General features: G+C 42.1%; 3 protein-coding genes across 8 annotated transcripts; all 3 read left to right on the top strand.

The window, feature by feature from the left end:
* The first annotated feature begins 37,258 nt into the window (after positions 1 to 37,258).
* On the top strand, positions 37,259 to 56,071 carry LOC132819257 (3-oxo-5-alpha-steroid 4-dehydrogenase 2-like). Its single transcript, XM_060830684.1, has 5 exons — positions 37,259 to 37,476; positions 41,062 to 41,225; positions 48,025 to 48,126; positions 53,942 to 54,092; positions 56,005 to 56,071. Exons 1-5 carry the CDS (start codon positions 37,259 to 37,261, stop codon positions 56,069 to 56,071), a joined length of 702 nt encoding a protein of 233 aa, XP_060686667.1.
* A 38,379-nt stretch (positions 56,072 to 94,450) lies between these two features.
* Positions 94,451 to 123,272, top strand: LOC132819256 (3-oxo-5-alpha-steroid 4-dehydrogenase 2-like). The gene is made up of 5 exons (XM_060830683.1): positions 94,451 to 94,707; positions 110,636 to 110,796; positions 113,305 to 113,406; positions 116,470 to 116,620; positions 123,206 to 123,272. The coding sequence occupies exons 1-5, from the start codon at positions 94,451 to 94,453 to the stop codon at positions 123,270 to 123,272; spliced, it is 738 nt and encodes a 245-aa protein (XP_060686666.1).
* An 18,059-nt stretch (positions 123,273 to 141,331) lies between these two features.
* ahctf1 (AT hook containing transcription factor 1) lies at positions 141,332 to 243,318 on the top strand. 6 transcript variants are annotated; one of them, XM_060831289.1, is made up of 37 exons: positions 141,365 to 141,531; positions 145,756 to 145,847; positions 154,705 to 154,833; positions 157,850 to 158,103; positions 161,157 to 161,337; positions 162,458 to 162,665; positions 162,892 to 163,008; positions 164,210 to 164,294; positions 167,398 to 167,548; positions 167,788 to 167,920; positions 168,727 to 168,908; positions 172,583 to 172,644; positions 174,551 to 174,679; positions 178,016 to 178,106; positions 182,859 to 182,948; positions 188,134 to 188,274; positions 188,553 to 188,657; positions 188,765 to 188,864; positions 189,120 to 189,243; positions 189,330 to 189,386; positions 189,557 to 189,703; positions 193,775 to 193,965; positions 195,115 to 195,259; positions 195,453 to 195,581; positions 196,831 to 196,975; positions 198,562 to 198,712; positions 201,413 to 201,520; positions 211,028 to 211,223; positions 211,554 to 211,751; positions 213,392 to 213,893; positions 214,012 to 214,138; positions 218,191 to 218,303; positions 227,376 to 227,551; positions 228,829 to 230,392; positions 241,113 to 241,234; positions 241,666 to 241,814; positions 241,994 to 243,318. In XM_060831289.1, the coding sequence occupies exons 3-37, from the start codon at positions 154,713 to 154,715 to the stop codon at positions 242,205 to 242,207; spliced, it is 6,708 nt and encodes a 2,235-aa protein (XP_060687272.1). In that variant the 5' UTR covers positions 141,365 to 141,531; positions 145,756 to 145,847; positions 154,705 to 154,712; the 3' UTR covers positions 242,208 to 243,318. The 6 variants fall into 6 exon arrangements, with proteins under 6 accessions (XP_060687274.1, XP_060687272.1, XP_060687275.1 ...); XM_060831290.1 differs by lacking the exon at positions 141,365 to 141,531 and adding an exon at positions 142,108 to 142,227; XM_060831291.1 differs by lacking the exons at positions 141,365 to 141,531; positions 145,756 to 145,847 and adding an exon at positions 141,332 to 141,349.
* The last annotated feature ends 6,240 nt before the right edge of the window (positions 243,319 to 249,558 follow it).

Here is a 249,558-nt window from a genome sequence, read left to right as displayed (position 1 = left end):
CTATAAGTTATTTGACTTGTTAATCTTATATTGCCAACCCTGGCAAGGCCACAATTTATTGACTGGAAGAGCAGTTACGAGTCAGCCATATTGCTATAGGTCTGGTATCACATGTAAGCAAGACCAGGTAAAGAGGAACGATTCAATAAAATGTGGAGCTGGAAAAACAGCAGATCAGAGGAGCAAAAAAGTCAATGCTTCAGATCAGGAGGAAAGGAGCTGAGAGATAAATCGAGGAGGGGCTGGGGGAAAGTTAGATGGGATGCTGATAGGTGGATGTGGAAAGACTCTCTCAACATAGAGTTCACCAGTTTCGAAATATCCCCATCCCGTGTCCCGCCCTCCTTTTACTCGTCACCTCCTTGACCTGATCTAACCATTCATCTTCCTTCTCATCTCAACCCTCCACCCTTCCCATTGACCTATCAAAATGACTCCCTACCTGGGCCACCTATCTTTCTGACATCCACCTATTACCACCCTATCTACCTTTCCCCCAGACCTATCCCTCTCCCTTTTTGTATCTCTGAGCTCCCTTCCCCCTCCTTAGTCCTGATGAAGGGTCCTGACCCGAAACATCGACTTTCCTGCTTCTCCAATGCTGTCTGATCTATGTTTTTCCAGTTCCACATTTTATCAACTCTGAATTCCAGCACTTGCAGTCCTTATTTTCTACAAGATGGAAGATTTACTGTCCTAAAGAACTTTGGTGAACCAGATGAATCTTTATCTCAAAAAACTGTGGTTACATTGTCATCATTTGGCTAGGTCTCTATTTCAGATTTTAATAAATTCACTTTCATCATCTACTATGGCTCAAATCCACATCTTCAGAACACTTGCGAATCAAGTGGCATCACCACCACATCCCCTGAACAGTGCAAACCTACATCGCACCTACAATCCCCAGCTCTGTCATTAAGCCACTGGACTTCCACAATGGATGAGTTCAGTTCTGTTGAGGGTTGGATGACGGGAAGCTGGACAAGAGTGTGTTTGAACAGCCAAATTTGGAGGTAACAAAAGCCAGGACAACGATTTCATCAACAGATGAGCTGAGGTAGGTAATACAAACAGAAATAATACGATGTCTTGGCAATGCTGCTGATATGTGCTCAGACATTAAATTCAGGATCAAGTAGGATGCAGAACTTGCAAATGGTCTGATTCACCCTCAGGTGGTAAGGTGAGAAGGGTTGGAGTTTGTGTCTAGGAAACTGAATTTGTTGCTGGGTCTGAAGGCAAAGTCTTCTGTATTTCAGATATTTAGTTGAAGGAAACTTCTTCTCATCCAGTATATGATGTCAAGCAAGCAATCTGACAATTTAGAGACAGTGAAAAGGTTGAGAAAAGCCGTAGTTCAATGGAGCTGGGTGTCATGAGTGTGAACATGAAAACTAATGCTGTGTTTTTTTTGGTTTTTCTCTCCTATCAGCAAGTGATATGGTGTGAAGGTGTTGAGGACCTTTCAAGGACCACAGGCATTTTCTGGGCTTTGAGGAGTCGCATATGGTAAAAGCATCTGGCTGCAGTGTAACTTGTGCTTCAGTTTAGGGATGAATGTTGACATCAGGCTTTGAATTTAGGGTAGATCATTCAGTCTTACAAACCTGTTCATCATTCAATTGGTGAAAATGTGTTGCTGGAAAAGCGCAGCAGGTCAGGCAGCATCCAAGGTAGAGGAAATTCGACATTTCGAGCATAAGCCCTTAATCAGGAATGAGGAAAGTGTGTCCAGCAGGCTAAGATAAAAGGGGAAAAGCGCAGCAGGTCAGGCAGCATCCAAGGAACAGGAAATTCGACGTTTTGGGCATAAGCCCTTCGTCAGGAATGAGGAAAGTGTGTCCAGCAGGCTAAGATAAAACCTTTTAAGGCCTTTTAAAGGCAGAATCTGGTTGGGCAGGGGTCATTGTTGAGTGAATCTAGTTGGGGGCATTGGTGATTAAATCTGGTTGGGCTGGGGTCATTGATGAGTGAATCTGGCTGGGGAGGGGTTATTGGTGAGTGAATCTGAGTTTGGGGGGTCATTGGCGAGTAAATCTGGTTGGCGGAGGTCATTGGTGAGTGAATCTGGTTGGGGAAGGGTTATTGCCTTTTAAAGGATTCAATTTCCTTTTTTTGCTTACATTTTGTACCTGTACATTAACTTACATTGACTTATGAAATTGAATACTAAAATCATTTCCTAATACAGCACCTGGTCTCTCACCACGAGCTTTTTTTCTTTCATGAATACAAATGGAGAACCTCATACATTACTTTGAATTCCATGTGAACATTTGCTCACTTACTCTGTTTGTGTCCATTTGTATTCTTCAGTTTCTACCTCTATGGATTACTTGACAAAGCCCCAGTAGACATATTTATGGAATATCTCTCCACCCTGGAGGCTCCCTGCCTCTATTCCTGATGAAGGGCTTTTGCCCGAAATGTCAATTTTCCTGCTCTTCGGATGCTGCCTAACCTGCTGTGCTTTTCCAGCACCACCCTGATTTAAACTCTGGTTTCCAGCATCTGCAGTCCTCACTTTTGCCCAGTATATTGATGGAAATTGGCAAATGGTATTCCATTCATCAGAGAAGTAAAAGGAAATATTCTACATGGAAAGTATGTACAAATGGTTATACTTCCTTGCACAGTTTGTCCATGTGTACAGTCTGATTGTGTCTCATTTCATTCTGTCATTCCATCCTTTGTCGCTCTCTATCCTTTGTCGCTCTCTATCCTCTCTGTCTTTGCCTGAACATCCCTTCATCCCTGCCCATGACTCCTGCTTTTACCACATGCACATATGCAGTCGCCAACATTTTAAACTAAATGGACAACCTGCTTCCTTGCTTTTTTGAAATTTTGAAGAGAATTAGGAGACTGTGAATGGAAAACAGTAAAATCTCCAAGGACAGCAGGTGTGAGTGGCATAAGGGACGTGGAGCAGTTGAGAAAATCAGGAGCTTGTTGGTGCAGCTGGAAAGTGCCACCAAAAGTTGGGCCAAGAATACTCCATGAAGAAGATTCAAAGAAAACTTCATTGGTTCTGGAGTTTAGTGACCTCAGTCACCCCAGGCTTTGGAGGATATATTTGTGTGGTTTGCACCAGTGATGTATGAAGGAAGATTGGTGCCCCCCCACGGGACCACATAGCTGGGAGGTTTAGCTCGGATAATTGAAGCAGCAGTATTAAATCAAATTGGAAAATTCTACATTGCTTTGTTAAGTTCAAGTGCAATCTTTATCAGTCAAACAGATCATAAATCTCACATAATGTTGTCCCAATGTGTCAATTCTGCAAACATTTCATTTTTGGCATTATTTATAGCATTCATAGTCTGTTCGTGTGTGAGTCATTGCATGTACTGAAAAAACAGCCTTTTAATTTTACTTGTTATTTACCAAAGGACCTTTCTTGTATTGTGAAGACAGGGCAACCTGTCAAGCCCTTATAGGATGGCTGATGATGCATTACAACATAGTGATTGGATTCCAGAAACCTGATGACATAAATCAGTTCTGTGAAGTCAAACTCTTAGTTGAGCTCTTTGATTGGATTGCTACCTCCAATTCATTCGGCTGCATATCAGTTAGAATTTAAAGTATACAGTGTAAAAGTTAATGAATTGATGAACAATATGATTGGTGATGACTGGCTGTACTGTATCAATTGAAATAGTAACACAGAATCTTTCTGGGAATCACTTTTTTGTAATGTAGGGACTCGCAGATTATTAAATATTTCGAAGAATGAATTTTTCAGTATACCAGTACCTTTCATTAATGCATCTTCTTGTCAGTCTTAGCCTTTATTTGTTCAAATAGTTCCTTATCTTTAGTGCCTTAACCTGCTGTAATAAATCATAGAAGCACAAGACCTATAGTAGGAGGCCATTCAGCCCATCATACTTCCGCTGGTTTTTGAAGGTTTTATATTTCTATCTTTTATTTGTCACCTTGTAAGTTCCATACCCTCAAAAACTGCTTGACTAACCAAAATATTTTTTGGAATTAGCTATCACACCACCGCTTCAGGTAAACCTTCCAGATTCCAAGAACTCTGGATATGAAACACAAAATTAGATGTTTTGCCAAGGATTTTGAATCTATGACTGCTTGACCTTCTTTCCTGAGGGAAGTTTTTTTTGACTTTATCAAAAAGCTTCATCATCTTTAAAGTATTTATGAAGTTTTCTCTTAACCTTAACTATCTCAAGGAGAACAATCCTAACTTTCTTAATTTCTTCTCTGAACTGAAGTTCCACATCAATGGTTACATACTGGTGAACTCTCTACTTACCCTTTCTAAAGTTTTGGTGTTATACGTAGCCCAGTTGGTATCTCTTTTGCCTTTGAGTCACAAGATTCTGTGTTCAGGTCCCACTGGAGTCAACCTGTCTTGCTTTAAATTAAAGAAAACTCTTCCGGGTGTAGGTTTGCTCGCTGAGCTGTAGGTTTGATATCCAAACGTTTCATTACCTGGCTAGTTAACATCATCAGTGGCGATCTCCAAGTGAAGCGAAGCTGTTGTCTCCTGCTTTCTATTTCTATCTTTCCTGGATGGGGTTCCTGTAGTTTGTGGTGATGTCATTTCCTGTTCATTTTCTGAGGGGTTGATAGATGGCATCTAGATCTATGTGTTTGTTTATGGCGTTGTGGTTGGAGTGCCAGGCCTCTAGGAATTCTCTGGCATGTCTTTGCTTAGCCTGTCCCAGGATAGATGTGTTGTTCCAGTCGAAATGGTGGGTTTTTTTCCTCTGTGCGTAGGGCTACGAGGGAGAGAGGGTCATGTCTTTTTGTGGCTAGCTGGTGTTCGTGTATCTTGTTGGCTAACTTTCTTCCTGTTTGCCCTACATAGTGTTTGGCAGTCCTTGCATGGAATTTTGTAGATGATGTTGGTTTTGTCCATGGGTTTGTACTGGGTCTTTTAAGTTTGTTAGTTTTTGTTTGAGAGTGTTGGTGGGTTTGTGTGCTACTAGGATTCCAAGGGGTCTTAGTAGTCTGGCTGTCATTTCTGAAACTTCTTTGATGTATGGTAAGGTGGTTAGGGTTTCTGGCTGTGTTTGGTCTGCTTGTCGTGGTTCGTTCTTGAGGAATCTGTGCACTGTATTTTTTGAATATCCGTTCTTCTTGAATATGTTGTATAGGTGGTTCTCCTCTGTTGCCACAAACACTATGTAGGACAAACAGGAAGAAAGTTAGCCACCAGGATTCACGAACACCAGCTAGCCACCAAAAGACACAACCCTCTCTCCCTTGTAGCCCTACACATGGATGAAAAAAACCACCATTTCGACTGGGACAACACATCTATCCTGGGACAGGCTAAGCAAAGACATGCCAGAAAATTCCTAGAGGCCTGGCACTCCAACCACAACGCCATAAACAAACACATAGATCTCGATGCCATCTATCAACCCCTCAGAAAACGAACAGGAAATGACATCATCACAAACTCCAGGAACCCCATCCAGGAGAAAGATATAAATAGAAAGGAGGAGACAACAGCTTCGCTTCACTTGGAGGTCTCCACTGATGATGTTACCCAGCCAGGTAATGAAACATCTGGATATCAAACCTACAGCTCAGCGAGCAAACCTACACCCTAAACCTCAACCTGAGCTACAAGCCTTCACAAACCTTGCAGAAAACTCTTCGTTTAACTGGTCATAAGACCGTAAGGTATAGGAGCAGAAGTAGCCCATTCAGTCCATCAAGTCTGTTCTGCCATTTAATAAGATTGTGGTTGGTCTGATAATCCTCAACTCCACTTTCCTACCTTTTCCACATTATCCTTGATTCCCCTCCTGATTAAAAATCCATCTATTTATCTGATAGCTAGATTTCAGGAGTTGTTATAAAGGAGAGATTAGGCCTGTTTCTACAGAATTTAGAAAGTTAAGGGATGATCTGAATGAAGTCTTCAAGATATTAACAGGAAAAGGTAGAATAGATAAATATAAACTATCTCCATTGGTTGGCAATTCGAGACCTAGGGCGCATAGTCTGAGGAATTAGAGCCAGATCGTTCAGGAGAAATGTTAGGAAGCACTTGGCACACAAAGGGAGGTAGATATTTTGAACTCTCTTCCATAAATGGCAATGGATGCAGGATTAATTGTTGATTTTAAATCTGAGATATATTTTTGTTAAGAAAAGGTATCAAGAGATATGGGGCAAAGAAAGGTGTATGAGTTAGGCCACACATCAGCCATGATTACATTGAGTGGTGTAACAAGTTCCTACTTTTGTTCCGATGTTCCCATCTCAATTTTTAGTATACTTAATGATCTAGCCTTGACAGTCCTCTGTGGTAAATAATCCGCACTAGCCTGAGAGAAGAAATTCCTCCTTATTTCTTGTCTTAAATGGTTGATTCCTTACCCTAAGAATATGCCCTCTGGTCCTAGACTATCCCAGAAAGGGAAACAAGCTTTCCTCATCTACTCTATCAAGGCCCCCAAGACCTCTTGCTTCAGTAAACTCACCTCTCAATGTTTTAAACTCCCAATGAGTACAGGCCTAACATTCCACTTGCCCTCCCGATTATCAGCTAAACTTGTTTTCTTTGTGATTTATGCATAATGACCGCAAATGCCTCTGTGCTGTGGCTGTCTGCAGTCTTTTCCCATTTAAATAATACTTTGTGTCTCGGTTCTTCTTGCGAAAGTGCATAACCTCAGATTTCCCCATATTATAATTTCATCTGTTAAGTTTTTGCTAGCTCACGTAACCTTCGCAAATCCTTTTTTAGACTCTTTGTGTCATCCTAGCTACTTAACTTCCCATCCATTTTTGTGTCATTCCCAGACTTGGCGCCAGTATGTTCACTTCCCTCATCCATTGGAGACACATATTCAAATTTCACTGTGGCAACTGGTGGAGTTTCTTTCTTTCTTTATTTTATTAATAGAATATGGGTCTCACTGGCAAGATGAACATTTAATGCCTACCCCCAAATTGCCCTGATAAACCACCACCTCAATGCATTTCTGGTATGTAGGGACAGCCGTAATGCTATTTAAAAGAGTATTCCGGGTTTGTGACTGAGTGACATTGTAGGTTTAGTGATATGGTGCTAAGTCAGGATGGTGAGTGGCTTGGAGGTGATGATGTTCCCATCAGTCTTGAAGGGAATGAATATTGAAGGTGATGAATGGAGTGCCAGTTAAGTACGCTGTTTTGTCCTGGATGGCATTGAGCTTCTTGAGACACATTGATACCATTCACTCAGTTTCCTGCCTTGCGCCTTCTAGATGTTTGACATGCACTGGGGTGACGAGATGATTTAATCACTAGAATTTCTAGCTTCTGGCCTGCTTTTGTAGCCACACAATTATGTGGCAAGAACAGTTCAGTTTCTGGTCAATGGTGATAACCAGTATGTTGCTAGTGGGGAATTCAGTAATGCTATTGAATATAAATTGAAATGGTGGTTACATTCTGTCTTAATGGAGTTGGTCATTACTTGGCATTTGTGTGGTTTGAATGTTACTTGCCAAGCCTAAATGTTGTCCAGGTCTTGCTGCATATGGACACAAAGTGCTTCAGTATCTGAGAAATCATGAATGGTGCTAAGCATTATGCAATCATTGATAGACATTCCCAATTCTGACCTTATAACAATCGTTCAGCTGTTGAAGATGGTTGGGCAAGGAAACTACCCTGAAGTACTCTTGCAGTGATCTCCTTGGACTGAGATAATTAACTTCCAAGTACCACAGCTATCCCCCTTTGTGCCAGATATGATTCCAAAAGGTGGAGCAATTTCCCCCTGATTCCAATTGTCTCCAGTTTTGCAAGAGCTCCTTGATGCCATACTTGGTCAAATGTTGCCTTCATGTAAAAGGCATTCACTTTCACCTAATTTCTGGTGACCCTGGGTAAAACCAAGGACTGCAGATGCTGGAAATCAGAGTCTAGATTAGAGTGGTGCTGGAAAAGTGCAGCAGTTCAGGCAGCATCCAAGGAGCAGTAAAGGGCTTTTGCCTCAAATGTCGATTTTACTGCTCCTCGGATGCTGCCTGACCTGCTGTGCTTTTCTAGCACCACTCTGATCTAAACTCTGGTTTCCAGCATTTGCAGTCCTCACTTTTGTCCATTTCAGAAGACAATTGAAGGTCAACCATACGTCTGGATTAGAGTAGTGCTGGAAAAGCACAACAGTTCAGGCAGCATCCGAGGAACAGGAAAATCGATGTTTTGGGCAAAAGCACTTCATCAGGAATGGAGGCAGGGAGCCTTCAGCGTGGAGAGATAAATGCTGTCTTCTGAAATGGCCAATCAATTCAAGAGCAATTGGGGATAGGTAGTAAATGGTGGCTTTGTCAGCGATAGCCACACCTCATGTGTGAATCAAAGAAAATCATTGTTGCATGTTTTAAACATGATTTATATGAATTCTTCAATGTACATTACACTGTAAATCAGCATCTGTGCTCTTTGGTCAGGTCAGTACTCTTGAAATACGGCTGTTCAAAATTGTTGTGATTGTAGGAAGCACAGAAGCCAATTCTAGCACAGAAAACTCCAGATCAGCATTGGGATAAGAGTCAAACAGTTTGTTTCTATCATGTTGATTGAGGAATAAATGTTGATCAGGACTCCAACGATAACAATCCTGCTTTTCTTCCAGGTAGTGCCCTGGGATCTTTCACATCCAGTCGAAACAAGTAGATGGAGTCTTAGTTTACTATCCCACCTGAAAGATAGCATTTCCAGTCATGCAATGTTACTTCGATTTTGAAGAGAGTTGAAATGCAGCATTGGAATTCCACAATCAAAATGAATTTCCTGGTGGGCAAGGAAAACCGTTTTTAAAACAACACAGTTATGGCTGCAAAAGCCAGAATCAGTAAATATTTACAGAGATCCCATTGTTATTTAAGGTAATCTTCTTCACTGACTACTACACCTCCAATTTTGGTGTCAACTGCAAACATACCAACTATACCTCTATTGCTCACATCCAAATCATTTGTATAAATGATGAAAAGTAGTGGACCCAGCACCGATTCTTGTGGCACTCCACTGGTCACAGGCCTCCAGTCTGAAAACCAACCCTCTACCACCACCCTCTGCCTTCTACCTTTGAGCCAGTTCTGTATCCAAATGGCTAGTTCTCCCTGTATTCCATGAGATCTAACCTTCTAACCAGTCTCCCATGAGGAACTTTGTCGAATGTCTTGCTGAAGTCCACATAGATCACGTCTACCTCTTTGCCCTCATCAATTCTTTTTGTTATTAAAAAATAATGCTTTATCTTAAAAGCAATGATGTGCTGAAGTAAGACACAATCATAGGACAACAGGAATTCAAATAACTATTCACATAGAGTTTCCTGAGACTACAGTAGAAGAAAAGCCAAAGGGAAAAGCCAAGGTGACCTAGAACTTGCCTTTAGGCAAGAGGATATTTAGATAAATGATAACTTGCTAATTTTAAGCTTGAAACAGGGTCTTATGTAACAATATTATCAGATAGTTTACAGTAATTGAAGCACTGTTTATAGCTTACAAAAGTGCAACAACTAGATCCAGAGGGCGTATTACTTGAATTTAAAGGTATGCTACAAGCAACTCTTCAACACAAAAGTGTCAACTTACACATTTCACAATTAAAAATTCACATTTTTAAACATAAATGTGAATTTTGACCTCAATCTAATTAATCAGGAAACAACTGGTCAAGAACATGTCACAGTCATTAGATTTAAATTAGTCAAGTGGCAGAGGTGGAAGGGGGGGATCCCAGGGAGACAGTGAGGAAAGAGATCAATCTGAGACTGGTACAGCTGGGAAAAGGTGTAAATCAAACAGACAGGGTAAGCAGGGACAAAACAGAGAACAAGCTTGGTCTGATAAATTAAACTGCATTTACTTCAATGCAAGAGGCCTAACAGGGAAGGCAGATGAACTCAGGGCATGGTTAGGAACATGGGACTGGGATATCATAGTAATTACAGAAACATGGCTCAGGGATGGACATGATTGGCAGCTTAATGTTCCAGGATACAAATGGTATAGGAAGGATAGAAAGGGAGGCAAGAGAGAAGGGGAAGTGACATTTTTGATAAGGGATAGCATTTCAGCTGTACTTTGGGAGGATATTCCTAAGAATACATCTAGGGAAGTTATTTGGGTGGAATGAGAAATAGGAAAGGAATGATCACCTTATTGGGGTCCCCAGGGCATCAATGTGGACTTCAACAGTTTCCTCATTTCCCCTTTCCCCCACCTCGCCCTAGTTCCAAACTTCCAGCTCAGCACTGTCCCCATGATTTTCCTACCTACCTATCTTCTTTTCCACCTATCCACTCCTCCCTGACCTATCACCTTCATCCCCTCCCCCACTCACCTATTATACTCCATGCTACTTTCTCCCCACCCCCGCCCTCCTATAGCTTATCTCTCCACGCTTCAGGCTCTCTGCCTTTATTCCTAATGAAGGGCTTTTGCCCGAAATGTCAATTTTGCTGCTCCTCAGATGCTGCCTGAACTGCTGTGCTCTTCCAGCACCACTAATCCAGAATCTGGTTTCCAGCATCTGCAGTCATTGTTTTTACCTTGTAATATAGACCCCCTACTAGTCAGCAGGAAATTGAGAAACAAATTTGTCAGATCTCATTTATCTGTAAGAATAATAGGGTAGTTATAGTAGAGGATTTTAACTTTCCAAACATAGACTGGGACTGCCATAATGTTAAGGATTTAGACGGAGAGAAATTTGTTAAGCATGTTCAAGAACATTTTCTGATTCAATATGTGGATGTACCTATTAGAGAAGGTGCAAAACATTACCTACTCTTGGTAAATAGGGCAGGGCAGGTAACTGAGGCCTCAGTGGGGGAGCACTTTGGGGCCAGTGACCATAATTCTATTAGTTTTAAAATAGTGATGGAAAAGGATAGACCAGATCTAAAAGTTGAAGTTCTAAATTGGAGGAAGGCAAATTTTGATAGTATTAGCAAGAACTTTCAAAAGCTGATTGGGGGCAAATGTTTGCAGGTAAAGGGATGGCTGGAAAATAACAAGAGTCCAGAGATGGTATATTCATGTTAGGGTGAAAGGCAAGGTTTGTAGGTGTAGGGAATGTTGGATGACTAGAGAAATTGAGGTTTTGGTTAAGAAAAAAAAGGAAGCATAGATAGGAGAAATCGAGAGAATCCTTAGAAGAGTATAAAGGCAGTAGGAATATACTTATCAGGGGAGTCAGGAGGACAAAAAGGGGACATGAGATAGCTTTGGTAAATAGAGTTAAGGAGAATCCAAAGGTTTTTTTACAAATTCATTGAGGACAAAAGGGTAACTAGGGAGAGAATAGGGCCCCTCAAAGATCAGCAAGGCGGCCTTTGTGTAGGTCCACAGGAAATGGGGGAGATATTAAACGAGTATTTTGCATCAGTGTTTACTGTGGAAAAGGACATGCAAGATATAGGATGCAGGGAAATAGACGGTGACATCTTGAAGAATGTCCATATTGCAGAGGAGGACGTGCTGGATGTCTTGAAATGCATAAAAGTGGTTAAATCCCCAGGGCCTGATCAGGTGTACCTTAGAACTCTGTGGGAAGCTAGGGAAGTGATTGCTGGGCCCCTTGCTGAGATGTGTTGCTGGTCAAAGCACAGCAGGTTAGGCAGCATCTCAGGAATAGAGAATTCGACGTTTCGAGCACGAGATGCTGCCTAACCTGCTGTGCTTTGACGAGATGCTGCCTAACCTGCTGTGCTTTGACCAGCAACACATTTGCAGCTGTGATCTCCAGCATCTGCAGACCTCATTTTTTACCCTTGCTGAGATGCTTGTATTATCGATAGTCATAGGTGAGGTGCGAGAAGATTGGAGGTTAGCTAACATGGTACCAATATTTAAGAAAGGTGGTAAGGAAAAGCCAGGGAACAATAGATTGGTGAGCCTGACGTGGTGGTGGGCAAGCTTTGGGGGGAATCCTGAGGGACAGGATTAGGAAATGCAAGTATTAGGAAAGGCAAGTGTATTAGGAAAGGCAAGGACTGATCAGGGAAAGTCAGCATGGCTTTGTGCGTGGGAAATCATTATCACGAACGTGATTGAGGTTTTTGAAGAAGTAACAAAGGATTGATGAGGGCAGAGTGGTAGACGCAATCTATATCGACTTCAGGAAGGCATTTGACAAGGTTCTCTAGGGGAGGCTGGTTAGCAAGGTTAGATCTCATGGAATACAGGGAGAACTAGCCATTTACATTCAGCAGTGTCTCGAAGGTAGAAGATAGAGTGTGGTGGTGGAGGGTTGCTTTTCAGACTGAAGGCCTGTGACCAGTGGAGTGCCACAAGGATCAGTGCTGGGTCCACTACCTTTTGCCATTTATATAAATGATTTGTATGTGAACATAGGAGACATAGTTAGTAAGTTTGCAGATTACATCAAAATTAGAAGTGTAGTGGACGACGAAGAAGGTTACCCCAGGGTACAACGGGATCTTGGTCAAATGGGCCAATGGGCTGAGGAATGGCAGATGGAGTTTAGTTTAGATAAATGTGAAGAGCTGCATTTTGGAAAAGGAAAGCATAGCTGGACTTATACATTTAATGGTAAGATCTGAGGAAGTGTTCCTGAACAAAGAGACCTTGGGGTGCAGGTTCATTGTTGCTTGAAAGTAGAGTTGCAGGTAAATAGGATAATGAAGAAGGCATTTGGTATGCTTTCCTTTATTGGTCAGAGTAATGAGTATAGGAGTTGGGAGGTCATGTTGCAACTGTACAGGACATTGGTTAGGTCACTTTTGGAATATTGTGTGCAATTCTGGTCTCCTTCCTATCGGAAGGACATTGTGAAACTTGAAAGGGTTCAGAAAAGATTTGCAAGAATGATGCCAGGATTAGATGATTTGAACTATAGGGAGAGGCTGAATAGGCTGGGGCTGTTTTCTCTGGAGCATCAGTTGATGGGGGTGGCGTTTTAGAGGTTTGGATCATGAGGGGTATGGATAGGAGAAATAGACCAAGTCTTTTCTCTGGGGTGGATGAGTCAAGAGGTAGAGGGCATAGGTTTAGGGAGAGAGGGGAAAGATATAAAAGGGACCTCAGGGGCAATGTTTTCGTGCAGGCAGTGGTGCATGTATGGAATGAGCTGCCAGAGGAAGTGGTGGAGGTTGGTACAATTGCAGCATTTGAAAGGCATCTGGATAGGTATATGAATAGGAAGGGCTTGGAGGGATATGGGCCAAATGCTAGAAAATGGGACTAGATTAGATTAGGATATCTGGTCAGCATGGACAAGTTGGCCCACAGTGTCTGTTTCCATGCTGTACGTCTCTATGACTGTATTTAAGAGATAGCCAGTTGTGGATCAACAGGTGAAAGAATTTTCAGTTAATGCAGAACTGTTACTGTTGAAGTTTCATGAGATTTCCTCGCCTCATGATGAAACCCAAATAGAAGGCAGATTTCATTAAAATTATCCATGTTGGCATAAATGAATTATATCACATTGATAACAGGAAGGAAGTCTGGCAGAACTAAAGGTACTCTGTGTGAATGCACACAGGTTGATGATTTTAAGTCTCAAATTGGGATAAATAAACAAGTTTCCTTGTAGCATTAATATTTATAACATGAGTATGACTATACATTTGGGATGAATTAATGATTTGTTTATGATACTTAATAAAAATAACATGCGCATAAATCTATTATTTTTGTAGTAAAAATAGAAAATATTAATAGTTTCCTCAGGTTTCCATTCATCTTGATGTGTTTCTTTAAGGTGAGGTGTGGGTTGTCGCTACTCCCTGGAATCTTTTATACCCCCTGCCCCATATTAGCAAATGAATGAATAATTTCAGGAGCCACTGTGTTAGTATACATAGATGAGAACATTATGAAAGATGCCAGTAGAGGGTGCCCACCATCTACCTTCGTATTCCTATACTGCATATCAGGGGATGAGTCAGCAATCCAAACCAGTTTAAAATAAGATTGAAAAATTGCATGGAATATATAGAAGGAAACATTTCCCACTATGAAAGCTTTAAATTATTTTAAACTAGTCCAGTGTTTAGAGATACCGAGGCAATTCAGCTGGGAATAGCTTTCGTTCTGATAGAATGCCAATCATGGTTACTGAAATCAGAAAGACTGCAAGTGACGGAAACTTGTAATACAAAATTGTTAAAATGCAGAAAATGTATTTGATGAATGCTTGAGATGTTTTGAAACTTGAAAGGGTTCAGAAAAGATTTACAAGGATTAGATTAGATTAGATTATTTACAGTGTGGAAACAGGCCCTTCAGCCCAACAAGTCCACACCGACCCGCCGAAGCGTAGCCCACCCATACCCCTTAGCATGGCCAATTCACTTGACCTGCACATCTTTGGACTGTGGGAGGAAACCGGAGCACCCGGAGGAAACCCACGCAGACACGGAGAGAACGTGCAAACTCCACACAGTCAGTCGCCTGAGGCGGGATGTTGCCAGGGTTGGAGGATCTGAGCTACAGGGAGAGTTGGGGCTGTTTTCCCTGGAGTGTCGGAGGCTGAGAGGTGACCTTATAGAGGTTTACAAAATTATGAGGAGCATGGATAGGATAAATAGGCAAAGTCTTTTCCTTGGGGTCGGGGAGTCCAGAACTAGAGGGCATAGGTCTAGGGTGAGAGGGAAAAGATATAAAAGAGACCTAAGGGGCAACTTTTTCATGCAGAGGGTGGTACATGTATGGAATGAGCTGCTAGAGGATGTAGTGGAAGCTGGTATAATTGCAACATTTAAGAGGCATTTGGATGGGTATATGAATAGGAGGGGTTTGGAGGGATATGGGCTGGGTGCTGGCAGGTGGGACTAGATTGGGTTGAGATATCTGATCGGCATGGATGGGTTGGACTGAAGGTCTGTTTCTATGCTGTACATCTCTATGACTTTATGACTCTTAATTGTCATTCCCCCAGTGTGACTCTTACAATGAAACAGAAATTAACATACTGCATTTAAAATCCAAAACAAGTGTAGAAAAGCATGGGAACACACAATGTTAGATCAGGAGAAGGCCAGTCAGCCCCTTGAGCCTGTTCTATGATTCAATTCAAATTGTAGAAAATATATTTGTCTTTTGTTAATATAATAAGTAATTAGGTTAGAGGGTAACAGTTGATGGTTATTAATTGATATCAACACCTGTATCGAGGGGGACAGCTGGAAGTGGGGGAGAGAACAGTTGGAATGCTAAGTCAATAAACTCTCTGCACGAAGAAAATCTATGTCTCTTGGTTCCTATTTGACCAGTGACTGAGATGATATTGTTTTCTGTATGTTAGCCCACACAACATATGCCACAGATACTCAGTTTCTTATTGAGACAGATATCTGGAAGTTTATTAACCATCTGCATACACTAATATGAGAGCTCAGATTTATATGTATGATCTGGGTTCTTTGCTTACTTGTATTATTTCACAGTATACACATAGTTAACTGGATGACTAGCTGACTGACTACCTGACTGTCTAGCTGGATAACTTTCTGTTGTCTGACTATTGACTGACTAACCAAGAGTAGGATGGAGTCCTGTTGTGCCAGAGCATCACATGTTGTGAAATAGTCTTTTCTGAAATCTGTGAAACAATACAACATCCCCCTTTTTCCCATTGAAGAATAGAAAACCTGTCATGATAAATACACACATGGACACATTATTAATATCAATATTTTAGGACATACAACACAAGTGAACCTAATTCTTGTTCAGCAACAATGACTCAGCTTGTAGCTTCATTCTGCAGTGAGTGATCTGTCATGATGGATGAATATAAATCATTATTGATGTATGGTTGTTGTCTGATATGATACTTTCAATATCAGAGTCATCACCTTATATGACAGATGGTTGAGCATATACAACGTGTTGTCTGTTTCTTTCATAGGATTTGACCAATTTTGCATCAAATTGGATGACCTGAATTAGACACAATAGTATAATGTCTTGATTGACCCATGTATTTAGATGTAGATCTGGAACTCTGAAGCTTTGTCCTTATTCAGTTTGAGTTAAATTTCTGCGTGCTAGCTGATCACTCTCTTGTACTGAGAAAGTATATTAGGATGAGCAGGTAGGGAAAGAGTTAAATTTAGGGTTGCTTGATAAAAGGCTCAGCTAGCAAGACTTTGACCAGATAAGAACTTGCAGTAAACAATGAGGTGCTGGAGGCAAGGGTAGTGGGTTAATGAGGTAAAAAAAAATCATTAGGTAAAGCAAGTTAACAAGGTGAAAAAGCATTCATTATGTGAAGCCAGTTAAGGTTCAGAACATTCATTGTATAACACCAGATGGCTCAATCTCTACTATTGACACTTGCTGATTGTAACAGTCACCCATTCAATACGAATGTTGCCTTATCCGGATGCTGCTCCTTGTAAGTGATTATATAATTCATTAAGAATCAGCTTGTCGAGAGAAGACCAAGAACTCATGTCTCTGTGCTCATGGGTGATCGTTCTCTTTCCCTCCAGCGCCCGGAGTAAAGATGAAGGAGGTAAAAACTATACCATGTCTCTGAGGATTTTGCTTTGACTGAGGCAGGAACAGGATGACAATATTGGCGTAGTCGGCAGGATCCAAACGAATACCTACCATCGGACGGTGTCAGCGATCGCCTGGAGCATCCATGTCTCAAGACAGATGGGCCCACAAGGTAAGATTTTAAACCTTGGTCCCTCTCAATATTCCTGTGTGCCGGAAAAAGTCCCCTCCCTTGATTGCGCTCTATTCTATGTACTCCTCGAGGGGGACATCTAAATGGTAATTGGTTCATTCGAGAGACACAGTTTTGCAAGCGCGCTGACAGAGTTTCAAGTTCTCTGTGCTGTATTGGGGTTCGAGTCCCCTGGGTTTAATTGAGGTTTGGGTCCTTTGTGCTGTATTGGGGTTCGAGTCTCCAAGATTAAATTGAGGTTCGAGTCCCTTGGTGGGTTAAATTGAGGTTTGAGTCCTCTGCATTATATTGGGGTTCGAGTCCCTGGGTGGGTTAATTTGAGATTCAAGTCCTCTGCGCTATATTGTGGTTTGAGTCCCCTGGGTCGTCCATGCTGTATCGGGGTTCAAGTCCCCTGGATCTTATTGAGGTTCGAGTTCTCTGCACTGTCGTGGGATTTGAGTCCTTTGTTATTAATTGAGATTCGAGTCCTCTGTGTTTGATTGGGTTTCGAGCCCCCTTGAGAAGTAAAGTAAGAAAGGGGTTAAAGTTCCCCTGGTGGTGAAATTTGAGGCTCTGTGAGTCTTTGTTCTGGGGATGAGAATGGCTTGGACTGTAGCACCATGTGGTCTGGTTTGCCTTGTTTGAATTGGGATCTCAATTCAGTATGTTTTGTGGGAAATGTAATGGAGCAGATTTTGTTTTTACATTGAAACTGTACAGCATAAGGTTCTTTTTAAAATGATCAAACTTGTAACCTTAAAACAAATTGACTCCATGCCTTGAGCCCCTGATGTGTTTGAAATTCTACAATGCGTGTTTAAAAAACAGTTGGGTCAGTGGTCATGCTTTAACCAGATGAGAGTATTGAATTAAAATACCTTTGCTGCTGTGCTTTTAATGCAGAGTGTTCGGAAAAAGAAGAGGGAATTTTGAGTTTGATGTCTTAAGATTTTGGAGCATATTAGAACTTGAGGCTGAGCTGTTTCAGTTCTGTTAATTATTATTAAGACTTCATTGGCCACCTTCATATTGCAAATTCAAAGAATGTTGATCTCTGCCAAAGTTGCCATTGTAATTCCGACTGTTTTATTTGGGAAGTTTCATTTGGAGAACATATTTTAAAATATTCAGCATATGTTTCCCACAAATATTTGAGATTTAGATCTGAACTGAAACTGCCTCTTCAGTTGCTAAAACATAGGAAACAGTTTGTTGTTTTCTAGCTGTTCCAGACTTTTGAAATACCTTTCCTGACAGCTTTCACATTACCAAGTCTCAATTTGTTAAAGGAAAATAATTTTTGAATAACCTGAATGGGGTCCCACGAGGGTTTGATTTTAGGATCATTGTTGTTTATAATTGATTGAATTGTTTAGGCAGTACAGTTTAGAAGTTTATGGATTGTATAAAACTTGATAATGTCATAAATAGTGAACAGAGTAATAGACTTCAAAAATTCAAAGAATGTTTAAATAGGCAGACACAATTTAGTGTAGTTAAATGCGTGACTGTGTCCATTCTGATAATCACCTTGGTAAGGAAGGAATGAGAGAGGAAATGCAAAGATACTTTCAACAGCTAACATCTTCTCTAGAGTTTCTCCATTCACAGGTAAAGCATGCCTTCGGACCATGGCCCGCCCCTCCACAACCTGATCCGACAGATTCAATCAGCTCCCCAGTCATGAGCATGAAAAGTGAAGAAGCTCTCTCCCTTTCTTGACCTCTTCATTTTCATTCCGGTGACAGTCTACAGAAGGACGTTTACTATAAACCCAAACTCTCATAACCTGGACTAACCTCCTCCTGCCCAGTATCATGCAAGAATTCCAGTGTAGTGCTGGAAAAGCGTAGCCAGCGAGGCAGCATCTGAGGAGCAGGAGAGTCAGCGTTTCGGACATAAACACTTCATCAGGCTCTTCATCAGGAATGTTCCTATGCTCGAAACGCTGAGTCTCCTGCTCCTCGAATGCTGCCTGACTGGCTTTGTTTTTCCAGTTTTTCCACTTTTTGACTCTGATCTTTAGCCTCTGCAATCCTCATTTTCTCCCTGCAAGTACACCATCCTGTTTTCCCAATTCCTCTGTCTCTGTCTCACCTGCTCAGATGAGGAGATTCCACTCCCAAGCATCCCAGATGTCCATCTATTTTGAACAAGTGCTTTCCCCCCACGTCATCCATTCCCTGTTCCACTGCTCTTAAACCCCCCTCCACCACACCAAACGCAATGAAAACAGTATCCTCCTTGTCCTCGCCTACCACTCCACCACTCTCTGCAACCAATGCATCATCCTTAAACACTTTCACCAACTCCAACTAGACTCCACCACCAAGAACATATTCCTCTCCACACCCATCTCTGCCTTCCACAAGGACCGTTCCCTTCGCCAATCCTTGGTTTGCGCTACTCTCCCCACCAAGGCCCCCAACCCCCGGCACATTCCTCTGCAACTCTAAAAGATGCATCACCTGCCAGCACACACCTCTTTCAGTTCCATCGAGGGCCACAAACAATCCTTCCAGGTCAGACAGAGGTTCACCAGCCTCTCCTTCAATCTAGTTTACTGTATCCGGTGCTCCCGATGTGGTCTTCTCTACATTGGTGAGACCAAACATAAACTCACGGCATATTTCGCCAAGCATCTCAGCTGGGCCCGCAGGGGCTGACCTGACCTCCCACTCACTGCCCAGTCCAATCCCCCTCCCAGTCCCTTTCTGACATGACCATTCTTGGCCTTCTCCATTGCCACAGCAAATCAGATTGTAATTTGGAGGAACAACATATCTACTTCCATCTGGGCAGCTGACAGACCAGAGGACTCAACATTAAGTTCTCCAATTTCAAATAACCTCCCACAACTTCCTTTCCTCCCCCTCCCTCTCCCTTCCATTCCTCTGACTGACCCTTCCTTCCAGCTACCAATCAAATTCATTCCTCCCATTGACCACCATGCCGTACCCTCTATCTGTGTTCACCTGTCTTTACCTCACCACTCAGCCCCTCCCCAACCTAAACCCTCTCCCACCCCCCCTTACAGCCAACCCCAGTCCTGAAGGAGGGTTACACCCGTTGCATTGACTTCTCCACCAATTTAGAACTCAATCTATCCATCTATCTCAGTTCCATAAACCTTCATACCTTTGCCAGACAAAATCTATTTTTTTTAAAGTTTGCAATGGATCCAATGGTTAGACATTAGTCTGTAAGGTGCTGGACCTCCACGCAAATTCTCCTAATCTCTCAAAACACCTTTAGTAAAACTTCAGGAGCAACCCAGCATAATGTTATTATTAGGAGGAGAGAGTGAGGTCTGCAGATGCTGGAGATCAGAGCTGAAAATGTATTGCTGGAAAAGCGCAGCAGGTCTGGCAGCACCCAAGGAACAGGAGATTCGACGTTTCGGGCATTAGCCCTTCTTCAGGAAGGGCTTATGCCCGAAATGTCGAATCTCCTGTTCCATGATTGCTGCCTGACCTGCTGCACTTTTCCAGCAATGCATTTTCAGTAATGTTGTTATTAGCCCGTCATGTGTTTCTTCAGTAAGCTTTAACAGACATTCCCCCAAACATTTCAAGTCATGCATGTCTAAAATTGCAGACAATAGTCAACCTCCCTATTTTACAGTTTACCAGCAGCATGGCCAATCTACTTCACCTGCACATCTTTTGACAGTGGAAAGAAACTGGAGCACCTGGAGGAAACCCATGCAGATGCGGGGAGAATGTGCAAACTCCACACAGCCCATGGGTGAAATTGGACAGCATGAGGGATCCAGGAGTTTGTGTTGAGTTTGGACCTTCTCCCCGTGTCTGCATGTTTCCTTTGCGTACTCCAATTTCCTCCCACAATCCAAAGATGTGCAGGTTAGGTGGATTGACCGTGCTAAATTGCCCATGGTATTCAGGGATGTGCAGGGTAGGTGGGGTAGCCATGGGAATTGCAGGGTTATGTGGATGGTGTTGGTCTGGGTGTGATAATCTTTAGAGGGTCAGTGTGCACTTGATGGGCCAAATGGCCTGTTTCCACATTGTAGGCATTGTATGGCATAGAACCGATCACAATCCTAGAGCATTTCAAAACATTTGACAGTCAATCAAGTACTTTAAGCTGAATGGGTGCATGAATAGGAAGGGTTTAGAGGGATACTGGCAAATGGGAATAGATTTATTTAGGATGTATGGTCGGCATGGACAAGTTAGACTGAGGGGTCTGTTTCGGTGCTGTACATCTCCATGAGGCGCTTTGGATGTATTAACAGCTGATTTTGGGTATTTCCCTGAAACTTGTTGTCAAGCCCAGACAGCTTTATCTTCTAGAAGTTAATGTTTCCTTAAGCATTAACTGTTTAAACATAAATTAATAATGTAATCAGCAGCCAAAAATGAGATAATCAGTGACTCAGTAGAACTCCATAGGAACACTTTGTGCTTTGTTTTAATTACTGTTTTTAGAAAAGGGCATAATTTGAAGTGAACTGTCTTGTTATAGCAGACACACTGATGGATGAAAACAAGAACTTAACATGGCTAAACATGTACTGTGTGTTAACACTTAATAAAGTTTCCTAAAGTTTTGCGTAACATTAATAGCTTATTGGGTGAGGTGCCTGAAAACCAGTGATAATTATCGTATCAAATCCAAACCAGGCAGCGAGGGCTGCAAAATGAGATTTTATAAAATGTTGAAAACATTTATATCCCATTCTCCCCAAAGCTTTTTCCAACTATTTTTGCTGGGAGAGAAACACTTAGGGTCATGTGAAACACTGATTTTATACCTTAGAAACGTTGACCAGCAGTTTGCAGAAATATATCAATGTCCAGACCAATGGGTTAAGTTAAGATTTTCCCAGTAGTGCCATTCTGAAAAAGACAAGGAAAGATGCCCAGGTTCAAGCCTTGGTCTATTAGTTTGAAAGAAAAATTTGTATTTATATATCACCATTTATGACTTTACTCCACACAAACAATTCTGAACAAAGCTCACTCAGCCTGAAATGTTAACTCTGTTTTCTCTCCGCAGATGCTGCCAGACCTGCTGGACCTTTCCAATAATCTCTGTTTTTGCTTCTGATTTATAGCGTGTGCAGTTCTTTCGCTTTTATTATTCAGGATGCAAAGAGTATGCTTTTGCAAAGCATAGACCAGATGGGTTAAATTTTTCATTTCCAATCTTATCTATAATGTTCCTGTTGTCAAAAATGTCAACACAGAGTATTTCACACACAAAATGTAATATGAAACAATGGTGAAGGATCAAAAGCTTTGGAACTGTACTGTCGTATCATTAGTTAATTCAGGATGAAAGGAGATCAAGGTAGTATGTGTGGAGGTGGATATAACCTATACTTAATATTTTTGCGGATACACCATTTCCGATCTAAGATAATATCAGGTACATTTAGTACAAGGCATGTAAAATGGTGTGACCTTTTATATGCAGTGTGTGAAGTTTTGTAAGCAATGTGATCCTGTACAGCAAGGTTCTTGTAAAAGGGAACTCTAAAGGCAAACTCAGAGTCGGATAGTGATATGAGTCCACTTGCAGTTTCCAAGGCAATAATGAGATGAGTAGAAGGAAATGACACTGAGGTTAGTCCCCAGTGGGTGAATAAGTTGGCATTTGGCCGAATAACAGCAGTCTCAATGAGCTATGGAGAATTTATTCAAGATATTCAAGACTGGGACACCAGGAAAATAGTGAAAAATTCAGGCCTTAGAGATAGTGAATGAATGAATAATTTATTCATTGTCACACACATCTAGGGAAATACAGTCACCACAGTCTGGCACCATTTTGAATAAGAAAAGAATAAAATGAAAGTACTTAAAAGAAGTTCAATTTCATCGGCCATGGTCCCAAAAATGGCTCCAGGACTGCAGCAAGGTCCCCGCTCCGGGTGTCCTGCAGCCAGGAGGCCCCACTCCCTCATCGCTGCAGCCGACACCCACCGCCACTCCAGGAGTCCACGCATTGGATCTGCGAGCCATGAATCATCACCGACACCACTCCAGCCTCCCTGTTACGTCAGGAAGATGAGGAAAAAAAGGAAAAAAGCTGTCAAAGTACACCAGAGGGAAGAAACAAGAGGTGACATGTTGGGTGACTGGAAGGTGAAAAAGCAGGGAAGGTGAGAGAAAATTGATGAACAAATGAACAGAATAGCAGCTAAAACTACACACTTCTGACTACGTTCTGGTAGCAGTAAGTTTAATAATTGATGTCCTCAGTCAAAATCTTTTCCTTACATTGATTTTGATTTGTTAGTTCCACTCTTCCTGATTGTTCCCCATATCACTGCAGTGTTTTCTCTATTTATCCAAATTTCTCTTTAAAATTATTATTGAATCTTCTCGCACCACATTGTGAGGCAGTGCATTGCAGATGATAAAAACTTGCTGCGTAAAAGAATTTCTCCTTGTTTCCCCAAAAGATTAACTGCCGATTGTCTTTATGGTAGTTCATGTTCACTCAGCACCTTAGTTAGTCTTTATATTTGCCGCTCTGAATGTTATCAAATGAAAGGCAGAGCAATCAGAGACTGTATTCCCAGAACAGAATTTGCAAGATTTTCTGCTTCCAGTGCCCAACCTTAATACGCACCAGATCGAAAGTATGAGGAGGACAAAGAGGAATGAGAAGATCAGGGAGGGAAGTAGAGAAGACCTCCTTATTGGAAAATGTTGCCTTGAGCCATGATGCTGATGTTGCCTTGATGTTGCATTCAAATGGAAAATGTTTTCAGACCATTACAGACTACATTGCAGCAAAGCACAGAGGACGAATGCAGAACCTCTCTCCAAAGCATTCTCAAGGAAGGAGAATTAAACAACAGAGAATTCTGGTTGACCTGCCAGGAATGCCACTTGCATAGAATTGCTACAGCTGTTCTCAGTCTGCAGCGGTATTCAGCTAAGCTAAATGAAGAAGAGCACCTCATCTTCTGCTGAAGCACTTTACAGCCTTCTGGACTCAACATTGAGTTCAACAAATTCAGACCATGAACTCAGTCTCCCATTTTCACTCTGTTTCTTTCGCCATATGCCATGCTGAATTTTGATTTTTAATGTTTTTGCTTCTGGACTGTTCATTATTCTGTCATTTGCACCTGCTCTGGACAAATACATTTTTTCATAACAGTCATTACCACTTCCTTTGCATTTTATTCCATGACTCTGTTGACATAAAGGGTCAGATTTTCGAAGGAGTGGCAATCACATACAGATTTCCATTTCAGCTCCTAATGATTTATACATCAAAGGATATCTGCAGGAGTTTCAGAAATGCAGAGCCATACTTCCATTCTGACAAGTCTCTTGCAGCACTGAACAGAGGAAAGGAGACAAACTTTGTCCCTGTAGCCAACTCTACTTTCACTGTTTTGCAACAACCTTTAATTAAGTTTTCCACAGTTGTTTCTGACCCAGGTTCTTATTCTAAAAATGATTACCAAATCCAACAATGTTATGGTCTCTTTTCTAGGATATCTTTTACCCTAAGATTACTTATTAAAACTACCCCAAAATTACCGGATTCAAATTAGCTTGGTCCCGTTTTGAATCTGCAACATATTCATCCAGGAAATTGTCCCCTATACATTCCCTGAATTCTTCCCCAAGGAATCTTCGTCAATTTGTTTTTTTCAATCTATCTGCAAGTTAAAGTGTTGGATCTGAGGTTCTTCGAGTTGCAAATGACAATCCAGACTGTTGTCTGGGATTTCGGGTTCATGGGATTGGTCAATAAACACACCTGTAAATGACTCTTTGTCAACCACATAACCAATCATTTATTATTTGATAAGGCCAGGTCATTAAATTCTGATCAGCCCAGAAGTATGAGTACTCCTAGGCCACCAAAAGAATCTGACGACTTCGTGTTTGCATAGGGTTGATGTACATTGTTCACAGTCTGACATGGAGCATGATCACATAGTAACAATCAATCAGATTCCCCAAGATCCACGTGCACTTTTGCGCTAGCCTATCATGATTTCTTGCAAACAACCTGTTCTTAGAATCATATTTGTCCTCCCTTGTGGTTAGGGTTAAACAGTTACTTGTGCATTTATAATATTTCACCAGATTTACATCAGTCTGTGGTGTCTTGTTTGTTCTGAGTCACGCGTATCTGTGTGACTCAGTACAGACCAAGTTAGGCAAAAGTGAGGACTGCAGATGCTGGCAATTAGAGTCTAGATTAGAGTGGTGCTGGAAAAGCACAGCTGGTCAGGCAGCATCTGAGGAGAAGGAAAATCAACATTTTGGGCAAAAGTCCTTCATCAGAACTCATCAGACCAAGTAAGCCAAGCAGAAGCCATTTTGTGCAGCTCCTTCAGCCATTTTGTCGTACCTCCCAGATGCCCACATTCTTATAAACACTAATGACAAATGTGTTCACTTTGGATCATCTTGGTGTCCAGTGGTTTCTACATGCCAGAGCAGCAACATCTCGCTCACCCTGCCAATATCATTGTATTTAAGTAATTTGTTTAGAATTCCTGTTCTTTTCGCTTTATTTTATTTTTAAACATGATACCATGTTTGTATTTAAGTTATTTTCAAGAAAAGATAGAGAAAAAAGACACGAGAGACAGAAACACAAACTGAACTCTCTAAAGAGTTAAAATATTCACTAATCCTCTATCCTCTCTCACTCACCCTTTGTTGCAGAGACTTTCTTTCTTGCAGTAAACTTTATTTCAAGTCCTTCTTACATCCTCTCCCGAATTCCCAGATGTACTCAGTTTGCCTTTGCCTCATACACTGACACTGGTTGTAATCAACAATATCTCTTATAACTATAGTTAAAATGTTTACAAATACCAATTCATTCAAGTACTTTAATGAAACAGTACATTGGGAATCAGACTGTTACTCTAAAATAGAACTTGATACAGCAAATGGAACGAGATTAGGTTAGGATATCTGATTGACATGGACGAGTAGGACCGAAGGATCTGTTTCCATGCTGTGCATCTCTATGATTCTAGATACCAATAAAGTTCCTATCTTGAACCAAATTCCCAGATTTTTTTTGATTTTGATTTGATTTATTGCTGTCACATATACATAAGTACAGTGAAAAGTTTTCTTTTGCATGCAGTACGGGCAAACCATAACATGCAAGAATCATAGGGTGATTGAGTTGAGAGTGGACAAAGTTAACAATCACACAACACCAGGTCATAGTCCAACAGGTTTATTTGGAAGCACTAGTTTTCAGAGCGCTGCTCCTTCATCAGGCAGCTGTCATCAGGAGCAGCACTCTGAAAGCTAGTGCTTCCAAATAAACCTGTTGGACTATGACCTATTGTTGTGTGATTTTTAGTACAAATTTTTAACTCTTACCCGCCCTCGATATATTTATAGCCAACTGCCGCCGCGACGTTAACCGACTCAACCTGTCCACCCCTCTTACCCACTCCAACCTCTCACCCTCAGAACGTGCAGCCCTCCACTCCCTCCGCTCCAATCACAACCTCACCATCAAACCGGCAGACAAGGGAGGCGCAGTAGTAGTTTGGCGCACCGACCTCTGTACCACTGAGGCCAAACGCCAACTCGCGGACACCTCCTCTTATCGCCCCCTCGACCACGACCCCACCTCCCACCACCAAACCATCATCTCCCAGACCATCCATAACCTCATCACCTCAGGGGATCTCCCATCCACCGCCTCCAACCTCATAGTCCCACAACCCCGCACCGCCCGTTTCTACCTCCTGCCCAAAATCCACAAACCTGAATGCCCCGGCCGACCCATTGTCTCAGCCTGCTCCTGCCCCACCGAACTCATCTCCGCATACTTTGACACGGTTCTGTCCCCTTTAGTCCAAGAACTCCCCACCTACGTTCGGGACACCACCCACGCCCTCCACCTCCTCCAGGATTTTCGCTTCCCTGGTCCCCAACGCCTTATTTTCACACTGGACATCCAGTCCCTGTACACCTCCATCCCCCATCACGAAGGGGGAAAGCCCTCCGCTTCTTCCTTTCCCGCCGCACCAACCAGTACCCTTCCACTGACACCCTCCTTCGACTGACTGAACTGGTCCTCACCCTGAATAATTTCTCTTTTCAATCCTCCCACTTCCTCCAAACTAAAGGAGTTGCCATGGGCACCCGCATGGGCCCCAGCTACGCCTGTCTCTTCGTAGGATATGTGGAACAGTCCATCTTCCGCAACTATACTGGCACCACCCCCCACCTTTTCCTCCGCTACATCGATGACTGTATCGGCGCTGCCTTGTGCTCCCACAAGGAGGTGGAACAGTTCATCAACTTTACTAACACCTTCCATCCTGACCTCAAATTCACCTGGACTGTCTCAGACTCCTCCCTCCCCTTCCTAGACCTTTCCATTTCTATCTCAGGCGACCGACTCAACACAGACATCTACTATAAACCGACTGACTCCCACAGCTATCTGGACTACACCTCCTCCCACCCTGCTCCCTGTAAAAACTCCATCCCATATTCCCAATTCCTTCGTCTCCGCCGCATCTGTTCCCAGGAGGACCAGTTCCAACACCGCACAACCCAGATGGCCTCCTTCTTCAAGGACCGCAGATTCCCCCCAAACGTGATCGACGATGCCCTCCACCGCATCTCCTCCACTTCCCGCTCCTCCGCCCTTGAGCCCCGCCCCTCCAACCGCCACCAAGACAGAACCCCACTGGTTCTCACCTACCACCCCACCAACCTCCGTATACAGCGTATCATCCGCCGTCATTTCCGCCAACTCCAAACGGACCCCACCACCAGGGATAAATTTCCCTCCCCTCCCCTCCCCTATCAGCGTTCTGCAAAGACCACTCCCTTCGTGACTCCCTCGTCAGGTCCACACCCCCCACCAACCCACCAACCTCCACTCCCGGCACCTTCCCCTGCAACCGCAGGAAATGTAAAACTTGCGCCCACACCTCCTCCCTCACTTCCCTCCAAGGCCCCAAGGGATCCTTCCATATCCGCCACAAGTTCACCTGTACCTCCACACACATCATCTATTGCATCCGCTGCACCTGATGTGGCCTCCTCTACATTGGAGAGACGGGCCGCTTACTTGCAGAACGCTTCAGAGAACACCTCAGGGACGCCCGGACCAACCAACCCAACCACCCCATGGCTCAACACTTTAACTCTCCCTCCCACTCCACCGAGGACATGGCAGGTCCTTGGACTCCTCCACCGGCAAAACATAACAACACGACAGTTGGAGGAAGAACGCCTCATCTGCCTGGGAACCCTCCAACCACAAGGGATGAACTCGGATTTCTCCAGTTTCCTCATTTCCTCTCCCCCCACCTTGTCTCAGTCGGTTCCCTCAACTCAGCACCGCCCTCCCAACCTGCAATCTTCTTCCTAACCTCTCCGCCCCCACCCCACTCCGGCCTATCACCCTCACCTTGACCTCCTTCCACCTATCACATCTCCATTGCCCCTCCCCCAAGTCCCTCCTCCCTACCTTTTATCTTAGCCTGCCTGGCACCCTCTCCTCATTCCTGATGAAGGGCTTATGCCCGAAACGTCGAATTTCCTATTCCTTGGATGCTGCCTGACCTGCTGTGCTTTAACCAGCAACACATTTTCAACTGTGATCTCCAGCATCTGCAGACCTCATTTTTTACCCGATGATTTTTAACTTTGTCCACCCCAGTCCAACACTGGCACCTCCACATCATGAACAGAGAGTGGAATACGAAGTTACAGCAAAAATGTGGGTGCACAAAAAGCAAAATCAACATTAGATTTGAAATTTGAGAGGTCTGTTCTAACAACAGCAGGGAAGAAGCTATTCTTGAACCTGTTGGTATGTGTGTTGAAGCTTTTGTAACTTCGGCCTGATGTTGGAAGATTATAACCGGTTTGGGAGGGGTCTTTGGTGTTGGCTGCCTCTTTGCGGCAATGAGAAGTGTAGGTGGAGTCACTGGATGGAAGGTTGGCTTGCGTGATGTCTGGGCTATGTACACAACTTTCTGTAGTTTCTTACTGTCCTGGGCAGAGCAGTTACTGTTCCAAGTCTGCTGCATCCAGATAGAATGCTTTCTATGGTGCATCTTTCAAAATTAGTTCGAGTTTTTATGGACATGCTCAATTTCCTTAACCTCTTAAGGAAGAAGAGGTGTTGTAGTGCCTTCTTAACCATCACATCTACATGGGAGATCCAGGACAGATTGTTGGTTAACATCACTCCTAAGAACTTGGTGCTCTCGACACTCTCCACCTCAGCTTCAAGATAGGAGCTAGAGGTGAGTCCTCCTCCTTTCTTTCTGAAGTCAATGATCAGTTTTCTTTTGCTGATATTGAGGAACAGATTACTATCATTGCAGCATGACAACAGGCATTCTATCTCCTTCCTGAATTCTGACTAATCATTGCTTGATATCTGTCATCAGCAAACATGGAGATGGAGTTCAGACAAAATTTGGCCACACAGTCATGAGTGTACAAGGTGGACAGTAGGGGGCTGAACATGCATCTTTTTGGGGTGCTAGTGTTGAGGATTGTTGTAGAGGAGATGCTGTTGTCTAGCTTCACTAATTGTGGTCTGTGGGTCAGGCAGTCGAAGATCCAGTTGCAGAGGGAGAAGCAAACACCTAGGTCTCACAGTTTGGAGATTAGTTTGGTTGGGATTATAGTGCTGAAGGCGGAGATGCAATCAGTAAGCCTGATATAGATATCCTTATAATCCAAATGCTCCAGGAATGAATGTAGGACTAGGAGAATGGTGTCAGCCATGGACCTGTTGCACTGGTAGGGAAATTGCAAGGGATCAAAGCAAGCTGGGAGGCTAGAGTTGATGTGAGCCATGAATAATCTCTTGAAGCACTTCATGTACTAACTTAATGTACTAACTTAATGTTTATCTTATTCAGCCAAAGACTTCACTCACGCTGACTGAAATAACTCCACAGAGGCCAGTATCCCTTCACCAAGTCATCCTTTACTTATATGTGGAGAGTCCTTGACACTGATTCAACTTCCTCAGAATCATCTGTCAGAGTACACAGAACCTCTCGCACTCCTGTTTATATCTGTTAACCAGGGCTCCCTGATTGAACCAGGTTCGCAGCCCCAAGCAGGTGACCTCTATGAGGCTCACTTGGCTGACCTTGTAACAATCATGTCATCCCTCCCACACTGAGTGCAAGGCAATGAACCAGTTCTTTTTTTTTGTAACTCCTCTGGGATGTTTTAGCATCAGGTTGGGTTCTAGCCTCTGTTCAGCATGTAATGCCCAGTAGCTCGCCTCTTGCACCTGGAATTTGCCAGAAACAATTACTTCCCTTAATGCAGCAAATGCATCGAGGAGGCAACGTCCGCTTGTCCATCTTAGATTCTGAAGTACTTTCGATGCTTGACAGAGAAGGAGAACCCACAGGTTCCAAAACAGTCAGAAAGGCTATCGAGGAACTGAGCAGTTTCGCTCCTGTCCCATTTGTGAGTTTGCAGCTTTCGTGTTCCACATGCTGGTTCAGGATGGTTGCACCTACCTGAGCTTCATACATCACTGGTCCTGACCTCGTGTCGATCATGCTTCATACCCATGCAGGGTGATTCCAGTGGTCCCTAAACAAAACTTCAGCCAGATTGTTGGATGAGGAAGGTGTGGAGGAGTCCTTATATGAAAAATACTATTTGACATTTGGAAATATTCAGATTCCAGGTAAACAATGGCCCGTTATCTGTGATCAACACTTCCAGGAGTCTGTGTCTTGCAAAAACTACACGCAGTTTTTCAATCATTGTCCCTGCATTTGACAAATGAACTATATGCACATGTACCCACCTTGAGTGAGCATCCACAATGTCTGAGAACATTAAGCCTGTGAAAGGCACGGTGGCTCAGTGGTTAGCACTACTGCCTCACAGCAGCAGGGTCCCAGGTTCAATTCCAGCCTCAGGTGACTGTGTGGAGTTTACACATTCCCCCCGTGTCTGCATGGGTTTCCTCTGGATGCTCCGGTTTCCTCCCACAGTCTAAAGATGTGCACGACAGGTGAATTGGCCATGCTAAATTGCCCATAGTGATAGGTGCTTTAGTCAGAGGGAAGTGGGTCTTGGTGGGCTACTCTTCGGAGGGTCAGTGTGGACTGATTGGGCTGAAGGGCCTGTTTCCACACTGTAGGGAATCTAATCTAAAAGGATAGTTTAAAGTCTAGTCAGGCTTTATTAGGAGGTGCTTTTGCATGGTAATACCATTAATCTCGAATGGTCTCTCAGCATCTCATTAATTGTTAAGCAAACGTCACATGCCTCTGCTAGTCATCTTAACCCAGTTAAAAATCCTGATAGGATTTCCTGGTTCTCAAATTGCCCAGTAAAACCAATAGCATTTGAGAATTAGAGGAGACTTGGGGTCAGAATATTCTTTAATTAAATTTGTCAACTCTTGAAAAGTGAGAATATCTGATGCTTCAGGGAAAGTTAGTCTCCTAATAATCAAAAAAGCTGCTGAGCCACAGCGGTCTGGAGAATTACTCATTGCTATTCGTCTATTCCAGTGTCATTTGATTGAAAAATGAATGCATTCTTTCCATATACTGGGCCTGGTCTTTGACAGCAGGATTGAATGAGTCAAGTTCCCAAACAATAGCATAATGCCAGATATGCTTACCCCAATTCCAAGCTGACTGCTGTAAGTGAATTTCTTCAGGACTGTGCTTTCCTGTCATTGCCACTAAAATAACTACACATAGCCAATCATCCCAGCACCAAATCCCTCTTTATTTACACATGGGTGGCTTTGACACTGATCCATCTTCCTCAGCCAGCTGTCAGAGCAAACAGAACCTCTAACACTCCTATTTATGTCTGTCAGCAAGGGCTCGCTGATTGAACCAGATTAACAGCCTCAATTGGTGAATCCATTCTGTGAAGTCCACCTGGCTGACCTCATTACAATCATTACACTCACCGCGTTCCTTACTCCAATAATAACCTAGCCAGTCAAGGTAACACATACAGGCTCCCCAGAAATATGACTTCTGACCAGGGATTCCACCTCTACTCTGCCAGTCATTCTCAACCGTGAAGGAGTTCCAGCCAAAGTGGATGAACCTGAATTTGGGAAGGACATGCTCAGTGCGTATGGGCCCTCTACTCACAAGCACTCTGGGATCAACTAACCAAAAGAGCAAAGCTAACGTGCTCTACTTTAGGGTAGGCTTCCTCTATCCCAGCTGTGGAGCGCAGACTGCACCTCGACCCAGCAGGAGGGAAGGAAAGAAAAGGATCCTCCTGAGGGCTTAAAGCTGGCGCAAGTCACACTTCATTGTAAAATGGTATCCCATTTATGAACATTCATTCACTTTTTATCATCAGCTATGTGAATGATTGTCATCTGAGCAGCAATTACAAGAAGGGACAGATCCTAGTCATCCCAAGCATGACATGATGACTTATAGTTCAAGGAGTGAAGTGAGCTGCTCCTACACCATGTTCAGGCTATCAGAATTTGAAAAGTGATTGCTACTTTAAAATGAGAATGAATCTTTCCAAGTTGCAAATCATTGCTTGTGCCTCACGGACAGTACTAGGATTTATTTGTAATATTGCATGATGCCATTTATTCTTTTTTTAAATAGGATGACCAAAACTGTATACAATTCTCTAGCTGCAGCCTGAGCAACATCTGGTAAGAACATAAAACACAGAATGTTACAATACAATACAGGCCCTTTGGGCCTCGGTGTTGCACCGACCAGTGAAATTAATCTCATGCCCACCTAACCTACACCATTCCATTTTTATCCATACGTATATCCAATGACCATTTAAATGCCCTTAATGTGGACGAGTCTACTACTGTTGCATGCAGGCCATTCCATGCCCCTATTACTCTGAGTAAAGGAACTACCCCGATATCTGTCCTGAATCTATCACCCCTCAATTTAAAGCAATGTCCACTCGTGTTAGCCTTCACCATCCAAGAAAAAAGGCTCTCAATATTCACCCTATTTAACCCTCTGATTATCTTATACGTCTCCATTAAGCCACCTCTCAGCTGTCTTCTCTCCAATGACAACAGCCTCAGTTCCCTCAGCCTTTCCTCGTAAGACCTTCCTTCTATATCAGACAACATCCTAGTTAATCTCCTCTGAACCCTTTCCAAAGCTTCCACAACCTTCTGATAATGCAGTGACCAGAACTGTACGCAATACTCCAGGTGCAGACTTACCAGTGTCTTGTACAGCTGAAGCATGACCTCATGGCCCTGAAACTCAATATCTTTACCAATAAACACCAACACATCATATGCCTTCTTAACAATCCTATCAACCTGGGTGGCAACTTAGAGATTTATGCACCAGGACACCGAGATCTCTCTGTGACCACATTGCCCATTAGACTGGTACTCTGCATTCCTGTTACTTCTTCCGAAGTGAACTACCTCACACTTTTCCGCATTAAACTCCATTTCTCAGCCCAGCTCTGTAGCCTCTGTAACCCAGAGCAGGTCCCGCTTCAAGCGACTGTCTGTGAGGAGTTTGCACATTCTCCCCATGTCTGTGTGGGTTTCCTCCAGGTTCTTTGGTCTCCTCACACAGTTCAAAGGTGTGCAGGTCACGTGAATTGTCTATACTAAATTGCCCATGGTGTTAGGTGTATTAGTCAGAGATAAATATAGGAAAAGGGAATGGGTCTGGGTGGGTTACTCTTCAGAGGGTCAGTGTGGACTTGTTGGGCCATATGGCCTGTTTCCACATTGTAGGGAATCTAATCTAACATCCTTTGGCACTATGCACAACTCTGTAAAAAAATTGACTGCAGATGCAGGAAACCAGACTCTGAATTAGCGGTGCTGGAAGAGCATAGCAGTTCAGGCAGCTTCCGAGGAGCAGCAAATTTGACGTTTCGGGCAAAAGCCCTTCATCAGGAATAAAGGCAGAGAGCCTGAAGCATGGAGAGATAAGTTAGAGGAGGTGGGGGTGGGGAGAAAGTAGCAGAGAGTACAATAGGTGAGTGGGGGAAGGGATGAAGGTGATAGGTCGGGGCGGGGGGGAGGGTGGAGTGGATAGGTGGAAATGAAGATGGGTAAGTAGGACAGGTCATGGGGACAGTGCTGAGCTAGAAGTTTGGAACTAGGGTGAGGTGGGGGAAGGGAAAATGAGGAAACTGTTGAAGTCCACATTGATGCCCTGGGGTTGAAGTGTTCTGAGATGGAAGATGAGGCGTTCTTCCTCCAGGCGTCTGGTGGTGAGGGAGTGGCGGTGAAGGAGGCCCAGGACCTCCATATCCTCGGTAGAGTGGGAGGGGGAGTTGAAATGTTGGACCACAGGGAGGTGTGGTTGATTGGAGCGGGTGTCCCGGAGATGTTCCCTAAAGCACTGTGCTAGAAGGCGTCCAGTCTCCCCAATGCAGAGGAGACCGCATTGGGAGCAACAGATACAATAAATAATATTAGTGGATGTGCAGGTAAACCTTTGGAGGTGGCAAGGACCTTAAATTTACCTGGACCATCTCTGACACCTCCCTCCCCTTCCTGGACCTCTCCATCTCCATTAATGACGACCGACTTGATACTGACATTTTTTACAAACACACCGACACCCACTGCAACCTGGATTACACCTCTTCCCACCCTACCTCTTGCAAAAATGCCATCCCGTATTCCCAATTCCTCCGCCTCCACCGTATCTGCTCCCAGGAGGATCAGTTCCACCACAGAACATACCAGATGGCCTCCTTCTTTAGAGACCGCAAGTTCCCTTCCCACGTGGTTCAAGATGCCCTCCAATGCATCTCGTCCACATCCCGCACCTCCGCCCTCAGACCCCACCCCTCCAACCGTAACAAGGACAGAACACTCCTGGTGCTCACCTTCCACCCTACCAACCTTCACATAAACCAAATCATCCGCCGACATTTCCGCCACCTCCAAAAAGACCTACCACCAGGGATATATTTCCATCCCCATCCCTTTCCACCTTCTGCAAAGACCGTTCCCTCTGTGACTACCTGGTCAGGTCCACGCCCCCCCCCCCCCCCCCCCCACAACCCACCCTCCCATCCTGGCACCTTTCCCTGCCACCGCAGGAACTGCAAAACCTGCGCCCACACCTCCTCCCTCACCTCCATCCAAGGTCCTAAAGGAGCCTTCCACATCCATCAAAGTTTTACATCCACTAATATCACTTATTGTATCCGTTGCTCCTGATGCGGTTTCCTCTACATTGGGGATACTGGACACCTCCTAGCAGAGTGCTTTAGGGAACATCTCTGGGACACCTGCACCAATCAACCACACCGCCCTGTGGCCCAACATTTCAACTCCCCTCCCACTCTGCCGAGGACATGGAGGTCCTGGGCCTCCTTCACCGCCACTCCCTCACCACCAGACGCCTGGAGGAAGAACGCCTCATCTTCTGCCTCGGAACACTTCAACCCCAGGGCATCAATGTGGACTTCAACAGTTTCCTCATTTCCCCTTCCCCCACCTCACCCTAGTTCCAAACTTCCAGCTCAGCACTGTCCCTATGACTTTCCTACCTGCCTATCTTCTTTTCCACCTATCCATTCCACCCTCCCCCGACCTATCACCTTCATCCCCTCCCCCACTCACCTATTGTACTATATGCTACTTTCTCCCCACCCCCACCCTCCTCTAGTTTATCTCTCCACGCTTCAGGCTCTCTGCCTTTATTCCTGATGAAGGGCTTTTGCCCGAAGCGTTGAATTTACTGCTCCTCGGATGCTGCCTGAACTGCTGTGCTCTTCCAGCACCACTAATCCAGAACTACGCACAACTCTGCCTACCTTAGTGTCTTCTGCAAACTTACTAACCCATCCTTCCACATCCACATACAGATCATTTATAAAAATGGCAAACAGCAGTGGCCCCAAAACAGGTCCTTGTGGCACACCACTTGGTAACTGAGCTCCAGGTGAACATTTCCCATCACACACCATCCTCTGTCTTCGTTCAGCTAGCCAGTTTCTGATCCAAACCATTAAATCACCTTCAGTTCTGTAAAGTTGTAACAAGACTTGCCTATTTTTAACTACAACTCCCCAGCAATAAAGGCCACAATTTCATTTACGTCCTCAATTACTTGCTCAGTTGCATGTAAACATTTTGTGTTTTATGCACAAGAACATTCAGACCCCTCTGTGCTGTACTTTTGTGAAGTCTCTCTCTCACCATTTAAATAAGTCTGTCTTTAGATTCTTCTTAGCAAAGTGTATGAATTCACACTTTTCTACATTAATTGTCATCTACCAAGTTATCACCCATTCACCCAACCTATCTACATATCCCCTTGCAGATTCCTCATCTCAACATGCCTTTTCAATGATATTTGTATTGTCAACAAATTCAGATATGTTGCACTCTGCCCCTTCTCCAAGCCATTGACAAAGATAATAAATAATTGAAAACCTAGGGCTAAACCTTGGTTACATTTTTCTAGTTGAAAAAGGCCCATTGATCCCAACTCTCTATTGCCTGTAAGTTAACCAATACTGAAATCACGCTAATGCAATGCCTCCAATACAGTGAATTTTCTGTTTACTCCAAATGTGCAACAATGCAATTGTAAATAGGTAGATAGTGTGCAATACAATTTGTATCACTAATCTGTTAATATGACTAATGTCACAATTCCTAGTTACACTCATTTTCTCTGTAAAGTTGTCAAGCCATGAGTAATGTGGCTCTCTGTGAAAATCAGTAATGTGATTTCATGAAAAGGGCTTTGCCTTTGGGTGTGACCTGACCTCCAGACCATGTCTGGAGTACTACACAATGTTGGTTTCTTTAATTGAGGAAGAGTGTAATTGCATAAGACGCAGCTCAGATAAAGTCCACTAGTTTAATTCCAGAGATGAAAGGCTTGTCTTATGAAGAGAAATTTATGAGCAATTTAAGCCTGTACTTGCTAGAGTTTAGAAGAATGAGAGAAGACCTAATTGAGACACTAAAGGGGATTGACAAATTAGATATGGAGGGCATGTTTCCCTTGTGGGGCAATCTCGAACATGAGGGCATAGCTTTCGGCTGAGGGGTGATGGACTTAACACAGAGATGAGCAGGAATTACTTTTCTCGAAAGGGTCATGAATCTGTGGAATTCACAGAGTGTGGAGGACACCAGGACCCTGAATAGATTTAAGGAGGAGATAGATTTTTATTTAGTAATTTGGGTTAAAGGATTATGGGCAGCAGGCAGGAAAGTGGAGTTGAGGCTGAAATGAGATGAGCCATGGTCATATTAAATGACAGAGCAGGCTTGAGAGGCTGAATTGTCTACTGCTGATCCTAGCTCTTATGTTCTTCTGTGCAAATGTTTACTCATCTCCTTGGGTGATCTAGTGGTTGACTTGTTCATGCAAGCTTTGAGCTGGGTTTTAAATACCAGCTTTTGAGTGTGATTTAAAGTGTAAATTTCTGCCGGATGAGTGTATGATATAAAATCCCACCCTTTTATTGGTTTGACACTGGTCACAGCAAATACCACTGAATAACTAGAATAGCTCACTTAAGCTAATTCTCTTACAGGAGCGGACCACAGAAATTGTCACTTTAACAAAACCATCAAGGTCAGCATGTCAGAGTGTAACCCATACATTATATATCCGCTAACATCTTATTTGCTGGCTGTTATGATTTTCAATATCCAGGCTAGAAAGTCTGTGCATTTGTACGGTAGATACCTAACTCAAGACCACTCTGTAGTATATGTTCCAGCTAAGATCGGATGGTTTGTAATGGAGTTGCCATCATTTTTAGTACCTGTGATATCACTTTGTCAATCAGGCAGCCTGGACAGTACGGGGAGCAAATTCTTATTGTTCATGTTCTGTGGGCACTACTTTCACAGGTAAGTGCAATTTAAAAGAATCCTACTTCTGGAATTTTGTTTGTTTCCTTTGGCAAATATAGTGCAAATAAAACCAAGCCTGAACATTACATAGATTTTCTCCTTCTGTGGCTTGCTATCAGCTATCCCTTTGTCTGTCTGTCTTTTTCTTTCTCTGGGCTCCGTCTCCATCTATCTGCTCACTCCCTCTTCCCCCACCTCAGTCCCGAACATAAATACCACCTCGTTATAGCTACTATCAATCCTGAAGGCGGCTCACTGGGTTCAAAACATTAACTCTTCTTTCTCTGCTACCAGATTTGCTGCTGCAATTTCTGTTTTTGTTTGACATTTCCAGTACTGGCAATTTTATGTTTTATTTACTTGAACATTATTTACCTGTATAGATTGCAGATAGGGTATAGTGTGCAGTTATGGAATCCACATCATAGGAGGATGGTGTAACACTTGAAAGGATGCAAAGGAGATTTACCAGGGTATTGACTGGGCTGGAGAGTTTCAGTTTTGAAGAGAGATTGGACAGTCTGGGGTTGTTTTCCTCAAAATATAGGATATTGAGGGGGGTCATGATTGTGATATATAATATTATGAGGGGAATATTGATGGTAGACAGGAAGAAACTTTTCCCCTTGATGAAGGCATCATGGACTGGGACATAGATTTAAGGGATAGAAACTTTAGAGGAGATATAAGGAAAAACATTTTCATTCAGAGCAGTTCTGAGGAAGGGTCACTCAAACCGAAATATTAACTCTGATTTCTCTCCACAAATGCTGCTAGACCTGCTGAGCTTGTCTGGCAATTTCTGCTTTTGTTTCATCCAGAGAGCGATGGAAATCTGGAACTCACTGCCTGTATGGGTGATAGGGCAGATACCCATATAAGATTTCAGAAGTATTTAGATATACATTTATGATGGTATGCATGCAAGGCTAAGAGCCAAGTACTGGAAAATGGGATTAGAATAAAAACTTTTATACTGAAATTTATAAAATAACCTTCAATTATTTTTTCAATGTATTATTTAATATCTCATTCTAGGTTATCTTAAATAAATTTACTTTTGTATGTATGTTAAATCTAAATCCCATCTGTTCTTTCAGGTCAATGTAAAAGATCCCATGGAACATGCTGAAAAAGAATTTGGGAGTTCTCCCTGGTGTCCTGATCATTATTTTATGCTTTGAGTGATGTAATTATAAACAGATAAACAGTAGTTCTTGACAGAGAACAAATGCCATTTGCTAGCCAATTTTGCCATTGTAAGCTTATGCCAAAATACTTTTGGGAACTTCATTTGAATAGGTCACTGACACACTTTCATATGAAAAAAAAACAAAGTTGCTTATTTCTTTGAAAGTGTGAATCTAGATAAGGAGGAGAAACTGTGGAATTTTCAGAGTTCTTTACATCCAGTCAGTAAATGTTGGGTCAAAGAGAAAGCAATGGCTAGGGTTAATTCCGAGAGAGATAAAACTGAAAAATAGGGATGTTATTGCTAAATCTGTATCAAATCGTGATGATATGGCATTTCAAGTACTGATGCTGTTCTAGTCTCTACATTACAAAAAGAAATGGAGGCACTGGAAAAGGCACAGGGAAGATTTACAAGGATAATAGCAGAAATGCATCCTGGTTCTCTTTCCTCTTCAGAGAATGGGGAAGCTGGACAACGAGCTAAGGGAGAAGAAAATAGCACAAGTCAGGATCAGGACCTGAAGGTTGTGATCGGAAATTTTGGAATTGTGAGTTCTGAGGCAGTAAGGGTCTCTGTGGAGCAATTGTGCTCTCCTATATTTACGAACAAGCTCCCATTCTCACAGACCCCACTCCCTCACAGTTCTCATGTCAACTTTCAAGCTTTGAATTGAGTTACAGTGAGATAATGTTGGGGAGCACTTTAGAACAGAGGACCACATTTGCAGATTTAGATCACGAATGACAGGTGGATATGTTAATGAATCATAAATGGTCTGGTTGTGCAGAATAACCAATTCCTGTGTCTCACATTTTAAGTCACCTAAATATTGGCTAATGTGGGATTATTAGAAACCAAGCAGTCAGTGGTTGACCCAAATTGTATTTTGGGAGTCCTCTTGTGGCACAGTGGTAGTATGGTACCCCTAAATGGGTTCAAATCCCACCAGCTCCAGAGATGCGTAATAGCATCTCTGTACAGGTTGATTAGTCAAAAATAGGTTAACTGAATAAGCAGATCAATTCTGATATGGCCTGTAGGCAATCTGACTGTTGGATAACTGAATTACATACAGTCCACAATCTTAACCTCTGTCCAAATCAATGATAGCAGGAAGGACATAAAATCAGAATTTCATCCAATCCAAGGGAACTTTCACCCAACAACTTATCTTAAACTTTGCAGAGAATTATGGTCACATTTGGTTGATACTTTATGTTTCCAGGAATATTCTTGAGTTTGAGTTTTATTTTCAACCATTTGTTTACAACAGGAAACAAACTGACTTTCCTCAGTGTTGTATGTGAGCAGTTTTGTGTCAAAAATCTTACAGGGAATACATGAGGAAAAGTTACAATCATAGGTCAAAATTTGCTGAAATGATGTGAGTTATATTGCTTATCTGGTATTTATGCTCTCCAGTTAACATACACTACATTGACAACCTAGTGATGTCAAAATTAAACCAGCGACCTTACTGAAGATAGATTCAATGAATTATCCTGAAGACATATGACACAGCATGACATTACAAAGATAAAACTGGGACTAAATGCCATGACTTCTATTGAAACTTGGGATGGCAAGGGATAAATGAGCTGAAACTTCTGAAGTCACCTTAAATCCAACAAAATAATAACTTTAGTTCACAAAGACTTTGCAGGATTTAGTAATTAATAATGTCAGCATCTTCATGAAAATGAAGGATGGCAGAATAACAAAAAACAAAGGCTACAAGATCCGTGGAGGCTCTTTTCACTGGTTATATCAAGGAGTAATAGTCACAAGGTTTAGACTCAGCTCAGTTTCTTCACTCAGACAGTGGTGATTTTTTGGAATTCTGTACTCCAGAGAGCTGTGAATGCTCAGTCATGGAACATGTTGAAGGCTGGGATTGTTGGTCGATAAGGAAAATGTTGATGAAGAGTCATTAACCTGAAATTATAACCGTTCCTCTCGCTGCAAATGCTATCTGGAGTAATAGCTAGATGAAAAATCTGCAGAGGCTGGAATCCAAAGTAGATAAGCAGAAGGCTAGAAGAACTCGGCAAGCCAAGCAGCATCAGGAGGTGGAGAAGTCAACATTTCAGTATAACTCTCCTTCAGAAATTCCTGAAGAAGGGTTATCCCCAACAAAGTTGACTTCTCCACCTCCTGATGCTGCTGGTTTGCTGTGATCTTCAAGCCTCATACTTATCTACAGCTGAGTATTAGCAGCAGTTTCTGATTTTATTTAGATTTGCAGCATCTGCATTATTTGAGTTTTTGGTTTACATTAGGAAGGGTTTGTTTGGACTCAGAAGATTTTGTGCCTTTTATGTGTTTTCTTCATGACAAATTTCCTGTGAAAGTATTTTCATTTTGTTTTATTAATTCTGCTTTATAAGGACATTTATCTACGCAATTAGAATCAACGGACATCCTACATCTCTCCCACTCATTTTCTTTGGATGTCTATTCTGTACTATTAATGGCTACCTTCAGGGATACACCATGATCCACTGCACTCACTATGATGACAACTGGGTCACTGACTTCAGGTTTATCTCAGGTAAACCAAATTTCTGTAAATGTTCTACTTTCAGAATATAGGGTAGAATTACTCATTTTGTATGCCTTATGGCTACTAGAGCACTTGTGATTTCAGACTACAGTCCTCAAACTCAATATAGCATTGACCTGCATAATGTTCCATCACTGTTCCTAAACACTCTATCACCCCAGTGGCAAGTGGGAGAATACAAATGGTGGATGCAATAGGGGCATGGTGCATGTGTAATAAAACAGATTTCAGACAATAGTGTGAGAACATTTCTAAGGTCTCATGGAGAGATACTTTCCATGAAACTTAGCAAAAATGACATAGCCAATTTCTGGTAAGATTCAGCACCATCATCCAGTTGCAATTTCCGTGTAATTCCTCATTTTCACCCATTGCTGGCTTGTGGGGGCGTTGACAGCATATTATTTAACAGGATGTTTTAAAGGTACCATTCAGTTGTTCTAACCAAGTGTGGTTGTAGATATTTGCTTCACATGCAATTATTAATCATAATGCAGCTAGATTCATCAAATCAAGGGCTACCATTTCATTTATATACAAGTCATGGATGTAGGTTTGCTCACTGAGCTGGAAGGTTCATTTTCAGACGTTTCATCATCATACTTGGTAACATCTTCAGTGAGCCTCCAGATGAAGCACTGGTGGTGTAGCCTGCCTTCTATTTATATGTTTGGGTTTCCTTGGGTTGATGATGTCATTTCCTGTTCTTTTTCTCAGGGGGTGGTAATGGGATCCAAGTCAATGTGTTTGTTGATAGAGTCCCGGTTGGAATGCCATGCTTCTAGGAATTCTCATGTGTCTCTGTTTGGCTTGTCCAAGGATATATGTGTTGTCCCAGTCGAAGTGGTGTCCTTCCTCATCCGTATGTAAGGATACTAGTAAGAGTGGGTCATGTCTTTTTGTGGCTAGTTGATGTTCATGTATCCTGGTGACTAGTTTTCTGCCTGTTTGTCCAATGTAGTGTTTGTTACAGTTCTTGCAAGGTATTTTGTAAATGACGTTAGTTTTGCTTGTTATCTGTATAGGGTCTTCCAAGTTCATTAGTTGCTATTTTATTGTATTGGTCAGTTTATGGAATACCATGATGCCAAGAGGTCTGAGTAGTCTGGCAGTCACTTCCGAGATGCCTTTAATGTAGAGGAGAGTGACTGGGATTTTTGGAAGCGTTTTGTCTGCTTGTTTGTGTTTGTTGCTGAGAAATTGGCAGGCTATGTTCATTGGGTACTTGTTCTTTTTGAGTACACTGTATAGGTTATTTTCCTCTGCTCTGCATAGTTCTTCTGTGCTGCAGTGTGTAGTGAGTCGTTGAAATAATATTCTAATGCAGCTTCGTTTGTGGATGTTGGGATGATAGCTTCTGTAGTTCAATATTTGGTCCGTATGTGTTGTTTTTATGTAGACACTGGTTTGAAATTCCCCATTAGATGTCTCAGTAGAGCTAACAGCCAGGAGTGGCAGTTTATTGTTTTCCTCCTCTTCTGCGAATTTTATGCCAGTAAGGGTATTAACGACGACATACAAACCAAAACCTACAGACAAACCAACGGAACATCCATGGGATCTCCAATATTAGGGCTCTTAGCAGAGATGATAATGCACAGCTCTGCCAACCATCCAACCCAAACTTTGGGTCCGCTTTATGGATGACACCTTTGTCATCACAAAACAAAACAATGTAGAAAAAACCTTCAAGGCCACCAATAATACCCTTACTGGCATAAAATTCACAAGAGAGGAGGGACCCACTCTCACTCGTATCCTTACATACGGATGAGGAAGGACACCACTTCGACTGGGACAACACATCCATCCTAGGACAAGCCAAACAGAGACACGCAGGAGAATTTCTAGGAGCATGGCATTCCAACTGGAACTCTATCAACAAACACATTGACTTGGATCCCATTTATCACCTCCTGAAAAAAAAGGAAATGATTTCACCATAGGAAATGACATCACCACGGGAAATGATATCATCAACTCAAGGAAACCCAAACATATAAGTAGAAAGCGGGCTACCCCATCCAGAGGCTTACTGAAGAAGTTACCTAGTATGGTGATGAAACATCTGAAAATGAACCTTCCAGCTCAGCTACATCCAGAACCTCAACCTGAGCTACAAATCTTCTCAAAACTCAATATACAAGTCATCTGTGGTCATCAGTACCACATCTTAGATGTCTGATCAAGGTATCCTGGGAGCTGCCATGATGACAACATCTTGGAGAACTTTCGTCTTCCTACTGTTTCAGAAGTTGGTTACCTTACAAGGATGTATACTGGGAGACAAGGGCCACCCTCTGTGACCATGACAGATGACTCTGTTACACAAACTCCTGACTGAGGACAAGTGCGGATACAATGCAGCCCATTCTTTGATTAGGACCATCGTGGAGCAGATGATAGGCTCTTGAAGATGATGATTGCAAGATGAAGATCTGCGGCACGGTGGCACAGTGGTTAGCACTGCTGCCTCACAGCGCCTGTAGACCCGGGTTCAATTCCCGACTCAGGCGACTGACTGTGTGGAGTTTGCACGTTCTCCCCGTGTCTGCGTGGGTTTCCTCCGGGTGCTCCGGTTTCCTCCCACAGTCCAAAGATGTGCGGGTCAGGTGAATTGGCCAAGCTAAATTGCCCGTAGTGTTAGGTAAGGGGTAAATGTAGGGGTATGGGTGGGTTACGCTTCGGCGGGTCGGTGTGGACTTGTTGGGCCGAAGGGCCTGTTTCCACACTGTAAGTCTAATCTAATCTAATGTTTGAATTGGTCATTGTGGGCCTCACAGTGCACTTTGGACAGAGTGTGCAATATTAGTCTAGCACACATGCTGTGCACAACTAGAGCAGCTAAAGAGAGGATGCAATGGATGCTGAAGTTCTGGGATAGTGGTAACTTTCTTCCTTGGAGAAAGACCAGTAGATTGAGGAGGAGGAACATCACTTTCAGCATGATGGAGCACAGCAGCATCAGGTACAACAAACCAGACAGGACCTAATTGTCAAAAAAAATCAAAGAACTGCAGATGCTGGAAATCTGAAACAAAAATAGAAATTGCTGGAAAAATGCTGCAGGCCTGGCAGCATCTATGCAGAGAAAACAGAACTGAAGAAGGGTCACTGAATCAGAAATATTAACTCTGCTTTCTGTCCATAGATATTACCAGATCTACTGTGTTTCTCCAGCAATTTCTATTTTTGTTTCAGGCCCTAATCGTCACCCAGTTTCAACAGATCTGAGCTGGGTGCAATGATCACTTTTTGTCAGTGTATTTGTTGGTGCTAGGAAGACAAGCAGACTGTTAATGTCAGGAAGCAAATACAGTTTCTGGTTAAAAATTGAAAGAATTCCAGATGCTGTAAATCAGAAACAAAAGCAGAAATTGCTGGAAAAGTTCAGCAGATCTGGCAGCATCTGTGGAGAGAAATCAGTTAATATTTCTGGTCGAGTGACCCTTCCTCAGACCTTTCTGAAGGATCACTCATCTCGAAACATTTACTCTGATTTCTGTCCACAGATGCTGCCAGACCTGCTAACGTTTTCCAGCAATTTCTGCTTTTGTTGCAGCTTCAGTGTATTTGTTTATGGTTTACTGTTGCTGAACAAAAGTGCATGTGCTGAACTGTTGAAGGTTTTCCTGCATGTGATGTTCCCACATTGACCAATGATAAGATTCTGGCTACATTGTGCTTTGGGAGACAGTATGACTGACTTAGGTAGAGTTGTAAAAAATGAGGTCTGCAGATGCTGGAGATCACAGTTGAAAATGTGTTGCTGGTTAAAGCACAGCAGGTCAGGCAGCATCCAAGGAATAGGAAATTCGACGTTTCGGTCCTGATGAAGGGCTTATGCCCGAAACGTCGAATTTCCTATTCCTTGGATGCTGCCTGACCTGCTGTGCTTTTACCAGCAACACATTTTCAACTTAGCATCATCCTATCCTACAACTCTACCTAAGGACAGATAACCTATCTGGGTGATTTTTAAACAGTTTTAGGTGTTAAACTGTGTACCTACACGTGTAATGATGCGTGAACCATGCCACCAATGTGCTCTGAGAAACTGTTGTTTAGTGGTTGCTATCCCTTTGCATGCATGGTCAGGGGAAACTCCAGGTGGCCAGTGCTTGACTGGGTGCATGGCTTGCCTTCAAACATGGTGCCATTGCAGAGATTCTGGAATGCCCTGCCAGTAGTGAGTATTTCTGCCTATGACAAATGTGGGAATACAATGAGCAGATGCCACAGGGACATAGATAATGAGACAGGTTTAGGATGATAGCGTAAGAAAACTCACAAGGCCTTATGAAGAGATACCCACTATGAAATTGGCCAAAAATGACACTTAGCTGATTTTTGGTAAGATTCAGCACTACCATCCAACTACAACGTCAGTGTAATTTCTCATTTTCACTCATCGTTGGTTTGTTTCAGAGTTGACAGCTTACTGGGTTGACAAGTCTTTTTAAAAGGTGACATTTCGTTTGCTCTAACCTAATGTAGATATAGATATTTGCTTTATGTTTACATAGCTATTTAAATTGCCTCTTCCCTATGTTTGCTATCACTAAACAATAGTTCAATAAAACCAAGTTTTATTTTGCTTCGTAAGGCATTCCTAAAGTTCTATTAAATTTATAGAATTCACCTCATTTAATATTTCTGCATGACAGAACAGGAAATGGATTTCTTTTTGTCTCATGTGTTAATAAATAATTTATTCTTTGTTATTTTGTTGAGAACAAAATAGATTTGAAAAATGTTTTGCTGGAAAAACGCAGCAGGTCAGGCAGCACCAAAGGAGCAGGAGAATTGCATTTCAGGCATAAGCCCTTCTTCAGGAATGAGGAGGGTGTGCCAAGAAGGCAAAGATAAAAGGTAGGGAGGAGGGACTTGAGGGAGGGGCGTTGGGAATACGATAGGTGGAAGAAGGTTAAGGTGAGGGTGATAGGCCGGAGAGGGGGTGGGGTCGGAGAGGTCGGGAAGAAGATTGCAGGTCAAGAAGGCGGTGCTGAGTCCAAGGGTTGAGACTGAGATAAGGTGGGGGAGAGGGGAAATGAGGAAGCTGGAGAAATCTGCATTCATCCCTTGTGGTTGGAGGGTTCCTAGGTGGATGATGAGGCGCTCTTCCTCCAGGTCTGTTCCCATGGTCTGGTGATGGAGGAGGCCAAGGACCTGCATGTCCTTGGCAGAGTGGGAGGGGGAGTTAAAGTGTTCAGCCACGGGGCGGTTGGGTTGGTTGGTGCAGGTGTCCCAGAGGTGTTCTCTGAAACGTTCCACAAGTAGGCGGCCTGTCTCCCCAATGTATAGGAGGCCACATCAGGTGCAGTGGATGCAGTAAATGATGTGTGTGGAGGTGCAGGTGAATTTGTGACGGATATGGAAGGATCCCTTGGGGCCTTGGATGGAAGTGAGGGGGGAGGTGTGGGCACAAGTTTTTCATTTCTTGCGGTTGCAGGGGAAGGTGATAGGAGTGGAGGTTGGGTTGATGGGGGGTGTGGACCTGACGAGGGAGTCGTGGAGAGAGGGGTCTTTCTGGAATGCTGATAGGGGAGGGAAATATATCCTTGGTGGTGGGGTCTGTTTGGAAGTAGTGGAAATAACGAAGGATGATATGATGCATCTGGAGGTTGGTGGGGTGGTAGATGAGGACCAGTGAGGTTCTGTCCTGGTGGCGATTGGAGGGGCAGGGTTCAAGGGTGGAGGAGAGGGAAGTGGAGGAGATGCGGTGGAGAGCATCGTCAACCACATCTGAGGGGAAATTGCGGTCTTTGAAGAAGGAGGCCATCTGGGTTGTTTGCTATTGGAATTGGTCCTCCTGGGAGCAGATGTGGTGGAGGCGAAGGAATTGGGAATATGGGATGGTGTTTTTACAGGGGGCAGGGTGGGAGGAGGTGTAACCTAGGTAGCTGTGGGAGTCAGTCGGTTTATAGTAAACCTAGATAGTTTACCTAGATTACTTCCTGCTCCTCCGCCCTTGAACCGCAAGAAATGCAAAACTTGCGCCCACACCTCCCCCCTCACTTCCCTCCAAGGCCCCAAGGGATCCTTCCATATCTGTCACAAATTCACTTGCACCTCCACACACATCATTTACTGCGTCCACTGCAACCGATGTGGCCTCCTCTACATTGGGGAGACAGGCCACCTACTTGCGGAACGTTTCAGAGAATACCTCTGGGACACCCGCACCAACCAACCCAACCGCCCTGTGGCTGAACACTTTAACTCCCCCTCCCACTCCGCCAAGGACATGCAGGTCCTTGGCCTCCTCCATCGCCAGACCATGGCAACATGACGCCTGGAGGAAGAGCGCCTCATCATCCACCTGGGAACCCTCCAACCACAAGGGATGAATGCAGATTTCTCCAGCTTCCTCATTTCCCCTCCCCCCACCTTTTTTCAGTCCCAACCCTCGGACTCAGCACTGCCTTCTTGACCTGCAATCTTCTTCCTGACCTCTCCGCCCCACCCCCTCTCCGGCCTATCACCCTCACCTTAACTTCCTTCCATCTATTGCATTCCCAATGCCCCTCCCCCAAGTCCCTCCTCCCTACCTTTTGTCTTAGCCTGATTGGCACACCCTCCTCATTCCTGAAGAAAGGCTTATGCCCGAAACGTCAATTCTCCTGTTCCTTGGATGCTGCCTGACCTGCTGCACTTTTCCAGCAACACATTTTTTAACTCTGATCTCCAGCATCTGCAGTCCTCGCTTTCTCCTAACAAAATAGATTTGTCTGGATTCAATTTTGAACTATGTTCAATGGATCATTTTTGTTCTGTTACATTTTAGGTGTTGTTCTATACTTTGTGGGATTATCCATTAACATTTACAGTGACAACATACTGCTGAGCCTAAGGAAACCTAATGACAGGGAATATTATATTCCTAAAGGTAACATCATCTTCAAAAGTTTCCACAAATTAAAAATCTTGAGTGATCAGCACCAAATAATACCTCTAAAATGGTAAATATAGATGTAAAATATATTGGATGATACATGATAAACAATTAAAACAAATATGTAATTAATTCAAATATTAAAATTGTGTATATGAAACAACTAATAGACCAGATAATTATGTAATATCTATGACTGAAAATATTTCTGGTGTGTTAGACATGGATTGAGGATGATGGCAATGTTACACACGAATAATCTAGCATTCTTTCTCACTGCCTCTCCAAACTACAGATCTCTAACGTTACCTTTTTCGAACCACAAAGCCCACATTTACATTGTTGTAACTTTTATTGTTTCCATTTTTGTTTGAATCTATAGAACATTTTTCAGTTCTGAAAACACAAAATGCTGGAAATCACGATGGGTCAGGCAGATCCATGGAGAGAAACCAAGTGAACGTTGCGAGTCTAGATGACTCTTTATCAGAGCTGAAATAAAGTGTGGAGGGGGCAGTATTTATGCAATAATGGTGGGGGTAGGGGGTGGTGGAGTTGGAGTTTTGGGAAGAAAGGACATTGATAATTCAGATTAAGTGATTGGAATGTGAGAATGGCAGAACAACAGTGTGTCTAACTGCCAGATGTAAAAGAACAGACAGTTCCATTGAAGTTGGGGGTTGGGGGACGGTGGTGGTGAGGGTGAGGACATGGTAACAGAGAATGTAACAAGCAAAGTTTTGTTTTTAAATAAGGGAAGGAATGGGTTTAAATTTGAAGGTATTGAAATTAATATTGAGACCAGAAGGTTGTAAAGTGGTATAAATATTTTTGAGTACTGTGTGAAACTTTGATTTGATAATGTTAAACAATTCCTCAATGTTTACCCGGAGATCAAACATAGCGAGCACACTTACTGGCTTTACACTCCCAATGTAGGCTTGCTAGCACTTCAGGAACTCAAGACCAACTCCCAAACAGATGTCAGCAGGCAAAGACAGAATGATTGTTGGCACTGAAAGCTTTTGGTTCATCCGTTATTAAAATTTCCATTTTAGTTAGAAAAAGAGACTAAGAATTCATAATCATCCAACTGGGTAATGAATCTGCTGGTTATTGACTGGTGTGGCTTGGCAGTGAGCCATGAGGACTAGATGGTCAACAGTGTCTCAACAGCATATACACAAAAGATACCATTTCTGCCTGCCAACCCAGCTAATCACAGAAATTGATCTTGTGGCTTCTAATATTACCTTCAAGTTTTCTGAAGATTTTTGTTTTCATTCCTCATTTGTCAATACTGCTGTCAAGGCATTTGTCATCCATTTATTTGCCCTGGAGAAGCAGTGGTGAGCCACCTTCTTGAACCTCTAAAGTCCATTTGATGAAGGTGCAGTCTCACTGTGTTAGGAAGAGAGTTCCTGCAATTTGACCCAGTGACAGCAAAGGAATGGTGATGTATTCCAAATCAGGTTGCTGTAGATCTAAAGGGTTTTGCAGATGGTGGTGTTCCCATGTTTTTCTGCCCACATCCTTCCAGACTGTAGAGATCATGAATTTAGAAACTGATTTTAAAGGAGCCTTGATGAGTTGAAAATCATACTCCTTCATACATTATCCTGGGAATCCTTCCCTAAGGGCATAGTGGGTCCACCAAGAGCACATAAACTGCAATGGTTCAAGAAGGCAGCTCACCATTACCTTCTTAAGGGCAACTAGGCAATAGTTGGTAATAAATGCTGTCCAGCCAGCAATGCCCATGTCCCACATATGAATAAAAATCAATAGTGCTGGGCATTCACATACATCAGGTTTAGGATCACTGAGCTGAATCGCTTTTCATTGGCAAAGCAATTTTCTTTTGCCTTTCGGACCTAACCCTTTGAGACCTATGAGGCCTTTTTGTTCTTTGAGATGACCTGGGATTGAAAATGCACATTAGCTCTTCGAAGGTTGAGTTTCTCATGTGAAAATCACGTAAAGATTGTACCTTATCCTAAACACTACACTGATGGGTTGGTGCAGGTTTTGTAAGCCCTAAAAATGTACCTCCTTGGAATATTCATGACTGCAATGACAGGGAGATGCCTGCTGTAGATGGAAACAGTAACATTCTTAAAGGCAAATGTTTCATTCCTCAAGATTTCTGTATTAAATGTTGTATTGTAGATTGGCATTTAAAACAATATTTCATCAGATGAGTCTGCCATGCAAATGTGAGTTGATCATTACATTGACAACCATCATTTAAATACTGACGTATATTTCACAGTGAAGAAAGTGACACTTCAGTTTCAGTATACTACCCTTTTCCTATTTCTGGGCATTTGTTTTGATAGGATAATATGAATATTTGGCTGAATTTCAAAAGACCCAGAGCATTTATCTCAGCAATACAGATTCACATTTTGATTCATAATTTTAAGAGAAAATTAAAAGGTGAACTGTTTTGATGTATAAATGTAAATTTATTTTTTCTAAGAGATTGACCACTTCAGTGGATTTACATGCTTGAATGGGTTTTATAGAGGAGAGCTTTTTCTCTGTAAGAAATGTCTTTCCACCTGGACACCCCGTGCTGGCCTCCTACCCGCCCTCGACCTCTTTATAGCCAACTGCCGCCGTGACATTAACCGACTCAACCTGTCCACCCCTCTCACCCACTCCAACCTCTCACCCTCAGAACGTGCAACCCTCCACTCCCTCCGCTCCAATCCCAACCTCACCATCAAACCCGCAGACAAGGGAGGCGCGGTGGTAGTTTGGCGCACTGACCTGTATACCGCTGAAGCCAAACGCCAGCTCGCGGACGCCTCCTCTTATCGCCCCCTTGACCACGACCCCACCTCCCACCACCAAACCATCATCTCCCAGACCATCCAGGACCTCATCACCTCAGGGGATCTCCCATCCACCGCCTCCAACCTCATAGTCCCACAACCCCACACCGCCCGTTTCTACCTCCTGCCCAAAATCCACAAACCTGCCTGCCCCGGCCGACCCATTGTCTCAGCCTGCTCCTGCCCCACCGAACTCATCTCCCAATACCTCGACACGGTCCTGTCCCCTTTAGTCCAAGAACTCCCCACCTACGTTCGGGACACCATCCACGCCCTCCACCTCCTCCAGGATTTTCGCTTCCCCGGTCCCCAACGCCTTATTTTCACTATGGACATCCAGTCCCTGTACACCTCCATCCCCCATCACGAAGGACTCAAAGCCCTCCGCTTCTTCCTTTCCCACCGCACCAACCAGTACCCTTCCACTGACACCCTCCTTCGACTGACTGAACTGGTCCTCACCCTGAATAACTTCTCTTTTCAATCCTCCCACTTCCTCCAAACTAAAGGAGTTGCCATGGGCACCCGCATGGGCCCCAGCTATGCCTGCCTCTTCGTAGGATATGTGGAACTGTCCATCTTCCGCAACTACACTGGCACCACCCCCCACCTTGTCCTCCGCTACATCGATGACTGTATCGGCGCTGCCTCGTGCTCCCACGAGGAGGTTGAACAGTTCATCAACTTTACGAACACCTTCCATCCCGACCTGAAATTCACCTGGACTGTCTCAGACTCCTCCCTCCCCTTCCTAGACCTTTCCATTTCTATCTCGGGCGACCGACTCAACACAGACATCTATTATAAACCGACTGACTCCCACAGCTACCTGGACTACACCTCCTCCCACCCTGCCCCCTGTAAAAACGCCATCCCATATTCCCAATTCCTTCGTCTCCGCCGCATCTGGTCCCAGGAGGACCAATTCCAACACCGCACAGCCCAGATGGCCTCCTTCTTCAAGGACCGCAGATTCCCCCCAGACGTGATCGACGATGCCCTCCACCGCATCTCCTCCACTTCCCGCTCCTCCGCCCTTGAGCCCCGCTCCTCCAACCGCCACCAAGACAGAACCCCACTGGTTCTCACCTACCACCCCACCAACCTCTGCATACAACGTATCATCTGCCGCCATTTCCGCCACCTCCAAACGGACCCCACCACCAAGGATATATTTCCCTCCCCTCCCCTATCAGCGTTCCGCAAGGACCACTCCCTTCGTGACTCCCTCGTCAGATCCACACCCCCCACCAACCCAACCTCCACCCCCGGCACCTTCCCCTGCAACCGCAGGAAATGTAAAACTTGCGCCCACACCTCCACACTCACTTCCCTCCAAGGCCCCGAGGGATCCTTCCATATCCGCCACAAGTTCACCTGTACCTCCACACACATCATCTATTGCATCCGCTGCACCCGATGTGGCCTCCTCTATGTTGGTGAGACAGGCCGCTTACTTGCGGAACGCTTCAGAGAACACCTCCGGGCCGCCCGAACCAACCAACCCAATCACCCCGTGGCTCAACACTTTAACTCTCCCTCCCACTCCACCGAGGACATGCAGGTCCTTGGACTCCTCCACCGGCAGAACACAACAACACGACAGCTGGAGGAGGAGCGCCTCATCTTCCGCCTGGGAACCCTCCAACCACAAGGTATGAATTCAGATTTCTCCAGTTTCCTCATTTCCCCTCCCCCCACCTTGTCTCAGTCGGTTCCCTCAACTCAGCACCGCCCTCCTAACCTGCAATCCTCTTCCTGACCTCTCCGCCCCCACCCCACTCCGGCGTATCACCCTCACCTTGACCTCCTTCCACCTATCCCACCTCCATCGCCCCTCCCCCAAGTCCCTCCTCCCTACCTTTTATCTTAGTCTGCTTGGCTCTCTCTCTCTTATTCCTGATGAAGGGCTTATGCTCGAAACGTCGAATTCTCTATTCCTGAGATGCTGCCTGGCCTGCTGTGCTTTGACCAGCAACACATTTGCAGCTGTGATCTCCAGCATCTGCAGACCTCATTTTTTACTCTTACATATTAGATTGGTAGAGTTTTATTACAATTTTAAAGTTAATTTCAAAGATATTAGGAGGTCTACCTATATTGGATACTGGATATTGGATGGCTAATGTGGAGGTAATAGAGAGAGGATTCGGGGATATGAGGAGGTGTAGGTTGTCATTGGGTTAATGACAGAGGTGAGGTTAAGAGAGGTATTGAGTGGACTGAGGAGATGAGTATGAAGTGAGTATGGGTTACATGGAGAGATGGACAGGGAATACAGTGGCATGGGAATATGAGTGGGCATGGGATAACATGGTGATCTGAGGGGGCAGAGGGGGAGGATAGGGGATAAGGAGGATTAGGTGTGAAGTTTAGGAAACCTTTAAACAATTCTGACATTTGGGCTGCTCCAAGAAACAAGGTACGCTTCTAACCAACCCACCTCTATATCCACATCACAACTGTATTCCATCTCAGTTCATGCAAGATACCATGAACTCGAACTCTGTTTGAGAAACCAAATATCCTATGCAAAGTCACACATGGATCAGGTCAACATTTGGGAAAGAATAGAAGTGTGCAAATTGTATTTCCTGAGCTCAAAATTTTGGATCCATATTTTACTACATTAAAGGTTCATGTCATGGATTATATCTCATATTTATTCCTGGATCCTTTGCCAACAGTATTCATGTTCATGTTCAGAAGTGTTCAGCCCTGGTTTTTAACAAATACTGATAATGACATAATACTGTAAATTTTCAGCTGCTGCATGTGCCAATCAGAGTGATCACCTTACATCTAACCACTTCATTTGCATTCAAGAATCCTAAACCGTTCAAACAATATAAAGTGTTTTGGGAGGTTATATTAAAGGCAGTATATAAATACAAAGTGCTATTGAAAACACCTAATAAACAACAATCAGGAGTTTACATGATTGGCTATTATTTTTCCTGTTTTTGCAGGTGGACTATTTGAATATATCACAGCAGCAAATTACTTTGGTGAAATTGTTGAGTGGTTTGGCTATGCCATTGCAACTTCTACTTTGCCAGCCTTTGTTTTTGCCATTGTCACTGCCTCTTATTTGGGTCATCGTGCATACAATCATCACAGGTAATTTGTGAGCTTGCAGCTTATGTGTTTACTATATCAATCTCGTGGCAATTTTACCCCATTAAAATCCCTCTGTCAAAAAAATGATAGGATGAGGTGGGACAATGGTTTAATATTCTGTTAGACTTTATCCTCCTCTGAAGTCAAGAGACAGCACGATTGGGCAGAATGTAAACATGATTCCGTGGGATTCTTGCTTTGCATGTGGAATTTTGTCATGAGTGCACCATGCATGATCATAGAACTGAATTGTGTGTTACTTCTCTGCTATCTGCCTTTTCCCTGCTTTCCAAATTATTGCAATGAAAACCTAATGCACTGGCGATGTGTGCAGGACGTGCACACAATTCTATGGCAGACCAAGCTTTTCAGTGGTGATATCCACAGTGCAGCAGATATAGTTGGGCTATAAAAGAGTCTCCTGGTCATACAGGCAGGTTCTGCATCATGGCTAAACATTCCATGACCAATAAAATAAGACTTTGTTGAGACCAGAAATGTGGTATACAGATGTTTTCTGCAAATTCAAATTCCAGTCATAAATATTTCACCTTACATTATTCATGTGTGCATCATTGTTATTTGTTAATACAAGCTAAGCCAGAGAGTTAAATGTGCTGACACACGTGGATGATTGCAGGGGCATTAGGAATGCTTTTTTATTATAGAAAAAAACATTTATATTTTGTTCACTCTTGATTGAATGTTAATGTTCATGTCCAATCTCATTTCCTCCACTCAAGGGGACATGGTTGAACCTGCAGGCACAGCAGACCTTCCCTTCTATGCATTGTAATGGGCACTGTCCAGTTCGCACTCACTGGGGAAATTAAAGTGTTGTGAGTGAACTCAGAACCCTGGAAGGTCTCTGCCATTCATCCCCCTAAGGTGGTCCCACATGTGAACAGTATTAACACTCTTTAAGCCCCCCCTATTTTCTTAGTTTCAGTGACTGCCCATACCACACTCAGAATGCCCACCTCGTCCTACTTAACTTCTCCATGCACCTGAATCCAAATCTGCCAATACCCACCTCCAGCCTCCTGCAGCACACTCTCACCTTTTGTGATTTTGAACCTCCATGCAAGCTGCCACTCTCCTGCTCCCATTCCCTTGTATCACAGAGTTTCACAAGGTACTTTGGTGACCTTGGACACAACTGCACAAAGGCAATTCTTGCAGACAAACTTTAAACAAACATACATGATGCCAGAAAATTAATATGCTACATTGACTTTATCCTGAAGTTAATGTGTTATCAAAAAAACTTTATACTATGTACTCATGGCATGCAAATGTATTATAAATGCAAACATGCCACATGGCATGAACCCTGATGCATCACATTTCTGTTAATGACTTAATCTGTCAGGAAATTGACATTACACCTAAATCAGTCACCTCACGTGTCAGAATTCCCACTCTTGTAGGCTCTATAACATCCCTCAAGCCCCAGGTTTGGAGTTTCCTATATCCTTGAATTTCCTTGGTGTTTCTGATCTAATGCTATATTTCATGGCTGGAATTTAAACTTGGAGTGTTCTGTCGACCAGACAGCTTACAAACATCTTGTTTTGGACACTTTGGCATGGTGTAGTGTTCCTATTTTTGACCCAGGAGGCCTGGATTCAAGTCCCGCCCCACTCCAAAAGTGTGTAATAGCATCTCTGATCTGAACAGAGTGATTATAAAATATCTACAAGCACCTTGTGGGGTTGATGCCTCACCCACTGTTGGCAAAATTGCAGTGGATGAGATGGTTGAGTAGGTGCCAGGAACCTGGTTTGGAATTTGCATTGATAGCTGCACTTCAGTAACATTTTGGGATTTCTTCCCTGGATTTTTTAACAGAATGAGTCCCTGTCTCTTCTGTTATCTGTTGTACTGATTGTTTTCTTTTCATGATATTTAGATACTATCTGGAAAAGTTTGATGATTACCCAAAATCAAGGAAAGCTCTGATTCCACTCATATTTTGACATATATACATCTGAAAATAACCGGATCAAATGCAAGATACCATCTTAAAATCAAACCTGCCATATTGAAAATCAAAATAATGATACATGGGATATTTGACTTGTTTTTAATACATATGAAAAGAAATGTTGGTGTCTTGGTTTTCTTGAAGATTTACTTTCCAAAGTATAGAATTTGAAAACTTAAAGTTAGATTCAGCATCTGCAATACCTCTGTAATCAGAGTGACAGGGAGTGAAATGAAAAGAATTTGACTTCACTTTTACAGCACTGCCAATTGTGGCACTTGGTAGCTAGTTTGGTGCAATAATCCTGGATACCCTCTCCCTGTTGAGAGCAGTGGCTGCTTCAAGATGTTTCTCTCATGGTCTCTCAATAAAATGGTTACTCAGCCAGAATTTTAAACAGATCAAAATTTAAAATGGTGACTCTACCTAAATTGGTAAATCCTCTTCTATATTAGGTATTGAGTTAGCCTAAAGTTGAGAGTGTGGTGCTAGAAAAGCACAGCAGGTCAGGCAGCATCGAGGAGCAGGAGAGTTGACCTTTTGAGCAAAAGTCCTTCATCATTGAGTTAGCCTCAGCCTAGGGCACAGACCTTTAGATTGTGTATTTTAGTCAAGGTCATAGAGTCAAAGATTTACAGCACAGAAACAGACCCTATGGTCCAACTAGTTCATGCCAACGAAATATCCTAACTTATTCTAATCCCAACACCTGGTCCATATCTCTCTAAACCCTTCCTATTCATATATCCATCCAAATGCCTTTTAAATGTTATAATTGTACCAGCCTCCACCACTTCCTCTGGCAGGTCATTCCATACACGCACCACCCTCTGTGTGAAAACATTGCTCCTTAGGTCCTTTTTATATCTTTCCCCTCTTACCCTAAACCTATGCCTTCTAGTTCTGGACTCCCCCACCCCAGGGAAAAGACTTTGTCTACTTATCCTATCCACGTCCCTCATAATTTTATAAACCACTATAAGGTCACCCCTCAGCCTCCGACGCTCCAGGAAAACAGCTCCCTATAGCTCAAATCCTCCAATTCTGGCAATATCCTTGTAAATCTTTTCTGAACCCGTTCAGGTTTCACAACATCCTTCCATAGGAACGAAACCAGAATTGCACACAATATTCCAAAAGTGGCCTAACCATGATGTCCCAACTCCTGTACTCAGTACTCTGACCAATAAAGGAAAGCATACCAAATGCCTTCACTATCCCATGTACCTGCGACTCTACTTTCAAGGAACTATGAACCTTTACTCCAAGGTCTCTTTGTTCAGCAATACCCCCTAGCATCTTGCCATTAAGTGCATAAGTTCTGCTCTGATTTGCTTTTCCAAAACGCAGCACCTCACATTTGTCTAAAATAAACTCCACCTGCCGGTCCTCAGCCCATTGGCCCATCTGATCAAGATCCCAATGAATTCTGAGGTAATCTTCGCTGCCCACTACATCTCCAATTTTGGTGTCATCAGCAAACTTACTAACTATACCTGTTATGCTCACATCCAAATCATTTATATAAATGATGAGAAGTAGTGAATCCAACACTGATCCTTGTGGCACACCACTGGTAACAGGCCTCCAGTCTGAAAAGCAATCCTTCACCACCACCTTCTGTCTTCTACCTTTGAGCCATTTCTGTATCCAAATGGCTAGTTCTCCCTGTATTCCATGAGATCTCATCTTGCTAACTAGCCTCCCATGAGGAACCTTGTCGAACGCTTTTATTGAAGTCCATACAGATCATGTCTATCAACTCTTAAATTACTTGAGCCATTAGTGTGGTCAGCTCTTATTCTGTCAGATTTCAGATGAGATATGAAAAACTATTCATACTTGAGGTAAACCATCATCAAGGATTTTCTGTCTACCCTTAGAAATACTGATTGAATTCAAAAATTCGTTTTTAAATTCTTCTTGTGATCGTGGTCTGGTCCCTTCTACCTGATCAATTCACATTTGTCTTTCAAAGGAACATGTAAGATTCCTCATCCACGCCCACTCAAGCAACTGTCTTTGCCTGCACCTCCAGCTCCAGCTCCAGTCCAGGTCCTAGCTCCCAGCCCTGCCCATGTGTTCACCATTCCCCCAGAACTCCCCCTCACCAAGGACGAATGTTTAGTCCTCAGTAAAGGCCTCACCTTTATTCCTCTATGGTCCCAGATTAATCAAGTTCGACACACGCTATGACCTTGAATGTTTCTTCCACCGTCTCCACCTCTGGGCCCACGTTTTCAACCAAGACACCCGCCCACCCACCAATACACCTTCTCCAACACACCCCATTCACCTGGACACGTCATACCGGCCTGTTACCCGCCCTTGAAATCGTCATCTCAAAGTGCCACCATGACATCGACTGCCTCAACTTGGCCACCCACCTCACCACTCCAACCTCCCACCCTCACAACACGCAGCCCTCTGCTCCAATCCCAACCTCACGATCAAACCCACAGATAAGGGGGAGTACAGTAGTAATGTGGTGCACCAACCTCTACCCCACAGAAGCCAGGTGCCAACTCGCAGCCACCTCCTCTTACTGCCCCTTAATCACAACCTCACTTCCCATTGTCAAAACATCATCCTCCAGACTATCCACAATCTCATCACCCCATTGGATCCCCCATCCACAGCTTCCAACCTCATTGTCAGCACTATCCAATTCTACCTCTTACCAAAGATTTACAAACCTGACTGTCCCGGTCAACCCATTGTCTCAGCCTGCCCATGTCCCACTGAACTCGTCTCTTCCTACCTCAATACCGTCCTGTTCCCCTTAATCCAGGAACTCCCCTCCCACGTTCGTGACACTACCCATGCCCTTTACCTCCAAGATTTTCATTTCCCTGGCCTCCAATGCCTCATCTTCATCATGGACATCCAGTCCCTGTACACATTGATCCACCACAATGAAGGTCTCCAAGTCCTCCATTCCTTCCTCTCACAACATCCCAACCAATACCCTTCCACTGACACCCTCATCAGCCTGGCTGAACTGGTCCTCACCCTCAACAACTTCTCCTTCCAATCCTCCTATTTCCTCCAAACCAAAGGGGGAGCCATGGACACCCGCATGGGACCCAGCTATGCCTGCCTGTTAGTCAGATATGTGTAACAGTCCATCTTCTGCTGTTACACCGGCACCATCCCCCACCTTTTCCTCCACTACACCAATGACTGTATCAGGGCTAGCTCGTGCTCACACGAGGAGGTCGAACAGTTCATCAACTTTACCAACACCTTCCATCCCAATCTCAAATTCATCTGGACCATCCCAGACACCTCCCTCCCCTTCCTGGACCTCTCCCATCACCGTCTCTTGTGACCGACTAACCACAGACATCTACTACAAGCCCACCAACTCCCACAGCTACCTAGATTACATCTCCTCCCCACCCAACCTTCTGTAAAAATGCCATCCCTTATTCCCAACTCCTCTGCCTCAGTCGCATCTGTTCTTAGGATGACCAATTTTACCTTAAAGTCCAAGATGGCCTCCATCTTCCATGATTGCAATTTCCCTTCCCACGTGGTTGACAATGCCCTCCAGCACATCTCCTCCACTTCATATACCACTGCCCTTGAACCCCACTCCTCCCAACACAACAAGCACAGAACCTCCACCCCCCCACCCCCCAACCTCTGGTCCTCACCTTCCATCCCATCAACCTCTGCATATTGCATCATCCTCCGCCACTTTCACCACCTCCAAAAGGACCCCACCACCAAAGATATATTTCCCTTCCCAACCCTATCAGCATTCCGAAAAGACCATTCCCTCCATGACTCCTTTGTCAGGTCCACACCCCCATCAGCCCACACCCCACCCCTGGCACCTTTCCCTGCCACGGCAGGAAGTGCAAAACCTGCACCCATGCCACTCCCCTCACCTCTGTCCAAGGCCCCATGCGATTTTTCCACATCCATCAGAAATTCACCTGTACTTCTACCAATGTTATCTATTGCATCTGTTGCATTCGGTGTGGTCTCCTCTACATCGGGGAGACAGGATGCCTTCTTGTGGATCATTTCAGAGAACATCTCTGGTATACCGGCACCCACCAACCCCAGTGTTCTTTGGCTGAACATTTCAACTCCCTCTGCCACACCATCAAGGACATGCAGGTCCTGGGCCTCCTCCACTGCCAAACTGTTAGCACTGACACCTCGAGAAACAACGCTTTATATTCCATTTTGGGACCTGCAACCACACAGGATAAATGTGAATTTCAACAGCTTCCTCATTTCCCTTCCCCCCCCCCTCCCCAACATTATCCCAATCCCAAGCCTCCAACTCAGTACCACCCTCTGGACATGTCCATCTCCCCCCTCCCCCCCACTCCCCAAACCAATCACCTTCTCCCTCACCTTAATCGACCTATCGTTTTCCCAGCCATCTTCTCCCCACAACTCCACTCCCCTCCCATTTATCTCAGCCCTGACCCACAAGCCTCATTCCTGATGAAGGGCTTATGCCCGAAATGTCGATTCTTCTGCTCCTCGGATGCTGCCTGACCTGCTGTGCTTTTCCAACAACACACTGTCAACTCTGATCTCCAGCATCTGCAGTCCTCATTTTCTCGTAGTAAGATTCCTCATGTCCATTTTGAGGACAAATGAGTTTTATTTACAAAATACATCTTTGAATTTCATTAGTACACAACCAAAACCCTGAAGTACTGTGCAGTCTATGAAGTGTATTCACTAAAATAAAACAAAGAATTATGAATGTTGGAAGTTTGAAAGAAAGGAGGGACATGAGTCTCAAAATGTTAACTCTGCTTTCTGTTCACAGACACTGTCAGACCTGTTCCAAACATTTGTTTCAGTTGTAATGTAAAACATGCAGCAGCCAATTTGCACACAGCAATATCCCACAAACAAAACAAATGTTTTTGTAATATTGAGTGAGGCATAGACATTGTGTTATGGACCAGGCCAGAACTCCTCAAAACATTTCAAGAAGGTTGCCTGGATCCTAACTTTGCTAGTTGTTTAAAGCAGTACTTAATGGTGGATATTCCAGGAGTGATGCAGCTGGCCCAACCACTTAGCTTTAAACAAAATAAATTTTATTTGCCAAATTACAAGCTGACTGCTCGCTAAAACCAAACCAAACCAAACTAAATAAACCCTGAACTGAGAGAACTGGTCAGTCTACTTTCATTGTACAAGTGTTTTTTTCAAACTTGAAAACTTTTTCCCTGAGGCAGTATCTGTGAGCTATAATCAAATTAGCCCTAAAAGCCCTTCAAACCTAGACCTCCCAGTGTCTCTGGGTTTACAACCCCTCTGAAAAGGAAATCCAAAGGACATACAACAGTGTTAAAGGAGCAACATCATCACACCTTCCCTATTTAAACAAAAGAACCATCAATATCCAAAGGTGGCTTCATTTTAAAACAAACGTTAACCTTAAATTGTTTGTACACTGCAACACCCATATATACTACGTTGCCAACAACCAAGCATATATGCACAACTACAGTCTGTTTCAGTCTGTTTTTCTCCTTCCACCGAACACCTCCATTTCTCATTAAAGTCTCGACAATGCATTGGCAATCACGTTTTCTCATCCAGCCACATGCACAGTTTTCAAATTGAATGACTGTAACAAAAAACTTCATCTGAACAGTCAAGGACTTTTGCCCTTAAATTTCTCCATAAACTTCAATGGGTTATGAACCGTGTATATGATTCTCTCAGGTACATTTCTGATAACATAAACGTTTAAATGTTGTAACGCCAACAACAAACTCAAAGTCTCCTCAATTGTCGAATATTACTGCTGATGACTGTTCAATTTCCTGGAGAAATATCTTCTCATCATCTTCTTGTAAGAGCACAGCACCAACATTCACATCACTTGCATCAATAGCCACCTTGAATGGCTTTGCATAATTAGATGTGGCTAACACCAGGGCAGTGGTTAACACAGCTTTCAGGCTATTAAATGTCTTCTGACAGTTTGCTGTCCACTGAAACTTCTTGCCTTTCTTTAGCAATTCAGTGAGTGGAGCAGCCACATGCTAAAATTTGGCACAAACTTGCGATAAAATCTATTCAGTCCCAGCACTCGTAGTACTACTCTTTTTGTTGACAGTATGAGAACCTCCCAGTTACCTTTTGTTTTTGCATTCCTTAGGGCCATTTGTCCATGTCCAATAGCATGGCCCAGGAAGGTGACTTGGGATTGGCAAATTCACTGTTAGCCAGGTTGACCACCATGTCTGCCTGCCGAAGTCATGGAATCATAGAGATGTACAGCATGGAAACAGACCATTTGGGCCAACTTATCCATGCTGACCAGATATCCCAAACCAATCTAGTCCCACCTGCCAGCACCTGGCCCATATCCCTCCAAACCCTTCCTATCCATATGCCCATCCAAATGCCTTTTAAATGTTGCAACTGTACCAGCCTCCACCACTTCCTCTGGCAGCTCATTCCATTCGCTCTCTGCGTGAAAAGATTGCCCCTTAGGTCTTTTTTATATCTTTCACCTTTCATCTTAAACCTATGCCCTCTAGTTCTGGACTCCCCCAGCACAGGGAAAAGACTGTGTCTATTTATCCTATCCATTTCCTTCAGGATCTTATAAACCCCGATAAGGTCACACCTCAGCCTCCGATGCTCCAAGGAAAACAGCCCTAGTCTATTCAACCTCTTCCTATAGCTCAAATCCTCCAACTCTGGCAACATCTTTGTAAATCTTTCTTGAACCCTTTCAAGTTTCACAACATCTTTCCGATAGGAAGGAGACCAGAATTGCATGCAATAATCCGCAATATTCCAACAATGGTCGAACCAATGTCCTGTACAGCCGCAACATGACCTCCCAACTCCTGTACTCAATACGCTGGCCAAGAAAGAAAAGCATACCAAACGCTTTCTTCTCTACATATCTATCCTGGGACAGGCTAAGCAAAGACATGCCAGAGAATTCCTAGAGGTCTGGCACTCCCACCACAATGCCATAAACAAACACATGGATCTAGATACCATCTATCAACCCCTCAGAAAATGAACAGGAAATGACATCACCACAAACCCCAGGAACCTCATCCGGGACAAATATATAAATAGAAAGCAGGAGACAACAGCTTTGCTTCACTGATGATGTTACCTAGCCAGGTAATGAAATGTCTGGATATCAAACCTACAGCTCAGCAAGCAAACCTACACCCTAAACCTCAACCTGAGCTACAAACCTTCACAAACCTTGCAAAAACCTATGGGCGCAACACGCTACAACTTGCCCGAAGATGGGAAAGGAATGCCATCCGAGAGAGTTCCACCCATGAACAACTGTACTTCCTGCATGAATGTTTGAAAAAACAGGTACTGCCAAAATGTCTTCAATACAAACCAACGATAAAAACACCTCAAGCCAAAAGCTTAACAGAACAAAACGGCCGCAGAATGCTCCAAGAACTAATCAATGATGCCCACCACAGACTCCAAAAATACAACCAGGAAACTGCGCGCCAAAAACCGTTATTCAAACAAGCAACAAATCAAGAATGGACAGACGCAGTAGAACGAGCCATAAACACCAAACAATGACAAACACAGAAAAAGAAAAATCGGGACCTGAAGAAAAAAACTTGATGAACTCACAAACAAAGACAAAACCGATAACACAGGGGCATGGATAAAGAACTTATCAGACCGAACCCTATCAGACACAGAAAAAGCGGTACTAGTAAAAGGACTAAATTTCAATTACCGAGACGCTGACAAGAAGGATTTCCTAGCGGCATTAGAAACCACACTGAAGGACAACAAACTCACGGAAGAAACACAACAAACAATCAGACAGACAGTTGCGCCTACTCTGAGCCGAAAGAGGGAAGGAAACAAATTGAACACACTAGAAAACCTCAAAAAAAACAAAAACATTGTTATATTACCTGCAGACAAAGGTCGGCTCACAGTCATCCTGAACAGAAGGGACTACATAGAGAAAGCCAATGCACTACTCGCAGACACCAACACTTACCAACAGGTGGCGCTAGACCTGACCTCAGAACTAGGAAACAAAATTACATATCTCCTAAGAAAATTACACAATTCCGGACAATTAAACAAGAAGGAATTCCAAAAAATGAAACCAGACGGGAGCAACACCCCACGATTCTACGGACTACCAAAAATCCATAAAACAGGAGCCCCCCCTCAGACCCATAGTCTCACTACCCGGAACACCAATTTACAGACTGGCCAAAGGACTACACGCAAGACCGAAATACCTAGTAGAAGAGTCACAGCACTCCATCCACTCCACCCAGGAATTCCTAAAAATCATCAAAAACACCAAAATAGAGGAAGACAAAAACAATGGTCTCTTTCGATGTAACAGCACTGTTCACCTCCATCAACATCGACCTGGCAAAGGAAACACTCACCACACTTTTAGAAGAGACCATCACACACACCCCAACCACCATCAATCACACTACCAACGAAAACATCATGAAGCTAGTGGACCTGTGCCTCACCACCCACTTCATTTTCAACAACATAATCTACAAACAAACCAACGGCACACCCATGGGATCTCCACTTTCAGGATTCATAGCAGAAGCGGTAATGCAAAGACTAGAACAAATAGCACTACCAACCATCAAACCAAAAATCTGGGTCCACTACGTAGATGACACCTTTGTCATCACAAAATGAAACAAGTTAGAAGAGACATTTAACATCATCAACAACACCCTCACAGGCATAAAGTTCACCAAGGAGGAAGAAACTGACAACAAACTCACATTCCTGGACGTCACAGTCGAAAGAATGGACAATGGAGAACTACAAACCTGCGTATACAGAAAACCAACGAATACTGACCAAATACTTAACTACACCAGCAACCATCCCAACACACACAAACGAAGCTGTTTCAGAACACTATTCCAACAAACCACCTCACACTGCAGCACAGATGAACTTCAGAAAACAGAAGAGAACCACCTATACAATGTATTCAAGAAGAATGGATACTCAAAAAATATAGTCCGCAGATTCCTCAAGAACAAACCACGACAAGCAGACCAAACACAGCCAGAAACCCTAACCACCTTACCGTACATCAAAGAAGTTTCAAAAATGACAGCCAGACCACTAAGAACCCTAAGACAAGCCAGGAAATGGGAATCCTGTGCTAACCGCCTAAGCGCCACATATGAACAACTCCGATTCCTGCATGAATGCCGAAAGAATCGAATCCTTCCACAATGTGTCAGATACAGACCACCAGTCAACAACCCACAAGCCAGGGACACAGCCAGACAGAACGGACTCAGGATGATCCAGGTAATGATTACAGATGCTCACAACAGACTCCACAAATACAGACAAGAAATTGCGCACCAAAAATTGTTAATTTTAAAAACTACCAATCAGGAATGGACCCGGACCATAGAACAGGCTGTCACCATAGTACAGAACAGGACCACACACCGCAAAAAAACGGCACTAAAAGAAAAAATGGCCAAACTAACACACAACGAAAAGGACACCACAACACACACCTGGGTTAAAAACCTTTCCCACAGACAGCTCACAGACACGGAAAGAACAATACTGGCCAAGGTACTTAACTACAACCACAGGGACGCCAAGACAGCAGACTTCCTAGCAGCACTAGAATGCACACTCAGGAACAATGGATTGACAGAAGAATCCATGAACACCAACTAGCCACGAAACGACACGACCAGCTATCCCTAGTAGCCATACACTCAGATGACAAACAACACGAATTCGATTGGGACAACACCACTATTATAGAGCAGGCCAAACAGAGAACAGCCACGGAATTCCTAGAGGCATGGCACTCATCCACAAATTCTATCAACAGACACATCGACCTAGACCCTATATACCGGCCACTGCGGCGGACAGCAACTGACAACTGTTATAAATGCCGGAGGAATCAGCACAGAAGCACTTCACAGGAGGCTCCCAACCACTGAAGATGTCACCTAGAAAGGGGACGAAACGTTTGCAACAAAAACACCCAGCTCGGCGAACAGAACCGCAACAACGAGCACCCGAGCCACAAATCTTCTTACAAACTTTGAACTACTAAGAACCCCTCGGAATCCTAGTAGCACACAAACCCACCAACACTCTCAAACAAAAACTAACAAATTTAAAAGACCCAGTACAAACCATGGACAAAACCAACGTCATCTACAAAATTCCATGCAAGGACTGCCATAAACACTACGTAGGACAAACAGGAAGAAGGTTAGCCAACAGGATACACCAACACCAGCTAGCCACAAAAAGACACGACCCTCTCTCCCTCGTAGCCCTACACGCAGAGGAAAAAAAACCCCATTTGGACTGGGACAACATATCTATCCTAGGACAGGCTAAGCAAAGACATTCCAGAGAATTCCTAGAGGCTTGGAACTCCAAGCACAACACCATAAACAAACACATAGATCTAGATACCATCTATCAACCTCTCAGAAAATGATACAGGAAAACATATAAATAGAAAGCAGGAGACAACAGCTTCGCTTCACTTGGAGGTCGCCATTGATGATGTTACCAGGTAATGAAATGTCTGGATATCGAACCTATAGCTCAGCGAGCAAACCTAAACCCTAAGCCTTCTTCTCTATCCTAACTTCTTGTGACTCCACTTTCAAGGAGCTATGAACTTGCACACCAAGGTCTCTTTGTGCAGCAACACTCCCTAGGATCTTACCATTAAGTGTATAAGTCCTGCTACGATTTGCTTTCCCAAAATGCAGCAACTCATATTTATCTAAATTAAACTCCATCTGCCACTTCTCCATCCATTGGCCATCTGATCAACATCCTGTTGTAATCGGAGGTAACCTTCTTTGCTGTCCACTACACCTCCAATTTTGATGTCATCAGCAAACTTACTAATTATACCTGTTATGCTCACATCCAATTCATTTATATAAATGATGAGTAGTGAATCCAGCACCAATCCTTGTGGCACTCCACTGGTCACAGGCCTCCAGTCTGAAAAACAACCCTCCACCACCACCCTCGAGCCAGTTCTGCATCCAAATGGCTTGTTCTCCCTGTATTCCATGAGATCTAACTTTGCTAACCAGTCTCCCTTGGGGAACCTTGTCGAATGCCTTACTGAAGTCCATACAGATCACGTCTGTCGCTCTGCGTTCATCAATCCTCTTTGTTACTTCTTCAAAAAACTCAATCGAGTCATTTGAACAATTTTACTAAATATTGTAAATGTTCCTTCCATGTGTGACTAAAAATCATCAGGTCATCAATTTCAACTATACAGGTTGAAAGTTTGCTCACTAAGCTGGTGGGTTTGTTCTCAAATGTTTCATCACCATGCTGGGTAGCACCATCAGTGAGCCTCCAGTGAAGTGTTGGTGTTCTGTTCGCTTGTTAATTATGTGACTTGATTTGTTGTGGTGCGTGATATCATTCCTGGTTCTGTGTATGAGAGCTTGGTACATGGGGTCCAAATCTATATGTTTGTTAGTGGAGTTCTGGTTTACTTGCACCTTTTCTGGCAATAGTTCTTCAGAGGTACACATCTCCTCATCTTTCAAAATCAAAGATTGAAAAAGTTCCTATATCTCTCAATATTGTAACTCTTTACCTGCTGCTCTTGGCCTCTGTGATCTAACTCTACTTTCGCAGGTATATAGTGTAGGAAGATTTGGCACTTCTTTCTTTACCAACCTCCGACCAGGTTGTACATTCTGGTGCAGCTTTCTAGCCTCCTTTATGCTTTCCGTTACCATTCCAACAAAAGTCACTGACTTATCCTGTTTTTCTATATGTGGCTTCCCAGTGCTTTTCCTAACCCACCAACATAGTGATTTCATATGGCCTACTATATTGCATGAAATCACCGGAACTTTTTAACTTCCCTTTTCCCTGCAAGGGTTTCCTTTTTACCCTGTGGCAAGTTATCCTTATGATCTTCACTGAGCCCTATTGTTCCTTTTCCATGTGAGGATTTCTCTTCCCCAGTTTCTATCCTTCACAGATTGAAATTGATTTTGGAAGCTAAACTTTGATTTATGGACCAACTCTCAATCATCAGCCATTTCAGCTGCTAATCTTGCTGCTTTAACTCTCTGCTCTTCCATGTGAGTTCTCACTACTTCAGGAACTGAATTTTTGAACTGCTCCAAAATAATCATCTCTCTAAGAGCTTCATAGGTTTGCTATATTTCAAATGCCCTTATCCACCTGTTAAAATTACTTGTTTGATCCTTTCAAACTCAGTGCAGGTTTGACCAGGATCCCTCCTAGGTTCCTGAAACCTGTTGTCTGTCAGCTTCTGGCACAAGCTCATATACACTTAAGATGGCTTTCTTCACCTCCTCTGATAGTGATGCAAATAAGCCACGAGCACTATCTATAAGTTTTGTTTGGATCAAAAAAACCCAAATAACACTGGCCACAGCATCTGTTTAGCCCCTTTTCAAATGAGATGAAAAGGCTTCCACCTCCTTCTCATCAAATTTAGGCAATACTTGAAAATATTTAAACAGTTTCTGACCAAACCTTTGGCTACCATGGATTTACTCCTCCTTACCTTCAGCCTTCACCTCCACCTTTTTAAACTGACTTCCATGTCTCAGTGTCAATCTCTGAAGATCAAACTCTCTCTCTTACTTTGTTTCATCTCTTTTTCTCTTTCTTCTCTCTCTCTCTTTCTTTTTGTTCTTCTAAAACAGTTCTGTCTTTTTATTTTTGTTCGACTAGGGCTTTTCATTCTTTTTCTCTTCCATCTGCTTGAATCATAATTCAAGCAGTTTCATTTCTTTTGTGTTTTGCTTATCTTTTGCCTCTAATTCAAGCTGCTTCATTTTCAATTGAATGATGCCATCTCTAAAGATTGTGATGGCATTTCCAGCAAATTTAAATGACAAGCTATTGCTGTAATTATCTCTCCTTTTCTTATGGAAGAAGGCAGCTCGTCTGCTAATTCCAGCCGCTTGGCCTTAATCACCTTTTCTAAGCTCCCCAAAGTCACTTCTTCTATCTCCAGAAAACTCTTAGTGATTGAAAGGACCATTGGTATCCCAAGCACTGTTTAAGCCAACCAAAGCCAACACCCAGAACAAAGACACTTACACCTGCCACTCACAGTCTCTGAGTCCAACAATTCTAATTCCAGTTTGGAACTATCAAACAAATCACGCCTGTACCCCCAATCTGTTATGGACCAGGCCAGACCCCCTCATAACATTTCAAGAAAGTAGCCCGTACCCTAACTTTGCTAGTTGTTTTAAGCAAGTGCAAGTAGATATTCAGGACTAATGCACCTGACCCAACCACTTAGTTTTAAACAAAACAGAATCTATTTGCAAGATTGCCGAATGAAACCCAAACAAAAGAGAACAGAATACAGAGTAATGTAACCTAGGTGAAAATCCAACAGATTATCTAAACTTAATGTTGCTGTTCCAAATACTTGCAACAATTCCTATAAACACCTCATTGCAAAAGAAGGAAAAATCCAACACAGGTTCTTAAAGGAGAGATGTCAGAGAGAGGGAGGATCAGCATGGAACTGCTTCCTTAGGTCTAGCAACTTCAAAAACTGACTGCCTGCTCAAACCAAACCACAGAAAAGCTGAACTGAGAGAACTGGCTTCTCCCCTTTCATTGTACAAGTGTTTTTTTTCAAACACAAAAGCCTTTTGACTGAGGCAGTATCTGTTAGCTATAGTCAAATGCTCTTCAAACCTGGACCACCTGAAGTCTCTGGGTTTATGACCCCGCTGAGAAAATAAACCAAGGACAGCACAACCTTATTAAATGAGCTGCATCATTACAACTGGGACACTTCCCATTCTATGAAATATTTCTTTCAAATCTTTTGCATTGGTTGTGAGGGAAAACAGACCTTGATTTAATATTGGATGCCATCTCTAACAGTGCAACTCTATTTCCAACTTGGAGTGGCAAACTGACCATTGACTCATCAGCTCAGGTTGTAGAGTTTAAAGAAGTAACTTGTGAACAGGAAGCAGGAATGCTTCAAAGCTATTGCACACACTAGGTGCTCTGGATTCCCCCCCCCCCACCAAAATCCAAAGATGTGCAGGTCAGGTAAATTGGCCATACTAAATTGCCCATAATTAGATTAGACTTAGACTTACAGTGTGGAAACAGGCCCTTCGGCCCAACAAGTCCACACCGACCCGCCGAAGCGAAACCCACCCATACCCCTACATTTACCCCTTACCTAACACTATGGGCAATTTAGCATGGCCAATTCACCTGACCTGCACATCTTTGGACTGTGGGAGGAAACCGGAGCACCCGGTGGAAACCCACGCTGACACGGGGAGAACGTGCAAACTCCACACAGTAAGTCGCCTGAGTCGGGAATTGAACCCGGGTCTCAGGCGCTGTGAGGCAGCAGTGCTAACCACTGTGCCACCATGCCGCCCATGTTTGTTCAGGGATATGTAGATTAGGTGTATTCGTCAGGAGTAAACATAGGGTAAAAGGATAGGAGAATGGGTATGGGTGGGTTACTCTTCAGAGGGTTGGTGTGGACTTGTTGGGCCAAAATGGCCTGTTTCTGAACTGTAGAGATTTTATGATGACTCAGACTATTTTATCATAGACTACCAGTGTCTTTTTTAGTGGTAGAGAGTCTTTGAGGCATCAAGATTGCAACCACATATCATACAACACCTAAACTCTGGTAGTTATAGCATTTATTTGGCTGATTCAGATAAGTTTCTGGCTAGTGGTTGTCCAATAATAGTGATTGTTGAGGACTTGACAATGCTACTGAATGTCAGGAGGTTATATAATGACAACAAGACTACTGAAAGAGCAGATGAAGCAATTCGTCATGGATCCAGCCATCTTCTTGAGGAACACCTGCAGTATTTGAATGGGGCTGATACGATTGTCCCTCAATAACCACATCAACTTCCATTGTGTCAGGATGCTTACAGCTATTGATCCCCATGGACTTCATTTTTTACTCAGGTTGAATGCAGACTTGTTTTTAAGGGCAGTCATTCTCAACTTGAGAAAGCTGGTAGCCTTACACATCTGTACAGGATATGCAGGAAAGTGTTTGACCGTGGTGATGGTGGTGGGGGGGGGTGGGGGTGCATTTGTTCAGAAGAATTAAAGACATCTGTTCTTATGTCAATGGATCAGTGTAAATAAGGTGATAAGATTTGTTCACTTGTGCAGTACTTCTTTTTCACCCCAAATGGTGGAAGCTGTGCATATTTTATGTTGGATGTTGGATAACTGAATTTCTGGTTTATATTGAAGACTATTAACAAAACTCATACTCAATAAGAAAAGAACTTGTAATTTAATACACTGAGTGAAATATGCACGTGATAGAACAATCCTGATACATTTTCATGTATACCACAGCGAGCGGATTTGAATTTATGAAGCTCAGCTCCCTAATCTTGACTGTTCTGGAATGTGAATGTCTCATTACCCTTTCAAGCTAGGAAAATACAAGGGCTGAAACTGACATAGTAAGAAAGTTGGAAGATGTTCATATGTGAGAGAGAGAGAAAAAACATTCTTCTGTAGATTACATTCACTTCCCTAAGAGTTCAAGGGACACTGAGAGAGAGAGGGAGAGACAGGATGGAAGTTGGTGGAAAGATTACCTCATATAAATTTTTTATATGTTATTCCCTGGAGCTTGAGATCAGGGAATGTTATGAATTTAATTTGCACTTTGTGAATCTATGATGATTTTTTTAAAAAATAAACCATTTTGTAGGACAATGGTACTGGGCATGTTAGCTGAGCGAAGTTACCTCATGACCCTTTCCACATAGTTTAGACTAATCTCTCATTATGATGTACTGTTAACAGGGAAGTTTATCTAGCTAAAGGCAATTGACCATTTGGTCTGGCTTGATCACAGTTTCCCACTTTGATATTCATGTAGCGTAATTGGTCAAGCATACTCAGACCTGGCAATTAGATTCTTTTCCTCTACAAACTTTTGCCATTTCATTGCTGCTTATCTGATTAAGGACATGTGGACATAATTTTAACATCAATTTCTATATAAAGACAGCTTGCTTGTAGCAATAAGGAGAAGTAGGCAATTTGATAAGGTTCCCCATGGCAGGCTCATTCAGAAGGTCAGGAGGAATGGGATACAGAATTGGCTGGCCAACAGAAGGCAGCGAGTGGTAGTAGAAGGAAAATAGTCTGCCTGGAAGTCAGTGGTGAGTGGTGTTCCACAGGGCTCTGTCCTTGGGCCTCTACTGTTTGTAATTTTTATGAATGACTTGGATGAGGGGATTGAAGGATGGGTCAGCAAGTTTGCAGACAACACAAAGATTGGAGGTGTTGTTGACAGTATAGAGGGCTGTTGTAGGCTGCAGCAGGACATTGACAGGATGCAGAGATGGGCTGAGAGGTGGCAGATGGAGTTCAACCTGGATAAATGTGAGGTGATGCATTTTGGAAGGTCGAATTTGAAAACTGAGTACAGGATTAAGGATAGGATTCTTGGCAGTGTGGAGGAACAGAGGGATCTTGGTGTGCCACCCAAGTGGACAGGGTTGTTAAGAAAGCATATGGTGTTTTGGCTTTCATTAACAGGGGGATCGAGTTTAAGAGTCGTGAGATCTTGTTGCAGATCAATAAAACATTGGTTAGACCGCACTTGGAATACTGTGTTCAGTTCTGGTCGCCCTATTACAGGAAAAATGTGGATGCTTTGGAGAGGGTTCAGAGGAGGTTTACCAGAATGCTGCCTGGACTGGAGGGCTTATCTTATGAAGAGAAGTTGACTGAGCTTGGACTTTTTTCATTGGAAAGGAGGAGAGGGGACCTAATTGAGGTATACAAGATAATGAGAGGCATAGATAGTCGATAACCAGAGACTATTTCCCAGGGCAGAAATGACTAACACGAAGGGTCATAATTAAGCTGGTTGGAGCAAAGTATAGAAGGGATGTCAGAGGTGGGTTCTTTACAGAGTTGTGAGAGCATGGAATGTGTTGCCATCAGCAGTTGTGGAAGCAAGGTCATTAGGGACATTTAAGAGACTGCTGGACATGCATATGGTCACAGAAATTTGAGGGTACATATATTAGGATCAATGATTGGCACAACATCGTGGGCTGAAGGGCCTGTTCTGTGCTGTACTGTTCTATGTTCTAGTCTGAGAGAGCTTTTAGGGGTAAGAGTTGACACCGCTACTCTGCTAAAGGTTTTAGAACTTTAGCTCAAGCCTGGCTTGTAGGTATCTATTATAGTGCAGTACTGATGCCATTGGTAAATAAATGTAATAATTTAAACTAAACTGACTGTAAGAGTTTTATCTTCCAGACTGCCAGAGTATACAATCTCTGGAACAAACTGAGAGGCTTACAGGTTGAGTCCACTAGGGTTTGTCAGAGCTGTCTTGAATACGTACTTTAATAATTTGGCACTGTAAGCAGAATTCCAATAAAGGGTATGTGTGAAACTGGAAAAGAGGAACTTCATCTAAAGGTCAGACTCAAGACCAATGGGCCCACAAGGTAAGGTTATAGCTTGGTTCTCTCTGTCTACGTTTTTGTGTGCTGCTTCCCCGATTTCACTCTCGTACCCTGATAAACTCGATTGAGATTTGTTTAAAACAGACACTGAAAAGGTAAGAGACAACGGTAAGAATTTTGTGAAGGTAGACAATAAATAGGATAAATATGGGTGCGACCCTGGAAATAATAGAGGGCAATTGCCACTTAACAGAGATACTGAGTATGTATCCTAATTATGAGAAACAATTAAGAGGGATATCAGGTGCAGCTGCCCAGCAGAATTAAGACTAGCCTCTGGGAGGCACACATGATCTAAATCTACATCTGAAAGTTGAACAAGGGATATGGAGAAAAGGTTGTGGGAGTTAAAAAGAGAGAAGCGATATCAGTATGGAAAAATGTAGTGAAAGAAAAATGGGAAAAATCTATGCAGTCATCATGGAGAAAAAACTGTATCAAAAGGAGCATCAGTCCATTAACTGAGGAAGGATTTGAGTTAGATTGGGCAGAACTAATTCACAAATGTGAAGCACATCATTTAGAAACAGAATTGGAGTTGGCAAGAGAAAAAATATCAGAAAAAAGGAAGGCAGAAAACCACAACCTAATCTGAAACTTCAGGGGTCTCAAAGAAAAAGGAAACCAGTAAATAAAAATCAGGCTGCTGCATCCACTCAGGACCAGACAGACAACAAGAACAACTCTTTACACCCCACCTATCCCAAAGACCCCTTATTGGAGGACAATGATTCTCCTGCAAACGAGGAATTTGAATCGGGTTTGGAAGAAGAGATCTTTTATTATGCCCCCCTCCTCCTATTCACAGACCTCTTCTAGTTCCCCAACAGGGACTTCAAATCCCACCCATAGTACGACCAAAGCAAACACACACAATGAAACGAAAGCACCTGGACCCCCTTCCTATTCTACGGACAAATGTGCTAATGCCCGTAACCTTTTTTCCTCATTTGCCTCTTCTGTCCAGCATAATGAGAATTCAGATGATCGAGGTTACCAAAATCTCATTGCCACCCGCACCTGAAATCAACTAAAATTAAGACATGAAGGGAACCCTGAGAAGGCACCTTTGATTGCCACTGCCCCACCACAAATGAGTTCTGAAGACATTGATGAATCAAAGTTTAGGGACCTTTGTTAGTCCTCGCACTCGCCCTGATATGAAATAACGAAGGGGATATTTCCCAAATAGAAGCATCCCTAACCCACTTGCCCAGAATCAGAGATAAAATTCATTTGTTAATCTTTATCAACCTTGGAAGCCTCCTGAACTTTCCAGCATCATCAATAAGGCTCCAGACTATGGAAAGAATCCCAAAAGGATCATTAATTATATTAATAGGACTAGGACCATTTGCAATGCAACTGCCCAAGACTTCCTTCACCTCAAAGCACTCTTTCCCCTGAAAAATGGTGAAGTTCTTAGAGATTTTACAATGTAATAATTGTGCCCAACTCATGCTTATGCATCCAGGTGAACCTAATAAGTCAGACTGGATTATTACCTGCCTCCATCAAGCAGTGCATTGTACAATCGATGAGTAAGGTCCTCACATGTAAGCCTCGCTCAAGTGAAGGAGGTGAGGATTTCCTTGTCCACTTCAAGGTCTGCTATGGTGCTTACTCTGGTGATGCTCAGTACCCACAAGGACAATCACTCCAATTTAATGCCTTATGTATGACCATCTTTCCTGACCAGGTACAGAAAGCTATTAAAACCCATAACATTCACTGGCAAGATGCTGATGTTGAACAATTCAGCAGAAAACTGTTACTTCTGGGAACCCCAACAGTATGGCCTCAACAGTTAAGGTTAAGACCGAATTTGCCCAATCTCAGGGGCTAGACCTAAAACCAGAACTCCAAACCCAGCCAGGTTATCGACTGGAAGCCTTATACTGTCATCCAGTATGGCAAGACAATAGGTTTGGTAAGTAAAAACAAGGACTGCAGATGCTGGAAACCAGATTTTAGATTAGAGTGGGGCTGGAAAAGCACAGCAGTTCAGGCAGCAGGAAAATCGATATTTCGGGCAAAAGCCCTTCATCAGAAAGAGGGTTTGGTACCAAATGTCAACAACATCCCTATGGACTTTGGGATTCTCCTATGTACCCTACCCAACAGTCTATGATGCCCCTTACTCCCTATACATCTTCTTACTATTCCTCTGTGCCTCTCCCACCCCCTAGAGCCCCCACACGACCAGACATTTGTTTCAACTGTAATCAAACAGGACATTGGTCCAAGAACTGTCCTTTACCAAGGCAGCCCCCTGTTGATCATTGGAATGGAAGAAGCCAGCAATCTTCTGATCCCCCTCCCCAGGGACCCTAGCAGGTTGCCCCTTTTAATGCACAGAACCCTTTCTGAACATGACTCCCTGATGTAGGTCATCATCCTTCCCATGGTTACCACTAACCCTGAGGATGAACCTATGCTAACCCTTAACATTAATGGTCATGATATTGAATTCATGGTCTACACAGGAGCCACTGTTTTATCACTTCCTGCTAATCTTGTAAATGTCTTTGACTTTCAACTCTCAGATAATGTTGATGCCCTACAATGTTTTGATGGTTCCTCTAATTGTTACACATACACTGTCCCTCTGAGTGGTGGGGAAAAATTGTATCTCACTCCCTTTTTGCTTTGTTGTTAATGATAAATTACATATCCTTCCACTCACTAGGAATCTCCTCTGTCCTTTACATATCACTATTGAATGTTATGATGAAGGTATCCTAATTCAGGATCCACCTCATTTTGTTCAATGCATCAACACCGAACCAAAGCCCTCTCAATGGTGGTCTCTTGATTTGGATCCTCTGTCTTTCAATCCTACTTTACATAATGTCCCTTACCCCCATGTTATTTTAGCTTCTGACCCCTCTAAGACTGACCACAGCCTTGAATAATACTTTGATCCCTTGCTGGGCACCACTCAACACGCTTGGATGATTGGTGAGATCACTTCTTTGGCTGGTGGTGTTTTCCTCATGTCAGTTCCTCCTTATATTTGGGAAGCTGGCCCTCTCATTTTCCATCATGTCACCACTCACATGAATGCAGAACACCAAGCCGAAGAACTAGGCTTTGTCACTATGATTTTTTTGATCAAGCTGATCAAACCTCCCATAATATTCAAATGCTCGCTCAAAGTTCAATCTTACCTTATGTTCAGCCTTATTCAATTCATGTCAACCTTCATCATGACGCCCAAACCCGCCCACAGGACATAGTATATCCTGAAGTCTGGACGGCCACTAAAACGGAAGTAGGCCTTGCAAGCATCCCACCCATCTCTATTCCTGTTAACCTAATTCCGCTCTCTCCTCTATACCCCAATACTCGCTGAACCTGCCATTCAACCTGACTCTTTCATACAGCAAGGCATCCTAGTCCCATGCCATTCTCCCATCAATACAACCATTTTCCTTATTCCTCAACCTGGATGTCCTGAATGGCAACTTGTTCAAGATCTTCACGAAGTAAATAAAATCGTTGAGCCCCTTCACTCTCTCGTTGCTAATCCTGCTACTATTCTCATCCAAGTCCCAGCTGGTGCCAAGATGTTTACTATTGTTGACTTCCAACATGCATTTTTGTTGCATTCCGTTGCATCCAGATAGCCAGTATATTTTTGCCTTCACTTTTAAGGGCCATCAAATGTGTGCACCTGCCTACTTCAAGGGTTTGTTCACTCACCTATATTTTTGAGACCTTTCACACCCAACCTGAACCACTTACATTTCCTGGAGGCTCTACTCTAGTTCAGCACGTCGATGACCTCTTTCTCACTAGCCCTGATGAATCTTCCAATCACACTGGCTTAGCTTAGTGAACCATCTCCATCAATGTGGTTATGTTGTATCCCCCAGTCAGGTTAAGATGAATCAGAAAGAAGTCAAATTCCAAGGTACTGTAATCTCAATCTGATAATGCTAAACGTATTGATCCTATTCTTTGTATTGCTCCTCCAACAATTCCCAAACAGATGAGGTCGTTTCTAGGTCTTATCAATTATTGCCGATAATGGAGTCCCAATTGTCCCCTTCTAACTCGAAAATATTTCTCCTGAGGCCCCTCAACAGTATGACGTCACTCCTGAACAACTACAAGCCTTTACAAAACTTAGAACTATCCTGTCTTCAGCTCCTGCATTAGATCAATCTTTGTATGATTTCCACCCCTATGTTGCTGTTAAAGTACAGATATGAGACGGCCCAGGGAATCCCTTGTGGACTCAACCTGTGTGCCTCTCTTGGTTCATCCCAGAGCTCATACTTTTGGTAGTCTGAAATAAAAAAAACCTCTTACAGACAGTTAAGTTTAATTTTAGTTATTCCCTTTATTTACTAATAGCATCACTGTTACAACATAACACTGACACCCATAAGCTAAACTAACTGGGTTCTAATAACCCAGAAGAGTGGGATGTCAGCTCTTCAAGAGCCCTAGCAGGCTACTCTGTACTATCACAAGCTGGCTTCCTTTATACAAAGTTTACAAAAGCTGTACTAAATGTTCTTAAACAGACAGATAACAGTGAAGGACAATAATTTGCAAGACAAGTTAATTGATACTAAGTTTCATTTTGAGGTCAGAATCAAAACTTATCAATTTCACAAGGGAACATCTGTGAATGCTATCACTTGGTGTCCTGTTTACAGATTCACTGATGTTAAGGCAAATGTTCTTAAACACCTTACCCTCCCTGCCTGACTATTTTCTAGTGTGCAGTAAATGTGTTCTGTAATTCAACATTACATTCAGTCTCAATGTTTAATTACAAGCTTTAAGGCTATAGACTTTCTCATTTCCTCCTTTTGTTATTTTACGAAAACTACATAGCTCATATGTATAATTAGTCCATTTAGTCAATTTTGTATTTTCAATAAATCAAATGCCTCCGCTGAGTCAACATCCAGAGGAGCAGAGGCTGAAAGATACTGGATTTCAGCATGGGTGTTCAGGCGTGGAGGTATAGGGGTAGACAAGGGTCGATTAACCAGTTTCCTCTTTGGCTTGGGTGAAAAGCAATGTATAGTCCATTTCATGCATAAACAGACAACAATGCATATTCCTAGAATGAGACCGAGGACTATCAGTACGTCCCACATGATCCATCTGCACAGCAACCATAGCCAGGAGGTAGGACTCCATCCACATGAATCAGTTGATGATGGAGCAGGTATCTTCCCTGTGTCTTGACCCATTTTGTTGATAACATCTGTGTCATCCAAAATGTCTTGAGAAATCAACAATGTAGGTGCAACATTGCAGGCCAATGATTGAACAAGCACCTCCTTTAGCAAGGAGGAAATCTGAAGCTGATTCTGAAGCATTATCATTCGGTCTCCTGTAACTCTTTATTCACCAGCTTCAGAGCATGGGCAGTTGAGTTGACAAGTTTTTCAATGTCATACGCAAGGTTACTTATCTGATCATGGCCATCTCAACACTGCAGCCAGGAATAAGAACTCCAGCAACCTAGATCACCAGGTTTGTTGATGGAAGAAGTTGTGTAAGTTCCATTTTGTTTTTCCTCTACTTTTTGTTCCGTACTGATTAACATGTTGGGCATTCCATTCATCATCTACTTCAGGTACTTCATGGTGGAGGGTAAAAGGTGGTAAGCTGTATACTAGGGCACAACGTCCGTACCAGTCATTGGGTAAATATGGGTAGGCTCTGTTATTGCATAACAATGAAGGCTAAAAGGAGTTCCAAATGTGCACTACTGTAAGTGAATGACTAGTCCACTCAGAGCGAGAGCTGAACCTTATACACAATGGGTGCTATCCAATGTTCAGTTGTCCACGTGTATTAATCAATGGAGAGTAGGAGTACGACCAGTGTCTTTGATAATATTTTTGCATAGTTTTTGTTTCACTTGCCCTGCATTGTGGGTATCAGAAGGTCTTTTAATGCAGCAGAATTCTAACAGCAGAACAACATTAATGTTGAATCCTTCAGGTTTGTTCGTGCACTTCACACAATGACGTGCTTCTTCTACCGAATGGGTTTTTCCATCACAAATGAGGATTGCATAAGTGGGTGAGTCCTTTTTTTGCAGTCTTCCATCATTCTGATGTACAGAGCAGATAACACATGGATCGGCAGTTTAGCTTGAATAAAGAAACCATAAGTAACAAAAGTTGGGAGTGCATAGTATTTTTGGTCTTCTTCTTCTTTCCAGCTTGTCTTGGTAATTACTGTAGCTACTGAATACAGGAAACGTGTGAAGATATTTCTGTCAGTGGCAGTAGGTTGGATAGGAGAGGATTCCATCGAACAGGTAAAAGTGGTCAGTCAAATCGACGTTTCAGGCAAAAGCCCTTCATCAGGAATAAAGGCAGAGAGCCTGAAGCGTGGAGAGATAAGCTACAGGAGGGTGGGGGTGGGGAGAAAGTAGCATAGAGTACAATAGGTGAGTGGGGGAGAGGATGAAGGTGATAGGTCAGGGAGGAGGGTGGAGTGGATAGGTGGAAAATAAGATAGGCAGGTAGGACAAGTCATGGGGACAGTGCTGAGCTGGAAGTTTGGAATTAGGGTGAGGTGGCAGGGGGGTGGAAGGGGAAATGAAGAAACTGTTGAAGTCCACATTGATGCCCTGGGGTTGAAGTGTTCCGAGAGGGAAGATGAGGTGTTCTTCCTCCAGGCGTCTGGTGCTGAGGGAGCAGCGGTGAAGGAGGCCCAGGACCTCCATATCCTCGGCAGAGTGGGAGGGGGAGTTGAAATATTGGGCCACAGGGTGGTGTGGTTGACTGGTGCAGGTGTCTCTGAGATATTCCCAATTGCGCTCTGCTGGGAGGCGTCTAGTCTCCCCAATGTAGAGGAGACCGCATCGGGAGTTTTACCTGCACATCCACTAATATCATTTATTGTATCCGTTGCTCCCGATGCAGTCTCGTCTACATTGGGGAGACTGGACGCCTCCTAGCAGAGTGCTTTAGGGAACATCTTTGGGACACCTGCACCCATCAACCACACCGCCCCATGGCCCAACATTTCAACTCCCCCTCCCACTCTGCCGAGGACATGGAGGTCCTGGGCCTCCATCACCGCTGCTCCCTCAGCACCAGACGCCTGGAGGAAGAATGCCTCATCTTCCGCCTCAGAACACTTCAACCCCAGGGCACCAATGTGGACTTCAACAGTTTCCTCATTTTCCCTTTCCCTACCTCCCCCTAATTCCAAACTTCCAGTTCAGTACTGTCCCCATGACTTGTCCTACTTGTCTATCTTCTTTTCCACCTATCCACTCCACCCTCCCCCGACCTATCACCTTCATTCCCTCCCCCATTCACCTGTTGTACTCTATGCTACTTTCTCCCCACCCCGACCCTCCTCTACCCTATCTCTCCACGCTTCAGGCTCTGCCTTTTTATTCCTGATGAAGGGCTTTTGCCCGAAATGTCTATTTTTACTGCTCCTCTGCTGCCTGAACTGCTGTGCTCTTCCAGCACCACTAATGGTCAGTCTCATGGCAGTCGGTCCCTTAGGGTCTGGTGGTTTTGGTACTATGTGCTCAATACCACAATCTGTACAGTTCATTTGAGAAGGGAACAAACAAACCTTTCAAGTTTTTTTTTGGTTATGGAATTGTGCCATCTCATGATGACTGGCATAAGTGTTACGAGGATGACAATAAGGTTGAGTGATGTTTGGATACACAATGTGAGTAGTTGAAATGAGTTTCAGCTGGGCAGCTGCATTCATGACAACTTCCAATGGTATTAGTACAGGTTTCATTTATACAGTCACATTGGAGTTTTAGCCAGCCTGAGATATCACAGATGAGTTGGTTGCATCTAGGAGCATATACGTGGGTTGAGTTTTCATTGGATGCCTGTATCAGTACTAACACTAAGACTGAGGGTGATAGAAGCTTGCAATGTCCTTTTGTAGACCATGTTGAACCTTTCTGTCCTTCTACCTTTACTGCAGTTTCAGTTGTCAAAAGATCTTGATAAGGACCTTTCCAGCAGGTGCCCAATTTTTCACAATTGAAGTCTTTCAATAGTACGTAGTCATCAGGGTTAACGTCTTTAACCATTGGAGCTCGTTCTTCTTCCTTTCCTGGTACCCGATAGGCTTCTTTGACCTCTTGATAAGACTGCAATGCTTTGGTTAGCTTAATCAGGTACCTGTGCATCTCTTCTGTCATAACATGCACATCAACAGGGTGTTCGGCAGTTAATGGAGCAGACTAGGGAGTCCTCAGAGGCTTTCCATGTATTGTTTCAGCCGCCAATAAATCTGTCTTTTTCTAGATCATGATTCTCATATTAAAAAGGGTAATTGGGAGTACTTACAGCCAATTAAACCAGACATCCCACTCAGACCCATAGTATCACTACCAGCGACACCATCATACAAACTGGCCAAAGAACTACAACAGAAACTGAAAGACCTGGTCAGCAGATCCAAACACTCCATACAATCAACACAGGAATTCTTGGACATCATCAGAAATATACACATAGACAAAGAAGAAACCATGATCTCATTCGACGTGACGGCACTGTTCACTTCGATTGACAAAACCCTAGCCAGGGAAACAATAGCCAACCTCCTGGACATACAGAACAGAAAACACTACGCAGAACCTATCAACAAAGACGGCATACTTAAACTACTGGACTTGTGCCTCACTACACACTTCACATTCAACAACCAAATATACAAACAAATCAACGGAACAACCATGGGATCACCAATCTCGGGACTCATAGCAGAGGCAGTTATGCAAAGGTTAGAACAAACAGTCCTACCACAAATTCAACCCAAACTCTGGGTCAGATATGTCGATGACACGTTTGTAATCATTAAAAACACAGAAATAGAAAAAACACACCGGATCATCAACGCCACACTCACAGGAATCCGATTCACGAGAGAAGAAAAGGATAGCCAACTCCCATTCCTAGACGTGATAGTACAGAGAACACCAAACGGAGAATTCACCACAAAGGTACACAGGAAAGCAACACACACAGACCAAGTCCTAAACTATGAAAGTAACCACCCCAACACACAAACGAAGCTGCATCAGGACACTATTCAAAAGGGCCACAACACACTGCAGTACACCAGAACTGCAAAAAGAAGAGGAACACCTATACAAGGTATTCGCCAAAAACTGATACCCGCGCAACTTCATCAACAGATGCCTAAGAGAAAGACCATGGAACGAGGACATGTCACAACCCAAAGGACTAGCCACACTACCATACATCAGGAGCGTCTCTGAACTGACAGCCAGACTACTGCGACCCTTAGGACTCAACGGCACACAAACCAACAGCCACGCTCAGACAACTCACTAGAACGAAGGACCCGATACCCAACATGAGCAAAACTAATGTAGTGTACAAAATACCATGCAAGGACTGCACAAAACACTATATAGGACAAACAGGAAGACAGCTAACAATCCGCATACATGAACATCAACTAGCCACGAAACGACACGACCAGTTATCCCTAGTAGCCACACACACAGACAACAAGCAACATGCATTCGACTGGGACAACACCACTATCATAGGGCAAGCCAGACAGAGAACAGCCAGGGAATTCCTAGAGGCATGGCATTCATCCATAAACTCCATCAACAAACACATCGACCTGGGCCCAATATACCAACCACTACAGCGGACAGCTGAAACTGACACCCGGAAGCAGCAAGGACAGACCACTATAAATACCGGAAGAAACATCAAAGAAGCGCTTCGCAGGAGGCTCCAAAGCACTGATGATGTCGCCTAGCCAGGGGACGAAACGTTTGCAACAAAAACTTCCAGCTCGGCGAACAGAACCACAACAACGAGCACCCGAGCTACAAATCTTCGCACAAACCTTCAATCCTGCTACTATCCTCACCCAAGTCCCAGCTAATGCCAAGATGTTTACTATTGTTGACCTCCAACATGCATTTTTTTGCATTCCGTTGCATCCAGATAGCCAGTATATTTTTTGCCTTCACTTTTAAGGGCCACGAAATGCGTGTACCCACCTACCTCCCAGGGTTTGTTCACTCACCTACATTTTCTTTTCAGAGACCCTTCACACTCAACCTGAATCACTTACTTTTCCTGGAGGCTCTACTCTAGTTCAATATGTCGATGGCCTCCTTCTCGCTAGCCCTGATATCTTCCAATCACATTGACTCCACTAGCTTAGTAAACCATCTCCATCAATGTGGTTAAGACTAATCAGAAAGAAGTCACATTCCTAGGTACTCTCATCTCTGAATCTGAGTGATGCTAAATGTATTGATCCTATTCTTTGTATTGCTCCTCCAACCACTCCCAAACAGTTGAGGTTGTTTCTAGGTCTCATCAATTATTGCTGACAATGCATTCCCAATTGCACCCTTCTAACTCAAATTATCTCCTCTGTCTGCATCTAAGGCCCCTCAACAGTATGATGTCACTCCTGAACAACTAAAAGCCTTTACAGGACTTAACTATCCTCTCTTTAGCTCCTGCGTTAGGCTGACTTTTGTGTGACCGCCACTTCTGCCTCTATGTTGCCATCCTTGAAAACTGTGTGCAACAGTTGTTCTCACCCAGAAACAGGGCTCCTCATGATGCCCTGTTGCCTATTATTCCACTAAATGTCACCCTGTTGCTCAAGGTTATGCCTTTGTGCACTCAGATTCTCCCAGCTTTCCATTTCATGGTATTATCAGCCTTTAGTGTAACTTTACATCAAACCGTGGAAGTCTGTACCTCCCATTCTGCAGTGTCTTTGCTTACTTGTAAACATACTCAACACCTCACTGTGGCCTATCTTAGTCACTGAGATCTCATTGCTTCAGAATATGTTTCTCACTTTTAAATACTGTTCTAATGTTAACCCCACCTCATTCTTGCAGGAGGAACCTCTTGAATTGCCCGATCCTCCACATGATTGTGTTATAAACGACCTTGTTACTAAGCCACGTCCTGAACTTATGGATCAGGCTCTTGTTAACCCAGATTTTACGCTTTTTGTTGATGGCTCTTCTATCGCTCCAGGGGGCAAACGTATGTCAGGATATGTGGTTGTCACTTTGTCTCAAAAGAGCAAAGCTTATTCCATCAATCTACCCTGTTCTGCCCAACAAGCTGAACTTCTTGCTCTTAACCATACCTGCATACTTGCTGAAGGGAAGTCAACTAATATCTACACTGATTCTCACTATGCCTTTGGATGTGCCCATGACTTTGGTCAACTCTGGCAGCAGCATGGCTTTCTTACCTCATCAGGAACCCTTATCCTCAATGCTATTCAACTTCTCTCTGTTTGCAATTATCAAATGTTCCGCTCACTCCTTCAATGCTTCTGATGTCACTAAAGGCAACTCTGCAGCTGACTCAGCTGCTCAGAAGGCAGTTTTTGAACAATGAGATCTGGTTACTCAAATGACAAACAGGAAACCAAAGGAAGATCCTCCTTTTTTCCTCTTCTGATACACTGACCATGCCTGACCTAGCACAAAAACTGACTCATCAGTGGAATGCCTCTGAGTAGAGCAATGAAGAATGAACCACGATTGTTATGTCAATAGTTGCAATAAGCTTTGGGTTACGCTAGGAGGACAGACATGTCTGCCCGACTCGCTTTTGCCTATTCTAGTTGATTATGTTCATTAAGATATGCAGGTAGGTAAGGAGACAATGGTGACAGAATTCTCCAAACTTGGTGGAATCCCCACCTGCAAGAAAAAGTAAAACAAGCAGCTGCAAATTGACAAATTTGTCAAAGGAGTAAAGTGTCCACCAAGTGAAACTTGCCAAGTGCAACTTTTGATACTATCCAATTGGATTTTATAGAATTACCTAGATGCCATTTGTTATAAGTGATGATTCGTGTATTTCGTAAATGGATTAAAGCTTATCCCTGTACTGACAACACAGCAACAACTACCTGTAAAATTCTACTAAGGGAAATCATACCCAGATTTGGAATACCAGTAACGGTCTCTTCCAATAATGCCCTCCCCTTCTACATGGAGCTAAATAAGGCACTATGTAAGAGTTTGAATATGAATCAGATTCCATTGTGCCAACCATCCCTGATCAGTGGGAACTGTGGAAAGAGCCAATAATACTTTAAAAGGTCAGCTAAGCAAGTTGGTAGAGGAAATGGGCCTTAATTGGGAGTACTTGCAGCCAATTGCATTTTTTTTTTATGAGAACTATGACCCAGAAAAAGGTGGGATTCTTGGCGGCTGAACTAGTATACGGAAAGCCCCTGAGGACTCCCTGGTCTGCACCAGTGATGGTCCAACACCCTGCTGATGTGCATGTCATGGCAGAAGAGATACACAGGTACTTGACTAAGCTAACCAAAGCATTGCAATCTCAGCATCAACAGACCAAAGAAGCCTATCTGGTACCAGGGAAGGAAGAAGAAAGAGCTCCAATGTTTAAAGACATTAACCCAGGTGACTATGTATTATTGAAAGACTTTAAACCGGAAAAATTTGGCCCTCGCTGGAAAGGTCCTTATCAAGTTCTTCTGACAACTGAAACTACAGTTAAAGTAGAAGGACGTTCAACATGGGTCTACAAAGGACATTGCAAGCTTGTATCACCCTCCAATACCAGTATTAAGACAAGCACAATCATCGATGAAAATCTAACCCAAGTGCATGCGCCCAGATGTAATCTGCTCATCTGTAACATCTGACTGGCTATACCTTTTTTAATGTGACTGTATCAATGGAATTTGTGTCAATGCTAATTAATCAAATGGAGAAGTGACTAAGGTGGTATGTACATTTTGTTGGTATGAACAATGTTACAGGAATTTAATTTTATCAAATGAAATGAAATGATACTTTGGAAGATGCCACAAGCTGAAACAATGAGACTGTTAGATGCCCATCAATGACTCTTCCCCTACACTGATGACCATATCATCACCTATCATTAACATTATTATTATTACAACTCATGACAAGACAATCCCAATGACCACAAAACAACAGCAGAAATTAACAACACTCACTCTGCTAAATATTACCCATTTTGCTACCCCTGTTGCGATTCTGAACACTACCCTTGACATTGCAGGAACACTAACATGTCCCATTTGTCACCCCAATGCCATTTGCAGAAACAAAACCAACAATTTAGGTGTAGAATGCCAATGTATTCACGGCTACTCTGGCAATGGCAACTGTGCTTTGGGATACTCCAATGACAATGAATGTATTATCTTCCCTACTGCTTCTCCTGAAGATAGGATTTGTCACCTCCGTGAAACTTGTACAATACTGGTGGAAGCTATGAATGCAGCTGCCCAGCTGAAACTCATTTAAGCTATTCACATTGCACATCTGAACATCACTTTCGACATTACAGTTACCCTCACAACATATCTATGCCAATTGCCATGAGATGTCATCCACTCCATCAGCTGAAAACTGTCACTTTGAAATGTTTGTTCCCCTCCCAAAATGAACCATTCAAATTGCAGTATTGAACTCATTGTACTGAAATCACAGAAGCCTATGGCATTGTTCTGAGACTGTCAACCTATACCTTCTCGAGGGAAACTTTTTCCTATATGACCAACTGCTACTGGCAGAAATACCTCTATACAGTTTCTGCAATCAGTAACTACTTTAGTTAACAAGAAAAGCTGGAAAGGTGAAGAAATATCAAAAATACTATGCACATTAATTCCCCCTTCTGTTGCCAATGGTTTCTTTATTCAAGCTAAACACCGCGATCCATGTGTTGTCTAATCACTCTTCCATCATTTTGACGTACAATGTACGAATAAGACTCACCCACTATGCAACCTCTCACCTGCAATGACAAAACCCATTCAGTAGAAGAAGCAACTCGCTGTGTGAAGTGCACTAACGAACCTAAGGGATTCAATGTTAACATTGTTCCACTGTTAGAATGACGCATTGAAAGAACTTCTGGTACCCTCCGCATGGGGCAAGTGAAGCAAGTACTGTGCAGAATTGTTATAAAAGACACTGATTGTACTCCTACTCTCCATCCGCTAATACACTTGGATAACCAAACTTTTGATAACACCCACTGTTTACACGATTCAGCCCTCGCTCTGAGTGGATTCATCGTTCACTCACAGAAGTGCTCCCTCGGACCTCCGTTTAGCCTTCATTGGCTGTGCGAAAACCAGGCCCACCCATATTTACCCAATGACTGGTGTGGATGCAGTGTTTTAGTGCACACCCTACCCCTTTTTACCCTCCACCATAAAATACCTAAGGTAGATCATAAATGGAAAGCCCACCAGCATGTGAATCACTATGGGACACAAATTAGAGAAAAAACAAAACGAGACATGCATGACTCCCATCAATAAACCTGGTGGTCTAGGCTGATGGAAGGCCTTATTCCTGACTGGGGTGTTGAGATGGCCCTGGATCAGATAAGTGACCTTGCATATGACATTGAAAAACTTGCCAAATCAACTGCCCATGCTTTGAAGCTAGTGAACAGAGTTATAGGAGACCTGATGATGATGCTTCAGAATTAACTAATGCTAGTTTGCCTCTTACTTGAGCAAAGAGGAATTGTTCCATCATCGGTTCACAATATTGCACTTACACAGACGATTTCTCCAAAGGCATTGTATATGACAGATGTCATCAACAAAAGATACCTGCCCCACCATTTGTCCAACTCATGTGGATTCAGTCCTACCTGCTGCCTGTGGTCACTGTGTGGATGGTTCATGTGGGATGCACTGATGATCCTTAGTCTCATCCTAGGAATATACATTGTTGTCTGTTTAAGCGTGAAATGGACCGTGCATTGTTTTACACCTAAGCCAAAGAAGAATCTTGTTAATTGACCTTTGTTCACTCCTGTACCTCCATTTCTGAACTTTTATGTCGAAATCAGATATCTTTCCGACTCTGCTCCTCCAAACGATGACTGGCCAGAAGGAGGCGCTCGACTTGTTGAAACTACAAATGGACTAATTGTACTTGTATATGCTGTATTGGTATCATGAAATGATAAAAGGAGGGAATGAGAAAGCTGGTAGACTTACACATTTGCTACAGGATATGTGGGAAAATGATTGACAGTGGGGTTGGACATTTGTTCAGATGAATTAAGGACATCTGTTCTTCGTGTCAATGGATTGGTGTAAATAAGGTGATAAGACTTGTTCACTTGTGTGGCAGTACTTCTTTCTCACCCCAAAGGCTGGAAGCTGCGCATATTTCACAGTTGGATGTTGGATAACTGTATTTCTGGTTTATATTGAAGACTCTTAACAAAATGCACACTCAATAAGAAAAGAACATGTAATCTAATACACTGAGTGGAATATGCACCTGATAGAACAATCCTAATACATTTTCATGTACAGTATACCACAGTGAGCGGATTTGAATTTATGAAGCTCAGCTCCCTAATCTTGACTGTTCTGGAATGTGAATGTCTCATTACCCTTACAAGCTACGAAAACACACAGGCTGAAACTGACATAGTAAGAAAGTTGGAAGATGTTCATATGTGAGAGAGAGAAAAAACATTCTACTGTAAATTACATTCACTGACCTAAGGGTTCAAGGGAAACAGAGGGAGAGGTAGGATAGAAGCTAGTGGAAAGGTTAACTCTTTGTGGTCTGATTTGAATACACTTGTTTATCATGGATTGCATGTTTGTGTGTTGTTCCCTGGAGCTCAAGATCCGGGAATGTTATGAATTTAGTTTACATTTTGGGAATATAAGATGATTTTTAAAAAGCCATTTTGTAGACAATGATACTGGGCATGTTAGCTGAGCAAAGTTACCACGTGACCTTTTCCACATAGTTTAGACTAGTCTCTCATTTATGAGGTACTGTTAAAAGGGAAGCTTATCCAGCAAAAGACAATTGGTCGTTTGGCCTGGCTTGGTCACGGTTTCCCATTTTAATGTGCATGTAGCTTATTTAGTCAAGCATACTCGGACTTGGCAATTAGATTCTCTTCCAACTTTTGCCATTTTATTGTTGCTTATCTAATTAAGGACATGTGGTGTTTTTGTAATTTTAAAACCAACTTCTGTATAAAGACAGCTTGTTTGCAGCAATAAGGGGAGTAGCCTGAGAAAGCTCTTAGGGTTAAGAGCTGGCACCGTTATTTTGCTAAAGGTTTTAGAACCTTAGCTCAAGTCTGGCTTGTAGGTATCTATGTTATTGTTGCATATTGATGCCATTGGTAAATAAAGGTAATAATTTAAACTAAACTGTCTGTAAGTGTTTTAAATTCCAGACTTCTACAGAATACAATCTCCATGATGAACCAAGATGGTACGTCGAGTCCATTAGGATTCCCCGAGCCATCTCGAATAGGTACCTTAACAAACTAACTTGAGGAATTTTGCTTTTAAGCTTACACTTAGATTGAGTCTAGAATGAGATCTGGAACCAAACCATCATGCTGGAATTCAAATTGAACTAAGCAGGTAGTTGTTAAGAAATATTTGATAGGATTACTGAGAAGCTTCGAAGCTGTGAAGCTCAGTTCCTCCTGTAGAAATTAGCAGTGTTTGTTTTGGCTGTCCAATAAATGGAGTGCACCTTTTTTTTTAACATTGGCCTCAAAGTTTTGCTTTTAAGCTTACACTTAGATTGAGTCTAGAATGAGATCTGGAACCAAACCATCATGCTGGAATTCAAATTGAACTAAGCAGGTAGTTGTTAAGAAATATTTGATAGGATTACTGAGAAGCTTCGAAGCTGTGAAGCTCAGTTCCTCCTGTAGAAATTAGCAGTGTTTGTTTTGGCTGTCCAATAAATGGAATGCACCTTTTTTTTAACATTGGCCTCAAAGTTTGTATGCTGATTACAAAGTACATTTTTGGTTTTAATGATTTACGAAGTAGTGCCAAAAACAAAATGTTTTTTTTCTACAGAACCTTTAAACATTAATGCAGCTGCAAGCCACAAAAATGTTGACTTAAAAACTATGACCTTTATTGATACTTAACCTGCCCAATTTCTAGATAAGTAGAAACTCATAATATCATATTTTTGATGTTCAAGAAGAAAAAGGTGAGTGACTGATATTGGAACAAGAATAGACCATTCAGCTACTTCAGCCTGTTCCCACTAGATGGTTTATTTTATGCACTCATGTGATGTGGGTATTTCAAGACCAACTTTTATTGTACATCCTTAACTGTCACGAGAAAATGATAAGCCCCTTGAATCACTGCAGTTCATATGGTTTCAAAGCACCAACCGTACTATTCGGCTGGGTGCTTCAATCCAATTACAGTGAAGGAGCAGTGATATATTTCCAAGTCAAGAAAACATATGACATAGTGGGGATCTTACAGTTGGTTTTGGGTCCTATGTACCGACTGCCCTTGCTCTTCTTGTCAGTGGGGGTCATATCTTTGCAAGATGCTGTCAGAGAAGCCTCAGTGAGTTGCTGTAGTCTTGCAGATATCAACAGTGCATTGGCAGTGAATGAGTGAGTGTTAGTTCTGGTGAATGGGGTGCCAAAGCAATAGTCTGCTTTTTTCTCAGTTGACCTTCCAGATCGTTGTTTTCCTCACCTAGGAAAACAGGTTGTGTCTTAACTGTATTTTAACTTAATTTATTTGTTCCATCCCCAAAGAAAAATTAACTTATGGTTGAAATTTATAGACGACATATCAAATTGTGTACATGTAGCCAGAATACAGCAAGAAAAACAAGCTTGCAGAATTGGCAAATAAATGAAATTCGATATAGCCAAGTGTGAAGTGGCTAATTTTCAAAAGAGGAATGAAAATGCTACTTTTTTTTTAGAAAGGCCAGTATTTATTTCCTATTCCTAATTGTCTTTGAGAAGGTAACCACATTAAAAATCCCACACCACCAGGTTATAGTCCAACAGGATTGTTTGGAAGTACAAGCTTTCGGAGCACTGCTCCTTCATCAGGTAGCTAGTTGAGTAGTAGTAGTAGTAGTAGGATCATAGGACACAGAACTATAGCAAAACAGGATCTCACCCACTTTTGCTCGTTACTGCATTTCATAATTAAATTATTGCATGTTAGAAACAAAAGATTAAACAGAATATGTTTGTTGCAAAATCATCAAATCAGCAGTGACATAAATCTTGCTTAAAATCCTTTTCTGTTGTTTGCCATTTATGACCCCATTGGTAGTTGGAGAATGTGATAGATTTGTCAAAGAGCCCGCAGAGGCGCAATGGACCTAATAGCCTCACCTTCCAGAAGATCAACAGGTGCTACAGTTTTAAATCACCTGGACCAGATGGATTACACCCCAGAGTTCTAATGGAGATAGCTGAAGAAAAAGTGGAGGCAGTGGTGATCTTTCAGGAATCATTAGAATCAGGAAGGGTCCCAGAGGACTGGAAAATCACTAATGTGACACCCCTTTTTAAAAAGGAAGTAAGGCAGAAGATGGAAAATGACAGACCAATTAGCCCAACCTTGGCTGTGGGTAAGATCCTGGAATCTATTGCGAATGATGAGATTTCTGAATAATTAGAAGATAAGGTAAAATAGGGCAAAGTCAGCATGGTTGCATTAAGGGGAGGTCATGCTTAACAAATCTGCTGGAATTCTTTGAGGAAGTAACGAACAGGATGGACCAAAAAGAGCTAATGATGTTAACTACCTGGATTTCAAGAAGACCTTTGACAAGGTGCCGCACAGGAGGCTACTGAGTAAGATAAGGGCCCATGGTGTTAAAGACAAGATGTTAGCATGAATAGAAGCTTGGCTGTCTGGCAGAAAGCAGAGGGTGGGGATAAAAGGGTCCTTCTCAGGATGGCAGCTGGTGACAAATGGTGTTCCGCAAGGCTTAGTGTTGGGATCACAACCTTTCACTTAATACATTAATGACCTCGATGAACTAACTGAGGGCATTCGACCTAAGTTTGTAGATGATACAAAGATAGGTAGAGGAATAGGCAGGGAGGCTGCAGGAGGATTTGGACAGGTTAGGAGAGTGGGCAAAGAAGTGACAGATGAAGAACAATGTGGGAAAGTGTGAGGTCATGCACTTTGGTGGGAAGAACAGAGGCATGGTCTATATTTCAAATGGGGAGAAAATTTAGAAATCTGAAATGTAAAGAGACTTGGGCGTTCTAGTTCAGGATTGTCTCAAGGTAAACTTGCAGGTTGAGTCAGCTGTTAGGAAGGTGAATGCAATAATGGCATTTATTTTAAGAGGACTTGAATATAAAAGCAGGGATGTACTTCTGAGGCTCTATAATGTACTGGTCAGACCACATTTGAAGTATTGTGTGCAAATTTGGGCCCATATCTCAGGAAGGATGGACTGGCCCTGGAGCGTGTTCAGAGGAGGTTCATGAGAATGTGTCCCAGGAATGAAATTGCCACTGCTTGAGGACTCTGGGTCTGTACTCAATGGTGTTTAGGAGGATGGGGGGAGGATCTAATTGAAACTTACAGAATACTGAATGGCCTGGATAGAGTAGATTAAATTAGATTCCCTACACTATAGAAACAGGCCCTTCAGCCCAACAAGTCCACACCAACCCTCTGAAGAGTAACCGACCCAGACCCATTCCTCTACCCTATGTTTACCCCTGACTAATGCACCTAACACTATGGGCAATTTAGCATGGCCAATTCACCTGGCCTGCACATCTTTGGACTGTGGGAGGAAACCGAGACACCCAAAGGAAACCAATACAGACAGTTGCCAGAGGCAAGAATTGAACTTCGCACTGTGAAACAGTACTGCTAATCACTAAACCACCGTGCTGTCCACGTGTTGATACTGGGAAGATGTGTCCATTGGTAGGAGAGACTAGGACCCAAGAGTGTAGCCTTACATAAAGGAAAGACCCTTTAGAACAGAGATAAGGAGAAACTTATTCAGCCAGAGGGGTGAACCTATGGAAATCATTGCCACAGAAGGCTGTGGAGACCAGGTCAATAAGTATATTGAAGACTGAGATGGACAGGTCCTTGATTGTAAAGGGGATCAAGGATTACAGGGAAAACACGGTATAATGGGGTTGAGAAATGCATCAGCCATGATTGAATGGCTCCTATGTCTTGTAGTCTTATTTACGGTGCAGGTCATTAACTGTTAGTATAAACAAGTCTCTGCAAGAGTTACAGTCGCATCCTGCGGAAGCAACGTCTGAAAGTGTACAAAGTTAAAAATCACACAACACCAGGTTATAGTTCAACAGGTTCAGTTGGAAGTACACTAGCTTTCGGAGCGACGTTCCTTCATCAGGTGATAATGGAGGGCACAATCCTCAAAAAAGAAATTTTTGCTATAAATTCTGTGCCTTAGAATGGTACCCTCTACTATCACCTGATGAAGGAGCATCGCTCCGAAAGCTACTGTGCTTCCAATTAAACCTGTTGGACTATAACCTGGTGTTGTGTGATTTTTGACTTTGTACACCCCAGTCCAACACCGGCATCTCCAAATCTGAAAGTGTAGAGCGCTGAAAACGTGAGATTTGGTTATATTCAATCTTCCCCACGATGTCGATTTCAGCAAACTTTCCCCTAATGACCGAAAAAGCGCGCTTAAAAACGTGATAAAACGTCTTTTCTATCGTTCGTAATTTACAAAGGAAATTGAATGGGCGGAGCTTTGGTCTTAACGCAAAAATTTATTTGTTTAAAAGCTTACAAATAATTCTGGTATCGAAATAGTTTACAAATTATTCTGGTATCGAAATAGCCAGGGGGCCGTCTTTCGGAAAGTGATTGCCATTTGTTTCTTGGACCTGCCCAAAGGTTAATAGCGAATTGATGCTTGGAAAGTGGAATTGACATTTCAGTGATATTACTGTTCGAATGATATGGAGTCACACTGCAATAGAACCGTCATGGTTTTCCTGTCCAGCATGTTAATCTTTCTCGGAGTCCTCATTTGGAAGGAACATCAAAAGAGGGCTGCTTTTTACGGAAGATATAGTTTGAAATCGTCCACGACCAAAATCCTAATCCCGGCTAATGTGGCTTGGTTTGTTCAGGAATTGCCTTCGTTTGCTGTACCGGTACTGTTAATTTATCAGTCGGGTGACCTAGATAACTTGGGGAGTAAACTGCTGCTGTTCTTATTCTGTGGGCACTACTTTCACAGGTAAATTAACTTTATTAAAGTCTTGATTTGACATCTTGACTATCGTGAGCAGGTCATCAAGCCTTTTGAGGCTCTTCAGTTACACAAAAGAAAGACGACCTAAATCTTGTGGCATAGTGGTCATGTCTCTCGGCCAGACGGTTCAGGTTCAGCTCTTGCAGTGTAATTATGACAAGAATTAAGAAGGTGCGGTTTTTTTTGTCGAGTGTAGTATTGGCTGAGGACACCAGCAGCAACTCTCCTGCTTTTCTTGAAATAGTGCATTGGGATATTTTTGTATCCGTCTGAGAAAGCAGGCTAATTGCATTTTTTTTTGTAGAGGTCCCAAATTCCTTGGGTTTTTGTTACACAGAGTACGATCAATCTATTTTGAATATCTTCAATTGACTGCCCAACCTCACTCCACTCCTCCACTTGCAGAGAAGAAAATAAAGTAAATGCTATTCTCTGAACCCCACCACCTGATTATCGTTAGGGGTCTTATCCCATACACTCAAAGACCTCTGGCTTGAGAATTAGCCACTTCAATCACAAAACAAAACAGCTAAAATTTACACAACACCAGGCTATAGTCCAATAGGTTTAACTGGAAGCACCAGTTGTATAACCCAGTGTTGTGAGACTTTTAACTTTGTTAACCCCACTACCAACCACAACTCCACATCAATAAAACTCAGGACAGAAACTGCAGAGAAACTGTAATCAAGTGAGACCAATGAAAAAGATATCACAACTCTTAAATCTGTAAGATAATGACTGCTTGTTTTGAACTGCCTATCAGGAAAATTACATTCTGAAAACTGATATTCACTAAGTCAACACTGAATTGCATTAAGAGTCGAAGAGTGTAGTGCTGCGAAAGCGCAGCCAATCAGGCAGCATCCAAGGAGTAGGAGAATGAGGAATGAGGCTAGTGGCCAAAGGGGGTTGAGATATAAATTGTGGGGTGGAATTGAGGGGGGACATATTTTGGGGGAAGGGGTGTGGGTGGAGAGATTGAAATTTAGGGAGGGGGATGGGGGGAGCGATTTAGGGGAGGGATTGGGGAAGGAGCGATTTGGGGGGATATTGAGGGAGGGGAGATTTGGGGAAGAGATTTGTGGGGGAGAGATTTGGGTGGTTAGGGTGGAGAGATGTGGGGCGGAACGATTTGCGGGAAGGGATGGGGAGGATCGATTGGGAGGGCGATTTGGGGAGGGATTGGAGAGGAGAGTTTGTGGGGTTGTCGGGGTTGGTGAGATTGGAGAGGAGAGATTTGTGGGGGGGAGGAGGGATTGGGGAGGAGAGGTTTGTGGGGGGGAGGAGAGGTTTGTGGGGGGGAGGAGAGGTTTGTGGGGGGAGGAGAGGTTTGTGGGGGGGGTTTGTGGGGGGAGGAGGGGGTTTGTGGGGGGTAGGAGGGGTTTGTGTGGGGGGTAGGAGGGGTTTGTGGGGGGAGGGGTTTGTGGGGGGAGGAGAGATTTGTGAGGGGAGGCATTGGCGGAGGGATTGGGGAGGAGAGATTTGTGGGGGGAGGGATTGGGGGGAGGGATTGGGGAGGAGGGATTTGTGAGGGGAGGGATTTGGGAGGAGAGATTTGTGAGGGGAGGGATTGGGTGAGGGGAGGGATTGGGGAGGAGAGATTTGTGAGGGGAGGGATTGGGGGAGGAGAGATTTGTGAGGGGAGGGATTGGGGGAAGAGAGATTTGTGAGGGGAGGGATTGGGGGAGGGGAGGGATTGGGTGAGGGAGGGATTGGGGGAGGGGAGGGATTGGGGAGGGGAGATTTGTGAGGGGAGGGATTGGGGGAGGAGAGATTTGTAAGGGGAGGGATTGGGGAGAAGCGATTTGTGAGGGGAGGGATTGGGTGAGGGGAGGGATTGGGTGAGGGGAGATTTGTGAGGGGGGGATTGGGTGAGGGGAGGGATTGGGGGAGGAGAGATTTGGGGGGCAGGGATTGGGAGAGGAGAGATTTGTGGGAGGAGGGATTGGGGAGGAGGGATTTGTGAGGGGAGGGATTGAGGGGAGGGATTGTGGAGAAGAGATTGGTGAGGGGAGGGATTGGGTGAGGGGAGATTTGTGAGGGGAGGGATTGGGTGAGGGGAGGTTTGAGGGGAGGGATTGGGTGAGGGGAGATTTGTGAGGAGAGGGATTGGGTGAGGGGAGATTTGTGAGGGGAGGGATTGGGTGAGGGGAGATTTGTGAGGGGAGGGATTGGGGGAGAGGGATTGGGGGAGGAGAGATTTGTGAGGGGAGGGATGGGGGGAGGGATTGGGGAGGAGAGATTTGTAAGGGGAGGGATTGGGGAGAAGCGATTTGTGAGGGGAGCGATTGGGAGGGAAGGGATTGGGGGAGGAGAGATTTGTGAGGGGAGGGGTTGGGGAGGGATTGGGGAGGAGAGATTTGTAAGGGGAGGGATTGGGGAGAAGCAATTTGTGAGGGGAGCGATTGGGAGGGAAGGGATTGGGGGAGGAGAGATTTGTGAGGGGAGGAGAGATTTGTGAGGGGAGGAGAGATTTGTGAGGGGAGGGGTTGGGGCAGAGGGATGTGTGAGGGGAGGGATTGGGAGGGAAGGGATTGAGGGTGGAGGGATTGCGGAGGAGAGATTTGTGGGGGGAGAGATTGAGGGCAGGAGAGATTTGTGGGGGGAGGGATTTGGGGAGGGATTGGGTGAGGAGAGATTTGTGAGGGAAGGGATGGGGTGAGGGATTGGGGGAGGAGAGATTTGTGAGGGAGGGGTTGGGGAGGAGAGATTTGTGAGGGGAGGGATTGGGAGGGAAGGGATTGGGGGAGGGATTGGGAGGGAAGGGATTGGGAGGGAAGAGATTGGGGGAGGGATTGGGAGGGAAGGGATTGGGAGGGAAGAGATTGAGGGGAGGGATTGGGAGGGAAGAGATTGGGGGGAGGGATTGGGAGGGAAGGGATTGGGAGGGAAGAGATTGGGGGGAGGGATTGGGAGGGAAGGGATTGGGGGTAGAGGGATTGTGGGGAGGGATTGGGGAGGAGAGATTTGTGAGGGGAGGGATTGGGGGAAGGGTTTGGGGGAGGGATTGGGGGAAGGTTTGGGGGAGGGATTGGGGGGAGGGATTGGGGGGAGGGATTGCGGAGGAGAGATTTGTGGGGGGAGGGATTGCGGAGGAGAGATTTGTGGGGGGAGGGATTGGGGGGGAGATTGGGTGAGGAGAGATTTGTGAGGGAAGGGATTGAGGGGAGGGATTGGGGGAGGAGAGATTTGTGAGGGGAGGGGTTGGGGAGGAGAGATTTGTGAGGGGAGGGATTGGGGAGGAGAGATTTGTGAGGGGAGGGATTGGGGAGGAGAGATTTGTGAGGGGAGGGATTGGAGGGAGGGATTGGGGAGAGGGATTGGGGGAGGAGAGATTTGTGAGGGGAGAGATTTGTGAGGGGAGGGAATGGGGAGGAGAGATTTGAGAGAGGAGGGATTGGGGGAGGGATTGATGGGAGGGATTGGGGCGGAGGAATGGGGATAGGGATTGGGGGAGGGATTGGGGAGGAGAGATTTGGTGGCAGGGATTGGGAGAGGAGAGATTTGGGGGCAGGGATTGGGAGAGGAGAGATTTGGGGGCAGGGATTGGGAGAGGAGAGATTTGGGGGCAGGGATTGGGGAAGGAGAGATTTGCGGGGGGAGGGATTGGGGGAGGAGAGATTTGTGAGGGGAGGGATTGGGTGAGGGGAGGGATTGGGTGAGGGGTGGGATTGGGGGAGGAGAGATTTGGGGGCAGGGATTGGGAGAGGAGAGATTTGTGGGGGGAGGGATTGGGAGAGGAGAGATTTGTGGGGGGAGGGATTTGTGAGGGGAGGGATTTGGTGAGGGGAGAGATGGGGGGAGGGATTGGGTGAGGGGAGAGATTGGGGGAGTGGAGATTTGTGAGGGGAGGGATTGGGGGGAGGGATTGGGGGAGAGGGATTGGGGGAGAGGGATTGGGGGAGGAGAGATTTGTGAGGGGAGGGATGGGGAGGAGAGATTTGTAAGGGGAGGGATTGGGGAGGAGAGATTTGTGAGGGGAGGGATTGGGGGAGGGGTTGGGGCGGAGGGATTTGAGGGGAGGGACTTGCGGGGCAGTGATTGGGGGAGGAGAGCTTTGTGAGGGGAGGGATTGGGGGAGGAGAGATTTGGGGGCAGGGATTGGGAGAGGAGAGATTTGTGAGGGGAAGGATTGGGGATGAAGGATTGGGGATGAGGGATTGGGCGAGAGGGATTAGGGGAGAGGGATTAGGGGAGAGGGATTAGGGGAGAGGGATTAGGGGAGAGGGATTAGGGGAGAGGGATTAGGGGAGAGGGATTAGGGGAGAGGGATTAGGGGAGAAGAGAGATTTGTGAGGGGAGGGAATGGGGGAGGAGACATTTGTGAGGGGAGGGATTGGGGATGAGGGATTGGGGGAGAGGGATGGGGGGAGGGATTGGGGAGGAGAGATTTGTGAGGGGAGGAGAGATTTGTGAGGGGAGGGATTGGGGGGAGGGATTGGGGTGGAGAGATTTGGGGCAGGGATTGGGAGTGGAGAGATTGGGGGGGCAGGGATTGGGGAGGAGGGATTGTGAGGGGAGGAATTAGGGGGGGAGAGATTTGTGGGCAGGGATTGGGGAAGGAGAGATTTGGGGGGGCAAGGATTGGGGAAGGAGAGATTTGTGAGGGGAGGGATTGGGGAGGAGAGATTTGTGAGGGGAGGGATTGGGGAGGAGAGATTTGTGAGGGGAGGGATTGGGGAGGAGAGATTTGTGAGGGGAGGGATTGGGGGCGGGATTGGGGAAGATAGATTTGTGGGGGGAGGGATTGGGGGAAGGATTGGGGAGGAGAAATTTGGGGGGCAGGGATTGGGAGAGGAGAGATTTGGGGGCAGGGATTGGGGAAGGAGAGATTTGTGGGCAGGGTTGGGGAAGGAGAGATTTGGGGGCAGGGATTGGGGAAGGAGAGATTTGGGGGCAGGGATTGGGGAAGGAGAGATTTGGGGGCAGGGTTTGGGGAAGGAGAGATTGGTGAGGGGAAGGGATTGGGGGAGGAGAGATTTGGGGGGCGGAGATTGGGGGAGGAGGGATTGGGGTGGTGAGATTTGGGGAGGAGAGATTTGGGGGCAGGGATTGGGGGAGGAGAGATCTGTGAGAGGAGGGATTGGGGGAGGAGAGATTTGGGGGCAGGGATTGGGAGAGGAGAGATTTGGGGAGCAGGGATTGGGGAGGAGAGATTGGGAGAGGAGAGATTTGGGGGGCAGAGATTGGGGAAGGAGAGATTTTGGGGGCAGGGATTGGGGGAGGAGAGATTTTGGGGGCAGGGATTGGGGGAGGAGAGATTTGGGATAGGGATTGGGGAGGAGAGATGGGAGATTTGAGGGGCAGATTTGGGGGAGAGAATTGGGGGAGAGAATTGGGGGAGAGAATTGGGGGAGAGAATTGGGGGAGAGAATTGGGGGAGAGAATTGGGGGAGAGAATTGGGGGAGAGAATTGGGGGAGGGGGATTGGGGATGTGTGATTGGGATTGGAGTTTGGGGAGAGTGGATGGGGGAATTGGGATTGGGGAGGGGAGATTTGGGAGGGGATTGGGGGAAGAGAGATTTGGAGGGATTAGGAAGGAGAGATTTGAGCAGGAGATTGGAGGGGAGAGATTTGAGGGGCAGATTTGGGGGAGGCATAATTGGGATTGGAGTTTGGGGCGAGAGGATTGTGGGAGCTGGGATTGGGGAGGGGAGGTTGGGGGAATTTGAGGAGGTGAGATTGATGGAGGAGAGACTTAGGCGGATTGGGGAACATTGTCGGAGGAGACAGTGGGGAATTGCGGGAGGAGAGATTGGAGGCATTGGGGCAGTGTGGCTGGGCAGTATATGGAGTGGGGGGTTTGGGGTGGAGGATTGGTGAGAGAGGATGGGGTGATTGTGGTAGGAGAGATGGGGGATTGGAGGAGGAGAGATTGGATATGGGGACAGGGGCATTGGGGAGATTGGGGATGAGAGATTGGGATGGTTTGGGGAGTGGTGATTGGGGGGATTGTGGGCAGGAGATTGAAGGGATTGGGTGAGAGGGGTTTGGGGGAGGGATGGGGGAATGGGGGAGTGGGGATTGAGGGGGAGAGATTGGGGAATTGCAGGAGGGTGGATTGGGGAGAGTGATTATGAATGATTGGGGGATTGTCGGGGAAGAGATTGGGGAGGGTTGGGGAGGAGAGGAATGGGGGAGTGGGGTGTTTGGGTAGAGGCGATTGAGGGAAAGGAAATTGGGGGATTGTGGGAGGGGAGATTGGGTGGGATTAGTGGGAGTGTGTGGGGAGAATAGTTTGATAGGAATTGGGGGAGGAGAGATTGAGTGGAGAGGTGGGGGATAATTTGATAGGGATTGGGGAGGAGAGTTTGGGGGGATTGTGGGAGGGGAATTTGGGGGGATTGGGGAGCTGGGATTTGGGGGGTTGGGTGAGGGGGAATTGGTGGGGAGAGTTTGGGGGGAGAGAATGGGGTGGATAGTTTTATAGGGATTTGGGGAGGAGAAATAGAAGTGTTTGGGAGACGGGGATTGGGTTAGGGGTGACTGCGGGTGGAGAGATTGAGGGGGGATAGTTTGATGGTGATTGGAGAAGAGAGATTGTGGAGGAGAAATTGGGGGGGATGTGGGGGCAACAGATTGGGGAGATGAGATTGGTGGGTTTGGCGAGGTGAGGTGGGGTGGTTTGGGGGAAGTGAGGTGGGTGGGAATGGGGGCAGAGAAATTGGGTGGGATTGGGAAGGACGAATTGGGGTTTTAGGGAGGAGAGATTGGAGAGGGGTATTGGGGAGGGGGTTTGGGGGAAGAGAGATTGGGGACGGGGGATTGGGACAGGGGAGATTGGGGGAGGAGGGATTGAGGAAGGGGTGTTGGGGGAGGAGGGATTGAGGAAGGGGTGTTGGGGGAATTGGGGAAGGGGATTGGGGGCGGTTTGGGGACGAGTGGCGGTTTTGGGGAGGGAGTTTGAGGGCAGAGAGATTGGAGCTTTTAGGGAAGGGGGATTGAGGGCAGAGAGATTGGGGAAGGAGGAATTGGGAGATATGGGGAGGTGGGATTGGGGGAGTTATGGGAGGCAGGATTGGGGGTTATTGGGGAGGAGAGATTGCGGGAGGAGAGATTGAGGGGTTTGTTGGGGGAAGGATTCGGGAGGTGGAATTGTGAGTTATTGGGGATTTGGCAGAGAGACTATGGGATAGTTTTGGGGGTTGTGAGATTGGGGGAGGGGAGATTGGAGGAGGGGGATACGGAGGAATTGGGGAGAGGAGTTTTGGGGAAAATGGGGAGGAGAGATTTGAGTAGGGTATTGGGAGAGAGATTGGAGAAGGATTGGGAAGGAGAGAATTGGGAGGGGTGCTTGGGGAGGAGCGATTTGGGGAGGAGAAATTTGGGAAAGGGATTGGGGGAGCAGTGATTTTGGGGTACTGTGGGAGGAGAGATTTAGGTGAACTTGTGGGAGGAAAGATGTGGACTTGGGGAAGCAGAGATTTGGGGGGAAATTGGGGAGGAGAGATTTGGGGGGAAATTGGGGAGGAGAGATTTAGGGGTGAGAATTGGATGGATGGGGGCGGGGGATTGGGGAGGGGTGATTGGGGGTAGGAGGATTGGGGGAGCTGGGATTGGGGAGGGGAGATTAGGGAGGAAGGATTGGGGATTTGGGGAGGTGGGATTGGTGGAGAAGAGATTGGCAGGGAGAGATTTGGGGTGGATTGGGGAAGGTTGGGGGAAGAGAGTGTGGGGGATTAGGGAAGGAGAGATTGAGGGAATTAGATAAAATTAGATTACTTAGACAAGATTACTTACAGTGTGGAAACAGGCCCTTCGGCCCAACAAGTCCACACCGACTCACCAAAGTGCAACCCACCCAGACCCATTCCCCTACATTTAACCCTTCACCCAATATTACAGGCAATTTAGCATGGCCAATTCACCTAAGGTGCACATTTTTGGATTGTGGGAGGAAACCGGAGCACCCGGAGGAAACCCACGCAGACACGGAGAGAACGTGCAAACTCCACACAGAGTTGCCGGAGGTGGGAATTGAACCCGGGTCTCTGGCGCTGTGAGGCAGCAGTGCCAACCACTGTGCCACCATGCCGCTCAAAATTGGCAGGCAGTGGGATTGGGGAGGGGGAATTGGGGGTATATGGAGTGGGGGGTTTGGGGGAGGGGGATTGGAGGAGGACAGATTTTGGGGTTCGGGGCAGGGACATTGGGGGAAAGGGATGGGGGAATGGGGAGGTGAGATTGGGATGGTTTGGAGGAGTTGGGATTGAAGGGATTGGGTGAAAGGGGTTTGGGGGAGAGCAGATTGGGGGAGGAGAGATTGGGGGAGGAGAGATTGGAGGGGAATTCAGGGATGAGGAATTGGGCATTGAGTGAGTTGGGATTGGGGAAGGAGAGATGGGGGATTGCGGGAGAGGGAATTGGGGCAGGGCGATTAGGAATGATTGGGGGATTGGAGGGGGAGGGTGTGGGGGAAGAGAGATTGGGGGGTTGGGGAGGAAGGGAATGACGGAGCGGGGATTTGGTGGTCTTTGGTGGAGGGGGGGATTTGGAGTGTTTTGGGAGGGGGGATTGGGGGAAAGGAAATTGAGAGATTACAGGTGGGGAGATTAGGTGGGATTCAGGGGAGATTGTGGGGGAAATAGTTTGATAGGGATTGGGTGGAGAGATTGTGGGAGGTGGGATTTGTGGACGAGGGATTTGGGGGAATTGGGGAGGAAAGAGTTGGGAGAGATTGGGGAAGGGGATAGCGGGATATGGTGTGGCAGGTTTGACAGTGGGGTGTTTGTGCGGGAGTGGGAGATTTGGGGGAGGGGGAATTGGGCTGGCTATTGGGACCATACGTCAGGAACGTCTCAGAACTGACAGCCAGACTACTGCGACCCTTAGGACTCATAACAGCACACAAGCCAACATCCACGCTCAGACAACAACTCACTAGAACAAAGGACCCAATAGCCAGCACGAGCCAAACTAACGTAGTTTACAAAATACCATGCAAGGACTGCACAAAACACTATATAGGACAAACAGGAAGACAGCTAACAATCCGCATCCATGAACATCAGCTAGCCACAAAACGACACGACCAGCTATCCCTAGTAGCCATACACTCAGACAACCAGGAACATGAATTTGACTGGGAAAACACTACCATCATAGGACAAGCCAGACAGAGAACAGCCAGGGAATTCCTAGAGGCATGGCATTCATCCACAAACTCCATTAACAGACACATGGACCTGGACCCCATATACAAACTACTACAGCTGAAACTGACACCCGGAAGCGGCAAGAACAAACCACTATAAATACCGGAAGAAACATCAAAGCAGCGCTTCACAGGAGGCTCCAATAGCACTGATCATGTTCCCTAGCCAGGGAACGAAACGTTTGCAGCAAAAACTCCCAGCTCGGCGAACAGAACCACAAACACGGGGTGGGGGGTGTTGGGGAGGAGAGATTGGGGTGGGGGGGGGGGTTGAGGGAGGAGGGATTGGGGATAGGGAATTGGGCAATACGGGGCGACTACGGAGGCGGATTGGGATAGTTTGATAGGAATTGGGGGGATTGGGGGAGGGGGTTGGTGGGGAGAATTTGATAGGGATTGGGGGAAGAAGGACTGGAGTGTTTGGGGGAGGGGGAGGGGGAGGGGGAGGGGGATTGGGTTGGGGGATTGTGGGTGGAGAGATTGGGGGGAGAGATTGGGATGGATACTTTGTGGATTGGGGAGAATGTTTTGGGGGAATAGTTTGTTGGGGATTGGAGAAGAGAGATTGTGGAGGGACTTGGGGGAAGAGATTGGGTGGGATAGTTTGTTGGGGATTGGGGAAGGATTGGGGGTAGGAGAGATTGGTGGGTTTGGGGAGGTGAGGTGGGGGTTTTGGGGAGATGAGGTGGTGGATTTGGGGGAGGTGAGATAGGAGAGATTGGGAGCAGAGAGATTGGGTGGGACGGGGGAGGACGGATTGGAGCTTTGGGGGAGGAGAGATTGGGGAGTGGGATGGGGGGGTTTGGGGAGGAGAGACTGGGGAAAGGGGATTGGGGGATTGGGGAAGGGGTATAGGGCGGACTGGAGGTTTTGGAGGGGGGAGAATTGAGGGTGGAGTGTTTGGAGGGATTGGGATGGGGGATAGGGGATTATTAGTGGAGGAGGAATTGGATGTATAGGGGAGGAGAGATTGGGGAAGTTGTAGGAGGAGAGATTGTGGGATTTGAGGAGGAGGGATTGAGGAGCTGGTATTGTAGGGATTGTGGGAGGAAAGGTTGGGGGAGGGGGTATTGGGGATTTGGGGGAGAGATTGGGACATGGATGGGGATGGTGAGATGGGGAAGAGGGATTTGGGAGGAGGGATGAGGGGGAAGAGAGATTTGGGGGGATTGGGGAGGAGAGATTTGCGTAGGGTATTGGGGAGAAGAAATTTGGGGGGATTGGGGAAGGAGACATTTAGGGGGGATTGGGGAAGGAGAGATTGAGGGGATTGGGGAAGGAGGGATTTGGGGGGGGATTGGGGAAGGAGGGATTTGGGGGGAGATTGGGGAAGGAGGGATTGGGGGGATTGGGGAAGGAGGGATTGAGGGGGGAATTGGGGAAGGAGGGATTTAGGGGGGATTGGGGAAGGAGGGATTTGGGGGGGATTGGGAAAGGAGGGATTTGGGGGGATTGGGAAAGGAGAGATTTGGGGGGGGATTGGGAAAGGAGAGATTTGGGGGGGGATTGGGGAAGGAGAGATTTGGGGGGGGAATGGGGAAGGAGGGATCGGGGAAGGAGAGATTTGGGAGGGATTGGGGAAGGAGAGATTTAGGGGGAGGAGAGATTAGGGGGAATTGGGGAAGGAAGAGATTTGGAGAGGGGATTGGAGAAGGAAAAATTTAGGGGGGTTAGGGGGGAATTGGGGAAGGAGAGATTTGGGGGGATTGGGGAAGGGGGATTGGGGAGGAGGGATTTGGTGGGGATTGAGGAAGGAGAGATTTGGGGGGGATTGGGGAAGGGGGTGATGGGGAGGAGAGATTGGGGGGATTGGGGAAGGGGGAGAGTGGGGAAGGAGAGATTTGGGAGGGATTGGGGAAGGAGAGATTCAGGGGGGTGAAGAGTGGGGAAGGAGAGATTCGGCGGGGGGAAAGAGTGGGGAAGGAGAGATTTGGGGCAGGGGGGATCGAGTGGAAAAGGAGAGATTCCGGGGTGGGGGGGGGGGGGGGGGAACACGAATGGGGAAGGAGAGATTCAGGGGGGGAGGAATGGGGAAGAGAATTTGGGGAGATTGGGGGAGGGAGGATTGGGGAGGGGTATGGGAGAAGAGGTGTGGGAGTTGGGGAGGAGAGATTTGGGGGTGTTGTGAAAGGAGAGATTGGGGGGTTACAGGAGGAGAGATTGTTCGGGGTTGGAGGAGAGGGATTAGGGGACGGGAGATTGGGGGGAAAATTGGGGTGATTAGAGAAGGAGAGAGTGGGGTGGATTGGGGAAGAAGAGATTGGGAGGGGGGATTAAGGGGGAGGGGGCAATGTGGAAGGGGGCATTGGGTGATTGGGAAAGGAGAGATTGGGGGGATTGGGGAGGAGAGTTTGGGGGGAGAAATTTGGGGGAAGAGATTTGGGGGGAGATTTGGGGTGATTGGGAGAGAGAGATTTAGAGGGGATTAGAGGAGAGGGATGGGGAGAGATGGGGAAGGGGGATTGGGCGAATTGTGGGACGAGGAATTGGGGAGGATTGGAGGTTTTGGAGAGGGGGGAATTGAGGGTAGAATATTTGGAGGGATTGGGGAGGGGGGTTAGGGAATTATTAGTGGAGGAAGGATTTGGTGTGTAGGGGGAGGAGAGATTGGAGAAGTTGTAGGAGGAGACTGTGGGGTTTGGGAAGGAGAGATTGGGGAGCTGGAATTGTGGGGTTTTGCGGGAGGAAAGGTTGGGGGGGTATTTGGAAATGGGGGGAGAAACTGGGGCATAAATGGGGATGGTGAGATGGGGAAGGAGGGATTTGGGAGGAGAGATTTGAGGGGATTGGGGGAGGGTAGATTTGCGGAGGATATTCGGGAGAGAGATTTGAAGGAGGATTGGGAAGGAGAGATTTGGGGGAATTGGGGAGGAGGAATTGGGGGGGGAGAGTTCGGAAGAGATTTTGGGAGGTTGGGGGAAGGAGGATTAGGGTAGGGGTATGGGAGGAGATTGGGGGAGGGGGATTAGGGGTTTGGGGAGGGGGGTAGCGATTGGAGAGAGAGGCTGGGTGGGGGAGGAGAGAAGCTTGGTGGAAGAGGCTGGGAGGGATTGGGAGAAGAGAGGGTGGGGAGGGATTAGGGTGGAGAGATTGGCAGGGGAAAGATTGGGTGTGGTGGAGATTTTGGGGAATTGGGGTGATAGATTTGGGGTGGAGAGATTTGGAGGTGACAGATTTGAGAGGAAAGAGATTTTGAGGGATTGGGAGATAAGATTGGGTGAGAGATTGGGGGGGGGAAAGAGATTTGAGGTGGTTGCGGTGGTGATATGGTAGAGATTGGGGGCAGACGTTCGGCGGGGAGAGGATTGGAGTGGTGGAGGGAGATTTGTGGGGAGAAGAGAATTGGGGAGAGATTTGGGGAGGAAGTTTGGTGACGATTGGGACAGGAGAGATTGGGAGTATAGATTTGGGGGAGAGGGGATTGTGGGTATTGGAGTGGTGATTGGGGGTGGGAGAGACTGGTGGGGAGGATTGGAGTGTTTTTTTTTAGGTGGGAGAGAGATTGGGTGGGGATAAAATTAGGGGGAGGGGTTTGGGGGAGTGAATTTTGGGAAGGGAGATTTAATGGGGAGAGATTTGAGGTGGTGATTGGTAAGGCAGAGATTGGGGAGGGGAGATGTGGGAGGAGAGATTTTAGGGGGCAAGAAGAGATTTGAGGGCGGAGAGATTGGGGAGAAATTTGGGAGGATTGGGGTGGTTATTGGGGGAGAGATTGGGGGCGGTAGAGATTTGGGGTGAGTGTGGGAGATTTGAGGGGGGCAGAGATTTGTGGTGATTGGGGGGAGAGATTTGAGGGGATTGGAGTGGAGTGGTGATTGGGTGAGAGATTTGAGGGCATTGGGGTAGTGATTGGGGGGTAAAGATTTGGGGGGATTCAGCTGGTGATTGGGGAAAGATTTTGGGAGGACAGATTTGGGGGAATTTGGTGGTGAATGTGGGGGGAGAGATTTGTGGGAGATTGGGGTGATGATTGTATAGGAAAGATTTGAGGGGCATTGGCTTGGTGATTGTGTGTGGGGGGGAAGAGATTTGGGGGCATTGGGGTGGTGGTTGAGGGGGATGAGGTGGTGATTGAGGGGGAGAGATTTGTGGGTGGGATTGGGGTGGTGGTTGTGGGTGAGAGATGGGGGGGATTGGGGTGGTGGTTGTGGGCGAGAGATTTGGGGGGGATTGGGGAGGTGGTTGTGGGGGAGAATTGGAGTGGTGGTTGTGGGGGGGATTGGGGTGTTGGTTGTGGGGCGGGTTGGGGTGGTGGTTGTGGGCAAGAGATTTGGGGGAGGAATTAGGGTGGTGGTTGTGGGTGAGAGATTTGGGGGGGATTGGGGTGGTGGTTGTGGGCGAGAGATTTGGGGGGGATTGGGGTGGTGGTTGAGGGGGATGGGATGGTGATTGAGGAGGAGAGATTTGTGGGTGGGATTGGGGTGGTGGTTGTGGGTGAGAGATTTGGGGGGGGGATTGTGGTGGTGGTTGTGGGGGGGATTGGAGTGGTGGTTGTTGGGGGGATTGGGTGGGTGGTTGTGGGCAAGAGATTTGGGAGAGGGATTAGGGTGGTGGTTGTGGGTGAGAGATTTGGGGGGAGGATTTGGGTGTTGGTTGTGGGGGAGAGATTTGGGGGGGGATTGTGGTGGTGGTTGTGGGGGAGAGATTTGGGGGGATTGGGGTAGGAGAGACTGTGTGGGAGGAGAGAGGCTGGGGGGAGGAGGAGAGAGGCTGGGGGGAGGAGGAGAGAGGCTGGGGTTTGGGAGCAGAGAGGCTGGGGGGGAGAGGCTGGGGGTGGAGGGGAGTGGCTGGGAGGTTGTTGGGGGGGGGGGAAGAGGCTGGGGGTGGCAGAGGAGAGAGGCTGTGATTGGGGAAGCAGACAGTCTGGGGTGGGAAAGGAGAGGGGCTGGGGTGGAAGAGAGGTGGTGGAGAGAGGCTGGAGGGGAGGAAGCTGGGGAGGGACCTGGGGGTGGGGAGCGGGGTAGGTAGCTGAGAATGCAATAGGTATTCCCAGGGACAGGAATTCCTAGATACTTCTTCTCGGTATACAAAAAAAGCTCTGGCACCTGTCTCTTTTCTCTGCATTACACAAAATCTTATTTGCTGTCGTACAAGAGTAGAATTTGTAGCTTTGAAATAGTTCATTCAATCCAACAAATACACAAGAATCCTCATACATTATTTTCTATATGTTACAGCTAGATTATCGGTTTTGTTTGCCAAACTCCTTTCATTTTCAATGAAATATTTCAATACTGCCAACTTTTTGTATGGTTTTTTTTAAATTTTCTGTTTCCTCTGAGTCACTTGTTAAGTTTCTGCCTCTCACGCCCTTATCAAAATTTTCCTCAGGTTCCCAACTTACGTTAATCTAACTTAAACCCTCCTCATCAGCTGTAATTTTTGAATTCAAATGTCACATATATAGATTTGCAGGAAGGAGTATGGCCAATTCTTTGAATTTCTCAGGTTCTCAATCTGAGAAGAACCCTTCTATTCTTAATGGTGAATATCCAAAACTCAGGCATCAATTCTGACATATATTTGTCAATTTGTTTTAAGTCTCTTTCTCCAATAGTTCCTCTATTAAGGTGGTTTGCATTACAGACTATCCTTTGTGCAACGTAACTTTTTATTCAGTATTTTTTTTCCTTCTGGGGTCCCTGTTGTCACTGATAACTAGCAGGAAGTCTGTTTCCCAACTACACTTGCCTCTCTTTAAAAACAATAAAAACTTTTCCAGAGTTTCAAAGCACTATGGAATTCATTTTTCTCTTAATCATTCCTCCAGATCTTGGGGGAAAAGTTTTTTTTAAAAAAAACTTTAGTTTCAAAAATTACATGACTTTAATGTACTAAACTGTTCTAGAGTTCCCCACACTACCACAATAACTATGCTTCATAAAGTTTTGAATTGACTGTAACGTCTTAAGGTTGTGAAAGATACTACATTAATGCAAGTCTTTCTTTTAAGGTTGAGCCAAAGAAAATGTTATTTACCTCAGAGGTTTTTTAAATTAGATTTTTGTATTTTACAATTATCCTAGACAAATCACCAAAACTTACCTATAAGTTTAGATGAACATATAAACACTTCTGCTATATTAAAAGATCTTTTGCTATTCAGATAAACCATTAATCTGAAGGTCCACTAGCTCTCAGTTGTGTGTTTAAAAATAAAATGATCTAGCACCATTTTAAGAAGAGCAAGTTTAGTTATCCCTAGTGTTCTGAGCAGTATTTATCTGTCCAATGTACACAATTTTATGGTGCTTTTCTGTAAATTAGTTCTGTTTCAGAATTGATCCATAATTGAAAAGTACTCTTGGGGTGTCCTGAAATGCGAGCCATAGAGCTATACAACATAGAAACAGACCTTTGGTCCAACTTGTCCATTCCGACCAGATATCCTAAATAAATCTAGGCTCATCTGCCAGCATTTCACCTTTATCCCTCTAAACCCTTCCTATTCATATACTTATTCCAATGCTTTATAAATGTTGTAATTGTAGCCGCCTCCATCAGTTCCTGTGGCAGCTCATTTCATACATGCACCATCCTGTGTGTGAAAAAGTTGCTCTTAGGTCCCTTTCCCCTCTCACATTAAACCTATGCTCTCTAATTTTGGATTCTCCTACCTTAGGGGAAAAAGCCTTGTCTATTCACTCTATCCGTGCAAATGTGTGTCCTTCTTTTAAAATCCAAATAGTTCATTAATATTAAGTCCTGCAAGGGGTCAAGAGTATAATTAATACTTTCAATCTCCTATATTTTAGGGTATTTATTTATGGATGTTTCACCAGAGGACAAGTTGTTGAAATCACCTTTGTTTTGAAATGTTTTGTATTTTGTGCTTTGAATGGGTATCTTCAAGGACACAACTTGATCTATTGTACCAAGTATAATAGCTGGACCACTGACTTCAGATTTTTGTTTGGTAAGTTGATATGATAATAAATCAGACAAAGTTTTTTTTAAACAGGCTTTCTGTAATTTTATTTCCTACCATTCCTAACTTTTTTGCTTACTGTACTCCTCACACTTTCCACCTATTTATCTTTTGCAATTGCTTTCATTTATTTAGAGCAAAGTATTAGATTGTGGAAATCTGAGATCAATACAGGAAACCATGGAAATACATAGCAGATCTGGCAGCATTTGCGAAGAGGAAAAATACAAGGTTTAATGGGCTGGATTTTTCTGCCAATGGAAGTTCGAACCAGGCCATGAATGCGGAATTTAGACTTTAAAACTGGAAAACAATTTTTATCTGCCTTCCAAGTTACCACATTATGTGTAACCTTGTTGTAGATTGGGAAAGGTTTGGGTGCAAAATACACATGCACCTGTTTGAATGTCAGACTGTCCTCATAGGAAAGTTGTTTTTTTCCTCCAACATGATATTTTCATTTGGTGGTATGGAGCTTTATGAACAATATTTTTCTTTTTATTTGAAAAAATCTTCTTGGAGAGTTTCTGATCATTGGGGAAGTGTGGAGAAGTTGGAGATGTTGTAATAGTTGTCAAGAGTGTGGTCAGGCAGCACCCGAGGAGCAGGATAATTGATGTTTCGGGCATAAGCCCTTCATCAGGAAGGGCTTATGCCTGAAACATCAAGTCTCCTGCTCCTCGTTACTGCCTGACCTACTGTACTTTTCCACCACCACACTCTCGATTCTGATCTTCAGCATCTGCAGTTCCTCACTTTCTACCACTCAATGTTCTAATAGTTATATTATAGGGCAGCTGTGTTTTAAGGCAGTGAATCATCAAGTACCTCTGTCCTGCAGACTATTTATTATAATGCTTTTTTTTGTTCTCATGCACTAGAACTTTGGGAAACTAATTACTGCTACATTAGTTATTGAATAAAATCTCATGTTAGACAGTAAATAGTAGGAAAGTGTAGTTTTTGACATCCCCCAATTTCCAATAATATTGACCATTAGCAAGTTTTGAGAAGATTTGTAGCTCAGGTTGAGGTTATGGATGTAGGTTTGCTTGCTGAGCTAGAAGGTCAACTTTCAGACATTTCGTCACGCTACTAGGTAACATCTTCAGTGAGCCTCTGGACAAAGCACTGCTGGCGTTTCCTGCTTTCTATTTATAGGTTTCGGTTTCCTTGGGTTGGTGATGTCATTTCCTGTGGGGATGTCATTTCCTATGGTGATGTCATTTCCTGGTTATTTTCTCAGGTGGTGGTAAATGGAGTCCAAGTCAATATGTTTGTTGATAGAGTTCTGGTTGGAACCACAGGAAATGACATCAACAATCCAAGGAAACCTAAACATATGAGTAGAAAGCAGGAAACACCAGCAGTGCTTCGTCCAGAGGTTCACTGAAGATGTTATCTAGTATGGTGATGAAATATCTGAAAATGAACCTTCCAGCTCAGCTAGCAAACCTACATTCAGAATATTGACCATTAAATTGAGCAATCTTGTGCAAGCATTGACATGCACTTCTATTGAAGTGCTATAACGAACCAGAAATTAAATAAGCTTACTTCAGAGAAGGGGACAATTAGGAGATGTTTAAAAGAATCAAAGAACCTGCTCCCTCCTATTGATTGATAGGCATTCTTTTGTGAACCTGAAAATAAATCATTTGTACTTCAGATTTAGGCATTGGAGTTCGATATTTTGATAGCTATGGCCATTACTCTTTGGCTTTTCACATTTTGAACTAAGCCAATCTAAGGTCAGCCAGGCTTGCAGTATGATTCATTTGCATATGCTATAAGGTACATGTATTCAAGTGCAGAAATTTGTTCTTTGTAGGTAAAAACAATATGCCCATAAACTGTACCTTTATTCAAAGATGAAAGAATTATGGAAACATCAATTCATGCTATGTTCTCAATTGCAACAGTCTGGTCAATCTATGTCCGCCTACCAGAGCTGATTTTAAACTGCTAAATAAGGTTGACAGTTAACTGTTCCTGCCACATCTACATGTCAATCATAATTCAAATCATAACTCAAATAATTAACACTTTTCCCACATTGTAAAAATTGCTGTTCCTTTTTCTACATTTTGGTTTCTTGCACCTTGAAAGTGATTTGAGATGAAAAGGGAAGAGCTTTCAAGATTCATCCGATGAAAGGTCATTTTCCTGAAATTTTAAGTCTGTTTCTCTCAGATGCTGTAGGATTGGTTGAGTCTTATCCATTTTTTCTTTGGTTCTTATTCAATATTCACCTGCTGTACATGAGTAAATCACAGAACATTCATATCACTGATCTTGGGCTCTCTTCACTCAGTTTTTAGAAAAAATGATGGGACTAGGCTGGACAAAGTTGAAAAGAGCAAACCAGATAAAAACAAGATGCCATACATTTGTTAGACTTATCATCTTAACATCTATAGTGGAGTACACTACATTGATCAAAGTTCAGTTTGTGTTCTTGCTGTTGTATTCAAAGAAATATTTTTGGTCTTGTAGGGCTGATGCTATTCTTACTAGGAATGGCTTTCAATATCCATAGTGATCATTTGTTACGGAAGTTGAGAAAACCTGGAGACACAAGTTACAAGATTCCTAAAGGTAACATTAGTCTCTTCCCTAAACCCACACTCATTTTCTATCTTGCCATAGACCAGTACTTGAGTCTTGCATTTAGCATCCATCAAGTGCATACTTTTCTCTCATCCACATAATAAAGTAATGATTTACTAAGCAAGTATTTGTTTTCCTGTTTTTTTTTACATGATATGTAAAAATGAGGAATAGTCACAGTACATGGTCTTACATGTTAGCTAAATCCCATAAGCAAATGCTGTGGAAGTGCCAGTAATTAATTTTGAATTTAAAAAAAAATATTCACTGCCAAATTCAACTATTCTCACTTGCTACTATCTACTGTTATCCAAGTGGATAAATCCCCAGGACATGATCACGTGTGCCCTTGAACTCTGTGGGAAGCTAGGCATGTGATTGCTGGGCCCCTTGCTGAGATACTTGTATCATCGATAGTCACAGGTGAGCTGCCAGGAGACTAGATGTGATGCCACTACTTTAAAAAGATGGTAAGGAAAAGTCAGGAAACTATAGACCAGTGAGCCTGACATCGGTGGCAGGCAAGTTGTTGGAGGGAATCCTGAGGGATAGGACTTGCATGTATTTAGAAAGGCAAGGACTGATTAGGGATAGTCAACATGGCTTTGTGCATGTGAAATCATGTCTCACTGACTTGAAAGCATTTTCTTGAACTAATGAAGAGGATTAATGAGGGCAGAGCAGTGGACTTCAGTAAGACATTCACTAAGGTTTCTCATGGGAGACTGATTAGCAAGATTGGATCACATGAAATACAGGGAGAACTAGCCATTTGGGCACAGAACTGGCTGGAAGGTAGAAGACAGAGGGTGGTGACTGGAGGTTGTTTTTCAGGCTGGAGGCCTGTGACCAGTATTGTGCCACAAGGATCTGTGTTGAGTCCACTGCTTTTTGTCATTTAATATGATGTGAACATAGGAAGTGTGGTTAATAAGTTTACAGATAACATCAAAATTGGAGGTGTAGTGGACAGTGAAAGTTACCTCAGAATATGATGGGATCTTGATCAGATGGGCCAATGGGCTGAGGAATGACAGGTGGAGTTTAATTTAGATAAATGTGAAGTGCTGCATTTTGGAAAGGCAAATCAGGGCAGAACTTTTACACTTAGTGGTAAGGTTGTTTAAATTACCAAAAGCTTTTGTTTTATTTTCCCAATTCAACTCGTTTAAATCTCAATTTTCTGAATCAGAAGGCAGTAGTGTATGAGTTAATTTGGATCTGGATATACAGTTTCATTACATATAGAATTGCCCAATGTTGGTAAAATTTCATTAGTCCACTAGCCGAACAAAGAGACTTTGCAGTGCAGGTTCATAGTTGCTTGAAAGTGGAGTCGCAGGTAGATAGGATAGTGAAGGTGGCATTCGGTTTGCTTTCCTTTATTGGTCAGAGTATTGAGCACAGGAGTTGTGAGGTCACATTGCGGCTGTACAGGACATTGGTTAGGCCACTTTTGGAATACTACATTGAATTTTGGTTTCCCTGCTATAGGAAGGATGTTGTGAGACTTGAAAGAGTTCAGAAAAAATTTGCAAGGATAATGCCAAGGTTGGAGAGTTTAGGCTGTCAGGACAGCCAGAATAGAAAGGGGCTATTTTCCTTGGAGCATCAGAGGCTGAGGAGTGACCTTATAGAGGTTTATAAAATCATGAGGGGCATGGATCAAGTAAATAGACAGATCATTTCCCCAAGGTGAGAGAATCCAAAACTAGAGGGCATAGGTTTAAGGTGAGAAGGGAAAGATTTAAAAGGGACATCAAAAACAATGTTTTCATGCAAAGGGTGGTGCGTGTATGGAATGAGCTGCCAGAGGAAGTGGTGGAGACTGGAACAAAGCATCTGGATAGGTATGTGAATAGGAAGGGTTTAGAGGGATATAGGCCAAATGTTGGCAAATAGACTAGATTTATTTAGGACATTTGGTTGGAATGAATGAGTTGGACTCCATTTTTTTCACATTAATGTCGTGGTTGAGAAATTTATTCAACACATTAAAGGTAGGGGTTGATTTCACCACAATTTCATTTGCCAGAAATTAGTGCAGCTGTTGCCTACGTTTTATTTGGTCCAGGAATGCCTCATGCTAATTTTAAACCTGTTGCTGGTTTAACAAAGAATACAAGGGAAAAGAGAAAAAGAGAAACTTTGCTGGAGAGATTTGGCAGATCTGAAGAAGGCTCACTGGATTTGTAACATTAACTCTGCTTTCTGTTCATAGATGTGGCCAAAAATTTCTGTTTTTGTTTCAGACTTTCAGCATCTACAATTCTTTTTTGTTTTATCTTAGAGAAAATAATAAACCTATTACAGTACTCACCTTTTTTCCCTTTCAAATGATATACTGATATTTTCAATTAGCGTGTCGCTGTGACTCAGGCCTATTGATCAGTAGCTAATGAAATGATAATCAATACCAAATTGTTATATCAATGTACTTGGTTTCACATCAGTATGTTCAAAGTATATATACGCATATTGTGTGTGTATAGATTTATCACAAGTACTTCATACCAGATAAACGAAGACACTTTTCTCACTACAGAAAATAATGAAAACAGCTGACTCTTTGAATTTTGATGCTATAAATTGATTTGTACCATTAGTAATAGACTGCAAAGTTCAGTGATGGTGTAACACGGGACGTTATACTTAATAGTTTCTGTTTTGAAGAAAACGTTATAACTGGTGTGGTATCTTATCAGTATGATATAATCTGAGTGTTGTCGCTGTATACTAGCCCGAAATATACCATGAAGACCTGATTTTTGTTGAGGCTGATGTATAGAATGTTGCTTATAAACTTCAAGGCAGTTATAAGATTTTAGACGTGCACATAGCTTGGGTCCTATGCTTACTGATATCACAGCTAAATTACATGATTATAACATGACACTTGGCTGACTACAAAGTGCTCCTAAAGATGACGGGGTCGGGGGGTACTCTTTCTATATTGGAGCATCACATCCTGTGCTGTCATTTAGCTGTCTTACAAGTACACTGTCTGTGTTCTCTGCAATAATACAACAATAACTTTTGTTTTGTTTTTAGGAGGATTATTTGAATATGTTTCTGCAGCAAACTATTTTGGTGAAATTGTGGAGTGGTTTGGTTATTCCATTGCCACTTGGACCTTCCCAGCCTTTGCTTTTGCTATTTTCACAACCCTATCCTTAGGATCTCGTGCTATTTATCATCACAGGTACAATTGACAAGTTAAATGCAACCTTTTTTTGTTAATACTGATTTTTATGTTTCCTTAAGTCAAGTTTCTTCTTTTGAACATGGTCTTAATCATACAGATTCAATAAAATTAAGTACAATTTGTGCTGTTCTGGTGCATGAGTGTTTACGGATTTCCTAGGCAAGTGAACTTAGGACTGGAGACAAAAACAAATAAGGCAAATGAGTGGAGAAGAAACCTTAACGTATCATTTAAAAGTGATTGTCTATCTTGGGGAAAATTCATTACACCCTGCCTAATTTATCTTGCCATACCAGGTGTTGTAGTTGTCCTGGATCAAGAACAGAAAACCTACCCTGGCAGTGTATGTTATTTTTATTTAAACAATATTAATGTAGTGGCATTCTATATTTTTGAAATGTTTCATGTACGGTAATAAATAACAATGATTTTAACCAAACATTTTTGTGCACTTGCAGATTTTAAAAGTTTCCAGCCTAAAACAAATTAAGTTTGGATCTAAAATTAAAAGTCCATCTTTACTTGCCTTTAATCAATTTGCTGAGTATGGTGTGTCAAGACATGTTTAATATTGATAAGATGTTACAGAAAAATCAGAACAGATTTTTTTCATCATTGAGAGTTACTCTAGTTTGAACATGGTATCATGTTTGTTTGCCTCCTCCTTTTTAATGATTTGCCTGACTGTAAATATGACTTCTGCATCCATTGGCAAAATCAATTTTGCCTGCATTTGAAATGCATGTGTCTCTGACTGAGCAGGCTGTTCGCTCTTTCCTTTCCTATTGATAATGGGTCACTGACAGGTGACCTTATAGAGGTCTTTTAAATTATGAAGGTGTTCAATAGATGGAAAGCTTCGAGTACATTTTACTTTTCTAGGGGAATAAAAATAGAATCTATGAACATAGGATGATCATTAATAAATCGTATGAAGGAATGCAGATGAAAAATCTTTATAGAGAGTGGTCAGATTGGTGACCATATGCAGTGAATAGTTCAAGTGCAATTGAGAGGAGCAAGTCAACAAGGTGAGGGGAAAAAAAAGAAAAGGATAATGGCAGGAGACAGAAGGTGGTGGTGGTGGAGGATTGTTTTTTTGGACTGAAATCCTGTTACCAGCAGTGTTCCACAGGGATTGGTGCTGGTCTGCTTTTGTCATTTATATAAATGATTTAGATGAAAATGTAGAAGGCATGGTTAGTAAGATTGCAGATGACACCAAAATTGGTGCTGTGGAGTGAAGGAGATTATTGAAGGGCTGAGGAGTGGCAAATAGAGGTTAATTTGGATAAAACAAACTTGTACAATTAAAAGTAAGAACTGAAAATGTGTTGCTGGAAAAGCGCAGCAGGTCAGGCAGCATCCAAGGAACAGGAGATTCGACGTTTCAGGCATAAGCCCTGAACGTCGAATCTCCTGTTCCTTGGATGCTGCCTGACCTATTGCGCTTTTCCAGGAACACATTTTCAGCTCTGATCTCCAGCATCTGCAGACCTCACTTTCTCTCCAATTAAAAGTAAGGCCTTGACCCTAGGTACATAATTCTTTGTCACATGTACACAAAGTCGTTAAGGTGTTTAGCACAATTGCCTTCATTGTTTAGTTCTTTGGAGTTCATTGGAGTTGGCATGTCACATTGAGGTTGTATAAGATGTTGGTGAGGCCTCTTCTGGAATATTGTGTTCAGTTTGGGTTGCCCAGTTACAGGAAGGACACTATCAAGCTGGAAAGAAGTCAGGAAAGATTTACCAGGATAATGCCGGGAATGAAAGTTTGAATTTTAGGAGAGGCTGGATAGGCTGGGAACTTGTTCACTTGAGCATTGAGGGATGACCTTATAGAGATTTATAAATTCAGGATGGGTATAGATAAGATGAGTGGCAGGTGGTTTTTTTTCCCAATGGTGAGGGATTTCAAGACTAGGGAGCATATTTTAAGATGAGAGGAGAAAGACTTTTAAAAGGGAGGAAGGACAATCTTTTTTTTAAACAGTGTGGTTTGTGTGTGGAATAAATTTCCAGCAGAAGTGGTGGATGTAGGTACAGTTACAACTTTTGAAAGACATTTGAATATGTACATGAATAAGAAACATTTGGAGGGATATGGGCCAAGTGCAGCAACGTAGGACTGGTTTCTTTTAGGATTATGGTTGGTAAAGACTGGTTGGACCAAAAGAGTCTGTTTTTGTGCTGTGTGACTCTCTAAGTAGCAAGTGTGGGGTGCAAAATTCAGCAGACATCAGTCAGGCAATTGTTTTCCAGTTTGCGATTAATTCTCAAATGTGTTAATGTTGTAAAAATTTAGTCATGAAGTATCTGTTTTTTGAGTGCTAAAGTGTTTCCTGAATCTCCAGTATTGGGGTAGGGGTTATGCCATATTCAGGAAACCCAAAAGTTTGCACACCTGAAGTTGAGATTGGATTGTTTACAGCTGCAGACTAATTTTCTGGAAAATCTGACCTACCAGTGGCCCTTTCATTTATGGGAACACCAGTTAGGCTGCAGTCTTTTTTTAAGCAGGTCAGTTTTTAAAATGTCTTTTACTGAATGTGGTAAATCAATGTACTGTTTCTTCTATGGAAATTGATACATCTCTAATTTCTTCAATATTGTTTTCTTAGAATGTTGAGAAATTTGCATAAGTACATTAAGTGTTTCTAATAGTATTCAGGATTACGGTTCAGATCACTCCACTCCGGTAATAATTCCACTTTCTTTTGCTTCTCCATGCTCTTTAGTTATGTGCTCATTGCAAGAATATCTGTGTCTTTTATATTAAAACATTCTTAGGCCCTTCATGGAGCATAAGCAAACAAAAGTTGGCACCAGGCCCAATAGGAGATAACTGAAGATGACCAAAGCTTTGGTCAAATATGCAGGTTTTAAAGACGACATAAAAGGAGAAAAGTGTGGTTGTAGGAGGGAATGTTCAAATCTTAGGGCCTCAGGTGAAGGTATTTCCACCAGCACTGGTATGCTTAAAATGAGTGATGTTCAAAAGGCCATCACTTTTTTAAAAGATTAATAACTATCTTGAAGGATTTTAGGGCTGGAGGAGATTAGAGAAAAGTAGGCGTAAAGTCATAGAACGATGTTAAAACCAGAATGAGAATCTTAAAACTGCATTACCTACTGATACATTAGCTTTGAGTTTAAGTTAGTGATTGGGTCTTGGATAACCTTAAATCTCGAGGGTAAAACTGGGAGGGTGGCCAGAAGAACGTTGTAACAGAATTAGCAAAAGCATGGATACAGATTTCAGCAGCAGAGCAGTGGAGGTTGGGGGCGAGACAATGCTCAACTAAAAGTAGATATCTTGATGGTGTGGATATGTGGACTCCTTTTTGGTCTAGTATGACAATAGAACTGTGAAGTCTAGGTCACCTCAGATGCTTCCAGCAAGATTAATGGAGTTGATAGCATACAGTTCAGTTAGCACCTGGACTGAAGCTAATCACTTTGGTTTTTCCGGTTTTAGTTGGAAGAAATTTCTGCTCCCTCTGAAAGTCAGAGAAGCAGTTTGATGAAAATGAGACACAGACTGACAGAGACTGTATTGGTGAGGTAAAGTTGGATGTTAATATTGTCATAGAAATATACGGCACAGAAAGACTCTTCAGTTCAACACATCCATGCTGACCCGACGTCCTAAACTAATCTAGTCCAATTTGCCAATATTTAGCCCATATTCCTCTAAACCCTTCCTATTCATACACTCATCCAGATGCCTTTTAAATATTGCAATTGTCCCAGCCTCCACCCTTCCTCTGGCAGCTCATTTCCATACAAGCACCACCAAGTGTGAAAAGGTTGCCCCTTGGTCCCTTCTAAATCTTTCCCCTTCCCCTTAAAGCTATGCCCTCGAGATTTGGACTCCTCCACTCTGGGTAAAAGACTTTGGCTATTCACCCTATCAATGCCTGTTATGATGTTTCAAACCACTGTAATGTCACCCTTCAGCCTCTGACATGCCGGAGAAAATAGCCTCAGTTTATTCAGCCTCTGCCTATAGCTCAAACCCTCCAACCCTAGCAACATCCTTGTAAATATTTTCTCAACACTTTCAAGTTATTCATTTTTTTTTCTTGTCTGGTGCAGACCCTCTTCCCTTTCATTCCTCCTGCAGCAATCTGGAACAGTACAATGGCTCAATGCTTAGCACTGCTTCCTCACAGTGCCAGGAACCTAGGTTTGACTCCACCCTCAGGCGACTGTTTGTGTGAAGTTTGCACATCCATCGCTTGTCTGCTTCGGTTTCCACCAGGTGCTCAGGTTTCCCCCCACAACAGTCCAAAGATGTGCATGTTAAATTGCTCACAATGTTCAGGGTTGTGTAGGTTAGGTGCATCAGCCATGGGAAATGTAGGGTTATACGAATGGTTCTGGGTGCGTTGCTCTTCAGTGAACTTGGTGGGCTAAATGATCTGTTTCCACACTGTAGGGATTCTTTAACAACATCTTTCCGATAGCACGGAGGCCAGAATTGAATAAGTATTCCAAACGTGGCTTCACCAATGTCCTATATAGCTGCAACATGACCTCCCAACCCATATACTCAAAACACTGACCAATAAAGGCAAGTATACCGAACGCCGCCTTCACTATCCTGGCTACCTGGGACTCCACTTTCAAAGACCCACGTCACATGTGGAAACTAACATCATAATGTCACTGAGGGGTAGCATGTTAGTAGGAATGTCAAGTTAAGTACTTGGAGACCCAAGTTTAATCTATGTAAACATGATATTACACGCTGGTTAATTACAATGACTGGGCAGCAGGCTTGAGACAAAAGTTAGCATGGGAAACAGTATTTAAGTCTTAGTCAAACTGCATTTAGAATATTGAGTTGTTCTGGACCCTGTATCTAAGAAAAGATGTGCTCGTTTTGGAAGGAGTTCAAAAGTGGTTTGCAAGAATGATCCTGGAATGAAGGGCTTATTATATGAGGAGTGGTTGAGGAACCTGAGTCTGTACTCAGAGGTTAGAAGGACAATGATAGGGCAGCACGGTGGCTCAGTGGTTAGCACTGCAGCCTCACAGTACCAAGGTCCCAGGCTTGATTCCAGCCTCGGGCGAACTGTCTGTGTGGAGTTTGCACATTCTCCCAGTATCTGTATGGGTTTCCTCTGGGTGCTCCGGTTTCCTCCCACAGTCCAAAGATGTGCAGGTTAGGTGAATTGGCCAGGCTAAATTGCCCATCGTGTTAGGCGCATTAGTCAGAGGGAAATGGGTCTGGGTGGGTTACTCTTTGGAGGGTCAGTGTGAACTTGTTGGGCTGAAGGCCTGTTTCCACACTGTAGGGAATCTAATCTAATCATGAGGGTATCTTACTGAAACTTACAGAATATGAAGAGTCCTGGATAGAGTGAATGTGGAGAAGGTATTTCCATCAGTAGGAGAGATGAAGACCTGAGGGCACAGCCTCAGTGAAGGGACGGACCTTTAGAACTGAAACGAGGATGAATCTCATCAGCCAGAGGATGGTTTACTATGGAACTCCATTGCCGCAGAAGGCCGTGAAGGCCAAGTCATTGAATGTATTTAAGACAATGTTCTTGATGTACTAAAGGGATCAAGGGTTATGTGGACAAGGCAGGAGAACGGGGTTGAAAATCATATCAACCATGATCATATGGCGGAGCAGACGTCTCAATGAGTCTCTTTCTCACTGCAACCCCAGGTCATCTCCTGTGCCCTGAAGCTCTTCAACCATGTACTGAAACAGACCTGCTACTCTCCCCCACCCTCCTCTCTGACCTATCACCTTCATCCCCACCCCATTTCACCTATTGTACTCTTTGCTACGTTCTCCCCAGCCCACCCCCTCTCCCATTTATCTCTCCACGCTGGAGGTTCCCTGCCTTCACTCCGTGATAAGTCAAATGGCCTAATTATGTGCCTATATCTTGTGGTCGAAGATAAAAAGACTATGAATAATCTAGATAATTGCAGTCCTTGTCTCTCTGACCTTCAGTATAATCTTCAACTTTTCACTCACAGGATTCTAAGTTTCTAGAGCATTGATAAGTACACCACCTTAATTTGCAGTAATTAAAATAGTGCGTTGACTTGGCACAAAAGAATTCTGGTATTTTTAGTTTTTATGGCATACACCACTAGATCATTTGTTGCTAACTTGTGAAAATTTAAAAATTGATTATTGTTGCTGAAACATATTAGTCAGAAAAATAGCTGGCCAGTACTACTTATTGGTTACCACATCTTATCTATATTTTATAATGCATTTAGCTGATTTTTAACTGTTGTCAATGGTAATAGTTAATACTTGCACCAGTACCACTGGGTTAGGGAGGAGGAAAATAAACAAAGATCCTTGATTCCAAGGTAGCCATTTAAAAACAAATTCTCAATTAACTGTCTGGTGGCTATCACATGCTTTTTGTGGGGCTTTGTTGCGCACAGATTTGATTCCCTTTCTAAACTTTGACTAGTAGAGCCACATTGCCTCGCTCAATGACTTATATCATTTCAACATTGTGCAAAAGTGTTCAGTATATTGTAGAATATTTCATTGTGAAAGTTCGCTGCTCAACTTCATTTATTTTTCTCTCCCCAGGTTTTATATGGAGAAGTTCCAGGACTATCCAAAATCTAGGAAGATTTTAATTCCCTTTTTATTTTGAAGCAACAATTTTAAAGCTCAAACAGACTTCAGTTATTCTATTGCAGATTGCAAAAATTAATCTACTTAATTCAAAACCATATTTTGACTATTAAGAGCTTTGCTAGAAATAAGATTTTTAGTAATGTATTTACTAATGATCTAACTTAACATTATAAATGATTTGTGTAAAGATTTGTAGCTTGGGTTCCAGTTGTAGTTGTTATGGGTATGTTCGCCAAGCTAGGAATTTGGTTTGCACATGTTTTGCCTTCTCTCTAGGTGACATCCTCAGTGTTGTGGAGCCTCCTGTGAAGTGCTGTTGTGTTGGTTGGAATTTATTTGGTTTTATTCCCGATGCTTCTGGTTGCCAGTTCAAGTTGTTCATTGCAGTGGATGGTACATTGGGTCTAGGTCAATGTGTTTAGTGATGGATGAGTGTCAAACTTCGAGGAATTCTCTCACTGTCCTCTGAGATCCTCTGGCACTCATCCACAGACTCCATCAATAAACACATTGGCCTAGACCCAATATACCAAACACTGCCAATGGAAACCGGAAGCAGCAGGAACAAAACCAAATAAAATTCCAACCAACACAGTACAGCAGTGCTTCATAAGATGCTACATAGCACTGAGGATGTCACCTAGAAAGGGGATGAAACATCTGCAATATGAATTCCCAGCTAAGCGAACATATCCACAATATATAAATAAACTGTTCAGGTTGAAGGACTATTTAATAGATCTTTTCTCTTTGGACAAAAATATTAAGGAAAACATTTTATAGCAAGGCTTTTGATCAAATCATATTCAGTTATTGTCTATCTTACATTTTGCATGCTATTCTTTTAGGCTTCAAAACCAAAGGGCATAATAGTTGTGAGGTGGTTGGAAGCAGATACAGCTGGAATGAGTGAGTGTGAAGTATCGGAGAGCAGATAGTTGCACTTGTTTACAGAGTGGAGAAGTGCAATGACTTTCTTCCTAAGTGCTGGCTATCCTTCCAGATGGTTAAGGCTATTCCAACCCAGTTTGCAACCTCGGACATGGTCTGGTGTCATAACCTCCACTGGGGAAGAGGAAGTCCCACATTTGCACCAACATGTACAGCAGGACCTCCAGGTCCCTATTTGCAATCCTGGGTTCCAACTTTCCCCCTGTCTGTCAAATCTAAGGCAGATGTCAGAAACTCTGCTGGGCAGCTTAGGACAAAAAGGGCTTATTCAGGTTCACAACAGGCTTTAAAAGATGACACATGCACAAGAGATGCCAATCTGTCGGTAGGTATCTGCTGAGTGGCAATTTATGCTGGGAACAGCAGAGAATTGGATGTGTAGATGCAATAGGGTAGAGGCAGGGTAAGTAGTAAATGAGATGAGAGTGTTGTGCTGGAAAAGCACAGCCAGTTAGGTAGCATCCGAGGAGCGGCTTATAATCCGAGGAGGAAAGGCTTATGCCTGAAATGTCAATTCCCCTGCTTCTCGGATGCTCCCTGACTGGCTGTGTTTTTCTAGCATCACACTCTTCGACTCTGATCTAAAGCATCTGTAGTCTTCACTTCCTCCTAAGTGGCTAATGAGGCAAGTTTGGTGAGATTGTGAGAAATCTCTCAGGGGGATTGATGAGAATCTATCTTAAAAGCTCTCACTTGGCCAAACAAGTCAAATTGTGTCCAATCCTTTTTTGTTTTTATTGCTGCAATTCTTTGCTTAAAAAAAGTGTGATTACAATAAACTGCTGAAACACCTGACCATTGAATATTAGGCACAATTTGACTGCAGCTAATAATTAGTGAAATGTCTAACTCTAACATCAAAAGACTGGATATCCAGGTTTTACAGTAAGTAATAATAAGACAAAGACTCCTTCTTAAACCAGTCCTCATGTTCTTGAAATTAGATCATTTTCCAGAATGTGCTTTTTGTTACAGAGCAGTTTAAGTAATGTGCAAATGAAATGATGTCATTTTTTTGCAATGATATTGTTTGTTGATTTTATTCCTTGCAAATAAATTAAACTGTTGACTTCACCTCTGATCTTTTTGTGACTTTTAGAATAAAGCAAAAAATGGAAAACAAAGTAGAAAGGATAAATGTTGACCTCACTCAACACAACTATTATGTTCAGATAATAGTTATGTATTTGGTTACCAAAGCTGCCCTGTTTTAAACCATTAGCCCAAGTTTACAAGAGTAAAGTTAGATTCCATTTGTGGATTGTATCACACGGTAGGCTCATAATAACAAAGATTAGAGCATGCAAAATTAATGATCAAATTGCTGAATAGTTACTGAAATGGACTAAAACAAGAGTAGGAGATAAATGTAATACCTTGTATTGGACGAAGGTGGAAAATATTCTTTTACAAGAACTTGTGCCTGCACTACTGTTCATATTTACATGAATGATTTAGACTTGGGCATAAGTTGCTTAATATCAAAATTTGCAAGTGATCGAAGATCGACAAGAAAGGAAGAATGTACCAGAACATAAAGGGGTACGAGAAAACTTGCAGACTAGGTAGTTAACATTTACCAGATGTAAGGTTATGCACTTTGTGAGGGGACAAATGGAAACATCATTTACACCACATAAAAAATAAATGGGAGAATGTGAGGATTGCAGAACAGTGATCCAAGTAAACAAATCCAAGCAAATAAGCCAGCAAAACAATTTTAAAGAACTCAGATTTATTTCTAAGAATATTAAATTCAAAAGTGGAGTTATGACAAATTGTTGTAAGTCCATAGTCAGGCCACACTTGGAATATTGTGTACAGTTCCCCCAAGATATAGAAAAAAACGACACAAGCATTCATTGTGATTTTAAAATCAAGGGCAGGATGCGGACATTTCTTAACCCCTCCTAATTGCCCTTTTTGACAGTGATGAGCTGCCTTGAAATACTGCAGTTCATGGCGGGGTCAGTGTAACCACAGTATTGCTATAGAAGACAATTACAGAATTTTTACCTAGCAACAGTGAAGGAATAATATAATTCCCAAGTCAGGATGGTGAGCAGATTAGATGGTAGTGCCATTATGATCCCATAGGTGTTTTTATTGGATCAGTCAGATTCCAGATTAAAACCTGCCTTGACAGGTCATATTTTCTTATGGTTTTAACATAAGCATGTAATGCTACAGATTTTGTTTCAGCAGTAAAACAGCTTAAAGAACATGAGAACTAGGAAACTCAGAAGTTCAAACCTGCACTGCCATTCAATATAATCATGACCGATCTCCACTCTACATCAACTCCACATTCCTGCTTCCTCTCCATAACCCTTCAACCCATTACTAATGAAAAATCTATTTCTTCCATAATTTAATTAAATTAACCAGCATCTACCACACGTTGGAGGTAGTGAATTCCATAAATTGACGACATATAAGGAGAAATTACTTCTCTCAAATACGGTTTTAAATATTCCACCCTTATCTGAAAACTATGACCTCTTGTTCTCAATTGCCCCAGATGGAGGAAAATCCTCTGAACATCTATTTTGTCAACCCCCTTTTGTTATCTTGCATATCTCAATTGGATCTCCTTTCAATCCTGCAGAGATTATAGGCCTAAACAGCTCAATCTCTGTTCACAAGACAAGCCCCTCATCTCTAGAATCAATCTGATGGACCTCCTCTAAACAGAACTACATCCCACCTCCAGTAAAGCAGTGATAATTGTACACAGCATTCCAGATGCGGTCTCACCAATCCTTATACAAGCGCAGCAACACTTCCTTACTTTTAGACTGTATTTGTTTAGCAATAAATGCCAAAATTCCATTTGCCTTCCTTGTACCTGCTATACTTGCGTACTAGTTTTCTGCAATTCATGCACGAAGACACCCAGATCCCAGTGCACTGAAGCACAGAAGCTTCTCTACATTGAGTTAATAAGTTGCCTTTCTATTCCTCCGATCAAAATGGATGACCTCACACTTATCCATGTTAAACTCCATCTGCCAAATTTTGGTTCATTCGCCTAAAAAAACTATGCTGACATTGACGGATTGCATTTTGCTTTTCCAAATGTCCTGCTATTACTTTCTTAATAATGGATTCTAACTATTTCTCAACAATACATGAAATTAACTTGTCTATAGTTTTCTACTTTGTCTCCCTCACATTTAGAATAAGCATTTTATATTAGTATTTTTCCAATCCACAGAATATTAAAACCAATGGATCCACTATGTCTGCTGTCACTTCCTTTAAGACCATAGAATATAGGCCTTCAGATCCTAGAGACTTGTTTGCCTTCAATCCCAATAGTTTGCTCAGTTTCCCCAACACCCCCAGTGATGATGATTGTTCTAAGTTCCTCCGTTTTGAGAACCTCTGCATGACCTGTTACGATTGAGGTGGTACTAATGTGCTCCAACATGACAACTGAAGTAAAATATTGATTTAGTGACTCTGCCATATCGGTGTTTCCCACTGTTAACTCTGCAATCTCATCCTCCAAGAGACCAATATTCACTTTAGCTATCCTCTTCCCTTTGTATAAACTTACAGAAGCTTTTGCATCCATTTTTATATTCTGCACTAATGCTTTCATAATTTAGTTTTGCTTTTTTAAAAACTTTTTCAGTAAACCTTTTGATATTTAAAAGTTTACCAATTTAAAAGTTTCCAGCGTTTGCAATATAGTATGCCTTAGTTTTTGTCTTGATAATATCTTTAACTTCCTTGTTTAATCAAGTATCAGTTTTCCTCTCATACAATCTTTCTTCCTTTCTGGAATATATTTTAGGTGGGAGCAATTGAGCATCTCCAACACCCACACTGTCCCACCTTTTAGTCTTCCGGCCCAATCCACGCAGACCAAATCTAACCTCATGCCTAGAAATCTTTAATTTAACCTTTAACCTTTGTTTACTACAGAATGTGAGAATGGGATCCCAGTTTCACAGTCTAACTGAATTTGAAATTCTAGCATGCTAATGATCCCTCTTCCCCAGAAGATACTTTACTATGAGATCATTGATTAATCCCTCTCTATTACACAATTACAAATCTAGAGTAGCCTTGGAGCTGGCTAATTCTAAAACATATTGCTCCAAGAAGCAATCTCAAATACATCCAGTGAACTGTCCCTTCAGGCTACTTTTGTCAATTTTACTAATCCAGCCTTTATGCATATTAAAATCACTCATGATTATTGCTATACCCCTCTTGCAAGCCCCCAGTATTTCCTGGTTTATCCTGTGCCCATCAAGTTAGACTGCAGACTACACCTACCAGGGACTTTGTTCCCTTGCTATTTCTTATTTCTACATACTAATTCTAAGTGTTGATCTCCAGTGCAGATATCATTTCTCAATACAACATTGATCTATTTCTTTACCCCCTTCCTGCCTACATTTTCAAAACAGTATATATGTTTGAATATTCAATTCCCAAACCTCGTCTCCCTGCAATAACATCTCCGTAATCACTACCAAATGAAAACTTTTTGTCTCTATTGGTGCTGTTGACTCTAATTTTATTCCAAATGCTTTGTGTATTAGATACAAAGCCTTTAAGTTTATTCTATTCTCAAATTTTCCTATTCTTGTAGGTGCATTACTTTGTGCAATACTAGTCATTCATTCTGACTGCTTCATTTTTTGGTAACAATTAATCTCATCACTAACCTGCACTCTTACCTTCTCCTTAACTTGATTTCCTAATTCTCCATACAACTGAACCCTCTCCCCACTATTTAGTTTAAAACCCTATCTACAGTCCTAATTATGTGATTCATCAGGACTCTGGTTCCCGCATGATTCAGGTGGAGCCTGTCCCATGAGACCAGCTTCCCCTTTTCACCAAAACTGGTGCCAATGCTTCACAAATTCAAACCTATTTCTCCCACAAACTGTTGAAAATTTTTCTCTTCAGTCTTCTTGATGATTTGCGAATTAGCTTGTGGCTCAGGCAGTAATCCGGAAATTATTAATTTAGTGCCAAGTGGCTCACATTCCCTCAGCAGAACCTTGTTCCTTGTTCTGCTTATATTGTTCCTACCTATGTGGACCACAGCAGGTAAGCTAATCTTACTGTCTCCTGAAACACACACTCAGACTGTGCTTCACTCTGGATGTGCTCTCTTCCCAGTTACTTAAGACCATAAGACATGGGAGCAGAAATTAGATCATTCAACCCATTGAGTCTGCTCTGCCATTCGATCATGGCTGATACATTACTCAACTCCTTTCTCCCATTTGCTCCCCATAACCCTTCATCGTCTTTATACGCAAAACATATCTATCTAAGTCTTAAATTTACTCAATGACCTGGCCTTCATAGCCTCTGTGGCAATGAATTCCATGGATTCACCACTCTCTGGCTGAAGACATTTCTCCTTATCTCTGTCTTCCCTTTACTCTAAGGCTGTCTCGGGGCCTAGTCTCTCCTACCAATGAACACACCTTCCAACATCTACTCTATTCAGCCATTCGGTATTCTGTATGTTTCAATTAGATTTCCCCTCATCCTTCTAAACTCCATTGAGGAAAACCCAGAGTCCTTAAATGTTCCTCATATGTTAAGCTTTTCATTCCTGTGACCATTCTCGTGAACCTCCTCTGAACACGCACCAGAATCAGTCCATCCCTCCTGAGTTATGGCACACAAAGCTGCACACAATACTTCAAATGTGGTCTGACCACTGCATTATAGAGCCTCAAAAGTACACCCCTCCTTTTATATTCAAATCCTCTCAAAATAAATGCTATCATTGCATTTGCCTTCCTAACTGTTGACTCAACCTGCAAATTTACCTTGAGAGAATCCTGGTCTGGAACTCCCAAGTCTCTTTGCACTTCAGACTTCTGAATATTCTTCCCATTTAGAATATAGTCTATGCCTCTATTCTTCCTACCAAAGTGAATGACCTCACACTTTCCCATGTTGTACTCCATCTGCCACTTCTTTGCCCACTCTCCTCACCTGTCCAAATCCTTCTGCAGCCTCCCCACCTCCTCAATGCTACCTGTCTCTCTACCTATCTTTGTATCATCTGCAAACCTATTCATAATGTCCTCAGTTTCTTGATGTGGATCATTAATGTATAAAGTGAAAACTAGTGGTCCCAACACTAAGCCTTGCAGAACACCACTTGTCACTGGCTGCCACCCGGAGAAGGACCCTTTGATCTTTACTCTGTTTTCTGCCAGACAATCAAGCTTCTATCCATTATAGCACTTTGCCTCTGACACCATCGGCCCTTATCTTACTCAGCAGCCTCCTGTGCGGCACTTTGTCAAAGGCCTTCTTAAAGTCCATGTAGAAAACATCCATTGCTCTCCTTAGTCTAACCTGCTCAAAGAATTCTAACAGATTTGTCAGCATGACCTCCTCTTGATGAAACAATGCAGACTTTGTCCTATTTTACCAAACACTTCCAAGTAGTCAGAAATCTCATCCTTCACAATGGATTCCAGGATCTTACGCATGACTGAGGTTAGGCTAATCAGTCTGTAATTTCCCATCTTTTGCCTTTGCAGTCCTCTGGGACCCTCCCTGATCCTAGTGATTCCTGAAAGATCACTACGAACGCCTCCATTACTTCTTCAGCTTTCTCCATTAGAACTCTGGTGTGACATCCAACTGGTCGAGGTGATTTATTCACTTTCAGGCAATTCAGTTTTTCTAGCAGCTTCTTCTTAGCAATAGCCACCATACTTAGCTCTGCTCCCTCACCATCTTGAATGTTTGGGATATTATTCGTGTTCTCCACCATGAAGACTGACAAGAAGTAATTATGGCCTTGTGTGAAGTTTAATGACAAAAGGAAAAAAGAAAGCTTATTAACAAAGAAAGCAGATAAAATGGAACATAGAACAATACAGCGCAGAACAGGCCCTTCGGCCCTCAATGCTGTGTCAACCTGTGAACTATTCTCAGCTAGGTACTATCCCATCATCATCCATGTGCTTATCCAAGGATTGTTTAAATCTTCTTAACGTGGCTGAGTTGACTATATTGGCAGGTAGGGCATTCTATGGCCTTACCACTCTATGTATAAAGAACCTGCCTCTGACATCTGTCTTAAATCTATCAAACCTCAATTTGTACTTATGTCCCCTCGTACAAGCGGATGTCATCATCCTAGGACAAAGACTTTCACTGCCTACCCTATCTAACCCTCTGATCATCTTGTATGTCTCTATCAAATCCCCTCTTAGCCTTCTTCTTTCCCATGAGAACAGACCCAAGTCTCTCAGCCTTTCCTCATAAGACCTTCCCTCAAGACCAGGCAACATCCTAGTAAATCTCCTCTGCACATTTTCCAGTGCTTCCACATCCTTCCTGAAATATGGCAACCAGAACCATACACAATATTCCAAGTGGCCGCACTAGCATTTTGTATAGTTGCAGCATGATATTGCGAATCCAGAACGCAATCCATCCACGAATGAAACCTAACATACTGTATACCTTCTTAACAGCACTATCAACCCGGGTGGCAACTTTCAGGGATCTATGTATGTGGACTCCAAAATCCCTCTGCACATCCACACAACCAAGAATCTTTCCATTGACCCAGTACTTTACCTTCCTGTTATTCTTCCCAAAGTGCATCACCTCACATTTAGCTGCATTGAACTCCATTTGTCACCTCTCAGCCCAATTCTGCAGTTTATCCAAGTCCCCCTGCAAACTGTAACATTCTTCCAAACTGTCCACTACTCCACCGACTTTAGCGTCACCTGCAAATTTACTAATCCATCCACCTATGCCTGCGTCTAAGTCATTTATAAAAATGACAAATAGCAGTGTCCCAAAACAGATCCTTGTGGCACACCACTCGTAACCAGACTCCAGGCTGAATATTTTCCATCAACCACCATACGCTGCCTTCTTTCAGAAAGCCATTTTCTAATCCAAACTGCTGAATCACCCTCAATTCCATGCCTCTGCATTTTCAACAGCCTACCATGTGGAGCCTTATTAAAGGCTTTACTGAAGTACACGTATACCACGTCAACTGCCCTACCCTCATCTACATTCAAATTTTGTGAAAAGATTTGTAGCCCGGGTGCTCGTTGTTGTGGCTCTGTTCGCCGAGCTGGGAATTTGTGTTGCAGACATTTCGTCCCCTGTCTAGGTGACATTCTCAGTGCTTGGGAGCCTCCTGTGAAGTGCTTGTATGATCTTTCCTCCAGCTTTTGGAGTGGTTTGAATCTGCAGCTTCCGGTTGTCAGTTCCAGCTGTGCGTTGCAGTGGCCGGTATTTTTGGGTCCAGGTCGATGTGCTTATGGATTGAATCTGTTGATGAGTGCCATACCTCTAGGAATTCTCTGGCTGTGCTAGAGAACACAGAAGCGCTTCACAGGAGGCTCCCAAGTACTGAGGATGTCACCTAGACAGGGGACGAAATGTCTGCAACACAAATTCCCAGCTCGGCAAACAGAACCACAACCTCATCTACATGCTTGGTCACCTTCTCAAAAAACTCAATGAGGTTTGTGAGACATGACCTGCCCTTGACAAAACCATGTTGACCATCTGAAATCAGTTCGTTGCTTGCTAGATGATTATAAATCTCATCTCTTATAATCCTTTCCAAAACCTTTCCTACAACAGAAGTAAGGCTCACTAGTCTATAACAAACCAAACTATCTGATGATATGATTTCTGTTATTAATATAGGCTCCAGAGTATGGCAACTTAAACATGTTTCATGGTATTTTTTGTAAAAATGCAAATGACAATAAATTACCATTCTATTCTATTCTGACTCGTTGGCCCATCTGATCAAGGTTCTACTCTGAGATAACCATCTTCACTGTCCAGTACACCACAAATTTTCATGTCATCTGCCAACTTACTAACCATACCTCCTAAGTTCACATCAAAATCTTTATATAAATGAAAGAAAACAGTGGATCTTATGACATACCACTGATCACAGGCTTCCAGTCTGAGAAACAACCCTGAACCACCACCCTCTGTCTCTGACCTTCAAGGCAACTTTGTATACAATTGGCTAGCTCCCCTAGAGTCCATGTGAACTAACTTTGCCAACCAGTCTACCACGCAGAACCTTGTCAAATGCCTTGCTGAAGTCCATATAGACAACATCTACTACTCTGCGTTCATCAATCTTCTTTGTCACTTCTTTAAAAAAACTCAATCAAGTTAGTGAGACACCATTCCCCCCACACAAAGCCATGGTGACTATCTCTAATCAGAGTTGAAAAGTGTGGTGCTGGAAAAACACAGCAGGTCAGGCAGCATCCGAGGTGGGAGTTGACGTTCTGGGCATATGACCTTAATCATGGCGGGGTGTGTGTGTGGTGCAAGGGGGCAGAGAAATAAATGGGGGGGAGGCGGGGGTAGCTTGGAAGGTGATAGGCGGATGCAGGTGTGGGGTGATGGTGATAGGTCGGAACAAATGGTGGAGTGGATAGGTGAGAAGGAATATGGACAGGTGGGAGAGTTCAAGAGGGTAGTGCCAAATTGGAGGGTTGGATCTGGAATGAGGCAGAGGGAAAGGAGATGAGGAAATTAGTGAAATCAGTATTGATGCAGTGTGGTTGGAGGGTCCCAAGGCAGAAGATGAGGCATTCTTCCTTCAGCTGGGGTGGCTAGAATTTGGTGATGAGGAGTCCGAGGACTTGCATGTCCTTTGCAGAGCGGAAGGAGGAGTTGAAATGGTTGGCCACAGGGCGGTAGGGTTGTTTGGTGCTTGTGGCCCAAAGATACTCTCTGAAATGTTCCATGAGTTGGCATCCTGTCTTCCCAGTGTAGAGGAGACCACATCGAAAGCAATGGATACAGTAAATGATGTGCAAGAAAATCTCTGCCAGATGTGGAAGGATTCTCTGGGGCCTTGGATGGAGGTGAGGGGGAGGTGTGGGTGCAGGTTTTACAACTCTTGAGGTTGCAAGGGAGGTGCTGAGAGTGGAGGGTGGGTTGGTGGGGGGCATGGACCTAATGAGGGAGTTGCAGAGGGAATGGTATCTGTGGAATGCTGATAGGTGTGGGGAGGGAAATATATCATTGGTTGCAGGGTCTGACTGCAGAGGAAGATGCATTGTATCTGGAGATTGGTGGGTTGGAAGGTGAGGACCAGGGAGGTTCTCTCCTTGTTGCAATTGGAAGGTGGCATTCAAGGGCAGAGGTGCAGGAAGTTGAGGAGATGCGCTGGAGAGCATTTTTGACAACGTGGGAGAGGAAATTGTGGTCTTTAAAGTAGGAGGCCACATGGGATGTTCTATAATGGGAGCAAATACAATAGAAACAGAGGAATTGGGAGTAAGGGGGGTGTTTTTATGGGGGGTGGGGGGGGTGTGGCTGCTTCAGTCTCTTGCATTCAATTATCAGATATGATGGGCAAAATGGATTCCTTCTGCGTTGTAACTATTCTATCATGAATTTAAGTGGTTATAACAATATCAGAGCATTTAGAATCCCTACGGTGCAGATAGAGGCCATTTGGGCCATCAAGTCTACACCGAACGTTGCGGAGAGCATGCCACCCAGACTCTCACTATCCCCATAACTCTTCATTTCCCATAACTAATCCAACTAGCCTGCACAACCCTGGATACTACAGGGCAATTTAGCATGGCCAATCCTAACGGTGGGAGGAAACCAGAGCATTTGGTGGAAGCCCAAGGGGAGAATCTGCAAACTACACAAAGCCAGTCACCCGTGTACCTGGCGCTGTGAGGTAAGCTGCACAATCTGAGGTGAAATGTCAAAACAAGGGACTTATCTGTTTGGATGGATTTTAATGAGCTTGTCTCTTTACAGGATGATACCAGAGATGAGAAGCTAATGATGAACAGAGAGCCGAGACAATCTCTGTTGAAAGGGAGACATTGGGGAGGTTTAACAGTGGACTCAAATTTTGAACATAGTCAACATAGTTAGGGAGACAATTATAGAATGTCATTGAAAAAGCTCCTCAGAGGTTGGTATCCCATCACTAATCACCTTTTATTTCCAAATACATAGCCTTTGATAATAGCACTGCTGCACCCTGAGTCAGGCATTCGGAGTCCCAATATCTCTGACATTTACCCTTTTATGTCAACCAGGACCAGATTAACAGCCCCAGTCAGAGAAATCATATTCTATGATGTCCATCTGGCTGACCTTGTTACAATTACTAGTCATGAAATTAAAATAATCACTACAAAAGTAGAGTGGAGGAATTACCGTAACAAAGAGTTGGATGCTTTGACATGTTGCATTTTTAAGAAAAAGCAGATAACCATTTGAAGCAGTTAAAGATATTGAATTATAGAAGAAATGCAACATGCAATTTGCATTATTCTAGTAAATTTATACAATGGACTGAATGATCTCCTTCCTAGGTTAACCTTGTATAGGTTGTAATTCTATTTAAAGAGCAGTGGACCAAAACAAATTTTTGTTATTGATTAGACGGTAGTGGTTAGCACCACTACCTCACAGCGCCAGGTACACGGGTGACTGGCTTTGTGTAGTTTGCAGATTCTCCCCGTGGGCTTCCACCAAGTGCTCTGGTTTCCTCCCACCGTTAGGTTAGGTGGATTGGCCATGCTAAATTGCCCTGTAGGCTAGTTGGATTATTTATGGGAAATGAAGAGTTATGGGGATAGTGAGAGTCTGGGTGGCATGCTCTCCACAACGTTTGGTGTAGACTTGATGGCCCAAATGGCCTCTATCTGCACTGTAGGGATTCTAATTTATGATTCATGGCAAGTAGGCATCTCTGGCTGAGTTAGCGTTTATTGCCCATCTTCATTGCCCTTAGTATGTGGCAGTCAGCAGTCTCTTGAATAGCTGCAGTCAATTCAGTGTAGGTAAACCCACAATGCCATTAGAAAGGGAGATCTAAAATTTTGATTCAACAGCAGCGAAGGATTTGGCTTGAAATTGGTGAGATTTGGTCATGCATATATTTCCTGCCACATTTGATTAAGTCATATTAAAGTAATGTGTGATAAGCTCATTACCAAATTTTTGGGATTGCTACCTAATTGCAAACACTACAACAAATTATACTTTAACACTTTTAATGTAATAAATTGTCCAAGATGCATCAGACAATGGAACAAAATCTTGATAAGGACAATACGCTCTTTGGCTGTGACTGCGCAAATACTTTGAATTCATAAGATATCCCAAAAAATACCCTGCAAAGACTGCAACAAACGTTACATTGGACAAATGGGCAGGAAACTACCACCAGGATACACAAGCACCAATTAGCCACCAAAAGACATGACCAGCTATCGCTGGTATCCATACACACAGATGAAGAGAGACACCAGTTTGACTGAGACAATACATTCATTGTGGGACAGGCTAAACAAAGACACACAGGGGACTTCCTAGAGGCCTGACATTCAAACCAGAACTCCATTAACAAACAAATCGATTTGGAGTCTGTTTACCAACCTCTCAGGAAAAGAATCAGAAGTGATATTACCCACCGCAACAGACCAAGACAAATGAATAGCAAGAGGGGCAGAATCCCAGTGCTTCATCAGAGGCTTACTAATGATACCTAGCATGGTGTTGAAATGTCTAAAAACAAATCTACCAGTTCAGAGAGCAAACCATATCCTAATAAATTTAAACTCAATGACCTAAAGCTTGATGACTTAGATGAACCGTAAAGGTCACAAATGCAACCAAATATGGACAATGAAATACCTATAACAGTGCAAAGCTCTTGAAATCTGCCACTTTGAGTGAACAGAAGACAGCATCTACACACAGCTGTGTTCTACGTGTGAGTATCCTCTTTCCATCTCTTGTCTATTTATGCCCTTCTACCACATTCCTTGGTCACAGAAGAACAAAGAAAATTTACAGCCCAGGAACAGGCCCTTCAAACCTGAGCCGATCCAGGTGTACTGTCTAAACCTGTCGGTCAATTCCTAAGCATTTGTATCCCTCTGCTCCCCACCTACTCATGCATCTGTCCAGACGCATCTTAAATGAATCTGCCGTGCCTGCCTCTACCACCTCTGCTGGCAATGCATTCCAAACGCCCACCAACCTGTGTGAAGTACTTTCCGCGTGTATCCCCCTTAAACTTTCCACCTCTCACCTTGAAAGCATGATCTCTGCTCTGCCAGACTTTTTATGCTTCCCTCCTCTTCTGCTGTCAACTCCATTTCTCTTTTCCCAAATCCTAACTGGCGTACTGAGTGTCTGCAGCATTTTCTGTTTACATTATAATTTTAATTAGATTGTTTTATAGACGAGATAGAAAAATGACTTATTTAATTGCCTGCTAACAGTATAGCTACATTACATGATAGTATACAATTGAACGTACTGCTTACTCTATGTAACATTTAATACATGCAATGATTTTATTGCTGATCAAAGAATATATATAGTCAAATCATCCAGGGAATGATAGGAGAGGAATAGTAAGTTTTTCCCCCTTACAAATGAGTGGATGTCTGTGAAGTCAGAATCTATGAATTTTAAAAAGGTCTTACACTTAGTAAGAGCTTTTTTTTGCTCACCTCAGATTCTAAACCTTTGTCTCTCTAGCACCCTTTCCTCTTTAAGATGTTCCTTAAAATCCTGTTATATGACTTGGTGTCAAATTCTAGTTTATTAAAGGTCTGGACATTTTATTTCACCAAGGTGATTTTTGTATTCACATTGTTGTTGCAAATTGAAGGTCCATTTCAGCTTGTTATTCAAGCTATCACCGCATTGTTTCAGGATGAAGTTAAAACGGGAATAGACAATGATGGTATTCTGGTCAGTGTTCATCTAAAACAGATCTCCTGGCAATTTTGATAGTTTGCTGTTTGAGAGACCTTGCACACACAAAGACTTCAGTCTTTTCTCCATTTTTTATTTCCTCTCCCCATGTGTTCTCAATTTCTATTCCCTCAATCCCTCTCCAACCTCCCTTTGTGGCTACAATTTTAACTAAAATGCAAATATTCTTTCTCCAAGGAACAATAATTTCTTTCCTTTAAACTGTCACTATAATCACATTCTCTGCTGACAAAAAGTATATTTCCCACTTTTACCTTCAAACTAAATTAACGGTCACTTATCCCAGTTGTTTGAGGTCTTGTAGTTTATAAAAGCACTCGTAATTTATAGATTTCATCAACAAATTTTAAACTACTCCCCACTTTCTGTAATTTCTTCCTATCCGTTTTTCCTTTAACCTGCTACCTATCTAAATGGAGCCAGCACATTGTGTCTCTTGCCAACCCAAACCCTCCCTTGTAAAGTCACTCAAATATATATTCATATACCTGGCTTCCTAATTTACATACAGTCCCTCTGTGACATCATCTACAAACAGGATCAAACTTCATATTGAATCAGACAATTAACTCTATCTTTATTCCTTCTATACTATTAGACATTCATTCTTCAATAGATCTTAAATTCCTCTGGTGCAACATAGGGAGAATCAAAAATTGTCATTGACCTGGCTATAAACTTCATTTCTTTGTTACCCATTCCTTTGTCCTCTCCAATCAATCAATCCAATGTGCTGTTAGCAACCGAACTTCTTCTCCAGTGTTTTCCTAACCATCCTCCATAATCTGTAATTGCTTTGTGTAGGTTGTCTTTTGCAAAGTCTTGCTTGCCCATGACACCAGTCCTCAATTTACCTATTTTGGTTTAACTCAATGTTGCAAATTTAAAATCCTCTTATTTAAATTCCTCCGTCATTCCATCCTACCACTGTAACCTCCTTCAAGTATCCACTCACTTTTGGGCAATCTCCTTCCTTTCATCCACACCATCAGTAGCAAGGCTTTCAGGACTTCAGTGCTAAAACCTATTCACTACTCTTTCTTTCTTTCGAAACACCTTTTTTTTAAGTGAGCTGGTCAGAAACTCTAATTGCCATATCAGCATGTGTTTTCTGTGAAGCACCTTAGAAAATATCTTGCTTTAAGAACTACTGTGACAATTGGAACTTGCATTTTTATTCACCTCTTTTGTTGTGCAATCATGCTGTGTGAAAATTAACTGCTGTGCTTTCCACACAAACAACAACCAGGACTTTTCAAAAAGCAATTAATTGGTTGGCAAGCAATGTGGTTCTAACCAGCAAATTAGTATTCCAGAGAAGGTGAGTTAAAAACTCAATTGGTAATTTGAGAATTTGGATTTTGTAAAATAAATGTCTAGAAGTAGAGGTGGATTTTAAGTAATATAAATTTAAATAAGAAACTGCTGGAAATACTGAGGTCAGGTAGTATTTGGAAGGAGTTAACGTCCTTACCAATTTATCAAATCATTAATTGTTTGCCTCTCCACAGAGGCTGCCTGACATAGCATTTACTTTGCTTATTAGTTAATTCTCATGCCACAGCATTTTGCTGCTGACTGTGAAGCATCAGATTATGGTTTAAAAATTTAAACAGCTCAATAAAATTTTCTTCAGGGACAGAAATACTCTGTTCTCAGCAACTCTGGGTTATACATGACTCAAAGTCCCACACCAATACGATTTGCTCGTAAAACATACATTGAAGTGACCAAGCAAGCCACTCAGTTACATCAGTTAGGATGGAGGAACGTGGTTATGTTACTGAATTAGTAATCCAGAGACCAAACTGAGTAGCTGGGCGTTCAAATTCTATCACATAAACTGGGGAATTTAGTTTTGGTTAGTCAGGTAAATCTGCAAATAAGAAATTTGTATCTATAATGGCAAAACTATTGGGATTGTCCCAAATGCCGAGCTTTCCTGTCCAGCCTATTTCCCCTAACATCAAGAATGAATTGTTAAACTTTGATTTGTGAATTCAGAGATTGTTGCAAAATCAATTTCATGATCAATAGATCACGTGGGGCAGATGGTGCTTGAAGGGTTGGCAGAGGAGATGCTTTTGAGATCTGTGCACACTCAACAATGGACACTCCAGACAGTCTTTAGATATGTTCAATGCCTTCTGAATGAAACTTATTTATTTTGATTGGTCATAAGTCAAAAACACTCACGGGGCATGTTTAATATTTCACAGGGTGCTTTGAGGACATAAATAATGTGTTTTTTGTTCTTTTGGGATTCTCCTGCCATGACAGAGTTTGAACAGATCAGTTGTTTTGAGAATCTGGTAATATTTCCCATTCATCAGAGATACTCAATATCTCAGAGCTTTGACTCGGGAGAGGCTGCTGCTGTAGTATCTCACTGTTGCCACATAATCTGGAGGCTCTTGTGAAGACATTGCAGATGATAGTCCTCATATGCTTTGAACTATACATTTTTTTATTTTCCAAGTTTCCAGAATATATAGGAATACAGGGATCACTGCTGCCCAGTAAACTGTGATTTGGTTTTGCACTTTAGATGTGGTCCTCACGTTATCTTTATCCAACTGCTGCAGGCTCGACTACACATCAGCGGCAATGAAGAATTATTATGTTTTTCTTTGCTAGGAATAGGTTCCCGAGATATGTGAAAAAGTCCATGTTTTGCAGGATCTCGACATCCGTTGGGGGGGGTGGGGCGGGGAAGTGAGATGTTGAGAACTGCTTAGAAAAAAACCTTTCAGTTTTCCAGGTGCTTAACGAAAGAATCTTTTCCTCTTATGCTTCAGAACAGGAATCAAGAATGACACGGAACTCAGTTTCTGAGTGAGCGAAAGACCATCCGAATAACTCAGCACTGTAGAGCGCTGGTTGACTCGACTCTCTCAAAGGTAAAATGGGGTTAAGAAAACAAATAGCACTCTCTTCAGGGCAATAAAAGTTCATTGTCCATTCTGGCAAAAAAGTATATACGTAGAGAGAAAAAAAACCTGATAAAATACCAATCAAACACGAGTTTGCTGCAGAAACATATCCTTGTCAAATACCATTTTACTCTCTGGCCTTCGTGAAGGCCTCAAATGACGGCGACTACTTACTACTGTCCCTGGCCTCCAGGCGTCGACTCTGCAGATTTTAAATAAAGTTGAGCGGGGCGGTGCCTAACCGCTGTATTTTGAATGCGGGCGGGAATTCCAACTCCCGGTCAGCGGCTCCCGCGAGAGTTTGACGTCAGACGAGAGTAGGGGCGGGGGTGGGAGGGAGGGGATTGCGCAGCCCCAGCTGGGAAATGGCGCTGACGTTAAAGTAAAAGGAGCGGGAGCGAGAGAGAGAGAGAGAGAGAGAGAGGTAAAGAAACAGGGGGGGTTGGGGCTGAGGGACGAGGAGAGCTCGGCGCAGGAAGACAGCAGTCACCGCGCTGGTAAAAGAATCAGCCGAGGAAGGGAGAGGGCGGTGGAAGGGCCATCGCGCCTTGGATTTAATGACAGGATCATCCCGGAGGCGGTGTTGGCTGCCGCATCTGATCGCAGGTAAGGCGCCGTGGTGTAGAGACGCCTGTCCGGATCCGCTCTCATCACCTAGCCACCCCACTCCAACCCCCGGATCTGGCGGGGGATGGTGGGCCTGCGACTGAGGCCCGCCTTCGATCGCGTTGGGCTAGACTGGAGGGCGAGTGAGTCACTGCTGTGTAGGCCCCGCCGCCCGCCCGGCTCTTCCCCTGCCCCTCTTCCCCGTGAGCGTGTCCAGCGTTTTGAACAGGACCTGAAAAACGTAAGGATTTGAGTTGGGGTCTGCAGAGCGTGCAGAATCCCTGAGGAGATCTGCCCTCTCGAAGTTATTTTGATCGAATCGATATAAAAGAGAAAGAAGCAATTGCCTTCTTCCCGTTCACCTCGCTTTGAATAATCGGCATGTGTCAGATCGTCCGAGTGCAGTGATCCCCATTTATTAACACATGTAAGCCATACCATGGTGGTAAAGTCCACTGGGAGTGGAGCCCAGCCTGTTCCCGCCTCCGCCACTTTATTTGTGAATGCTGTACTGGGATTTGTCCTGCTGTAGACGAAATCTGCACGTTGTGCTTTTGAATAAAGACCAGACCCACGTTGTGTTAGAAGTGTTAGTTGAACGGTGTCGTGGGCTTTTGAGTGGATCCACATGGAGCTGCATGTCCTCCGCGTAGAACAAATCTGTGCCGTGAACTGGTCTCCGAATGTCGGTCGGCTGTAGGTGTTCGAATCCTGTCGAGCTTGTATTTTGTTCTTTGCAGCTGAACATTTTTAATATTCTGTCTTGCTTGGAGAAGTTTGACGGCAAAGATCGCTGTCAACATATATCGCATTGAAGTTGTCAGAACATGATTTGTGTATTGAGAAGGAATTTCGCTTTTTTTGTGTTTTAACGCCTTGTTTTAAATAGATTTTTGATCACTATATAATTACTGTCAGGCAAATAAAGGTGTGGACAGAAAGATCCCACAAACAGCAAATCAGCGACTCTCTGCAGTTAGTACTCCTGTGAGATTGTTCACAATCAGGACTCCCGCCCAACTTCCGAGGACCCCTTCGCCACCTCCAACACTGCATCCACCTGGACACCCCACGCTGGCCTATTACGTGCCCTCGACCTCTTCATTTCCAACTGCCGCCAGGACGTTAACCGCCTCAACCTGTCTACCCCACTCCAACCTCACCCTCACAATGCACAGCCCTCCAATCCCAACCTCACCATCAAGCCAGCAGATAAAGGGGGTGCAGTGGTAGTCTGGCGCACTGACCTCTACACCGCTGAAGCCAAACGCCAACTCGAGGACACTTCTTCCTACCCCACCCCCCATCACCAAACCATCATCTCCCAGACCATACAGATGTGGGCGGCACGGTGGCACAGTGGTTAGCACTGCTGTCTCACAGCGCCTGAGACCCGGGTTCAATTCCTGACTCAGGCGACTGACTGTGTGGAGTTTGCACGTTCTCCCCGTGTCTGCGTGGGTTTCCTCCGGGTGCTCCGGTTTCCTCCCACAGTCCAAAGATGTGCGGGTCAGGTGAATTGGCCGTGCTAAATTGCCCGTAGTGTTAGGTATGGGGTAAATGTAGGGGTCTGGGTGGGTTGCGCTTCGGCGGGTCGGTGTGGACTTGTTGGGCCGAAGGGCCTGTTTCCACACTGTAAGTAATCTAATCTAATCTAATCTAACCTCATCACCTCAGGAGATCTCCCACCCACAGCTTCCAACCTCATATTCTGGGAACCCCGCACTGCCTGGTTCTACCTCCTTCCCAATATCCACAAGCCTGACCACGCTGGCCGACCCATTGTCTCAGCATGCTCCTACCCACTAAACTCATCTCTACGTACCTTGACACTGTCCTATTCCCCCCTAGTCTAGGAACTCCCCACATACGTTCGAGGCGCCACCCATGCCCTTCACCACCTCCAAGACTTCCATTTCCCCGGCCCCCAACGCCTCAGCTTCACCATGGATATCCAATCCCTCTACAACTCCATACGCCATGACCAGGGCCTCCAAGCCCTCCGTTTTTTCCTCTCCCGACGTCCCCAAGAGTACCCTTCCACTGACACACTCATTCGTTTGGCCGAACTGATCCTCACCCTTAACAATTTCTCCTTCGAATCCTCCCACTTCCTCCAGACCAAAGGGGTAGCCATGGGCACACGTATGGGCCCCAGTTATGCCTGTCTCTTTGTTGGTTACGTAGAACAGTAGATCTTCCATAATTACACCGGCACCACCCCCCCCCCTTTCCTCCGCTACATTGATGACTGCATTGGTGCCACCTCGTGCTCCCATGAGGAGGTTGAGCAATTCATCAACTTCACCAGCACATTCCACCCTGACCTTAAATTTACCTGGACCATCTCTGACACCTCCCTCCCCTTCCTGGACCCCTCCATCTCCATTAATGACGACCGACTTGACACTCACCTTTTTTTACAAACCCTCCAACTCCCACAGCTACCTGGATTACACCTCTTCCCACCCTACCTCTTGCAAAAGTGCCATCCCAATTTCCCAATTCCTCTACCTCTGCCGCAACTGCTCCTAGGAGGACCAGTTCCACCACACAACACACCCGATGGCCTCCTTCTTTAGAGACTGCAATTTCCCTTCCCATGTGCTTAAAGATGCCCTCCAACGCATCTCGTCCACATCCCGCGCCTCTGCCCTCAGACCTCACCCTTCCAACCGTAACAAGGACAGAACTCCCCTGGTGCTCACCTTCCATCCTGCCAACCTTCGCATAAACCAAATCATCCGCTGACATTTCTGCCACCTCCAAAAAGACCCCACCACCAGGGATATATTTCCCTCCCCACCCCTTTCCGCCTTCAGCAAAGACCGTTCCCTCCATGACTACCTGGTCAGGTCCACGCCCCCCCTACAACCCAGCCTCCCATCCTGGCACCTTCCCCAGCCACCACAGGAACTGCAAAATCTGCACCCACACCTCCTCCCTCACCTCCATCCATGGTCCTAAAGGAGTCTTTCACATCCATCAAAGTTTTACCTGCACATCCACTAATATCCTCTACATTGGGGAGACTGGACGCCTCCTAGCAGAGCGCTTTAGGGAACATCTCTGGGACACTCGTACCAATCAACACATCGCCTTGTGGCCCAACATTTCAACTCCCTCTCCCACTCTGCTGAGGACATGGGGGTCCTGGGCCTCCTTCACCGCTGCTCCCTCACCACCAGGTGCCTGGAGGAAGAACACCTCATCTTCTGCCTCGGAACACTTCAACTCCAGGGCATCAATGTGGACTTCAACAGTTTCCTCATTCCCCCCCCCCCCCATCTCACCTCAGTTCCAAACTTCCAGCTCAGCACTGTCCCCATGTCCTGTCCTACCTGCCTACCTTCTTTTCCACCTATCCACTCCACCCTCCCCCGACCTATCACCTTCATCCCATCCCCCACTCACCTATTGTACTCTATGCTACTTTCTCCCCACCCCCACCCTCCTCTAGCCTATCTCTCCACGCTTCAGGCTGTCTGCCTTTACTCCTGATGAAGGGCTTTCCTGAACCGTCAATTTTACTGCTCCTCGGATGCTGCCTGAACTGCTGTGCTCTTCCAGCACCATTTATCCAGAATCTGGTTTCCAGCATCTGCAGTCATTGTTTTTACCTATATTCAGGGCAGCCAAATCAGGCTTGGTTTTAATATTTTCAGGAAAGTTTGAATCATCTGCAGAATGCAATATTCTCCCAGTTCTACTTTGGAAAGTCCAATGTCAAAAAGTGGCACTAGAAAAACATAGATCAGGCAGCATCCCAGGAACGGGAGAGTCGACGTTTTGGGCATAAGCCCTTCATCATGAACATCGGTGGAGGGAGCAGTTGGCAAAGGGACTGAGATAAATAGGAGGGGGTGGGAATGAGGGGCAAAATAGCTAGGAAGGTCAATGCAGATGAGGGAAAGTGAGGACTGCAGATGCTGGAGATTAGAGTGGATAGTGTAGTGCTGGAAAAGCACAACAGGTCAGGCAGCATCCGAGGAGTAGGAAAATTGATGTTTCAGGCAAAAGCCATTCATCAGGAAGGTGGGTGGGTGCAGGTGGGGGATGATGGGGTTGAGAGGATAGTTGAGAAGGAAGATGGTCAGGTGGGAGACATTCAAGAAAGCGGTGCAAAGCTGGAAAGTTTGCCTCAATTATATAAATGTACTTTCGAGATATTGTCAGAGAAGTCCTGGTCATAATTGAGGCATTTTTACACTCTTTCTTTTGAAGGAAGAAACTTTTATTCTGGTTTTGATCCTGTTGAAATATACTTAGAGACATGGAGCACTTGGCCCCTCGACTTTGCACCACCATTCATTAAGGTAACTGACCCAATTGCTCCACTATTTCAAATATTACTACTCATGAGTTTATCTAGCTCTGACTTCAGAATGCTCAAAGATTCTATGTGTCTTTTGAAAAAGGGAATTACAATTTCTAAAGAACATCTGTAAGTGAAAATTTCACCTCATCTGGGTTCATTGATGATGACCTCTAATTTTAAAACATCGACCTCCTAGTTCTAGATTCTGTCACAAGGGGAAACATCCTCTCCATGTTCACTCTATCATGATCCTGCAAGATCTTTGTATGATTTGAGCTGAACCCCAGCAGATTTAACCCAGCCAGTCCTATCTTCCCTCAAGACAACCAACTAATTTCAAGTATTACTCTAATAAACCTTCTGTGAACTGCTTCTGATAAATTTCCACTCTTCCTTAAATAAGAAACAAACAACTTACACAATACTCCACAGTGCTGTCAATTTTGTATTCTGACCAGTTACGTTTCTTGCATCTTTTTTTATATGCTGATGATTTGAAATGGAAAGTGTATCCTGGAAATGTGTGATAGCTCGCCTTGATATCCAAGTGGGAAAGAAAAGCTGTGTACAAAGTGCACATTTGATTATGCCTAATTGAAATTTGAAAAATCCCCAAAATTTCCAAACTGATCTTCTGCAGTAGGTGATCTTCAAACATAAGCCATCAACACAGCTTGAATGGCAGTAGAAAGGAGTAGAAAAAGTATTCAGTTTGTAGCTTGAAAACAGTTTGATTTTCTTGCATTCGTTTGCTGAAGTAGTTTATTCTGCCACCTAACGTATAATTAAATGGTTTTTCCAAACAGACTGATATTTGGTAACATATGACATTGCATTGAGAATTTTTTTTAATACTGGTCCTCACATCAAAACTGCAAAATAATAACATTATTTGAAACCTTTTGCAATTTTGTTTTGATCTGACATCTAATAAGATGAGTTCAGTTACATTTTTGAGTTTAAACAGCTAAGATAATACTCTTATAAGGCCAGGGGCCACTCTGAAACACACTGGCTGTATCTTTTTGAAGTTATAACTTTTTCCATTTAGTTGGTTACTTTGTGTCAGCTTCTGATCTGCAGCCTTAATTCTGTACATTATAATATATATAGTATATGCATGATTTCTAGCAGGTTTCTGAATTTTAAGGATACTTGTCCAGTACCACAGTTTGAGCAATCTGTGTGCTATTCTATGGCCAGAAACATTAATTTCCTCTGTATATTGCATCTGATAGTATTGTTAGTGCAGTATACCCATGAATGGTTGTCAAGTATGTGAAAGATATGTCCTCCAGCAGAGTGGTTAATACCTCAATGTTGGGCAAGTTCGCTTGTTGAGAGGATAGTTCTGTCTGTTGTCTTTCTTTTGCAGAGGTATTATTGGTAGTACTTTGAGAAGTCTGCAGTCGACTCTGAGGCATATAGAGTTAGTTTTGAGAAGATTTGTAGCTCAGGTTGAGCTTCTGGATGTGGGCTTGCTTGCTGAGCTGGAAGGTTCGTTTTCAGACGTTTCATCACCATACTAGGTAACATAATCAGTAAATCTCCAAAGGACCTTCCAGCTCAGCAAGCAAACCTGCACCCAGCATATAGGAATGCTGGACACACTTGCTCCAGTAAACTGAACCTTAATTTCCAGTTTGCAGTTCTGGCCTTGAAATTCTGCTTCCCTCAGAAGGCAAAAAGGCAGTCAACTATACCCAGTGACTCATGGGAGACCCTGATTTGACTTGTGACTGAAGAAAATGGTGAAGGCCGGTTTGGGAGAACATCAAGCACATAAGAGACTTTGGGCGTATGCATTGGTCTTTAAATTTCAATTAGCTTGGTGACATCACTGACTGACCAGTATTTATTGCCCATCTCTAGTTGTCCTTGAGAAAATGGTGGTCAGCTGTTGCCTTGAGCTGCTGTGGTTAGCATACTGTAGTTTGACTCACATGTCATGAAGGAGGGAATTCCAGGATTTTGACACAGCAACATAGAAGCATGTCACTGTTCCTTCAAAGTCGAATTGAGTGGCCTTGAGCAGAACGTGCAGGTAGTGCTGTTCCTTATTATCTGCTATCATTGTCCTTTTAGATAGAAGTGGTTTGGAAGGTGCTATCTAAGGAACCTTGGTGAATTTCTGCAGTGCATCTTGTAGATGTACACACTGCTCTACTATGCTTTGGTGGAGGGGGGAGTTGATGTTTGTAGATGTGCTAATGAAGTGGACTTGTCTGGATGGTGTTAAGCTTCTTGTGTTGTTGAAACGGTATCCATACCTGGCAATTGGAGAGTATTCCATTACACTCCTGACCTGTACCTTGTCAGTGGTGGACAAGCTGTGGGTAGTCAGGATATGAGTTACCTTTCACAGAATTCCTCGCCTCTGATGTGCATTTTAAGCCACTACATTCATATGATGCGTTCAGTTGAGTTTCTGGTCACTTTTAGTGTGGCCCGGATATCGCCCGAATCTTGTTCATAAACATGGACTGCTTCAGTATCTGAGGAGTTGCTAATGGTGCTGAACATTGTGCAGTCAATGGTGAACATTTCTACTTTGCCCTTGTGATGGCAAGGTCATTGAGGAAGCAGCTGAAGACACTACCCTGAGTGACTCCTGAAGATGAGATGACTGACCTCCAACAACTTTGACCATCTTCCAATGTGCCAAGTGTGACTCCAACCAGTGAAAGGTTGTGAAGATAAGATGTTGGAAAGCACAGAAATCTTCATACAATCATATTACCCAATCCCTCAAGCAGCACATGTGCCACATCTGTCTCTTCAGGTTGTGTTCCACCAGAGTAGAACATAGAACGTAGAACATAGAACAGTATTGCACAGAACGGGCCCTTCAGCCCACGATGTTGTGCCGACCACTGATCCTCATGTATGCACCCTCAAATTTCTGTGACCATATGCATGTCCAGCAGTCTCTTAAATGTCCCTAATGACCTTGCTTCCACAACTGCTGCTGGCAACACATTCCATGCTCTCTCAACTGTCTGTGTAAAGAACCCGCCTCTGACATCCCCTCTATACTTTCCTCCAACCAGCTTAAAACTATGACCCCTCCTGTTAGTAATTTCTGCCCTGGGAAATAGTCTCTGGCTATCGACCCTATCTATGCCTCTCATTATCTTGTATACCTCAATTAGGTCCCCTCTCCTCCTCCTTTTCTCTAATGAAAAAAGTCCAAAGCTCAGTCAACCTCTCCATAAGATAAGTCCTCAGTCCAGGCAGCATCCAGGTAAACCTCCTCTGAACCCCCTCCAAAGCATCCACATCTTTTCTATAATAGGGCGACCAGAACTGGACGCAGTATTCCAAGTGCGGTCTAACCAAGGTTTTATAGAGCTGCAACAAGATCTCACGACTCTTAAACTCAATTAATGTTAATGAAAGCCAAAACACCATATGCTTTCTTAACAACCCTGTCCACTTGGGTGGCCATTTAAAGGGACCTATGTACCTGCACACCAAGATCCCTCTGTTCCTCCACACTGCCAAGAATCCTATCCTTAATCCTGTACTCAGTTTTCAAATTCGACCTTCCAAAATGCATCACCTCGCAGTTATCCAGGTTGAACTCCATCTGCCACCTCTCAGCCCATCTCTGCATCCTGTCAATGTCCCACTGCAGCCTACAACAGCCCTCTATACTGTCAGCGACATCTCCAACCTTTGTGTCATCTGCAAACTTGCTGACCCATCTTTCAATCCCCTCATTCAAGTCATTAATAAAAATTACAAACCATAGAGGCCCAAGGACAGAGCCCTGTGGAACACCGCTCATCACAGACTTCCAGGCAGAATATATTCCTTCTACTACCACTCACTGTCTTCTATTGGCCAGCCAGTTCTGTATCCAGACAGCTAAGTTCCCCATGTATCCCAATCCTCCTGACCTTCTGAATGAGCCTACCATGGGAAACCTTATCAAATGCCTTGCTGAAGTCCATATACACCACATCCATAGCTCGACCCTCATCAACTTTTCTAGTGACATCCTCAAAGAACTCAATAAGGTTTGTGAGGCGTGACCTGCCCCTCTCAAAGCTGCATTGACTGCATTTAATCAAGCCATGCTCTTCCAGATGGTCATAAATCCTATCCCTCAGAATCCTTACTGGTCTGTAATTGTCGGGGATTTCCCTATTTCCTTTCTTGAAGAGAGGAATTACATTTGCCTCTCTCCAGTCCTCAGGTACGACTCTAGTGGAGACCGAGGATGCAAAGATCTTCGCAAGTGGTGAAGCAATTGCATTTCTCATTTCCCAAAGTAGCCGAGGACAAATCTGGTCAGGACCTGGTGACTTGTCAATCTTAATGTTTGACAAAATGTTCAGCACATCAGCTTCCTCTATCTTTATCCATTCCAGTATGCACACCTGCTCTTCAAAGGTTTCATTCACTATAAAGTTTGTTTCTTTCGTAAAGACAGCAGCAAAAAACTCATTTAGGGCTTCCCCTACCTCCTCAGACTCCACATACAAATTCTCTATGCTATCCCTGATTGGCCGTACTCTTTCTTTGACCATTCTCTTATTCCTCACATAAGTGTAAAATGCCTTTGTGTTCTTCCTAATCCGTTCTGCCAAGCCTTTCTCGTGCCCCCTCCTGGCTCTCCTCAGACCATTTTTGAGCTCCTTCCTTGCCTGCCTGTAATCCTCTAGAGCTGAGTTTGACCCTACCTTCCTCCACCTTATGTAAGCTACCTTTTTCCTTTTGACGAGAAGCTCCACCGGTCTTGTCATCCAAGGTTCCTTTATCTTACCACTTCTTGCCTGTCTTAGAGGGACATATTTATTCATCATTTGCAACAACTGTTCCTTAAACAGTCTCCACATGTCTATAGTGCCTTTACCACGGAACAATTGCTCCCAATCCATACTTCCTAACTCATGTCTAATCGCATCATAGTTTCCTCTTCCCCAATTAAATAACCTCCCATTTTGCCTAATCCTCCCCTTCCCCATAGCTATGTAGAAGTAGTTTAAAGTCATTCTCCATCCTGCTGAAGAAGATGACTGACCATTAACTGTTGCTTTAGACATTGGGTGGAGAACTCCTCTTAGCACCATCAAACTCTTATTGTATTAAGTTGTCTAATCTCTCATTGTTTTTCCTGGCTAGATTTAACTGGATGTCAAACTATTACAAATTATGAATTCTAATTTAATTTACTGATGTGCCAAGCTGAATTATTTTGAATGTGAATAAGGCACATATGAAGATCAGAAACATGCATTTATCCACAGCAATTAGTGTGCTGTTTTCTCCTTGTTCTTAGCTGTCTTTCTAGGGCATTCGTGCCAGCAAAAAAAACCTAAAACATTGCTGCAGGAATACAGTATTGTGTGCTGAAACAAATAATCCTGGTTTATCAGCCCCTGTTTTGCCAGTGTCTTTCAAAAAAATTGAAACAAGCACATTATTTATGCGCTTTGTTCACTACTCCAAACAGAAACAATGCACATGTTTGTTTGTATCATATTGATAATATGTATATTCTGTTCATACTTGGATACATCGCAAAACTACTTTAAACAAAAACACATGCTTCTGCAGAAAGTTCTGACAATAACACTAATCTACATTGACAATGCATAGGTAAAGCCTGCAACAAAATTTATTTGTAATAGACCAGAAAATAAAGAATACTATGTTCATGAATGTCACATTCATGATTTGTAAAATTGCAGCAGCCATATGTATGTTCTAGGGTTAGTTTTATAAATTCATTCTTCTTTTCTCCCTTCAATATCCCTCCTTTCCTTCACATTCTCTCCAGTCAAACAAAAGTATACCTACAAGAAAATATCATGATTCTGACACAAGGCTCTCAGATTTTAACTGAACATTATATTCTGTTTTGAGATCAATTGTTAGAGCAATTTTCTAGATCCTTGGCAAAAGTAATGGTGCCATGGGGAAAGACCATTTTTGTACAGCAAAAAGTTACAATTCAGAGTGTGTTGCCTGGGAGTGTAGTGAAGTGAGTGTAGTGTAGTGAAGGGAAGTTCAAAAGGTAACTTAACCATTATCAGAAAAAAAAGGCAATGAGGAGTAGGTAAGAGAATGGCAGTGGAAGCATTGCTTCATCAGATGACCAGTAAAGACCAGACAAATGGCCCTGTTCAGTGCTGTGACGGTTCTACAAATTCAAAACATAAAGTTTCAGTTGCGATGCCACATATTCTTTTATTAATAATTTATAACAGAAATCTCCAAGTTTGTGTTTTATGGATGTAAATTTGCTTGCTGAGTTGGAAAGTTCATTTTCAGACATTTCATCACCATGCTAGGTAACATCATCAGTGAGCCTATGATGACGCACTGGTGTTGTGTCCCACTTGCTATTTACGTTGGTGATGTCATTTCCTGTTCTTTTCCTCCGAGGGCGGTAGATGGAGTCCATATTGATGTATTTGTATTTGTTGATAGAGTTCAGCTTGGATTGCCATGCTTCTAGGAATTCTTGTGCGTGTCTTCGTTTGGTTTGTCCTAGGATGGATGTGTCCAAGTGGTGTCCTTCGTCATCTGTATGTAAGGATAGTAGTGAGAATGGGTGATGTCCTTTTGTGGCTAGTTTTCTGCCTGTTTGTCCAGTGTCCTGTATGTTGTAAGATATTTTGTAAATGGTGTTCATTTTGCTTGTCTGTATAGTATCTTTTAAGTTCATTAGCTGTTGTTTTAGTGTTTGGTGGGTTTGTGGGCTACCATGATACCAAGACGTCTGAGTAGTCGGCGAATCATTTCCAAGATGTCGGGGAGAGTGGCTAGGTTTTCTAGGCACTTTTTGTCTGCTTGGTTGAGTTTCTTTTTGAGAAATCGGTGTACTGTGTTCATTGGTTATCCGTTCTTTTTGAATATGCTGTTCAGGTAATTTTCCTCTGCTCTACATAGTTCTTCTGTGCTGCAGTATGTGGTGGCTTATTGAAATGTTCTAATGCAGCTCTGTTTGTGGATGTTGGGATGATTGCTTCTGTAGTTCAGTATTTGGACTGTTTATGTTGTTTTCCTGTAGAAGCTGGTTTGAAGGTCCCCATTGGCTGTTCACTCTACTGTGACATCGAGGAATGGCAGTTTGTTCCTGTTTTGTGAACTTTAGCCCAGTAAGGATGTTAACGATGGTCTTGAAGGTTTCCTCTAATTTAATCTTCATTATTGTATGCAAACAGGTGTCAAGTTACACTTAGTGTTTAAACTAGTTGCCCTGTGAATTTTCCTGTAGTAACTGATGTGCGGGAGCAAAGGGAGGAATGGCCTTGCATACTCTGCAAAGGATCACTTTTCCTGTCAGTTATTCCACAAGTTGTAGGTACAGTTGGATATTAGGAGTTATGAGCTCCTATCTCGTTGACTTCCTGAAATTGTGCTATGTAAGATCCCAGTGTTCAAAGCATAGATTTAGAGCAAATGCCAGCCTAAGATGGAAAATGCTTACTAGAGGCATTTCATGTGAGAAGTACATTTAATATCCTTTTCCCATAATTACCACGTTACCATATACTCTGGTGATAGCAGTGCCCAAGTTTTGGATTAAAACAGTTTGTTTGCAGCATTTAAATAGTTTATGATGTATTTAACACAGTTTAAAAAAAACCCATCATAGATCTTAGCAAGTCTGTAAATAACAAAACACACTGTAAAAAGAAAGTGAGTGTGGAAGAAGAAACAATGAGTGTGGAAGAAAACAGCATGGGGGAATATGAGGTAGTCTGGGAGGATGCACGTTGGAGCATAAATCTAGTACCAATAAACCAAAACATTTCAATCTCTCCATAACAATTCGATAAATAGCAAGAATTGTAAATCCTTGATATTCTTAGACCCTAATATTTGATTGCTATTCTGTATATGTCTACATTGATACAGCAATATCCCTGATACAGCAATGATAAGTAGAGGGACAGTTAGCATTGAGGAGGTGCGGAGGCTGCAGAAGGATTTGGACAGGATAGGAAAGTGGGCAAAGAATTGGCAAATGGAGGAAAGTGTGAGGCCATGCACTTTGGTAGGAAGAATAGAGGCATGGACTATTTTCTGAATGGGAGAAAATTCAGAAGTCTTAAAGTGCAGAGAGACTTGGGAGTTCTAGTCCAAGATTCTCTCAAAGAACTTGCAGGTTGAGTCAGTAGTTAGGAAGGCAAATGCAATGATGGCATTTATTTTGAGAGAACCTGAATATAAAAGGAGGGATGTACTTCTAAGGCTCAATAATGCACTGGTCAGACCACATTTGGAGTATTGCATGCAATTTTGGCCCCATACCTCAGGAAGGAGGTTCATGAGAATGGTGCCAGGAATGGAAAGCTTAACATAGGAAAGTTTGTGGACTCAGGGTTTATACACAATGGAGTTTAGAAGGATGAGAAGTGATCTAATTGAAACATACAGAATGCAAAATTACTTGGACAGAGATGATGTTGGGAAACTGTTTCCGTTGGGAGGAGAGACTAGGACCCAAGGAACCTTAGAATAAAGGCAAGACCTTTTTAGAATGGAGATAAGAAGAAAGTTTTCAGCCAGAAAGTGGAGCCATGATCATTGAGTAAATTTAAGACTGAGGTTCTTGAGTATCAAGGGCTTATGTGGAGAAAGCGGAAGAATGGGGTTGAGAAATTTATCAGCTATGATTTGAATGGTGGAGCAAATTCGATGGGCTGAAAGGAGGATAAATTAGGCCAGTGTCTTAAGATGTTACAGGTACATTCTTGATGAGAGGGTAAAATATTACCGAGTATTTGGGAATGTGGAGTGATTAGATCAGCCATCGAGTAACCTAATTCTACTGTTAATTTAGTATTGTATTTGATTTGTAACATCCCTTAAAGGTTTGGCTTATTCTATTTCAGAGTGAAGTATGTGTGAACTAACAGCCCAAGTCACCAGTGGTCTACTGCAGTTTCCAGAAGTGACCATAGAAGCTCTTGGTGATGATGAATCAACACAAGATGAGGGCCTGTATGGGAAAATTGCTGCAAGTAAGGCATTACGAAGTTTAATTAAAACAACGTTATTTGTTTGACTTCTATCAACTTTTTCATTTTCATTTTCCTAAACGTTAAATTTTGAATATTCATTCTTTTCTTTCCCTCTCGCCTTCTGATTTAATAGATGTCACTGAATATCAGTGTGCTTTGACTGTAAAGTTTGTAGTGTTTCTGGAAAATGTGACCCTGTATATATTTTGATGTTTCTTCTCATCCTTCCTTTATCAAGCATTGCTGGATACTTCTGTTTCAAGTTATTGATGGATTCTTGATGATGATTGTGTTCTTAAGAGTTCAGTGGTAGCATCTTTTTTGGTACACCTCTCTAGTAATTGAGTAAAGTTTTTATTTTTTTGTTGCATCATTTTATTGATGCTTGCGCTGCCTAGTAGCTTGCAGGTATTAGCATTTCCCTCAAAGCCAAGTGGCTGCACAGTAACTTTAAAGCTCCCATGTCGGCTCGACTCAAGTCAACCCTTACAAGTAACTATGTTGCTGCAGCAAACATTCAAAGATCCTGTATTTGATTTGAACTGGTAAAAATGCAAGGATGACTTGGGAATCACAAGATATAACAAACTTAACCCATTGTAGTGAGGTTGTTGAAATGTTTAGAATATATAAATATGTCAAAAGTACTTTGGTCATGGTAAAAATATGCACACAAGAAGCCAAGGGGAAACAAGTATATAGCGTATTCAGGGACAACGGATATCCGATAAGTGCAGTCCCCAAATTCCTGCACAACGGACCAAAAGAGGAAAACTCAACACTCCCGGGAACTCTAGTCACTATACATCAAAAACATTTCAGAAATGACCACCAGACTACTCCGTCCCCTAGGCATCATGGTAGCCCACAAACCTACTACAAAGATAGAAACCCCTGGTCCTCACCTTTCACCCCTCCTGATTAAAAAGCATCATTCTCCACCTACAGTCAGACCAGAGATATATTTCCTTCCCCATTCTGCAGAGACCATTCCCTCTGCAACTTTCTTGTTGGGTCCACACTCCCACCAACCCACTCCCGGCACCTTCCTTTGCTGCCACAAGAGATGTAAAACTTGTGCCCGCACATCTCCCTCACCTCCATCCAAGGCCCCAAAGGATCCTTCCACATTCAGCAGAGATTTTCCTGCGCATCCAAACACCTCATCTACTGTGTCCATTACTCTGGATGTGGTCTTCGCTACATTGGGGAGACAGGACACCAACTTGCAGAATGTTTCAGAGAACACCTCTGGGACATGCACTAACAAACCCCACCGCCCTGTGGCCAACCACTTCAACTCCCCCTCCCATGTTTGCCCCTGGGCCGCCTCCGTCATCAAATCCTAGACACCCAACAATTGGAGGAAGAACGCTGCATTTTCTGCCTTGGGACCTTCCAAGTAGAATCAATGTTGATTTCACCAGTTTCCTCCACTCCCCTCCCCCTACCTTATCCCAGATCCTGCTGTCCAATTTGACACTGCCCTCTCGAACTGTCCTACCTGTCCATCTTCCTTCTTACCTATTTGCTCCACCCTCTGCTCTGACCTCTCACCATCTCCCCCCACCTTCACCTAACTATCGCATTTGTAGCTACCACCCTACCCCTCCATTTGTCTCACTCTGCCCCAACCCCCCCCCCCCCCCCCCCCCCCCCCATTCTTGATGAAGAGCTGATGCTGCTTGACCGGCTAAGCTTTTCCAGCGCCACACTCTTCGACTCTGGTCTACAGCTTCTGCAGTCGTCACTTTATCCTAATATCTTACTATAACAGCTGCTAATGAAGTTAAAGGACACCATACCCACAGTCAGCAGAACAAACGTAATATACAAAATACTCTCCAAGGACTGCAACAATCGTTACATTGGACAAACCAGCAGGATACGTTAGTGAGTTTTGAAAAGATTTGTAGCTTCTGTCTGGTGTTCAGGTCTGTCTTTTGAACTTTTCTGAGAAGACTGAGGAAGAATATTGATTTGTGCTCATTCTGTTTGAATCAATCTCAGATTTAAGATTTGTACCAGATCTTGGGGGAATGGAGCTTTGCAATCTTATGTGATCTTCAGGCATAGTATAGCAAGATATATTCTGATTTGATTCACCTAAAACCAATTGTCAATGTGCAAACATGCCTTTTGTGGGCGGCACGGTGGCACAGTGGTTAGCACTGCTGCCTCACAGCGCCTGTAGACCCGGGTTCAATTCCCGACTCAGGCGACTGACTGTGTGGAGTTTGCACGTTCTCCCCGTGTCTGCGTGGGTTTCCTCCGGGTGCTCCGGTTTCCTCCCACAGTCCAAAGATGTGCGGGTCAGGTGAATTGGCCAAGCTAAATTGCCCGTAGTGTTAGGTAAGGGGTAAATGTGGGGGTATGGGTGGGTTGCGCTTCGGCGGGTCGGTGTGGACTTGTTGGGCCGAGGGGCCTGTTTCCACACTGTAAGTCTAATCTAAACGAAGCTCATTGGTGAGGTCAAATATTTTGCACAGTTCTGATAAGAGGCATTTGGCACAAGGATTGCAAATGGAACATGTGGCGTTGAATAATTATGATGAATTCCAAAGTTCTAGCTTTGCTTTAGAGACAACATTTTGACTGGGTTGTGGAGAGAATTAGTGAATGTGTTACAACAGCTTGGACTTTACTTGGTCAGCACCATACTTCGTTCTACCACTTTTAAGTCAGTGAGTGTGAATACAGGGAGAGATTGTGTAACCAGGGCATATGATACACGATGAAGTTCCAGCATTTTAGTTACTGATTCACCTGTTAGCCGATTTCTGTGCAACTGTCTCAAAACATTTAATTGACAATATATTTGATATCTCTTTTGTTGCTAAAAGAATATTTCATTAGCAACTCTGTGTCTGAAGTCTGATAGGGCAGATCTGGTACATTTTAATTTCCTTTCCTAAAAGACATATACAGTTTTAGTTTTCTGACTTTATATGCTCTTTTTTAAAGATCAGAACGTTGTCAGAATAAATGTATTGATTCGCTTGTGTTTCTCTTTCAGGTAGAAATGGATTGGCCTGGCTAGCTTGTGGCGCTCATTTAGAGCTGCTGAACTCAATCACAGGTGAACGACTTTCAGCTTATAGATTCCGTGGAGTTGGAGAACAACCCCCAACTATTCTGGCTGTTAAAGAATTCTGCTGGTTGAAAAGAACTGGATTATTAATAGGATTAAAAGAATCTGAAGGTAGCATCCTCTGCCTTTACGACCTTGCAGTATCCAGAGTTGTTAAATCAGTGTTTCTCCCTGGCAAGGTATGTTTTAATATGCCTTTTACCGCAATCCTTATTCCCTTTACAACTGAATACATTAATTAGAATTATGCCTAATGAGAGTCTTTAGCCTTAATGAATTATGCTATTTCCATTTTTTAAAAAATGTTAATTTTTGCATTGATGCCATTTGAATGCTAAGCAATAGTTACTAATAACCCTTTAGTTGCAAGGAAAAGTCCTGTCCTTCTCCATATGAGTCAGGACTTTTGCATTGCCTGTTTCATTCCAAATTGATTTGAACTTCTTTTATGTTATTACTTTCTTTACATCAGACTTTGCATGCGAAGTAGACAATCTTTAACATTGCACATGTATTCCAGTTTACCTTACAGATAATCTGTAGCAAGTGGCATCCTTTAATTGTATCATCTGTAAGGTACAAGTCTTGTGCACGCTATGCTCTCTACTGTCTGAATAAGGCAAACTTGAGCTTAATGTCATCTTGGATAAGGCAACCTACTTGATTAGCACTGTAAGCACCCAAAACATTCCGTTTCTTCAATGGTATTGTTCATACAATAAAGATGTACTGCATCAGTTCACCAAACGTCTTTCACTGCACCTTCCAAACTCTTCACCTCTGCCTTGAAGAATAAGGTTAACAGGTGCATGGATGTACCACCAACTTTCAATTATCTTCCCAATTTTAGACATTTCCTTCAACAACTCTGGTTTGAGATTCTGCGTCTCTCTCCCTTATCTATCTTGTCCATCTACATTTTGACTATTGAAGTAAATAATAAAACCCTGTTCATATTCCATACCTGAAACTTAGTGGCTTTTGAAGTGTCCCATGTTACCAGCATTTAGTCAGGAAGCAAATGTCATTCAACTTAATTTCTGGTCAGACTTGAGTTTCATTTTTAATTAGTACTGTTAAGATGCAATTTCAATATTTCTTACAGTATAAATTTTTAAACCCACAAGCTGAGGAATATATGTTCTGATGGATATGTTTCAAATAAGATTTTATCTTTTTAAAAGGTTGCGTATTGACATTAGTCAAAATCTGGTTGTTCAAAAGATGTTTGCTATAAAGATAGTTAATCTATTCACTTTCTAATTTTATCATTCTGTTCTCGTACCTTCTCAGTTTTTATTCTGTAGTATTTGAATGAAAGAACCCTTTTTATTTGAATTGTGAGTTTATGAAAATGGGAAAAGATACTGCTCTAAATCAAATTGTGAAAGATCTTACAGTTTTAAGAAGTCCGAGTTCATAGTTCTTTGATATTGGAGTTGCAGGTAGGTAGGATAGTGAAGGTGTTTGGTTAGGCCACTTTTGGAATACTGCATGCAGTTCTGGTCTCCCTGTTATAGGAAGGATGTTGTGAAACTTGCAAGGGCCAAGAAAAGATTTACATGGATGTTGCCAGGGTTGGAGGGTCTGAGCCATAAGGAGAGGCTGAAAAGGCTGAGGATATTTTCCATGGAGCATCAGGGGCTGAGAGATGACCTTATAAAGATTGATAAAATCATGGGCATGGAAATGGTGAACAGCCATGGTTTTTTCCCTGGTTTAACGGGAGTCCAGAACTGGTGAGCACAGGTTTAAGGTGAGAGCAGAAAGATTTAAAAGTGACCTAAGGTGCAACCTTTTCATGCGGAGGGTAGCACATGTCTGGAATAAGCTGCCAAAGGAAGTAGTGGAGACTGGTACAATTACAATATTTAAAAGGCATCTGGATACATGAATAGGAAGGGTTTAGAGTGGTATGGGCCAATTGCTGGCAAATGGGACTATATTTATTTAGGAACCTTGACAGCATGGATGAGTTGGACCAAAGGGTCTGGTTCTGTGCTGTCCCTTCTATGACTCTGAATTCCAGTAAACCATTTAGAGTCATTCTAAATTGTATCTAAAATGTTGCAGTCAACACATCAACTCTATGGGTGTGTCAGGTGCAGTTTTACCCAGAGGACAATTTTTTTTGATATTGTATTTTTTTTGGGAGTGTTCAGGATAGTAATTATTTGGTTAAATAGCTACAGCTTTGATTGGTCGATGCAGGAGAAACATCAAGTCTGTAAAGAGAAAGCACCTGAATTTTCTCTCCCTCCTCCTGTGTAGAGAGATAACAGAAGATCTGATAGCTGTTTTTGCTTGCCATTTTTCAGTAAATGGCGGTCTCTGCAAATTTTGCAGTTGAAAGAAATAAAGAAAAAAACTCTTTTACATCAAAAGAGTGATTTTTCAACTAGTTCCCTCTCCACCCATCTTTGTGTGTCTTGCCTGTGGTTCCATAAATTTTTTTAAGTAGAATTTAAGTACAGAGATATAAGTTAGCAATTTGTGTTTGTGTTTTTTGGCATTGGTTAAGAACTGTTCAATTACAATAAGTAGTAATTTGCTTGTTAATATTAAAAATCTGAGCATATTATTGTAACCTGAATTTGATAGTTGGTTAAAATTGGTTAATTAATCAAATTTTCACATTTGTGGTGAGGTTGTGAATAGCACCATTGCACAATTGCAACAGGAATTTAGTTTCTACTGTATTTGCATAGAGTTCTTTTGAAAAAAATACTCTTTTATTCCTGGTAACAGTACCATGAGAGTGTTCAGAGAAGACGTGACCAGTACCCAGCATCAAACTACTTAGTGATATTACACTGTGTTCTCCTTCTCAATTTATTTAGATATGCTGTGGCATAAACTGGACTCTTCAGCTTATGAAATAAATGTTTTTAATTTTTTTGGAGCTTTTTTGTTGTTTGTACAAGTTGGATTTATTAACTTTAATGTTGCAACACGTGATGGACCTGCAAGCAAATACCATCTGCCATGTTTCTTCACTGTAGCTTTCCTGTTCTCCTTCTCCAAGTCCACCCTAAAAATGACTTGAAGGGCCAAATATGAAGTAGCTGAAAAGAAACAGAAGGCATTGGTATGAGGTGCATGATGTTGAAACACAGCATTGAAATTAGCATAAATTAGCATATATCAATTTGTTTGTTCATAGTTTTCATTCAACGTCGAGATTTTTAGATTGTGCAAAATTCATCATTTTTTTTTCTTTTTTAAATCTCAGGTGACTGCTATTGAACCAATAGTTAATCATGGAGGTGCCACTGCCAGTACACAGCGCTTGAATCAGAGTCTACGGTGGTTTTTTGGCATAGTAGCTGTTGTAACCGATACAGGACATGTTCTGCTCATTGACCTCTGCTTGGATGACTTCTCGTGCTGTCAAAGTGAACAAGAACCAGCAGGTAAATTTGTCTGCTTAACTGTGCCTGAGAATGAAAATAATAATATCAGTTGTTATCTGTGAAATTTGCATTTACTTCCCTTGCCATTAGTCCATTCACCTAACTGGCACTACAATAATATACAAAGGTTCACCAAATACTTAATGTTTCATTTCTTTGCCCTTTCCAAATTATCTCCACCTCCAAGCTCAGAGATAACCAAGCACCTATGAAAACAGTTAACAATGTTTTCTTGAAGACAGTGATGCAGCTAACCTGTGGAGAGAAAATATCTTTAATCTGAAACTCTCCAAGTTATTCTCCAGCTCTTTGATATTGGATGAGTGAACTGAAATGTTAAACCCACCACAGTTTAGCATGGCAATGTAAGCATTTCATGTTTTCATTCCTGGTTTGTTGGCTGTTTTGTATCCATTCTTAGGGACATCTTTACATTGTATCCATTCTATCTCTGCCTCGCTTCCCTGTCCTGCATCTTGGTGAAAATGAATGGAAATTGGCAGCGTTACAAGGTTTAATTGGTGGGGCTAAATTCTGGAAGCTAATTTTTCCAACTGTCCTCTTTTCTCATCAAATGTTTTCTTTGCCTCCAGTACACAACCTGCTTCTGCAAGTTTTGAAAAAGTATATGGAAGCCTAGGAGGATAATGAGCAATCAGGTTGCTAAGTATGATCTTGCGCTTTCACAAGCTCTTGGCAGGGAAGCCCGAGGCATTAGTCCTGTACACTAAGTGTGTGTGCCTGACGAACAGAAACCAATGAGAAGAGATTACACCCTACATAGTGCTGAGGTCTGCCATGAATATGAAAGCCAAGAAATGCAGTCTTTGTGCTGATTGATTCTTGCTAAGGCAGTCATGGTCAAACAACTGATTTTTGTGGCATTAGTTTATGTATACTAATATTTAAATAGAAAAATAGCTGTCATCAAGTATTAATCTTGGTTCCACAACTTAAAAAACATTGATATAGATCCTCTTTTGAAAAGAAGTTGAATGTGGGCTCATTGTGATCAGCTGTTTGTTCACTCAGATCTTTCACTGAGTCTTGGCTGTGTTAAAAAATTAACTTGAAATATTTTACACTTGCTGTATTCTAACTTTTTTTTTTCTTTTTTCAGATCTCGAAGTGATCAATAGATCCCCTGCTGAAATTCCTCGAATGAGAGAAACTGTGATGAGGGAAGGGCGACACCTGTGCTTTCAGTTGCAAAGTCCATCAGCAATAGCAGCCTCCGCAATGAGCTATGTGCCAAGAACAAACCAATTGGTAGTTGGGTTTGCTAATGGTTATGTTCAACTCTGGAACCTGAAGACTTTGAAAAAAGAGTGAGTGTGAGAAAGTTTAGGTTTTGTACACTTAATTCTGATTGAAACTTCTTGGGTGTCTTTATTGATCCTGATTATTCCCTACGATTGCCATGTTTAGTTTTTCAAGTATAAATAGAACAGTGATTCTGAAGAAAAACGTCCTCACATTACTAACAATAACTGACACGTTCTCGTGGACTGTTGAAAATAATCGATTTGATGAAATCCTTTTCCCTTGGTACAGATACTACTCACAGTTGGAAGGAGGAAAAGTACCTGTCTACGCATTCACTTTTCAGGAGCCTGAGAATGACCCTCGGAACTGCTGTTACCTTTGGGCTGTACAGTCTGCACAGGATGGGTGATTATCCATAATTATATGTTTAAACAAAAATTATTTCTAAAAGTGTTGCTATATAGTTGTTGAGCAAATTTAATGTCTTTTGTAAAATTTATACTTTGGGTTTCAAACATACAGATTAACCGTTCCCGAATCGGACCTAACACAGGTCCATCTTAAAGTTACAATGTGGCATGAAAGTAATTCCTAATGTTCCAGAGACCTTTTCTACAGTTCTTCATCCAAATGAGGAGAGACAGAAAGGGACTCCAGTGGAGCATAAACAGTGGCATAGTTGCGTTGCTGTGTTCTGTTTTTATGCTGTAAATCCTGTGCCAGTAGTCATAGAGCCATAGAGATGTACAGCATGGAAACAGACCCTTTGATCCAATTCATCCATGCCGGCCAGATTTCCCAACCTAATCTAGTCCCACCTGCCAGCACCCAGCCCATATCTCTCCAAACCCTTCCTATTCATAAACACATCCAACTGCCTCTTAAATGTTGCCATTGTACCAGCCTCCACTACTTCCTCTGGCAGCTCATTTCATACACGTACCACCCTCTGCGTGAAAAAGTGTCCCCGTAGGTCTTTTTTTTTATATCTTTCTCCTCTCACTCTAAACCTATGCCACCCAGTTCCCCGACCTCAGGGGAAAGACTTTTCCTATTTATCCTATCCATGCCCCTCATAATTTTGTAAACCTCTAAGGTCACCTCTCAGCCTCCAACACTCCAGGGAAAACAGCCCAGCCTGTTCAGCCTCTCCCTATAGCTCAAATACTCCAATGCTGGGAACATCCTTGTAAATCTTTTCTGAACCCTTTCAAGTTTCACAACATCTTTCCAATAGGAAGGAGACCATTTCTGGAAATTCATTGCTAAGGGACCATGCGCATTAGGAATGAGTTCAAGAGACAAATTTTATCAGAAACAGATGAGCAGTGTAAAAGTTGTTCATTTGACTGCGTAATGTTGGAATTGATTGAGTTAAAGGCTAACATCTAATGTACTGCACAACATAATTTCTCCAGTGCTCTGTATTCCAGGAGAACTTTACTTTTTATGTATCAATTTTATATTCTGATCATTTTAAAGGACACCATAAATATGTAGTTTAAGTGTCTGTCTGCACGCTGCAAAATGGTTCTTATAGTAATAAAACACTAACAAAGTTAGCCGCTTCAGTGTTAATTTACTACTTGTTTGACTTTGTTTATAGTGAAGGGGATGTGGTTAGCCTGCACTTACTTCAGTTGGCGTTTGGTGATCGCAAGTGTTTATCTTCAGGACAAATCCTCTATGAGGTAACATTTCGTTCCTATGGAACCATGTATTTCAATGTATGCAAAAAGGTAACTTAAGTTAGTATTGAACAAATTATAGTTTTTCATTATAGTTTGGGACGAAATTTAAAAAGTTTTGCATGTTAATGTTTTTTAAAGAGGTATTTACAATTTTATGAATTCAAACAGTCTAATCAAGTCTGCTGTGCCATCCAGAGATCATGGCTGATCTTCCCTGCCTTAGTCCCATACCTTTGATTCACTTGCTGATGAAAATCTGTGTCTCACTAAATGACCCTCAGCAGCCATCTATGGAAAAGAATTCCACAGATACATTGCCCTCCTGAGGAAAAAATACTCTCTCAATTTCATCTTAAATGGACAACCCCTTACTCTGAGATTATCCTCTCTGGGGAAGAGCCTCTCCACATCTGCCCTGTCAAGCCCCAAATAATCCAGCTAGTGATTTCTCTGTTGTGTTGTTATGATGCAGTGTTCCTATCGGCCTATGTGGTTCCTAAGCGCTCTTTATATCTGTCTTACAGGACAGAAGGGCCATTTGGCCTATTTTGTCCATGCTGACCCAAAGACACCCAAATGCCCTTTCTAATCCCACCTTCCTCCACTTGGCCCATAACCTGTAGTTAAGGTGCAGATCCAGATGTACATGAAAGAGGTTAAAGTCTCTTCCTCCTTCACCAACTCAGACACCCAGAATTCCAGACATCTCCATCTACTGTGTAAAATGTTTTTCTTCACTTCCCCTCTCCTCATCCTTCTGCCACTTAGCTTGCATCTATGACCCCTAGTTTTTGAGCTGATTGTCAAGGAGAAACAAGGTTCCTCCTGGCTATTCTGTCTCCCCTCATAATTTTGTATACCTCAGTCATAATGTCCCTTGTACTGCTCTGTTGCAAGGAAAAACAACCTTAACCTCTCCAATTTCTCCTCAGCTCAATTCTCCAGCCCTGGCAACATTCTTATAAATCTTCTCTGCAATGTCTTCAGAGCAATATATGTCCATCTTGTAATATGGTGACCAGAACTGTGAACAGCTCCAGTTGTGGCTGCCCCAGTGTCTTCCACAGTTCACCTTTATATCCCGACTTTTGTATTCTATAGCTCTGCCAATGAAGGAGTACATTCTATATGCAATAACTTCTTTACAACATTTTATCTAATTTTACTGCCACCTTTCAGGAATCTGAAGATTTGCACACAAAATTACTCACTTCATATACCCGACTCAGTATATTCCCATTTATTGCATATTCCCTTTTATGTTTGACCGCCCTAAATACATTACCACATACTTACCAGAGTTGATTTCCATCTGCCACCTTCCTGCCCATATCGCCAACTCATCCATATTGTTTTGGAGTTTTACAACTATCCTCTACATTACACAGCCAAAATTTGTGTTGTCTTTAAATTTCCCAATTATGCTGTCCACATTCAAGTCCAAATCATTCACATATAAGTCAAGCAGCAGGGATCCTGACACCGAGTCTTACAGAACACCATTTGAAACAGCTTTCCATTCATGTGTCTGTCTGTGCCCTTAGTTCACCTGTCTTGTTTATAATGCTCATTGAGTTCATCTGTCAATTTCCTTTAGAAGCTGTTTAATCCTCATTTCCTTTGTCTTTCGAGTCGCTCATTGCATCGCTAACATTCTACCGCCAATTTCCTGATTTGAATATAGCCCATTTTAGCCTACACTTCGGTTCCCATTTCCCTGCCGTACTAGTTTAAAATCACCACTAGAATGAGCAAAAGTCCTATGGAGATATTTGTCCCAGCTGTGTCCAGTTTCAGCCTGTCAGGCTTGTACAGATTCCACCTACCTCTGAAACTGTTGTAATGCCTTAGAATCTAAACTCCTCCCTGGTTACATTTTTGGAAGCCACACATTCATATATTCCTGCTTTCACTAGCACATGACACACTAGGAGTAATCCTGAAATTACTACATTTGAGGTCCTATATATTAACTTATCGTCTAACATCCTATATTCAGCTTTCAGCTTCTGATTCCTTTGTTTACTTATGTTGTGGTACACCTAGGTATTAACAACCCACTGGCTGCTCACCCTCTCCAGAATGACCTGCAGCTGCTCCATGACATCCCTGACCCTGGCACTAGGAAGGCAACATTTCATCCTGGATTCCTGTCTGCAGCCACAGAAGCATCTGTCCTTTCCCTGTACTGTTGAATCCCCTATCACTATAACCATGCTGCTTGTTCACCTCCCCTTCTGTGCAATAAAGCCACCCATAGTCCGATTAATTTGGCTGATGCTGCTTTTCTCTGAGAGGCCATCCTGACCCAAAAGAATCCAAAGTGATATAACTGTTTAAGCGGAGAATGATCACAGGGGTCTTCTGCACTTTGTTCCTGAGCCCTTTGCTTTGTCTGATGATTACTTATTCCTTTCTTCCCTGTGTAATTCTCACTTGTGTTGTGATCATCTTGCTTAGCATGCTATCCATGACATTCTCCACATCGCAGATGAGTGCGTTCACCCGCAGCTCCAGCTATGAAAAGTGGTTAGCCAGAAGCTGCAGCTGGACATAACTATTTCCACAGGAAGTTCTGGAAATATAGTTCTTATTTCCCATGTTGTGCATTAGGCACACGTCACCGGTATGAGGTCTTCTAACGTGATTTCTCTCTAGATTAAGCTAGTTACTCCCTTATAAGAAATTTTATTTAAGCTGGGAACCTTCCTTCATTTCAAACATTTCTATTATAATTGAAAAATCCCTACTTCAGCTAATATTATAATTTAAAAACTACAAAAAAAACTCTGCAGTTATCATTACCAATTAGTTGTCACCATGGGGACCATGTCATTTTCTGCACGGCCCAAACTGAGACTGAGCACTGTACTGCACTCAGTTTTTCAGCCTTGCTTACCTCCTGTCTCATCTCACTCTGTTTTCACCCAACTCCAAAGCACTCTGTTTAGCCAAGCAGCACACATCATGTAGCTGTGATTTGTAGACTTCTAGCCTTGGATCACTCTTGTCAAGTTGGAGATAATGTTATATCTAAGCAGAATAAATCCCAGGTTCCAATTTGTATTTGGAGTCTCTAAATGTTATTTTTATTGTTTTATAGGGCTTGGAATATTGTGAAGAGCGTTACACTCAAGATTTGACCTACGAAGCATTTTCTTCAAGGACTAGAAATACCAATGCTCGGCTGCTGGGCTGCCAAACTATAGAGAAATTTAAGAATCATGGAGATAGAGAAGAAAGTGTGAGTGAAGGTGAGTTTACAGTACTACTTTATTCAGAAAATGTGTGGAATTTTCTATCTCTTAAAGTTTAGGAAGTTGGAACTGTTGTTCACTTTGTTTTGTGCTGTGATGAACTGGATTTTCAACATTGTTATGAGGATGCAAAGTTTAAAACACATCTTGCACTGATAAGGACCAAAATAATTTAATAAATTGTAGTTTAGGCAGTTTTATTTGTAAAATACTTAGTGATATCCTGTTGCTTACAGGCAGCTCGCCAGACACCAGTGTATCAATTTTCAGTTGGCAGGTGAATACATATGGACAGCGGAAACCCTCCACCTATCTGGGCATATTTGATATCAATCGTTGGTATCATGCACAGATGCCTGATTCACTAAGGTTAGACTTTTGAATTTCCTTATTTTTCTCTTCATAACTAATATTAAAATTACAATTGGACATCCATAAGGCATTGAATTGGCTGGCTAATTTGGCGGGTGTGAGAAATTTATTGCAAATGGAGGTATTGTTCTGATACTGATTTGTAAAAGTAGAGTTAGCTCTTAGTGCATCTGGCTGTTAACTCAGTAGTGAACGTCTTGAAGGAAGGAGTGTTCCATTTCCTCATATTAATATCCGTCAGTTGGAGCACAGAAATTGTAAGCATTGCACGTTTCCACAAAATACCCCAAGCTATACTGAGAAAATCTGTTATTAACGTTGAGCATGCACAAGTGTGATAAAGTAAGTTTGTCTGCACGAGATCAAAGTGCAGAAATTATGCTATTTAGAAAACTGACATATGCATACTGACTGTTCAAAGATCTGATGCACTAAAAAAAATCAGTTCCGAGGATAGCATTCTATCTATTCTAGTAAGTGATCCAGCTTCCAGAAGATTAGTACCTCCTTCAGCAATCTCGAGTTTCTGTACAGGACATGATGGAACAGTTAAGTTGTTGCATCTATATTTTGCCTGAAAGTGTGTTTCAAAATGCAGAAAAATACCTACAGATTGTACAAAAGTAAACCACTGCAGATCCTGGAAACTTGAAATAAAATTAAATATTTTGGAAATACATAGCAAGTAAGACAGCATCTGTTGAAAGAATAGTTAGTGTTTCAGGTAGATGTCATTTTCACTAGAACAGGTACTGTTTGTTGCTAAATATGATTGTTTTCATTTCATGGTTTCTGCTTTACAGAGCAGGAGAGCAACTTCATAACTGCCCCTATTTTGCATTATGGTCTCTGGATGCTGTTGTGTGCATGACCTTTCCATATTATCTGCTGGATATCTTGGTACATGAAAGAAGCCTCAGCCGTGGAGTTCCTCCATCTTATCCACCACCGGAACAGTTCTTTAACCCTAGCACCTACAATTTTGGTGAGTGTAGTCAAAAAGTGTTATCATAGAATGCAATGTTTTTGTAATTAAATGGCAGTGAAGGTAAAAATTGATCAGTTGACTTCAGGGGATGAAATATAGGCCGTTTGTGAGCACCAAGCGTCTGCCTAATTTAATAAAGGCCAGTGTCTGATTTCAGTTTTTGAGTTGATTTTAGCTGGGAGTAATGGGGAAACTCCTGGCCCCTCACGATCAGGTAGACTGTTGAAATGGATTTTTGAGTTCCACGATGGTGTTTTGGCCACTTAACAAATTTAATCGTGAATCATCTATACTCATGGAAGCATATCTAATTAAAGAGCCAACCAAATAAGTTAAAATAGGAGCTAAACAGGGATGCATTTTCAACATTTGCATCTTGGAAACGTGCAATTTTAAATCTATGTTCAACCCTTGGTCAATGAGAGTAGGAATTTAAGAGCAGCACAAGCAAGAGAGAGACAGAGTCTGTCAGCAGCTATTACTTCAAATGCAGATTCTGCCTCTCCCATGTTGAATGCTGCAGCTTTAGAAAAGCTAATCGTGGATTCTGACTCTACCTTTTTCTGCTATCCAGAGACAATCTGTTTGGAGCATCAAGAGGCAGGAAAGACAGAATCTGTGATTGGAAAAGTTGCAACATCTACTGAGTGACAAGTCTAATCTATTCCCATCACACCCAATAGTTGGATGGGAAGCATTTTTCAAGACTGGGCTAGATGGAGGTCAGAGCCCAGCCCGGGACTCCACCTCCCTTTTAAGGGGATCCTGTGGGCTGACGTTTGATAAAGCGATCTTCCTGAGTTCCCACCAGAGCTTGGCAGTGTGGGCCATGAGAGAGAGCAGAACCAGCGTGAGAGTTGATTTATAGTGATTTGGTGCCAGTTCCTGGTCATTGGGCCCCAGCTTGTCTTGGTGTTGATGTAAGGCTGTTGGAAAGGCTAGGTTGTTGGGTGAGTGAATTGAGATTGTGAAGAGGGGCAAGTGACTACTGAAGTGGTGGGAAAGAAGAGATGTGAACATTTAGGATAAGTGTTGGTTGGGAGGGAATATTGAATACAGAAGCCTGTCTATATGGTGATGGGAAGAAGAATTAATTACAATGTGTAGGGAGAGAGAGGGGCCTTGCTGAGACTTCTGTCAATAGCAAATGTGTCAGAACCCAAAATGCATAAAATGTTTTAGTAAAGTACTTTTTATGTTTTCATGAGTGTAGACGTAATATTTTCTCTTGTTGTATATGCAGCCATACATTTTTTTTTCAGATTTTACTATGTTTTGTTTTTGCCATTGCCTGGGGTCATGTTAATTTTCAAAAGTTTTATGTGTGTGTGTTTTCTATGGATTCTGTGTCAGTGTTAGTTTCGCATCCCTAATTGTCGGAGTGAGTAGTAATGAGTTCAAATACCATAACGTATGCTATTTAAGCTGTGAAGCTCTGCCTTTACAATTCAGCAATGTTGTTAGTTTGGGTCTCATCCTGCAATACACACTAACTGTTTGGAATGTTGAAATGCCAATGTCACTTTAGAAATTTGATAGAAATGCATTGGAATTCTGTCTTAATGTAATGGAAAGTAAGCAGAGTAACTAATGTCCCTACCCTAATAATGCTGCCCGAGAATTCCTATCTGAAGTTGCCTGAATGTATTTACCTGATCACTTGTCAGAAAAATAAGTATTAAATCTTTGTTCAGACAGGCCACTGTAAGACCATAAGGCTGAGTGTAAAAGTAAGCCATTCGGCCTATCAAGTGTACTGTGCCATTCAATGAGATAATGGTTAATCTGATTATCCTCAAATCCAAGTTTCTGTCTTTCCTCGTAACTCTTGATTCCCTTGCTGATTAAAAATCTGTTTATCTTAGCTTTGAATATTTATAATAACAGAATCTCCACAGGTCTCTACGAAAAATAATTCCACAGATTCGCTACTCTGAGAAAAGAAATTTTTGCCATCTGTCTTAAATATATAACTCCTTACATTGAGAATCGCCTTCTAGTTCCTAAACTCTCCCAGAAGATAAAGGGAGCTCTCCATCTCGTGTATTTCAATGAAATTGCCACTTTATTCTTATAAACTCCAATGAGTGAAGACCTAACCTCGCCTCATCTCATAAGAAAATCCTTCGGCACATGGCATTGACCTAGTAAATCTTCCCTGGTTTGCCTGCAATGTCAGAATATCTTTCCTTGGATAAGGAGTCCCAAACTGTTCACAATTCTACTCTGAAAAGTTTTTAATGGGACTTGCCAACTTTTATACTTCATTCTTTTTGAAATAAAGGCCAACATTCCATTTTCCTTTCCGTTCCTTAATTTTCTGATTTAAACCATAAGGAAACCGACCATTCAGCCTCTCAAACCTCTCAGATGGCTCATCCTTCCTTCTTTTGGCTGCTCTCATCTCTGCATAGTTATACACCGAATCTCATTTATTTGTAGTTTACTGCTAGTGAAATAGAAATTAATACATATAATTATATCTTCCATTTACAATTGCTTAAGCCTTAAGCTTTGTAATTTTGTCTTTAAACTACTTTACTTTGTTATGGACTGGACCAAACTCCCTCAAAATATATCAAGGAGATAGCCTAGACCCTAACTTTTAAAATATTATTTAAAGGCAAGTATAAGGCACTGTATTCCAGATGTGATTTGATTGGTTCATTGCTCGACTTTAGGTAAAGTACATTTTATTCCTACAACATAGTTAAGCTACAAGTAGAAGAAAGAAGAATTGGCATAACGTTTTAGCTCTATTGAAATACTTAATAAAATAATATATTATTTTACGACCAATTGTTAGTTGTTCCAATACAGCAGCATCTCATTAATACACCTTTGGCAAAGGCAAATTCAGCAAAACAAATTTTTCTCACATTATCTCCTCCTGTCCAGGAGAAAGAAACACTGATATAAACAATCGGACAGTAAAAAGAACTCGAGCATTTTGTTCCAGCAGATTGGGAGCTGTTTCTATCAGCTTTAGCAGTCAACTCCAAACCCTAACTGAAAGCAAAACCGCAACCCTGAGTTTGTGTGAGCCTGACTCATGTATCTTTTTCTAAAAATACTCAGGGAGCTCAAAGCTGTTCACCCATTGTTTCTGAAGCAGGCATTCTGACATCATAGTGACAGCATCTCCACAAGAGAAATCGCAGAGAACAAATCTGCTCAAGGCAAAGAAGTATCGCAACCTCCCATTTTTAAGATTTTCCTTAAAATCAAACTTTTTGACCAGGATTTTGATAGTCTTTTAATATTTCTATGTAGCTTGATGTTAAATTCAATCTGACATACTTTTGTTACATTGGGACATTTTACCACATTTAAAGGTAATTTATAAATGCAACCTTTAATGGTTTATTTAGCTCAGATTTGAGAGTGTCAATTGATTCTCTCCCCCATGCTTTTACGTTGTTCCCCACATATTTCAGTCGACACTAGTAGCATAAGTTTTGTTCGTTTTTGTGATTGCTTTTCTTATGGAGTGAAATGTTGAGTCTGAAAGTGTGAATAGTGCAAATGGGAATTGCATGATGCAGGATTTCAATTCATTTGTTTCGTTTAAATGGTTGAAACTTTGTTTTTACATGGAGATTAAGCTGAAGACTGTGTTTGAACTTACTTTCGGAATATAAACAAATAAATTATTTGCTTTTCTTTTCCAGATGCAACGTGTTTGATAAATTCGGGCCTTGTGCACATAACATGCTCTGGGTTTCAGAAAGAGGTGAGATTTTAAATGAACTGTAGATATTTAAATGTCACAGGAACGCGTGTAGACCGTTCATCCCCTTGAGCCTATTCTGCTCTTCAGTGAGATTGTGGCTGATCTGTAGCCTAACTCTACATACCCGCTTTTTGCCGACATTCCCTTAATACCTGTGTTTAATTTTTAAAAAACTATCTCTGATTTAAAATTCACAGCTAGCCTCCAGGATACATGAACATAAACTAGTACCAAACTTCCATCCTCTGTGCATAGGAGTGCTTCCTAACATCCTGAATGGTCTGGCCCTAATTTTTAGACAATGCATCCTAGTTCAAGAAAAAGACATGACCCATTCTCACTACTAACCTTACATACACATGAGGAAGGCACCTCTTCAACTGAGATAACATATCCATCCAAGGACTAGCACAAGAATTCCTAGAAGCATGGTGTTCCATCTGGAACTCTTATCAACAAACACATTGACTTGGACCCCATTTACTACCCTGTGAGAAAATGAGCTTGCAAGTGACATCACTGCTGCTAGTGACAGCACCAACCCAAGGAAACCTAAACACACAAATAGAAAGTGGGTCACTAACACCAGTACTTCACCAGAGGCTCACTGATGTTACCTAGTATGGTGATGAAATGTTTGAAAATGAACCTGCCAGCTCAGCGAACAAACTTGCATCCAGAACCTCAACCTGAGCAACAAATCTTCTCAAAACTCATTTAAAATTAACAGCTGAGCTAGCATCAACTGTCATTTGTGGAAGAGTGTTCCAAACCTCCATCCTCTGTGCGTAGGAGTGCTTTCTAACCTCCTGAATGGTCTGGCCCTAATTTTTAGACAATGCATCCTAGTTCAAGAATTTCCAAAAATTGGAAGTAGTTTATTTTGCCTATCTTTTCCTATTAATATTTTGAAGATTTTGATCAGATCACCTAAGTTTTAGAGAAAACACTTCGTTTAACTGAGGTAATTATAAACTTAGAGAACAATCTAATTGCAACTTTATCATTGTGAAATAATTAAACCTGAAGTTTCAGAGTGAACTTGACCCAGAGTACTACTTAAACTGACTGACGTAGGAGAAAAAAAACAATGAGAGACTAAGTGCCTGAGGCGGGTGGGAGAAAATGAGTAAAGGTAGGGATAAAAATGGGAGTAACATCCTGTGACCGAAATCCTTTTGGACTTAATGAAAATATCTTTTGTTAATTTGACTATAACCATATCTTTTTAAAAATAATTGTTAAACTTGACAACAGTACTTTGGTCTGTGATGCTACATTTTGATGACATTCAATTACTCTGGTCATCATTTGAACTGGAGTAATGAATTTGCACTGTTTGAGTGCAGTTAATTTGAATTCTAACTTCTTAGTCGACGCACTGGTCATTCTTAACATTTGTCGCCCAGGGAACTGACCTTTAGTTTTACAATCTTCTCAACTGGATCCAGGCCTTATTTCACTGTACCATCACTTCAGTAAATCTACAATTTCTACGTTTTCTTGTGGGATGCTGATTCTAGATTGCTGAATAGGCAGCAGAAAATAAGGATAAATGGATCATCTTCTGGTTTGAAAAGCTGCAACCAGTTGAGTACAATACAGGGATCAGTGCTGAGACCTGAACTATTTACAAGCCATTTCATTTACTTGGATGAAGGTACTGAATCATGTATGGTAGCTAACTTTACCTATTACACCGATGTAGATAGCAAAATAAGTTTTCAAGAGGGAAAGAGATAAGGGACAAGGAATAAGTGAGTATACAAAAATTTGACAGTATAATGTGGGGAAAGAGGTTTTAAGAATTCTTGCTTGGTGTGATTTTTATCATAAATGTTAATATGCTGAGAACTTTGAAGAATTGTTTATCACTACATTACTGATATCTAGTTTTGTTGTCTAGACATTGAATTACTTGAAGAAGGCTGGTCCTTTTCTTAGTGAAGCTATACCTGATGGTTATAGTCGTTGTCTGATGGCTGGCCTTCTCTCTCCAAGGCTTGCAGATATACAGCCTTCTTGTCTCTCACAAGTAAGTTGAGAATGAAAGTACTGTAATATCTTCTGATGAATATTGAGTGCCTTGACTCATCATATCATGTTTGACAATTATCAAGTACTTTGTATGCTGAATTTTGTTTTATCCGTTCTGTCGTTTGGATTAAGTGCTCAGCCACTGGTATTACCAGACAAAACTGATAGTGATCATTCTCCAAGAACTCTGTACTACTTCATTCCAGGGACTGGCGGTATTTGCTGGTGACTCCGATAAGGAGCGTCTCAATTCCTAATGGCCTCCATTCATGTTTCGGTTACTGGCAGATATAGTCCTGCTTTTTTGGTCTTCCAAGCTGACCAACTGCTTCTGAAAGAAAATGCACGTAACTCTCCAGATTGGCTACTGGCAAACTAAATTCATGGTACTGCTATCCTCCTGGATGATCCAGATAGAGATTTGTTATTTATTTTCAATTTCCAAACCTATACCTTGATCTGTTAATTTTGTGAATACTTCTGGAATTTCCTTTTGTTTACTAAATGTTTGTCAAACTTTGAGGAATTAAATGCACAGATTTCATCTTTAACAAAGATACACAGCAATTTTTTCCTCCAGAGTTACTGTCTTGTGGTCTCCAGCTAAACACTTCTTCTATGGCTCTCTCCCTTCTAACTTTGAAAATACCAATGAAACAACCTGTGGTGCATAACTACCTTTGTAACCTGGTGAATTCTGAATTCCAAAGTTTCAATTGCCTTCCTTTTGCCTATCAATTTCTTCAAAACTGAAAGTTTCTATGCAAAGAAAGTATGCAATTATATAGAAGACAGGTCTGCGGCTGCTGGAGATCAGAGTTGAGTGTGAGTTGCTGAAAAAGCACAGCAGGTCAGGCAGCATCCTGATGAAGGGCTCAGGCCCGAAACGTCAATTTTCCTGCTCCTTGGATGTTGCCTGACCTGCTGTGCTTTTACAGCAACACACTTTCAATTATGCAATTATATACTCGCAATGCAGCCTGGCAACATCTGAGGAGCGAAGAATAATTCTCATTTAAGTCAAATGTGATGTGCCACTTTCTCTAAATGAGTCCAATTCAGTTTGTAGCAATAACTCTGATTCTCTCCCGACACGCGCTGCCTGACTTGCTGTGTAATTTCCTGCATCTTGTTTTTTTCATATTTCCAGGACCTTCAGTGTTTTGATTTTATTTTAGTTTTTGACAGACAGATCCTCATTGTGTTGTATTGAAAATCTTGAAATCTTAAGCATCTTTTAAGCTTGCAGTCAAATGAAATTTGCATCTTCTAGCAATCAAACTGATATATTCTTTCACATCTTTGTAAAATGCACACCGCATGGAATGATAATTATTGTGCCTTTCACAAAGAATCACTACTTTATTGATAGAGGGGACAAGATATAATATTTTAACAACAAAAATGCTCTGCTTTAGTCACCACTTGGCAGGAAACCTTTTAAGCATTTGTTTTTGATGGAATCTGGTTCTTATGTAAACTTCTAAATATCTAAGAGTTCTGACTGCATCCGAGCACTAAGATCTGAAGGTAGGGAGCAATCAACAGAAGTTAGCATATTGAATCACAAAGCATGTTGGTGGGTATTTCATTGCTGTACTTTCCTCTGAACAAGTCTATGAATTAGCTGTTTTTTTTTTCAATTCTGTCAGATGACTATGGCGTTAACACGTAAGCAGCAATGATCAAATAATTCAGGGCCAGTTTGTTCTCCCAACTGAATTTATCATCTCTTAAGTCTTGGCAGCTATTTGATGAGATGTCAGAAGTTCATTTCTTTGAGGTTGTGCTAATCAGTATATTTCAGTGGAGTTTTGCAGCATTGAAGTGGAGGTGACAAAGTTCACATATGACTTACTTTTATCCTTTTGACTATGCATCCCCATAACCTGCTTCCTGTAAGATTCCGAATTATTCTGCTAGTTTCTCCGTCTCCTACCGCACCTGTTTTGATGATGCCATCTTCAATAAGGAGGTCTCCACCTTCCTTAATCAAAGATTCCCAGCATCATGGTTGGTAGAGCCCTCAACTGGGTTCAACCCGTTTCCCAAAATTAGTTCCTCACCCTCTATCTTCCCTCCCAAAACGTCGATATGGTCCCCCTGGCCCTCGCCAACCGTCCCACCAACATCCACATCCAGAGGTTCATCAGCCACCATTTCCATCACTTCCAGCGGGGTGCCATCAAATCACATTCCCCTACTCTTCCTTGTCAGCCTTCCGCAAGGACCATCCCCTCTGGGACACCCTGATCCACTCCTCCACCTCCAACCCATTCTCACAACCCATGGCATCTTCCCCTACAATCGCAGAAGGTGTAACCCCTGCCTGTTTGCTTCCTCTCTACTGTGTCCAAGGCCCCAGGTGAAGCAGCACTTAACCTGCATTTCACTCAGCCTGGTCTACTGTATTCTCTGCTCACGATCTGGTTTCCTCTACATTGGGGAAACAAGGTGCAGACTGGGTGAACGCTTTGCAGAATCCCTACATTCTGTCTGCAGAAAAGATCCTGAATGTGCAGTTGCTTGCCACTTCAACACATCACCGCATTCTTTGGCCAATATCTTTGTCTCAGGTTTGCTGCAGTGCTACAGTGAAATTAGTGAGCGATGAAAGAACAACACCTAATTTCTGCTTGCGAACTGTGCAGCCTTCAACAATTTTATGGCTTGAGCACGTTTCCTCATGTTTTCCTTCACCCTGTTATACTGGCTGTTATCACACACTACCCGTTGTTAGCCACTATTGTCCCCATTAGCAGCTATTCATTTTTCCCAGATTGATATTAAACCACTTCTTTCTCCAACTGTTTTCTTTCTCTTTGGACTCTATCTCCCATCTATTATTTACTCCACACACCCCCATCTCTGTATAAAAACTACTCTTTTCCTAGATACAATCAACTCTGATTTTTCTCCACAGATGCTGCCAGACCTGTTGCGATTTTCCAACAATTTCTGTATTTGTTTCAGATTTCCAGCATCTGCCTCTGTTTAACTTTTTAGCCACTTAGCCGATAATGATTTACTCAGTGTATGTCTCAGTAATTGATTTTAAAATGTGCAAACTAGGCTCTGACTTGCAGGTTATATGTATTTTCTGAGTTGCATATAAAAAGTACTTGTGAATTTTGTGGTTAATCCATACAATGGGCAGTGCATCGTTGCTAGTGTATGATGCATTCAATTTGATGCTTATTTTGCCAGATTACTTGAGATTCATTTTTATTTTATATTGACTTTGTAGATGTCCCTGTGGAAATAGACTTTCAAAGCTATGGGGAGATACCTGGATTGTTAACTTAATTATAACACTTTTTTTTGTTTTACTAAGGAGGAGAAACTTGAAGCAATTTTGTCAGCAGCTGTAGAATCGAGTTCCTTAGGATTAATAACTGGATGCATCAGACAATGGACAGCAGAAGGTAAGCCTGAAGTTAAAACCTGTTGAAAATAATCCTGTTTCAACCTGGTTACACTCTTGTTCATTTTACAGTTTGTATTAGTTTTGCAATTTGATTTTGAAAATGTGATAGAACAGAATATATCAAGTCAATAAAATGGTTTTTAAATCTCTACGTTTTCAACATAAGTTCCAAAAATTAGTGTGGCCATTCTGATCTTTATAATTTTGTAATTCTGGATTAGTTTTAAAAGTAATTGACACCATTGAAGCTGTATGTTTACAGAGGCCTCGGCAATTTTATTTGGACTGAAAAATATGTAAGCATACAGTATTGCCCTCATTTTACTTCACACAAGTGACTAATGGAAAGTTGAAAGCTTTCAATTGAACTCCACTGAAAGCTTTGAGGGACTAAGTCCTTTTTGCTTCAAAACTGTGAAAAGGACCAATATGTAAAGTCTGAAACAGGCAAGAGGAGTCCAGAGATTATTTAAAGCATGCTGCCAGGTTCAATTGTGGAGTATCATGAACTAAAGACTATTTTTCCAACCTCTTCTGAAAATGGTGATTTCCAAGTGTGCAGACTCACAAGTATCCATTGTTCTCTATTATCTCATCCCAAACTTAGTTTATTCACACATGTGTGATAGATATATTGGCTATGGGGGGGATATTACAGGGGAAAATCCTTGATCAGAATGTACCTTTTTTTTTGACTTGCCCAACAAAGATTGTTAGCCTTCGCCAATCATCAGCAAAGTAATTGAAGGTGCTGTCAACAGTTCCCCTTTTGAGATCATGTTGTCCAAGCATGGACAAGGCTTAAATGAGGTCGGGGCTGATTGGGCCTGGTGAATCCCAAACTCCTTGTCAGTGACAAAAACAGAACTTGCTGGAAAAACTCAGCAGATCTGGGGATCACCAGATGAAATGAGGTCAGTGATCATAGTTGATACAGTGGCTTGATGTTCCATGATGGAGTCGTGGTCCAGTGGGAGATAGGAGGTATCTGAGACCTGGCGCTCAGCCTCTGAAATGCAGAGATCACTACGTCAGACTACAACAGCACCACCCTTACCAGTAGGCTTAATAACAAAATCAGGATTGGATCTAAGAGCACAGATTGCAGTCAGGTTGGATTGGGTGAGGGGTGCAGAGGAATTGAAGCAACAGTGTCTGTTTGTCAGTAAGCAGTTTTTGGTAGATGCCACTACTGATGACACCTTCCATCAATCCTTTGATGATCTGAAAATACATTGGAGCAAAAACAAGCCATACCCAGGCAATTTTCTGCATTGGGTAGATACCCATTGTGTTGTAACATACAAGAATAGCTTTGCTACTACCTGCCAGCATGTTGTTAAAACATCATGCCTTTAATTTTGCAGTATCCAGTGACTTCAGCTGATTTTTGCTATCACATGATGTGCATTTAATTGGCTGAAGAATGGTATCTACATTGCTAGGAATCTCCACCTGGAAGCTGATTAGGAACATTTTATTCAGCTGTTCTAGTTGAAGGTGCTTTCAGATGCTTAAGCCTTTTCTTTTTGTTGAATGCTCCCATGATTCAGGATGTGGAGCCTTATCCTCTATGACTGGATGTGGCAGGGCTGCAGAGTTTTGATCTGATCTGTTGATTGTAGGATTGTGTGGTTGTTGTTTACTGCTTGGTAAGTAGTGTTGTAACAGGTTGACACCATGTTTTTACCTCTGCGTGGTGCTTCTCCTGGAATGCTGTCCTGCATTCTTCATTTGAATCAGTCCCACTTTTCTTAAGTATTTGTCTCTATAAACTTCCTGTTCAAATGAAAAGGGAAATCCACCTTCGGAGGCCCTGAAAAGACAAAAAATTACAACCATTTGGTGAAAGACTGAGAATAGCTATATCCACTACATCAAGTTATTAGAAAGAATCTGAAGGGGATAAAAGAAATCCTTGGTACCTATGATCAGAAGTCTGCTTCTGAATTTTTTTTTTTGCCTCCTCTTTCCCCATACCCAATATTTGTTATTTCTTGTCATAGGATCATAGGAATTAGGAGCAAGAGCAGGCAATTCAGCTCTTCAAGTCCCTTCTGCCATTTAACATGATCATGACTGATCCTTACCAGGCTCAATTTGTCTCTCCTGCCTGTTCCCCATAACCCTTTACTCCACATTTCATTAGAAACATATCTACTTATTTATTAAATCTGTTGATTGATTCTGCTTTCACCTCTGGGGTAGTGAGTTCCACAGTTTGACAACCCTCTGCAGTAATTTCTCCTCATCTCAGTTTTGAACCTACCTCTTCTCACTCAATGTCCTCTTGCTCTCCTATGTGAGACAGTCTCGAGTATTTGTTCAACATCCACTTTATCAATTCCCTTTAGCGTTTTATATACTTCAGTCAGATTCCTCCCATCCACTTCATTCTTCTGAACTGTACAAGTACAAGCTGAAGCTATTTAACCACTCCTTCTACAAGAGTGCTTTCATCCCTGGAATCAATCTGGTGAACCTCTTCTCTTCTGAACTGCCACCATATCCTTCCTCAAGTAGGGAGACCAAAACTGGATACAGTACTCCAGGTGTGGTATTACCAATGTCTCGTATAATTGCTTTTTTAAATATATAATCCAATGCTTTTGCAACAAATGCTAGGATTCCATTTGCTTTTCTTATTATATGCTACATCTACATACGCACTTCTGCGATTCATGCACAAAGACGCCCAAGATGCCTCTGCACTGATTCATTTTGAATCTGCTTTGCATTTAAATAATAATTTACCCTTTTAATTTTCTGGCCAAAATGAACAACCTCACACTTATCCACATTTAAACTCCATGCCACATTCTGGCCCATTCACCTGCCAATATCCATTAGCCTGCCAATATCCATTAGCCTACCAATATCCATCTGTAAGCTCTATCTACTCTTCATAGTTAGCTCTCCCAACTATTTTAGTATCATCGAATTTTGCTATGTTACACTCTGTCTCTGCTGGCTTGTCTCAGTGTGTTTATCTGTTTGTGTATTGGAATTCTAATTAAGATTTACAGATTAGTCATTCAACTTATTGGTATAGGTTTTAAACACTGATTATCAATAAATTTTCTTGTTAGTGGAGAAAACTTGCTATGCACGTTTCTTTTAACCTAAGTTAGACAGACTAAATTGGATAATTCCGTGATTTTAATTAATTTTTCAGGTTTGTGACTACTCTGGTGTTTGATTTTCAGTTCATTATCCCAGTGTGTCATGACACCATTCAGATTTTATTCTCTGCCATGCTGGTATTCAACCTATGACACCAGAACATTAGTCTGGCTTGCTAGTCAAGTAACAATACTGCGAGGCAACCACATCCTCGTGATGATGATTGTTACGATCCTGGAACAGCCCCCAAGTTTGGTTATGGTCTATCAAGGGATCAGTAACCCTCTTTTTGGTTTAAAATTAATGAAGATTGGGAATCTCAAATCCTTACTGATAAATAAAGCTACATGATTTCATTGGTTTGAACAACCAAATGTAAGCTTTTCTACACCAAGCCAAAAAAGAAATAGCTTTCAATATCTGTCTTGTGCTGATTTTTGGATGTTAAGAGTATGAGGCAAACTAATTGGCAAACTGTGGTCATGCATAATACCCTAGACATGTAGATGTGATTTATTATCAAACAATTCAGATGACAGTAATTACAATGTGACACTTAATCTTCTTCCATCGTGATTTTACTGTTCATTCTGGAAGGCTCCACTGTTTATTCTTTGCAATATCGCTCTGACATGGAGTGCCTAAAGACTGCTTAGCTGCTAATGGTTCAGTCTCCTCTTGTGGACAGTTTCCTGGCAAATGTCCAGCCCCTTCTCAGTTGGTGCAAAGCCCCTCTCAGACCTGTTTACATAGAGCCAGAATTCAGCATTCAATTCACTACCTGAAGCCTCCTCTTCAGGTTCTCAACTAGTGGTCACCTCTTGGTGTATTAGGCTAATCACTCAGACGAAATCTCCTTTCTTCCTGGTTCCTGTGACCATTGGCTTTTTTGTTTCTTCTGGTCTCTTGGTTATTTTTCTCCTGGATTCCTCTTCAGCTACCCCTGACCATTTTGAAACTGGCTTTTTATTACACTAGGATACTCCCGAGTTCTGTTGGTTCTTCTTTTATACAGCCAATACTGAGTGCCTTGATTCCTAGTTTTTGTTCCTGATCGGCTCAGCCCTGTTAAACTATATAGCTGGGTATTTAGATGTTTAAAAGAGACCCAACACACAATGCACAATTGTGTTTCTAACCGCATCTATACAATTTGTGTGTCCAGGAGTTGGCATTCTTTGCTTTCACCAATGTAAACACTTCCAGACACCTAGTCAGCAAATCTGAGAACAAATTTGAGTTATCTTTAAGCAGGTCCTATGGTATCTATTCAAAGGTGACCAAAAAAAAGGTGATGAAACATTTTGTAGCTTTGTGAAGGTTGAGGTTCAGCTTTTTTTTAAACAAAAAAAGTTGATTAAATCCCACAAAACACATTTCTTTACCTTTTTGCTGGACTTCATGAAGGAATAAAAGGACGTCTGAGTCATGTATTTTATTTTCTTTTAGCTATGATATTTTATCTACTACTTCCATAATTAGAACAAACTGTAGAATAAATCTCTGCTGGAAACTGTAAACTACTTGCAAAGAAATCTTAACATTTTGCCTTAAGTAATTCAGAAAATATGTTTTGATCTGTTGTTTATCTGTAGAAAGTAATGTGTTTTTTTTTCTTTACAATAAGAACAACCTAGATCAGCTGCCAGTCTACGCTTTGTGCTTGAATGGACATGGAAAAAAATCACTCAAACTAAAGAGGAACTTGACGGCATCTGTAAGTCTGAAATGTGTGAATGTGTTTTTTCAGCGATTCTCTTGGCTTTTGTAATATGTAGTCTAAGGCTATATTTTCTTCACATTGTCTGTGGTTGGAGAGAGACTGAGGTGGTAGAAAATACCATACCCTTTTTCCTTGGCTTTTTTTCTCTCTCAAAAAGTGATGACTAACCTGCAGTTGCAGTTTCATGCAGAACAAGTTTGCTTCTCAGCTGCACTGCATACTTTTTAGTTTGCGATGCAAATGTTTCTGCATGCATGTGCATGAACAGTTAATCATTTCTGTCATTGATATTTGGTGTCTACTACTACTTAGATGGTCATTTTCTTCATTTCAAGGTATGTTTGCTAAGAAAATGGGTTTGAAACTTGCTGAGATAAGTGAGTGGCAATGATGAAGCAGAAAGCATTTTTGATATGAGAGCTAGTACAGAAGGAATTGCATTTGTGATTTATGTCTGATGTTGAAGTGCTGAGTGTTGACAGTAGGTGATAAATTGGACAAGATATTAGCAATATCTTAATGGTGTTAGCAATAACTTTAACAAATTTGCTAATGATACTAAGCTGGGTGGCAGGGTAAAATGTGATGAGGATGTTAGGAGATTACAGGGTGACCTGGACAAGTTAGGTGAGTGGTCAGATGCATGGCAGATGCAGTTTAATGTGGATAAATGTATGGTTATCCACTGTGGTGGCAAGAACAGGAAGGCAGATTACTATCTAAATGGAGTCAAGTTAGGTAAAGGGGCAGTACAGAGATCTTGGTGTTCTTGTACACCAGTCAATGAAGGTAAGTGAAGAAGGCTAATAGCATGCTGGCCTTCATAACAAGAGGGATTGAGTATGGAAGCAGAGAGGTTCTTCTGCAGCTGTACAGGGCCCTGGTGAGACCACACCTGGAGTACTGTGTGCAGTTCTGGTCTCCAAATTTGATGAAAGACATTCTGGCTATTGAGGGAGTGCAACATAGGTTCACGAGGTCAATTCCTGGAATGGCGGGATTACCTTACACTGGAGCGACTGGGCTTGTATACCCTTGAGTTTAGAAGACTGAGAGGGGATCTGATTGAGACATAAGATTACTCTGGAGGCAGGAAACATGTTTCTGCTGATGGGTGAGTCCCGAATCAGGGGACACAGCTTAAAAATATGGGCTAGACCATTTAGGACAGAGATGAGGAAAAACTTCTTCACCCAGAGAGTGGTGGCTGTGTGGAATGCTCCATTCCAGAGAGCAGTGGAGGCCCAGTCTCTGGATTCGTTTAAGAAAGAGTTGGATAGAGCTCTCAAGGATTGTGGAATCAAGGGTTATGGAGATAAGGCAGAAACAGGATAATGATTAAGGATGATCAGCCATGATCATATTGAATGGTTGCGCAGGCTCGCAGGGCAGAATGGCCTACTCCTGCACCTATTGTCTATTTACCAGGGTTGGCATGTTGCGCATCATTGAGCACATTTTTGTTATTTCCTCTTCTCTCCTGAGCAACTCCACTCCACATGAGAATCAAAGTATTCTTTTTGAATTAGGACCATTATAAACATTGTCTCTTGCTGGTTCATTGTCAAAATAGCACATCCTAACTCATTGTTTAGTTCTTATTCTTAGGTCCAGAGTAGTTATTTTTCTTAGAAAGGTAACTGATCCCGACTACCACTGAAATACATGTCTGCTCCTACAGCTTCATTGGGACAATTATTTTAGATATTCCTTACCAGCTTTCCATTTTAACAATCATCATAAGCCCCTACTGCATACGTGTTCCAGACACCTACCACCCTCTGCGTAAAGTACTTGCTGCGTGTATCCCCCTTAAATTTTCACCTCTCACCTTGAAAGCGTGATCTCTCATTATTGAATCCTTCACCACCCTGGGAAAAAGCTTATCTCCATCTTCCCGGTTTATACCCTTCGTGATTTTGTAAGCCTCAAATCAGGTCCTCCCTTAATCTCTTTTTTTCTAATGAAAACAAACCTAACCTACTCAACCTCTCTTCATAGCTAGTACCATCCACACCAGGCAACATCCTCGTAAGCCTTCTCTGCATCCTCTCCAAAGCGTCCACATAGTTTTGGTAATGTGGCGACCAGAACTGTACACTATTCTAAATGCGGCCGAACCAATGTCTTGTACAATTTTAACATGATTTGCCAGCTTTTATATTCAATACTCCATCCAATGAAGGCAAGCATACTATATGCCTTTTTGACCACTCTACCCACCTGTGCAGCAACCTTCAGGGTACAATGAACCTACAATCCCATACCTCGCTGCTCATCAACTTTTCCTTGTTCCCCTGTTGGTCTTTTCTTTGATCTTCATTGGCTTCCTGTTTCCACTGAAGTGAAGATTTGTGTTCTTTGTCATCACAGCCTCATTCAATTTTTGTTTGTAGCTTTTCTAGCCGAGCATTCACCATATTTGATACCTTGGATTCTGACATTCTTTGCATCATGACTCTACACATTGGTGGTAGTTTCTGGCTGTACTGTTCCATTGTGTGGAATTCCCTTACAAAATCTCATCTTTCAAACCATCCTTCTTGGTCACCACTTCGAAGCTGCATCCAACCATGTTTTTCTGTGCTTGTACATATTCAGGAGAATATAGATAGACTGGATAGTTGGGCAGGAGAGTGGCAGATGGATTTCAAACCAGACAAATGTGGGGCGATGCACTTAGGCAAGTCTAATTCTAGAGTGAATTATAGAATGAATGGAAGAATCTTGAGAAAAGTTGATGAGCAGCGAGGTATGGGATTGTAGGTTTATTGTACCCTGAAGGTTGCTGCACAGGTGGGTAGAGTGGTCAAAAAGGCATATAGTATGCTTGCCTTCATTGGATGGAGTATTGAATATAAAAGCTGGCAAATCATGTTAAAATTGTACAAGACATTGGTTCGGCCGCATTTAGAATAGTGTACAGTTCTGGTCGCCACATTACCAAAACTATGTGGACGCTTTGGAGAGGATGCAGAGAAGGCTTACGAGGATGTTGCCTGGTGTGGATGGTACTAGCTATGAAGAGAGGTTGAGTAGGTTAGGTTTGTTTTCATTAGAAAAAAAGAGATTAAGGGAGGACCTGATTTGAGGCTTACAAAATCACGAAGGGTATAAACCGGGAAGATGGAGATAAGCTTTTTCCCAGGGTGGTGAAGGATTCAATAATGAGAGATCACGCTTTCAAGGTGAGAGGTGAAAATTTAAGGGGGATACACGCAGCAAGTACTTTACGCAGAGGGTGGTAGGTGTCTGGAACACGTTGCCAGCAGAGGTAACAGAGGCAGGCCCGGTAGATTCATTTTAAGGTGCATCTGGACAGATGCACGAGTAGGTGGGGAGCAGAGGGATACAGATGCTTAGGAATTGGGCAACAGGTTTAGACAGTAGATTTGGATCGGCTCAGGCTTGGAGGGCAGAAGGGCCTGTTCCTGGGCTGTAAATTTTCTTTGTTCATTGTACGTAACTCTTCAGTTTTATATTTTATCTCCACTTGAAGCATTGATAGGTAAGTGCGACTGTTTTCTTCAACTTGTGTTGTTATTTTTGTCTTTATGTAGTGCAGGCTTTGTGGAAAGCCATGCTGACCCCACAAAACCAATAGATTTTATTCCCACCCTGGGCCAAGTGTTTGACTGCGTTTATAGTAGCTTCCAGTACCTGAATTGGCTGCGTTGGAAAAAAAAATGTCTTGTTGGTTTGGTGTTGGTAAATAGCTTTACCCTTTTTTAATTTATGTTGCTTTTTGGTTGACTCGGTCATTGTCTTCACTAGGAGCCAGTGGAATTATTTTTTTGTTATGACAAGGGCATTTCTGACCATGCCAGTATTTATTGCTATCCTTAATTGCTTTTGAAGATGCCTTTGAGTCACACCTCTGAACCGTTGAAGCCATTGTGGTGTAGATAGACTGACAGTGCTGTTGAGGAGAGACTTCCAGAATTCCCAATGATAGTGAAGATGTGACATTATAATTCAGAGTATGAATGGTGCATAATTGAAAATAAACGTGTGGAGTTATATGTTTGGAAAGTTTCATTGAATGAACTTTTAAATTGCTCCAGTAATTCTTGTAGATGGCACATAGTGACAGTTGTGTGTACCATTGGAGGAAGAGGTTCCAATCAAGTTAGTTGGTCCTGATGGTGTCAAGCCTGTTGTGTTGTTGGATCTGCACTCCTAGGTATTTAGAAAATCTTGCAGTATATTCCTGACTTCTGCTTTGTAGGTAGTGGACAGGCTTTGGAATGAGCATTCCCAACTTTTGACTTATTTGTGATTGGCCTAGATAAGATTCTGGTGAAGGTAACACCATCGAAGTTGATGGGGAATTAAATAATTGTAATACGATTGAATGTCAAAGGGAGATGATTAGATTCTCATGTTGGGAGCGTACAATACTGGAACTAGTTAAATTTCTTGGATGAGATGGTGTATGCTTTCAATGAGATGTACTCTACTATTTATAATTAAGCCCTGATCCTATAGTGTTCTGCTGCAGCTGGGTAAAATTATATATTTTGAAATGTGTGTTTGACCTGCTAAGTTGTGTTACACTAAAGCACAGATAGATGCTCCATTGTTGAATCTAACTATTTTTATTAAAACAGTATCTTAAACATTAACTATTAATGATTTTTATTTAAGAAAGACTTTTTTTCCCTTTTAATTCAGTTACATTTTTGAACCTGGAAGTAACTTCCCAAAAGAAATCTTTGTTGTATGGTCCTGCTATGTTACTATTCTCTGGCTGAAAGTTTGCTAGTAATTTGTTCCCTTAATCCTTGCAGACTTTTAATCAACCTATATCTTGGCGATATGCAAATCAGCCCAGAATTAATCCATGTCTTGAAGGGATGGTTGGATGACAGGATTGGGTACTTCTCATCTGCTTGCCGAGCAGAACTAATGTTTGCTTAGTAGCTTCCTCTGATTAATGGAGCTGACATTGTGAACTTGCATGCGTATTATTATAAGCATGAGATAAATGGGTCGCCCTAAATTAATCACGTGCTCTGTTGTTTAAAAAAAATTGTGTTTCAGGCACATTTCTTCTCATTTCAAAGCAGATGCTTGTAAAAGTGTACACATATGAAAGTTAACCGCTGTGAAAAATTGTTTTGATAAGGTTGACACCTGCTTAACTTGAGTGTGTTTCACATTATCCTTTAACCACTAGGTGTTCCACTTTTTGATGGATCATGTCACTTCATTGACCCACACACACTCCAGTCTCTGCAGCACTGCCAGATGTTACTTAGCAACCTCACCACCATTGTTAGCTGTTTCCTTACTGAGGCCCAGGAACTGACTGAGCGAGGTGTGTGTATATGAATTACAGTTGCACTGTTTTATGTATATGATTACTAATCTATATTTTATTTTGTGTGTGCAACAATATTTTTAAATGTTGCTAGTTGTGTTTCTTAAATTATATAAACAAAAAAAGCACCAAATATGTGGTAGAGTTATGCGACAGTCACCTACAAATAAACATTTTGAGGCCTTCTTTCCAGAAAAATCTCCTGCTAGATATTGTTTGAATATAAAATAATTCTGGAAATCCTTTTTAATTAGCATAATATTTTTTTCCCACAGGATTGGTTGACTTAATGAACAAGCGCATTGTAGGTACACTCCTTTCTCAATACACTCAGGTTGTCTTGTGGTTCTGTCGTGCTGGCCTACTCCCAGAGGGTTCAGGTAACAGCAACATATTTTAAAAATGCTTATCAACTAAGCTGGAATAACCTTATTATGCTGCACTTCAGTGAGTTTTATATTATTGATGTTTTTTACTTTTTCTTTAGATGATATAGATGTGCTACAGTTATCCAGGCCCATCTACAACTATCCCATTATACAAAATTATTACACTAACAGACGGCATAAGTTGGAGCGTCTATCAAAGTATGTTCTTAATGAATTGTATTTTGGAAATTTAAATATGTAATGTGATTCTCAAACCTGCTAGCTTAATATATAGCACAACTCTGTTTATAACTTGCTTCATAATTTCTGGTTTTTAAATCAGTATCTTGAATCTATTTTATGTAGAAAATAGTTTTTAGAGTAAGAATCAATTTTTTTTTAAACAACTGGTCAATGGTCACAAAATAACTTGACTTATTTCATGTTACACTTTAAAATGTTTGTTTTACCCAGAGGCAAATGGTGTTCAGACTGCCTATTGATTGATGGAATGGTGTCTGAAACTGGGGACCACATAGCACAGCTGTGGAAGAGGGATGAAGGAGGAACAGGAAAATATCCACCCTCAACTCTTCATGTAAGATGTAATGCTTGAATGGCAATTTTAGTGAAATGAAAATTTTGCAGCTGTTAAACTAATATTTTTATTTTTCATAACAACAGGCTCTTCTTGATGTATATTTGTTGGAGAGTGTGGATGAAACAACAAAGCATGCCATCGTATCCTTTAGTTGTATAGAAGGTTGTTTTTGGTGTTCACCGCCTTTCTGGCATTGATGAGTTAGTGTTTGCAAATATCTGACCTACTGTTGAGATTTTAATTATATAGATAATTTAGTTATAATTGGATTGCTGCACTTTGTTTTGGAGCCTTAACCTCTGATTTACAGGCTATTTATCTACTGCTGGATGTTCTTTCTTCTGTTCCTAATAAGAATGAGTCTTCAATTGAATCTTTTCCACCTGCTTTTGCCATACCTGTGGGCCTAGTAAACCTTATTCAGGGATTTTGGCTTTTGGATCACAGTGACCATGAGGTACGTACTCATATTTGAAATAAACTTCACTTTACCCTTAGTTGAAGCAAGTTGTTGTCATTTCTATTGAAATGTCGAGTTACTTAATTAACTTAAATTCTTATTTGTTCAGTTAATTGTATGTAATAACTGAAACTTGTGATGTCCATGCTAACCACGGTAGTGTGTCCAAAGATGAGTAACATGGCTGAGAATTCTGAACTATCCAGGAAATTTTTACTTATGTTTTCATTGTGATTCCAGAAGTGCAGGAATTAAATGCTTTGAATACATTTTCCATTGGCATTATAAATGAAGATGATTAAATTAAAGACTTTTTTTTAGATCCAGGAATCTGCTACACCAGTAAGCTATATGTTAGAAGATCAAAAAAGTTACATTAAATTGAGACTAGATGCTGAGTATCTTTAAAATTCATAGTGAAATCATTCCTCAATCAAACATTTTTGCAGCGTAATTGTCTTTGGAACAAGGATGGATGGATGGTCAGTTGTCGTGTTTTTATATAGAGGCATGGATTATAATCAGGTGCCAAATTACTACAACTGAGAAAAAGCTTATCCAATAGGAATAGTCAGCACAGATCTAGGAACGAATCTGCCTCTGCTGGAATTCTCTAAAGAAGTAACTAATGTAGTTGCTTATGATCTTCACAAGTGTAAGGTACTACATATATTTTTCAGTTGTGGGTAATGAAACTGGAATGAAATTCTCACACGGTGATATAACTCACATAAAAGGAGGGTTTTGCAACTTAAGCAAGTGGTAACATTGCCCTGCACCGTTAAAAATGTCACTTTTGGAGCAGTGAGATTGTTCTGTTGAATCAAGAGAGGCACTAGGAATTTGAGTCACAATGCAGCTGCCTGATGACAGCCCTTGCATTGGCCAAACCAATTTACTACAAACTGGAAAGTATGCAGTCTGAACCATCCAAAACTAGAAAGCAGAAAACATCCTTCTATCAGTGTGCGTAGAAATAATTCTTTCCAGGAAAAGACCTTTATCCACCCGATTGAAGAAGAAACATCACACTACAGACAACAGCATGAAATCCTTACTAAAATCAAAACTGAGAGTTAACTCCATCCTGCTGATTTGAACTCTTGTCTTCAGAATTTTGTTTCCCCCAGTGCTGTATGTTTTCATGATATTTTTTGTTGAAATCTATTATTCACGCATGTGAGTTGTTGTATTTGGTATTTTAAAAGAGCTAGTTTAAAGTCACATTGTAATACACTAGTAGTCCTTTCTTTTTGCTGCTATTTGTTTAAAAAGTAAATTTGTTTACAAAGAGTTCTTTTCTAGTGAATGACGAAATTTAGTGTGAAATACTTTTTGTCCCGAACAGTAGTTAGTGAACAAATTGATCATCCTGGTGGTTTAAATTTTGTATTTACACATATTTGACAACTTGTGGAATAGTGGGGTTTAAATATCTGCACTCTTCCCAGTTAAGTCCTAACAGATGTGCATGAAGGAGGTACTTTCGTCAATCCAGTAAGAACCTGCAGTCTACCATCTTGCCTTTTTATTTGATTTTTAAGTCATTTCAGCGAAGGTGTGCAGAATGGAATATGTTATATAGTGTGGGTGAACAGCCATCCACATTGTATACCACTTTATGTAAGATCACTGGTACAGCCATCAATTGTAAAGTTACATGTAGTTTTGGTTAACTTACCTACAACAAGGATACTGCTGTATTGGAAGAGAATTAGTAAGAAGTGAAGTAATGCATCGACGGCTGCAAGGGTGATTATTTTGACATAGCACCGATACTCTTTTCTGCAGCCAAGAGCTAGGAATTGAACTAAGATAAACTTTGTCTTAATTTGTTTTTAAAAAAATTTTCTTGTCTATGCCTTCTATTTTTAATATTGGCATCGTGGTATGGTGACTTAAACACATTTCACTGCTTTTTTTTTAATGCATAAGAGACAATAAACTACTATTCTAGTCTATTTCACATCTAGACTATATTTAAGGAAGTACAATAAAATACTGCTTCACCTGGAAGGTATGTTTAGGACCTTGGACAGTGAGAAGGAGGTGGTGAATGAGCAGGTATTATACTTTGTGATTGCATGGAAAGGTATACAGGGGAATGAGGAAATATTAGGAGCAACAAAGGACTGGACCAAAGTTTCATGGAAAAAATGGTCCTTGTGGAATGCTGACTGGACGAGAGAGGAAGATGTGTTGATATTCTACGAGACATGGCGGAAATGACCCTTTGAATGTGTCAACTAGTGTGATGCAAAATGAAGACAGAGGGCAGTTGGTCCTTCCAGAAAAGAGAAGAATAAGGAGTAAGGTTCGAAGTGTGAGAAATGAAAACAGAAGTTGCTGTAAAAGCTCAGCAGGTCTGGCAGAATCTGTCAGCAAGAGCAGAGTTTAACATTTTGGGTCGAGTGATCCTTTCTCAACTGACCCAAATGGTTATCTCGGATTTCTCTTCATAAATACTGCCAGACCCACAGCTTTTCCAGCAATTTTTGTATTTGCTTCTTATTTATCGCATCTGCAGTTCTTTTGGTTTTTATTTAGTGCGAGATACTGTTCAGTTGGGGTTTAGGGTGCTGTCAACCACAGTGGGAGGGGCACCTTTGATATGGAAAAAGAGGTCTTGTCAGAGGCATCCTGGTGGAAGGCATCATTGCAACAGATGCAGTGGAGAGACTGTGGAAATGTAAAATCATTGGAACATTGCAGCATACGCAGGGCAGAAATGGTAACATGGGAACAAGGTGGTTATTGAAATGGCAAGCAAGATCTGAAGAAGTCATTTTGCACTTGAAACAGTGTTTTGTTCTCTCTCCATAGATGCTGCCACATGAGCTTTTCCAGCATTTTTGTCTTTATTTCAGATTTCCAGCATCTGCACAATTTTGCTTTTATTGTTCTATAGCTGTAAAGGTGAACTTTTACAACTGTTTTTCATTGGAAAAAGTGAAGGTGGCTATCACATCCTGGATCTATTCATGTCACACCTGATTAGAGACAAAAACTGCAGATACTGGAATCCAAAGTACACAGGCAGGAGGCTGGAAGCATCAGGAGGTGCAGAAGTCGATGTTTCGGGTGTAACTTTGCTTCAGGACACATGCCAGATCTGGGCAAGACCAGAAGCAAAAGGCAAAGTTTTAGAATGCTCATATATACGAAATAAGGATAGAGGCAATATATTTGAGGAAGCCCTCAAAGCGAAATCTTGAAGACATAATTTATAAAATAATGAGTAGCATATAAACTAGGAGGGAATGATCACCTGAAACCGGGTTGGTTGGTATGGAACCAGGTACATACTGAAATTATCAAGTACTAGATGGTATGATTCTTCTTTGGGCACAAGGGGATGTCTGAAAGGTGGAGCCCTTTGCACATTCCACATAATTTGTTCTCTGTGAGATTCAGTTATGTCTGTCCTCAGCTGATCATCAATCCTGGGACTGGATCCTGAGCTCTTACGGAGTACCATAGTGGGGAGGTAATTTTTGTGTAGTTAATGAACCAATAGCATTTCCCAGGTCTCAAACAGTTCCCTGTCCAAATTTTAGTAACATTATTAGAATCATAGACAACACAGAAACAGACCCTTAAGTTAAATCTGATTCTGAGACCCTAATTAAAATTTGCGTAAATTTACTGCCAGATTTTCCTGTCTCCTTGTCTGGTGTACAAAACTAACAGGGTAACAGAATTTGTTTACTAAAGTTTTCCATAGATATTTCTCAGACAATAATTCTCTTTAAATTTATGTTTCACGATGTGCAAACAATTTGGTTATTAGTTGATTTGGCTGAAGCAGGTAGAAGGAGGATAATGTGGAGCATTAACACTGAAAATGGGATGAATGACCTGTTGTTATACTAAAAATGCCATGATTGACACATGTTAATGATCAAAGTATCCATAGGTATTTAAGATAATTCAGTATATCATATAACTGTAATGATTATGCCAATCAATGGAGTAATGTTTGATGAACCTGAATAAGTATGATATGGTAGTTGAGCTGCAGTTGAAAAATCTTGCATTTGATCTGTTTCTTCTTTCCTTGTTTCAAAGAATGCCTTAGATCGTATTTTGCATCCAGCAACTAGCAGGTCACTGTCCTCATGGCAGCATGTCCGAATTTTACAAGCCTTGATGTGCCAAGGAGAACATAGAAAAGCTCTTCGGTACATGCAGGCAATGAAACCTTCAATGGCCAGTAGCAGTGAGGTTAAACTTCACCTTACTGTACTGCTATTTAACAGGTAACTGATTTCTTCATCACGTTACTTTTAGTAGTTCATTTGGTTGCTAGTGTAATATTCCTTTTATTCATTCAGTTACGAGATTGCATTCAGTTATAAATGCAGTTCCAATAAGATGGTAGTTCTAACAGCCGTTTTCTAAGCATAAACCACTTTTTGTGTGTGTGTTCTGGGAAGAAAAGGGAACATCTCAGGCCTGTTAAGCAGAATAACATGTACTATGCCTCTTAATATAAGTTGCGTTTCACTTCGTCACACCAGACGTGATTTGTTATGTGCTTCAAGTAGTAGCAAAGCAACTTCATCACTGAGAACAGGAAGATGCTGGTGTAGTCTTGATGAACTAACAATCCAGAACCCCATGCTAATGTTCTGGGGACCTGGGGTTTGAATCCCAATAAGGTAGTAGGTAAAATATAATTTCAATTAAATCTGGAACTTTTTTTTTTAAATGTCATTTTGGTGACCATGTAACCACTGCCAGTTCTAAAAATCCATCTGATTCGTTAAAGTCATTTAAGGAAAAAAATCTGTCATCCTTACCTGGCCTACCTGTGATTCTGGAGTCATAGCAATGTGGTAGATTCTTAAGTAGGGATGTGCAATAGATGTTTGCCAATAATGTCCATATCGCATCAAGAAATTTTTTTAAAAAGCTCCCAAACATAGAGCTATAGCATAACATTTCAAATTAGAGCTAGGCCATTTAAGTGTGATATCACAAAATATTCCTTTACTGAAAAGGTAGTGGACATATTGAGGAACTCGCCACCATGAAAGTGTTCAGCATAGGGCAGTTGAAAATTTCAAATTTAAACTGCTAGATTTTTAATTGGGCAGCAGTATGAAGGTTATGGAACCATGGAGTTAAGATGCAGATCATTCATGATCTAATTAAATGACAGACTGGGTTGAATATCATACTCCTGTTGAGAAATGAAGGCCTTTTAGTTTAGCCATTTTATCAGTTCTCTATCCTCTATCTTCTATCTTCTATTCTCTATTTTAATGACTAGTCTTTCAAAGATTTCCATGTTGTGTTTTGCCCTAAAGCTTCTTGACCGGTAGGTTGCACATGTTAAATGTTCAATCATTGTCTAAAATTAATATTAAAACTAAAGCTCAAAATGCTTGTTCTAAAATATAAAGGTGCATGGTGGAGGCCTGGCATCTACTTCGACTAAATGCAAACAGAATAAATGTAGAAGATTTGCTGAAGCACATGTATGAGCTATGTCAAGAGAATGGACTGATGGAAGAATTACTTAAACTCCCTTTCACTGCTACTGAACAGGTAAAGTATCCATAAATCGCATTTTTAAAGTCACCTGCAGTTGGAAGGGAAGGTTAATTTTTAGCTGTAATTTGAAAAAAACATTTTCATTGAGTTGTCAGTTTAGTAGGAAAGTATTCGCTGATAAATCAAGTTTGTTATAAAAACATTATAATCACAATTTTGCAGTATTTTATATATCGTGTATTTGCAGGAGTGTTTGGAGAAGTTTTTGAAGAAGAGTGGCAATCTTCAAAACCAAGAATTTCTTTTAGTTCATCATCTTCAAAGAGCCAACTATGTGCCAGCCTTGCAGCTCAATCAGTCACTGAAAATGAATTTGGTAGGTTGAAAGCGGTTTAATTAATTGAAAATTGTTTTAATAATTGGAAACTGAGTTTATTAATGCAGTCTCTAATTTTGCAAGAGCAAGTCCCCAGGGTTGAGGAAAAACAAATCCATCTGATATGTATGAAATATCTGCTTTCAACCCCATTTTTGTATAGCTGAGTGTAAATAGCAGTTTGCTTTCTAAAGGTGCTCTGGTAGCCCACATTAATTTTAAATTTAATGTTAAAACATGAAGCATGATTACAAATTTTACCATTGCCTTTCAAAACTTTTATTCATTTATGTTTTAGGCCTTCTTGTTTGTAACTAGCAAGAAATGTTAATTACCCATCACAAATGCCATCTAAATGTGGTTTTCTGTGAAGACACGCTGCCAAGTTCACAAACTTTTTGTGCCCCTGGGTCACACTATAGAACAGTTAACCATCTGCCATAAAAACAAAATAGTCAGATTGATCACTGGAGTAACAGTTGCCTGAAATTGAGGAAGTACCAGAATTAAACCGAATTTGTAACTTTTGAAAGCAATGTGGTGAAGTCTCTCCGATAACCCCCAAATGAAATTTTACCTTAACTGCCAAGCTAAACTCCGTTTGGCCAAGTCTGTAATTGACATGGCCAGCTTGTCTACGACATTAATTGGCTTTCAAGTTAGCTTAATGTGTGCTTATCTTTGCTTCTTTTTAAGTTAGATTTGGGAAGACGTACTTGTCAAGCTGTTTGTTGGAATTTGAAACTGCAGAGTTTAGACAAATTGCTAAAATGAGAGTAAATCTAATGGTGTTTAAATTTGGCTCTGGTTAGGTCGGAATTTGTTTTCATGGGATGAGGGAATCAACGTCCCAGAGGGCAGTTAAGTGTTTACCAAATTGCTGTGGGTCTGGAGTCTAGATAAAGATAGTAGTCTCCTTCCCTAAAAGACAATAGTGAACCAGATGGGTTTTTTTTTTTCACAACAATTGACGAGGTCAACATTAGGCTCTTAATTCCAGGTTTTTGTTGAATTCAAATACCACCAGTTGCATTGCAGGTTCAAACCCGAGTCTCTGGATTAACAATCCATTGCCTCCCCAATCAACTCATGTTGCACAATATATCTCCATTATGTTGCATTATACCTGTCGTTTCACACAATCTAGTGTTGATTCTGTGGCATGAAAAGGAACTAGCTCTGGAAAAAGAAAGCTAAGATAAAGCAGGGAAGTGAGGGAAATAAAATATTTCTTAACTTTTTTTTTCAGAATGATCGTGATCCTCAAATTCGAGAAAGAACAGCTGCAAGGAATTCCATTCTGGAACAATATGGCAAAGTTCTTCCAAGGGTTCAGAGAAGGCTAGCAAATGAACGTGCAAAACCTTACCATAATTTAGCAATTTTACGTGAAGGTGTGATCATACTTTTGAAATTTTGACGTTTTGAAATCCATGTTGTTTAAAGCAGTCTAAAGTCTTTGTTTTCACTAGGCCGTTACCACCGAAGAAATGCATCTTTATTCAAGCATTCAGAAAATCTGTGGAATTAGGACATGTTGGAACTTGTTATTCAAGCAATGTTAACAATGCACCACCCTCAGAATGAAAAAAAGTTACCCCCAGTCCCTTTTTAAATCTTTCCCCTCTCACCTTAAATCTATGTCCTCTAGTTTCGGATTCCCTGACCCTAGTAAAAAGACAGTGACTATTCACCCTATCCTTGCTCCTCATGATTTTTATAAACCTCTATTAAGTCACCCCTCGACCTCTGACCCTCCAGAGGGAAAAAGGCCCCAGGCCATTCAGCTCACCCTATGGCTCAGATTCTTCAGTCTCAGCAGCATACTTGCAAATCTTTTCTGAACTGTTTCAAGTTTAACAACCTCTTTACTATAGCAGGGAGACCAGAGTTGAATGCAATAATTTAAAAATTGCCTCACCAAACCCTGTACAGCTGCAACATGATGTCCCAACTCCTATACTTAATGTTCTGACCAATGAAGGCAAGCATGCCAAATGCCACTTTCACCTGTTTACTTGCAACTCCACTTGCATGGAACTATTTACCTGCATCCCTAGGAATCTTTGTTCAGCAGCATTTCCCAGGGCCTTACCATTAACTGTATAAGTCCTGCTCTGGTTTGCCATACCAAAATGTAATGCCTAACATTTATCTAAATTAAACTCCCATTTGTCACTCCTCAGCCTATTGGCTCATCTAATCAAGGAGATTCTGTCAGTTCACCAGCATTACAGCTGCCTTTACTGTTGTCTACAAGTGTGAATGCCTTACACCTTCTACCTAGTAAAGCAGTACGGTCCTTCCTGTAATCATTAGCAATCAGAGGCTTGGCTGTCAGATGCCAGAACAGGACATGCGATCGCTTTCATTTTACTGAAACTTAAAGCCTTCAAACCAAAACATAACAAAATCTTATAAGCGTCGTAACTGAACATTTGCATCTCCATTGTCTGACATATTGAATTGACACCTTTTGGGTGCGGGTATTTTCTTGTTCTTTCATGTGATGTGGGCATCACGGAGTATACTAGCATTTGCTACCCATCCCTAATTGCTGTTCATTTGTGTGGCCTAATAAGCAATTTCAGAGAGTACTTCAGAGTCAACCACAGAATAGCAGATTCCTTTCTCAAAAGGGCTTTCGAGAACTATGCACATTCTCATGACAATCTGATCTTTTTATGGATTTTGTGACCCCATTACTCATTCTAACTTTTGCTTTCAGATTTTTAAAAATTCATTAATTGAACTTGTGGATTAATTGAATTCCAATTCAGTCAGCCATTCAAATCCATGTCCTTATGTCACTTTCTCCCCTGATGTTTGTGACATCTAACCAAAGCATTGTTTGAGGGTGGCTTCTTTCAAATTCTACTATTTGGTCTATCTTTCCATTTGCTTTCTCAGTGGCTGCTATATATTTGTTTTAACTGTAAAGTATTGACTCTGCTAAATCTTGTGGATCTTTTGAAAACAGTTACACGACCCAAACCATTATCCACTGTGGCAAGGCGAACAACTGCAGGAAGTGTGATTACTCGTGCAACGTTTATTAGTACAGTGCTTTCAAAGGTTAATGAAGTGTGGCTAAAAAGTGAACAAGGAACTGCTCCATCTCCTTGCAACAGGTAACAAATTCTGATGCTGTGTTGTCAGTCCTGTCTGTGTATAGAAAATAGCTAAGGATGGTTCTCTTCTGTACAGTTGAGTAGGAAATGTAAAATATGTAGTGGTAAATAAAAGACAAATTTGGTTGGTAAATATAGGACTGGGTAAGTTAAGATACCTGCAGTTTTGGGCCGATAAAAGATTTAACTCCATTTTTGTAGAATTTGTATGTATTTTATTTGGAATGCAGTGAATAACTGGTGTAGTATTGATGAGTGAGAATTTCTGACATGGGAAAGGGGTGAAAAAAGTTTCCAGTTTTTAAGGTAAGATACTGGTTGCCCATCAGTCTTTGAGTAAGGAGCGATCTTTTGTTTTCCAAATTGTAACAAATTGAAGCTTTTAATCAGATTTGGTGTTTAAAAAACAATTAAAAGTAATTTATGTGAAAAATAACTTTGGTAGAAAAAGGGCCAGTCAAGCTTTTTAGCTTCAGCAGTGGAAGTGGTATGGGATTTGCATTTCAGATTAGCTGAACTAACCCTATCAACTGATAAGAGTCCAGAATAGAACAATTAAAGACAGCAAAAGAGGAGATTGCTGTGATAATGTTCGCAATTAACAGTAGTGAACTGTCATAGAGTCATAGAGATGTACAGCATGGAAACAGACCCTTCGGTCCAACCCGTCCATGCCGACCAGATATCCCAACCCAATCTAGTCCCACCTGCCAGCACCTGGCCCATATCCCTCCAAACCCTTCCTATTCGTATATCCATCCAAATGCCTCTTAAATGTTGCAATTATATCAGCCTCCACCACTTCCTCTGACAGCTCATTCCATACACATACCACCCTCTGTGTGAAAACGTTGCCCAGTAGGTCTCTTATATCTTTCCCCTCTCACCCTAAACCTATGCCTTCTACTTCTGGACTCCCCGACGCCAAGAAAAAGACTGTGTCTATTTATCCTATCCATGCCCTTCACAATTTTGTAAACCTCTAGAAGGTTACCCCTCAGCCTCCAACGCTCCAGGGAAAACAGCCCCAGCCTGTTCAGCCTCTCTCTCTCTATAGCTCAAATCGTCCAACCCTGGCAACATCCTTGTAAATCTTTTCTGAACCCTTTCAAGTTTCACAACATCTTTCTGATAGAAAGGAGACCAGAATTGCACGCAATATTCCAACAGTGGCCGAACCAATGTCCTGTACAGCCACAACATGACCTCCCAACTGCTGTACTCAATACTCTGACCAACAAAAGAAAGTATACTGAACGCTGCCTTCACTATCCTATCTACCTGCAACTCCACTTTCAAGGAGCTATGAACTTGCACTACAAGGTCTCTTTGTTCAGCAACACTCCCTAGGACCTTACCATTAAGGTCCTGCTAAGATTTGCTTTCCCAAAATGCAGCACCTTGCACTTATCTACATTAAACTCCATTTGCCACTTCTCAGCCCATTGGCCAATCTGGTCAAGATCCTGTTGTATTCTGAGGTGACCCTCTTCACTGTCCACTACACCTCCAATTTTGGTGTCATCTGCAAATTTACTAACTGGACCTCTTATGCTCGCATCCAAATCATTTTATGTAAATGACAAAAAGTAGAGGACCTAGCACCAATCCTTGTGGCACTCCAGGCCTCCAGTCTGAAAAACAACCCTCCACCACCACTCTCTGTCTTCTACCTTTCAGCCCGTTGTGTAACCAAACGGCTAGTTCTCCCTGTATTCCATGAGATCTAACCTTGCTAATCAGTCTCCCATGGGGAACCTTGTCAAACGTCTTACTGAAATCCATATAGATCACATCTACCGCTCTGCCCTCATCAATCCTCTTTGTTACTTCCTCAAAAAACTCAATCAGGTTTGTGAGACATGATTTCCCACGCTCAAAGCCATGTTGACTATCCTTAATCAGTCCTTGCCTTTCCAAATAAATGTACATCCCGTCCCTCAGGATTCCCTCCAACAACTTGCCCACCACAGATGTCAGGCTCACTGGTCTATAGTTCCCAAGCTTGTCCTTACCACCCTTAAACAGTGGCACCACCTTGGCCAACCTCCAGTCTTCCAGCACCTCACATGTAACCATCGATGATACAAATATCTCAGCAAGAGGCCCAGCAATCACGTCTCTAGCTTCCCACAGAGTTTTAGGGTACACCTGATCAGTTCCTGGGGATTTATCCACCTTTACCCTTCAAAGATTTGGTATAATTCAAATATTCATTGCCACAGGAAAGGATATGAATCACAGTAGTACACAGAAAGTGAGTTATCCTTAAAAATTGCTCTGGGTTTCTTTTGTTACTTGGAAGCTACCATTGAAAAGTGGGTGAAGAAAAGCTGCATTGTGCTAGTTAATGTTTTAAAATATAGTATTTATTTTCTGAAAGTCTACTTTATAAGCAAATAAGCTCAAATGTCACTTCTTAAGCAGTGGGTGGATATCTTGTAAACTTAATAAGTAGGATTTTAAGCTACCCGTTTTGTGAACTGAAAATATGTGCATTGTAAATGTTACCTTTTTTTGTGTTTCTATTCTGAACTTATTCTGTCTAATTTCAGTCTACCTGCTTGGTAACTTTTCTAGTAGTATATTCTTTCTGTTTTAACCTGTACCTGAATAAAGATGAAAATAATTTTTGTAAGTAAAGGCAAAACATGCCCATTTTGATTGTTTTACTAAGACTTCTTATTCTTAAAACTTCAGTCCGAGGAAGAATGAACTGAGTTCAGTTAGTCCAACCCTCAAATCTGCTGAAGTATCTAATGCATTTGTTGGGACACCAATCAACAGGCAATCCAGAAGACTTTCCAGGTAGCTTTATTTAATAAGATTATTTACACTGTTTCTTTATTGTGTATTCTCTCCCATATTTGAAATTTCTCAGGAGGATTCATATTAATAATGAGTTTTGAGCCATGTGCAGACCTCTGTAGTTATTGACGTGGATCTGGTGGACTGTTAGTCACTTGCCTTGAGCACAGCTCAATGCCCATGAAGATATACGTGCTGCAGTGGTGCAGATTTCCCAACTCTTAGCATTAATTTCATGCTGGCACCAATGATAGGAGAGTGATGTTACCAAGTAGGCCAAGTATCCAATCCCATTGAAAGGTTAACACAAACTGCTAATCAGGAAGTAATGAGGACAATTTGTCATTTACTTATGTTACAGGAAGTGAAATCAAAATAGGGACATAGACCTAGAACTGAAACATTAGTCAAAGCATCATAAACCGTCACAAATTAATGTCATAGAATGGAGAAATTTGTCTTCCACAAATTAGTGTGATAATAATCATTGAAATAAGATTAAAGGAGGAGAACTTGTGATAGACTTTATTCATGTCTGGTTTATCATTGGCTTCTAGATACAGTGTGGGACACTTGTTGGTTTGTGGACAAAAATGCTACAGAAAGCTTTTCTGGGAACACTCAAAAAACTCATTACCATTCTTACACTTGCTGATCTGCTTGTTTCAATCTACATAAAACTTAAAATGATACATTTAAAGTCACTCCATCCTTGCTGTATGCTTGTGGTGTAGGGAGAACGGATTCTGTTTCATGGGACACTGGTACCATATTGGGTCAGTTTAAAAAAAAAACTACAGTTAGTATGGGACATGCACTAGGCTGTGGCTATAGCTGTAGTGGAGAGGATAAATGGAACAGTCAAAGGACTTAAGGTAGGACGTGATTGTAGGCCTTGGGTGAAAAGGTTCATCTAGATAATTGTTTATTGGGCAGAATAGTGTAATAGTCAGATTGTGCTTTCGGCAAAGAGAGCTAAAAGATGGATAGAAATTACTCTAAGAATGAAATATTAGTCCAAAAATTAAGTCAGTAAGACAGATTGGGGTGTGATTTGTGCTTTATGCAAATCCACAAAATATAAGAAACAAATGGAATGAACTGAAGATTCAACTGTAGCTTGGACAGTATGATATAGTTGTCATGGCTGTTAGATATTCAAGATTGGAAATTGCGCCAGAGACCCGGGTTCAATTCCAGCCTCGGGCAACTGTCTGTGTGGAGTTTGCACGTTCTCCCAGTGTCTGCATTGGTTTCCTCTGGGTGCTCTGGTTTCCTCCCACAATCAAAGATGTGCAGGTCAGGTCAATTGGCCATGCTAAATTGCCCATAGTGTTAGGTGAAGGGGTAAATGTTGGGAAATGGGTCTGGGTGGGTTGCTCTTCGGCGGGTCTATGTGGACTTATTGGGCCCGAAGGGCCTGCTTCCACACTGTAAGTAATCTTAAAAAAAACTTTATCAAGATATAAAACATAGGGAAATTGGCAGAAGGGGAGGACCAGCCATGGTGATTAAAAATGCAATCACTTAAATGGTGTAAGAGGCAAACAGGCAGTAGAGACTTTATGAATAGAATTAAGAAATAGAAAAGGTCTTAAGACCATAGTGGGAGATGTGGAAAAAAATCTGAGATATTTTAGATGGTTTAAGTGCAGAAATTAGTAGACAAGCATATAGCAAAGATGGAGTGATTTTAATGTTTCATTTTAAATTTTATCTAGATTGAAACAAGCAGACCTACATGTAAGAATGGTTAGTGAGTTTTCTTTGAGTGTCCCCAGAAAATCTTTCGGCAGAATTTTTGTCCACAAACCAATAAGTGAATGTCCCACATTGTATCTAGAAGCCATTGCTGAACTAGACATGATTAAAGCCTAATTTCATTTGAACCATAGGTTTTAGTGCAATGTTTGAAAGGAAAAAATGTAAATCAGCTTAATTTTAGATAAGACTGTGCTGTGGGACAGAATTTTCTGTAATAAACATTTATAGGCAAACCTATAAATGTATGGAAAGACAGAAGGTTTGTGTTCAGTGTTCAAATTAGAATTTAATGTGACGTAGGACTAGGTTAAGGAGCAAGAGTTCTGTTTGCCAAAAAAGGTAACAAGGGACAAGTGGAGAAGTAAGAGATGAAGTAAACCCAATAAAAAAGCAAAAGGAAACGCACGCGTGGCAAATGAGAAAGATGAATGGAATTGGTAAGAGTTACAAAACATGAAAAGAGAATACAGAAAGAAACTTACAAGGAACGTGGAAATCAATACAAAACATCTTTACAATTAGAAAAAAAGAGTATTCATAATATGTGGGGCTCTTGAAAATTAATAATGGTGCTTAGACAATGAGAATTGGAAAAGGCATACGTGCTAAATGTCAGTATAAGATTAGATTAGACTTAGTGTGGAAACAGGCCCTTCGGCCCAACAAATCCACACCGACCCGCCGAAGCGCAACCCACCCATACCCCTACATTTACCCCTACCTATCACTACGGGCAATTTAGCGTGGCCAATTCACCTGACCCGCACATCTTTGGATTGTGGGAGGAAACCGGAGCACCCGGAGGAAACCCACGCAGACACGTGGAGAACATGCAAACTCCACACTGTCAGTCGCCTGAGTCGGGAATTGAACCCGGGTCTCGGGCGCTGTGAGGCAGCAGTGCTAACCACTGTGCCACTATGCCGCCCAGCCATAAGTAGGAAGGCAAGAGATGAATATGGTGAAAATTGCAAGAAAGCAAAGCTTGAAACAGAGGCAAAACAAAAATAACTACTGAAAAGCATTATGGTAGTAAAGAATGACAAACTCCCAGGAACCAGATAGATTTCCTCCCAGGTTTTTGAAGGGATTAACTGAAAAATTGCAAATACACAAACTATAATATTTCAAGGTTTTCTTTTAACTCTGAAACTGTTTTGTTTTGGAAAACTGTGCATATCTTTTATTTAAGGACACTGATGGAAGAAAAAAATGTGAATACTATAACCAATTGTTGGCAGGAACCTTTAACCTCAGATTGGTGGAATTTTGTTACATAAAAGTAATAAAGGTGTGTGACAAAATCTGTAAGGCCTCTGATCAGACATGGTCTTGGTTAATGGCAAATAGGCTCAAGCAGCAAAATGACCTACGCTTACTATATTCCTTCAAATAAAAAAAGTCTGTTTCTCAGAAACAGATTGTTCAGCACTAACATGATGTGCATTATGTTAAAAATCTAACTATATCTCATTTAAAATACTTCAAGAGTTTTCAGGCTAAAAGTAATAGTCTAAGAAGTGGAAATTCGCATCAATTTTGTGATTCTGAATTGAACATGGAACATAGAACTTTACAGCGCAGTACAGGCCCTTCGGCTCTCGATGTTGCGCCGACCTGTCATACCAATCTGAAGCCCATCTAACTTACACTATTCCATGTACGTCCATATGCTTGTTTAATGACGATTTAAATGTACTTAAAGTTGGCAAATCTACTACCGTTGCAGGCAAAGCATTCCATACCCTTACTACTCTCTGAGTAAAGAAACTACCTCTGACATCTGTCCTGTATCTATCACCCCTCAATTCAAAGCTATGCCCCCTCGTGCTCGCCGTCACCATACTTGGCAAAAGGCTCTCCCTGTCCACCCTATCTAACCTTCTGATTATCTTGTATGTCTCTATTAAGTCATCTCTCAACCTTCTTCTCTCTAATGAAAACAGCCTCCAGTCTCTCAGCCTTTCCTCAGAAGACCTTCCCTCCATACTAGGCAACATCCTAGTAAATCTCCTCTGCACCTTTTCCAAAGCTTCCACATCCTCCTCATAATGTGGTGACCAGAACTATACACAATACTCCAAGTGCAGTTGCACCAGTTTTGTACAGCTGTAGCATAACCTCATGGTTCTGGAACTCGATCCCTCTATTAATAAAAGCTAAAACACTGTATACCTTCTTAACAACCCTGTCAACCTGGTGGCAACTTTCAAGGATCTGTGTACTGGACACTGAGATCTCTGCTCATCTACACTACCAAAAATCTTCCCATTTAGCCCAGTGCTTTGCATTCCGGTTACTCCAACCAAAGTGAATCACCTCACACTTGTCCGCATTAAACTTCATTTGCCACCTCTCAGCCCAGATTATCTCTGCAGTTTATTGATGTCTGTCTGGAACCTACAACATTCTTCGTCACTATCCACAACTCCACTGACCTTAGTGTCATCTGCAAATTTACTGACCCACCCTTCTACGCCCTTATCCAGGTCGTTTATAAAAATGACTAACAGCAGTGAACCCAACACCGACCCTTGCGGTACACCACTGGTAACTGGACTCCAGGATGAACATTTCCCATCAGCCACCACCCTCTGTCTTCCTTCAGCAAACCAATTACTGATCCAAACTGCTATATCTCCCACAATCCCATTCCTCCGCATTTTGTACAATAGCCTACTGTGGGGAACCTTATCGAACGCCTTGCTGAAATCCATATACACCACATCAACTAGTTTACTCTCTTCTACCAGTTTGGTCACCTTTTCAAAGAACTCTAAGGTTTGTGAGGCACGACCTACCCTTCACAAAACCGTGCTGACTATCCCTAATCAAATCATTCTTTTCTAGATGATCATAAACCCTATCTCTTATAACCTTTTCCAACACTTTACTAACAACTGAAGTAAGGCTCACTGGTCTATAATTACTAGGGTTGTCTGTACTCTTCTTCTTGAACAGGGGAACCACATTTGCTATCCTCCAGTCTTCTGGCACTATTCCTGTAGACAATGACAATTTAAAGATCAATGCCAAAGGCTCGGCAATATCCTCCCTGGCTTCCCAAAGGATCCTAGGATAAATCCCATCCGGCCCAGGGGACTTATCTATTTTCTCACACTGCAGGATTTCTAATACCTCTTCCTTGTGAACCTCAATCACGCCTATTCTAGTAGCCTGTATCTCAGTTATCTCCTCGACAACATTGTCATTTTCTAGAGTGAATACTGTCGAAAAATATTCATTTAGTGCTTCCTCTGACTTCACACACCTTCCCACTACTATCCTTGATTGGCCCTAATCTTACTCTCGTCATTCTTTTATTCCTTAAATACCCATAGGATCAGGGTAAACCCAAAGGCTTTCTATCTGCCAACAACTTCTCATATCTCGTCCTGGCTCTTCTGACCTCTCTCTCTCTTTAGGTTTTTCCTGGCTACCTTGTAACCCTCAAGTGCCCTAACTGAGCCTTCACATCTCATCCTAACATAAGCCGCTGCCTTCCTCTTGACCAGAGATTCCACTTCCTTTGTAAACCATGGCTCCCGTGCTCTATAGCTTCCTCCTTGCCTGCCAGGTACATACTTATCTAGGACACACAGTAGCGTTTCCTTGAATAAGCTCCACATTTCTAATGTTTTGTGAAGGTGTAGCAAATCATTCATAATGTTTTCATGATTTACATTTTTGGTGATGCCTGTCTGGGTGCCAGAAGTTGCTGAGAGCTTCTCAGAATGGTAACAGTGATGCTGACATCGTTTAGAAAGGGCAATGGCCTAGTGGTATTATCGCTGGATTGTTAATCCAGAGATCCAGGAAGTGTTCTGAGAACCTGGGTTTGAATCCTGCCATGGCAGAGGGTGGAATTTGAATTCAGTAAAAATCTGAGATTGAGTGTAATGATGACAAATGCATTGTTGATTGTCAGGAGAAACCATCTGGTTCACTAATGCCTTTTAGGGAAGAAATCTGCCATCCTTACCTGTCCTACATGTGATGTCAGACCTGCAGCAATTTGGTTGATTCTGAACTGCTCTCTAGCCATTAAATGCTGGCCTAGCCAGTTATGCCTTCATCTTGTGAATGAATTTAAAATAAATCAACATGATCATGGATTATTGTACAAACTGAAATATTTTGCTAATATCTCTTTTAAGAAAGGAAACTTATTAACCTTAACTGGTCTAAAGCCTATAGTCTAACTCTCACTTTACTTCTGAAATAGCCTAGCAAACCACATTGTTATATCAAACTGTTTCAAAGAAATAAGATCAAAATAAAACTTGAGTCCTCTGGTTTGACCTAGGCATCAGATTGCGCCAGGACAATGACATACCTAGCCTAGTCCCCAAGGCAAAGTCTTTTGTCACTATCATGTACGAATTTGAGTCAGTGTTGGAAGTGCTGTTCAACAGTCATATCAAATATGATTTTTCCATGCTGACAGTTTAGTTTCATTCTTTCATAGGTTATGGGTTTTCCTGCAAGGCCAAAGTTTGTTCTCCATTTTGAGTTGCCTGTGAAAGCAGCTAAGAGGCAGCCACAGAAAGATGATCGATTTCCTTTCTTAAAGCAACGCACATTAGTGAATCAATTGGCTTTTTAATTAACCACAATTGATTGTTTCATGGCCAGTATTACTCAGACGAGCTTTCGATGCCATTTTTTAAAAAGTAATTTAATTAATTGAATTTAAATTGTACCAGATACCACAGTGGATTTTGAACCAATGTCTATATAACATTTGTCTGAGTTTCTGGTTTATCACCTCAGCAATTTGTCTATTTGACGGTGGCTCAATGGTTAGCACTGCTGCCTCACAGTGCCAGGGTCCCAGGTTCAATTCCAGCCTCGGGTGACTGTCTGTGTGGAGCTTGCACATTCTCCCCATGTCTGCGTGGCTTTTCTCCCACAGTCCAAAGATGTGCGGGTCAGGTGAATTGCCCATAGGATTAGGTGCATTAGTCAGAGGGAAATGGATCTGGGTGGGTCATTCTTCAGAGGGTTGGTGTGGACTTGTTGGGTGTGGGGGGGGGGCCTATTTCCACGCTGTAGGGAATCTATTCTAAAGGGGTTAAATTGGTGATTTGCGTTACTTTAGTTTCAAGCATGCAGGTACAGCAGGTAGTAAGGAAGGCTGATAACATGCTGGCCTTCATAACAAGAGGAATTGAGTATAGAAGCAAAGAGGTGCTTCTGCAGCTGTACCGGGCCCTCGTGATACCACACCTGGAGTACTGTGTACAGTTCTGGTCTCCAAATTTGAGGAAAGACATTCTGGCTATTGAGGGAGTACAGCGTAGGTTCACAAGGTCAATTCCTGGAATGGAGGAATTACTTTACACTGAAAGACTGAAGCAACTGGGCTTGTATACCCTTGAGTTTAGAAGACTGAGAGGGGATCTGATTGAGACATATAAGATTATTAAAGGATTGGACACTCTGGCAGCAGGAAACATGTTTCCGCTGATGGGTGAATGCCGAACCAGAGGACACAGCTTAAAAATACGGGATAGCCCATTTAGGACAGAGATGAGGAGAAACTTCTTCACCCAGAGAGTGGTGGCTGTGTGGAATGCTCTGCCCCAGAGGGCAGTGGAGGCCAAGTCTCTGGATTCATTTAAGAAAGAGTTGGATAGAGCTCTCAAGGATTGTGGAACCAAGGGTAATGGAGATAAGGCAGGAAGCAGATACTGATTAGGAATGATCAGCCATGATCATGTTGAATGGCAGTGCAGGCTCGAAGGGCTGAATGGCCTACTCCTGCACCTATTGTCTATTGTCAATGTTACTATTGTGTTTCTCCCCTCCACCCACACAAAAAAAGACTACCTGGTGACACTTCTATCACCATGCCTGTACTACCTATAGGGCAGACCCACAAGAATTGAGTATGGAAACCAGTGTTCCTAGGAGTTCTCAACATTAAGCCCAGACATTATAAAATCTCCTCACATGAAGTAAAATGCTAGTGAGGAAATCTGCACATACCTCTCTTCCTTGGTGAAACAATACTGCTCCATTTTGAAGATAATTTGGACTGGGGGATCAAACTGTATTCTAGGTGGTAGACTACAGCACCCTGCTGTACATTTACAAGATCCACTAGCACTTGCCAAGGCATTCTTCCAAAAGCATGTCTCAAACCTGTAGCTTTCACCATCCATAGGGTCAGATTTCATCTTCGCTGCTTCAGTAATTCCATCAGCACACTGTAGCATCCAAGAAGGTGGCTTTTTGCTATCTTCATCTCAGGGGTAACTAGAAATGGACTATAAATACTAGTCTTGCTGGTGGCACTTTTATTTTTAAGGAAGGTCCTGCACTGAACATTATTTCTTTCCTCTTGCATCTTCTTTTGATTTAAGATGACAGGAATGTTTTTCCCAGCTGAAACTCGCTGTACTACTGCTGTGTTTGGTATAGAACAGAGACTTTTGCATCTAATTTTGTGTCTCAACCAACTTGATTCCACAAATACTAGTTATGGTGATAGTTTATGATCTTTTGATGGGTGAGCTTTAATGTTAAACTTGATTCAGAACCTAATATCATATTTTTTTCAACTAACGTCCTTTACACTGGTATGCCTTCTGTCATCTGCAGTTGCATTACAAGGTCCAGCTTGATTTCAGTATGGTATGGGGAAATTGCCTCCCTATAACTGTTTTAGTTTAAGGGGTTTTCACTCCTTTAATTATTTCCTTTTTTTTGTATGCCATTGTCTGGAATGATAGTTGTATCCTAGCTGTTAACAGCATTGTTTATCTTTAGGATATATATTTCTTCTGTCCAAGTTATTGAGTCACGTTTGGACAGTATATATGGGTCATGGAATATTAATTTGTTTATGGCTTCTCTGAGGAAAGGATGTTTTGACTTGTACAAGGCATTAAACCCTACTCTGTTTTGATGAAACAACCAATGGTCAAAGTTCAGGAGTACTGCATGCGATTATGGTTGCCCTGCTATAGGAAGGATGTTAAAGTGGAAAGGATGCGATAAATATTTACAAGGATGTTACCAAGACTAGAAGGTTTGATTTGAGGAGAGGCTGGATAGGCTGGTACTCTTTTCTCGAGAGCACAGGAGGCTGAAGGGTAACCTTACAAGAGGTTTATAAAATCATGAGATAAGGTCAATAGCCAATGTCTTTTCCCCTGAGTCTGGGAGTCCAAAATTAGAGGGCATAGGTTTAAGGTGAGAGGGAAAGGACTTGAAAGGGTCCTCTGGGGCAACTTATTCACAGAGGGTGGTGCACGTATGTCACAAACTGCCAGAGAAGTGGTAGAGGAAAGTATAAATTACAACATTTAAAAGACATTTGGACATTTACTTGCATAGGAAAGATTTAGAGGAATATGGACCAAGCACAAGCAAATGGGAGTAATTCTGTTCAGGAAACCTTGTTGGTATGGACAAGTTGGGCTGGAGAATCTGTTTTCATGCTGTATGAATCTGACTCTTGGACTTGTATAGTTCTAGGATTATGTCTTGATGAAACTTGCATCTTATTTTAGCATTTACATGTTAAACTTAAATATTAGTATGATAATCTGAGATCAGTTGAGTATTGTTTCTAGACAACTTACTAAAAATTACGTAGGATAGTGTAATTAGCTCTCTCTAAAATAAATTTGTTTCGATCGTAAATCCAGCTTGCAAATGGTTCACTATTGCATCCTTGGAAAAGAATGAGATTTTTTCGAGTACAGTTCCCATAGAATCTTTTTCTTTGACTAGGATGTTGGATTCTGTGCAGCAACTGAAGACCAATTCACCCTTGAAAGCAGAGCCTACTCCATGTGTGCAAAATAGGGCTAGTCCTTCTAGGTTGACAATCAATCCATTGCAACCATGCACCATCAATACTGGCCACCTTGGAGGCATTTCTAAAGCAGCGGAGCTGAAACTTTTACAGACACCACCTGTGATGAAGGTTTGCAATTAATTTTAATGCACATTTTTTGGATTGAGCATTTTACTTAAGGCTTTGTAAAATTAATTCCTAAGCAAAAGAGCTATACTGTGGTCAATATTATGCCCTCCTGGAAATATACCTTTTGGGGTAGAAAACAAAAGAATCAAGTTTTCAATCACCTGCTCTTGTCAAATCTTTTTCAACTTGGTGTTAGTGTATTGTACTCCGCATAGCCGTGATAAATATCCTTCCTGTTACCCAATGTGTCATTATTTTCAGTAGGAAAAGCACAGTCATTAAACTTGGAGCATGCTTGCAACTTAAATATTGTTTTGTTTTCCTATTTAGAGGGCAAGAGCATTTACATCTTCAGAGGCTACTTTTGCCAATTTTACTCCTCAGTCTATCTTAAGATCCAACCTGCGTCCAACATCCTTGACATCACCATGTCCTTCACCGAGTAGGTCTTCAACTCCTTCATTGCGTGGTAAAGAGACCAAAATTTCTTTCATGAAGGAGAAGCTAACTATTCGGTGGACCAATGGAGTATGTATTTTGCAATTACTCAGCTTTACTAAACAGCGATATAAAGAGAAATGATTTTTGCTAAATGATAGCATCTTGATGATTAGCTGTTTTCTAGATCTTTTGAGTTATAAACTGAATGGTAATACATAATAATCTTTTGATTCTAAGGCAGGATGACTTAGTTCATTATATGTCCCTGTTCATCAGAAGATGTTTTGTCCAGACAAATGTCTGGGAATATTCTGTGCAGTTTTTGACAGGCTTTGACTTCGGTCAGATCATGAGTGCTTATAATTTTTAAAAAGTTTTGAAAAATGCTAGTACGTTCAACGCCTTGTGTGATAAATAAATAAATAACACTTAGATACTGCGAACGAACCTCATTTAGGAGTTGCAGTCTTGGTCTGTTTGTGGTGACTCGGCATGCTGTCTAAAACGTCAAGCTATATCTTAACAAAATACTCTGAAACTCTATAGCATAGCATGTAACAGTGATGAACAGGTCATGAAGTTAAGTGTGCAATCCAGTAAATGATGGGCTGGTATGTTCTCATCTTTAGAGTTCTGTACTTTTCTGGGCTCTTTTAAAATCTTTTAATTATAATTTTGAAGAAAATGAAAAGATGGAGTGTTATTCCTTTTTGCGTGCCTTTTTGGCATGGGTTTTGGTGAAAGAGTGCAGTATGTGCAATGTTTGCAGTGGGAAGAAGAGATGTGTTAGAGCTGATTTTGAGTGCCCTAACACAAGTTATAGACAGAGGATACGGGCAAGCTTTGATTAGCAAAGGAATGAACAGTTCAGATAGAACCATGCTAAGCGAAGTAGACAGATTACAGGAATGATTAATGCATTGACTGTGTTCAATGTCATCTTTCCATTCTGTGCTCCTCTACAACTGTCTTTTGTTTGGGACAACAATGACATTATTTTCACGGTAACTATAAAGTAAGTTTAGTGAGTTTTGAGAAGATTTGTAGCTCAGGTTGAGGTTCTGGAGGAAAGTTTGCTCGCTGATCTAGAGCATTCGTTTTCAGACGTTTCGTCACCATACTCGGTAACATCTTCAGCGAGCCTCTGGATGAAGCACTGCTGATGTTTCCTGCTTTCTATTTATATGTATAGGTTTCTTTGAGTTGATGTTGTTTCTCTATCAACAAACACATCGACTTGGATCCCATTAACCACCCCCTGAAAAAAAACAGGAAATGACATCACCAACCCAAAGAAACCCAAATATATAAATAGAAAGCAGGAAACATCAACAGTGTTTCGTCCAGAGGCTCACTGGAGATGTTATCTAGTATGGTGATGAAATGTCTAAAAATGAACCTTTCACCTCAGTGAGCAAACCTACAAAAGTTTATTGAAAGAAAACTATCCTAGGTAGTTTAGTTGAGATTTGTAGTGAATCAGTCAGATGTGGCTTTGAGTGTGTAAAAGTATAACTTGATAAGAGATGGTTACCTGTATAATTGACCATTTTGTCAATTACACATAAGGTATCTTTTGGGTAGCCTGTAATAGTAATAAGATACAAATGTGGAGAACTAATTTTTTAATCCTTGGTTGTCTCCAACCTCTGAATTCATGAATAATTGATTATTTATTAATCTGTTATGTCAGTTCGCAACCTCTATAAAATATCGTTTGATTCTAGGTTGCAGCTGATGAATTACAGCTACTGCCTTCATCGTCGAAACCGATTCCACGAACACCATCCATTGAATCATGGCCTTCAACTACAGAAAACCAGGCTATGGGTGAACTAACTCCAGATGATGAAGTACTGTCTGAGCAAGTGACGATGGTTGATTTTTCTAGCACTGACATGGATAATGACCAGGTTCAACTCCCCAGAGATGACTTTAACAGTTCAGGAAGAACAGAAGAGTGGTCCATAGAAGAATATGTAGATGCTGCTGAGTCTCTGGATAGAGGAGATACATGTAAGGAAATGGGGAAAGCAGTTTCTGAAGCTGTGTTGTTTGTAAATAATGAAAGAAAAGTCTTAACCGCACCTGCTTGTGTGGAGAGATGTGTCATGGAGGAGCATGCTGCAAGTGACCAAGTTGAAATGCCACAAATGAGAAGCGAGGATGTGCCTGTAAATGAAAATCTGTTTGAGTCAGATATTAACAAAGCTTCTGAGTGTGAAGAAGGTAAGTTTCTTTTTTATTAAGTGTTCTGAAATCCTTCATCTTAGGAATGAAGTAGCTTTACCTTCAGCTGATTTTGTTTGTCAAACAAAACCATTAACCAGATAATATCTTCTGTTAGCTTTGAACATTGATGCCAAGAATGAAAGTACGTCACCAACAGTAGATTCACCACTGCATACAACACAGTTCCTCACCTCAAAAAATGAGGAAACAGTCTTGCTTAACCTTGAATCTGCTAATGAGAGGTAAGTCTGTGTTTAGAATTTGAAAAACATCCAGTAAGTTGGCGTGTAAGTTTTTATGTAAAATGTAGAGCTCCCAGCATTGATCTCCATGTTCCTAATCAGAATTAGGAACAGGTGCAGGCAATTCAGCCTCTCAAATGCACTGTCATTTAATGCACTGTTTTCATCTCTGCCTCAACTCCACTTTCTTGCCTGCTGTTCATCTCCTCCTTAAATTTACTTAGTATCCCAAAATCCACATAATCTGGAGGAGTGAATTCCACAGATTCATGACCCCTTGAGACAAGCAATTTCTCCTCCTCTCGATTTTACCCTAAAACTGTGACTTTTTGTTCTAGATAGCCTACAGGAGGTACCATTCTCTATTTGTCTAATAGACAATCCCCTTTATGATCTTCTGTACCTCAATTAGATCTATTATTCTTCTAATCTCCAACATGTACACGCCTAAACTGATCAATCTCTCTTCATCAAACAAACACTGCCTCACTGGAATTGATATATGAGCAAATTTTGAGGTTCAGTTAGTGAACAGAAAAACAGTTGGAAATAAACTTGGCCTTTTTATGTTAATAGATAGTAACTAGTAGCATATCATAAGGATCTATGCTTGGGCCTCGACTGTATATAATATATTTCACTAACATGGATGAAGTGATCATGCATTATGTAACAAAGGGAAGTGAGAAAATAAGCTGTGAGATTTACAAAAGAATTTGGTGAGATTGAGAGTTGGCAAAAAAATTGTAGGTGAAATATAAAGTGGAGAAGTGTGAATTTATCCCTTTTGATAGGATGTCAAAAGTTGTTTTATTATGATTCATGGCTAGGAAATGATAATGTTCTGAGGAACTCTGGGAGGATCAATATACATGAATCAGAAGCAGATACAAACAAGCAAGCTGTTAGAAAAAAAAGCAGCCTTTATTAGCAAGGGATTTAAGAGAATTTTTTTTACTGTAAGTGTATTGGGCTTTGATTATATCTTGAGTAGTTTCAATGTTACCTAAGAATAGCCTAGAGGGGGTGCAGTGAAGCTTCACTAGGCTAATACCCTGGGACGTGAAATTTCCAATGAGGAGACATCGACGAACACTTCAGAAGAATGAGGTGATCACAATGAAACACAAAATTCTGAAGGGACTTAAGAGTAAATGCTGGAAGATTGCATTCCGGACTGGGGAGAATAAGGAATCAACCAATGTAGGATGGAGATGAGCAGTTTCTTAACTCACAGTTGTTAAACATTTGGATTCTCTGTCCAGATAATTGTGGGTCCTTTGAGTATACTCAGGTTAGTTATTGTAATAGTCTTTGGGTACTAAGGGTTCTCAAGATCATGTAGAAGAATTAGAATTATTTGTCCTGTTACTGAATGATGGGACAGGCTAGAAGAGTTTAATAGATTAATATTTGATTTTAGCAATTTTTGAAAAGATTTATAGCTCTGTTTTAGGTTCTGCATGTAAGTTTGCTCACTGAGCTGGAAAGTTTGTTTTCAGACATTTCATCACCACACTAGGTAACAGCAGTGACCCTCTGGTGAAGTGCTGATGATGATATGTCCGCTTTCTATTTGTGTGTTTAGGTTTCTTAGGGTGGACGATATTATTTCTGGTTCTTTTTCTCAGAGGACAGTAGATGGAGTCCAAATCGATGTGTTTGTTGAGAGTTCTGGTTGGAATGCCATGCTTCAAGGAATTCTCGTGCGTGTCTCTGGCTTGTCCGAGGATGAATGTATTGTCCCAGTCAAAGTGGTGTGCTCCTTCATATGTATGTAAGGATACTAGTGATAGTGAGTCATGTCTTTGTGGCTAGTTGATGTTCATGTGTCCTGGTGGCTAGTTTTCTGCCTGTTTGTCTGATGTGTTTGTTACAGTCCTTGCATGGTATTTTGTAAATGACATTTGTTTTGCTTGTTGTTTGAATAGGATCTTTAAAGTTCATTAACCGTTGTTTAAGTATGTTGGTAGATTTGTGGGCTACCATAATGCCAAGAGGTCTTGAGTAGTCTGGAAGTCATTTCAGGTATGTCTTTGATGTAGGGGGAGAGTGGCTAGGGTTTCTGGGTGCATTGTGTCTGTTTGTTTGGGTTTATTGCTGAGAAATTGGCAGATTGTGTTTATTGGGTACTCATTCGTCTTGAATACGCTGTATAGGTATTTCTCTTCTCTTCATAGTTCCTTGCTGCTGCAGTTGCCTCGTTGAAATAATATCCTAATGCAACTTCATTTGTGGACATGAAGATGTTGCTCATTGATTGTTTGCTCTGTGACATCTAAGAATAGCAGTTTGTTGTTGTTCTCTTTATTTTTGTGAATTTTATGCCAGTGAGGATATAGTTGATGGTGTTGTAGGTTTCCTTTAATTTGTTTAATTTGGTGATGACAAAGTTGTCATCCATGTTGCGGACTCTTAAGTTTTTAGGTTGAATGGATGGGAGAACTGTTTGTTCGGGTCTCTGCATTACTGCTTCTGCTAGGAATCCTGATATTGGTGATCCTGTTGGCATCATGGTAGCCACAAACCTATCAACACACTTAAACGGCAGCTAATGAACTTGAAAAACCTTATACAAACAACAAGCAAAACGAATGTCATCTACAAAATACCTTGCAAGGAATGTAGCAAACACTACATTGGACAGACAGGTAGAAAACTAGCCACCAGGATACATGAACACCAACTAGCCACAAAAAGACATGTACCCCTTTCACTAGTATCCTCACAAACGGATGAGGAAGGACACCACTTTGACTGAGACAACGCATCCATCCTAGGACAAGCCAAACACAAACAAGCTCGAGAATTCCTTGAAGCGTGACATTCCAACTGGAAGTCTATCAATAAACACATTTGATTTGGACCTTATCTACTGTCCTGAGAAAAAGAACCGGAAACTATATCGCCCACCTAAACACAAATAGAAAGCAGAACATACCACCAGCGTTTCACCAGAGGCTCACTGATTATGTTACCTAGTATGGTGAAGAAATATCTGAAACCAAACTTCCAGCTCAGCGAGCAAACTTACATCCAGAACTGTTTGGTTTGCTTCTCCACGATTTGTGCATATCTTTATTCCAATTCTGAAATAGAGATGCCTAATTGACTAATGATATGACCTCATGACGCAGTGCCTCCCTGAAGTGCTTCTAGCTCAAGTGAGTTTGTAATGCTTGACTTAGTGTTTGTCTCTTTTTTATCTTCGTTTTCCCTCCCACCCACCCGCAATATTCAGTCATGAGATTCTGAGAGACATAGAATATGAACTCAGCTTCAGTGAATAAAATAAAACTCATGCGTGTAAGAATCTCTCATTTTTAAAAAGGCGATACTCCTAATTTGCCATCTAGGAAAAGAACAATATAAAATCCACTCATTTGATATTAGCTAACTGTCTTGTTCTGTAAGTTCTTAACAGACAGTTAATCTGGGAAGTGAACCTCCTCATTGAAATATTAAAGGATGTGCTTCTCATGCTGGAAAGAGTTCTATGTTGAATCATCAGTAAAGGCAGAAAGAAAATTCCATTCCCAGATTCCTCTTAAAATGTTAACATTCTAGTTAAGGTCTGTTGCCTGTAAATGTCTCTGGGCTGTAATCCAGAAATATAATATAATCTATTATACCTGTAGTTTCCAGCATTAACTCTGTTAATGGCACTGTTCAAACATGAAGGAGTGACTTTGATAGCCTTTTAAAAATTCTGAACAGGTTAAAAAGGAAAGATCTAACTACGATCCTTTTTGTTTTTGGATGAGCCCAGAGCTAGGGTCCATGAATAAACCATTGTCACCAATGCATCCCAATGGGAATTATAGAAAAACATCTTTACCCAGAGTGGTTAGAACACAGACTATTGGAGATTTGAAGGAAATGATGAGATGAATTTAAGGAAAGCCAGATAAGTACATCGGGAAGTATTGAAGGGTCTGCTCTTGATGGATAAAATAAGGTGCAAGGAGGCTTATGAAGAGCATAAAATAATGGCTTTGGCAGATTGGGCCAAATGATCTGATTCTGTGTTTGCTTTTATGTTGTTTTACCAGTAGTGAAGGCACACTTCCAGAAATGACGGAGGAACAGCAACTGACTCATATGCCACAGGAAAAAGAAGGGTTGTGCCAGAGTGAGGTCCACTCAGTTCACACAGAGACTGAATGTATGTAATTTATTTTATTTTTCTATGTAAAATTACAATCTCTAGTTTAAGAAAAAAATCTAGCTTACTGTAGCAGGTGAGCCTTTCTTTCGAATTTTTCTCAATGCAGCACCTGCTGGTTTATGTACCAAGAAACAGTTGAAAACAACTGGAGTGTAGTGTCATTTGCTCTGAAATCCAAGTCAGTTTAACAACCACCTGAGCAAAGATGACTGTTCACTTAATAAAGAGAATGGCCAGATTTTGCTGTTTTTGAACTTGTGTCGAATTGGTATTGTGCAGTTTCATATGTGTAAATTCTACACAAATCTTTTGTGGTAAGATCATGGTTTATCTTACCACAAAAGAGAGGCTCGTAATCATCACATCTGCTTCACTTCCTCAAAGCTGTTTAGCTACATTTAATTCTGAAATTCACTAATTATGTAGTTGACAAATATGTTAGGTTTTCTATAGCCACCTATTTTATTGTTTCTTGTATTATGTTGTATTCATATTACACAAAAGAAGGCAAAAAATAACTTTTTGGTCTTTAAGGACCTGTGTGGAGGGGTGGCAAGTAATTGTTTAGAGGCATGAAATAAAACATATATGCCACTACTTTGTTCAGATACTGTGAGGGAATTTAAAGCAGAATCTGTTTTGTTTTAAGAGGACAGGAACAGACCAGGTGATCCAAAATGCCTGTTCCAGCAATTCAAAACTAACTCCATCTGTCTCCCTTCAACTATTTATTTACTGTTCTCTGGAAAAAAATGTAACACTATCAGCCTTGGCCACTTGTTAATGTCAAATAGCCCAGTAATCTTCTAAATAAAAATAAAGGGGAAGCAATGGTCTTGTGACATCATTGGTGGACTGATAATCCAGAGACTCGGATAATGTTTGTCAGTCTTGCGTCTGTGGTCAGCAAAGTATTGGAAAGAATTCTGAGGGATAGATTTATGACTATTTGGCAAAGCATAGCGTGATTAAAGGCAGTCAGCATGGCTTTGAAAGAGGCAGGTCATGCCTCTCTAATCTTATTGAGTCCTTTGAGGACAAGACAGGTCGATGAAGGTCAAGTGGTGGACATGGACTTCAGCAAGGCATTTTTTTTTTAGATTAGATTACTTACAGTATGGAAACACGCCCTTTGGCCCAACAGGTCCGCACTGACCTGCCGAAGCGCAACCCACCAATACCCCTACATTTACCCCTTCATCTAATACTACGGGCAATTTAGCATGGCCAATTCATCTGACCTGCACGTCTTTGCGACTATGGGAGGAAACCAGAGCACCTGGAGGAAACCCACGCAGACACGGGGAGAATGTGCAAACTCCTGAGGCAGGAATTGAACCTGGGTCTCGGGCGCTGTGAGGCAGCAGTGCTAACCACTGTGCCACCATGCCGTCCATGGTGATAAGGTTCACCATGGTAGACTCGCTCATAAAGTCAGGAAGTATGGGATACAAGGAGACTTGGCTATCTGGATTCAGAATTGGTTGGCGGACAGAAGGTAGAGAATGGTTGTAGATGGAAAGTATTCTGCCTTGAGGTCAGTGTTGAGTGGGGTCTCGCAGGGCTCTTTTTCTTGGGCGTCTGCTCTTGGTAGTTTTTATAAATGACTTGGATGAGGAGATTGAGGGATGGGTTAGTAAGTTTGCAGATGACACAAAGGTTGGAAGTGTCATTGATAGTATCAAGGGCTATTGCAGGCTGCAGCGCGACATAGACAGGATGTAGAGCTGTGCTAAGAAATGGCAGATGGAGTTCAACCTGGAAAAGTAGGAAGTGATGCATTTTGGAAGGTCGAACATGAATGCTGAATATAGGAATAAAGACAGGATTCTTGGCAGTGTGGATCTGGGTGTGCAAGTACATAAATCCCTGAAAGTTGCCACCCAAGTGGATAGGATTGTTAAGTAAGTACATGGTGTTTTGGCTTTCATTAACAGGGGGATTGAGTTTAAGAGCTGCAAGGTTATGCTACAGTTCTATAATCCCTGTTGAGACCACACTTGGAGTATTGTTTCCAATTCTGTTCGCCCTACTATAGGAAAGATAGAGGCTTTGGAGAGGGTGCAATGAAGGTTTACCAGGATGCTGCCTGGACTGGAGGGCTTGCCTTATAAAGAGGGGTTAAATAAGCTTGGACTTTCTCTGGAGAGAAGGAGCAAGAGAAGAGCCCTAATCGAGGTATACAAGATAATAAGAGGAATAGGTAGGGTCAATAGCCAGAGACTCTCTTCTCCCCCCCCCCCCACCCCCCCCCCCCCCCCCCCCCCCCCCCCCCCCCCCCGGGCAGGATTGATGTTTTAAGATATTAGAAGAAAAGTATGGAGGGGACTTCAGAGTAAGGTTCTTTACGCAGAGAGTTGTGAATGCATGGAATGCATTGCCAGCAGTGGTGGTGGAAGCAGGGTCATTAGGGACATTTAAGCGGCTGCTGGACATGCACATGGATAGCAGTGAGTTGAGAGATGCGTAGGTTAAGTTATTATATTTTACATTAGGGTTAAACCTTGGCACAACATCATGGGCCAAAGGGCCTGTTCTGTGCTGTACTTTTCTATGTTCAAAGTTCTAAATTCTGACTGTTCTCGCTTGCTAATAGTCTGAGGTTAACAGTCTAAACATCGATTCCTCATTTAACAAAAATGGTCTTTGCCATTAACATACTTAAAAACTTCACATTTAAATCTCTGACCTTTTTAAGTAAAAGGTTGCCTTCGTTATTGAAAGGCAAATGTTCACGACTCGCCCAAGTGAAGAATGATTGATTGTTTTCTTCAGCACAGTCTCTTCATCCCTGGAATAAATAAAGGATAGCTGGGTAAGCTTAGAATCTTGGGTTAGTTTCTTTTGTTGCAACAAATTTGCAAGATTGATTTGTTGTGTGTTAGTATGTGATTCTTAAAATTTCCTGCACCAGCCACCCTTAAATTTACTGAAGACACTTGCACTTCTGCATTTAATTACATGCAGTTCTGTACTGTGAGCTTGTGCAGTTTAGATTGGCTATAAACTAGATTCATTTAATGTAGAGAGTTCCATTAATTTGGGTGAGAGAGGTCATGGTAATTTGTTTCTATCCCATCAATAAATATATGTACACCAACCCTTTTGTTAAGAGAATGGTATTCTTATTTGACTTGAATAGCCACAATACTCCTCTAGACCAACAGCAAAGTTGTGAAATATTTTTCGCAGAACTACAGTTCTCCAGTGAGTCAGTTCTCTGCAATTACAATTTTAAACCTGACTCCCACTGTGGGTGAAAAACTAGTTCTGCAAAAAATGTTTCACATTTTTGTTTTTGGCCTAGAGAAGCAATGTAACTGTTCAAATCAAACAAGAATATCATTCTCTTAACAAAGCAGCAATATACAAGTGCTTGTTGATGGTATAAAAACAATTTTACGACTTTCTCCCAACTGGTATAAAAATATATACAATTTAAACTCTAGATCCTGGCAAAAGGCGATCATCATAATCATGCTACTTAATCAGTTCATTACTTTTGTAAAACAAGCTCTTGAAAATTGCAAGTATGAATCATAGAATCCCTACAGTGTGGAAACAGGCCCTTTAGCCCAACAAGACCACACTGACTCAGAGTAACTGATTCAGACCCATTTCCCTATCCCATATTTACCCCTGACCAATGCATCTAACCTACACATCCCTGAACATTGGGCAATTTAGCATGGCCAATTCACCTAACCTGCACATCTTTGGATTGTGGGAAGAAACCAAGTACTGAGGAATCTCTCGTGCTCACGGGGAGAATGTGCAGACTCCGCACAGACAGTTGCCTGAGACTGAAATCGAACCCGGGTCCCTGACGCTATGTGGTAGTAGGGCTAACCACTGAGCCACCGTGCTGCCCCAATGTCTAATCTAGGTAGTTTCTAATAGGGCATTTGCTAGCCACTTTGCTAATCATGGGTGGAATCCTGTTGAGACTTTGGGGTCTTACCTGGCAGCTGGAGAGCTGGTATGAAACCTACTTTACCCCTTTTTGGGAAGGCCCACTGAACCACAAGCCATTTAGGCAATGGAGGGGTCAGTGGTGGACTTTCTGTTTAGAATCAAGGATCCAGGATTGAAGTCTCACCTAGTGAGAGCTGGCAGTCAATCGGAGGCCAGCAGCTCATGCACATCATCTCCACTGGGGAGGCTGTGGCATCTGTCAGATGGACAGACACCAGAGTCCCAAGATAACCCAGTGGCCTAAGTCATGAACAAGGGAGAGATGTTCATAGAGTGGGTGGGGGAGGTGGTGTGGGAGTTGGCAGCAAGGACTCCCCTTGACAAGGCACTACTTTCCTTTTAAATGCTTTCTTTTCTCCAGCCCCCCCCCCCCCCCCAAACAAACCAACTGATGGAGGTAATCCACTGGCCCCACTGTTTAGCAGTCATGCATGTTGCATGGCAATGAGCCTTCCTGTCACGGGGTTCATCCCAGCGGTGATAGAATAAGACCGTTTGCTCTTACAGGAGGTTTTACAATGAACCTTCCTACTTAATTCTGCTAAAGTGGAAAGACCTGATGTTCATGTTATCCTCATTTTTGCTTTACTCAAAACCACTTCTACCTCCCAGCTCACCACCAGAGAGAGTTGAAGAGTCTGCATTTTAGATAAAGATTTCTTGTACAAGTAAATGTCAGTTCTAAAAGTAAATTTGAACAAGTGTGATTGTGAAATAAAAGGTTTGGTCATGCTATGTCAGTGACTGCAAGTAGAAGCTGATCATTCCTATGATGGGACAGTCCATCTTCCGCAACTACATTGACACCACCCCCCACCTTTTCCTCCGCTACATCGATGACTGTATCGGCGCTGCCTCGTGCTCCCACGAGGAGGTGGAACAGTTCATCAACTTTACTAACACCTTCCATCCCGACCTCAAATTCACCTGGACTGTCTCAGACTACTCCCTCCCCTTCCTAGACCTTTCCATTTCTATCTCGGGCGACCGACTCAACACAGACATCTATTATAAACCGACTGACTCCCACAGCTACCTGGACTACACCTCCTCCCACCCTGCCCCCTGTAAAAACTCCATCCCATATTCCCAATTCCTTCGTCTCCGCCGCATCTGCTCCCAGGAGGACCAGTTCCAACACCGCACAGCCCAGATGGCCTTCTTCTTCAAGGACCGCAGATTCCCCCCAGACGTGATCGACGATGCCCTCCACCGCATCTCCTCCACTTCCCGCTCCTCCGCCCTTGAGCCCCGCTCCTCCAACCGCCACCAAGACAGAACCCCACTGGTTCTCACCTACCACCCCACCAACCTCCGTATACAACGTATCATCCGCCGTCATTTCCGCCACCTCCAAACGGACCCCACCACCAGGGATATATTTCCCTCCCCTCCCCTATCAGCGTTCCGCAAAGACCACTCCCTTCGTGACTCCCTCGTCAGGTCCACACACCCCCACCAACCCAACCTCCGCTCCCGGCACCTTCCCCTGCAACCGCAGGAAATGTAAAACTTGCGCCCACACCTCCTCCCTCACTTCCCTCCAAGGCCCCATGGGATCCTTCCATATCCGCCACAAGTTCACCTGTACCTCTACACACATCATCTATTGCATCCGCTGCACCCATTGTGGCCTCCTTTATATTGGGGAGACGGGCCGCTTACTTGGGGAACGCTTCAGAGAACACCTCTGGGACGCCCGGACCAACCAACCCAACCACCCCGTGGCTCAACACTTTAACTCTCCCTCCCACTCCACCAAGGACATGCAGGTCCTTGGACTCCTCCACCGGCAGAACATAACAACACGACGGCTGGAGGAGGAGTGCCTCATCTTCCGCCTGGGAACCCTCCAACCACAAGGAATGAACTCCGATTTCTCCAGTTTCCTCATTTCCCCTCCCCCCACCTTGTCTCAGTCTGTTCCCTCAACTCAGCACCGCCCTCCCAACCTGCAATCTTCTTCCTGACCTCTCCGCCCCCACCGCACTCCGGCCTATCACCCTCACCTTGACCTCCTTCCACCTATCACATCTCCATCGCCCCTCCCCCAAGTCCCTCCTCCCTACCTTTTATCTTAGCCTGCTTGGCACACTCTCCTCATTCCTGATGAAGGGCTTATGCCCAAAACGTCGAATTTCCTATTCCTTGGATGCTGCCTAACCTGCTGTGCTTTAACCAGCAACACATTTTCAGCTCATTCCTATGATGGTCTAATGAAAGTTCATTCATAGCTAGAAACCAAGGTCACATTGACAAGCCATAAAAACTGCTGTGCTTTCAATATACCATAGATGTGCTAAATGTTGTCCAAGCATTTTATTTGGCACTTCGAGAGTTCAAGGATTTCTACCTGACCTGGAGTAATGGGTATCAGACAACAGGTAGACATATTGCAGGAGGTATCAGAGAGTATCAGGAAAGCTTGCATCTAACTTCTTTAGAGGTCTGTTTTGACTTAGCTCTCCCATTTCTGCCCAATGTTTCTCATTTCTACTCACCCTGTAGTTCAGTGCTATTGCAGGCTGCTTGGTTATACAAACATCAAGAAACTTCTGATGTTTTATCACTATCCAAAGTACCCTGGATAACTAAGGAAATGGATGGGAAGGTAAGGAAGAAAAAGGTGTGTAATTCATATTGTGATAGGAATTGGCGATATGAATCAGGAATAGTATCGCAAATGCAGGAGAGCGGTGAAGGTTGAAGTAAGGAAGGTTAAGTAAGAGAAAAGGATAGCAAGATGTCCAACAACAAATGGTAAAATGTTCTTGAAATATATTAATAGAGTAAACAATAAATTAGTGAAGAATAGAGTGTGGTCCATAGGGAATGAGCAGGGTAAGCCACTTACTGAAACGAAGAATATGGCCGAGATACTAAATGAGTACTTTACTTCTAACTTGACCAAATTAGGAAATGGTGACAATGGCCCATTTGAAAATATGGTTGTTGAGCGTGTGATAGATAAAGAAGAGGTATTAAAAAGGCTCGCAGCACTCCAGGTTTAAAAAAAAAGGTCACCAGGCCTAGATGGGATGCATCCTAGACTGCTGAGAGAGTTATGGGAGCGACTTGCGGAGGTGTTGACAAATTTCAAATGCTTTCCTGGGGGAATTGGAGGATTGCACATGTGACACGTTTATTAATGAGTGGGCAAAGGATAACCCAGGAAACTACAGACCTGTTAGCTTGACATCAATAGTGGGGAGATCTGTTGGAGACCATGATACAGGATAAAATAAACATACACTTGGTCTAGAATAAATTTATTCTTTGACAACGTGGCTTTGTCAAGGGCAGGGCAGGTCATGTCTCTCAAATTTAAGTTCTTTGACAAGATACACAGGTAGTGGTTGAGGGTAGTGCTGTGGATGTTGTATGTTTGGATTTTCATAAAGCATTTGATATGTTACCACATGGTAGATTGATTAACAAATTAGAAATATTTGGGATTGATGGGTCCTAGGCAGTAACAATTTAAAAATTGGCTAAAAGATTTAGTGGGTAGGTGTTTTACAGACCAGAGACAAGTTGAAAGTGGTGTACATCAGGGATTGTGTTGCAATCCTTGCTTTTTCTGATTCTGTATAAACGATTTGGAGATGGAGCGTACGGATTCCATAGGAGTTGTCCAAAGAGAGCTGGATATATATTTGAAAGTGATGAATTTGGAAGGCTGTGGAGAAACTTGTCAATGCTTTACACTGGTGTGTGTGTGGCAGAATTATAGTCAGTTAATTCACACTATGAAACTGAATTTGGATAAGTGGAATGTGACCTTGAAAGAGGAAAGTATACACTCCCAAGTTATTCAAACAAAAACTCCTACGGTGTGATTTTTTTTCAGTGTCTTTATTTGGAGGTCCTTAAATGTGATAAATTTCTGTTTGTTAGCTGCAACTGATCAAAAATCAAACCTGTTCTTGATCTCTGGTGCCTGCATATATTTTGAGGCTTTCATTCCTACGATATTTACATACTATGATGAGCATGTGAAGTTACAATATGAACATACATTGTGACAAATAGGTAGAGGTTATGTTACTGCTGTTCAGGAGTATGGCTGGACTCCAAAAATATCTATCTCCTTCCATTCTGGACACTGCATCTCAGGTGGGATATGTTAATCTGTGGTTGGGGATTACAGTATAGATTTGCCAGTGTTATACTGGGCTAAAATGGTTAAAATATTAAAGCATCTCTGGTAAGATTCCCTTCAATATAATTGATATATGGATATGATCTAATTGAGAGGTTTAAGATGATCCATATGGTTGAAATGATAAAGAATCTCGTTTGCCTGAAAAGAGGTCAGAGCCTTAAAATTAGAATAAAGCTGTTCAACAGCAATGCCACAAGCATTTCTTAACACAAAGGCAATGGAAATCGGGGACTCTATTCCCAAACATGGTTGACGCCAATCACTTGAAATGTCAAAGCTGAAATTGATAGGTTTTTATTAGGCAAGGGTATTGAGCATTTCAAAACCAGTGAGGATCTATGGAGTTAAGACACCGATCAGCTGTGGTCTAATTGAATTACAGAACAGAATTGCAGTGACTTAACTCCTGTTCCTTTTGAGGTCAACTAAATGCAGAATATTTTAACATGATTCTCCATACAGTTCCTAATTTCATTTGAAATGCTTCCCCACTATGAATAAAATGAATATCTGGAAGTTAATCACCAAGCACTGTGGTTATAGTCCATTTGGAGTCTGCATTTTCTCAATTTAGCTATTGTATCTTGCAAGCAATAAAGGTAACACAAAAATATCTATATTTAGTATAGCATTTTTAATTTAGAAATTTAAAGATGGAGAAAATAAATGTTTTCTATATTGCTGTTTTAAGAGCCAGAGAAATTGTCACAGCAGTGATGAAGGTTCTTTATGGAGTGGGGTGCAGAGATTTATGCACAATACAATGAAAAGAGGACTATTCAAACTAGTGCATCTTATGATATCCAAATGTACAGGTCATCTTAACAGTTATTAATGTCTCAGCCCTTTTAAAAGCTATGGTAATTATTGGATATTTAGTTTTGTTTACTTTGTATTTAAATGTGGGAATGTAATTGTTTCTTTTCCAGCTGTGGTGGTTGTAGTTGATGAAGGCATTCCCAATACACAGTCAAAACCAGAGGAAAATGAGTCAGCATTGCCAATAAATGAGGAAAGTGATGTTGAAATAATGCAAGATAATGGTGTGTGTACACTGAATGAACCACTTGCAATTTTGCTTCCTGTGAGCACTCAGCATTTTCAGGTGAACATTTATAGTCAGACTATTTTTTCTGTATTTTGTTTTAACATTATGGCACATTATTATTATTATTATTATTATTATTATTGTCATTCGTTAGTTTGCCTTACGAAGGAGAAAGTTGTCTCAAAATAAACTGTAGGAATTGTTGGTGACTGTAAATGTATCTTGCCCTTCATATTAAGGCATGAATTGTCACAGTTTTGCATCTCTAATCATTTCTTGTTTCAGTATGTCATATATTTTGAGTGTTGACATAATTGTGTGATTTCAATGGAAAATGTGATTGCAATATCTGACATAACCTAGACTCTGAATTGATTCAAATTAGAAGGTATTTCAGTTATTTATTTTATACTGTGCACTTTACCCAGGAGCCATTGCGTTGTCTCCTCCAAATCGACTAATCTGTCTTGTTTTGGCATTGCTTCAGTTTGAATTTTTTATGCCAAGTCGCACTCCAATTAGAAGCTGGAGATGCTACAATATCAACAACTGTGCATGAATCTCTTCCTAGCTGTAGGCATTTGTCTGTACTAATTAGTTAGTGGACAGATTTTAGTTCTACCCTTGAATTTCTCTTGATGTTGGCCAGTGATTAATTTTACTGTTTTCTGGATACTTGCAACTCTAGCAAAGTCTCATTCTATTTAAATGTCACCTTATCATTAAATGATGTTGATGGGCATTTGGTGTGAATCACTGCAATCTTCTGATTGTGCTTTCATCCAGATGAATAGCAACAAACTCCCAGTGACTTCACCTCAAAAGTATGCTTGAAACAAAGGTTTACTGACTGCTTCAAAGCTCAAACCAAGTGATATATGTCATATTTTGCATTTTACTACATTCCTTGAGGTTTACAGGACTTGTCTGATCTATTTTCCTACTTTCTCAATATTTCTCCACTGGATTCAAAATAATTTCAATGCAATATTAAAATGAAACTTTTTGTAATGGGACTTTGGGAATCAATACATGTAAAATTGAGGAGAACAAAACTCTCATGTGGTACCGCCTTTTTAGGATGTGACACATACCTTTTTGAAGAAAATATTTTTTCACTGAGAAGGAAGCAAATGATAGTTAATTTAAATGCTTACCTTTGGCCGTTCTCTTATTTTAATTGTAATTCATTTATATGAATGTTAAACTAACTGTGTTGTGAATTCTTTTTTTGTATTTGTTCTGATATACATGAAAGGTGTTTGAATGTATGTGCTTAAATAGAAGAAATGTGAAATATTTTCTGATTCAAACCTCCTGCCTTCTGATTGCAGGATGTTGATGGTGAATTTGAAGTGCTGCCCTCAAGCAAGGAACCTTGGACTGAAAATTCTACAGATCCAGTACAGCATGAATCAGCTGTAATTATCGAAGGGTATAACTCCGAGCTTGCAGAGCAGCCGTATAGCACTGTAAAAACTGAGAGTCATGCTGACAATGAAGTTGTTGAGATTGAAGACCACTATGATAATCCAGAAAACTTAACCTTAATGTTGGAAAATAATAATGGGGATGAACCTGTTGAACTGTTGACATCCACTCAGGAAAATCAACAGCCTCCTTCAGTTGAAAATGAAAAGGCAATTACATTTGAATCCACAGAAACTAAACTCGGTGAACACATTAAAGATACGCCAGAAGTTAATGTATTTGAAAGTGAAGAACAGTCGTATATAAAACGCAACTCTTTGGTTCTTCAAGAACCATTGGAAGATCAACGTAACTTGGCTGAAGCATTGCCCTATGTGACTGAACCAATTAAAGTGGCTAAACCAGAGAATTCCATAGAAGTTCTTAAAGTGGATCAGTCAAAGGTAGAACTGTCTGAACTGATTTTGCCTGTTCAGGTAGATGCGCCAGTAATAACTGAGAGGAGTGAGTCGTGTAAAAGCAAGACAATAAAGAAAACACAAGCAGGTGAGACTGGCAAAGTTATCCAGACTAAGCAAATGGCAACACCTAAAAATTCCTTGAAAGGAAAAGATAATAAGATGACCGAAGGCAGTGTTGCAGATAGTGAGGAGCTTGTGTTTGTGGAAATACAGGAAGTTAAACCCAAAGTTGAAATAACTGCAACACCAAGGAGGAGTACAAGGAGAACTACTACTGGTGTAGTTGAGATCCTGAAAAGTAACTTTGCTGACCCAAAGGATGTGCCAACTGATCAAAAGTCTGACACTGTCCATCCTACCTCAAGATCATCCAGGGAAATTAACAGTCATAAAACAAATGTCATAGAAAGTAGTCTGCTTGTCACCAAAACACCGCGCTCACATCTCACTGAAACTGTGCCAGTTTTGAGATCCACAAGAAGTAGTGTTGCTATTAAAGCCGATGCAGAACCCATCTTGCATGACCCTTTAAAAACACCGCTACGTCAGCAAACTGATGCTCCTAATACTCGTCCTTCTATGAGAAAGAAAAGTAGGAAACTTTCTGAAGTTCATGCCATACAAAATGACCCACTTTCAACATTGGAGATTAATGAACAAGTGCCTGTGCCACCAACACCCAGCAGACTTACAAGAAGTAGGGCCAAAGATGCCCATTTTATGGCACTAGAAAACATTGCTGAACTGACTTCAAATGTTGAGATAACCCTGCCTGCTAATTCACAGACAAAGAGGAGGGAGACCGCTACAAGCAAAGAAACAAAGTTTGTTGTTAAAGATGATATTGGGGATGACAGGCAAGAGGAGCAGCTTACAGTAACTTTTACCCACAAACCAACTAGAAGGAGACCTGGTAAAAGCTCGGATTCACGGACAATAATTTTAGCAGAAGAAGATTCTTACACTTTCTCTCCTCCTCTTACAAGATCATCAACAAAGTCTAAAGGTAATTTTGGCTAAGGCTTTTAACCACGTTTGTTCACATGTATTTTAAATTATTTCTTAATGTGTGCACTAAGCTATTTGGATCAGGCTATTTTGTTTTAGTTGACTAAGTAGACAGTATAGCCCAAAATTGAAATGAAAGCTGTAATTCTACTTCTTTCACAAATCTGGAATGTTTTATTGTTGGCCTGAAACGTTAAAGTGTAACGTTTGTTATGCCTTTTATTTCTGCTGTAAAGCATTCTCCATTTCAAAAACAAATAGCTAAACCCAGCTGGATGAGGGTGGTGGATAGAACTGCTGGAAGTAAAACAGTAATTCTTACTATTTCAATATGTAGTGTTTGAGTAAATGCTAAATGCATCACTGCTGGGTTTTTTGAAAAGTAAATTTGCAATAATTATGTTTTCTCTCTTTTTTATACCAATTTTTAACCCTTTTGAAGGCATTTACTGTCAACTTGGTAATAGTTCTCTTATCTGTGACCATGCTCACTTGAATAAAATACACAAGTGGCTGTACTTTGTGCATGAGCACAGATGATAAGCAAAACTGGAAAATAAAACTTTCTTATTATTCACTGCACTTCCATTTGTTCTTCCACATGAGTGAGCACCTGTTAACCAGGTTAAAACCAATGAGATCTGTTACCTATTCACCCCTATTTCCCATTACTGATTTCTACTTCACACTCCAGCTGCTGAGAGCAAAGTTTGTGGAATTTTAGCAAGGGTGGTTTTGGTCACGGTATCATTGGATTCTATTGTACTGTCATCTAAGAGTGGATCACTAGTATCAGACCTGAGACTATCTCTGTGAACCTAGCACAGTAAAACTGCTTTCGCATATATCTCTGCACTTGGGAAAGATTAGGGCAGCAGAGAAAGGGAACAGCACCATCTGCAAGCTTTACTGCCTCAAACCCTGGAACTCCCTGTGAGCACTGTGTTCATATACCCCAAGGACTGCAGAATTCAGGGCGGCAGCTTCAGGGCAGTTAGGGATAAGCACTAAAAGCTGTACTGTCCAGTAAAGCTCTCAGCCCATGAAATGATTGAGCATTAACAAAAATAAAGTGTACACTATCAACTTGATGCAGAATGTCACTTTTATAACTTTTTGCTACAGAAAATAATCTAGAGTACTTTTTACATTTTATGCTGCTTACTCTGCTTGGCATTCAAGTAGTTTCGCAGATTGGCACCCTATTTTTAGATGTGCCTGCTGCTGTGCCTAACACATTGTCCTGCACTCTTCATTGAGCCAGGGTTCATCCCTAACTAAGTGGTAATGTTAGAGTAGGATATATGCCAGTTTGTGAGGTTATAGATTGTGGTTGAACAAAATTCTGCAGCATCTGATCACCCATAATGTCTCCTGGAATTCCCTGTCTAGTTCTTTTCAAAATTTATCGATTCAGTACAGTGGTCATGCCACAATATAATGAATGTTTTCCTCTGCTGAAGGCAGGACCATGTGGTGAACACTGCTACCAATACTGTCATGGACAGCTGCATCTCCTACAGGCCGATTGCTGAAGACAAAGGTTGATTCTTCTGGTTCTAGGTCCGTGGCCCACATAAATGGCTTGATCATTTATCATCTGAATCTTGCATTACGTTTGAATAACTGCATCAGGCTATTTTTTTTTCCCTCAGCAGAATTCGGTTTTAATCACTTCAGTTTCTCTTGTATAAGTTTAAGTTCCAAAGAACTGGAATTATTCTTGTCATTCATCACTAATTTCCTGGATACATTTTTTGAGTCAGTTGAATTATACTTTGATTTAGTTAATTCCAGCCATTGATCCTTTCCAATGACCACTATGAATGTCACATGTAATTACAGTGTTTGCCTCTGTTCATATTGTACAATTGTTAGTTTTAAGAATTTCTATACCAATTGAAGCAAATGGTGTGAAATCATAGTGGAGTATCTTAATTATTACAATGACATTTATATTTCAAAGTGCCCAGCTGACTCTTGTTTGTAGCATTGGATTTCTGGGTTTTGTATTCCCGTTGTTTGTGTGTTTATAGGAGTATTCTTTGTGTGCATACGTAAGATGAGGCTTGTAATAGCCATCACTCTCGTCATGAACCATTGTATCGAGTGTAGCACATGTTCAAAATGGAATGAAATCATTTATTCCCAAAAGTGTGCCTTGGTGTCATCTTTAGGATATCACTTCAGTAAGTCAATCGATAAGTTCCTCATAGTAGACTGGTTACCAAGATTAGGTCACATAGAATACAGGGAGAACTAGCCATTTGGATACACAGCTGGTGTGAAGACAGGTAGTGGAGGGTTGCTTTTCAGAATGAAGACCTGTGACCAGTGGTGTGCCACAAGGATCGCTGCTGAGTCCACTGATTTTCATCACTTACATAAATGATTTGGAGATGTGAACAATGAAGAAGGTTACCTCAGAGTACAACAGGATCTTAATCAGAGAGGTCGAGGAGTGGCAGATAGAGTTTAATCAAGATATATGCAAGGTGCTGCATATTAGAAAGGCAAATCAGGGCATGACCGGTGAAGAAGGTATATGGTATGCTTGCCTTTAGTGGTCAGTGCATTGAGTATAGGATTTGGCAGGTCATGTTACAGCAATACAGAATGGGATATTGGTTAGACTACTTTTGGAGAGTTGCATGCAATTCTGGTCTCCCTCTTATAGGAAAGATGTTGTGAAACTTGAAACGGTTCAGAAAAGATTTACAAGGATGTTGCCAGGGTTGGAGATTTGAGCTATAGGGAGAGGCTGAATAGACTATTTTCCCTGGGGTGTTGGAGGTGAAAGGTGACCTTAAGGCTCATAAAATCATGAGGAGCATGGTTGTGTAATTTAGACAAGGCCTTTCCCCTTAGATGGGGAAGGGCGTACATTTTTAAAGGGGAAAGTTATAAAAACCGGAGGGGCAACTTTTTCATACAGACAGTGGTGTTTGTACAGAATGAGTTACCAGAAGAAGTGGTAGAGGGCTGGTACAGTGACAACATTGAAAAGGCATCTGGATGGGTATATGAATAGTAAGGGTTCAGAGGGATATGGACCAAATGATGACAAATTGAACTAGATTTATTCAGGATATCTGGTCTGCATGGACGAGTTGGATCAAAGGGTTTGTTTCTGTGCTGTACATCTGTGACACTATGATTCACTATGTATCATTGCTGTCACCAACAATCCTGTTGATACTGACCTGAGATTTTCAAATTGGTACTCAGGTTTCATTAGATACTCATGCAAACAGGATCTGTGTCGACTGCTCTTTACAATGACATGGGTTCTTAAACACTCTTAACACCCTGAAGTTATTCATAGTGTTAACAAATAAACCAAGACAAGGTGGAATTTCAGGATAGTTTGGTCAAGACAGCAGGTTTCAGGGGCACACTTAAATCTGAATTACAGAGATGTAGAGAGAGAATTTAGAGCCTTCAAACTGATGGCATGGCTTCTAATGTTGGAGTTATTAAAACTGGGAATACATAACGCCAGCAATAGAGGAAAGCAGTTATCTTGTGAAGTTTGGGGTGGAATTGGAGGTTAGGGACGTTGTAGGTTTGAAATTTTTAATTTAAAATGCTGGGTCCAGTGGCCTGTGAAAGTCAGTGAAGACTATGCTGGAAGGTGTTCATTGTTTGTTACAGGACCGGTTGCAAATTGAAGTTTAAAGAAAGTATTTAATAATGAATAAGCAAAGCACTCTTTCTTGGACATTAAGGAACACAGGGTTGTTTTAGAAGTATTTTGCCTATATTGATAAAAGTGAATGGTGTACCATGAGTGGAATATATGGAAGAAATAATGGCTGTACATTTAAGAATTGAAAAAACTAACTTTTAATTTAATCAGACTTAACAATTGACAGCAGATCAAAGGGGATTCGTTGTGAAACAATAGCAGAGATATTGACTGTATTTACTTTCTCTTTGAAACTGACATTGTCCTAAAGAACTGGCAGGTAACCTTAACATCAGGAATGAGGACAAGTGTACAAATGACCTTTTGATCCACCTGCTCCCTATCAGAATCTAATTATATTCCAAAATGTTGTACTCTCCTACTAACTTTCAAATCAGTGACATCAAACTTTCACTACTTAACCCCTCGCTTTTGAAAATTCAGTTCCTTCTTTGTCTTCTATGATTCAATTGGAAGTTAATACTTCAATATTTTCTTTGTAACGATGGCAGCCATTTGTCTAGTATTTTAGTGAATACTTGTACAGTGTTGATTATATTTTTTCAGAGTTTTGTACATTCTTTCTGAAATAGAGTATCCAGCAACTGATGCATGATCAGTGTTAAACAACAGATTTAAAAATCATTAGATTTTTACAGTACATAAGGGGACCATTCGCCTCATCATGTCTGTATTACCTCCCAAAAGAGCTACCTCGCCATACCTATTCTCCAGCCCTTTCCCCGTAACACACTCTCATTTCAAAGCTTGTGAGAAGATTTGTAGCTCGGGTGCTCGTTGTTGTGGTTCTGTTCGCCGAGTTGGGAATTTGTGTTGCATTCGTCCCCTGTCTAGGTGACATCCTCAGTGCTTGGGAACCTCCTGTGAAGCGCTTCTGTGATCTTTCCTCCAGCATTTGTAGTGGTTTGAATCTGTCACTTCTGGTTGCCAGTTCCAGGTGTCCGTTGCAGTGGTCGGTATATTGGGTCCAAATCAATGTACTTATTGATTGAATCTGTGGATGAGTGCCAAGACTCTAGGAATTTCCTGGCTGTTCTCTGTTTGGCTTGTCCTATAATAGTAGTGTTATCCCAGTCGAACTCATGTTGCTTGTCAACTGCGTGTGTGGCTACTAAGGATAGCTGGTCGTGTCGTTTCGTGGCTAGTTGGTGTACGTGGATGCGGATCGTTAGCTGTCTTCCTGTTTGTCCTATACAGAGTTTTGTGCAGTCCTTGCATGGGATTTTGTACACTACATTGGTTTTGCTCATGCTGGGTGTCGGGTCCTTTGTCCTGGTGAGTTGTTGTCTGAGAGTGGCTGTTGGTTTGTGTGCTGTTATGAGTCCTGTCACCATAGGACAGAACAGGACCCCCTGCAAAAAAAAACACTAAAAGAAAATATGGCCAAACTAACACAACAGAGAGGACACCACAACACGCACCTGGGTTAGAAACCTCTCCCACAGACAGCTCACAGACACTGAAAGAACAATACTGGCCAAGGGACTCAACTATAACCACAGGGATGCCAAGACAGCAGACTTCCTAGCAGCACTAGAATGCACATTCAGGAACAATGGACTGACAGAAGCGACACAACAACAGTGAGACAAACTATTGTACCTCTGATAACAAGGAAAAGACAAACACGTAACCTCAACACCAAGGAGAGGAAAGCACTAAAATCACTCAGAACATAATCATACTACCAGCAGACAAAGGCAGAATGACGGTCATCCTGGACAAAGCAGACTACATCCAAAAAGCACAACAACTACTTGCAGATACCAACACCTACCTAAAGAGGGAGTTTGACCCCACCCCACAGTTCACCAATAGAATAAACAACACACTGAGGAACCTACAAAAAAACAGACAGATAACCAGGTTTGACCTACAGAGAATGAAACCTGAAAGCAACAACAACCCCAGATTCTATGGACTACCTAAAGTGCACAAACCAGACATCTCACTCAGACCCATAGTATCACTACCAGGGATACCATCACACAAACTGGCTAAAGAACTACAGCAGAAACTGAAACATCTGATCAGCGGATCCAAATACATTATACAATCAATACAGGAATTCTTGGACATCATCAGAAATACACGCATAGACAAGGAAGAAACCATGGTCTCATTCGATGTAACGCACTGTTCACCTCTATCGACAAAACCCTAGCCAGAGAAACAATAGCCAACCTGCTGGACATATAGAACAGACAACAGGACGTTGAACCTATCCACTAAGATGGCATACTTAAAGTACTGGACCTGTGCCTCATAACACACTTCACATTCAACAACCAAATATATGAACAAATCAACGGCACCCCCATGGGCTCACCCATCTCTGGACTCATAGCAGAAGCTGTAATGCAAAGGTTAGAAGAAACAGTCTTACCACAAATTCAACCCAAACTCTGGGTCAGATATGTGGATGACACCTTTGTAATAATTAAAAACACAGAAATAGAGAACACACACCGGATCATCAATGTCGCACTCACAGGAATCCGATTCACTCGAGATGGAAAAAAAAAAGGGACAACCAACTCCCATTTCTAGACGTGATGGTACAGAGAACACCGAACGGAGAATTCACCACAAAGATATACAGGAAAGCCACACACACCAAGTCCTGAACTACGAAAGCAACCATCCCAACACACACAAAAAAGAAGTTGCATCAAGACACTGTTCAAAAGGGCCACAACACACTGCACCAGAACTGCAAAAAGAGGAAGAAGAACACCTATACAATGTATTCGTCAAAAATGGATACCCCCTGCAATTTCATCAACAGTTGCCTAAGGGAAAGACAACAGAATGAGAACATGCCACAACCCAAAGGATTAGCCACGTTACCATACATCAAGAGCATTTCCAAACTGACAGCCAGACTACTGTGACCACTAGGACTCAGCACACAAACCAACAGCCACTCTCAGACAACAACTCACCAGGACAAAGGACCCGATACCCAGCATGAGCAAAACCAACGTAGTGTACAAAATCCCATGCAAGGACTGCACAAAACTCTGTATAGGACAAACAGGAAGACAGCTAACGATCCGCATCCATGAACACCAACTAGCCATGAAACGACACGACCAGCTATCCTTAGTAGCCACCTACGCAGATGACAAGCAGATGACTGGGACAACACTACTATTATATCAAGCCAAACAGAGAACAGCCAGGGAATTCCTAGGGTCTTGGCACTCATCCACAGATTTAATCAATAAGCCCATCGACCTGACCCAATATACCAGCCACTGCAACGGACAGTTGGAACTGACAACTGGAAGCGACAGATTCAAACCACTACAAATGCCATAGGAAAGATCACAAGCACTTCACAGGAGGCTCCCAAGCACTGAGGATGTCACCTAGATCGGGGACGAAACGTCTGCAATACAAATTCCCAGCTCGGCGAACAGAACCACAACAACACTCTCATTTAATTAATTTCAAATATATATTGAGCTCTCTTTTGAGAACTATGGAACCTGCCTTCATCACACTCTCAAGTAGTGTATTCCAAATATAGCAGCACTGAGTAAAGAAGCTCCTCTTCATCTCGCACTTAGCTCTCTGACAGTCTTGAAATTGTGACCCCTAAGTACTGCCATACCATCTAGTGGAAGCAGAATATCCTTTTTTCCTCTGTCAAAATTGTCCATAATTTTGAACACCTCAATATAGTCCCCTCTTTTAATCTTTCTCTGGTCCAAGGAGAATCCATCTAATTTCTCTAATCTTTCCATCTATCTAAATTCCCTCTTTCCTGGTATCATTCTAGTAAATCTCCTTTGTGCTCTCTCCAGGACTTCAACATCCTTCGTTAAGTTGCCCAGAACTGAATGCAGTACTCCAAATGTGGCCTGACCAACAATTTGTAAATGTGTAACATCACTTCCTTGCCTTTATGCTCTCTGCCTCCTTTTAAAGTCCCAAGGATGCTATAAGTTTCCTGAACTATTTCAACTTGCCTAGCCACCTTTAGAGAATTGTGCACTTGAACCCTGATGTTAGCTGCTCTTGTGCTGCCTTCAAATTCGTACCATTTGAGCCTGTGTTTTCTGTGCTGCTTTTACCTTGCCTTTCTCTGCAATGAAATTCATCTGCTCATTTGGCCAACTTGACAATGTCCCTCTGTCCCTCTGGAATTGCTCAGCATCGCTCTTATAATTCACTATTCTCCCTAGCTTAATATCAGCTGCAAATTTAGAGATTTCGTCCTCAACACCCTTCTGCAAATTTTTTAAGTAAACCAGAAAAAGCCAAGGACCAAGTGCTGATCCCTGAGGAACACCACTTTCAACTTGTCTCCAGTCTGAGAAATGCCAATCTATCATCCACCTGCTCCCCATCAGACTCTAATTATATTCCACTGTTTCCTATCTATTAACCGACTACTAATCCATTCTACCTAGAATCCATCATTCCAAAACATTTCTAATTTGCTTACCAACCTGCCATATGGCACTGTTATCAGATTCTTTCTGAAAGTCCACATCTGTCAACGGCCACAGCACTGTCTTCAGCCACTACCTGTGTCACCTTGTCAAAGATCTCAGATAAATCTGAGAGGCATAACCTGCCCTTGACAAAGCCATGTTGATTGTTTGGTCTTAGCTTATTATGGTCTGCATCAATATTCTCACTATTGATGTCAGTCTAACAGGTCTGTCGTTCCTGGGTTATCCTTTGCCCCTTTATTAAACAACAGTGTCATGTTTCCAATCCTCTAGTCCCTGGGGACTAATCCTGTGTTCAGAGGCCTGGAAATTTCTGTTGACTGCTCTGCAATTTTCTCCCTTGCCTCTCTCAGCTATCTGGGATGCTTCTCACCTGGGCCTGGTGTCTTCTGTCACCCTTTTCAGCATCTCTTCTTTATCTATCACTATATGGTCATTTGCTTTCAACTAGGCCATTGTCACTATCTTCCAGTTTGTTAATGTCAGAAACAAAACATTCATTAATTACCTCGACCATATTTTGTGATTATTCCTACTCTCTTTATCTGTTACCTCATGTATCATGTGTTTCAATATTTGTTACTAATGTATTGACATGTCAAGCTATTGATTCAGCTCCTCATCTATCACCTTAAACATTCATATGCAGCAGTGTGAATGTACTATAGACACATTGGCCACAAGGCGTATGCTACAACTAGCTATGGGTTCTTTGGCAGAAGCTTCCAAATCTGCAACCTCTACCATCTAGAAACTTGAGCACAGTAGGCACAAGTGAACACAGCAGCAGCATGTATTTATGTACCATTTTTATAATAAAAAGGCCCTGCTTTACTTCACAGGAGTGTCATATAACAAAACTTAAAACACTGTAACACGGTGATACTGGGACAGATGACCAAAGACTTGATTATTTTGGTTCTCTTCCAAATTACACAACATCTTGATTTGGAAATAGATTACCAGAAGGTCAGTGTAAGACCATATGAAATAAGAGTAGGCCATTCAGCCTCTGAAGCCTGCTCTGTTATTCATAGGACCATGCCTGATCCGACATTCTTCATGTCCACTTTCCTGCATTTTCCCTGTAAAACTTGATTTTCTATCGATCATGAATTGATCTCAATCTTAAATAGACAAAAAGGACTCTGCTCCCCAGCTCTCTGTGGCAAGGAGTTCTGAAGACTCTTAATCCTCTGAGAAGAAATTCCTCCTCCATGCAGTCTCAAATTAGTGCCATTTCACTCTTGAGACTTTGCACTTGGTCCCAACACAATCATTACAGGACATCCTTTTAGCGATTACCTTGTCACGCCCCATAAGATATACTTCTGAGATAACCTCTTGTTCTTCTAAACTCCAGTGAATAGAATCCTAACATGCTCGTAAGGCAATCCCTCCATACTAGAGTTATCTTGGTGTTTAAATTTTGAACGGACAGGTTAACACTAATCAAGGCATTGCCATGAGAAATAAGCCAAAGAATGGTTATCATCTGTTCATTGATTTGAAGCAGGCGCAATGTGTATGTATAATATAGTTTCTAGTCCACAAGTGTGCCACACTCTGAGCCTTATTGATAATCCTAAATTAGTTGACAGCGTAAGTCTTCTCATTAGGCATCGTTCCATGATTGGACAGAATTTAATAATGTTGGACACTGTTGTGAGATTTGGAAGCATTGCCTAGTTGGGTATGGTCAGTACCACCTTGTGAGCAGCTTAGGGGATATGCCTCTACTAGTCAACTCACTTTGCAATCAATCGATACTTTCTTCTCATATCGTAAGAGTATTTTCCTTTTACGTTTTGGCATTTCTTGTGAATTGCCCTGACAGGTGCACAAAACACTTCAGCAAAATGTGTATTTTATTTTCAACATTCATCAACAGATGATATTAGAGCTTTGGGGAAAAATGGATTCTAGATTCACTTCACAATTATGCAAATAAAAACGTAACACAGGATTTGACAGGGTGAATACAGAAAGAATGTTAACTGTGATTATTGGGTGGGTCTCAAACACAATCTCAAAATAAGGGCAAAAACATTTTTGGGGTTAAATGGATATCTTCACGAAGAAGATAGTGAACCTTTGGAATTCACTATCCAAGTGAGCTGTGAAAGGTCTGTCAGTGAGTATATTTGAAACAGAACAATAGATTACTAGATACTAATAACATCAAGGAATATGGAGACAGAAAATTGGGAAAATGGTGTTAAGATCCGTCGTGATCTAGATTGATGGAGCAGGCTAAAGGGGCCTTCTCCTGCCTCCAGGTTTGTATTTAAAATAGCAAGCCAAATTTATCCAAGACCCGTTGCAAAAACAGAACTTTAATCAGTGTTTGAGTAGATTGCTGACGTCTTCGATTTACTACTATTGGGTGTGTGATTTTTCTATGGCACATTAAAGTTTTTGTATCTGTTGATTGCTTTGAATCTTTTATGTTTGGAATTTCACTTCCTTGAATATAATGAACTTGTCATTTTTTTCATTGACCATTCATTAACAGTTTTCGTTTCCAATTTTATTGTTAATAGTTCAGAAAACAGTGTTACAGGATTCTTCTGTGCAGCCACCACCAGAATTTGCTTTTTCTACTCCTCTAACAAGATCCAGAAGGAGGACCAGCAAAGCAGTCTCTCAGATGGTAAAAGAGCAGGTAAACAAATCATCTTTTAGGATCTAGTACAAAGACTGTTTATCTGAAAACTATTATTATACAGGATATGTAAAAATAGGAATATTTCTGTTAAATTATTGGGGCTAATGGGTTAAATTTAAATTGAGTCTAAATTGTAGATGAGGTTTTAGGGGTTGGAGGGAGGTTGCACAGTCAATAAATGACTTTGTGGGTTAAATGGCTTTTACTTTCTCCCTCATTCCTGGTTTATGCTCTGACCTCTGTACAACAATTTAAGCTTTAGATATTAAATAACCTCATTTGTCTTTTATTTATAAACTGTCTTGGTTGGTATCCTAACCATGTTTAGTACTAATAATCGAGAAGGTAATTGGCTGTGTGATAATAATTGTGCATTTTGGTAAGCAATGTATAATTTTGTTGTGAATTTACATTTGTGTGAACCTCAGCAGTTGGCTGTTTTCGACGATAATGTCCCTAAAGTAAGGGTGGCTAAAACACAGCAAGAGGAGAAAAGTAAAAAGCACGAGGAAGAGGAGGAAGAGAAGATGAATACAAGAAGCAGAACTACAAGACTCCGAGTAAGAGGGACTCCAAGGTAACATCTAATTCTTCAAAAATAAACATTGCAAAGTAGCATAAAATGATGCTTTTAATTTACAATTCTGCATTACTGAGGAAGAAGATTGACCTTGATTTTTGTTGATGTGTTGAAAACATGAATGACTTAATGTGCAATCTGTGTGTTTTAACACCATGATTGTTTCTGTTTGGCAGGAAAGCTAAGAAGGCTTCAGGGATGGCTCCACAAGTGGAACTTGAATTTCTTTCTCCTTTAGCAAGTCCTTTGGAGACACGATCCAGCAAAAGAGGAGGGAATGATGATGCTGAATCTGTAGAACACAAAATGACACTTCGTTGTAAGAGGAAAAAACTGATCCCTGTGTTCCGAAAGCCTGTCACACGCAGAAAAGTAAACCGACACAAATAGTGAAAAGTTTTACTGTTTTCGATTTAATACTTGGATGCAGTTTATATATAAGAGTTATACAGTATACAGAACTGAGCAAATTTCTGAAGTTCATCCAATTTTCGGAAAATAATTTATATAAATTATTTTAACATTTCATGAACAAATGGTCTGTAAGGGGAACTGTAGCTCCGTATGGAGTATGTAACTGCTATTTTTGTTTTTAGGCGAATGTTTCTCATCTTAATTTTGTAATGAATCTTACATTTTATTAACGTATATAAAATGATTAAATGTAAATATTTTTGACATTTTAGGGAAGTTATAAATAAAATGTATACTTGGCAGTTTGATATGTTTTTGCATTTTTGTGATGGAACATTTTGCCAATTGGGTAAATGGTACCATATATGCAGTTGTGCATCTCTAAAAAAAAAATTGTTTTTAACAATCATTTTAGAGATATGATAAGATTGTCAGTAATCTGAGGCACAGTTCAAAGTGGTGCTTGGCTACCTTGAGCTATCTTATCTCTCAGCTTTCATGAAAAGAGAATAAGTTATAATTGATGTATAGTTCATTTATCCCATATCTCTACTAATAGCATGAAGTTAGTAACTCCTCTTCATCAGGAAATAGCTTTGGTGTAATAAGCCATTTTCTCATTCCATGGATGTTGTCATTTCAAACCTTTACTCACATCTAATGCAGGCACAGAGTTTCCAGTGGATGAATATTGGAAACGATGCATGTCTATGATTTGGAAAGGGAGAAGAAGCTGACAATTTTATCTGCAATTATTTTTAAAATGTAGGAAATGTTTTGTATTGAAGATATTATTTTTTCCTCTTTCCTATTTTTGTTTTCTCTCCTTTACAAGATAGCCAAACATGCATTTTGAAGTCTAGCCCGGGTATCACACTGAACCTTGTAACATACTAATTTTATGTCACGTGATGCTGCATCACGTTATTTACTTTTGTCACAATGCTTGTATCATGTTTTTGGTTTTCATCAAGATATGCTTGGCGTGCTGCTATAAATCATACAACAAAACTGAGAGAGCTCAGCAAATACTGGTAAGTCAGGCAGATTTTAAAAAAATAAAAAGATTGCCGAAATTTCTTTACAATGGAGTTGTTCTATTCTTTATTTATTGTCATGAGTTTGATCTCCTATTTAATAGTTTGCATTTGTCTTAAACTGATCTTTTCCTTTTCAAATTTCCCCCCCTTATTCTTTCCCTTTTTGTTTATTCATTCATTGGATATGAGCATTGCTAGCCAGGTCAACGTTTATTGCCCAACTCTAATTACCCAGAAGACAGTTAAGTGTCAACTGCTTTGCTGTGGATCTAGAGTTTTATATGTAGACAAGACCAGGTTAGCATGGCAGTTTCTTTCCCTAACGGACATTAGTGAACCAGATTTTGTTTTTCTCTCTAAACAGTTTACAATGGTTTCGTAATCACCATTAGAATCTTAATTCCAGACTTTCACATTCCACCATCTGTCATGGTGAGTTTCTAACATGTGTTCCCAGAGCATTACTCGGGTCTCTCGATCAGTAGTCTGGTGATAATGCCACTGAGTCATCACCTCTCTCAAATTTTCCAAATTGTAATTTCACATCTATAACTTCAAATACCTGTTGCTTATAATAAGCAGTTATGCAACTAGAATAGATTATTTAACTACAAACAGCAACTATTCCAGTATAGTAATATCCCATAGACCCATCTTTGGCAAGGGCAAATTCAGTAAAATTAATTCTCACATGCAATTTTGCAGTTCAGGAGGAAAGAACATAAAGAGAAAACTCAGTGAGAATTCAAGCATTTTGCTGTAACAGGGAAAGATGTATAGCAGCTTCCAAACCCCAACAGCTACTGAAAGTTAAACTTGAACCCACTTCTTCATGCTGTTTCTATTGTTTCATCTTTTTAAAATTCCAAGGCCTCTCAATTTGTTTATTGGCTTGGAACAGGCTGCTCATCACCACTGACACAGCCTCTTCATTTTAATAAAAAGCAGAATAAACTAAATTTCTTAAAGCCACAGTTTTGTCTTAGCTTTCTTCTCCCCCCACCCCCAAAAAATAAATCAACATACAAAGATGGCTTTATTTTTAAAAACCTTTATTCTTCTGCTATCAATCCATTTCAATCTGTTTCTTCTGTCCCTGAAAGCCTCTGTCCTCACAGAGTCATGACACTGCGTCTACAATGTTGTTCTCAACTTGCCATCTGTATAATTTTCAAATTGAATGACTGCAATCTAAACAGTCTGGAATTTTTTGCTTGATTTTTTTTTTTCCCCCCCAAAAAACTATAAGGGGTTGTCTCAGATACATTGCTGGTAACCTAAGTGTTGCACACCAACACCAAATTCAAGGTCTCTTTCTCAATTGTGGAATATTTCTGTTGATTTATTTTTCCAGAAAATTGATAAGTCTTTCTATTCTCTTGTCAGCTTGCAGGTGTACTTCACCAACACGCATCACTCACATTGAAAGCCGTCTTGAATGTCTTTGTGTAGTTAGGTGTTGCTAACACAGGAGCAGTGGTCAATCAATGCAGCTTTTCGGTTCTCAAATTCCTCTGACACACTTCTGTCCAATAAAATTTTCAACATCAGGTCAGTCAATGCAGCAACTACACTGCTAAAACTTGGCACGAAATTTTGATTAAGACCTCTCAGTAGTGGTTATAGTACTTCCCTCTTCATCGATGGTATGGAAAATTTACAAATAACTTTTTTGTAATTTATTAGCAAATTTTTTTTAACATTACAAACTTATTGATTGTATTTTTCAATATGTTTATAACTAATATCAGTATAATAAAAAGAAAAATCCCCACAAATTACAATACAACGAATATCCTGCCAGGCCCTTCCATCCAGCAAGCGCTAGAGGGCACTAACCGAAAGGGTGCTTGTGAAACGTAGCAACAGCCTCTCTGTGTCGGGCTTATAGGGCTAAGTGAGAGGCGTAGTCATCTTCTGGATGAAATCTCTAACCTGAAAAAAAAACGGAAAAGATCTCTGCTGGGCAACCTGTATTTGCGGCTCAGTTGCTCTAAAGACATCATAACCTCCCCTCAAATGAGAAACTCCTCTCCCTGCCTATAGTTTGAACCCTGAGTCTGCCATCCTTGGTCGGAATGCTGGCATGCCAACTATAGGCGTAAGTGGCAAAGTCTTGGATATCAACCTTCACTCTGATGCATCACTCTCCATGCTTTGACTGTACTAATGACAATGGGGTTCTAGCAGTGGTCCATAACTGTCCTCATCCATGAACAACAGGTTAATAAGAGGGCACTTTGCTTGGGGGACCTCAGTATCCAGCCATATTGAGCTTGGATCGTTACCTACCCAATCGCAGACAAAAGACAGCAGGGAACTCAATTGATACCTCCTGATGTATGGGAAATCAACTCCCCCTCCTTGAGGCAATTGCAATTTAGTCAGTTTGATCATGGGCTGCCCACAATGCCAGACAAAAGAGCCAAACCATCCCATAAGCTTTCGCAGCCTTGACCTGGTAAACGTTTGAGGGAGCATACGCATGGGATAAAGCAAACTAGGAAGAACATTCATCTTAGTGAGAGATATTCGGCCCACCCATGAAATTGGAAGAGCCTCCCATCTATGGAGATTTCGCCTAATATTGTCGAGCAAGTGAGCGAAGTTAGTCCAAAATAACAGATCAAACGTGGGGGTAATAAAAATGCCTAAGTATCGGAACCCTGCCCATGACCACTTAAAAGGGAACTTAGGGCCACCTTCAACTTCTGACACATCCTTAAGGTTCCCCAAAGGCATAGCCTCCAATTTTGCAAAGTTGATCTTATATCCCCAAATAGCCCCAAATGAATTGATACATTGTATCAAATGGGGTATGGAAGTCATCAGGTTCAATTAAAAACAGAAGGACATCATCCGTATACAGTGTAATCTTGTGTGTCCTTGATCCCACTTCTGGAGCGGTTATGTGGATGTTCTGACGAATGGCCTGTGCCAGCGGCTCTATCACCAATGTAAACAGCGGTGAGAGGGGGCAGCCTTGCCATTTACCCCTACCAATCCTAAAATTCCTAGACTTCACCCCGTTGGTGATGTCTACGACCAGGGGGTGGCGATATAAAACCTCAACCTTTTGTGAGCTCCCTCTTATAGAGTCATAGAGATCTACAGCACGGCATCAGACCCTTCGCTCCAACCTGTCCATGCCAACCAGATATCCCAACCCTATCTAGTCCTACCTGCCAACACCTGGCCCATATCCCTTCCAACCCTTCCTATTCATTTACCCATCCAGATGCCTTTTAAATGTTGCAATTGTACCAGCCTCCACCACTTCCTCTGGCAGCCCATTCCACACATGCACCACCCTCTGCGTGAAAAAGATTGCTCTTAGCGAGGTTTATCACCAAGCCTGCCTCCCAAAGTTGATCGAATAATTCTGATAAATGCTCCAAATGTTCGTTCCACCTGTGATTAAAAATCACTAGATCGTCTGTGTACGTGACATAGAACATAGAAGGATACAGCGCAGTACAGGCCCTTCGGCCCTCGATGTTGCGCCGACCGAATCCTACCTAACCTATACTAGCCCAATAACTTCCAAATGCCTATCCAATGCCCGCTTAAATGACCATAAAGAAGGAGAGTTCACCACTGATACGGGCAGGGCATTCCATGAACTCACAACCCGCTGTGTGAAGAATCTACCCCTAACATCTGTCCTATACCTACCACCCCTTAATTTAAAGCTATGTCCCCTAGTAACACCTGACTCCATTAGCGGTAAAAGGTTCTTAGTATCTACCCTATCTAAACCCCTAATCATCTTATACACTTCTATCAGATCTCCCCTAAACCTTCTCTTCTCCAATGAGAACAGCCCCAAGTGCCTCAGCCTTTCCTCATAAGATTTTCCTACCATTCCAGGCAACATCCTGGTAAACCTCCTCTGCACTCGTTCTAAAGCTTCCACATCCTTCCTATAGTATGGCGACCAAAACTGCACACAATACTCCAGATGAGGCCGCACCAGAGTCTTATACAACTGCAACATGACCTCAGGACTCCGGAACTCAATTCCTCTGCCAATAAAGCCCAGTACACCATATGCCTTCCTCACAGCACTATTTACCTGGGTGGCAACTTTCAGAGATCTGTGTACATGGACACCAAGATCCCTCTGCTCATCCACACTACCAAGTAGCCTACCATTAGCCCAGTAATCCATCATCTTGTTATTCCTACCAAAGTGAACGACTTCGCACTTAGCTACATTGAATTCCATTTGCCACATTTCCACCCAGCTCTGCAACTTATCTATATCCCGCTGTAACCTACCACTTCCTTCCTCACTATCCACAACTCCACCGACTTTTGTGTCATCCGCAAACTTGCTTACCCAGCTTTCAAGTCCTTCCTCTAGATCATTTATAAAGATAACAAAAAGCAATGGTCCCAAAACAGATCCTTGTGGTACACCGCTAGTAACTGCGCTCCAAGATGAACATAATCCATCAACTACTACCCTCTGTCTCCTTCCAGCCAGCCAATTCCTAATCCAAACCTCTAATGTATCCTCAATGCCATACCTCCGAAGTTTTAGCATTAGCCTACCATGGGGAACCTTATCGAACGCCTTACTAAAATCCATATACACAACATCTACTGCTTTACCCTCATCCACTTCCTTGGTCACCTTCTCAAAGAACTCAATAAGGTTTGTGAGGCACGACCTGCCCTTCACAAAACCATGCTGGCTATCCCTGATCACGTTATTCCTACCCAAATGTTCATAAATCTTATCCCTTACCATTCTCTCTAAGACTTTGCCCACCACTGAAGTCAGACTCACTGGCCTATAGTTACTAGGGCTATCCCTACTCCCTTTCTTGAACAATGGGACCACATTCGCTATCCTCCAGTCCTCTGGTACTATTCCCGTTGACAACGACGACATAAAAATCCAGGCCAATGGCTCTGCTATCTCCTCCCTAGCTTCCCATAGGATCCTGGGGTAAATGCCATCAGGCCCAGGAGACTTATCTATATTCATCCTTTCCAATATTCCCAAAACCTCTTCCCTGCATATTTCCAGGGCATCCATTCTAATTATTTGTGATTCCATATTCACATCAGCAACAGTGTCCTGTTCCTGAGTGAATACTGATGAAAAGTACTGATTTAATGTCTCTCCAATCTCCTCCGCCTCCACACACAACTTCCCACTACTATCCTTGACTGGACCGATACCTACCCTAGTCATCCTTTTATTCTTGACATACCTATAGAAAGCCTTTGGGTTTTCCCTAATCCTACCAGCTAAAGACTTTTCATGTCCCCTTCTCGCTTCTCTTAGCTCCCTCTTTAGCTCCTTCCTGGCTACCTTATAACTCTCAATCGCCCCTACTGAACCTTCACGCCTCATCTTTACATATGCCGCCTTCTTCCCTTTCACAAGGGACTCCAATTCCTTACTAAACCACGGCTGCCTCACAAGGCCCTTTACACCATGCCTGACTGGTACATACCTATCGAGGACACGCAGTAGCTGCTCCTTGAACACTCCCCACATCTCATTAGTGTTCTTCTCTTGAAGCCTGTTTTTCCAATCCACACATCCTAAGTCATGCCTCACTGCATCATAATTTCCCTGCCCCCAGCTATAGCTCTTGCCCTGCGGTGCACGATTATCCCTCTCCATCACTAAAGTAAAAGTCACCGAGTTGTGGTCACTGTCCCCGAAGTGCTCACCTACCTCCAAGTCTAACACCTGGCCTGGTTCATTACCTAGAACCAAATCCAATATAGCCTCCCCTCTTGTTGGCCTGTCGACATATTGTGTCAGGAAACCATCCTGCACACATTGTACAAACACCGACCCATCTAATGAACTCGAGCTATAGCTCTCCCAGTCAATATCTGGGAAGTTAAAGTCCCCCATAACAACCACCCTGCTACCTTCACTCTTTTCCTGAATCATCCTCGCAATATTATCCTCTACTTCTCTAGGACTATTAGGAGGCCTGTAGAAAACACCTAACAGGGTGACCTCACCTTTCCTATTTCTAACCTCAGCCCAAACTACCTCAGATGGCAAGTCCTCTTCCATCGTCCATTCCACTGCTGTGATACTGTCTTTGACAAGTAATGCCACGCCTCCCCCTTTTTTACCCCCATGTCTGATCCTACTAAAACATTTGAACCCTGGAACGTGCAACAGCCATTCTTGTCCCTGTTCTACCCACGTCTCTGTAATGGCCACAACATCGAAGTCCCAGGTACCAACCCACGCTGCAAGTTCACCTACCTTATTCCTTATACTTCTGGCATTGAAGTATACACAC

This window comes from Hemiscyllium ocellatum, chromosome 10, assembly GCF_020745735.1.
Source record: "Hemiscyllium ocellatum isolate sHemOce1 chromosome 10, sHemOce1.pat.X.cur, whole genome shotgun sequence".
In the NCBI taxonomy this organism is placed as follows: domain Eukaryota; kingdom Metazoa; phylum Chordata; class Chondrichthyes; order Orectolobiformes; family Hemiscylliidae; genus Hemiscyllium; species Hemiscyllium ocellatum.
The sequence above is the reverse complement of the archived record's forward strand: the minus strand, read 5'-3'. Positions and strand labels throughout refer to the sequence as shown.

Excerpts from the sequence above, each read along its gene's own strand:
- LOC132819257 (XM_060830684.1), top strand. The coding sequence starts at position 37,259 with ATGATTTTCAATATCCAGGCTAGAAAGTCTGTGCATTTGTACGGTAGA. Across the intron at positions 37,477-41,061 it reads TGTGGGCACTACTTTCACAG|GACATTTATCTACGCAATTA; the intron begins GTAAGTGCAATT and ends CTGCTTTATAAG. Across the intron at positions 54,093-56,004 it reads CGTGCATACAATCATCACAG|ATACTATCTGGAAAAGTTTG; the intron begins GTAATTTGTGAG and ends CATGATATTTAG.
- LOC132819256 (XM_060830683.1), top strand. The coding sequence starts at position 94,451 with ATGGTTTTCCTGTCCAGCATGTTAATCTTTCTCGGAGTCCTCATTTGG. Across the intron at positions 94,708-110,635 it reads TGTGGGCACTACTTTCACAG|GGTATTTATTTATGGATGTT; the intron begins GTAAATTAACTT and ends CCTATATTTTAG. Across the intron at positions 116,621-123,205 it reads CGTGCTATTTATCATCACAG|GTTTTATATGGAGAAGTTCC; the intron begins GTACAATTGACA and ends TTCTCTCCCCAG.
- ahctf1 (XM_060831291.1), top strand. The coding sequence starts at position 154,713 with ATGTGTGAACTAACAGCCCAAGTCACCAGTGGTCTACTGCAGTTTCCA. Across the intron at positions 154,834-157,849 it reads GTATGGGAAAATTGCTGCAA|GTAGAAATGGATTGGCCTGG; the intron begins GTAAGGCATTAC and ends TTTCTCTTTCAG. Across the intron at positions 168,909-172,582 it reads CCCTAGCACCTACAATTTTG|ATGCAACGTGTTTGATAAAT; the intron begins GTGAGTGTAGTC and ends TTTCTTTTCCAG.